Source organism: Bufo bufo, chromosome 5 (genome assembly GCF_905171765.1).
Source record: "Bufo bufo chromosome 5, aBufBuf1.1, whole genome shotgun sequence".
Classification (NCBI taxonomy): Eukaryota; Metazoa; Chordata; class Amphibia; order Anura; family Bufonidae; genus Bufo; species Bufo bufo.
The window spans coordinates 72,546,330-72,834,687 of NC_053393.1; the positions used below are offsets into that span (position 1 = coordinate 72,546,330).

Consider the following 288,358-nt stretch of genomic DNA (forward strand, 5'->3'; position numbering starts at 1 on the left):
ACAAAAACCATTGAAAGTCGATGTGCGCCGGATCCGTTTTTTTGTATAGAAAAAAACCCCAGATCTGGCACCATTGACTTACATGGTGTTTGGTGCCGGGTCCGTCTTCTACAGTTTCCCATGCTGCACACAAAAATGCTGCATGCAGCGGTTTTGTGTCCGGCATGGGAACGCAACAAACCAGAACGGAATGCGTTCTGGTGCACTCCTTTCCGGTTTGTTCAGTGTTGTGCCCGATGACAATGAATGGGGACAAAACGGAAGCGTTTTCCTCTGGTTTTGAGATCGTCTGCCGGCTCTCAAAACCGAACAGCACAACGCAGATGTGAAAGTAGCCTAAGCTGGGTGACAACCAACATGGCTGCTACTACAGGGGTTGTCACCAAGCTTTTCAAGTATACTGAGCAGCAATAGGCCTGAGAATTCAGGAGAGAATGAGAACAGGGACATTTATACAATGGTGACTGTATGGTGCAGCTATCAATGCTATAATCTTAAAGGAAATGTATCATCAGAAAATGACCGATTGTTTAAAGGGAACCTGTTACCAGGATTTTGTGTATGGAGCTGAGGACATGGGTTGCTAGATGGCCGCTAGCACATCTGCAATACCCAGTCCCCATAGCTGTGTGTGCTTTTTTATTGTGTAAAAAAAACTATTTAAAACATATGCAAATTAACCTGAGATGAGCCCTGTCCCTGAGATGAGTCCAGCGTGAAGGAGCCCAGCACCTCCTCGCATCCTCAGAATCTCCTCCTTGCTCCCCAATGTCAGAAAGCTAGAGCGCCGTAATCTTGCGATGCACGAGCTAGCGCATGCCAGCACAGGGAAGGAACACTATGAGGACACTGGACTCACATACAGGACTCCTCTCAGGTTAATTTGCATGTTTCAAATAGTTTTTTTTACACAATAAAAGCACACAGAGCTATGGGGACTGGGTATTGCGGATGTGCTAGCGGAGATCTAGCAACCCATTTCCTCAGCTCTATTCACAAAATCCCGGTGACAGGTTCCCTTTAAATCATATTTTCTTTTGTTTAACATATTTTTAAAGAATTTTTGATGTTATTTTAAATTTTCCATGTCAATATCTATATTAAAATTTTTAAAAAAATTCAGAAATCCTGCAGTTTTCCTACTGGCCACATTCAAGATGGCTGCCCCCCATAATCCTGTTCAGTAAATAGAATTAATAAATCTGTAATAAAGAAAATAAAAACATATTAACAAAAAAGAATGTGTCACTAACTGCTTTTAACTGGCATATAACATTTTTTGTGACACACTTCCTTTAAGTTTGTTATATGCAGGTCTCATACTGGGCCTAGGGTTGCCACCTTTTCTTCAAGCCAAACCCGAACAGAAGGGAGGGAGGGCCCCCTTCCAGGCCCCACCCATGTCCCGCCTCCAGCCACGCCCATGTCCCGCCTCCACCCCTGGTCGCTGTCACAGCGCGATCGTTACGCCCCTGAAGAGGCTCAAGTCTTTATTTTAAGAGAATGGCGACAGCGGCAGGCAGGGAGTTATAAAACACACTGTTATGTACTGCTGACATCAGCCCATCGCTAATGTCAGTCAGCTACATAACGTAGGTTTTTTCTGATGATTGACAGATTCAGAAACCTGTTTAAAGGGTTTCTACCACCAGAAATACCGTTATGTAGCTGACTGATATAGCGATGCGCTAATGTCAGCACTACATAACAGTATGTTTCTAACATTAGTCCCTGCAGCCGTTCTGATAAAATAAGCACTTTTATTATATGCTAATGAGCCTCTAGGTGCTATGTGGGCGTAAAATCAGCACCTAGAGGCTCCGTCCACTCACCCATTATCCCGCCCAGGTCCAGTGTTCTGCCCGCCCAGCTCCTCTTGATTGATGCCACTGTTCCCTGCATCGATGGCGAAATCCCGCGCCCGCGCCGTTCACTTCTGTCTTCGGCGCAGTGAGTGAATGATGCGATCCTGGTGCCGGATTCCTCACTGCACCTGCACCGACTACGTCACAGTGAGAAAGCCGGCATCAGGAGAGCGGCCTTCACTCACTGCGCCTGCGCTGAAGACATAGTGAACGGCACAGGCGCGGGATTTTGTCAATGCTGCTGCGAACCGTCACATCAATCAAGAGGAGCGGGGCGGGCAGAACAGGGGACCTGGGTGGGATAAAGCGTGAGTAGAAGGAGCCTCTAGGTGCTGATTTTACGCCCACATAGCACCTAGAGGCTCATTAGCATATTATAAAAGTGCTTTTTTAAGCAAAAAACGGCTGCAGGGACTAATGTTAGAAACATACTGTTTGAAATCTCTTTTTATTAGACAAACAAAGATCATAATTCAATAAAGAGGTACAATGTTGAGTGAATCACATCGTAATGAATGCAAGACATAAATCCTCAAAGGCATAGCCTGACAATACATGTAGCTACGAGTTAATCACTCATCCAGGACTAATGAGTCCCATAGATAAATGATCTTACAATCATAGATAAGGAACAAAATATTGTATATGAAACAAGTTAACAGAACTATCAGCCCTAACATTATGTCACCCCATGTTACATTCATCATTCCGCTTAGTATTAGCAGTAAAGGTATGTCTGATTACGTCTACCAGATCTGTAAACAAGCAGGTTCTAATCAATATACCCCTATGAACGGCATAACCAGTTGGTTGGGGAAGGGAGGGGGGGGGGTTAGGGCAGTTGCAAAGGCTTCCTAAAAGAGCATCACACATCTCGTAGATCTAAATATCTCCTGGCTGCATTGGATTTAGGTAACTTGTTCTATAATGTAGCCAGGGTTGCCAGAGCTGCAGAAAACTGCTTCTACTATGATATGTCCACCCAATCAGTTCTTCCATTTGGCACATCTGGTGGACCCTATCCCGCTACATGTCTAAAGTCGGTGGGTCTACTGACCTCCATTTTACAGGAATCAGGAGTTTAGCGGCCATAAGCAAGTGTGTGGTTAAGTTATTTTTCCCCGGACGAAAAGCTGGGGTGGGCAGCCAAAGTAATATTAGCTGGGCTGATAGCTTCAGGGGCGTGTTACAGATCTCGTTGATGGCGCGTTCTACATCTGCCCAAAAGTGACGAATGGCTGGACAGGACCACCAGATATGGAAAATGGAGCCAGTAGCATTGTTGCATCTCCAACACAAATCTGTGGGAAGTAACTGAATTTTGTAAAGAAATTCAGGGGTCCTATACCACCTGAACGCTACCTTTACGGAGTTTTCTGTATTTTTATACATTTAGAAAAACTATGTGAGCACTTTTGGATCCATTTCCTATCTGATTCAGATAATGTGAGGTGAAGTTCCCTCTCCCAATCAGCGACCCATGGTGGCAAGTTTGAGTCCCTGGCATTGAGAATTTGTCTATATATAAGGGTGGTACATTTGTGGGGCAGACGCGGGAGTAAAACAAAGTTCTCCAGCCACGTCGGATCCGATAGTGGGACGTACTTGGAGGACCTGAATTGCCTGCAGATGATCTCAAAATCATTCCTCTGGATAAAAATTTTCCCAGGAACCGTATCGCCTGAGAGGGTATTGAAAAAATCAGCAGGGGTTTCAAGTCCCAACAAGTCTCCCAGTCTATGTTTAGACATTGAGAGCCATACATCAGATGGGTACTTAATTTGGGGGCACATGAGAATGGGTAAAACTGAGATAGGAGCCAAAGGAGAGATCTTATTCTTCCCCGAATTAAGTTCCTTTGATTTGTGGCAGACATGTAGCATACCCCTGGTAAGTTCACTATCAATTTTTGTCCCCTCTCCTTTTCCAGACAGCCACAACCTATGGAATGAATCTTTGCCCAGGAGGGCCAATTCTAAATCTATGTGCATACAATGGAGCTCCTGTCTGGTCAGTGTAAGCCACCTTTCTAGGTTAATGGCCTGTATATAGGATGGAATATCCGGGAGAGAAATGCCTCCTTGTTTTTTCCTGCGAGAAAGCAAATGGAGGGACATTCTAGGATGACCTCCATTCCAGAGATACTTACTCATGATAGATTGTAATTTATTTATAAAATTACCAGGGATTAAGATGGGAAGGGCTCTTAAAGTATACATAAGCAATGGAAGAATGTAGGTGGTCAAGACATTCTTTCTACCTAGCCAGGTAAGAAACGGCGAGGAGCTTTTTGAGAGGATGGAGGCAACTTTTGAGAGTAAGGGAGGGAAGTTGAGCTTAAATAATAGTTTGGGATTTATTGGGATCATGACACCCAAATATTTAATTGCCTGTGGAGGCCATTTAAATGGGGTGAGGGCTTTAACCCTAGTACGCAAGGCAGGTGATAAGGAAATACCCAAGGCTTCCGACTTATCAAAATTTATCTCGAAATTTGATAGTTGTCCAAAGGATTCAAATATCTGCATAACCTCCGGCAAAGCCTCCTCGGGATTTGACATCGAAAGCAAGAGGTCATCCGCGAAGGCAGCCATCCTATGGGTAAAGTTTCCCAATTTCACTCCTTTGATCATAGGGGACTGGCGAAACTTTAGAAGTAACGTCTCTAGGACAAGGACAAATAAGGTAGGGGACAGCGGGCAACCCTGGCGAGTGTCATTTTTGATTTGGAAGGCGTTCGATAGGGTCCCATTGACCATCACTCTCGCTGACGGTGCTGAGTATAGAGTAAAAATGGCTCTGATGAAATCTTCAGGAATGCCAAAAGCACTCAAAGCCCTTTCCATGTAGTTCCAACTAACCCTATCGAACGCCTTCTCAGCATCTGTGCCTAGAAGCACAAGAGGGGATTTAGTTTTGATAGCATGTGTAATCACGTGCACCACCCTACTGATATTGTGTCTGCCCTCTCTGCCTGCTATAAAACCCACTTGCTCTTCACCCACAAGCCCAGGGAGCAACTTCGAGATTCTGTTGTTAAGCAACTTGGCCCACCATTTCAGGTCGGTATTCAGCAGCGAAATTGGCCTATAATTACCACAGGCTTCTCTATCCTTCCCTTCTTTATGAATAATAGTTATGTGTGCCTCCTGGGCTTGCGGGGTCAGAGATCCACCCCTGAGGAGGAGATTGCAGACATCCACAAAGTGGGGGTTAAGGATCTCTCTAAACCTTTTGTAATAGGAGATTGGGAACCCATCAGGCCCTGGACTCTTACCTGAAGGAATAGAGGAGAGGACTTGATCTACTTCTTCCACCGTGAAAGGCAAAAGGAGCCCTCGAACGTCATTTGTGGTTAGCATCGGGATGTCAATAGAACCTAAGAACTCTGTAATACGTTCATCAAGCTGCTGACCATTAAGGGGTGTGTCGGGAGGTTATACAGAGATGAATAGAAGGAGCAAAACTCTTGAGCTATCGCGGGGGTATTAATAAGTCGGGAGCTCGAGGTCGATTTGATTGCTTGAATAAAGGATCTATTCCTTTGGCCCTTTAGAAGGTTAGAGACTAACTTGGAGCCCCTGTTACCATGTAAATATTGTTTGAAACGTAACGTCTTTGGTGCTCTAGCCGCTCGCACATTTAGCAAGTCGGTAACCTCGTGCCTCAATCGTTTAAGTGATTCTAAGACCTCAACTGATCTCGCCCACTTGTGCAAGGTTTCAAGTGTGGAGATCTGTTGAAGGAGGGAGTCTAGTTGTTTCTGCCTGTTTCTCTTTACTCTGGAGCCCAAACTAATGAGCTCCTCTCTAATTACCACCTTATGTGCTTCCCATAAGGACGATCCGCTAGCTAGATCTCTGGCGTTTTCCCTAAAGTAATTTTTGAGACATTGCTCCACAACCCGCTTGTGCGAATCGTCCTCCAGAAGCGTCTCGTTCAATCTCCAGAGCCAGGATCTCGGTGGAATAGCGTGGAACCTCACCCTCACACTCACCGGCGCATGATCAGAAACAACTATGTTCCCAATACTAGCCTCCGAAACCGAGGGTAGCAATTGGTTAGTTAAGAAAAGGTAATCTAAACGCTAATATGTATTATGCGTCCGAGAGTGGAAGGTGTAGTCCTTATCCTCTGGGTGTAGTATGCGCCAGACATCCGAAACCCCAAGGTCTGTGAGTGAGAGAAGAAGCCTTCTCATCTGTTTTTTGGAGGGGGGACGGCCTATAGAGGTTGAATCTTTAGAAGATCCAAGAGTGATATTAAGATCTCCTCCTAGGATGAGATGTCCTTCCCTAAAGGTCTTCAGAATCCCAAGCGTGCGAAGCAACCAGGTGAACTGTCCACTATTCGGGGCGTAGAGGTTAACTAGAGTGAACATAGAGTTTGCCACCTTGCCTTTCAAGAAAAGGTAACGGCCATCAGGGTCAACTAGTTTAGACACCAAGGTGAAGGGGAAATTCTGCCCAAAGCCTATTGAAACCCCTCTGGCTGCTGATTAGTACGCGGCATGGTGCCACACGGGGAAAGTTTTGCTTACTACGTTAGGCACATGTAGGTGCCGGAAGTGGGTCTCTTGTAAAAGAACCAAATCAACCCCTTCTTTACGGAGCAGATGATAAATTCGACTCCTCTTTTGCGGGGTATTCATGCCGTTTACGTTAAATGACAAAACCTTCAAGTCAGACACGATTATGTAGATCTGCTCTGAAGGACTAATCAGAGGGTGACACAGGGCTACAGAAAAATAATAATACATAAAATGAAATATAAACATCGCGCACTGTAGTAAATTTAAACTGCAGTAACTTCCTAAGAGGTTAAGGACCTCAGTAGGGGAGGGGAATTAGTGTGGAAGTAGCTAAGAACCAGGCCCCCCACACTAAACCCAACTAAAAGAAAACATATAGCAGACATATATGAAGTATTAAGGAGCCCAAGTATGGGACCTCAGGCAGGGCAATCGCTCCACCATTACATCACGCATTTGTCGCTTTAGACTCCAATTATATCTGGATGGATCAAAACTGGTGGCATCCGTCAACAGTAAACAACATAAGAATGATGAGGAAAGTTAAGGAGATGAGGGGGGAGGTATAGGAGGAGGGATATGGGAAGAAAGGGGGGGGGACATGGAAGCAGAGGGAAGATAAGGAAAGTGTGGGGGGGGGGGGGGTGTATGTGGGGAAGGATTGCAATAGTAGTAAAAGGATGCCAGGTGGCCAATAGAAATAATAGAGGTAGAAGGGAGAGTAACCCCATAATAAGGCACAGGGCCAGGGCTATATAGAACTTGAGTCCTGCCAGATGGAGATGGAATCACACGGTCTCACTGGCGATGAACCTCAGAGTCCCTCTTCACTTCAAAGATCGCTTCTTTTTCTTCGGATGGAAGCGTTTCAATGGGCCCTTCTGCGATTTTTTTCTTCTGCGCCAGATGCCATTCCTCCAGCTGTGGCAGACTTGGGAGATCTGGGGTCGGGTTGCAGGGGAACCAAGATGGAATTTCCAGGGCCTCGGAACCTAAGGCATCCCACACAGGCGGTAAGTCCTCCGGGGTTCTCACAGTGTATTGTTTCCCCCCGATCGAAGTACTCAAACCAAAAGGGAACAGCCATCGGACAGGCAGCTTCTTGTCCCTCAGTAGCGTGGTTAATGGACGCAAGTTCCTGCGCTTGGCCAATGTACTCGCCGCCAGATCTTGAAATAAAAGTACCTTGTGTCCATCAAGGGTGGCGTCTCCTTTTTCTCTAGCCACTCTCAAGATGGCAGCTGATCGTGAACTCCCTTCTCATGCTGGATGAGGAGATCCTGGCTGTCCTCTAGACGTTCGACCCGATGGCCGAGCTGCTGAAACTCGGACTTGATGTCCGAAAGTTCTTTCATGACCGGAGAGAGGGCTTGGGCCAATGATTGCTGTTAGAAGCTACGGGTGAGAGGAAGGGAGTCCGTTTCTCCTCCGGTGTATGTTTCAGCATCCGAGCTGTCGGCCTCTGAGTCAGCTCCTTCTCTCTCAGAGTTGGTTCGTGCCTCACGCGATATCTTGCCTCCATCAGGGTGCGAGGAGGATCTCCTACTAAGGTATTTCGTCAGGTCACCCTGCGTCTTTTTCATCTTCAGGGTGTTCCCTGATGCACCTTCTCTGTCTCTCAGAGTTTTCCCCATCTTGGATTCTATGTCCACTCAAATAAAAGCTAATGAAGCTGGGTTAGTGGTGAGGAGCTCCGGCAGACACGTCCTACACCATCGCTTGCTGTTAGAAACATACTGTTATGTAGTGCTGACATTAGCGCGTCGCTATATCAGTCAGCTACATAACAGTATTTCTGGTGGTAGAAACCCTTTAAACACTGTTACATTTACACACTTCAAATGTTTTATATACCTTTTTAGAAGTGCCTATCTAGGACAGGTGTCAGGACTGTCTTGGTCACACACAGGTTGAAAAACCACTCTGCAGGCAGGGCACAGTGGACGCTGGGCTGGGCACTACTTGGGCAGGCTGCTGGAGCTGGACTGGAGTCTGGAGAAGAAGAATGATTTCAATTCTCCCTCCCTGCCTCTCTCTCTGATGTCACTTCCTGTGTGGACCTGACTTCCTTATCAGAGAGAAGGAGGGAGGGACTGGGAGGCAGGGGAGGAGCGAGGAGTCCGGAGACTGAACAGTGAGTGAGCCGCTGCGCTGCCTGGCATCACTGTAGTGTAGACTAGAGGAGGGAGGGAGGGGGGATGCTCGGGAGCGCTGCGCTCAGCTGATCACCCGGCCGCCGCAGTGAGTGACAGCTTAAATATGCGATCGGATCATCAGAGTCTCGGTCGGACGTCCGTCCACACACACACTTGTCGAATGAATAATCCTGTGCCCGGGTCTAAGAAAGGCTTGTACCCAGGCACATGATTACAAAACCGGACTGTCCGGGTCAATCCCGGATGGGTGGCAACCCTAACTGGGTCCAGTGAAGTTGCAACAAGTACTTTGGCATCTAAACGCTGCTGTGCAGTTTGGTTCAGTGGTGGGACAAGGTGTTTAGGCCCCCCAGGCAATAATGAGTCATTGCATATAAACGAGATAATTGCATGCTACACCCTGTATTTAAGCTTTAATACAGTGTAATCCAGGCCCTGGATAATAGCAGGTGCTGTGGCAGGCGCAGCAATATGAAGTGCCTTTTGCGCTGTGGCATTAGAAGAATTTTGATATCTCCGACTTTTAGTCTAACCAGACTGTCTATTACTTTGTAATTCCTCTTGCGCCGTTCTATGAAAACAGTAGGTTTAAAGAGCACACCAAATGCTTTAAATAACTTCTTTATGAACTTAAACTTTTCTTCATATATAACATTGCCGCCTCCGCAGCAGATAGTCCATGTACAAAACACGTGTTGAAAAGATATCACAAAATGGCGGTATGCATAAGATGGTGGTTCAACTGTTCAACATAAAATGGTGGATATATTTCTCTCTTGAGTATCTGTACTCTCACTTTAAAGGGAATCTGTCACCTGGTTTGACCATATTAAGCTCTCACCATTGCCATGTTTAATAAAATACCTTATCTCCTGCAGTGGTTTTCTTTCTTATATTCATGCTTTCATTTTGCTAAAAAAGCGATCTTTGTATTATGCAAATGAACCCTGAAGGTGCACAGAGGGGCGTTATTCTTCACCCTCTGAGCCCAGTAACGTCCCCCTGCAGTGCCTAGACCGCCTTTATTAAGAGCCCAAGCACACTCAAGCCACGCACCAGGAATCTTCAGTTCGTGCGGCTGAAATCTCGCGCAGGCGCAGTACCGCCTACTGCCTGTGCGATCCAACCGCTCCTGAGGGCAACAGCCTCAAAAGTGTCACTGGGCATGCGACGATCCCAGTGACGTCTTATCGCTGTTGCCCTCAGGAGCGGTTGGATCGCACAGGCGCAGGCGGTACTGCGCCTGCGCGAGATTTCAGCCGGACGAACTGAAGATTCCAGGTGCGAGGCTTGAATGAATTAGCTGACGTAGCAGAGGGGGCGGCGCCGTTAAACTAGGCTGTGGGACGATACTGCATAGCGAGGAGGCGTGCTTGGGCTCTAAATAAAGGCGGTCTAGGCACTGCAGGGGGGCGTTACTGGGCTCACCTTCAGGGTTCATTTGCATAATACAAAGATCGCTTTTTTTTGCAAAATGAAAGCATGAATATAAGAAAAGGTATTTTATTAAACATGGCAATGGTGAGAGCTTAATATGGTCAAACCAGGTGACAGATTCCCTTTAAGTTATTTAAGCACTTTATGATCTCTCTGAGAGATATATCTGAGATTTAACAGTTCTACTGACTAAACTTGGTTTGCAGTATGCAGTCAACAGTAACTATTTGCAGATTGGTTGAGTATGATCTGGTATGGTTGTATGCAATTTGGATTGCAATATGGAATTTGAATTTGGATTGTGAACTTTGTAGTTTGCAATTGGATACAATTTGCAATTGTATGCTTGCAATTTGGTGGACCTGTAAGTAAACACACATATAACTGGTTCAGTATACAGTTCTAATCATAATACTAACAATATGAACATTATATACCTGTTCTAGATACCTATTTTGGCCTCTTGTTCCCATAAAACTGGACTCTAACTGGAACTGTGTGTCTGTTCAGCTCCTCTCTCTGGTGAGTAATGATTCCAGCTAGGGGAATTCCCCACACAGGCTGTGTGTGAGGCTGGCTGTGATTGGTGAAAACTCTTGCTTTGTGAGAAGCTGGCTGTGATTGGTCTAGACTTCTGCCCAGCAACAACAGATTAACACTATGCTTTCTGTTGTTTCTGCTGTGTCACTGAGCTTAACTTACATTACAAAATGAATCTTAAAGGCATATTATTTTTTTCTGTTTCTGCGAACACAAAATATAAGTTATATGACATCCAAAACATGATGTCACATGTTGTCTTTAACACATAAACATAGGAACTGTATTAAGGCTATTGGTAGGTCTAGCTGTACACACATATAAGCTACACTAGCAACCTAGGACAGGTCCTAGCTGGCCAGGTGCAGAAGTCGTAGTGTGTTAGGCCCCTTTCACACAAGTGAGTTTTCCGCGCGGGTGCAATGCGTCACGTGAGCGCATAGCACCCGCACTGAATTCTGACCCATTAATTTCAATGGGTCTGTGTGCATGAGCGTTTTCTTTTCACGCATCAGTTCTGCGTTGCGTGAAAAACGCAGTATGTTCTATAGGCCTCATGCACATGAACGTATTTTGTTTCCATGTCCGTTCCGTTGTTTTTTTGCAGATAGGATGCAGACCCATTCATTTCAATGGGTCCGCAAAATATGTGGACAGCACACCGCATGCTATCCGCATCCGTATGTACGTTCCGTAGCCCCGCAAAAAAAAAAAAAATAACATGTCCTATTCTTGTCCGTTTTAGGCATTGTTACAATGGATCCGCAAAAGAAAACAGATGGCATACGGATGTCATCCGTTTTTTTGGGCGGATCCGCAATTTGCGGACCGCAAAACACATACTGTAGTTTTTCACGCAGCCCTGGCCCCATAGAAGTGAATGGGGCATCAGTGAAAAACACATTGCATCTGGAAGCAAGTGCGGATGCAATGTGTTTTTCACTGATGGTTGCTAGGAGATGTTATTTGTAAACCTTCAGTTTTTTTATCACACGCGTGAAAAACGCATCAAAACGCATTGCACCCGCGCGATTAAAAGTGAACTGAACACAATCGCATCCAAAACTGACTGAACTTGCTTGCGAAATGGTGCGAGTTTTCCTGAACGCATCCGGACCTAATCCGTATCCTTCGCGTGCAAGAGGCCTAAGGCCCCTTTCACATGGGCGAGAATTCATTCAGCAGGACCTGCGCTGACGTCACCGCGCTCACCACGTTTACGTCATCAAAGGTCCTTTTGCAGGTCCTCAAAGAAGAAGAAAGAAGATGATGCCGGCTGCGCGATCAAGTGGATGAGGTGAGTTAATTGTTTTTATTTTTTAACCCCTCAAGCAACATTTTACTAAGCATCCTGTATTAAGAGTGCTATTATTTTCCCTTATAACCATGTTATAAGGGAAAATAATAACATCTACACAACACCAAACCCAAACTTCAGTGAAGAAGTTAGGGTCTGGGTACCACATTCAGTCTTTTATCACGCTCGTGCAAAACGCATTGCACCCACGCGATAAAAACTGAACAACGCAATCGCAGTCAAAACTGACTGAAATTGTCTGCGCACTCGCACGGGTTTCCCGCAATGCACCCAGGCCACATCCGGAGCAAAACCGGGACGCCCGTGTGAAAGAGGCCTAAGGCCTCTTTCACACGGGAGTTGCGGGAACATAAGCGATTTTTCAGCGCGAGTGCAAAACATTGTAATGCGTTTTGCACGCGCGTGAGAAAAATCGCCATGTTTGGTACCCAAACCTGAACTTCTTCACAGTAGTTCGGGCTTGGGATCGGTGTTCTGTAGATTGCATTATTTTCCCTTATAACATGGTTATAAGGGAAAATAATAGCATTCTGAATACAGAATGCATAGTACAATAGCGCTGGAGGGGTTACAAATAAAAATAAAATAAGTTAACTCACCTTAATCCACTTGTTCGCGCAGCCCGGCATCTCTTCTGTCTTCATCTTAGCTGTGTGCAGGAAAAGGACCTGTGGTGACGTCACTCCGGTCATCACATGGTCCATCACATGATCTTTTACCATGATGGACCACAGCAAAGAAGAAGACAGAAGAGAAGCCGGGCTGCGCGAGCAAGTGGATTAAGGTGAGTTAAATTTTTTTTTTTTTTAACCCCTCCAGCGCTATTGTATTATGCATTCTGTATTCAGAATGCTATTATTTTCTCTTATAACCATGTTATAAGGGAAAATAATAAAGATCGGGTCCCCATCCCGATCGTCTCCTAGCAACCTGTGCGTGAAAATCGCACCGCATCCGCACTTGCTTGCGGATGCTTGCGATTTTTACGCAGCCCCATTCACTTCTATGGGGCCTGCGTTGCGTGAAAAACGCACAAAATAGAGCTTGATGCGATTTTCACGCAACGCACAAGTGATGCGTGAAAATCACTGCTCATGTGAACAGCCCCATAGAAATGAATGGGTCCGGATTTAGTGCGGGTGCAATGCGTTCAACTCAGACATTGCACCCGCGCGGAAAACTCGCCCGTGTGAAAGGGGCCTAAGGGTTGTCTTCGTGAAATTACCCCGTTAATCATAAATCGATAAATACATGTTCTTTAGTTGTCCTCAACTGTCAGGTTGTTACTAATTCAGTTTACCATTTCTTACCATATCTAAGACCTGTTTCACACTGCCGACACAGCCTTCCGGCAGGCTGCTCTAGCACAGAATGCTGGTAATCGGCCGGACAAAAAAAACGCTACTTGCAGCGGTATTTGTCCAGCCGTTTCTCTGAATATTTGCTAATTGCAGCCGGATCACTGCCAGACCCTATTATAATTAATGCGACCAGATGGCATCCCGGATCAGCCCGCCGGATTGCTAAACGCTAGTGTGCAATTAGCCTAAGGTCTCTTTCACACAACCGTTTTTTTTTTTTCTGTTTACGGGCCGTTTTTCAATGGTTCCGCAAAAAAACGGAATGTACTCCGTATGCATTCCGTTTCCGTATTTCTGCTCCGTTGAAAGATAGAACCAGTCCTATTATTGCCTGCAAATCACGGTCCGTGGCTCCATTCAAGTCAATAAAAACGGAACACATGCTGAAATGCATCTGTATGTCTTCCGTATCTGTTCCGTTTTTGCGGAACCATCTATAGAAAATTTTATGCCCAGCCCAATTTTTGTCTATGTAATTACTGTATACTGTATATGCCATACGTAAAAACGGAACAGAAACGGAAACACAACGGAAACAAAAAACAGAACAACGGATCCGTGAAAACAGACCGCAAAACACTGAAAAAGGCCTCCTGCACACGACCGTATGGCTTTTTCAGTGTTTTGCGGTCCGTTTTTCACGGATCCGTTGTTCCGTTTCTGTTCCGTTTTTTCCGTTCCGTTTTTCCGTATGGCATATACAGTATACAGTAATTACATAGATAAAATTGGGCTGGGCATAACATTTTCAATAGATGGTTCCGCAAAGAACGGAAGCGGAAGACATACGGATGCATTTCCGTATGTGTTCCGTTTTTTTGCGGACCCATTGACTTGAATGGAGCCACGGATTGTGATTTGCGGCCAATAATAGGACATGTTCTATCTTTAAACGGAACGGAAAAACAGAAATACGGAAACGGAATGCATACGGAGTACATTCGTTTTTTTTTTGCGGAACCATTGAAATGAATGGTTCCGTATACGGACCGTATACGGAACGCAAAAAACGGCCAGTAAACGGGGGGAAAAAACGGTCGTGTGCAGGAGGCCAAAGCCATACGTTCGTGTGCAAGAGGCCTACGGCTACTTTTACATCTGCTTTTTTGCTGTCTGATCTGGGATCTCAAAACCACAGTAAAACGCTCCCGTTATAATAATACAACCGGCTGCATCCATTCAGGACACGAAGAAAATGAAGAAACTAATCCAGCACTAAAACCATTGAAAGTCAATGTGCGCCGGATCCGTTTTTTTTCGCATAGAAAAAAAAACAGATCTGGCACCATTGACTTACATGGTGTTTGGTGCCGGGTCCGTCTTCTACAGTTTCCCATGCTGCACACAAAAATGCTGCTTGCAGCGGTTTTGTGTCCGGCATGGGAACGCAACAAACCAGAACGGAATGCGTTCTGGTGCACTCCTTTCCGATTTGTTCAGTGTTGTCCCCATTGACAATGAATTGTGACAAAACTGAAGCGTTTTCCTCTGGTTTTGAGATCGTCTGCCGGCTCTCAAAATCGGACAGCACAACGCAGATGTGAAAGTAGCCTAAGCTGGGTGACAACCAACATGGCTGCTACTACAGGGGTTGTCACCAAGCTTTTCAAGTATACTGAGCAGCAATAGGCCTGAGAATCCAGGAGAGAATGAGAACAGGGACATTTATACAATGGTGACTGTATGGTGCAGCTATCAATGCTATAATCTTAAAGGAAATGTATCATCAGAAAATGACCGATTGTTTAAATCACTTTTTTTTTGTTTAAAATATTTTTAAAGAATTTTTGATGATGTTATTTTTAATTTTCGATGTCAATATCTATATTTAAATAAAAAAACATGAAATCCTGCAGTTTTCCTATGGCCACATTCAAGATGGCTGCCCCCATAATCCTGTTCAGGAAATAGAATGAATAAATCTGTAATAAAGAAAATAAAAACATATTCACAAAGAAGAATGTGTCCCTATCTGCTTTTAACTGGCGTATAGAATTTTTGGTGACACATTTCCTTTAAGTTTGTTATATGCAGGTCTCATACTGGGCCCAGTGAAGTTGCAACAAGTACTTTGGCATCTAAACGCTGCTGTGCAGTTTGGTTCAGTGGTGGGACAAGGTGTCTAGGCCCCTTAGGCAATAATGAGTCATTGCATATAAACGGGATAATTGCATGCTACACCCTGTATTTAAGCTTTAATGCAGTGTAATCCGGGCCCTGGATAATAATAGCAGGTGCAGAAGTCGTAGTGCGTTAGGCCCCTTTCACACGAGGGTGCAATGCGTGACGTGATCGCATAGCACCCGCACTGAATCCTGACCCATTCATTTCAATGGGTCTGTGTACATGAGCGTTTTCTATTCACGCATCAGTTCTGCGTTGCGTGAAAAACACAGCATCTTCTATATTCTGCGTTTTTCACGCAGCCCTGGTCCCATAGAATTGAATGGGGCTTCAGTGAAAAATGCATTGCATCTGTAAGCAAGTGCGGATGCGATGCGTTTTTCACTGATGGTTGCTCGGAGATGTTGTTTGTAAACCTTCCTCAGTTTTTTATCACGCGCGTGAAAAACCCATCAAAACGCATTGCACCCGCGCGGAAAAAACAGAACCACTGAACGCAATCGCAGACAAAACTGACTGAAGTTGCTTGCAAAATGGTGCGAGTTTCACTGAACGCATCCGGAGCCAATCCGTCACACTCGTGGTCTCCTCCCCAGTATTAGGAGGAGGAGTGATCACTAATGCCATCTCTCGTCCCCATACTGAATCATTGTTTGCCGGAGGCAGATGATTATTTTTGTGACCATACAAATGATAAATTATCCGGTGAACAAGCGCTTTGCTCATTTATTGGGTAATCAGCGGTACGTTTACACCGCGTTTTTATGAATGCGGATTAATGATTTATCTGCGGGTTTGAGTAAAGGGCCCTTAAGTTACAGTCAGTGCCTTGTGTGCATTTCAGCTCGTTCTCCTGTGTATAAAGGGACTTTTTTTGGTTCAGAGTTACGTTCTGTTTCCTGAATTCAGGGGAACACTTATATACTTATATACAGCATACATTTTTATGTGGACTCGTCCATCATGATATGCATCATCCCAGTGAAAAGCAGTGACACTGTATTCAGGATCAGTCTGATATGGATCCCAAATACGTGTGAGGTGCATGAGAAAAGGGAATCTGTCACTGAAAATGTGCTCCTCCAGTTAAAGCCAGATGCTTTTATTACTAATCTGTTTTTATTTTCTGATTGCTGATTTCTATTTCCTGAACATGATTATGAGGGCGGCTATATTGCATGAGATGTTCTTAACAGCATTTAGAAAGCATTAAGAAAACTGCTTTACGGCAGCCACAAAGGCTATAGAAAGAATGGTCAGGAGGGGACCTCATTGACTTCTATGGAAGAGTTTTCTGGGCATGTTCTGTGACCTGTGCAGAGGTCAGGAGGGAGTAGATAAGCTGTGATATTACCTATTGTGTAAATGGTGGGTTTATCTGTGATATCTATATATAGAGGTGATATCTGTCATTGTAATCCTGCCATTTACACGACCGTATGAATGGGTCCGCATCCGTTCCGCCAAAAATATAGAGCAATTGCGGACATGAATAGGTATTTCTATCATGGGGCCAGCCATGTGTGGTCCACAAATTGCATAATGCACACAGGCCGGTATCCGTGTTTTGTAGATCAGCAAATTGCGGACTGCAAAACAGGTCGTGTGAATGTAGCCGTATGATGAGATGACTGCAGTAAACTGATCTGTACAGAGCAAGAAGTGACCCCAACTATCAGGCTAATGGTGAATTTACACATGCAGAAATTCGGGCAGATTATCGGGGACGAACGCTAGTTCCCAAAAATCTCCCCGTTTCCAGGTGCAGCCTGTGGCAGGCGCAGCACTATGAAGTGCCTTTTGCTCTGTGGCAATAGAAGAATTTTGACAGCTCTGACTTTTAGTCTAACCAGACTGTCTATTACTCTGTAATTCCTCTAGCGCCGTTCTATGGAAACAGTAGGTTTAAAGAGCACACCAAATGCTTGAAATAACTTCTTTATTAACTTCAACTTTTCTTCATATAACACTGCCGCCTCCGTAGCAGATAGTCTATGTACAAAACACATGTTGAATATAGTATCAAAAAATGGCGGTATGCATAAGATGGTGATTCAACTTTTCAATCTTGTCATTCAACATAAAATGGTGGATATATTTCACTCTTGAGTATCTGTACTGTCACTTTAAGTTATTTAAGCACTTTATGATCTCTCTGAGCGGTATATCTGAGGTCTAACTAATTGTTCTACTTGCTGAATTTGGTTGCAATTTGCAGTATGCAGTTAGCAGCAACTACAGTTGCAAGAAAAAGTATGTGAACCCTTTGGAATTATATGGATTTCTGCACAAATTGGTCATAAAATGTGATCTGATATTCATCTAAGTCACAACAATAGACAATCACAGTCTGCTTAAACTAATAACACACAAAGAATTAAATGTTACCATGTTTTTATTGAACACACCATGTAAACATTCACAGTGCAGATGGAAAAAGTATGTGAACCCTTGGATTTAATAACTGGTTGAACCTCCTTTTGGCAGCAATAACTTCAACCAAACGTTTCCTGTAGTTGCACAACGGTCAGGAGTAATTCTTGACCATTCCTCTTTACAGAACTGTTTCAGTTCAGCAATATTCTTGGGATGTCTGGTGTGAATCGCTTTCTTGAGGCCATGCCACAGCATCTCAATCAGGTTGAGGTCAGGACTCTGCCTGGCCACTCCAGAAGGCATATTTTCTTCTGTTTCAGCAATTCTGTTGTTGATTTACTTCTATGCTTTGGGTCGTTGTCCTGTTGCAACACCCATCTTCTGTTGAGCTTCAGCTGGTGGACAGATGGCCTTAAGTTCTCCTGCAAAATGTCTTGATAAACTTGGGAATTCATTTTTCCTTTGATGATAGCAATTTGTCCAGGCCCTGACGCAGCAAAGCGGCCCCAAACCATGATGCCCCCACCATCATACCTCACAGTTGGGATGAGGTTTTGATGTTGATGTGCTGTGCCTCTTTTTCTCCACACATAGTGTTGTGTGTTTCTTCCAAACAACTCAACTTTGGTTTCATCTGTCCACAGAATATTTTGCCAGTACTGCTGTGGAACATCCAGGTGCTCTTGTGCAAAATGTAAACGTGCAGCAATGGTTTTTTTGGACAGCAGTGGCTTCCTCTGTGGTATCCTCCCATGAAATCCATCGTAGATTCGCTAACAGGGATGTTAGCATATGCCAGAGACTTTTGTAAGTCTTTAGCTGACACTCTAGGATTCTTCTTCACCTCATTGAGCAGTCTGCGCAGTGCTCTTGCAGTCATCTTTACAGGACGGCCACTACTAGGGAGAGTATCAGCAGTGCTGAACTTTCTCAATTTATAGACAATTTCTCTTACCGTGGACTGATGAACAGCAAGGCTTTTGGAGATACTTTTATAACCTTTTCCAGCTTTATGCAAGTCAACAATTCTTAATCGTAGGTCTTCTGAGAGCTCTTTTGTGGGAGGCATCATTTACATCAGGCAATACTTCTTGTGAAAAGAAAACCCAGAACTGGTGTGTGTTTTTTATAGGGCACGGCAGCTGTAACCAACACCTTCAATCTCATCTCATTGAATGGACTCCAGTTGGCTGACACCTCACTCCAATTAGCTCTTGGAGATGTCTTTAGTCTAGGGGTTCACATACTTTTTCCACCTGCACTGTGAATGTTTACATGGTGTGTTCAATAAAAACATGGTAACATTTAATTCCTTGTGTGTTATTAGTTTAAGCAGACTGTGATTGTCTATTGTTGTGACTTAGATGAAGATCAGATCACATTTTATGACCAAGTTGTGCAGAAATCCATATCATTCCAAAGGGTTCACATACTTTTTCTTGCAACTGTATTTGCAGATTGGTTGAGTATGATCTGGTATGGTTGTATACAATTTGGATTGCAAACTTTATAGTTTGCAATTGTATGATTTTATGGTTAAGTAGTTCGTTTGTATGCAATTGGTGGAACTGTAAGTAAACACACATATAACTGGTTCAGTATACAGTTCTAATCACTATATTAACAGTAGGAACATTATATAGCTGTTTTAAATACCTATTTTGGCCTCTCTGCTTACATAAAACACAGCTCTTAGTGGCGTGAATGTCTGTTCAGCTTCTCTGCTCTGCTGTAATGATTCTAGCAGCTCCTGCTAGGGGAATTTCCCACACGGGCTGTGTGTGAGGCTGGCTGTGATTGGTCAAAACTCTTGCTGTGTGAGAGGCTCGCTGTGATTGGTCAAGACTCCAGCAACAACAGTTTAACTCTATGCTTTCTGTTGTTTCTGCTGTGTCATTGAGCTTACCTCACATCCATATAATGAATCTTAACGGCATATTATCTTTTCTGCTTCTGTGAACACAATATATATAACAGTTATATGACATCCAAACATGAAGTCACTGTAAATAACTCTGCTTTTGTCTTTAACACACAAATATAGGAACTGTATTAAGGTTATTGGCAGGTCTAGCTGTATAAACACACAAGCTACATTAGCAACCTAGGACAGGTCTTAGCTGGTCAGCTACACTCCCACCAAAATTACCTATAATTCTATGTTCTCAGTAGTAGGACTTTAACATGAATTTGAGGAATTTTCTATCATGTTCTCAACTTCCAAGTGTCTTTTATCACTCTCAAGTAGAACAACTAACTTCTGTATAAGGCGTTTCAACTTGGTCTTCATTAGAAGAAAAAGCTCCCGAGATCGTAGTGCGACAACATCATTAGCACAGCGCAGGGAGCAGCAATATCCCACGGCTCGGTTAAGACTGATTTGACGGAAACTGGATGTAAGTTAACTTTGTAATCGCTTGCAAGCTTCAAAGTAGCGGGACGCCGCTACCCATTTTGATCGAGCGGGACTCCGCTCTGCTCAGGTTGGTTCAGATATTAGTATTCACAGGACGGATTGGATTTGGTGTGGGATACATTAAGGAACATTGGAGCTACACCAGTGAATGATAGAGGTGGACTTATCAGTTACCTTCGGTTCATTTCAGTTCGATTATTTTAGATCGTCGTCATCGATATACTGTTGCTGGGGCTGTATATTATTTATTTGCTACTTTTTAGATATACCAATTGATGTAATTTATCTACATTTAGGATTTAATATTTTTATAGCGAGGCCAATCGTTTTAGAATTTTCAGTATATTAATAAATGTATTTTATAGTGATTCTCTAAATTTCTGAGAGTGCCCTGCTTTTTAACCTCTTTGTTCTCATTTCATAGTGATCGAGTGAGTTTTCTCGATTGGTGAGGTGCAACCTTTTTGGTTTACAGATAACCTTGTGCGACATCCAACCCCGTTTTTTTACATGTAAATATTAGTCCATAGCTTTTATACTCCTTGCGGTTCTGTTTGGTGATGAATAGGCTAAAACAATCCATTCCGCTAGAAAATAAATGGTGGTGATGGGTTTACACGATCTGCCGGTAAATCTGCCATTCTTTGTTCTTCTGTAGGTCTACGTGCCTTTCTGCAGACTACACATTTACTTATATACTTTGCTATAACTTCGCTTCCTTTCACAATCCAGTAACCACCTTCTCTCAAACAGCTTTGGGTAAAGCTTCTTCCTTGATGCAAGGATTTGTTGTGGTACTAGTGATCAATAATCAATCTTGTGAAGGTAGAGTTTTTGGGTAGAATTGCTGGATGCTTCACTCTGCTAGGTAACGATGCATTTTCCAGTCTCCCTCCCACCTTCAGTATAGCATCCTGCATAACAAGATTAAGCTTGTACAATGGGTGGTTGTTTGGAAGCCTTTTAGGTTCTTGACTAAGTCTTTTCAACTCTTCACTGTAGAATCTCTGTTGAATAAATCTTGACTGTTTCTTCAGCTTTCATTTTTTCTTCTACATTCAATGATTCCTTCTTTCTGATTCCCTTTGCCAAACGTTGAATTCGAGCTAATACATTTATGACTGTATTCCATTTTGAACATCTGGCGAGTCTTTCAAGTATGTCATCTTGACACTTGGCAGCAGTGCTCAATGTTTGTACAACTTTTACTTCTGGATCACCCATAGACAATTCTGTGTAACCTTTACTGGGCGTGATTTCCTTTTCCCAAAGGAACTTTGGGCCTATGAACCAATTTGAATTTTTCAATTCTGTTACATTCAGGCCTCTAGAAGCATGATCTCCTGGGTTATGCTTTGTGTCAATGTGATGCCAATGTTCTGGATTTGTTATTTCCCAAATTTTCTCAACTCTGTTGGCGACAAAGATATGGAATCTTCAAGCTTCATTGTTTATGTATCCTAGGACAACTTGTGAGTCTGCCCAAAAATATTCTTCATCTATTTTCAATTCCAATTCTTCTCTCAGAAACTTGCTTACTGATGCTGAAACTACGGCTGCTGTCAGTTCAAGTCTTGGTATTGTCTGAATACTGGCAAGTGCAACTCTGGCCTTCCCCATAACCAGAGCAGAGTGTATCTTTTCTTCTCCTATTACTCTGATGTAGGAGCACTGACCATAACCATAACTACTGGCATCTGAAAAATTATGAAGTTCTATTTTCTTGTACTTTCCAAAATCATGAGGTACAAAACATCTGGTTATACGAACCTCTCTCAAGTTTTGCAGGTCTCTTATCCAACTCTCCCACCTTGGCCTCAAATTTTCAGGTATGGGTTCATCCCATCCTAACTTCTGTTTGTATAATTCTTTGAGGATCACTAAGGCCAAGAATCCTAATGGATCATATATAGAAGCCACTGCGGAAAGAATGGTACGTCTAGTTGCAACTTTCTCTTTAATACATAGTTCAAAGAAGAACCTGTCATTCTCCACATTTCATCCCAATCCAAGTACGTTTTGAACTAGAAGATGATCATAATTGAGATCTACATTCTTTATTGTTGCTGCACGTTCAGAGTCACTGATGGATTCCAGTACCTCTCTGTTGTTTGAGATTAATTTGTGAATGCGCAAGTTTCCTCTTGCGCATAACTCTTGGCTTTCTTTTACTAGTTTGATTGCAGATTCTGTGGACTCTAGACTTATGAGACCATCATCTACATAAAAGTTTTTCTTCAGAAAATTTCTGATTGGCCACGTACTTCATACCATAATTGGCCCAACCTGGAGACGATGCTGCTCCAAACAAGTGTACTTTCATTCTGTATTCTGCTGGCTCTGTTTCTGTATCTCCATCCTCCCACCATAGGAACCTCAGGAAGTCTCTATCTTCATTCTTCACATGAAACTAGTGGAACATCTTTTCAACGTCACACATGACCGCTACGGGATACTTTCTGAATCTACAGAGTACTCCAGGCAGAGTGTTTGTAAGATCTGGTCCTTTTAGTAGATGATCGTTCAATGCAACACCATTGTACTTTGCTGAGCAATCAAATACTGCTCTAATTTTATCTGGTTTCTTTGAGTGGTAAACACCTTGATGTGGGATGTACCACACTTCTCCTTCTTTAGGTTGATTATTAACTTTCTCTGCATGTCCTTCTTTGAGGATGTTTCCATGAATTTCAAATAATCCTGCTTGAATTTGGGATCTCTTCCCATCTTTTTCTTCAAACATTTCAATCTTGCTAGAGCAAGATTTTTGTTATTTGGCAGATGAGGTCGTTTTCTAAAGGGTAAGGGCATTTCAATCTGACCTTGTTGATTCTGCTGAATACTTTCTTCTAGAGTGTGTACGAACTTTGTCTTCTTGGGATGCACTCTTTTCTTTAGAACTTATGTCTGCAAAGTCAGATTCAAGGATCTTGATTACTTTTGCTGGACTTACAGTTAGTAACTCTTGGACAAATATTCGATAACACAATCCTGTCACCTGTCTTGAGTTTGCGATCTGCTGTTTTCCTCCAACAACACCCCATCCTAGATCAGTTTGAACAGTGTAGGGTTCACCCTTTCCTCCTGTGATTACCTTTTGTGGTACCAAGGCTTCGGGACAATCAACAGTCCAACACCAAACTCCTTCAGCGGGGACATTTCATGAGATATGACAGATAGGTGCTCCTATTTATTGGTTGTTTCACAGGTAGGTATGCGATCCTTGATCTGTAGATCTAATGTGAAGTTTGAATGAAGTCCTCTAACTCTCAGTCTTTTGACCCTTTGACTGTTCACTATCGTGTCTCTCCCCGTCATTGTGGTGAGTTTGAGCTTCACTGGTTCTGTAGCCACTTGTAATTTCTTGCAGATTGCTTGTTCACTGAAGGTGACGTCACTCTGGGCATCCAGTAGCGCATAGGCGTATACCTTCTTGTTCCTCCTTTTAGGATTTGAAATGCAAACTGGTACAACCATTGATGTGCCATTGCTTTCTGCTTCCCTCACTCTGCAAGAGAATACCAATACTTTCTTTCCTTCCTCAGTATCTTTAGGTATTGAGGATTTATCTTTCTTTGGACATTCTTCATGTAGTGGTGTAGGATTGCGTCCTTTGAAAATGCTGCATCTGGCCTTTTTCTTACAATCCTTAGTAACATGGCCTTTTCTTAGGCATCCGAAACACAGTTGGTTTTCCAGTATAAACCTTTTCTTTCATCTGGGGACTTCTCCTTCAATTGTTGGCACTTGTGTAAGGAGTGGTTCTCTCCACAGAACATACATTTGAAGGTAGTCTGAAGATTTTTCGGTTCTGTCTCTCTACTGATCTCAGTAGTGACTTTGGACTTGCTCTCGTAGGTTTCTGGACCTTTAGCTGCTGTGTTGGTTGCGAAACTAGTTGCTCTTGCGCGTCTTATATCTCTCACAGGCCTTTTTTCTAAGGATATTAAGACGTAAGATGCTGTTACTGGATTACATACTATCCGTGCTTCCTTATTGATGAACTCAGAAAACTCTTTAAAACTTGGGAAGTCCTTACCTAGATCTAACTGTTTAGTCACATAGCGATTCCATCTAGAAGCCACTTCTTCGGGTAGCTTGGTTAGCATCCTGTGGTTTTCTAGATAATCGTTCAGTACTTCTAGTCCTCGTACATGTGGGATGGCATTGCTGCATGCTTGCAGGAAGTCACCATACTTTTGGAGTTTGAAGTGTTCTTTAAGACCTATTTTAGGCCAGTTATTCAGTTTATCGCTAAAGGCTCCTTGTACTAAGAAATGATGACCATATCTTGCATTCCATTTTTCCCAAGCTTGCTCTTAGGCTTCTTCGTCTTTTCTATAGAAGTTACCTTCAAGAACTTCCTTGGCTTCTCCACCAACATATCTCTGAAGGTAGAATAACTTGTCAACTGGACTGAAGCAATGATGCTCAATGATCATTTACAAGCTTGCCTTCCACTCTATGAACTTCAGTACGTCTCCTGAAAATACAGTAGGTTCCGGAACGGGAAGTCTAGCTAGGACTGTTCTCTGTGGTCTTGCTGGGACAATGGTTGTAACATTTTCCTGAGCATTGCTGTGGCATCTAGGAATAGAATCATCCGGTTCTATTTTCTCACTCAGTTCTGAATTAGGTGAGTTCCTTTCTTCATCTTTTCCGGTAGAGATATAGGGTAAATTCACACACCTTTTTCCTAACTCTGGACTAGGCCTCTCTTTGTGTTTCTGAGCAGGGATGGAAGGATAATGACTTATTTCCTCACTAAGTGCTGGAGGTTTCCTTTTATTCTCCTGGGAGTATGTAGGAAAGTAGGAGTCTGCTTCTTCACTTAGTACCGATTTGAACCTATGACTACTCTGATTTATATCCTCTTCGTGTACTCTGAGTCTGGCTTCTATGATCTTAACTTCTTTTTGCCTTTCCAGACTTTTCAATTCAGCTTCCATTTGATGGCACTGTGCTTCCATTTCAGCTTCCATCTGATGGCTTTGTGCATCCTTTTAGCCATCAGTTGGCGCTGCGCCTCGATGGCAGCTTCCATTTCAATTTCTGCTCTCTTGACAGCAAGTTGTTCAGCTAATTCCTTTCTTTTGGCTGAAGTATTTGAGGACTCTGATATATGGGTGGCACATCTGATAGCGAAGAAAGTCACACTTGAGATTGCGGTACTACCTAAGGTTTTAACATAGTCTCTCATAAACAGCTTGTTCATTCTACTTCATGCTTTAACTTCATCATAATTAGCTGCAGATGAAAGTTCTCTCATGAGCTTTACTAAATCTTTAGTGACTTCAGTACATGTGTCTATTTTCCTTACAATATCCTGGGAAGGTGTAAACGATCGCAAGTTGACATATGCTGCCATAAGCTCTTATTCAGATTCTTCTACTGTCTCTACCATATCACTGAAGTTCCCTTTTATACTTTCTTGCTTTAGATTTTTATGAATGTCTTTAATGTATAATTTCCACTTATCATACGTTCTGGCAAACTTTTTTCAGCGCTGCTTCTTGCTCCAAATTTTCCAGCATCTTTGAGGTCGGTTTTCCAACACGTGGTGAACGTCTTAGTTCATCTGCTTGGGCTATATTTGTTTGAGGCAAGACTAATGCTGCATCAGACTCTTCTACCGCAGACAGGTTGACCTTGCTCTTCTACTTCTACTCTATCTATCTTTACATCCTCTAACAGTGACATGGTAATACTAGGCTCAAACATTTTACTTTTAATGCTATCACAAATAATAAGATGCCTTTCACTTTTAATGCAATACTGACAAAATGCAGAAATAAATGACTTTCACTTTAAATTCTTTGGAGTTCATATACTACAAACTGTCATTTGTTTTCTTACTTTAAAGTCTCTTATTTCTGAACACAAAAAATGTCTCTTTATGCCAAAGCCTATATGCAATTAAGTAAAAAAAGGAAAGCTATGACCTTATTATGAAGAGCAGGAACGAGTGTCAATCTTAAAGGAGACGTGTCTTTTCTTGATATGATGCGATGCTCTGTGCTGACTTGCGATGCTCTGTGCAGACTTGCGCTGCGCTGGCTTGGATACGCTGCTGCAGGCTTTGGGCCTAGTGGCGGGTAACTAGCTGGCTGCAGTACGTGGTCTCTCTGTGGATAGCGGTGCAGGCACTCTAGCTCTGGACTTTGGTCTCCCACCATGTGTCTCTTTCTCTCTCTAGGGATCTCTGACTATTTCGCCTTTGCCGTTCTGCCACTTTAAGAGTCGGCTGCAGTTTGACCAATGCACACGTTCTATGGCCTTTATGGTAGCTCTGCTGGGATGTCAATGCTTGCTCACTCAGGGAACAGTTGCTGCACGGCGGTAAATGCTGGCACTCCGCTACTCTAATGCGCTCTTTGCTGTGCAATTTGAGGAACGCTATCACTTCGTGGTAATGGTTCCATTGTGGCAGGCGCAGCACTATGAAGTGCCTTTTGCGCTGTGGCATTAGAAGAATTTTTATATCTCTGACTTTTAGTCTAACCAGACTGTCTATTACTCTGTAATTCCTCTAGCGCCGTTCTATGGAAATAGTAGGTTTAAAGAGCACACCAAATGCTTGAAAGAACTTCTTTATTAACTTCAACTTTTCTTCATATAACACTGCCGCCTCCGTAGCAGATAGTCCATGTACAAAACACGTGTTGAATAAAGTATCACAAAATGGTGGTATGCATAAGATGGTGGTTCAACTGTGCAATCTTGTCATTCAACATGAAATTGTGGATATATTTCTCTCTTGAGTATCTGTACTCTCACTTTAAGTTATTTAAAGTATAATTGTCGTATTTTTTTGGTGGCCCTATTTCAACCTTTCACTGTGTATTCAATTACCCCTTAATTCCACATTTTTGTCCCCTGTACTGCCTACTTTTACCTGTGCTTAAAACAGGGTTGCTAGGCATGGTCCGTCTATCTGTTGAAAGACGGAGCATGCTGCGTGCAGGGTCACATTACTGACAGCCAGGGACTGTAAGTAAATGATTAAAGCCAGGTCCTCCTCAGCAGCTGATAACAGTGCCTGGGCTGTGTGCACTTCTCCCTGTCCCTGCGCTTGGCAGACGCTCCCTCACTCAGCAGAGCTGGAGAATGCAGAGTTGAAGCAGCGCACAACAGGGAAGGGAGATCTGCCGTCTGCTCAGTGTATAAATGAAAGCAACATGTGGTAAGAGGACCCCTTTGTGCTGCAGGAGATTAACCCTTTAGGGGGAGGGCTCTGGTTACTGATACTTTTGGGGGGGCTATTGTTACTGGCTAGTGAGGGCAGGCGGGATTAGCCTCAGGGTGAGGGCAGTGGCGGCCATCTTAACCGAATAGTGAGATTGCAGTTTTATGCAGACTGGTTGCTAAGGGCTGAATCTTATTAAATATGGGGTAAGTCAGTCTAATAGTAACTGATTCTGGAATATCATGTTATTAGTAACTACATATATGAAAATTGAAATTAGGGTCTAAATGTGACAGTTATCCTTTAAGCACTTTATGATCTCTCTGAGAGGTATATCTGAGGTCTAACTAATAGTTCTACTTGCTGAATTTGGTCGCAATTTGCAGTTAGCAGTAACTATTTGCAGATTGGTTGAGTATGATCTGGTATGGTTGTATACAATTTATAGTTTGCAATTGTATGATTTTATGGTTAAGTAGTTTGTTTGTATGCAATTGGTGGAACTGTAAGTAAACACACATATAACTGGTTCAGTATACAGTTCTAATCACTATATTAACAGTAGGAACATTATATAGCTGTTTTAAATATCTATTTTGGCCTCTCTGCTTCCATAAAACACAGCTCTTAGTGGAGTGAATGTCTGTTCAGCTTGTCTCCTCTGGTGTAATAATTCTAGCAGCTCCTGCTAGGGGAATTTCCCACACAGGCTGTGTATGAGGCTGGCTGTGATTAGTCAAGACTCCTGCCCAGCAACAACAGTTTAACTCTATGCTTTCTGTTGTTTCTGCTGTGTCATTGAGCTTACCTCACATCCATATAATGAATCTTAACAGCATATCATCTTTTCTGTGAACACAATATATATAACAGTTATATGACATCCAAACATGAAGTCACTGTAAATAACTCTGCTTTTTTCTTTAACACACAAACATAGGAACTGTATTAAGGTTATTGGCAGGTCTAGCTGTATAAACACACAAGCTATATTAGCAACCTAGGACAGGTGTTAGCTGGCCAGCTACACAGCCGATCACCCGATGAATGAGCGGAACGCTCATTCATCTGGTGATCCCATTGTTCGTGCAGGCACCTAAATTATTGTTTTTAGGCAGCAGATTGTGCTGTGTAAACAGCGATCTGCTGCCCACAAACAATGCAGGACGAGGGATTGCAATAGCGACTGCTCATCCACATACTGAGTGTAAATGCAGATCTTCACCCCCACTGAACAAGCAGCCTATTGTCAGGAAGGAACGCTTCCCTCCTGATAACTGGCTGCTCCTCTCTACGCGTAAATCTACCTTTAGTGGTCAGTGCGAAAACTGCAGGATTTTAGTTTTTTTTTTATTAAAAAATAAAAGGATATTGACATGCCTGGCCCTGTCAATAAAAGTGCAGAGGTCACGGCAGTTGCAGAGAGAGCTGAGCCTCTAGGTGTAACAGCAATGCCCCCGTTGCTCTTAGAGGCTAATTTCCATATATTAAAACATTTTTTTTTTTCAGTAATGCGGACACATATGATCATGGGACCAACACAGATGCCTTCAGCTGCCAAATACACATGTAACAGGTCAGCCAGTGTCATAGGTACAAATCTGCTGACAGATGCCCTCTAACACACCCGATCATTCTCTCTCCTCACATCAGGGGAGAGTCAGGAGCTCCCTAGACTGGCAGCTAGTGCTGCCAAAATAGCAGGTTCAACCAACCATGCTCTCAGTGGCACCCGGCCTGTGTGCAGCACACATGCGCCAGATGCCCCTGGAGGTTGCTTGTGATGGCTTCAACCGTGCCAAGAAAGGACAGGCCTGTATGGCAATAAACCATGGCCACATGAATGGCAGCGCAGTTCTCTGCTGTGATTTTTTATTTTTCCCCCCTAACAGGTAAATGCAAAAAATATTGACTTTAAAGGCTCATGCACACGGCCATAGCCGTTTTTGCGGTTAAGAAAACCGATATCAGCCGTGTGTGTTGCGCATTTTGCTGAACGGAACGTCCGGCCCCTAATAGAACAGTCCTATCCTTGTCCGTAATGCGTACAGCAATAGGACATTTTCTATTTTTTTGTGGGTGTCATGGGACGGACATACAGACGCGGAAAGCACACAGTGTACTGTGCATCTTTTGCAGCCCTATTGTAGTGAATTGGTCTGCATCCGACCCACAAAAAATGTGGATCAGATGCGGACAAAAAATATAAAAAAAAAACAGTTTGTGTGCATGAGCCCTACTACTGATGACCTATCCTCAGAATCCCCGCTGATCAGCTGTTCGAGAAGGCAGCGGCGCTTGCAGTTGTCCCTAGGCCGACACGTTCATCGGTCACATGGCCTAGGAACAGCTCAGCCCCATTGAAGTGAGCGCGTTACCAAGGACAACCACTATACAATGTACGGCGCCGTGCTTGGCGAGCATGGAGAATGCTGCAGCGCTCACAGGATCGCTGTGTCTTCTCAAACAGCTGATCGGCGGGGGTCCCGTGTATCGGACCCCCACCGATCCGATACCGATGACCTATCCAGAGGATAGGTTATCAATATAAAAAGCCCGGACAACCTCTTTAATACAAGGCACTTACTAATGTACTGCGATTGTCCATATTGCCTCCTTTTCTGGCTGGATTCATTTTCCCTTCACATTAAACACTGCTCCAAGTCCGCGCGTCCACCCTGCAAAAGATAGAACATGTCCTTGTCCGGATCGCGGACACTTCGCAGTCATTGGGTCCGCACCGTAATGCAGGGTGCACATGGCCGGTGCCCGTGTTTTGCGGATCGGCAGTTTGCAACATGATTGTGTGAATGCACCCTAAATCTTATCCAGGTCACTGCTACGCTGGAAAGTTTCTGCATATTCCACAATGTCTATGCTACGTGCCGCCACATCCTTAGGCCTCATGCACACAACCGTATGTATTTTTCGGTCCGCAAAAAATACGGATGACATCCGTGTGCATTCCGTATTTTGCAGAACGGAACAGCTGGCCCCTAATAGAACAGTCCTGTCCTTGTCCGTAATGCGAACAATAATAGGACATGTTCTATTTTTTTGCGGAACGGAATGCACACTTCTGTTTTTTTGCGAACCCGTTAAAATGGTTCCGCGTACGGTCCGCAAAAAAACGAAAGGAAAGGAAATACGTTCGTGTGCAAGAGGCCTTAGGAAAGTGAAGCGATTTCTGCCTGCAGGGACTTGTGTTACAGTTTCTAGTGATAGTGCACTATAGAGGTGTCTGTATTCTGATCGCCCTTTATAGACTTCAGAGGGCAATTTACAACCAACTAATGGACCTATGTAGCACATAAGCCGCCATACACTACATCCTCCTGTGAATCATAGGAAATAGAGCTCAACAGCCGTAAAGAAAACGCTGCAAAACTCCATCCAGTCGCGAGCCCGGAGCTGTGCGCGCCTGTGCAGTCCCCGGCTGTGAGCGCTGACACTGCGGCCGCCTCCGCCTCACTGACAGCTGCGCGGCTCCTCCCCCACCACGTGCTCCCTTCTTCCCCTCTGTTTACATTCTGCAACCGGCCACGTTGTTCTGACTTTCTCACTTCCTATTGGCTGGCGCTGCCGGCGAGCCCTGCCGGTGGGCGTGACTATGTAAATAAGCCGGCTAGGAGAAAAAAAAAGTAGCGGGAAATTTGAAGCGGTGTCTGACTGTAGAAAAGAGCGGGTTATTAACCTTCTCGTCACTGGCGGGAGCTTCCCCGATAACAAAGAGGGGGCGACCGTGTAATACACGGAGCCCGCCGCCTCCTCCGTGTATAATAATAATGTGTGGAGAGAGAATTATACTTCATGTTAATAAAATGAGAGGAAGTTGTGTGACCTCTGAGGCAGACACACAGCAGACAAAATGTGATGTGGGGGAGGGTGCCGGCTCTGCCATATTGAGCTGCAGCACAGCAGGGTCCATAGAGCTCATATATAACTGTGTGTGTAATAACAGGTATATTACACACATGTATCCGTCATTACCTGTAATATATGCTCATATCTGGTTAGGGCGCCTATTGCAGAGGTGCATGGTGGCGGTCTGCTATCATGTGTGTGTATATACCGTATATACCGTATATATATAGGTGCGATACATGAGAGAACCCATCGTACAGTGTCACTGGCAGAGGTGGAAGCTCCATGGCCCCCTCCACCAGACACGTATAACACCCCATTCAGACCGTATTTTCGGTCGGCACCCGATCTGCATGTTTTTACGGATCTAATGCCGACCTGTTCATTTCAATAGGACAGCACACCGCATGCAGTCCGCATCCGTATGTCCGTTTCCCTGCCGGTATCCGTGCCTTGTGGATCCACAATTTGCCAACCGCAAAAACGGACGTGAGGCCTAATACGGACGGCTTTCTTTGTGGTAGAGCGGACTTTGGCCGCCCTAAGTACCAAGGACCTGGGTGCAACTGCAAAATCTGCACCCTCCCTTGATCGTCTAGCTCCAGCCTGAATGCGTGTATGACTTTACGAAGGAGCGTATTACACCCGGAAGATGATGTGTGTACTGCGAATATCCGTCACCATGTAATGTCCACGTTATAACGCTTTCAGATCACCTATCACATTTTGATGTTTTTATATCATTTTTTCACATTTACCATTTTGATGAGTCGCTCCCCCCGCCTGTATTGCACACGTGTTAAGTAGCACGCCAAGACCCGGCGAATGGTGAAGTGTAGTATACTCCGAATAATTTATTTTAAACCTCTCAATACGCCATGACACCCCGATTGATCGCTGACATTGTTTACGTTTCGTGATCTTCCTCTCAGGAGCTGAAATCCCAATTTTAGTCAATGGAAATAAACAAGAACCCAAAACGCATCGGAGCGGATTCACACCTCTACTGTTGACGCGTCCTGTCACTACGTAGCCCGTACACATGACGGTGACATCGACTCACTTCCCGTTAGCGACTAATGTGTTCTGCAAATTTTCTCAAATGTCTCCGCGCAGACCTGGCTATGGACTGGGGGTCATGTCGCCGAGCACCAGCAGAGAGCCCAAATGCGAACTCTGTAGACGGCAGAACGCGTGTCCGGTATAGTGGACACGTGAACGATCGTCTACAGGTTTTCACGTAGCTGTTCGCCTCTATAAGGAGCAAAATGAGTCCGTTGTAAAGTGCATTTTTAGCGGCTGTGAGACCCAGACCCCCCCCCAACAGTTAAAATGGACCGAACTGAAAACACCATGAACCCTATGGGGATCCGGGTTCGGTCCACTTCACTTGTGGGGGTAGAGGGAACACGCGTTTTGCATCCGAGTGACTGCATCTTACATATATATATGAACTAATGCAACATGTAAAGGGTTAACATCTCTTATATTTACTAAGACTTCTCACAAAAAGAAGGCACCCTCCTCCTCCTTCCTGCATTCTCCTTCTACCCCCCCCTCCTCCTCCACCATGACATAGTTAACACCTCTGCATTTTCTTGGACAGGAATAAAGTAAGGTGAGGCCATATTAGTATGGATGCCACCCCCTCCCCCCAGCAGACCGGCAGGGCAGTGGTGAGGGGACACAACCTGTAGGACAGCAGGAGTAGTAGTATCAGCAGGGAGGATGGCCCCCGGCGCATGCGCAGTCCCCTCCTCAGCCCTATAAAGAGGCTTGGCGCCAGCTGATCAGCTGAGAACTGGACTGCTGTTGCCACTGGAAGGGTGTCTTACTGGTGAGTGCTGGGCACCGGCCTGCTGCTGCCCCTGCAGATCCACAGCTTATAGATGGTCTTCTATGCCCACACATTGCACAGCACTAATGACCCCCCCTCTATAGTCCTGTCTGTACATTATGGATCTGTATGGCTCGTGCCCATGAATGAATCCGGGCGGGTAGTAATAATCCCAGAGCCACGTAGATCGCACACAGACCCTACGGAGACCTTACAGGACCCGCCTGCTTCCCGCTCATGACCTTGCGGGGTCCAGTATTTTGGGGGAAGGGGGTGACCCTGCTGATCCCTATGTGTTCTATGTCAGAGCAGTGTATGTACTGGTCTCTCTGGCAGGGAGGGGGTTAATGGGTTCCCTCTGTTTTGTGAAGTATTGGGGGTGTCAGATCAGTATTGGGGGGCAGGCTGCGTGTAGATTGGGGAGGGGGGGCAGCACTGGCCCCTCTAAAGATCAGGGGGGCTGTGTGAGTGCCCCCTCTAAAGATCAGGGGGTGGGGGGCAGTGTGTGAGACCCTGATCTCCCCCCTTCATATTAATGGGTGACGATGTGGCGGGTAAATGCCATCTGTCTGTGTCGGGTGTGTGTGAGAGGAGAATCCGGGTGAGTTGCCCGCCTCCCACACTTTGGAGGGAAGGCTTGGGCGCTTTCTATAATTTGGCGCGGAACGTTCCCGGCTGAATGCCTGGGCCCTGGCACCCCTCTGTGTATAACCTGGGGGTGGGGGGCACCCCTCTCGTCTGCTCTGCACCTGGGCTGGGTGCCCCCCTCCTCCTCAGGGGGTGCAGAGCTTGGCGGGAGTCTGCCGATGGGCTGTGCGGGCTCAGAGCCGGCGGTGACAGGGCGGCCTGGGCGCCAATAATCCATAGGTTAACCCTTTCTTTTATCGAGCTGACTAGATTTTTATATACATATATCTTCTTTTTCTTATGCTGCTTTTTTTTTTTTTTTTTTTTTTTTTTTTTTTTTATCTGGCACTTACACACAAGGCTGTCATACCGCTTCCTGCCGCTAGAGGCTGCATCCTGCTCCTGAGCTGACTCAGCCCTGTGCAGCCACATTAGGGGGGCACATACTTTTACCATCTGTTTGGGGGGGGGGGGGGGATATACATTTTTCTGGAGAACCCCCTAGTTTTTAGGAATGTATATTTCTTGCCATGAGAGAAGACGTATGCTGCTGGCCATTTCTTGTTGTACATGCCTAGTTCGCGCGTATATAAACCGTCTGACCAATGCCTGTGGTGGTAATCGGTGTCTTTTATTTCCCGTTTCAGGTTTGTTTCTCGTTTCTGAATAATGTCAAGAAGAAGGTGAGGCGCTCGTACTATTGCATTAAAAAAGCTAAAACTAAAAAAACCTGGTTGTGCAATATTCCAAGTTTTGCGCATTGCCGCCTCATGCACAGGGCTGTAGTATGCAGAATATGGTGCACATAGACAATCGCAGGATAGCCATGGGGGGGTGGGGGGGATTTACTAAACTTTTAACAGCGGGAGAAAAGCTGCAAATTTTTGCGCCAGATTGAATTTTGCAACACCTTCCAAAAAATAAATAAAACTAGAGCAGGCAGTTGGCGGCACCAATATGTGGCAGATATGATTCAGTCTATCCTTTTTATTTTAAGTGCACTCTTCTTCTCACCTCTGCGGCAGCCATTTTGTGGACTGAATGTATACCTAAATATTTTAGCATTCATGTATGACTATAGGCTGTGGAGATGTGAATGCCCCTCTAATTTCAGTGCAAGCGCCAGGGATAATTTTTGGGTGCGGACCTATTCATTCTAATGGGGCGGCACACCATGTGCTGTCCGCACGTCCATTCCGGGGCCCTGCAAAAAAAGTTTATGAATGTGCCAGATTCATACCAGCAATCTATGCCCATGTTAATGTTATGCCTTGCATGCATTTTTTTTCTCTGGGGCACAGACCTCTTAAAGATGCACCTCTTCATTTGGCATATGGTATGCCCATGTGCTTTTTTTTTTTTTTTTGATGTCTTCTCTCAGACTCGGGGATGCTCAACCTGGGGCCCTCCAGCTGTTGCAAAACTACAACTCCCAGCATGCCCTAATAGCTTTAGGCTGTCCAGGCATGCTGGGAGTTGTAGTTTTGCGACAGCTGGAGGGCCGCAGGTTGGGCACCCCTGCACTAGGATATGTGATCAGTCAGGTGCTGGTCCCACCTCTGAAACCCACACCTATCTCCAGAATGTGCACCCACAAAGTGAAGGAGGCGCACACGTGTGGGGGTGGCAAAAATAGCCTATCGAGTGCACTTGGCTATTTTTGGAAGTCCCATAGAAGTAAATGGAAAGTGCACCATGCATGCACGGCCACCTCTCCATTCGCCTCTGGGGAACCGCCTGGAATACTCTGAGCTCCCATAGCGGTCAATGGTGGGTGGCTGCACTTGAGTAGTGCTCTCTCCTTCACTTTGCAGGGCCTGTTCTTCTGGAGATAGGTGGGACCCACACATCTGGCGTAGGGCTCATTCACACAAATATTTTTGTCTGCATCCGATCCACTTTTTTTTTTTGTGCTGTCCGTTCCGTGTTATCTGCAAAAAATGGAACACATCCTATTGTCCGCATTACCATTAGGCTGCGTTCACCTCTCTGTTTTGGAGATCTGGCACAAATTCCAGCAAGCCAGCGCCAGACCTTATTGCAGTCAATGGGGGTCCAGCGGTGACGTAGAGGACCCGGCAGGCTGCTGTCTGCCAGAACAGCCTGCTGGATCTCCAAATGGAGATGTGAACGCAGCCTTAGGCCTCATGCACACGACCTTTCCATTTTTTGCGGTTCGCAAAAAACGGAACGAAGCTGCCAGTGTGCCTTCTGCATTTTGCGGAACGGGCAGCCCATTGTAGAAATGCCTATTCTTGTCTGCAAAACGCACAAGAGGACATGATATATATATATATATATATTTTTGCGGGGCCACGGAACGGAGCAACAGATGCGGACAGCACATGGAGTGCTTTCCGCATCTTTCGCGGCCCCATTGAAGTGAATGGGTCCGCACCCAAGCTGCAAAAACTGTCTCGGATGCGGACCAGAACTACGGTCGTGTGCATGAGGTCTTAGATGGCATATGCTAGTGATATGCCACCATGCCACCGAAGGCTGAGATGAGACAGCCCCATTAAGACTGGAGTAAGAAACGCCGGTCTTAATGTCCCCACAATATTCCTCAGTGATGCAGTATGTTGGGACTTGTACAGAGCCATTATATAGTATGGTACATGAGGTATGGCAAGATTGTGTGCTGTTGCCATGTAGTATCGGGTGGGTGTGAAGCTGGCCATACAGTTTTGACTTTGCTCATGTGTTTGTCCTTTTAACCTGCAGTGGACGTCTACAAGCAAGAAATGGAAAAAGCGATGCAGAAAACGAGTGTCCGTCTACAGTTGCTACAAGGAAAAGAAAAGCCGAGGTGAGGGTTCTTGAATGTTCTTCCACAAATCTCTGGCAGTGGGTACCTGGACCCCCTGTTAACGTGGCCGTACACACAGGTTGGCATATCTGGCCGACATTAATGTGCAGGAGGGGGTCCAGTCAGGGGAGGTCTGGGCATATTGGATTTGAACATTCCTAGAATTGCTCATTACATCTGTGCGCTGAGATGATCAGGCCAATAACTTGGCAATGGTGGTAGGGAGCCATAGTTTTACACTACCTGACCATTGGGCAGAACATCTCGAACAACCATTCGTAGGAAGCGCTCGGTCATCGGGTAATTGAATCTTTCATGCGGTCACCTAAATTGTTTGCCGGTAATTGTGCCGTCTAAATGGCGTCTGTATGGGGACGAGTGATGGATACTGTGGAGGTGATCGCTGAATGGAAATGTAGACGTCTCCTCCACTGGTGAGCAGATGTCTTTTCCAACAATCTCCTGCTCATTTGAGCAGTGTAAGGGGCCATTAATAGAGTGCATGAGAAGTAACTCAAATCTAACTGTTGTGAAAGATTTGTCTGATTTAAGTTTTCTTTATTTCCACACAGGAAGTGAAGCCTGCCCATGACAGTCAGTGGGACACGAAGAGACACAACTATGAGATCCAGGTAACACTGCAATTGCCCTTTTGAAACTATAAACATGAAATCCTGACCTCCATTACATGTAAAGCCTGCAGATGGCACGTCGCAGGGGTCACTTCCTGTGGACTGGGTTTATCACTTGTGATGGTTCACCATGCTGAGTTGTGCACTTTGTGTTGTGCAGGCCTGCTGGTCACAGATAACGGCAGCTGAAGGGCCGACTCCTTGTATCCTCATTGAAACGCCACAAAAGGAAGTCTCGGTCCTGCCCGACTTATCAAAGTTTGCACGATACCGGTTCCAGAATCTCTTCATCAGTCCATCTCCTTTGCCAGACCTCAGGTAAAACTTCATCATTTTCTGATAATATATAAGTAGTCCTCACACAGTTGATTTAGGGTGTTTTCACAATGGTTTAAAAAAATATATATATATATATTTTTTTTTAATTAACGAAAACCAGAAAGGTAGGGAAAAATGTATAGGAAAGATTTGTAGACTCCTGGTCTTTACCCAACAACCCCGCAAAGGTACTTAATTAAAAGGGTTCTCCAGGCTCTCCTATATTGATGACTTATTTTGAGGATAGGTCGTCAATATCAGATCAGCGGGGGTCCCACCGCACACAGTGTGCACATGCCGTCTCTTCCTGCTCACCGCTGAGGTCTATAACAAAGCAGTTGTGAGCAGAAAGATACGGCGCGTGCTGTCTCCTCCTACAGCTGATAGGTGGGGCTGTCCTGACAATGGGTCACCAATATAGGAGAATGTATGTATGTCCATCTCTCAATACATGAGGTCTCATTTAAAATAAATTATGTAACCTAAAAATTTTTTCTTCTTCTAGTTGGGGAAGTCCAAATGATGTGTGGCTGAAAATGTTGAGTAAAGAGTCCAAATACATTCACACCAGCCGTTCACTACAAAACCACTCCACCCTTAATCCAGACATGCGCTCTATCCTGTTGGACTGGCTCATAGAGGTAAGAGTAACGCTTTATTACGTGAGCTATGAGGATGTATCTTCTCAATCTCCATAATCACCTTAATAGGTCTTCACTTTAATGTCTCTCTTCCTTTCAGGTGTCTGAAGTGTACAGTCTGCACAGGGAAACCTTCTACCTCGCTCAAGACTTCTTTGACAGATTTATGTTGACGCAAAACTCTGTTAACAAAAGTATGCTTCAACTGATAGGTGTCACCTCCCTGTTCATTGCATCGAAACTGGAGGTATGTGTGCTACCCTAAACTTTTTTTTTATAGATATATATCTATATTATATATAATGACATAAAATCTCTTGCTGCAGGAAATCTATCCTCCCAAACTTCATGAGTTTTCATATGTCACTGATGGGGCATGCAGTGAAGATGACCTTATTGAAATGGAACTAATAATACTTAAGGTAAGGTCTTATCCCTGTTCATTGCCAGGCACTGATGTGTTGTGTATTTGCGGGTTTTTAATCCATTAAATTATTATTTATTTTCAAGGCCTTGAAATGGGAACTGAGTCCAGTGACTGCAGTTTCTTGGTTAAATCTCTTCCTTCAAGTCTCCTCTCTCAAGGACTCCCCCAAGCTGCTATTACCTCAGTATTCCCAGGAACAGTTTATTGAGATGGCTCAAGTAAGTACAGAACGACATCTGGGATCCCACTGATGCCTAAAAGGGGCCACAGTTGTCTCGGCATCCTTGGCACACTTCAGTGTGAATATATAACATAGCTTATAATGAAGGCAATGTGCATGACATGGAAAAGCCCTCTATTACTAATCTCTGGATGGGTTTCTGCTTTACTAAGGGCTCATGCAGACGAACGTATCGTATAAAAAATGTAAAAAAATTTTTGCGGCTCCATTTACTTCAATGGGGCTCCAAATAACAAATCACTGGGCATTCCGTGGCCGTGCCGCAAAAAAAAAAAATAATCCTATTTTCTGCCTAACTGACAAGGATAGGACTGTTCTATTAGGGGACGTTATGCGTTTTGTGGCCCTAACTGAGAACAGGAGCAGGGTTGGTAGGGTGTTATCCTATTTTTATTTTTATTTTTTTCTCAAATTCTCTTCCAAATTTCTCTTCCAACTAATTTAATTTTTTTTTTCTTTTTATCAGCTTTTAGACTTGTGTATGCTACACATTACCTCGCTGGATTTCCAGTACAGGATTCTGGCAGCTGCAGCATTATACCACTATACTTCAATGGAAGTAGTCACCAAAGCTACAGGTAAGGGGAACGCCTGTAACATCTTTATGGACTCTTTAATAAAACGAGTATTGTGCAGGAAATGGGAAGTTAGTGCACTGCCGGGGGAAAGTCAAATGAAAGGACGGAGCTGGATTATCTAATGCTGGGGTTGGCAACCTTTTGGCACTTCAGCTGTTGTAAAACTACAACTTGCAGCATGCACTCTTGCTCAGCAGCTCTCAGAAATCCCATAGAAAAGAATGGAGCATGCTGGGAGTTGTTGTTTCACAAAAGCTGGAGTGCTAAAGATTGCTGGGAATTAGAGAAGTGAATTTCATCCTGTGAAATGCCCATTTTTTTTTTTATTGGTAAAAGAATTGCATTATGGATTCCATTACCACGGACTATAACGCAATTCTATGACAGAATGCCTTTAGAGGCATTCCGCTATTTATTCTGTAATAATAGAAGTCTATGGGCTGCGTAACGGGATGGATCCGTCTTGCAACCCATAGACTTCTAGAATAACGGAATGCCTCTAAAGGCATTCTGTCATAGACTTGCGTTATGGTCCGTGGTAACTGAATCCATAATGCAATTCTACTTTTACCAGTAAACCACAAAATAATTTCAAAATTAAATTCGCTCATTTTTATTGGGAATGACTGGGGCATAGCTGAACGTGTTGCTGGGTACGAATAGCTTAATTTAGCAGCTCAGGCTCAATGGGGTGTTTTGAGAGGTTTGAGAATTGTTTGTTGTGGACAGGATTGCGTTTACATGAAGCATGTTGCAAGTCGATATTCATAAAAATAAAAAAACCTTGTCACTCTGGTCAGGTTTACTTGGGTACCCATAGTGTGGGCGCTGGTGGAGCAGGGGGTACATTTTGGTGGGTTTCCATTAGGGGTGCACCGAAATGAAAATTCTGGTCCGAAACCGAAAATTCAGGATGCCCTTGACCGAAAACCGGAACCGAAACTGCCTTTTTGCCCAGATACTTTAAAATAACTTTTTTTTTTAATGATTTTATTAATAATTCTTTTTCATGAATGAAATTCATCTGTGGGTGGCGCTGTTATGGAGAGGGGGATCTGTGGGTGGCGCTGTTATGGAGAGGGGGATCTGTGGGTGGCGCTGTTATGGAGAGGGGGATCTGTGGGTGGCGCTGTTATGGAGAGGGGGATCTGTGGGTGGCGCTGTTATGGAGAGGGGGATCTGTGGGTGGCGCTGTTATGGAGAGGGGGATCTGTGGGTGGCGCTGTTATGGAGAGGGGGATCTGTGGGTGGCGCTGTTATGGAGAGGGGGATCTGTGGGTGGCGCTGTTATGGAGGGGGATCTGTGGGTGGCGCTGTTATGGAGAGGGGGATCTGTGGGTGGCGCTGTTATGGAGAGGGGGATCTGTGGGTGGCGCTGTTATGGAGAGGGGGATCTGTGGGTGGCGCTGTTATGGAGAGGGGGATCTGTGGGTGGCGCTGTTATGGAGAGGGGGATCTGTGGGTGGCGCTGTTATGGAGAGGGGGATCTGTGGGTGGCGCTGTTATGGAGAGGGGGATCTGTGGGTGGCGCTGTTATGGAGAGGGGGATCTGTGGGTGGCGCTGTTATGGAGAGGGGGATCTGTGGGTGGCGCTGTTATGGAGAGGGGGATCTGTGGGTGGCGCTGTTATGGAGAGGGGGATCTGTGGGTGGCGCTGTTATGGAGAGGGGGATCTGTGGGTGGCGCTGTTATGGGCATAACAGTGCACAGATCCCTTTCCCCATAGCAGTGCCATAGACCGATCCCCCTACCCATAACAGCCCCGGCCCTGCTGCTCACAGCATCACTCACTGCATTTTTACCTTACAATCGTGACGCTCCAGCAACAACTCTGCAGGCAGAGCGGAGGCCGGCGTAACGTCACTTACTCACGTGACGCACCTGCTCCGCCTCCTTCATTCATAAAGTGGGTGGAGCAGGCGCGTCACGTGAGTAAGTGACGTTACGCCGGCCTCCGCTCTGCCTGCAGAGTTGTTAGTTACTGGAGCCTCACGATTGTAAGGTAAAATAAAGATGCAGTGACAAAGTAAACCGCCCGCCCGCAGATGGTGGGTGACAAATCCCACACCCCATATTTTCGGCCGATATTGTGAAGTGGATTAGGTGCATTTTTGGCTGATATTTTCGGCTGCCGGAATTTCGGTGCACCCCTAGTTTCCATGACTCAGTTTTTACATTTTCTAATCAACAGGTCTGGAGTGGGAGAACGTTTCAGAATGTGTTCGCTGGATGGCACCTTTTTTCTACGTGGCACAAAGAAACCCTCCTTTAAAGCTAAAGAATTTCAAGAAGGTTCCAGAAGAAGATCGCCACAATATCCAGACTCACATGACCTACCTTGACATGCTGGTAAGTGTACGGCCGGTTCATGTTGTATGCCTGTTTCGTGTGTTCACTAGAATTCCCTTTTTGTATATTCTTGAGGATGTTATAAATGTTCAGTTCACGCTAATGTTCTATATTAACTCTCCATCTAACGCGTTTAATTCTTCCCACAGGATGATGTCAAAGTAATACTGGAGCCTCTCCCATCAGAAGGACAATCCCCAGTGTCGGTCGGTGGTATCTTAACTCCTCCTAAGAGTACAGAGAAGACTCCTGTATAACATTGGCAGAATGCTCTCTAAATGGACACTTATTGGGCCCTCATGGCAGTTTATGGGTGCACTGAAGCTGGAAGATGTTATGGGTGGTCTTGCACTCTTGCCCAAGTGCTTTTGCATGTAGTTTACTAATTTATTGGCTCCTCACCACCTTGATGGTATGGGAACGTGGATGTAAAATGTTTGTGCAGGCACTTTGCAATTTTAAGAAGGTTAATATAGTAAAAGTCTGTTCCCTGCCATCAGTGGGACCAGTGTGCTGCCAGCTTCCAGGACTTCTGTAAGTCAGGGGCCCTTTAAGATCTAATGAATGGGCTTGAAAGACAATGTTCAGAGCCTTTCACTTTTGCATTTGGATCCCGAAATGAACTTGTGCCTATGGTTTAGGGGCACGCCAGCGGGATTTCAACATCAACTGGGTTCTGGATGAAAGCTCTTATTTTATTTTTTTGTGAACTGCTAGGAAATAACGCCTAGAAAGTTGCCTGGTTTTAGTATTTATTTCTTAGATTGGGCAGTGAGACGGAAGTAATCTATGTGCTGTATACAGCGATCGGTGCTGAAAATCAATCTATGAATTGCTATATTCGCTTCTAATCGAAGTGGACTTTACTAATTCCCGCTAAAGATGGTGGTTGGTGTGGGGGTACCCAGCTTGGGGGGTGCTGGCCTAGGATATTGACTGCTGGAAAAGTTGTCCCTGATTGTTACTGAAAGTACAATGAATGTACAAACGTACAGCACCTTGTCCTCCACTATAAGGATGTGTTCACACCTTTTCCAAGTTTGGTTTTAATGGCTGCAGTTAAAGCTTTTCCCTGCAACTGAATGGGGGCTCGTTTCTGCAGCGGGTGCAGATTACAAACTTGATTCACTGCCCGGGACACTTGCAGAACTTTCTGCAACATGTGTGCTGTGAATATAACCTGAAATGGTTCAAACCTCTGAGCCAGTAGTGTGCGCAGCACTACAGAATAAACAGTATTTTAAAAGCTGTTCATTTACTGTAACAGTTTTAATTGAAACAAAATGCTTGCGTAGACGTGAGAACCTAATGCTCTGTGGTAGGTGCAGCTTTACTTTTACAAGCATCGATGAGGGGGATGTAGAAACGCTTGTTCCCGATAACCGTGTAAAAGTTTCAGGTGATCACCCGATACATGCAAACTCTCATCTGGCGGGTGATGGGGAGAGATAATCAAGGCTGGTGTTCCCATACATCTGTCTTGTTTTCCCCTGCGTTGGAGTAAGATGCACCTAATTTACTAAGAGGCAGATGCGTCTTAATGAATGAGTTGCATTTCTGGCCCTCTGTGCCAGTGACTGAAATGTGGCTGGTGCAGACCTAAGCTAGAACACTTTTTTTTTGGTGCAAATTATGGTAAATCTGGTGGCCTGTGCCAAGCCCTGCCGCTTTAGAAAAGTGGTGAAGTGGAAAAAGTTGCAGATTATGGCATATGCCATAATTGCAACTTTCTAGTGGCGTAAACCTTTCAATAAATGTCCTGTTTGTGCAGCTGATCTGCTGCCCAGGAACAATGATTCTATGGGGACAAGCTTTAGGGGAACCTGTTTGCAGGAATGGCAGGGGGTCCCAGCAGTAGGACCCTCGCTGGTCTAATAGTCATACTTGGTCTGCTTTTCTCAGTATTTAAAGGGGTTGCCTCAAGATAGGTGCTGACTGCTGGGACCTCCAAAGATCATGAGGGGTCCGGTGTCCCCTCTTTGAATGGTGCTGCCATTCTGTTCAGATTGTATGAGACTGAGGAAAAGCAGAGTGCAGTCCCACAGCATCTGAATAACATGGCGGCATTCATGCTCAAATGCTGCTCCATTCAGAGGTGCTGTATCCCCCTCCCCTTCTGATCAGGGAGGTTACTAGCAGCAGAACCCACCCATCACCTGTCCTGTGGATAGGCAAGTTTCAATCTCTTACATACAACTCCAGCTTTAAAGGGATTTTTCCAAAACTTTGCTGGACATGGGCAATGGCACATTTTCTTAACTGGTGGGGGCTTCCATCACTGCCTGGGGGTTACGGAAAGCCTATGGCCTGGTCCTTGGCTGAAGCTTTTAGTGGGACTATGAACATTACACTCAAATGTTCTGAAATAGACTGGGTGCTGGTATTCTAAATACCTTTTTAACCTCTATGTAAATCGGTATGTGGTGTGACGCTGCTAGGGGCTTATGTCATACTGTCACATCCGTGGAACATGTCGCTGTAGCATTCCACACCGCTGTCTTTGGGCAATAAAAAACATGTACACTTGTAAATAAGTTATGAATTGTATAATTTTCATCTCAAATGTTTTGTACAAAATGTGTAGATATGTATAAAATAAACAGTTGCTATTTACGCCGCTCTGGACAAAGTCCTTTACAGCCTCAGAAGTACAGATTTGCCATTGCTTGAAGGAAAGTCTTCTTTCGCCTCTGTGCGGCCAGCTGTAAGACCTCCTCGGGGTTACTGGAGTTGAGCTCAGGTTGCCCTATAGCTTTTATCTATGGGGAGAGAGAGAACACAATATATAATTACTGTATGATGGACTGGAGAAACCCTGTCCAGGGCCCTCTGCTGCTTCTGTGGCTTCTGACGGCCTCCCACTACCTGCATGTAACTATTACAGCTTGGGCTACTTTCACACCTGCGTTAGGTGCGGATCCGCACCTATAATGCAAACGCTTGTATCTGTTCAGACCGGATCCGTTTGCATTACCATGAACAAAAAAATAATTTTTTTTTTTTGTTCATGATAATGCAAACTGATCTGTTTTGACTTAGGCCTCTTTCACACTTGCGTTGTCCGGATCCGGCGTGTACTCCACTTGCCGGAATTACACTCCGGATCCGGAAAAACGCAAGTGTACTGAAAGCATTTGAAGACGGAACAGTCTTCAAAATGCTTTCAGTGTTACTATGGCACCCAGGACGCTATTAAAGTCCTGGTTGCCATAGTGGGAGCGGGGGAGCGGTATACTTACAGTCTGTGCGGCTCCCGGGGCGCTCCAGAGTGACGTCAGAGCGCCCCATGCGCATGGATGACGTGTCCAATGCGATCACATGATCCATGCGCTTGGGGCGTCCTGACGTCACTCTGGAGCGCCCCGGGAGCCGCACAGATGGTAAGTATACTGCTCCCCCGCTCCCCACTACACTTTACCATGGCTGCCAGGACTTTAGCGTCCCGGCAGCCATGGTAACCACTCTGAAAAAGCTAAATGTCGGCTCCGGCAATGCGCCGAAACGACGTTTAGCTTAAGTCCGGATCAATGCCTTTCAATGGGCATTAATTCCGGATCCGGCCTTGCGGCAAGTGTTCCGGATTTTTGGCCGGAGCAAAAAGCGCAGCATGCTGCGGTATTTTCTCCGGCCAAAAAACGTTCCGGAACTGAAGACATCCTGATGCATCCTGAACGGATTTCTCTCCATTCAGAATGCATGGGGATAATCCTGATCAGGATTCTTCCGGCATAGAGTCCCGACGACGGAACTCTATGCCGGAAGAAAAGAATGCAAGTGTGAAAGAGCCCTTACACTGAGTCAATGGGAGGTGGATCCGTTTTCAATTGCACCATATTGTGTCAGTGAAAACGGATCCGTCCCCATTTTGTAAATCAGGACGGATCCGTTTGGCTCCAGATCGTCAGGCGGACATCAAAACGCTGCAAGCAGCCTCCAGAGCAGAATGGCGACTGAACGGAGGCAAACTGATGCATTCAGAATGTATTGGGGCTGAACTGATCTGTTTTGGGCCGCTTGTGAGAGCCCTGAAACAGATCTCACAAGCTGACCCAGAAACACTAATGTGAAAGTAGCCTAATAAAGTATATAAATAATAAATATATGAAGTGAACAAGAGTTTAACATCCTCATTCACTTTATGTTGGACATATATACACCATGCCTTTCCTGTTGCAGCAATGCCATGGCGCTTCAGTTTGAATTTAATTCATTGCATTGTCCAGTTCCGTAGCTCTATGTGATGCCAGTCATGGGTACGGGCAGCTGAACTATCATTTGGTTGACTATCGCACCCGACTCCCCTGTACACACACACACCTGTGGGAAGTTTCTGCCAGGCAGCTTATCTTGTCAAGCACATGCTGAAATCCAAAATGTCCTCTGATCCCCTAATGCACATTACACGCAGACTGAAAAAGAATAAGTGAATAGGCTTCAAAGTATCTGGAGAAGAATAACTTACCGCTATTTGTCTCTTATCCATCTCTCCTCTTTTATGATGCAAGTCTGGAGAATTGGTTAAAGAACACAAAAGTGGAGTTAAAAAAAAGTCCGCTCTAGCTCAGGTAGACGAAATGCTGCACCCAAGAGGTAATGCGCTGTGCAGAATGGTTACTGAACCAGCAACCCATCCGATTGTGACCCTTAAGAGCTGTTCACACTGCAGAAATATGGTGCGGACACCGCCCATTAGGTAACCCTGAAGGGTGTGGGCTACCATCAGTTTTCCATAAGGGGCAATACCATTTATAGTGCAGGAGCTGGCTCTAAGGGCCCTATTACACAGAGAGAGCAGACTATTGTCAGGTGGGAAGTGTTCGCCTCCCCCACCCACCAATTGCCTGCTCGCTAGAGGAGGAGGAGACCGCTGCTATTACATGCAGCGATCTCCTCCTCAGTATAGGGACAAGTGATCGCTAATACATCACTCCTCCCTATACTGTCTCATTGTTTTCTGCCGACAAACTAGGATTTTTTTAACGTTTAAAAGATCCCGATGAACAAGCATCATCGGGTAATCGGTGGCATTGCTCGTTAGTCATTTTAGCAATCTGCCCGTGTAATAGGGCCTTTAGTGAGGAGATGATGGGTGTATCTGATACTGTCCTCAACCTTTAATATACAGCTCCTGCATCAAACTCTCTACTACCCTTGTATTTATATTTCCTAGGCCTTGAACACATTGCCTCCTGCCCCTGAATTAGAAAGGAATTTGTTGCATCTCATTTTAGACACCTATATAAGAAAGTAGGGATCGACCGATTATCGGTTTGGCCGATATTATCGGCCGATATTGAGGATTTTGAACGTTATCGGCATAAATTTTGCCGATATACCGATAACGTATGGGGAACACAGAACGCGCTGCTGACAGCGCTCTCTGTGTTCCCTCCGCAGCACAGGGGAGAAGGAAGCAGTGTCTCCTCCCCCTGTGCTGCTGCTGCCGCCAATGAGGGGATAGAACATAAGAGGAGGGGAGGGGCTGTGGCCGCTGCGCCACCAATGAAGATAAGCCTCTCATTCATTCATATACAGGAGGCGGGAGCTGGCTGCAGAATCACATAGCCGGCTCCCGACCTCTATGAGCAATAGCTGCGGTCCGCGGTAGTTAACTCCTCAGGTGCCGCGGATCGCAGCTACCGCTGATAGAGGTCGGGAGCCGGCTATGTGATTCTGCAGCCAGCTCCCGCCTCCTGTATATGAATGATCGATAGACTTATCTTCATTGGTGGCGCAGTGCGCCCCCCCAAGCCCCCCAGTATTAATCATTGGTGGCGCAGTGCGCCCCCCCCCACCCCCATCCCGGCCAATAGTAAAAACATTGGTGGCGCAGTGCGCCCCCCCCCCCCCCACCCAGTATTAATCATTGGTGGCAGTGGCCACAGGATCCCCTCTCCCCTGCTCCTCCGATCGGAGCCCCAGCTGTGTAAGCCTGGGGCTCCGATCGGTTACCATGGCAGCCAGGACGCTACTGAAGCCCTGGCTGCCATGTTCAGCTCCATGCTGCTGTGTGCACAAAGCACAGAGCAGCAGGGACAGTGTGAGATCCTATTCACCCTGATAGAGATCTATCAGGGTGAATAGGACAAAGGTTCTAGTCCCTAAGGGGGTTAAAAGTTAGTAAAAAAAAAACCACAAAAATATTAAGTATAAATGAAAAAGATTTATAAAAAACAAATACACTTTAACAATAAACAAAAAAAATACACATTAACAATAAACATATTAATTTTCAGCAGATTTGTGTAGGAATTTTTTTTTTTCTCAAAAATGAAAATTCCCAGAATATCGGTATAAATTATCGGCTATCGGCCTGAAAGTTCACAAATTATCGGTATCGGCCCTAAAAAATCAATATCGGTCGATCCCTATAAGAAAGTAAAAAATACACTTCACCCCCCGGGGCATAGCTTAAAAAAAAAAATTATTCCTGGAAAACCTCTTTATGGAAGCAGGCTGTGGGAATTAAATAAACAGAAAATTCATACTTCCCTGCTGCTCCGGGCCTCCACGTTCCTGTCCCCATGCTGTTTACACCCAGTGCTGCAAGGACATGGTCCCATGCTCCACTGCAGCCAATGACTGGCTGTAGTGGTCACATGCTGCTTGTGGTAACGTCATTGCTAAAGCCAGTTATTCACCGGAGCGGCGGGTAACAGGCAAGTACAAATTTTCTCTTCACTGAGGCAGTGTGCGGATATTAGACAAAAAAGTTATTATTCCTGGAAAACCCCTTTAAGAAGTGTGACAAAATAAGGCAACCAATATGTGGTATAAAGTTAGACAAAAGGATCTAGCTGTGCACTAAATTTACCATCCGACATGAGCTGCTGTGATAAAATGAACCTCAGACGAGCGAGTGTCACGCTCCGGACTCGCAGGGCGGCACCTGGCCTGACCTCCCAGCACTGCCAGGGCCACATAGCGCTATGTAACTCTTAGAGGTCTGGAATGTGTCAGTGTTAGGCCTCTTTCACACGGGCGTTGCGGGTGACGTGCAGGATTTTATTTTTTCCCGCGAGTGCAAAGCGTTTTAATGCGTTTTGCACGCGCGTCAGAAAAATCGGCATGTTTGGTACCCAGACCCAAGCTTCTTCACAGAAGTTCGGGTTTGGGATCGGTATTCTGTAGATTTTAATATTTTCTCTTATACCATTGTTATAAGGGAAAATAATAGCATTCTGTATTAAGAATGCTAAGTAAACTAGGGATGGAGGGGTTAAAAAAAATCAAATAAATCAAATAAATTTAACTCCCCTCATCCACTTGTTCGCGCTGCCCGGCTAGGAGGAAAAGGACCGTTGTTGACGTCACTGCGCTCATCACATGATCCATCACCATGGTGATGTACCATGTGATGAGCGCAGTGACGTCACCAAAAGGTCCTATTCTCCCAGGTCATCAAAGAAGAAGAAAGACGACTAGCCGGGCAGCGCGAACAAGTGGATGAGGGGAGTTTAATTATTTTGTTTATTCTTAACTCCTTACGGACACAGCCTTATTTCACCATAAGGACCAGTGTCACTTTAAGTGGTGATAACTTTAAAACGCTTTGACTTATCCAGGCCATTCTGAGATAGTTTTTTCGTCACATATTGTACTTCATGACACTGGTAAAATGAAGTTAAAAAAAAAATCATTTTTATTTATAAAAAAAATACCAAAAATTTGTAAAAAATTGCAAATTTCCAAGTTTCAATTTCTCTACCTCTATAATACATAGTAATACCTCCAAAAATAGTTATTACTTTACATTCCCCATATGTCTACTTCATGTTTGGATCATTTTGGGAATGATATTTTATTTTTTGGGGATGTTACAAGGCTTAGAAGTTTAGAAGCAAATCTTGTAAATTTTTCAAAAACCCACTTTTTAGGGACCAGTTCAGGTCTGAAGTCACTTTGTGAGGCTTACATAATAGAAACCACCCAAAAATGACCCCATCTAAGAAACTACACCCCTCAAGGTATTTAAAACTGATTTTACAAACTTTGTTAACCCTTTAGGTTTTCCACAAGAATTAATGGAAAATAGATACAATTTCAAAATTTCACTTTTCCAGATTTTCCATTTTAATATTTTTTTTTTTCCAGTTACAAAGCAAGAGTTAACAGCCAAACAAAACTCAATATTTATGGCCCCGATTCTGTAGTTTACAGAAACACCCCATATGTGGTCGTAAACTGCTGTACGGGCACACGGCAGGGCGCAGAAGGAAAGGAATGCCATACGGTTTTTGGAAGGCAGATTTTGCTGGACTGTTTTTTTTGACACCATGTGCCATTTGAAGCCCCCCTGATGCACCCCTAGAGTAGAAACTCCAAAAAAGTGACCCCATTTTAGAAACTACGGGATAGGGTTGAAGTTTTGTTGGTACTAGTTTAGGGTACATATGATTTTTGGTTGCTCTATATTACACTTTTTGTGAGGCAAGGTAACAAGAAATAGCTGTTTTGGCACCGTTTTTATTTTTTGTTATTTACAACATTCATCTGACAGGTTAGATCATGTGGTATTTTTATAGACCAGGTTGTCACGGACGCAGCGATACCTAATCTGTATACTTTTAATTTTTTTTATGCAAGTGTTACACAATGATTTCTTTTTTGAAACAAAAAAAAAATCATGTTTTAGTGTTTCCATAGTCAGAGCCATAATTTTTTCAGTTTTTGGGCGATTATGTTGGGTAGGGCATGATTTTTGCGGGATGTGATGACTGTTTGATTGCCACTATTTTGGGGTGCGTGTGACTTTTTGATTGCTTGCTATTACACTTTTTGTGATGTAGGGTGTCACAAAATGGTTTATTTAGTACAGTTTTTATTTTAAATTTTTTACGGTGTTCATTTGAGGGGTTAGGTCATGTGATATTTTTATCGAGCCGGGCGATACCTAATATGTATACTTTTTATTTATTTATGTAAGTTTTACACTATCATTTTTGAAACAAAAAAAATAAATCATGTTTTAGTGTCTCCATATTCTGAGAGCCATAGTTTTTTCAGTTTTTGGGCGATTGTCTCAGGTAGGGGCTAATTTTTTGCGGGATGAGGTGACGGTACTATTTTGGTGGGCAAACGCCTTTTTAATCGCTTGCTGTTGTACTTTTTGTGATGTAAGGTGACAAAAAAAATTGTTTATTTAGCACAGTTTTTATTTTTTACGGTGTTCATCTGAGGGGTTAGGTCATGTGATATGTTTATAGAGCCGGTTGATACGGACGCGGCAATACCCAATACGTAAAAAAAAATAATTCCCCCCTATTTTTTACCAATTTTTTTTTTACTTTATTTGGGGAAAATGACGTTTTTGTTTATTTTCACTTGAAACGTTTAATTTTTTTGGGGGAAAACTTTATTTTTTCACTTTATTTTTTGTCCCATTTTGGGACTTCAACTGTTGGGGGTCTAATCCCTTTACAATGCATTTCAATACTTCTGGGACCCCCCCCTTGTTATAAGGGAAAATAATAATGATCGGCTCCCCATCCTGATAGCCACCTAGAAACCATGCGTGAAAATCGCACCGCATCCGCACTTGCTTGCGATTTTCACGCAGCCCCATAAAATTCTAGGGGGCCTGCGTTGCGTGAAAAACGCACAATATAGAGCTGCGATTTTCACGCAACGCACAAGTGATGCGTGAATATCACCGCTCATCTGCACAGCCCCATTGAAGTGAATGGGTCCGGATTCAGTGCGGGTGCAATGCGCGAGGTGAACGCATTGCACCCGCGCGGAAAACTCGCCCGTGTGAAAGGGGCCTTTATCCAATACATTCCAGAACTGTAAGGTTTACATAGCATTATATGCTATGCTGCTTGGTCAGCATTCAAGTTTGAAAGAACCTCCAAATGAAATTTGAAGCACACAGAGGTACAGTACAGACCAAAAGACTTTTCCTGCTGTGGTTAATTCCCTTTTCTGTTAGTTAAAAAGACCAAAATGTCATGGATACTCCTCCAGGACTGTTCCCTTCAGACTTGTTCACATATGGACGTGTTTGTGGTCAAGCAGTGGCCAGACTGAACCAGAACTGTGACTTACACTACAGACACAAAGAACGAGGAAGGGACGTCCATTATGTTGTAGTCCTGGTCCTGCGCTCCACACATAGAAATGCAGAGCACTTGTAATCTGATCGTTAACATTTCACTACAGTGCTGGACTCCAGCAGAGCTCATGTACAAATCAGGGATAACACCTTCAGGGGGGCCTCAACCAGAGCAAACTGCACCCGAAAAGTGGCTCCAGCGTTACTCAGAACAACAACCAGATTCTAGGATTTTTTTATTTTCTTTTTAAGGCAGGTTTCAAACTGAATGAAGTCATCAGATCGGTTGCTGCCTAAATGGTATCTGAAACAGTTGCCCATAGCAAGTAATCCTATTCGAGTTCAGGATGGGCCATCAAGGTCTGATCATCGAGGTTCAGCTGTTTTCCAGGAGTAGCTCTGGTTCTGTAACCACACAACTCCGTCCACTGCATAGTTACTGCAGCACTGCGCCAACTCACCTCAATGAGAGCAGCGCTGCAGTAATCAGCTCCGTGCACTACACCAGTGTTCCTCAACTCCAGTCCTCAGGGCCCACCGGCGTACAAGGTTCGTGTTTTCTAAGAATTCAGTTATGGTCCGTGGTAGCGGAATCCATAACGGAATTCTTAGATAACCCGAACCTTGTACACCGGACTTGAAAACAGAAGTTCCCTCAACACTAATACTAAGGAAATCCTGAAAATGTGACCGGCGGGTGGGCCCTGAAGACTGGAGTTGAGCAACACTACACAATAGATGGAACTACCTTAGAACAGCTGATCGATTGGGGTGTCAGACCCCTGCCGAGCAGATATTTATGGCCTATCATGATAGCGGTCAATATAAAAACACTGAATAAACCTTTTTGGGAAAGTTGCATGTGTACCCCCATATTTTATTTTTTTCAAAAAAGTTTCTTTTGGTCAGCTTTTTTTTTTTTTTAAACTAAAATCCAGCTGTGACATGTTGGCCAATACGAAAATACAAAAAGCCCTACAATCAAAAGCATGTCTTGTGGCGTTTTAAGACCCATGCCTGGCGTATTTTTGTCCCCTTGGCATTTTTTTTTTTCCAAGTGTGCCATTTTTTCACAAATTTTTCCAGATTTTCCTCAACACCCTAAAAATATCTAGCATGGAAGCACCCTAAACGTAATGTGTCATATATGTGTCATATATATATATATAATTTTTTTTTAAACTTATTTTCCAATCCTTTTTATGATGGTAGTTTTTTCATAGTATTCAAAGATGCTTTACAGTGGCCACATGGGCCATAAAACAGTGTAATCTGGAGAGGACTGACACATTTTGGAGAGTGTTGTGAGCATGCTCTGTGACCTGGGCAGAGATCACAGTGCAAGATGGGGATGAGGCGAGCGCAGACCATCACTAATTAGCGATTGGTGTGATTATCTATCTATCTATCTAATAGGCATTAGCTTTCGGCCTCTTGCACACGACCGTATGCCCTCCGAGACATACAGTCCATATGTCCCGGAGCGGCATCAATCGTGCGCACGGGAGTACACACGCACGTCGGGCCGCCTGCAGGGCTATTGTCCCGCATTAATATGATCATATGAGTGCAGGACAATAGTCCCGCGGGCGGCCCGACATGCACAGCATCATTGTTATCTATGATGCTGTGTGCTCCCGTGCGCACGATCAATGCCGCTCCGGGACATATGGACTGTATGTCTCGGAGGGCATACGGTCGTGTGCAAGGGCCCTTAAATGTAACCCTCTCTATGAAATTATAGGGAGTCTGTAAGCAGTTTTGACCTCGCTAAACTGCTGACAAGACTAAGTATAATTTTTGTGGAGCTTTTATTATCAGTAGTGTAAATAAATGGATTTTTATACTTACTGTAAAATCCTTTTCTCTTCTGTTCATTGGGGACCCGGGAATGACCATGGGTATAGCTGCTGTCACTAGGAGGTGGACACTAGGTGTGTTAGTTCCTCCCACCAGGACCTAAGCTAAGATAGTGTGTACAAGGGCAGTGGGAGAAATAACCATGAAAGAACTATGCAAGAACCCAGAACCGATCAATCCCCAAACTGGGAGAAAGATCGACAAAGGAAAAATGGTAACTGGGTGGGAACGGTGTCCCTCAATGAACAAAAAAGAAAAGGATACTGCAAGTACAAAAAGGATTGAGCATGATAACATCCAACATGCCCAATACTTTCTTGCCCAGACATCAAGGCTATAACAAACTGATGGTCCCTGCCCCGAGGGCCACACCTAAACAATGAGGGAGCAAATGATAAAGGAAGTGGAGTTCTTCCTCTTCAGTATCTAGAAGACAGGATTTGATGGAGAACAAGAGAGAAATAGCATATAGAAGTCTCTGAAGTGCTGAAGGTTTCTGATCCCTGCTCATTTACAGCCACTGTGAAACTACAGCTCCCAGCATGCACACATACTCAGCTATTCTTGTATTTCCCGCAAAACTAAAAGGAGGATTCTGGGAGTTGTAGTTTCAGATCTGCTGCAGTACCAGCGGTTGCTGATCCCTGTCTTCTATGCCAGGGTTATCAGCACTTGAAGTCTCAGTATGCAATAGCTGTAGTCCCACGGCCTCATGACAACACTTTGCTGTTTGTACTCTGCCCTTGTTCAGACTTGGCAGAAGGACAGTAGAGAAGATTTAGCAATAGCCCCCCCCTATGTGCGTACAGATACTGGAGCCCCACCAACTTTTCCCATCACATTTGTATGTGACAGAAAAGGTGTCACCATAGTTAGGTCATCCACAGGGCCGGACTGGGAACTTAAAGTGGCCCCCATATTGAAAGCAGGTCGAAATTGACAGAAGGCAGGGCAACACAAGTAGGCAGAGGTCAGCACTAGATACTGCCCCAGAAGCTGTACCTCTGAGGTGTCCATCAATAGCTGCACGTTCTGTCCTCCTCCAGTTGTCTCTTCAGCCGCTGGCCAGGTATATGAGTACCTGATGCTCCCAGTGTTATTCACAGCCGAGAGCATGTACCCAGCCAGCGGCAGGAAGGAGGACTTGGGCATCGGCCCACCAGGAAATTTCCCTATAGGGTCTATGGCCAGTCCGCCCCTGGCCACCAGCAGCAATGTAACGCAAAGAAGGATACGTGTCAAATACTCCAGTAGGGTAACATCCCAGATGTAGTCGTAGTAGGAATCCATTGCATCGTGGCTGAAAAATAAATCAGGATACAGAATATTACATATTTTCCACATCATGTCGTACAAGAAAAATATTAGAGACCAGATAATAAAGGAGGTAAGGTTGTAAGAGAATTATACCCATTTAGTGCCAGTACATTCCTTTGGGAAAGTGTACCCGTCATAGTGACACATCAAAGGTCTCAAAACAAGGAACAAGAAACGCTGGCACAGAAGGCCATCTCTCCTCGCTGCAGAAGACGGATTGGAGACAGACTTATAGACTTTCCCTTGCGTCTTCAACAGGAGAAGACACAGCAATCAGTGTGCGCTTCGGGCTCCTCGTCTCAACGATCTTTGGAGGTCTCAGACATCAGACCCCCACCAGTCAAATCCTTTGATACATCAAGTTTGTTAGTAGTAGTAGTAGAGACACACTCTAATGATTGAACAGAACTTCGGCCAGTGGGAAGCATCCAACTTTTCCTGCTGTGTGAAGGACAAAGAAAATTATATTTGCAGCAGTAACATTTCTGACACCCTGGAGACACATGCCTTGGGGAGGGAGGAGGTGATCCATGAAACACGGGCCAAGCGAGGGCAGCATTTCCCAGACTGACCTCTGATCACTGCATCATAGTGATTTATAATGCTGTGAGTTCCAGTCTGACCGCGGGTCTACTGTCCTGTACTTACAGCATCATTTCAGCACAGGGCAGTAGACCCACAATTGGGCTGGACCTCACTGCACAAATCACTATGATGCAGTTGAGTTCAGGATAGACAAGCAGTGGTTGGTCCGGGAAAAGCAGTTGTCACAGACTGTGTTGCACGAAAGCAGTCTAATAGGAAAGCCGACTCAGGCCAAGAGGACCTTGGTTCAGACCTGGTAGCTACATTGATGGATGTTGGTTATTAGGGTTGGTACTGTCTGGGCTTACTATTAACTGTTCTTATAGTTTTCATTTCGGTGTGTTTTCCAGTTTGGTTCCTGGGTTATTCTAGTCTTGATTATTGGAGTAGATTTTTTTTTTCATTTTGGCATTGCCATATTGTTCAATTATTTTAAAGAAGACCTGACACCACTCCTGACATACCTGTACTTTCACACTAGCGTTTTTGTTTTCCGGTATTGAGTTCCATCCTAGGGGCTCAATACCAGAAAAGAACTGATCAGTTTCATCCTAATGCATTCTGAATGGAGAGCAATCCGTTCAGTCCCTCTTACTGTATGCTGCAGTTTTCTCTCCGGCCAAAAGTACTGAACACCTGCCAAAATGCCGGATCCGGCATTCTTTTTTTTTATTGAAATGTATTAGTGCCGGATCTGGCATTAAGTGTTCCGGCAAAACGGATCTTGCTTTCCAGTCTGCGCATACCTTTAAAAAATAAAAAAAAATTAAAAAAAATAATACCGGATCCGTTTTTCCAGATGACACCGGAGAGACGGATCCGGTATTTCAATGCATTTGTCAGACGGATTCGGATCCGTCTGACAAATGTCATCAGTTTAGGTCCGGATTGTTTGCCGCAAGTGTGAAAGTACCCTTAATAGCTGCATGCATTCCCCATGTAATAACCCCCCCACACCAACTAGTTACCTCCCCTCGGTACCCTTACTGCAGACTGCTAGCAATTCATTCCCAACTTCTAGTAGAAATAATAAAGGAACGGCACAACATACAGACATAAGAATAGATGCTCCAGGATTGTTATTACATGGGGAATGCATGGAGATATTAAAACAGGCAGGTCAGGAGTGGTGACAGGTCCTCTTTAAATTGATTTTGCAAATTTCATCTTGTCTATATGTACCCTATAGCTTTTACTTCATTATAAAGTATGGACATTGCAGGTCAGTGAAGGAATTAAAGCATCTGCAAACCTGTGTAATAGGAACTCAGGATTGATACAGAATCATAGGCCGTGTCTTACATGTCTCTGGCTTTGGGGGTGGAAGAAAGTCCCTGCAGGCCGTAGAATACAATTTGCCATTGACACGGTGTACGTTACCTATTTTGTTCTTGCAGGGCTTTAAAGGCAGTCTTATAATCAACTTCTCTGAGGAACTGGCAAAGTATGGCCACCTATACAGAGAATAATATTACAATTCATACACAAGAGCCACATTGATGCCGCAGGACACTGGATGCAGCTAATTCATACCTGTGTGTGGCAGTTCAACATGGAGCAGCATTTTATCATCCTCTTAATCACCTATGGATAAAATAATAATTTGGAGAAATTAGAGGCTTTCCAGGAGTACTCATGACACATCTTCAATATCTGATAAGTGGAGATCTGATTCTCGGCACCCCTGCCAATCAATTTTTCAAAGAGGTCAAAGCCTCTTCCTGGGCCAGTGACATCACGTTCATCGATCAAATGGCCTGGGTGCAGCTCAGTCCCATTCAACTAAATGGGTCTGGGGTGCAATACCAAATACAGCCACTCTACAATGTACGGCACTGTGCTGTGAGAAGGCTGACCACCTCCAGTCAAATATTTAGTCCCCTTTGAGACGAGCGAGTGTCACGCTCCGGACTCGCAGCGCAGCACCTGTCCAGAAATTCCAGCATTGCTGGGGTTGCATAGCATTATATTGATTTATGATGCTATGTAACCCTTAGAGGTCTGGAGTGTACTGGATAACACTGACATAATGCTGTCCGTGTTATCCAAAACATTCCAGAACTGTAAGGGTTACATAGCATCATAAATCAATATAATGCTATGCGACCCCGGCAGTGCTGGAAGTTTAGGACGGGAGCTGCGCTGCGAGCCTGGAGCGTGACACTCGCTCGTCTGAAACCAGCCTTATGCCTCATGCAGACGTCCGTTTCAGTTTTGGATTAGTGGTAACACGGACCGTGTTCAATCCGTGACAGATCCGTGTTGGGTCCGTTTTTTACTGTCCGTGTTTCACTGACACTGAACAGCTGAAAAATAATTTTCAAAGCATCTCTTCTTAATGATCCGTGAAATACGGATGCAACACTGATGGCATCCGTGTTGCATCCGTGTTTTTCACGGACCCATAGACTATAATAGGCGCGAGGGATCCGGGAACACGGACCAAGATAGGACATGCATCCGTGCTGAAAACACGGACCCACAGACCGTCCAAAAACACTGGTGTGTGAATACACACATTCAAATGAATGGGGACGTGTGCTGTCCGCGGAGAACACAGACAGCACACGTACATGAGAATGAGGCTTTAGGACCTATCCTAACGATAAGCTATCAATATACGACTCCTGGAAAACCCGCTTAATAGAAAGAAAATATTTCCTATTCACAAGCTCATATCTGGAAAACAATGGACTAGGCTGAGGCTGCCGAGACGCAGTGCGACATTGTTATTTTCTGGTTTGCAGAGTATATAAAGCGCTTGGTTTGTGTCTCCTCACCTGGTCTGTGTAGACATCTGGTGGAACTTGCTTGGTGAAGAAATCCGAGGACACGGCCCCTGCCTGCAGATAATAGTTCAGAGCAGCAGAATACTGATTGGTGGCTGTACCAAGAAAGAAAGAAGACACTTCTAGAATTGGTTGTGCCTCATTAACACTCTTCAGTCATCACGTCATATACATGGCATGCTGCTGTTTTTTTGCTCTTAAAAAATTCCTGGAAGTATTACATAAAGAAGCCATGCCATAGCCGAAGCTAGAAAAGAAGCTGCTGCTGTGGCAGGCACCCACTCCGAACCATCAGTCCTTATTTTTGCATGTCTCTTGAACATACCAAGAAGACCTTTGTAGAAAAATGATAATTACACTCACCGGTAATTTGATTTTCCAGAGTCCATGACAGCACCAGGAGAGAGGGTCCCAGGACAAGAAACCCACAGGTAGGGTTGAGCGAACGCGAACTGTAAAGTTCGGGTTCGTACCGAACTTTATGATTTTTTTTTTGACCCCGGACCCGAACATTTTTGTAAAAGTTCGGGTTCGGCTCTTTCTTGGAGCTTTTTGAAAGGCTGCAGAGCAGCCAATCAACAAGCGTTTAACTTGTGTGCCCTTAGAAGCCATCACATAGCATGGCTGTGATTGGCCAGTGTAGCATGTGACCCAGCCTCTATATAAACCGGAGTCACGTAGCGATGCATGTCACTCCGCTGTGACTAGTGTAAGGAGATGATGGGGATTTCAGGGAGAGAATAGGAGAGAATCTTTGTTCAGAACTTGAATCTAACTCCGCGATCTACTTACATTTAGTTGTGTGGGTGCAGGGCACAATCTTTTTACCCTGCCCTGAGCCCAGTGACCGAAAAAAATAAAAAACTTTTATCCGTCTGTTAGTTAGGTGGGGGGGGGGGGGGGGTTATTTTATGCAAGCTCAGCGCACCAGCACTGCATCTGTGCTTTTGTGACATTGAAATCCAAGCTTGAAAAACTGCACTAATAATCTGGTTTTAAAATTTTTTGGGGCAATATACAACATCTGGTGCATTTGCAGGATTAGTCAGTGTGCAATTTAAGCTAGAAATACAGCCATAATTTTCTGGGTTTTTAAAAACGCACCTTTTTTTTTTTTTGCCAAAATCCACTATTTTACAAATCTGCACGTGTGAAATTCAAGTTGAATATATACAGCTTTCATATTCTGTTAGTAAAAAAAAAACAACACACTTTTTGGCAATATCCAACATCTGGATTAGTCAGTGTGCAGCCATAATTTTCTGGGTTTTTAAAAACACACTTTTTTGCCAAAATACACAATTTTTCTGGCCTTGCACTATCAGCATGTGTGAAATTCAAGGGTTATATACCACTGTCATATTCAGTTAAACAAAAACCCGTTTTGGGCAAAAAAAAAAGTAAATTTTGCAGCCTTTGCTGCATAGGTCCTTGTGAGATGCATACTTTAGATACTGTGGTTCTATTCAGGTATTTGAAATACAGCCATTTTGGGCAAACAAATGTAATTGCGGCCTAGTCTGTGAGATACACCCTGTACATACTGTCGTTCTATTCTGCTATTAATAAAACACCCATTTAGGGCAAGATCCTAAATTTGAGAAATATGAGGAGAGCATCAAATAAGGGACGTGGCCCAGGTCGTGGTGCTGCTGGTGGAGCTCCTGTTGCAGGGAGAGGATGTGGTCGATCTGTGCCAGCTACACGCACAAGTGAAACCCCTTCCTCAGGTGCGAGTAGGCGACAGAACCTGCAGTGGTATTTGGTCGGGGCTAATGCGGCTCTATGAATGGTGAGGCCAGAACAAGTACAGGCCATAGTAGATTGGGTTGCTGACAGTGCCTCCAGTTCCTTCACATTGTATCCCACCACGCCTCCTGCTGAAAGATCAGAGTTGGCACCTGCAGCCGATGTCCATTAGTCTTTCACCTCACCCCCTTGCAAATCAGCCAAGCAGTCTGAGCCCCAAGTCATGCAGCAGTCTCTTCTGCTTTTTGATGACTCTGTTAGCAGGGTTTCCCAGGGCCATCCACATAGCCCTGCCCCAGAAGTGGAAGAGATTGAGTGCACCGATGCCCAACTACTTATCTTTCAAGATGAGTACATGGGAGGACCATCGCAGCACGTCTCGGATAATGACGAAACACAGGTGCCAACTGCTGGGGCTTTCGAAAGTGTGCAGACCGAGAAGGAGGGCAGGGGTTAAGACTGGGTGGAAGATGATGTGGAGGACGATGAGGTCCTCGACCCCCACATGGAATCAAGGTCATGTGAGTGAGATGAGTCAGGGACAGGACTCATCTCAGGTTAATTTGCATATGTATCAAATCGTTTCTTTTTACACAATAAAAGCACACAGCTATGGGGACTGGGTATTGCAGATGTGCTAGCGGCCATCTAGCAGCCCATGTCCTCAGCATTATACACAAAATCCCGGTGACAGATGCCCTTTAAAGGGCGCTTTAACCAAGGCCTGAAGGACCCTTGCGACCCTATCCCGGGGTGTTTCTAGTAACAGCCTTACAAAATCTAGCAATTAGAGGATGTGCAGCCAAACTTGAATCAAACAGGACACTTAGGGCCGAAATGTCAACTTTTAAAGGTACTTAAGGCCAACCCTCTATCTAACCCCCTCTGGAGAAATTCTAAAATCCTTGGAATGCTAAGCTGACAGGAAGGGGAAGGAGGAACCCCTAAAAACTTAAAGAAAACTGACCATACTCTAGCGTATATGCCTGTAGTCACTTTCTTCCTACTCTTTAATAAGGTAGAGACTACCGAACCCGATAGCCCCTTCCAGATCAGAAGAGACCTTTCAAAAACCATGCCATCAAGTAAAGGCCCCTGACTAGGGGATGTATTACTGGGCCCTGAGACCCAGGAGATCCAGAATCTCCATAAGCACCCATTGCTCCCTGACCGACAGTTGTCTTAACCAGATGAACCATGCTCAACCGGGCCAAAAGGGGGCTATCAAAATCACAGAAACTCTGTCCTCGTTTATTTTTTTAACACTTTGTAAATTAACTGCAACGGAGGGAATGCATACAGAAGACCCCTGACTCAGGGCTGGAGGAAGGCATCTACTGCTGTGGGAGAATCTCCTGGACAAAGGAAAAAGAACCTTCTCACCTTCCTGTTCCTTTTCGTAGTGAAGAGGTCTATATCTGGCAACCCCCACAGACTTACTATTTTGGCAAAGACCTCCTGATTCAATGACCATTCCCCCTGGTCTAGCCTGTGTCGACTCAGGTAGTCAGCTTTCCAATTGTCTACATCTCTGATATGTAGGGCTGACACAACACCTTCCCCTCCAACAAGGAGAAAATCTGACTCGCAATTTCTATCAACTCTATGGATCGGGTTCTCCCCTGATGATTCAAGTAAGCCACCACGGAACCATTGTCGGACAAAACCTTTAAATGTCGGTTCTGAAGCCAAGGTACAATCTCCCGCAAAGCATTCAGAACCGCCGTCGATTCTTTTTCGTTGGAAGAAATCTCCTAATCTGAGCTGTCCCAGGAACCCTAAAAAACTTTGTCCAGATCATGGGCCCCTGCACCAGCCACCACTCCAGCGACCGACGGTTCTCCCTGGAGATCAGAATCTTGTTGTCCAGCTCCTCCAGTCTCCCTGACCAAGACTGGAGAATCTCCCACTGGAGACACCTGGAATGAGCCTGTGCCCACAGAACTGCGAAAATGCAAGAAGTTAAGGTACCTAGGATGGACATACACCTACACACACCTGGTAAAATGTCAGGTTTCTGTGATGTAAAAAAATGAGACAAAGATAAATAATTTCAGGACTTTTTTCCACCTTTAATGTGACCTATAAACTGTACAACTCAATTGAAAAACAAACTGAAATCTTTTAGGTAGAAGGAAGAAAAAATATAAAAATAATATGGTTGCATAAGTGTGCACACCCTTAAACTAATACTTTGTTGAAGCACCTTTTGATTTTATTACAGCACTCAGTCTTTTTGGGTATGAGTCTATCAGCATGGCACATTTTGACTTGGCAAGATTTGCCCACTCTTCTTTGCTTTGCAAAAACACTCCAAATCTGTCAGATTGCGAGGGCATCTCCTGTGCACAGCCCTCTTCAGATCACCCCATAGATTTTCAATCGGATTCAGGTCTGTGCTCTGGCTGGGCCATTCCAAAACTTTAATCTTCTTTTGCTGAAGCCATTCCTTCGTTGATTTGGATGTATGCTTTGGGTCGTTGTCATGCTGAAAGATAAAGTTCCTGAAGGTTTTGTGCCAATATTGACTGGTATTTGGAACTGTTCATAATTCCCTGTAGCTTAAAGGGAACCTGTCATGTGGATATTTGATTATAATCTAATTATATACAATCATTAACTACTAAAAAGTGCCTTAGATGTATTCACTTACTGGTGTGACAGATGGTTACCTCATAATATACACACAAAGATGCCACATGCCGCATGCTAATGAGCTGATTTGAGTCCAGCGTGATGTCATTGAGTCCAGCGTTTATTTAATTAACAGCTATAGCCACTCCCCTGCCCACCTGCTGCTGATTCATATGGAAAAAAACCATCAATTAGCAGCAGGTAGGCGGGGAGAGTCAGGAGCTCATGAATATTCAGGACTCATCATTATGAGCTGGAGCTTTTCAATACAAGATGTTGGCAGATTGACTGGGTCAATTAAAGAAAGTGACCCAGCATTTTGCTAAGAGAATCAGTCACTTATTTATGTTGCACTTAGTTAGGACATTATAAAACTGGTGACAGGTTCCCTTTAACTAAGGCCCCTGTTCAAGCTGAAGAAAAACAGCCCCAAAGCATGATGCTGCCACCACCATGCTTCACTGTGGGTATGGTGTTCTTTTGGTGATGTGCAGTGTTGTTTTTGGCCAAACATATCTTTTGGAATTATGGCCAAAAAGTTCAACCTTGGTTTCATCAGACCATAACACCTTTTCCAACATGCTTTTGGGAGACTTCAGATGTGTTTTTGCAAAATGTAGCCTGGCTTGGATGTTTTTCGTCGTAAGAAAAGGCTTTCGTCTTGCCACTCTACCCCATAGCCCAGACATATGAGGAATACGGGAGATTGTCGTCACATGTACCACACAGCCAGTACTTGCCAGATATTCCGGCAGCTCCTTTAATGTTGCTGTAGGCCTCTTGGTAGCTTCCCAGACCAATTTTCTTCTCATCTTTTCATGAATGGAGGGACGTCCAGTTCTTGGTAATGTCACTGTTGTGCCATATTTTCTCCACTTGATGATGACTGTCTTCACTGTGTTCCATGGTGTATCTAATGCCTTGGAAATTCTTTTGTACCCGTCTCCTGACTGATACCTTTTAACAATGAGATCCCTCTTATGCTTTGGAAGCTCTCTGTGGACCATGGCTTTTGCTGTGGGATGCGACTAAGAAAATTTCAGGAAAGACCAACTAGAGCAGCTGAACTTTATTTAGGGTTAAACAGAGGCTCTTTAAATGATGGCAGGTGTATGCTGACTCCTATTTAACATGATTTTGAATGCCTAATTCTGAACACAGCTACATCCCCAGTTATAAGAGGGTGTGCACAGTAATGCAACCACATTATTTTAGTGTTTTGTTTTGTTTCCTCCACCTAAAAGATTTCAGTTTGTTTTTCAATTGAGTGGTACAGTTTATAGGTCACATTAAAGGTGGAAAAGTACTGAAATGATTTATCTTGGTCTAATTTTTTACAGCACAAAAACCTGACATTTTAACAGGGGTGTGTAGACTTTTTATATCCACTGTAGCTTTCCTGACTGAAACGTAAGGACACAGAATCAGATCCCGCACCACTGACTTTTTTTTTCTCCACTTTGTCCAAGGTCAAAAAGGATCTCTGGGAGGTCCAACAATATCCCCAGGAACCTTTGCATCTGTTGGGGGATCATTCTGGATTTCTCTCTGTTCACGATCCAACCCAATGATTTCAGGATCTGAATTTCTTGATTTACTTGTAAAAGACAAATCTGCCCGGATGGGGCCACTATAAAAAAATCGTCCAGGTATGGGACAAAAAAAAGATGTCCTTCTCTCTTATGTGAGCCGCCATCTCTGCCACCAGTTTGGTAAATATATGGGGAGCCATAGAAATCCCGAACTGAAGCACCTGGAACTGAAAGCATCTTACTCTCCCCTTCAATCGCAGTGCCACTCTCAGAAACTTCTGATGACCAGGATAAATCGGCAGATGGTAATACGCATCCTTTATATCCAGCACTACCATAAAGCAATCTTTGTAAAGAAGATCTATTACAGATCTGAACGTCTTCATCTTGAGCTTCCTGTATTTCGGAATTTTGTTCAAACCTCAAGTTTATAATTGTCCTGTAATCCCAGTTTGGCTTCTTTACTAGAAAGAGATTGGAATAATAACCTGATCATTCTTCTCCAGGAGGGCAAAGAATAAGAGCACCTTTTTCTAACATATCCACCTACCTTTCTAGCGCCCCTTGAACTTTTTGACCTATTTCTGAAATGAAAAATGTTTCTTGCAGGGAAGAACTGAACTCCAACTTGAAACCCCTCTCTTAGAGAGGTTAAAATCCAACTGCTGTTGGAAATTCTGGACCAGGCGGGGAGGAAGTTTGACAATCTTCCTCCAACCATGGAGTCATTGCGTATTATCCTTCTCGGGGGCAGAGCCCTGGCTCCTGAACAGGAAGCTTTTTGACTTAGAAGAGGAGAATTTCCACCTGCTATTCTTCCTACCAGGGCTCCTATCTTTACCGGGGAATCTTTCATTCTGCCGAAAGGAATTATATTGCCTGCGGTAACCAGAGGGGAACCCCTTCTTCCTATCACCAGCTTTTTCCAAAATATCATCTAAGGTTGACCCAAATAAATACTTGCCTTTACAAGGAATATTACACAGGGGGTTTTTTGATGCCACATCTCCTATCAAATTCTTTAACCCTAAAGCCCTCCGGGCAGAGTTAGGTAAGGAAGCGGCTCTGGCTGATAATCTAACAGCGAACAGGGAAATCTCGCGGGATCTTATGACTTCACATGCTATCCCGGCGTTTTGCGAGCACGTGACTCACCATGCCGATCCTTTATTATAATGTGGCTCCGTCCCCTTCCCGGCCTCTAGCCTGCTGCATGGGAACCTGCCGCCTGCGGACTGCTGAAGGCGTCCACAATAGCGGGGACCGCTCAACGGTTAGTAAGGGAACACAGCCAACTCCCTATACTTAGTATAGCGCTTCCTGCTAGTAACGCCGTGCCGCTACTCAGCCCAGCCTTGCTTCTTCCAGGTGTGTCCAGTGGGGAACTCACTCGGCGCGCACCCCCTAACTGAAACAAAATTTTCTTTAGTTGCCCAGGGAGAAACTACTCCCCTCTATGGCACACACCTGTAGGATCCACTTCCTAGGACAGGAAACCACTGAGGAAGGGAGAGGTTTTTTATACCTGAGGGTTTCCTGTCCTGGGAGGCAGACCCTGTATCCTGATGCTGTCATGGACGATTGGGAAAAAAAATCTAGATCTTGTAGAATTTTGCCGATCAGGCACAGGCCAGCCACAGCAGCATTTATAAATTCACTGACAAAAAAAAAAAATTAATTAATATATATATATAATAAATAAATCTATATTATATATGTTATATCAATATATATTATATCTTGCACCAAGAAGGAGTTGTTGGAGTCGAGTTATACTTTCTATGGCTGAATGTAATAATGATGTATTATTATTATTATTATTATAATAATATTATGCACTTATATACTATATTTCGCAGCGCTTTACAGACGTTAGCATCAAGCTGTCCCCAATGGGGCTCACAATCTAAGGTCCCTATCAGTATGTCTTTGGAGTGCGGGAGGAAACCGGAGAACCTGGAGGAAACCCCCACAAACACGGGGAGAACATACAAACTCCATGCAGATGTTGTCCTTGGTCGGATTCAAACCCAGGACCAAAGCGCTGCAAGGCACCACTGCTTGCCTTATAGCTGAGTGCTGAGCCACTGTGCTGCGCATGAATGTAAGGGATTACAATATTCGAGCAAAAGGAGAAGTTTATCGGGGAAAACTGAAAGGAGGATCTAGGACCCTGTTGGGCCTATCGTCTGGATACAAGATGAGATATGGAGGCATACAGGTTCCATATGGTATCCTGCGACACATCCGCCCACCAATATTGCAGCCAGCCCTCTCTGCACTTTCTGGGCTCAGTTGTACACAGGGCTGTCTTCATTAGTAACTGACAGCTAAGTGTGTACACAGAGATAGCTACCGATGACAAATAAAACATACAAAATTCTAATCACCTGACTTTCCCCATTTTAAGTAAAGCTAATTAAACAATAAAGAAATCACTGGTATCGCCACATCTGAAAATGACAGATCTACTAAAATATAAAAGTATTTATCTTGTATGGTGAAGTGCGTAAGAAAAATAAAAATCACTATTCCACTCACCAAAATAGATGTCTGCCTGGATGATGAGCCAGGAGTGGTTGTAGGCATTGATTTTCAGTGTGTAGTTCACAAGCTCTTTTATAGTGATGGCAACGGCGTCGAAGTCTACGGCCTGAAGACTGAGAGACGGAGGTGTGGAAAAGTCAAGAAAATATAGCAAAATATTTATAGAGAAAGTCATCATTTATCATCATTTTATCCCCTTCCCGACCACCTCACGTCAATTTACATTGGTGATCAGGTATTTAAAAATGGCACCATAGCCACCGGAGGGCTGCTGTTTTAAACAGCAGGCGCCTGGGACTAATGTATGCAGTCGATGATCATGCTGATCGCATACATTTAACCCCTCAGATGCTGTGGTCAAATGTGACCACAGCATCCAGGAGGTCAAAAACAGTGCACCAGCTCCCCCGAGCTGGCTCACAATATAATGTGACGAGCAGGCTAAGGCAGAGAGGGGACATCACCAGCAGTGGGGGAGGGCGTCGGTGACATCGCAGGCAGTTAGGAGTGTCTAGGGGAGGTATTGGGATCACTGAATAGGAGGGCTTGGGCCCTTAGAAAGTTTGATAACGCCCTGCCAAGCAGTTTGTACCCTATATTTGCATATAAAATAAACATAGTTTTCTGGACATTGGAATGCCAAAGGTATGTTTTATACAAAGTCTGACTGCACAACAGCATGGTAGCATTACTTATATAGGCCAAGAGTCGGTAACAGATTCCCTTTAACCCCTTAAGGACACAGCCTTTTTACACCTTAGGACCAGGCCATTTTTTGAAAATCTGACCAGAGTCCCTTTAAGTGCTGATAACTTTAAAACGCTTTGACTTATCCAGGCCGTTCTGAGATTGTTTTTTCGTCACATATTGTACTTCATGACACTGGTAAAATGGAGTAAAAAAAATAATTTTTTTTGCACCAAAAAATACCTAATTTAACAAAAATTTGGAAAAATTAGCAAATTTCAAAGTTTCAGTTTCTCTACTTCTGTAATACATAGTAATACCCCCAAAAATTGTGATGACTTTACATTCCCCATATGTCTACTTCATGTTTGAATTGTTTTGGGAATGATATTTTATTTTTTGGGGATGTTATAAGGCTTAGAAGTTTAGAAGCAAATTTTGAAATTTTTCAGAAATTTACAAAAACTCAATTTTTAGGGACCAGTTCAGGTCTCAAGTCACTTTGCGAGGCTTACATTATAGAAACCACCCAAAAATGACCCCATCTAAGAAACTACACCCCTCAAGGTATTCAAAACTGATTTTGCATATGTTGTTAACCCTTTAGGTGTTGCACAAGAGTTATTGGCAAATGGGGAGGAAATTTGAGAATTTCATTTTTTTGTCTAATTTTTCATTTTAACCCATTTTTTCCACTAACAAACCAAGGGTTAACAGCCAAACAAGACTGTATCTTTATTGCCCTGACTCTGCCGTTTACAGAAACACCCAATATGTGGCCGTAAACTACTGTACGGCCACACAGCGGGGCGTAGAGGGAAAGGTGTGCCGTATGGTTTTTGGAAGCCAGATTTTTATGGACTGGTTTATTTACACCATGTCCCATTTGAAGCCCCCTGATGCACCCCTAGAGGAGAAACTCCCTAAAAGTGACCCCATCTAAGAAACTACACCCCTCAAGGTATTCAAAACTGATTTTACATACGTCGTTAACCCTTTAGGTGTTGCTCAAGAGTTATTGGCAAATGGCGATGAAATTTGAGAATTTCATTTTTTTGCCTAATTTTCCATTTTAACCCATTTTTTCCACTAACAAAGCAAGGGTTAACAGCCAAACAAGACTGTATCTTTATTGCCCTGACTCTGCTGTTTACAGAAACACCCAATATGTGGCCGTAAACTACTGTACGGCCACACAGCGGGGCGTAGAGTGAAAGGTGCGCCGTTTGGTTTTTGGAGGGCTGATTTTGCTGGACTGTTTTTTTGGCACCATGTCCCATTTGAAGCCCCCCTGATGCACCCCTAGATTATAAACTCCATAAAAGTGACCCCATCTAAGAAACTACACCCCTCAAGGTATTCAAAACTGATTTTACAAACTTTGTTAACCCTTTAGGTGTTGCACAAGATTTAATGGAAAATAGAGATACAATTTCAAAATTTCACTTTTTTGGGAGATTTTCCATTTTAATATTTTTTTTCCAGTTACAAAGCAAGGGTTAACAGCCAAACAAAACTCATTATTTATGGCCCTAATTCTGTAGTTTACAGAAACACCCCATATGTGGTCGTAAACTGCTGTACGGGCACACGGCAGGGCGCAGAAGGAAAGGAATGCCATACGGTTTTTGGAAGGCAGGTTTTGCTGGACTGTTTTTTTTTACACCATGTCCCATTTGAAGCCCCCCTGATGCACCCCTAGAGTAGAAACTCCAAAAAAGTGACCCCATTTTAGAAACTACGGGATAGGGTGGCAGTTTTGTTGGTACTAGTTTAGGGTACATATGATTTTTGGTTGCTCTATATTACACTTTTTGTGCGGCAAGGTAACAAGAAATAGCTTTTTTGGCACCGTTTTTTTTTTTGTTATTTACAACATTCATCTGACAGGTTAGATCATGTGGTAATTTTATAGAGCAGGTTGTCACGGACGCGGCGATACCTAATATGTATACAATTTTTTTTATTTATGTAAGTTTTACACAATGATTTCATTTTTAAAACCAAAAAAATGTTTTAGTGTCTCCATAGTCTAAGAGCCATAGTTTTTTCAGTTTTTGGGCGATTATCTTAAGTAGGGTCTCATTTTTTGCGGGATGAGATGACGGTTTGATTGGCATCTATTTTGGGGTGCATATGACTTTTTGATTGCTTGCTATTACACTTTTTGTGACGTAAGATGACAAAAAATGGCTTTTTTTACACCGTTTTTATTTTTATTTTTTTACGGTGGTCATCTGAGGGGTTAGATCATGTGATATTTTTATAGAGCCGGGCGATACGGACGCGGCGATACCTAATATGTATACTTTTTTTTTATTTATGTAAGTTTTACACAATGATTTCATTTTTGAAACAAAAAAAATGATGTTTTAGTGTCTCCATAGTCTAAGAGCCATAGTATTTTCAGTTTTTGGGCGATTATCTTGGGTAGGGTATGATTTTTGCGGGATGAGATGACGGTTTGATTGTTACAATTTTGGCGTACATGCGACTTTTTTGATCACTTTTATTACCTTTTTTGGGAAGTAAGGTGGGCAAAATTTCAATTTCATCATAGTTTTTTATTTTTTATTTTTATGGTGTTCACCGTTCGGGTAAAGTAACATGACCGTTTTATAGATCAGGTCGTTACGGACGCGGCGATACCAAACATGTGTAGGGAATTTTATTTTTTTCATTTTTTATCAGTGATAAATGTGTTTTTTGATTTTTACTTTTTTTTCACTTTTATTCACTTTTTTTTGACCCAGACCCACTTGGTTCTTGAAGATCCAGTGGGTCTGATGTCTGTATAATACAGTACAGATTGGGATGCATAGAAGAGATCATAAAAGAAAAAATTAAGCTAGACCCGTGGGTAGTATTGTTTCATGGGGGTGGGGAAAAAATCAAAAAATATAAAAAAACCCTGGTCCCACATCTATTAAATGCTGCCAAAAGAATAATACCGAGAAATTGGCAGGAAGTAGACTGCCCCCACATTTGGGAGTGGATAGACTCCGTGGAAGAAACTTACAGAATGGAAGAATTGAGAGTAGGAGTGGAAGGCAATGATATAGTCCAAGATAAAAAGTGGGAAAACTGGAGGATGTTTAAGAGATCCTGGAGTTATGCCGAAAAATTAAGGGCTGAGACCTAAAGATAAAGCGAAACAGAGAAGTAGGCATCAGGAGAAAGTATTCTGGATTGTTTTTGGTGAGATAGGGGGGAGGGGGGGGTGATGGGGGGGGGGAGGGAGGAATGGGGATAAGGTAAAGGAAGTGAAGAATCATCCTACCTGAGATCACTAACAAAAAAAAAAAAAAAAGGAAGGAGTAATACCTTAAACCCCAAAAAAAAAAAAAAGGGGGAAAAAAAAAAAAAAAAAAAAAAAAAAAAAAAAAAGATATAATAATAAAAGATTTTCACATATTGGGGTAAGAGAAAAATAAAGTAAGAAAAAATAACTACACTAATGATGCGAAACCTGCTTAGAGACGCTAATGGGCTGGTAAACGGAACATGAGCGTATAAGTGTACACCCTAGGAGGTTGAAGTCTGAAGTGAAAGAAAAAGAAAAAAAAAGAAAAAAATAAAAAAAAAAAAAAAAAAAAAAAAAATAATACAGTACAGAACAATATATATTGTACTGCACTGTATTTTACTTACACTGAACAGATCTATGCCTTTCAGCACAGATCTGTTCAGCACCATGGACAGCAGGACGCCTGAGCAGGCGTCCTGTTGCCATGGGAACCTTCCCCGTCTGCTCAGAACTTCGCAGACGGGGAAGGGTAAGGAGGGGATCTGTCTGGGGGCTGTCTGGGGGCTCTCTCCCTCTCCATCGGGGGGCTGCAAAGGCACAGCAGCCCCCCGATGGGAGAGGGAGGGAGCTCCCTGCGCTGTTAACCTTTTACATACAGCGGTCCGTACGGACCGCTGTATGGAAAGGGTTAAACGGCTGACATCGCATCGCAGATGTCAGCCGTTTATACCAGGGTGCCAGCAATGTGCTGGCACCCTGGTATCCCCACTGAACACCAATGAATTTTCAAGGGGAGGCGGGCGGGGGATCGCGATCCCGCCTGCCGCACCGCCCGCCTCCCGCACCGCCCACACCGCCCGCAACCCTCCCCCTGCACCTCCCGCCACCATAAAAATCATTCGGGGGTGCAGGGGGGGGTGAATAAAACTTTTTTTAGGCACAGCAAGTTTCTGATCCCCGCGGTCAGGGACCGCGGGGACCAGAAACTGCAGAAATCGCAGCAAACCGCAGGTCTGAATTGACCTGCGGTTTGCCGCGATCGCCGACATGGGGGGGTCACGGGACCCCCCCGCGCATTTAGCCTAGGTGCCTGCTCAATGATTTGAGCAGGCACCGGGTTCCGATCACTGCCGGCCGGGCGGCAGTGATCGGAACAACACATGACGTACCGGTACGTCATGTGTCCTTAAGTACCAGGACATCATGACGTACCGGTACGTCATGTGTCCTTAAGAGGTTAAGGTTTGGTTCACACTGTGCATTTTCTTGTAGTTCAAAGACGAAGCAAATTTATTAAGACGTTTCACCTGTAAAGACTGCAGGCCAAAAACCGCATCGGAGTACCGTGATAATAAAATAAAGAAAGAAAGAGGATAACACAATAAACACTATGGAGAACATCAGCAGCATACACATCTTACTTTGGGATGTTAGCTGGCCAGACAGAGAGGTGCTCAGCAGTGATATCATTCACAATGTCCTCCTGCAGGGAATATAGAATAAAAACTTTAGAAATAGTAAAAATAAAAATAAAAAAAATAAATCACTCCTGCCAAACTATCAGAAGAATAATGTACTGACCCGAAGATTGTGAAGCTTGACAAACAGAGACAGCAACGTCGTCAGCACTAGCGGCTCCTGGTGAACAAAGGGTAAATATCGGGTATCACTGCTGTTTATATGAAGCGGAAAATGCACATTTATGTAAGGATGTCACAGATGTACACTTTAAATGCTGTGGACACCTTTGGAGGTATTTTTGATTATTGCATTCAACTCATTTTTGGCTAAAAATATTTGCTTCAATTGCTCTTTATTAATTTATTTTTATCTGTTATCTCTGCACAGCTGCCAGTTTGTGTCATTTGCAGACTATTTCTGTTCACACTAAGTCCCAGATCAGACAGCAGCTCTGATGGCTCAGTCTGTAGCCCTTAACTTCTGACATCTCATAAACACTTAAAGGGAACCTGTCACATTGAACATGGTGTTTTTGCTGCAGGCAGCATGTTATAGAGCAGGAGGAGCTGAGAAAAATTATATATCGTTTTAGGGGAAAAGATTCAGTAAAATTTGTATTTAATTGATTTAAATTTCTGCTCATTCTGGGCTTTGAAGTCAAGGAGACGGTCCTATCAGTGATTGACATCATTCCCTCTATGAGGAGGCGGTCCTATCAGTGATTGATAGCATTCCCTCTATGGGGAGGCGGTCCTATCAGTGATTGACATCATTCCCTCTATAAGGAGGAGGTCCTATCAGTGATTGACATCATTCCCTCTATGAGGAGGCGGTCTATGAGGAGAGCCTTCAGTTTGTGCAAAAGCAGTAGGAGAAGCAGAAGGATATAAGCACATCAACTAACTCCACAGTCAACGGACCCAAACGGGGGTGGGTGCTGTGTCCCCAATGAATCAAGCGAGAAACAGATTTTACAGGCGAGTTTCACAAAATCTCGTTTTCTCACTTATATCATTGGGGGACACAGACCATGGGATGTCCTAAAGCAGTCCTTGGGGAGGGAACACAAACCAGAGAGTGAAGAAGGTAGAGACCCTCAAAACCAGGCGGCCCAGAGCGGCATCCGCAGAAGCGAAAGAGTGTGAACCCTGTAAAACTTTGTAAAAGTGTGGAGGGAAGACCAGGTTGTGGCTTTACACAACTGAGGCGCCGACGCCCGGTGGAAGTGAGCCCAGGAGGACCCAAGTGCCCTGGTAGAATGGGCCGTGATTCCCGGAGGGGGCTTCCTGTCCCGAACGCGGTAACATTCCAAAATAGTGGAGCGAATCCACCGGGAGATCGTCACCTTGGAAGCTGCCAACCCCTTCCTAGAACCCTCCGGAAGGACGAACAAGGCGTCCGTGCGCCGAAAGGGGGCCACGGCCGAAAAGGTAAATCCGCAGAGCCTGCACCACATCCAAGCGGTGCAACAACACCTCCCGCGGATGGGAGGGCCCAGGACAAAGGGACGGAAGGACAATGTCCTCATTGAGGTGAAAAGCCGACACTACCTTAGGTAAAAAGTAAGGGACCGGATGGAGGACCACCTTGTCCTGATGAAAGATCAGGAATGGTTCACGGCAGGACAGAGCTGCCAATTCTGAAACCCTCCGAATGGATGTGATAGCCACCAGGAAGGCCACTTTCCAGGACAGCAGGCGGAGGGAAGCCTCCCGCAAGGGTTCGAAAGGGGAAGTCTGCAGAACTTCCAATACCAAGTTGAGATCCCACGGAGTGCGCAACGCCCTGAAGGAAGGTCCTAACAGGACCCAGTCCCGCCAAGGATTGCTGAAAGAAAATGGAAAGGACCGACACCCGGCCCTTCAAGGAGCTTAGCGCCATGCCCAATTCCAGTCCGGACTGAAGGAAGGCCAAAACGACCGGCAGGGAGAAGGATCTGGGAGATAGGTCCCGCTCCTCCTAGAAACGAAGGAAGGACTTCCAGGTCCTATAATATATCCTGGAAGTAGTAGGTTTCCTGGCCCGAATGAGTGTCCGAACCACTGCATCGGAAAAACCCTGCTGTTTCAAAAGGAAGGTTTCAAGAGCCACGCCGTCAAACGAAGAGTATCTAAACTCGGGTGGAAGACGGGCCCTTGCGACAGAAGATCGGGTCTGAGAGGGAACGGGTACGGAACGTCCCCTAACAGGAGGACAAGATCCAAGTACCATGCCCGGCGCGGCCAGTCTGGAGCGATCAGCAGGGTCTGAACACCCTCCCACTTGATCCTGCGGAGAATCCGAGGCAGGAGGGACAGCGGCGGAAAGACAGAGGAACGTGAACCCGTCCCACGGCGCCACGAGCGCGTCCACTCCGCAAGCTGCGGGATCCCTTGCATGGGCAAAGTGGCACAGAAGCTTGTGATTGAGGCCAGAGGCCATCAGATCCACGTCCGGCCGCCCCCAGCGATGACAGAGAGCGTCGAATACTTCCGGATGGAGAGACCATTCCCTGGGGTCTATCGTCGTCCAGCTTAGGAAATCTGCCGTCCAATTGACAACGCCGGGGATGTGGACCGCCGACAGGGCCGGAACATGGGCCTCTGCCCACCTGAGAATCCTCGCCGCCTCCGACATGATGGTCGAGCTGCGAGTCCCCCCCTTATGGTTGACATACGCCACCGCTGTGGCATTGTCCGACTGGACTCGGACATGAAGGCCCTGCAGGAGGGGAGACCAATGGCGCAGTGAGAGGAAAATTGCACGAAGCTCCAAGACATTGATGGACAGTCTGGACTCCGACGGAGACCATACGCCCTGGGCAGTCCGAGTGCCGAAGACTCCTCCCAAACCCTGAAGACTGGCGTCGGTTGTAACGACCGTCCATCTGATCGGAAGGAAAGACTTCCCCATCTCCCAGGTGAGCCCAACACACGCATACAAGTCCGGATGGAGACTGTGCGCTGCCGAAGCAAACGGAGCACCGCGCTGCGAAGGTCCTTCACCTTGTCCGCTGGAAGATGCACCCGAGCTGTCCCGGAGTCCAGCAGCATACCGAGGAACCAAATCCGAGTGGACGGGACCAGGGAGGATTTTCAAAGGTTCACTAGCCATCCAAAGCGGGCGAGGGTGTCCAAGATGATCTGCAGACTCTCCTCGCACTGCCGGAACGACGACGCTTTGATGAGAATGTCGTCCAGGTACGGAAGGAATCAAGGTGATGCCCCTGGAGCGAAGAAGGCCCATAAGTGGAGCGAGCACCTTGGTGAACACCCTCGGCGCAGTCGCCAGACCGAATGGCAGGGCGACGAACTGGTAGTGTTCTGAGTGGACCGCGAAGCGCAAAAACCGCTGGTGGGCGATCGCGATGGGGACGTGCAGGTAAGCACCCTGGATATCCACGGAAGTTAACCATTCCCCTTGCGCCAAGGAAGCCATCACGGAGCGAAGAGACAACGGTTTAACCTCTTGAGGTCCAACACAGGGCGGACCACTCCCTCCTTCTTGGGCACCATGAAGAGGTTGGAGTAAAAAACGGAAAACCGCTCCTTCGCCGGAACAGGGGAGATCACTCCCCTGACCAGCAGATCTTGAACCGATTGAAAGAAGGCCCCCGTACGAAACAGCTCCCTGGGGGGACGGGACAGAAAAAAACGGTTTGGAGGCATGGATTTGAGCCTTAACTTGTAGCCCGAAGTGACCACCTCGAGCGCCCAGGCGTCTGAGATGTAGGCCTGCCAAACCTCCTGAAAATGAAGGAGCCGACCCCCCAACCCAGGAAGGTGGGGGCGCACCTTCATGCAGGGGATTGCTTGTCAGAGGAAGAGCGCTGAGGCTGCGCTCGGGAACGCCAGGCTGGCTGGGGCTTGAACGAAGGCTTCTGCCGTTGCTCCTGGGAGGGCTGCCTAGCGGTCGAGGAAGCCGCCGGGCGGGTGCCCGTGAAGCGACGAAAGGACTGGCGAGGTGCAGAAGGATGTGGTCGGAAAGAGCGCTTGGGTTTGGGCTGCAGAAGATGGGTGCTTTTGCCACCCGTGGCCTCAGAAATGATCTCGTCAAGTTTGGGCCCAAAAAGACGAGAGTGGACCCAGCGAAAGGAAGAGAGAGAAGGGAACGCTTGGAGGAAGAATCTTTAATGCGTTCATCTAAATCAGTATTTGCTGGCAGCAGATCATGGTGTTTAAACAGTCTCTGCTGCCGGCAAATAATGATTCTGTATGGGGATGAGCAATGGCATTAGTGATCGCTCCTCCCCATACTGTGGAGGAGATCGCTGCATGTAAATGGAGCAGTCACCTCCACTGACGAGCAGGCACCTGCTGGAGGAAACGCTTCCTTCCTGACAACTGTCTGCTAATTGTGCAGTGTAAAAGGGACCTTTAGGCTCTGTTCACACTAGAACAAAAAGGCATGACACTGTGGGAGCCAGTCACTGATAGACCCCACTGAGTACCGGGTTCCGACAGGGTTTGATATTTCTGATGCCAAGGATAGGCAGACTGCACTGCTCTTGCATAAATGCTATACACGGCTCCTAATGCAATGTGACATTCACAGAAAAACCACTATTATCCAACCCAGAGCTGTATATTTGTTGATAAAAATTAAACCCGATGAAGTCATGTGAAAGCAGGAAAGAGAACCCCCGACACGCACACACAAGAAAAATAAAAACATAAAAAAAAAAAAGAAAAAAAAAGCTGCATCCGTTCAGTTCCCTCATATCCAACAGAACAGAAAAATAATGCAGACGGGAGATTTACACAACATGTAAGTTCAAGCTTTCTTTGAAAACGTGTTACATCCAGATGAAAAGTCTATTGGGCAGGAGCTGCTGTCAGTGCTGCGAGCTGCTCTCAGCCAATCAGCATCACCAAGAGTGTCGACAGTGATGCTGACTTACAGATAACATTGTCCTCGCAATTGTCCCTTTAAAGGGGTTCTCCAGGAAGGATTTAAAATGGCTCCCTGCAACCTGTCCTAGAATGTGAGCAGAACTGATTGCCTCCACTTGCAGAGCTGTCTAGGAGGGAACCTCATTACACACTGCTCTCTGGCACTTGCATATACTACATATTTTCCTGTCAGGCTGCTCAGCCATGATGGCATATCGTAGGCAGGATTGCATCATTGTTGTAGAGCAGTGCAGCGAGGCCTCACCTTCTCACTCCCCTAGTCAGCTATGCAAATGGAGGCAACCTGTTCTGCTCACATTCTAGGACAAGTTGCCGGTGGCCATATTAAATCATTCCCAGAGAACCCCTTTAAGCTAGATGTCAGGCATGGCAGAATACCCCCCTAGACTTTGGTTCCCAGAACCTCTATAGTAGGAGCTTTTCGTATCTGTCAACTTAACCCTTTAACATCATCGTCACAATGGAAGTCCTTTCAAAGAAGGAAATTCAGTGGAAATCAGAAGCCGCTGACATGATACTTACACGCAATTTCTTTATGAAACTGAGAAGTTCGCTCCTACACGAAGAAAAAAAATAAAAAAAATCGGGCTTATAAATGTATTTTTGTACTACATCAAAACACAGTGAAAAAAAAACAATTGTATCTCATATGTATTTTTTCTTTAGATTTTCTTTCCTAAATCATCTCCCACATACAGAAATTTACCATAATCTGGCACACAGCCACGTCTCTAACCACATACCGGTACATGATCCCCATTGTGGAGTCCCTGTTCTTTATCAGGCTGATCCTGCCGTCGCTGCTCCGCTTGTGCTGGTTGGAGACGCTGCATATCTGTACCACCACCTCCCAGAGCTCTTTAGCCGTCCTCCTGCTGTCTGGGCCCGATAGCTCTTTACAAGTGCCCGCCAAAAGCTGTCCGAGCTAGGAACAAGACAATGAAGTCACAATTTACAGACGGTGGTTGAAAACACAGATTTAAAGGGAACCTGTCACCAGGATTTTGTGCATAGAGCTGAGGACATGGGCTGCTAGATGGCCGCTAGCACATCCGCAATACCCAGTCCCCATAGCTCTGTGTGCTTTTATTGTGTAAAAAAAACCGATTTGATACATATGCAAATTAACCTGAGATGAGTCCTGTATGTGAGATGAGTCCTGTCCCTGACTCATCTCACGTACAGGACTCATCTCAGGTTAATTTGCATATGTATCAAATCGTTTTTTTTTACACAATAAAAGCACACAGAGCTATGGGGACTGGGTATTGCGGATGTGCTAGCGGCTCTATACACAAAATCCAGGTGACAGGTTCCCTTTAAAGGATTTTTCCTCCACACATTACAAAAGCCATAACTTTTTTAATTTTTTCACATAGCCATATGAGTGAGGGGCTTATTTTTTGTGGCATAAGTTGCATTTTTTAATGGCACCATTTAATTCACTATATCTTGTAATACATTCTTTGTGGGGTGAAACTGAAAAAAAACCCTCACAATTCCACTAAGGTTATATTGAGTTTTGATATTACAACATTCACTGTGCCCTAAAAATGACAAGACGTCCTTAGGCTCCATTCACACGTCCGCAATTCCGTTCCCCAAAAGAAATAGAACATGTCCTATTCTTGTCCGCAATTGCAGACAAGATTAGGCATTTTCAATTATAGTGCCTGCGATGTGCGGTCCGCAAAATGCGGAACGCACATTGCTGGTGTCTGTTTTGCGGATCCGCAAAACACACACGGATGTGTGAATGGACCCTTATTCTGTGGACCAGTACGGTTACATCAATACCGAATTTGAATAGTTTTGTTTTGTCATACTACTTTTTTTTTAAATAACCTCTGAAAAAAAGCCATATTTTTGTCTACAGAGCTGTATGAGGGCTAGTTTTCTGCGGGGTGAACTTTATGAATACTATATTGGGTATGTATGACTTTTTGATCACTTTTTATAAAACAAGATTTTTGTATAACTTACCAGTAAAATCTCTTTCTCGCTCTTCATTGGGGGACACAGGAACCGTGGGTATAGCTATGTCCTCTAGGAGGCGTTGACACTAGTAAAAGCTGTTAGCCCCTCCCCTGGTAGCTATACCCCCTCCAGCCTGGAGAGAGAGCTCCAGTTTGTGAATACGCAGTAGGAGAAGCAAGCCAACCAAGAAAAAACATGGAAACCAACCATGCCAAGGACCCAACGGGGTGCAAACCAGCAACAGCTACAACTGTGGTTGAATAACAATACTGGGTGGGTGCTGTGTCCCCCAATGAAGAGCGAGAAAGAGATTTTACTGGTAAGTTATACAAAAATCTCGTTTTCTCGCCCATATTCATTGGGGGACACAGGAACCGTGGGACGTCCGAAAGCAGTCCACAGGGAGGGAAAAAACCACAGACCCATGGAAGCAAGCGTCCCTGCAGGCATCTAAGAAACTGCCGCCTGCAAAACCACGCGGCCCAAGGAAGCGTCCACCGATGCAAAGTATGCACCTGGTAAAATCTTGTGAATGTGTGTAAGGAGGACAAATGGCCGCCTTACACAACTGTGCAGCCGAAGCGTGATTGACAGTTATTTTCCATATGAACCACCAGCAGGTGGGCAGGGAAGTGGCTATAGCTCTGAATAAATATACGCTGGACTCAATGACATCACGCTGGACTCAAATCAGCTCATTAGCATGCGGCATGTGGCATCTTTGTGTGTATATTATGAGGTAACCATCTGTCACACCAGTAAGTGAATACATCTAAGGCACTTTTTAGTAGTTAATGATTGTATATAATTAGTTAGATTATAATCAAATATCCACATGACAGGTTCCCTTTAAGCCAGTGGTAGGGAAAATACTCCACCTGTGAAGGGGGGTCAATGCCTACGGCGGAACTAGTGCATATGGCGAGTCCTGTACCCCGTGGCAGTGCAATTATTGCACCTAAGTAAGGGGCAATGCCTACAGCAGACGTTGCAACCAGTGATAATGTCATCACGCCACCTATGGAAGGGGCTAATGCATACGTCAGGTACTGAACCCAGTGAAGATGCAATTCCGCCACCTACAGAAGTGGGGAAAAAAAAAATATTAATAAAAATACATCTGGCACTGGAACCAGTGTCATCGTACTTAGTCCACCTAAGGAAGGGGACAATATATAAGGAGAGTACTGTATCCCGTAGAAGTGCAATGACTCTGCATATGGAAGGGGTAAGCATACAACAGTACTGCTGGCCACCGTAGATGCAATCTTGGGAGACTGCTTCGGGTGCTTGCGCGTCAGAACCATGCCCCTGGCAGTTGTGAACTGCGCAGGTGGGGGCTTATCAACCAAACTACCCAGAGGGTAGAATGGGAAGTCTAGAGGTCCATCCACTGGATTGCGCAGGCAATGCATTAACACCAAAAAACCCTGTAGGGTGGATTGGGAAGTGCCAAAGGTCCTCCACTGGATTGCGCAGGTGGAGAATTATCAACCAAATGACCCGGAAGGGTGGATTGGGAAGTCAGAGGTCCTTATTGAATTGCGCAGGTGGAGAATTACCGACCAAACGACCCGGGAGGGTGGATTGTGAAGTAAGAGGTCCTTTATTGAAATGCGCAGGTGGAGGATTATCAACCAAACGACCCTAGAGGGTGGATTGGGAATTCCAGAGGTCCTCAACTGTTTTGCACCGGTGGAAAATAATCAACCAAGCTACCCCGGAGGGTGGGTTGGGAACTGTCAGAGGTCCTCCACTGGATTACACAGGTGGAGGATTATCCACCAAACGGCCCCAGAGGGCGGAGTGGGGGTTCTTCAGGTGTCCTTCACTGTATTGCGCAGGCTGAGAGTTAACAACAAAACAGCCGCGGAGGGCGGATTAGGAAACTATGAGAGGTAATCACGTGTCCGGGATAGGGCACGGGCCCAGTCTGGTGCCGCACAGTCAGAGTAGATTGTGACTGAGGGGAGTAGGGCCCGTATGGACGTAAACGTTTGTTTTTACTTCTCCCTTCTTTTTTTTTTTTTTTTAACTGGCATGCCTAGCCTCAAGTGGATAAGAGGCAGGAAGGGGTTAACCGTGCAATATGAGCAATTTTGCAAAACCCATCTAACCCCTGATAATCCAGTGCCGGCCTAACAGAAGTGGCTGGCCAGGAAGGGTTAAAAAAGGACTTGAAGCCCAGTGGCGATGCTGATGCGGGCGGGGGCAGCGGCAACTAGGAAGGAAGAATTCGCGCCAGCCCGCCTCCCTCCCCCTCACATACTTGGGATGGATTGCGGCCTAGTAGGATGCGAAGCCAGGGCCTAAAGCTCCGATGCTCGGCCAACCGGGACCCTCCCCCTCTGTACTGTAAGTCAGCCGGAGGGTAGAGGGACCCGGAGCGGTGCGCGACATACACATTCCGGCCGGAGGTGCCGCCCCGTGGCCGGGATGACAACAGGGGAAGGAAGAACCTGTAGGCCCCATTTAAAGCCGGAGCCTACATTTTTTGCGGCGCCCAGAAGACAGGGATGTTTACCCCGCGGCCGGGAACTAGTGACAGCCGGAGTTGAATACCTCATGCTCCCATGCAGAGTAAGTGCCTCGCGGCGCGAGACTCCCGCAAGGGCTCAGGCGTCCGCGATCGGTCAGAGGCATTAACCCTTTTGGAGCGGCGCGCTTGGCGCCCGCACCCGAAAGAGGAGGAACATGGAGGACACTGCTGCCTGAATAGCTGGGAGTGGGAGTCGGGAGTCTTTTGCTGGAGGTGCCCGGGGAGAAGACACATTAACCCTCCATGAGCCGGAAAGCCGTCGGCCTAGAGGAGAAGTGAGAGAGGGGAGGCCACGTGTCGTTGGTGGCGCATGGCGCCCGCCGGATTAACCCCTTCTCTCCTTAGGGGTCTAGTTTCTTAGCTAAATAAAGTCCCCTGGCCATTAACCCTTGATATGTCCTTAGGGCGACCCAGATCTTCAAAGAGGGAGGGAGGGGGAAGAGGGATTCATACTTACCTAGTCCCGTGTACTCACCTCATCTTTATCCGCTTCTCTTCACCCTCCCTAAGTGGGCCTATAAGGTCACCTTCTCCAGCAGGGTCACCTCCTCAGCAGCTGGCACCAGAGTGGCAGGAGACTGGTATGGCGGGAGGGTCTTCTCTTTGGCGGACCTAGGTGACCCCTTGGCTGGCGGGAAGCAGGGGAGTGAGGCTGCCCTGGTCCACCTTTTCTTCTGTGGGGGAGGCAGCAGTGCGGGTGACTGGCACTGGCGCAACTCAACCCCGGGAGAACAGGGAGGCGAGGCGTCCACTGTTTTCCCATCTGAAAAAGAAGGAAAAAAATTAACTAAAATAAAAAATCTTCAGGGAGGTCTTGCCTCCTATTGATACTAGAAAAAACTGGAGCTCTCTCTCCAGGCTGGAGGCGGTATAGCTGCAGGGGAGGAGCTAACAGCTTTTACTAGTGTCAACGCCTCCTAGAGGACATCGCTATACCCACGGTTCCTGTGTCCCCCAATGAATATGGGCAGTTACTTTCTACACAGTAACTTTTAATAACTTCTATAATGTGCAGCGCTTAGCACCAAGTTACAATCCAGGCAGGCACCATCCGCTCTTTTCTATTACCAGTAAGCAGACATTCTTGCCACCTACCCGAGGACTGTATGTCCTCTATCCGTTCACACTGCTTCATCACAATTTCACCCCTTTGATTATTCATCTGCATCCCCCCTGGTTATCATTCTACTTCATTGCCTCACTTTACATTATATTTCCTTCTTTTCATCACTATGTACCAGCATGTCCTGAGTACCATAGTCCATAATTCAGAGTACTGTTGTTTTTTTGTTTTTCTTTTATAGGGATATGTTAGTCAATGTTCTGATTTTAGACTACCGGTATATAAGCTATGCATTTCTGCATTATCATAAGTGGTGCTCTATATACGAAATATCTATCATATCTGTATTATTTATATATCAGTCTGCATATTACTAGATCAGGGATCAGCATCTTCCGGCACTCCAGCTGTTCTGAAACTACAACTCCCAGAATCCTCCTTTCAATTCTATGGGAGTTACAAGAGCAGCCAAGAAAGTGCGCATGCTGGGAGTCGTAGTTTTACAGCAGCTGAAGTGCCGGAGGTTGCTGATCCCTGTACTAGATAGATGACCTTTGTTAATTTAGGTATTTATTTATTGTTTTTGGTTTAGTTGCATTGTGGTAAGATTGTGTTTGGATTTTGAACTACTTGTTTCCACTAAAGACCAACATTAAGGGTCCATTCACACGTCCGTGTGTGGATCCGTGAATCCGCAAAACACGGACATTGGCGATGTGCGTTCCACATTTTGCGGACCGCACATCGCTGGCACTTAATAGAAAATGCCTATTCTTGTCCGCAATTGCCGACAAGAATAGGACATGTTCTATTTTTTTCGGGATCGGAATTGCTGACCAGGAAGTGCGGATTCGCAGTTCCGTATCCGGGCAGCACATTGTGCTGCCCAATTCAAATGAATGGGTCCGCAATTCTGTTCCGCAAAATGCAGAACGAAATTGCGGACGTGTGAATGGACCCTTCGGCTACAAAACGGACATGTGATGTACATTTTTTTAACGGCCATCACACGTCTGTTTTAAGAACAATGATAGTCTGTGGGGTTATTCACATGGCAGTTTTTTTGACTCTGTGAAAAACGGACGTAAAAAAATAGAAAACATGCTCTATCTTGTCCGTTTTTCACTGACAGGCCGCCCGCATACAATTGAATGGGTCCATTTTTAACATCAGTTTCTGACGTGTGCATGTAGCCTGCAAGAACAAAGTTTTCTGTGAAGTGCTGTTGATTCTTTTTTTGCAATCAAACTTGTCTCATCACCGATTAACCCTTTCCTGATGTGACAACTTTCCATTTTTGTTTTTTTACTCCCTGCCTTCCCAGAACCATAATTTTTTTTTACATTTTTTAGTTCACATAGCCGTATGAGGGCTTATTTCTTGCAGGACAAGTTGTACTTTCTAATAGCACCATTTTATATTGCATAAGATGTAGTGGGAAGCGGGAAATAAATTCCAGATGGGTAAGAATTGAAAAAAAAAAAAAAAAAACGTCAGTTTGATGGGTTTTGTTTTTACTACGTTCACTATGTGGTAAAAACTGACCTGTGCCCTTCATTCATTTTTTTTTTTTTTTCCCATCACCATATTTGGACGCTCCTAAATCTTTTTTAGTTACATCTACGGAGCCGTGTGAGGGCTCCTTTTTCACGGGACAATCTGCATATTTTATTTATACCATTTTGGGGGTGTATATGACTTTTTGATCACTTTTTATTCCATTTTTTGGGGAAGTTAAAAAAAAAAAAAAAAAAAAAAAAAAAAAAAAAAATGAGAATCTTAATTTTTTCCCCCCATTACGCCATATGTGATAAATATATTTAAATTTTAATAGTACGGGCATTTTTGGACATGGCGATGCCAATGATTATTATTATTTTTTTGTTGTTTAGTTCTTTATTTAATTTTAGAGAAAAGGAGATGATTAGAATTTTTATATCTTTTTTTTTTTATATTTAAAACTTTTTTTTTTTTTAGACCCCCCAAGGGGAACCCTACATGAAATTATTAAATTGCCATTTATGTGTTAATGGGTTTTTATCCATTAGGGATTACAGAGTTCAGTATATTCCAATGCAGTACTGGAATATACCAGTAATAGGCCCAGAAGCCTTGTACAGGCTATGGCCTATTACTACTGGCTGTAGGACACACTCCTTACGGAGAGGAAGAAGTACTTAGCTTCTGACGCGTAAGGGTGTAGATGTAGTGCGATATATAATATATAGCATAGTAAGTATATATATATATATATATATATATATATATATTATACTTGTTGTACAGTTATTGTATTGTATTGTAAAACTCAATAAAAACGGTTTGATAAATAAAAGTCTGTGATTAGAGTTATCGCCGGTCACAGACTTTAGCCCCGGGAATGAGTGAAACAGCAGAGCCCTGGTGGCTATGGTGCTCGCTCTGCAGTGGGCACCATCTTTAAAGACCCAACATCTGCTGTACTATTATGGCAGATGTCGGGAAGGGGTTAACTCACCATAAAAATGTTCTGATTTTAAAAGTGTTTTTCCACAGTAATTGCAGAACTACAGGAATCCATTCAAAAAGGCTGCACCTCAAAAGTAACGGATCCATTGATTCTCCTGTGGAAGCCTTAAGGGTGGTGCCACTCACAGGTCTTTGATGCAGTTTTTGAGCCAGCACCAGAAGTGGATCCAGCAGGAAGTAGGAGTAAAGTCCTTCATTTATATTTCTCATTCCCTTCCACCCCACTTCTGGCTTTGGCTAAAAAAACTGCCATAAAAAGCTGTGAATGACACCACCCTTATGTATTTTGGAGGAATTATTGGGGCATCAACAGAAACTGAAATATGAGGTGCATCACATACATCAAAAAAGGATCTAAAGCCCATAGACACTAACAATGTAATATCTACGTGGACTGCCAGAATGCTTATGTTGGGGGAAACATTAGACGTTGAAGTGTACCAGTCTAATGCTATTGCACCTTTAGGAGAAAAGTAATAAATGTTTGGGGGTCAAGTCACGGTTTCCAATTACCAAGTAATTTCACATTTATGGTCACCTTAAGTGAACGTCTAATTTAGTGGCCTGAAGGTACCAATACGCTGCTTACCTTCACATAAGGATTATTTTGCATCAGGGAGGCAGGCATCTGTAGAGTCAGGTATTCATTTTCTCTCCAGTTCAGCAAGAAGGCAACACATTCTTCTGCTACTACCTGTCGGAGGGGGATGTCTGCAAGGAGAAACACAGCCGGATACTTTCCATATGATTCAGTTCTCAGATCATGGGCTGTAATAAAGTCAGTCCCTGTCACATGGCAGAGATACTGTGAAAGTCTCTCTCCAGTAACTCATGTGATCATCTACAATAATGCAGCTAGCGCACACACAAACTACAAGTTTAGACAGGACCGACCAGCTCTCTTGGGAGCACTTAAATTTTTATTTTATGCTAAATACAGAATCCTAGTAGAAGGGGTACTCAGGGGTGAGAAAGGAATACCAGTCGTATGCAGCAGGCATAGGTGGCAGGGTTACAGAAACAGCTGGGATGTGCACCACTGTTTCCTTAAAGAGTACCTGAGTTTTCAAAAAAAAGTTTGCATAATGGCTGTGCTTCTTTGTACAGTTTTTAAAGGAATAGGTCTTTTTCAGACTAATTATGCCCTTCTTCAGCCGCTCAGCTAGATGCATTTCTCTCACAAGCAGGGGATCTAATAAAGCCCCTCTAATTTCTCTATTTAATAAAGATACATTGTAATCCTATTATTACAGCATCTGGAAGACACAGACATATGGCAAATCCCAAAAGTTTGGACACTTGAATGCCAAACGACTTTTCCGTCCACAATCCAGGAGGATCATGCTTGTTCTGTCCTCCTTATGTGTGAGAGGGACATAAGTTGACAGCCAGCTAAACTCCATACTAGAAGCTCCTTGACTTCGACTTTTATTGTAGGAATAGGGTGAAACAGCGATGCCACATTAGGTCTAGGTGTGGAGGATGATTAGTGATGCTGCATGTTCTTCAGCTGAACTTGGAAAAAAAAAATGGCTGTTATGAGCGGAGATGATTATGTCACCAAGTTCATAGGTGATAGATACAGCGTCTACCATGGGACATACAAAGAATGATAATTCTGGCTAGCTAGAAACTGTTTTCACAAATGACCACTAGATGGAGCTATAACAGTACAGTAAATGCACACATACAGGTAACTGCTGAAGGCTGACAATACTACCTATTTAAAGATTTTTTTCCATTGAAAAAAAGTTGCTTGGATTTTTGTTCCAGATGAATGCGAGCAGGGCTATAAAAACCCTTGGAGAAGGATTGTCATGGGATTTGACAGATTTTTTTAATGCAGAATCCTTACCCAAAGCCATCAAATGTGAGGATGGGAACACATGGGAACTACGGAGGAGCTCCTCCTTTTTCATCAGTTTTTTAGGATCAGTTTTAGTTTTTTTAAAACCAAACATAAAAAATGCTGTGAATTAGGCTTGACTTGCACTAGAATTTGAAGACTAACATAATGTCAGAATGCAGCATCACAAATGGACGTTTTCTTACCAGGAATCCTCATCTCCAGGTACCCGCGTACTCTGCTGACCAGCTCTGGAGGAGGACGATCACTGTTCACACCAGGCCCGGCCTCATGGCAGTAGATGTCTAGCAGCAGCATCTCATTGAGCATCACCTGGCGCAGCTTGGGGGAAAACTCAGTCACCAGCTCTAGACAGGCAGCCAGCAGCTGCTTAGCATGAGGAAAGTCCTGAGGAAAAACAAGAGTATTATAAAAGGTTTGTAGCAGTATGATCAGAATGGTCAGAATTAAGGACCTTGCCATTTTTCACCTTAAGGCCGAATGCACACGGCCGTGTTCCGCGGCCGAGAGCGGTCCGTGGTATGCCGGGCTGGATTCTTGTTCAGAGCAGGAGCGCACAGCGTCATTGGTTGCTATGACGCCGTGCACTTCATGCCGCCGCTGCACTACAGTAATACACTCGTATGATCCATACGCCGTGTGCTCCTGCTCGGAACAGGAATCCAGCCTGGCATACAACGGACCGCTCTCGGCCGCGGAACACGGCCGTGTGCATTCGGCCTAAGGACCAATCTGTTTTTTGAAAACTTGACATTAGTCATTTTATGTGGTAATAACTTCGGAACGCTTTTACTTATCCAAGCCATTCTGAGATTGTTTTCTCGCGACACATTGTGCTTCATTATAGTGAAACATTTTAGTCGATATAATTGACCTTTATTTACCCGCTGTGGCCCCCGTTCACTTTGCCCGTCTGATATGCAAATGAATAGCATCGGTACAAGAAGGAGATTGCCCTGTTTCTCAATGGGCATCTCCTTCTCCCTGGCGGTAGCGCGGTCCAAACAAAGGGAGAAAAAAACCAACAACTCACCTTCTCCCTAGCTGTGATGCTCTCCGCTGCAATTGGACTGCTGTCATGCCCTGCTCGGACGGTGTGCGGAGGTCTGTCAGATTGGCAGCACGTGTCTAACCATTTGTTTTGTTTTGGAATCCTGCTGGATCCGCCTTCCTTCAGGTGCTCTGGGTGGGGTCATTGGCTTAAATTGCCTTCTCTCCCAGAGGGCTGCGCGGGTTATAGAATTCAGTCTGCCCGTGGATTCAAGGAAGGAAGGATTGTCTGTTCCAGCTCAGATAAGTTTGGTTTCTGTTTTTGTTATTTGCGGTCTAGGCTGTTTGTGTGTCTTCTGCCCCTTCTCCCCTTTCACCATCTTAGGTATTCTAGGGTGTTTGCAGTCCAGGCACGAGGACACATTATTCCTACCATCTAGGTCTGAATGTGGGCTTAGCAGCGTAGGGACAGAAGTCAGGGATATGCTAGGAGGTGACCATTCCCCAGCATCTCGCCTAGACACTTGTTTATTTGGTTGTCTGTATATCTGAGATACTGTCCGTCGTGACATTATAACCCGCCATACTGTGACTGCCATTACTCAGCGGTTTTGTGATGGAGTCAATTGATGCACTGGTTGACCGCATGCAGGGATTCTCCCTAGAGGTTGCGGATCTGCGTAGTTCGGTCACACGGTGTCAGTGTTCTGGCATCAGGTGCAGGTCAAATTGGTGGGGAGCCTAAAGTCACTCTTCCCGAGAAATTTACAGGGGGTGCAGATGATTTTTTTCGCTTTAAATCTTATCCCAGGAGCTAAGTTGCCAAAGTCTCGCCTTTACAATCTTTCCCAACCTGAAAGAGAGGTCATGTGAAAGTATATCGCCGAGAGTTTGGCAAAAGGTCATATTAGGCTATCGAAGTCTCCGGTGGCAGTAGGTTTTTTCTTTGTTAAGAAAAAGGATGGATCACTGAGACAGTGTTTGGATTTTCAGGAATTGAACCGTATTACGGTCCGGGATCCGTATCCCCTTCCTTTGATCTCCGACCTTTTTGATCAGATTGTTGGTGCCAGGGTGTTCTCCAAGTTGGATTTGAGAGGGGCCTACAATCTGATCAGAATCAAGAAAGGGGATGAGTGGAAGACGGCCTTCAATACGCACGAGGGTCATTTGGAGAATCTAGTTATGCCTTTTGGGTTGACGAACGCGCCAGCGGTATTTCAGAGATTCGTCAATGACATTTTTCATCACTTGGTGGGGAGGTTCGTGGTAGTTTACTTAGATGACATTTTAATTTACTCTCCTGATCTGAAGACCCATCAGGATCATGTGAGACAGGTTTTGACGATCCTTCAGGAGAATAAATTATATGCCAAATTGGAAAAATGTGTGTTTTCGGTGCAGGAGCTTCCGTTTTTGGGATATCTGCTTTCCGACTCTGGTTTCCGTATGGACCCCGAAAAGGTCCGGGCGGTTCTGGAATGGGACCGACCAGAGAATCAGAAAGCTTTGATGCAGTTTTTGGGGTTTACTAACTATTATAGAAAATGTATTCTGAACTATTCCACCATTGTTAAACCTCTGACTGATATGACAAAGAAGGGCACTGACGTCTCTGTTTGGTCGGAGGAGGCATTACAGGCCTTTTCGACTATTAAGGAGTGTTTTGCGTCTGCTCCCATTCTGGTGCAGCCCGATGTGTCTCAGCCATTCGTGGTGGAGGTGGATGCATCAGAGGTGGGGGTGGGAGCGGTGCTGTCGCAGGGTTCTTCTCCTGGCAAGTGGGTCCCGTGTGCTTTTTTTTCTAAGAAGCTCTCGGTCGCCGAGAGGAACTATGATGTGGGAGATAGAGAGTTGCTGGCTATAAAGTTGGCCTTTGAGGAATGGCGTCACTGGTTGGAGGGGGCTTCTCACCCCGTTACTGTTTATACGGATCATAAGAATTTGGCTTACCTGCAATCTGCCAAGCGTCTGAATCCTAGGCAGGCCAGATGGTCACTGTTTTTTACCAGGTTCAATTTTGTTGTTACTTTCCGGGGGTCAAAAACATCAAGGCAGATGCGTTGTCTCACAGTTTTCCTGGGGGAGGTGATTCAGAGGATCCTGCTCCGATTTAGGCTGATGGGGTTGTGGTTTCAGCTCTGTATCCCGAATAGGAGATGGAGGTGTTGGGAGCTCAGGAGGGGGCTCCTGGTTCTTGTCCCCCAGGGAGGTTGTTTGTTCCCGAAGAACTGCGATACAAGGTATTCAAGGAACATCACGATACTGTCCTTGCCGGACATCCTGGTGGTAAGTCCACCTGTGACCTTGTGTCCCGGAGGTTCTGGTGGCCCGAGTTACGTAGGAGCATTGAGGATTACGTGGCAGCTTGTGAGACCTGTGCACGATCTAAGGTTGCTCATACTCGACCGGCTGGTTCACTCCTTCCTTTATCTATTCCGTCTCATCCTTGGACGCACTTGTCCATGGACTTTATTACGGATCTAACGAGTTCCTCGGGGAAAACAGTAATTTTGGTGGTAGTTGACCGTTTTATCAAGATGACTCATTTTATATCGTTAACTAGTCTGCATAATGCCAAGACTCTTGCGCAAATTTTTGTTGATATCGTGAAATTGCATGGCATTCCTTCGGATGTGGTTTCTGATAGGGGCACGCAGTTTGTCTCCAGGTTCTGGAGGGCGTTCTGCTCTCGGCTTGGCATTCAACTTTCGTTCTCTTCGGCTTTCCATCCGCAGTCGAATGGACAGACGGAGCGTACTAATCAGAACCTGGAGACCTACTTGAGGTGCTTTGTGGCGGAGAATCAGGAGGACTGGACCTCATTCCTGCCCCTAGCGGAGTTTGCTTTGAATAACCGTAGGCAGAAATCCACAGGTAAGTCACCATTTTTTGGCATATGGTTTTCATCCTCAGTTTGGTACCTTTTCGGGGACTAGTTCCTCTGGGATGCCAGAGGAGGAAAGGTTTTCTTCTACCTTATCTTCTATCTGGCGGAGGATACGAGTGAATTGGAGACGATGGGTGAGAGATATAAGCGAATTGCTGACAGGAGACGTGTGACTGGTCCGGACCTGTGTGTGGGTGATCTGGTGTGGTTGTCCACTAAAAATATTAAATTGAGAGTGCCATCTTGGAAACTGGGCCCAAGATTTATCGGCCCGTACAAAATATCTGCGGTGATCAATCCAGTAGCGTTTCGGCTGGATCTTCCACAGACTTGGAGGATCCATGATGTGTTCCATAGATCTTTATTGAAAAATATGTGAGACCAGTGGAACCATCTCCATTGCCTCCTCCTCCTGTTCTGGTCGATGGGAATTTAGAGTTCGAGATCTCCAGGATTCTTGACTCTAGAGTTCTTCGGGGTTCCCTTCAGTACCTGGTACACTGGAGGGGATACGGCCCTGAGGAGAGGATGTGGGTTCCGGCGCTGGAGGTCAGCGCCAGCCGACTGTTTAGGGCTTTTCACAGAGCCCACCCGGATAAAGTTGGTCCGGGGTGCCCGAAGGTCACCCGTAGAAGGGGGGGTACTGTCATGCCTTGCTCGGACGGTGTGCGGAGGTCTGTCAGATTGGCAGCACGTGTCTAACCATTTGTTTTGTTTTGGAATCCTGCTGGATCCGCCTTCCTACAGGTGCTCTGGGTGGGGTCATTGGCTTAAATTGCCTTCTCTCCCAGAGGGCCGCGCGGGTTATAGAATTCAGTCTGGCCTTGGATTCAAGGAAGGATTGTCTGTTCCAGCTCAGATAAGTTTGGTTTCTGTTTTTGTTATTTGCGGTCTAGGCTGTTTGTGTGTCTTCTGCCCCTTCTCCCCTTTCACCATCTCAGGGATTCTAGGGTGTTTGCAGTCCAGGCACGAGGACACATTATTCCTATCATCTAGGTCTGAATGTGGGCTTAGCAGCGTAGGGACAGAAGTCAGGGATATGCTAGGAGGTGACCATTCCCCAGCATCTCGCCTAGACACTTGTTTATTTGGTTGTCTGTATATCTGAGATACTGTCCGTCGTGACATTTGCGCTATAGCCAGGGGGAAAGGAGACGCCCTTTGAGAAACAGGGCAGTCTCCTCCCTGTACCGATGCTATTCTTTAGCATATCAGACGGGCAAAGTGAACGGGGGCCACAGCGGGCGAACAGAGAGCCGGACAGACACACTAGTAAGCGATATTACATCCATGAATTATGCCCTACACAACCCCCTACTTATTTCATAATGTCTGGACCCATGAAAGGTCCTCTTTAAAGGGAACCTGTCACCTCCAAAAACCATCTGAAGCTGCCAGCAGTATCTGACAGTAGCCAGCAGCGTGTTTCTTATGCAGAAAGTTCCGCAAAGCCAGCCGAACTGCCGGCTGTAAGTCACAGCAAAGGGGCAGGGATGGGGGCGCGGTTACCGCGACTTGAAGCAAGGAGGCCGCTGCCCCCTTGACTTCAAGCATGCGTGGAGAAGCGCGCCGGCAGGGGATGAAGGAGCGTTTTCAGAGCTTTTGCTGCATCTGCATTCAGGGACAAAACAATCATCAGAAACACGCTGCTGGCTACTGTCAGGTACTGCTGGCAGCTTCAGATGGTTTTTGGAGGTGACAGGTTCCCTTTAAGGCCCCTTTCACATGGGCGAGTATTCTGCGCGGATGCGATGCGCGAGTTGAACGCATTGCACCCGCACTGAATCCTGACCCATTCATTTCTATGGGGCTGTGCACATGAGCGGTGATTTTCACGCATCACTTGTGCATTGCGTGAAAATCGCAGCATGTTCTATATTCTGCGTTTTTCACGCAACGCAGGCCCCATAGAAGTGAATGGGGCTGCGTGAAAATCGCAAGCATCCGCAAGAAGTGCGGATGTGGTGCGATTTTCACGCACGGTTGCTAGGAGACGATCGGGATGGAGACCCAATCATTATTGCGGGAACATGCGCAATGTTTTCGCGCTAGTGCAAAACATTGTAATGCGTTTTGCACTCGCGTGAGAAAAATCGTGCATGTTTAGTACCCGGTTTGGGATCGGTGTTCTGTAGATTGTATTATTTTCCCTTATAACATGGTTATAAGGGAAAATAATAGCATTCTGAATACAGAATGCATAGTAAAATAGGGCTGGAGGGGTTAAAATAAATAAATAAATAATTAAACTCACCTTAATCCACTTGCTTGCGCAGCCGGCATCTGCGTTCATCACATGACGTCATCAAAGGTCCTATTGCTCACAGCACAGATGAAGACAGAAGAGATGCCGGCTGCGCGAACAAGTGGATTAAGGTGAGTTAAATTTTTTTTAATTTTTTTTTTAACCCCTCTAGCGCTATTTTACTATGCATTCTGTATTCAGAATGCTATTATTTTCCCTTATAACCATGTTATAAGGGAAAATAATACAATCTACAGAACACAGATCCCAAACCGGGTACAAAACAATGTTTTGCACTCGCGCGGAAAAATCGTGCATGTTCCCGCAACGCACCCGCACCTTTTCCCGCAACGCCCGTGTGAAATCAGCCTAAGGCAGATAGTGATACATCATATGCCCACTTTCATGTTTGCATCATTTTGTAAATGTTATTTAATTTTTTAGGATCTTATAAGGCTTAGGATTTTAATAATTTTTTAATTTTTAAGAAAATTTCCAAAACCCACTGTAAGGACCACTTCAATTCTAAAGTCACTTTGTGGGGCTGACATAGCGGGAACCACCCATAAATGACCCTATTGTAGAAACTACACCCCTCAAGTTATTCAAAGCTGATTTTACAAACGCTGTTAACCCTTTAGGTGTTCCACAAGAATTAAAGGAAAAATGAGATGACATTTTAAAATTTCACTTTTTTGGCAGATTTTCCATTTTAATTCATTTTTTCCTTTAACACATCAAGGGTTAACAGCCAAACAAAACTCAATATTTATTACTCCGATTCTGCAGTTTACAGAAACACCCCACCTGTAGTCATAAACTGCTGTACGGTCTCTAGGGTGTTCACCAGACGGGTTAGCTCATGTGATATTTTTATAGAGCAGGTTGTACCTGAAGCGCGATACCTAATAGGTCTGTTTTTTAAAAGGGGGGCAATGTCGTAGTAATGGATATGACTCGGTACAAAAAAAAATGTGCTTAGATCTCCTACAGGATAAGGAGACATGAAAAACTAAAATCTGATCCCACAGTGTCAAAACTAATTGGTCAATATTTTGTGTGCAACTAAATTTGACTGATTGATCTCTGAGGAGGAATTTGACTTCATGTACTGTAAACACCCGACGGTGGCGACGTTTTATAGCCTACCGAAAATTCACAAAGAGTTTGCCCCAGTCAGAATGCCGGAATATATATTGATTCTATCCTGGCACCTTTTGTTAGGGCGTTACCCTCTTACACTAGGGATAGAGGGGACCTTTTGGGTCGCCTTGAATGGGTTTATCTAGAAGAGGATGCATTGCTCGGGTCAATTGATGTAGAGGCTCAGTAATCCTCTATCCCTCACCATCTTGGGATAGGAGCAATGGAAATGTTCCTCAATACTAGAGGTTGCCAATTTCAAGCACATAACCAGTTTGTATTAAAACTACTGGAAATCATGCTGACGCAAAACTACTTTTTGTTCAACAGGACCTTCTACCACCAGCTATGGGGCACTGCCATGGGGAGCCCCTGTGCCCCATCGTATGCAAAATTGTTCCTGGGCTGGTGGGAGAAGACTATTGTGTTTGGGGACCCACCCATCACACATACATTGGATGTCATGTGGGCCAGATTCATTAAAGGGATTCTGTCACCTGGATTTTAGTGACAGAGCTTTTAACATCACCACATCAGTCTGCTGGTTTTGTATTAAAATATACTAGTATTACTACCCTAAGTGTAGACCTTTGTCTAGAAAATCGCTTTTATTAATATGATAATTACCTGAGTAAGGTGCCCAAGGGGCTGTCCCTCCGGAATGCGTTTGCTGAGCCATAAGCTCGCGCATGAGACGTGGATACACGTCAGTGCCTGAAATCGGCCTCACAGGATGCACTGCACATGCGCCAGCCGGCAACGAGGAGTGAATAAATTAGCAGTGGGGCGGTGCTGGGCTCCAGGAGAAGGGGCGCGGCTGGGCACCAACAGCCGGAGGGACAGCCCCTTCAATTTGCAAATGATGTTACAAATATGGAGAGTGCTAGAATCTTGACTTTATTTTGCCATTATTGTGGAATAAAAAAAACTAAATTTTTGTACACCATAAAATCTGTTTCTCTTCCGTTTATTGGGGGACACAGGCTTGACCATGGGTCTAGCTGTTGCCACTAGGAGGCTGACACTAGGCACAAAGGTGTAAGCTCCTCCCTTCAGCTATATCCTTACTACAGGGACTAAGCTAAATCAGTTAGTGCAAAAGCCAAACACAAGAAAATCACACTGTGTACAAATCCAGAACCACACAGGGCCGAAAAGGCCCAGAAACAAGAGAATGGGTGGGAGCAGTGTCCCCCAATGAAAGGAAGAGAAACAGATTTTACGGTAAGTACAAAAATCTAGCTTTCTCATCCATATCATTGGGGGACACAGGCTTTGACCATGGGACGTTACAGAGCAATCCCAAGGGTGGGCCTAAACAAGAACCCTCCGGCCAATCAGAGAAACGCCATCTGCAAAACTCTACGCCCCAGAGAAGCATCAGAAGACGCAAAGATGTGCAAAGCCCCGTGATGTACTGGCCACGAGGCCCATACTGCCCGAGCAGAATAAGCAGTCACCCGGAAGGGTGGGGCCCGGTCACTAACGCGGTACGCTTCCACAATGGCCAAATAAATCCATCGGGAAATGGAAGTTTTTGACGTCGCCCTCGTCTCGGCCCCTCTGGAATCACGAACATGGGAATCCGTCCGCCGGAAAGATGACGTATGGGACAGATAGAACGCGAACAGCTTGTACCAAATCCAGAGTGTGGAGCGACTGCTCCCGAGGATGAGACGAGTCAGGACAAAATGAAGTGAGAATAATCTCTTCATTTAGATGGAATGCCAACACAACCTTCCGAAGGAAGGACTGAACCGGGCGAAGGACTACTTTGTCCTGATGGAGGATCAGGAAGGACGACCGACAGGAAAGACCCGCGAGTTCCAACACCCTACGGATGGACGTGATTGCCACCAAAAATGCCACCTTGTAGGACAGGAAGCGAAGCGACACCTGCTGCAAAGGCTCAAACTAGAGAGCGTTGAGCACTAGATTAAGATTCCAAGGATCCAACGGAGGACGGAAAGGGGGCGCGGGATGCGCCACCCCCTGCAGAAAACCGCCGAAAGCGAAGCCAAATTCCGCTGAAAAAGAATATAGAGAGCTGAAACTTACCCTTTGAGGGAACCGAGAGCCAGCCCCAAGTCCATGCCCGACTGCAGAAAAGACAAGAGGTCACGGCAAAGAGAAACGAACAGGAGACAGCTGATGACGCTCGCACCAACTAAAGTAGGACTTCGAGGTCCGGTGGTAGATTCGGAAGACGATGGCTTTCTGGCACGAATCATGGCCTGGACCACAGCATCCGAGTAACCCAGAGCCCTTAGTACAGTGGCTTCAACAGCCATGCCGTTAAATGTAGCAACCCTAAATTCGGGTGGAAGATCGGCCCTTGCGACAAGAGGTCCTCCCAAAGCGGAAGACGCCAGGGTTTGTTGGCGAGGAGAGTGACTAGAGATGCGTGCCACACTTGGCGTGGCCACGAGAATGACAGGCAGACCTTCTGACCTGATCTTCCAGGGGAGACGCGGAATTAGAGGAAAAGGTGGGAACACGTAAGGAAACGTGAACTAACTCCACGGAATCATTAGAGCGTTGCACGCCAGGGCCATGGGATCCCTGGACCGCGTAACGAAGTCCTCGCACTTGTGGTTGAAGGGGGAGGCCATGAGATTCAAGTCTGGCTGACCCCACCGCTCGCAGATGGCTAGAACAACCTGAACAGCCCATTCGCCGGGATCGAGACGCTCCCGGCTGAGGAAGTCGGATCCAATTGTCAACTCCGGGGATGTGAACTGCCGACAGTGCCGCAACATGGTTCTCCACCCAGCTGAGGATCAGAGTTGTTTCCACCATGGCTGCCGGGCTCCAGGTGCCGCCCTGGTGTTTGAGTTACGCCACCGCCGTGGAGTTGTCGGACTGAACTCGAATCGGACGTCCCCGGAGATGGTCGGTCCAATGCCGCAGAGAGACACGAATCGCTCTCAACTCCAGAACGTTAATAGGGAAGGGAGTGTTCCTAGCGTGACCACACGCCTTGAACGGAGAGAGATTTCCCAACACTCCCCCCTAACCCCTGAGGCTTGCGTCCGTTGTCAACACCGTCCAATGGAGAGGAAGAAACGAGCGGCCCGACATCAGCATCAGGGAGACCAACCACCACCTGAGGGCCTGGCGGGCTGATCCAGGGAGGCTGGAGAATGGTCCCAGCTGGACAGAATGGCTCGCTGAAGAGTCCTGGTATGGAACTGAGCATAAGGAATTGGTTTGAAGGCAAAGACCATGTGACTCAGAGCCCGCATACAGTGACGAATGGGAAAAGGACAGGGACGCAACAATGGGAGAATCTGAAGATGGAGAGTGGATAGTGTCTCCGGCGGCAAGAGTACCATGGCCTGAAATGTGTCGAGCACCATGCCCAGATAGGTCAGCCGCTGCGATGGATAAAGATAGGACTTCTGCCTGTTCAGGATCCATCTGATGCGTTCCAGGGTGTCCAGGACTATGTGCAGGCTGTCCACAGTCCTCTTAGAGCTGGAAAAAAACTCAGAAAGGGGCGAAAAAGAGGCTTCTGCTTTTTTGACTTGTTAAACCGAACCCTGTTCTGTGGTAAATGAGTGCTCTTACCACCTGTAGCGCAGGAAATGATCTCATCCAGGGGCTTACCAAAAAGTCTGCTGCCGGTAAAGGGGAGGGCCGTTAGGGTCCGCTTTGAAGCATTATCTGCCGCCTGGGAGAGCTGCAGGGCCATATCGGCCAGTTCCCTAGATGGGATCCCCGAGGAGAGACCCGGACGTAAATTACTTGCCCACTCCTCCATAGCCTTGCTCACCCAAGTAGAAGCAAACACCGGCTACAGTGCTGTGCCCACTGCTTCAAAGGAAGATTTTGCAAAAGCTTCCAGTTTCTTATCCCTGATATCAGAGAAAAAAGCCCCATCCACCATTGGCAAGGTAGTATGTTTAGCCAAGCGGGAAACTGGCAGGTCCCACTATATGAGAGGACGACCATTTTTCTAGTCAAATCCTCTGGAAATGAGTAAAGGACGTTTAAGCGTTTTGGCAAGGCAAAACATCTATCAGGAAAATTCCACTCCTTGGAAAGAGAGGAATCAAAATCCTGGTGGTTGGGAAAACACTTGTGCAAGCGACGGGACCTTCTAAAAGAAAAACCCGAGCTGGCCGAGGAAGGTACGGGGTCCTCAACCTGTAATGTCTCAATAACCGCTGTAATAAGATTGTCCAGCATGGAGGACAGTTTGAACGACTGACCCTCAAGAGACCAACCTTTCCTCAGAACATGCCTCTTCCACGGAGGACACGTCGGAGTGAGGCTCTCTGGTAGGAGGTGGAGAGGCAGAGGAAATGAGAGACACAAACACACTTTTGGGGGAGGATGTTCTGGCTCGTTTTGCGGGACGGCCGCGATGGGAATGAGTCGCATGATCTTTAGAGTCGGACTGGTCAGAGGACTACCTTGCCGACAAACGCCCCAATATTTCCATAATAGCTTTGTTGGTATTGGACACATCCTTTATCATCTTTGAGAGGGAACGCGCCCACTCCGGCCCTACCATAGGCTGGGCAGTAGGGACGGTTGGGTCCGGGGCCGAGCCACTAGTCGGTGGAGCAGCACATGCAGAGCAGAGGAAAACTGACTGAGCAGATGGAAATTTTGCGCGACACGACACACAAGCAAAATGGCACACAGAAGTGACCGCCTGCTTTAGGGCCTTGGGTCTGGGCTCGGACATAATGACAACCCTGCAGTGACAGGAAAGAGGATAAGGTAGGTTAGACCCTGTAGGAAGGGAAAACAGTGCTTACCCAGCCTGTGTCCCTCCACGCAGCATGTCCAGAAAAGCCCTTGTCAGCGTCCCGCCGCAGGTGTCTCTTTAAAAATAGAGCCAGCCCCCAGCACAGGCCCTGTGGGCGGAGGCTGCACACAGCGTTCAGAATTAGCCAGCTGACGGCGTGGGAGAACTCGTGCCCCGTCCCCAAAATAGAGCCACCCCTCAGCACAGGCCCTGCTGGCCTCCATCCCCGCTCGAGGGAAACATATCGCTACAGCCCCGGCCGAACAGAGACGCTGGCTGGAAGATACGAACCCGCGGGAAGCCAATGCGGGAGTAGGCCGCAGAGAAGCCGGGGCCTCAATTAGTAGCGGCGCCCCAGACCGGAGAAGACGCGCTGAAGGGCCTTTGGAAAAGGGCACCCTGTACCAAGTGCTACCGCCCCCGACCCTCCCAACAGAAGAAAACTCCTGGAGGGAACCAGCTCTGTGGGGGCAAAGGTAACCTGAGAAGTGGAGGATGCTGGAAGGAGGGGAGCACTTTGGGGCCAGGAATACTCACCCGTCCGGTGTCTTCTTCCCCCCTGGCTCCAGCCGGATGACCACCTTAGGTGTGCGGCCCCTTGGAGAGGGACGCTACACTGGAAACAGAGGGAACTTGCGGTGGGTGGCCGTAGTGATCCGAAGGCTGGCGGGATGCAGAGGATTTAAAAACCTCTGGTCCTCCTATGCTTCTGGAGATCAGGGAGGAGCAGCGGGCTTGGGGACCCCCTGGTCTCCCGTCTCCTGGGTGGGAGTGCAGGCAGCTTTTAGGACTGCCTGAACTCCTGCTAGAAGAAAAGAAAGAAAGGAAATACAAGAAAAAAATAATAATAAAAATAAATAAAAAATCAGCAGACCTGCAACGCAGGGAGGTCTACCTTCTACAGACACCAAGCTAAAACTGATTAAGCTTAGTCCCTGTAGGAAGGGTATAGCTGAAGGCAGGAGCTCACACCTTTGTGCTTAGTGTCCGTCTCCTAGTGGCAACAGCTATGGTCAAGCCTGTGTCCCCCAATGATACGGATAAGAAATATTGATAAATCCCCCCCATTGTGTCTAACCCCATATTCCAAAATGCATGATTTTATTTTTTTTGCTGATGTATTCTAAGGGGTGAGGGGCTTTTTATTTATGTTAGGAATTGTACTTTTCAATCGCACCATATTGGGGTAGATATAACTAAGGCTACTTTCACACTTGCGGCAGGACGGATCCGACAGGCTGTTCACCATGTCGGATCCGTCCTTCCGCTATTTCGCCGTGCCGCCGCTCCGTCCCCATCGACTATAATGGGGATGGAGGCGGAGCTCCGGCGCAGCACGGCGAAAGCCGCCGGACTAAAAAGTCCTGCATGTCCGACTTTTTAGTCCGGCAGCTGTCGCCGAGCACCGCCGTGCTGCGCCGGAGCTCCGCCCCCATTATAGTCAATGGGGACGTTGCGGCGGTCCAGCGGCACGGCGAAATAGCGGAAGGACGGATCCGACATGGTGAACAGCCTGTCGGATCCGTCCTGCCGCAAGTGTGAAAGTAGCCTTACTAATAGACTTGTATTACCCGCTACATTTTTGTTTTTATGTTTTTAATTTTGCTACGTCCACCATGCGGCATGAATAATGTGCTACCTTTATTTTGCGGTTTGATAGGATGGCAACCATACCAAATGAATGTATTATTTATTTCTTATTTTAAATACACTTTTTTCCCCATTATAACCTGAAAGCATATTGTATTTTTTTTACATTTCTGCCGATGGAGCTGCGCTAGGGCTTTGACTTTCACGGGACAAGTTGTGGCTCTAACTTGTACCCTCTGATATCTTTACAATCAAATAAAATAAATTTACATAAAAATGGATGTTGGCTTTATGAACATCCAGGAGAGCAGAGATAAGGGATACAGACAGTTGTCAGAAAGTTCCTCTAAAGCAGGGGTACTCAACTGGCGGACCGCGGTCCAAATACGGACCGCGGCCGCCAGTTGTCCGGACCCCGGCCATCGTTCAGAGCGCTGCTCCTCTCCTGCACACTGTGCCGTGCAGGAGGAGGAGCTTACCGGCGCACTTCCACCTGTCCCACAGCGCAGTGAGACAGGGCTTCCTCCACATGTAGCGCTCCTCCTCCTGCACACTCTGGCAGCTCTGCTCAATACAGCGGCGGGGCACAGGAGATGATACTTCTCAGCAGCGCAGGAGTCTCCTCTCCCTCCCCCCTGTGCTGCTGCTGTCCCCGCCGCTGCCAATAAGAAGAGGCAGGAGGAGGAGGAGGGGAGGGGCTGTGGCCACTGCGCCACCAATGATGAAAACCGACCTGTAATACAAATACAGGAGGCGGGTGCCGGAATCAAATAGCCGGCACCCGACCTCTGTGACAGGGAGCTGCGATCAGCTGCAGTTGAGTTAACCCTTCAGGTGCGGTACCTGAGGGGTTAATTGTAGCTGATCGCAGCCCCCTGTCACAAAGGTCGGGTGCCGGCTATTTGATTCCGGCACCCGCCTCCTGTATTTGTATAAGAAACGTTGGTGGCACAGTGCGCCCCCCCCCCCCCCCCCCCAACACCCCAGTATAAGAAACATTGGTGGCACAGTGCGCCCCCCCCCCCCTAGTATAAGAAACATTGGTGCGCAGTGTGCCCCCCCCAATATAATAAACATTGGTGGCTCAGTGGGAAGTGCCAATGAGGGTTAAAAATAATAAAAGAAAATTAACTCACCTCCTCCAGTTGATCGCTTAACTGCCGGTCTCCTGTTCTTACTTCTTTCTTCAGGACCTGTGGTGACGTCACTGAGCTCATCACATGGCCCATTACCATGGTGATGGATCATGTGATGAGCTCAGTGATGTCACCACAGGTCCTGAAGAAAGAAGTAAGAACTGGAGACCGGCAGCTAATCGATCAACTGGAGGAGGTGAGTAAATTATTTTTTAACCCTCATTGGCACTGCCCACTGCGCCACCAATGTTTATTATATTGGGGGGGCGCACTGCGCCACCAATGTTTATTATTTTGAGGGGGGGGCGCACTGCGCCACCAATGTTTATTATATTGGGGGGCACACTGCGCCACCAATGTTTATTATATTGGGGGCACACTGCGCCACCAATGTTTATTATATTGGGGGGCACACTGCGCCACCAATGTTTATTATATTGAGGGGGGGCACACTGCGCCACCAATGTTTATTATATTGGGGGGCACACTGCGCCACCAATGTTTATTATATTGGGGGGCACACTGCGCCACCAATGTTTATTATATTGAGGGGGGGCGCACTGCGCCACCAATGTTTATTATACTGGGGTGATGGGGGGGCGCACTGCGCCACCAATGTTTATTATTTTGAGGGGGGGCACACTGCGCCACCAATGTTTATTATTTTGAGGGGGGGCACACTGTGCCACCAATGTTTATTATATTGAGGGGGCCGCCAGACAAAAAAGTCGGACATGTAGTACTTTTAGTCTGGCGGCCTCTCACCGTGCTGCGCCGTAACTCTGCCCCCATCCCCATTATAGTCGATGGGCACAGAGCAGCGGCACGGCGAAGTAGTGGCAAGATGGATCTGACAGGGTGAGCAGCCTGTCGGATCCATCCTGCTGCAAGTGTGAAAGTACCCTTACTAATGAGCGCTTCCATCATGGAACGCCCATTAGTACAGCCTTTACCTCCACCGCTACTTGTGCTAGTAAAAAAATATATATATTACGGCAGTGTTTCCCAACCAGTGTGCCTCCAGCTGTTGCAAAACTACAACTCCCAGAATGCCTGGACAGCCTTTGGCTGTGCGGGCATGCTGGGAGTTGTAGTTTTGCAACAGCTGGAGGCACACTGGTTGGGAAACACTGTATTACGGTACCTCCACCTCCATTTGCTGACGCTGTGGAGAACACTCCCTGCTGACTAGAAGCTCAGGACAGGACCTACAAGACTTCATCACGTTGGAGCACCGGTCCTGAGATTGCAGTCAGCAGCGAATGTTCACCGCAGCCAGGTGAATGCTAATATTTTTTATTTTTTTTGCAAAAGCAGAGAAGGGGGGCACTAATGGGGGCAATACTCTTACTGGGGGCACTAATGGGGACATTATTCTTACTGGGGCACTAATGTGGCCATTACTAATTCTGGGACTTACCCGGGGCGCTCCACTATAACGTCAGAGCGCCCCACGCGCATGTATCACATGATCGCATGGCATCTTTACTGTTGGCGTTCAGCTCGGACCTTCACCTGACTGCAGACCCTGATATGTGGACCTTTAATAAAACTAGTTGAGTACCCCTGCTCTAAAGGATTTAGAATAAAACAGGACTGACCAACCGAAATCTATGATAATAGATGCAGGCTGCATAAGGGTCCATTCACACGTCCGTAAGTGTTTTGCGGATCTGCAAATTGCGGATCCGCAAAAACACCTGCAATGTGCGATCTGCAATTTGCGGACCGCACATCACAGACACTATAATAGAAAATGCCTTTTCTGGACCACAATTGAGGACAAGAATAGGACATGTTCTATTTTTTTCAGGAACGGAATTGCGGATCCCGAAAAAACAGGATCTTGAAAAAACAGATGCGGATCCCGGAAATGCGGACCCAAATTACGGATGTGTGAATGGACCCTAAGACAAGAAACAAATAAATAAAAAGATGCCGAATTACAAATATATTTACTCCAATAGATGTGTTTTAGGGTACTGTCACACTAGCGGCAGGACGGATCCGAAAGGGTTCACCCTGTCTGATCCGTCCTGCCGCTATTTCGCAGTGCCGCCAGACTGCCGCTCCGTCCCTATTGACTATAATGGGGACGGCGGCAGAGCTCAGCATGGCAGTGCGCGCTGAGAGGCCGCCGGTCTAAAAAGTCGGACATGCAGTACTTTTAGTTCAGCGGCCTCTCGCCGTGCACTGCCGTGCTGCGCTGGAGCTCCGCCCCCCGTCCCCATTATATAGTCAATGGGGATGGAGCGGCAGCCCGGCGGCACAGCGAAATAGCGGCAGGACGAATCCAACAGGGTGAACAGCCTGTCGGATCCGTCCTGCCGCTAGTGTGAAAGTACCCTTACCTGTACTATTAAACGGTACACTGATAAATTGTCTGCCTGCAGCCACCACTAGAGGGAGCTCAGCTCATAGGAATTTATACAGTTCCTATTAAATGTAATGTAGGCTGTAAATAATTTGTATGCACTGTCCTCCCCCTGTAGCAGGTGTCACAAAATTCAGTGAATCTATGTCGGGAATAGGAAAAGGAGTTCAGCGACCCCCACCCCCCAATCATAGCAGTCACATGGTCTGCCTCCATGGTATGTATAGCAACGGGTGGGAACTTTCCCTTAGATCAGCTGTTGGGTTCTTAACATGCTAAATACTTTGGGGGTCATTTATTAAAAACGCCAGTCTTCATAACCCCTGCACTGGCGGTGAATCTGTCCAAGTTATGAAGAGGCGCCGGCCTCTACATAACTTCGGTGCATCCACCAGCTTCTTTGCTGGCTTAAATTTAGACCATTTTCTACGCTTAAAACAGGCCCTTTTTTTTAGATCTGTCGTAAGCAGGGAAAATACGCCAGAAAACTTACGTATGTATGATAGTAAATGACCCCCTTTGTTCCCAGAGCTGCCTGAGACTAAAACCTAGGTAGGCATCAGAAGCCAGTCCATTGCCCACACCAGCTCAGATTAGGCTACTTTCACACTGGCGTTTCTGGGTCCGCTTGTGAGATCCGTTTCAGGGCTCTCACAAGCGGACAAAAACAGATCAGTTCGGCCCCAATGCATTCTGAATGGATAAGGATCCGTTCAGAATGCATCAATTTGGCTGCGTTGGGTCTCCGTTGCGTTTTTTAGACGGTCACTAAAACGCAGCTTGCAGCGTTTTGGTGACCGTCTGACTATGCGGAGCCAAACGGATCCGTCCTGACTTGCAATGTAAGTCAATGGGGACGGATCCGTTTTTCACTGACACAATATGGTGCAATTGAAAACGGATCCGTCCCCCATTGACTTTCAATGTAAGTCAAGACGGATCCGTTTTGACTTAGACTTTTTTTTAATGAATAATGCAAACGGATCCGTTATGAACGGATACAAGCGTTTGCATTATCGGTGCGGATCCATCTGTGCAGATACAAGACGGATCCGCACCAAACGCGAGTGTGAAAGTAAGCTTAGAGATCAGGACTGGGGCACCGCTGCACAGCGCTATAAGCACTGCGTGGTAATACAGTCTTTTGTGGCTTGTAAAAAGGGTGACTGACAGCAATAAGTGGTGGCAATCAGTCATCAGGGATGATAAAAATCACTCCCCTGATCCAATGAAGGTCTTCTACGATAAGATATTAATATGCTGCTAATAAGTTTTGTGTTTGCCCCCAAGAAAGATAAAAAAAAAAAAAATCATCTGAAAACTTGAGGTCTTTATGACAGCAGAGCTGTAGTCTGTCTTGTGTGATCCTCACCTTGATAGCACTGCAGTGTAAGCCTTTGGCCAGCAGGATGTACACCAGGTCCCTCGTCAGAAGGTCTTTAATGGCTAGGATCACTCCGCTGTATATAGTTGGCACTTCCCACTAAAACAAACGTAACAAGTGTAAAAATATCGATCCACTGTAAAACAAAGGCAATTCATTTCCATGTGATAATAACATGAGGAAGACAAATACCTTGCTGGACACCATCCAGAACTGGCTGTCCGAGGTCATACCATGCAGCTCTATGAGGATTTGTCGAATTCTCCAGGGATCCACGGTGAGGATGAGCTGATGTTCTAGCTGGCTAATGTTCACACTTGCAGATGCTGAACCAAAACTCAATGTTAGCAAGAGAAATAATACTGAGATTAAAGGGGTTGTCCGGCTGTTTAATACTGGTGAGCTGGTCTCATTAGGACCTAGTGGTCAGACTCCCAATAATTACAGTTTGAAGGCATACCCTATAATTGATGTACCTGCCTTATCATAGACTTTTGTGGCATTTTACTTAGGAAACGAGTCCAGACGGGTTCAAATGTCACAATTAAAGGGGTTAACCCCTAAAATGCCCCCCCCCCCCTGTATACATTATGCTTACCTGCTCCCCGGCACCTGGATCCCTGCAGGGCCGCTGCTGCATCTCCCCTTCGCTCGGATCAACACATCCAGCAACTTGGGGGAGCAGCCAATAGCAGGCTGTGACAGGGATGAGCCTCCCTAGTGTCACCCACGATGCTAGGGAGGCTCATCCCCGTAGCGGCCTGCTATTGGCTGCTCCACCCCCCACCCCCATGCCGGACGTTTCCATCTAAGCACTGGGAAGATGCAGCAGCAGCCGTGCAGGGATCCTGAGCGACGCGGGTGCTGGGGAGCAGGCAAGTATATTGTATACGAGGGGCCCAGGCATTGGGAGGGGGGGGGGGTCATTATAGGGGTTGGATAATTCCTTTAAGTGACTGGAAAATGGTGGCATATCACAGCACATGCCATCAAAATCTACGATGAGACAATCTCATTATTCAGCATAAAACCCAATCAATACAGGGAAGGAATCTTTACAGTTAGATTAGTCTGGCTATAGACGGCCCTACCCCAGGAGGCCATAACGGCGGATCTAATGACAAATCGTGCAGAGGGTTATATCATTTAGCACTGAATGATCTGACAGAGGCTGGATAACAGGAGACATGCATTACAAAGCAGTGAAAATGGAGAAAGACAATTTTTTATAACGCCCGCTCTGTCACGCTATTCAAGAATCTGACATTTAGACTCGCTCCACCCCGACATGGAATAGATCCTTTAAAAATACTGCAGTGTCACAAATACAGTAAAAAGCTATTTTGCTGTCAATTTTGACTAGACTTTATCAATTTTTGAGTTCCACTTCTAAACCACATTACCCTAACTCTCCAAGGATTGCATTTCCAGCTGTTAAAGGACTTTTGCAGGACTAGTAATACAGATGACGTAGCCATAGGATAGGTCATCAATACCAGATCGGTGAGGGCTCAAACACCCAACAAGCTACTGCACTCCTGGACAATGCAGCTCCACACATGGGGTAATGGTCGTGAATGTTACTCCACTCCCTGAACTTCAAGGGGTACTCTGGTTGGTAAAAGTTATCCGCTATCCACAGGATAGGGGATAACTATAAGATCGGTGGGGTCCCTACTAGTCACGAGACTGGGGGCACCGTATCCTCGCCACCGGCCAAAAAATGACTGGAGAGGCCGGTCGCACGTGGGAGTACAGCGCTCGGCTATCTCCGGAATTCCCATAAAAATAAATAGGGCGGCCGCACTCATGCCCGACCGGCCGCCCTGGTCATTTCAGGGAGGCTGCATGGGCTTGTGTATGGGGTCCCTGTTCTTGTGATCAGTGGGGGTCGCAGTAGTAAGACCTCTCCTGTGGATAAGGGATAACTTTTACCAACCGGAAATACCCCTTTAACGATCAATCATCCTTCAGATGGCATTCGGTTTTGAGCAGTTCCCGTTCTGGCTCACCTGGTATGTCATAGAATGAAGTCACAGGCTTGGTACAGAGATTAGTATGGGATGTCCTCTGTCTGATCTGATCCACAAGCATCTTTCTCTCATCATCTGTGAGGAGCTTCATGAGCAAGTCGTGAGAAGAGATCATAAACACCAGCTGTAGGTCTTCTAGACTCATGCACAGGCTTCTGAAAAAGCGAGAGACATTTTAAGTTGCATTTTGCAGGTCCTGCTGTCCCTCCTGACCCACTCCCCCAAACACATGCATGCCTGGCTGATCTTGCATGTGTTCTTGATGGAAAGAGGAAAATAAGCTGCTGTGAGACACCAAAGGACAAAAGTCATTCGGAAATCCATCATGCCCTGTCCTCTCCTCTGTCGGGACACAATTTTACACATTAGATCGACTGTCGACCAGTCTGACTGAGAAAAAGCCGGCTGAGCCAACCTTCTTCTAATGTGCATGCCCACCTTAAAGGGGTTGTCCGGACATACCTCCATTTTCACTTAGGCAGCCCCCCTGACTTGAGCATCGGAGCAGTTCATGCTCTGATTCTCTTCTCTGCCCAGCGCTAAATCGCACAGGGCAAAGGCATTTTTGGAGACCCGGAGACGTACTGGGGCTCTCCATGGGGCTGCTAGGAAGCCCAGTGACGTCACCGGCACTGATGGGCGGGCTTTAGTGCTGCCCTAGCCAGTAAAACGGCTAGGGCAGCGCTAAAGCACGCCCATCGCAGCCGGTGACGTCACCGAACACACTGCCGGGCAGAAGTTTCCACCCGGCAGTGTGTTATTGAAAACAAAAGAGCCTTTGCACGAACTTCTCCGATGCTCAAGTCAGGGGGGCTGCCGGGGTGAAATTATGGGTATGTCTGGGTTCAGCTCTGAACCCGGACAACCCCTTTAAGAGTGGTTGTTCCGCACTAGACTAGACACGATCAGTTTTTTTAGGGGAACTTCTCATTTAATTCATGTGTCTGGTTTTCCAATATCACACAATGCATCTCAAACCTCGTCAGGCCAGAATGACAATGACGACTGATGGCACAGTGGCCCGGCACATAAATGCAGAGTCCCAGGTTCAAGTGACTGATTACCAGAGATAAAGGAAGATGGCAGAGTCGCGTGGTCTAAGTAAACCCAAAAGAATTCAGACTATGATAAAGGTCACAATGTCAGTGCGGTTTTATAGGGTTGGAGTGCTACTTTATTTTTTTGTGTTAATGCCAGATCTGAAGAAGGGTGGGGGGGGGGGGGGAAGTAATGTTAGCAAGAGTTCTCTGCTAAGGAGGGGGAAAAACACTTACTTTAAAAATGAGGCCATGGTTCGCTTTTCAGACTCTGAAGCTTCATCTAACTTTACAGACCTGGAACAAACCTAGAATGCAAAATGACATACGCTGATAGTCCGTATGTGAATGTGAAGACCCTCATACAGACTCGTTCACCTCAGCTCATCCTCTGAACAGAAGTCCTCCCCACTCAGAGATAGATCTCCACTACAGAGGAGGATGCAAGTGCCTGTCCTGGAAGCCTGTCCCAATTCCTGCAGCAAGGTTAGGCTACTTTCACACTTGCGTTGTTGTTTTCCAGTATTTAGATCCGGCAAAGGATCTCAATACCATTAAAAAAAAAAAAACATTTCCGTTTAGTCTTCATGCATTCTGAATGGAAGGAGATCCGTTCAGGATGAATCAGGACGTCTTCCGTTCCGCCAGCATTCCGTTTTGTGACTCGAGACAAAACCGCTGCAAGCTGCTGTTTTGTGTCCAGTCATTAAAAAAAGGGAAAAATCGCATCCGGCACTGAAAACAATGTAAGTCAGTGGTACTGGATCCATTTTTTATGGAGCCTAAAAAACCGGGTCCCCCATTGACTTTCAATGTATTAGTGACGGATCCGTTTTTTTCTGTTTTGATTTCACACAACCGCTTCCTAACTGAACAGATGCATCCTGATGTGCAAAATCAAAACGGATCCGCTTAATTCTGGTATAGAAATCCTCTGCCGGATGAAAGTAGCCAAAATGGGCACGTCTATGATTTTAAGGGAAACCATCACCAGGACAGATCCCTTTACATCTATATATACATTTGCTATAGCGTGTTTCCACCAAATACCCTTTGACACAGCCTGCAATGTTGGCTTCTCCCCTTGGTCAGTCTCCTAAGCAGAGATTTTAGGTTTTTGCAATGCTTAATTCTAGCCGCCTTGCTTGACCCCACAGGTGCCTACATTTTAATCTTTGACAGGACATCATAGAGATGCCCCAGTATAAATCGGTCTTGACTAGAGCAGATCTACAAATTCCTAGTAAAATGTCCTCATCACTGGGGGCTGGGTCACCACCGCTCATGAGGGTCGGTGTTCTGGGATATTTCCCCTACCCGTGAAATTTCCCCTACACTCGTCACTTCCTGTTGTGACGCGGCCGCACCGTATATAACGTTCCCAGCTTTGGAAGGAGGAGTGCCGCACCGCGCAGGCGCACAACGACGGGGTAGGGAAATTTCACACCAGAGTTGGGGAGAAGGGGCCATTTAATGCGCTTGCGTCTTACCTCTCAGCTGGACACTGCGCATGCGCCGGGAGCCTCACCAGCGGTTAGAGGGTAGGAAAAAAATTACGGGCCAGTGCGCAAGCGTGGCCAACTACTCCCGTCGGGATACACCGCGCGTGCGCACCAGCGGGCAGGGAGATCTCTTATACCGAACATCCATCTGATCACCGTGCCTGCGCAGTGTGGGGGTAGGGAGATCTGATGGCCATTTGTTCTGTTAAATCTCCCGACCACTCACTGCGCACGCGAGGTTGTCTGATCATCTGGAGCCAGCTGAGAGGTAAGGCGCAAGCGCATTAGGTGGCCCCTTTTCCCCAACTCTGGTGTGAAATTTCCCTACCCCATCGTTGTGCGCCTGCGCGGCGGGGCACACCTCCTTCCAAAGCTGGGAACGTCATGTCCGGTGCGGCCGCGTCACGACAGGAAGGGACGAGGGTAGGGAAATTTTACGGAACACCGGCACTGTGGAACATGGATGTTTTTACATTGCATTGCCACTTGCATGTTTTATGGACCTCCCTGCAAGACTTTGTGGCCTACGGTATCAATTAAAAAAAACAAAAAAAAACCTTTGATTGGTTGCTATGAACAACTAAGACAGTTTTCCTTTACATCAGTTTTGATAAGTCTCCCCCTCTGACGCTAGCTGATGATTCACAGCCCAAACCCCTTCAATACACAGTCAGTGCACCAGGCTAGAGGCTTTCTACCCTATGATTTTGCACCAGTAACATGACCAGTATGATTACAAGCACTGGGATACCTCAAGAAGATAATCTATTTTTTCTTTGCTGGGCTTCATGAAGAGCTGGTGAAACTGGACAGTGACGCTCCGACCCCGGAGAATGTCACGGACTGTGTTACAAGCACAGATTTTGTAGCAGACGTCAGTCAGAGCATCATTTCTGTGGAGAAATTAAAGACAAAGTTCTTATACTTTATACCAGGGATGGCTAGCCTGCGGCTCTCCAGCTGCCCAGACTGCCTACAGCAGGGCATAGTGGGAACTGTCGTTTTACAACAGCTGGAGAGCCGCAGGTTGGCCATCCCTGCTTTATACCGTCCGAAATTGCATTTACAAATGGTTTCTAGTGGGGTGCACTTCTCATAGAAGATGACAAGTATATCTAGAATATGAAGGAACTGAAATCGGTCAGAGATCTGGTCTACATAAAGCGATGGACGTCCAGAGAGGTTTCCTGCATTATATAATATGAAGCCAATTAACCTATGGAATAGACACATTCATACACTAGGGCCAGAGACTGAAGGTCAGGTTGTTAGCCCATACGGGTAACAGGGACTGATGTGACTGGTTACAAAGGATGTATAACTGGGAATTATTACCGTATTTATATATCCACATCTCACCAATAAACCATTCTTGTTGAGCAACATTGCTGGTCCAGTCCTCGTATTAAAGGGGTTCTTCAGTTTTTTTTGTAAATCAGCCCTTTTTCTGTCTCGTGGAAGAAAGATAGTTTAGTTAGCACTTATCCCTCTGTTGGGCTGCAGGCTCTTCCTCTCATGCCCTGAACGGATGTGTGCCCCTCTTTTCCCATTCCGTTACAGAATAGTAAATGCAGAAGGACACACATCTGGTTGGGACCAGAGAGGAAGAGCCCCCAGCCTGTGTCAGCACTGTGGTGGAGACAAGGCGACAGAGGGGTAAGTAATAACTAAACTGTCTTTCCTTCCACAGACAGAAGGGCTAATTTCCTAAACCACCCCGCCATGCACCTATATCGAGAACGGAGCCCCGAAAGTGAAGGAGAGCACACTGCGCATGCGCAGCCGCCCTCCATTCATTTCTATGGGACCGCCGAAAATAGCCGAGCACTGGCTCGGCTATTGCCGTCTGCCCCATAGAAATGAATGGGAGCATGGGCCGCACATGCGCAGTGTGCGCTCCTTCACTTCTATGGGAGAGGCGGTGATTAGCGATTGGCGGTGGACAAACCCCGAGAAATCTGGGGTCTTCCAGCCACAGCGCTCCCCACTTTGTTCTCGATATAGGTGCGAGTCCCAGCGGTGGGACCCGCACCTATCAGACAATGGGGGCATATCCTAGTGATATGCCCCCATTGTCTAAGATGGGAATACCCCTTTAATAATTTGCTCCCTCCAAGGCTAGCCTCAATCATAGACCACACATGGTACCTACCCTTGCTGCAGTCTTTGGAAGAGCTCTCTCAGCACGGACTGTCTGAATTGGTCTGGTAGATGACCACTGATATCATCATAGAAGATATTCAATATTCCCTTGAGAAAGAAAAGGACATCAAATACATTACACATTTATCACAGAGAAATCAAGCTAAACATTTGCAAAACCACATTACTGCCAGGAAAAGAAATACTGGGAGACATTTACATCCGTCACACGGAAAGGGATCATGAAGTCTTTCCCAATAACCAAAGCAATATAAAATTGTGGCACATGTTAAAAATCATTTTGGCAGGGGCTTCAGAATATATATATCTTATTGCATCTATGCAGTCATCAATTTCTCCTACTATGTACAAAACAGCTGTATGTAACCAATGTGTATAATCACTGCGAATAGAGCATCACATCAAAAGGTCAATACTGCATATTTTAAGGCTATAGACACCTTTGGGGGCCATTGTTTTGTTAATTATTGCATTCTACTCATCTTAGGCTAAATATAATTTTTTTCCAGTTGGTCTCGGGATTTCAACCCCAGATGCCGTGGTCACAATGGACCACAGCATCTAAGGGGTTAAATGTCCGTGATCGGCGTCATCATCGATCATGGAAAAAGCATCCAGGGGTCTGTGTAAAAAGGAGACTTTTGTATTACTTACCAGTAAAGTCTCTTTCTCGCTCTTCCTTGGGGGACACAGGAAACCATGGGTATAGCTCTGCTCCCTAGGAGGCGTGACACTAAGTGAAAGCTGTAAGCCCCTCCTCCATCAGCTATACCCTTCAGCCTGGAGAAGAGACTGCCAGTTGCGTGTCCAAGTAGTGAAAGATAACCACCAACCGGAAAAAGAACTGTCGAGCCCCAACGGGGGCAACCAAGCCGGAACCACAACTGTAACCCAAATGAAGGGCGGGTGCTGTGTCCCCCAAGGAAGAGCGAGAAAGAGACTTTACTGGTAAGTAATACAAAAGTCTCCTTTTCTCGCCCATATTCCTTGGGGGACACAGGAAACCATGGGACGTTCCAGAGCAGTCCCAGAAGGGAGGGACCAGAACAAACTAGACCAACACCAGAGGCATCAATCAACTGCCGCCTGCAACACCAGACGGCCTAAAGCAGCGTCAGCCGACGCATGAGTATGCACCCTGTAGAACTTGGTGAAGGTGTGCAAGGAGGACCAAGTGGCCGCCTTGCAAATCTGCTCCGTAGAAGCCCGATTCCTCTGAGCCCAGGAAGCCCCGACCGCTCTAGTGGAGTGAGCGGTAACACCGAGGGGCGGAACCTTGCCCTTGGCGAGATAAGCCTCAGTAACAGCCATCTTGACAAAACGGGCGATAGCAACTTTGGATGCCGCCATCCCTCTGCGCGACCCCTCCGGGACCACAAAGAGCGAGTCAGTATGCCTGAAAGAGCTGGTTACCTCCAGGTAAACCTTGAGCGCCCTGACAACGTCCAGGCGATGAAGCTTCCTCTCCCGCGGGTGGGAAGGGGAAGGACACAAAGAGGGGAGAACGATGTCCTCGTTCAGATGAAAGGCGGAGACCACCTTAGGAAGGAAGGAAGGGACCGGACGAAGAACTACCTTGTCCTGGTGGAACACTAGGAAAGGTTCCAGATAGGAGAGTGCAGCCAATTCGGACACCCTCCGAAGAGAGGTGACGGCTACAAGGAAAATAACCTTGCAGGACAGAAGTCGCAAGGAAACCGTCCGCAGAGGCTCGAAAGGAGAAGCCTGGAGCGCTGAGAGAACCAGGTTCAGGTCCCAGGGCGGTACCGGAGGGCGGTACGGGGGAACCGCGTGAGCCACGCCCTGAAGGAAGGTCTTGACAGGACCAAGGGGGGCCAGTGGGCGCTGAAACAAAATGGACAGCGCAGACACCTGACCCTTCAAAGAACTAAGGCCCAGACCTTGGGCAAGTCCGCTCTGCAGGAAGGACAAAACGGTGGGGAGAGAAAAGCGGAGCGGAGGAATCCCCAGATCGGCACAGAACCCCAAATAGGTCCTCCAGGTCCTATAATAGATCCTAGAAGAGGACGGCTTACGGGCGCGGATCATGGTGCGGACGACGTCCGCAGAAAAACCCCTACGTGTCAGGACGGTGGTCTCAACAACCACGCCGTCAAACGTAGGGACCTTAAACGCGGGTGGAAGATTGGTCCCTGAGAGAGAAGATCTTCCCTGGCGGGCAGCGGCCAGGGCGCGTCTGCCAGGAGCAGCATGAGGTCGGCATACCAAGACCGGCGGGGCCAGTGCGGAGCGACCAGAATCACCGAGACGCCTTCCGCCGCGATCTTCTGAAGGACCTTGGGCAGGAGTGGGATGGGAGGGAATATGTATGGACGCGCGAAGCCTCGCCAAGGAAGAACGAGGGCGTCGGCTCCGCAGGCTCCCGGATCCCTGGCCCTGGACAGATAGGCAGGGACCTTGTGATTGAATTTGGAGGCCATGAGGTCCACGTCCGGTATGCCCCAACGAAGGCAAATGGCCTCGAACACCTCCGGGTGAAGAGACCACTCGCCGGGGTCGACGGTGGTGCGACTGAGGAAGTCCGCCGCCCAATTGTCCACCCCTGGAATAAAAATTGCAGATAGGGCCGGGACGTGGGCTTCCGCCCAACGGAGAATGCTGGTGACCTCCCGCATTGCTCCAACGCTGCGAGTGCCCCCCTGGTGGTTTATGTACGCCACGGCCGTGGCGTTGTCCGATTGCACACGAACTGGATGACCCTTCAGCAGATGAGTCCAGTGTCGCAGAGACAGAAGGGCCGCTCTCAGCTCCAGGACATTGATCGAGAGTTTGGACTCCGATGGAGACCAAATGCCCTGGACGGATCGGGGAGGAAACACGCCTCCCCAGCCCAAGAGACTGGCATCGGTTGTAACCACCAACCAGTTGAGCAGCAGAAAGGACCTGCCCAGAAGAGGGGACTGCAACCACCAGCGGAGAGATGACCGCACCGGAGGCGATAGATGGAAGGGATGATCCAGAGACTCCGGCGATTTGTCCCAGGAGGAGAGGATCGCCCGTTGGAGAGGGCGGGAGTGAAACTGCGCAAATGGGATCGCCTCGAAGCAGGCAACCATCTGCCCCAAGACCCGCATGCAGAAGCGGAAGGACGGTCGACGGTGGAGAAGGAGACCCCGAATCGCCCGACGGAGGGTCAGTCGTTTTTCCGAGGGAAGACGTACCTCCGCCGCTTCCGTGTCTAAAAGCATTCCCAGGAAGACCAGTTGTCTGGCGGGAGGAAGGGAGGACTTGGGGAAGTTGATGACCCAACCGAATCTCGCCAGAGTCTCTAGAGTGAGATCCACGCTGGCAACCGCTTGGGAAAGGGACGGAGCCTTGATGAGGATATCGTCCAAGTACGGTAGCAGAAAAACACCCCTGGAATGGAGTAAGGCCAAAACCGGGGCCAGGACCTTGGTGAACACCCGGGGGGCTGTTGCCAGCCCAAAGGGAAGGGCGACAAACTGGAAGTGGAGGTCCCCCACGGCAAATCGGAGGAAGCGATGGTGACACCGGGCTACCGGAACATGGAGGTAGGCATCCTGTATATCGATGGAAGACATGAAATCTCCCTGCTCCAGGGAAGCCACCGCGGAACGGAGGGACTCCATCCGAAACCGTCGAAGGAGGAGAAAACGGTTGAGCTTTTTGAGGTCCAAAATGGGCCGCACCGAACCTCCCTTCTTGGGAACTACAAAGAGGTTCGAATAGAACCCTTGGAACCTTTCCTCTAGAGGAACGGGGGTAATCACCCCCCTGTCCAGTAAGGCTTGAACAGCCGCGGAGAACGCGGCCGCGCTTTTCGGGTCCCGCGGGGGGCGGGAGCGAAAGAACCGATCTGGAGGGAAGGACGCAAATTCGATTTTGTATCCTGAGGACACAATTTCGAGAGCCCAGGCGTCGGAGACGTGAGCCATCCAGATGTCCCTGAAAAGGAGGAGCCGGCCCCCCACCCGGGTGGGTGGGGGCGCGCCTTCAGGCAGAGGACTGCTTTGCTGCGGGTGTGCGGGCAGCCTGCGGCAGGAGGGCTGCGCCCGAAAAAACGGCTTCCTACGCTTATCCTGGGGAGGGGCCGAAGCGGCAGCTGCGGGGGGAGCCCCAGAGGTCCTGCGGGAGGACCGAAAACGAGACGCACCGGGGCGTCCGCGGGGGGCGCCCCTGGCTTGGGGTTGAGGAAGATGGGTGCTTTTACCACCCGTGGCCTCCGAAATAAGCTCGTCTAGGCGGACCCCGAAAAGGCGGGAACCCGCAAACGGTAGCCCCGCCAAGGAACGTTTGGAGGCAGCGTCCGCTTTCCAAACCTTCAGCCAGAGCTCCCTCCTGACGGAAACCGCCAGGGCGGAGGAGCGTGCAATAAGGGCTCCCGCATCAAGGGAGGCCTCACAAACAAAATTCCCGGCCCGAATAATAAGCTGGGCCAAGGAACGTAGGTCCTGGATGGGGACGTCCGAGTCCAACTCCTGTTCCAGCTGCGCACCCCAAGCAGAGATTGCTTTACCTGCCCAAGCAGAGGCAAAAAACCGGTCTGAGAGCAGAACCGGAGGCAGCAAAAATGCCCTTGGAAAGGGTCTCCATGCGACGGTCCTCCGCTGACTGAAGAGAGGACCCGTCGGGAACAGGGATGGCCGTGTTCTTTGACAGACGGGCCACAGGGGGGTCCACCTTGGGTGGGGACGACCAGGTGGCCACGACATCGGCTGGAAAAGGATAGCAAATGTCCAGCTTCTTGGGATTGACAAAACGGGCGTCCGGGCGAGCCCAAGCCTTAGACACCACGGAGGAGAAATCAGAGTGGATTGGAAAGACTTTTGAGGCCTGCCTGGGTCTGATAAAGGAGACGCTAGCTGCGTCAGAGCTAGGGGGATCATCCTGCACCTTAAAGGTGTCACGAATATCCGAGATGAGTTGACCCATCGCTGAGGCTAGCTTGGACGGCAGGGCCGAGTCCATTTCCAAATCTGAAACCGCCAATTCACCTTCAGAGAGCGAATCCTTTGGAGAGGAGAGGCTCGTCTGAGTGCGCATGCGTGGCGGGGAGAGGGAGGCATCCGAGGAGGAGGCTCGCTCTACTCTAAGACGCTTCTGAGAGTGCCTAGCTCGGGAGGGGTCACTAAGAAGGGGTGAACCCGCTGCAGCAGCAGAAGCGGTGGACCCGGAGGGCGCGACAGTAAGAGTGGCGTCCTGCGGGGTAGGCGGCCTGTCTATTAGGCGGCCCACGACATGAGTGAGGCTTTCCACGGCCTGGGACAGGGATCTAGCCCAGTCAGGCGGGTCAGAGGAAGCAGGGAGCGACACAGCGGGCGACTGAGGCTGCGGTGGAACTCGGCATGCAGGACAGTGCGGATCAGACTGCCCCCGGGGAAAGGGTTCCCTACAAGCAGTACAGGCATGGTACCAAGGCTTGGCGGCTGCAGAAGGGTCTGACATGGTGGAAAAAATGTTGCCTTAAAGTGGGAGACCCCAGGGCAAAAAGGAACGGGGATTACACCCAACAACAGTACTGGTGGCACGGAGGGGGTTAACAGTCCTACCAGACCCGGATGATGCAAGCGGCAGCAGCAAGGGGAGCAGACTGAAGGAGGCTGTGGAGGAGAGGCAGCAGGCACGGGGATGAATAGCTTCAGGATCGGACGCAGAGAGGATTCCACGCAGCACTATGCGATGTGGAGCCCGACGAAACCGGAAGTAGCGGAGCGCTGTGAAGCTCCGCCCACCCCTTGCCGCGCTGAAAGAGACGCAGAGCCGCAAAATGATTTTAACCCCCGAGGTGGATGAGTGCCGGCCAGATGAAATGGCGCCGTTCGCGCCAAGAAAACGGCCCCCGCCGCGCCTGATGTGGCAGACGGCCTCCTGCCTACAGCCGTCCCCTGAAGGCAGAGTCCGTGCCCTGCCGCTAAATAAAGGATTTTGCCCAGATAAAGTCCCCCCCAAATGATACCCGGTAAGGTTGCCGGTACGATATGCCCATGGGGGGGGGGGGGGATGTAGCAGCGGTGGGAGGAAGGAAGGGGAGGCTGGAGCAGCCACTCTCACCATACGCTGTCTTCGCCCTCAATCCATCCAGCAGGGTCGCCCCTTCAGCTACTGGCACCGCAGTGGCAGGAAGCCGGGGGAGGGACTTGGCGTGCGGGCGACCCTTGAGCTGGCGGGACGCAGGGGAGCGAGGCTGCCCTGGTCCACCTTGTCTTCTGTGGGGGAGGCGGCAGTGCGGAATTACCGGCACTGGCGCATCTCAACCCCGGGAGAAACAGAGGGGTCTAATGCGCCTCTGTTGTCCCTGTAAGTAGAAAAAAATCGAATTAAAACAACAAAAAACGCAAAAATAAAAATTATAGGAAAACAACCCTGCATAAGCAGGGGGTGTCTTGCCTCCTTGGACACTAAGCAAAAACTGGCAGTCTCTTCTCCAGGCTGAAGGGTATAGCTGATGGAGGAGGGGCTTACAGCTTTCACTTAGTGTCACGCCTCCTAGGGAGCAGAGCTATACCCATGGTTTCCTGTGTCCCCCAAGGAATATGGGCGAGAAACTATGGCAACTGTTCAGCGCCTATGGGAAGGTTCCTGAGCAGTAGGTTTCCTAGAAGGTTTGCTGTATCTGTTTGCCTGCCCGTGTACCAACCTCTGCCTGATCTCCGGATTCTGACCCTCTGCTGTCTGACCTAACCTGCGAATGACCTCCTCATTGACCCTTTGCTACCTAACCTGACCTCAGACTGACTATTGTATTGCTCTATTCAGCCAGCCTTGACCTAGGCCTGTCCATGACTACAGGTTTGTCGGATCCCTTAGTGCTCTGCACTGGCGTCTCTGATCCCTGTGGGTCAGCTGTAAATAAAACAGACTACTTCAGGAGGTAGTGGCCTGGTGGCTTCCCTGCAGCATAATCCAGATCCCTGTATAGGGGTTAACAGGTGAATACCAGGGGTAAGACCCTTAGGTTTAGCCCAAAGACAAATCTGTTGGTTCATGCAGTGGTTCCACACCCACTGCCATAACAGTGAATAAATTGCATGAGATACATTCCCTTTATGAGAAATGTGAGCATGTCGGGCAGGGGAAAGGAATCTCTCATACCTGGTAGTTTCCAGCCTTCATGAACCTATGGATCTGACTGTATGTTGTCGACTGCACAGCAGCCACATTTAAAGGGACGAGAACGCTGCAAGCTTGGCAATAACCGGCCAGTCTCTTCTCATCAATAGAGCAGTGATCAGAAACGCCACCGATCTGAGGAGGAAGAAAATGGGTAACAGGTCAGACATGGCAAGAGTTAACTTGCGAGGACAAAAAGGCAGCAATATAGCTACCTTTGCAACCAGTTGTTTGGTGTTAAAGACGTGATCTCTAGCCTTTTCATAATTCACAGGGTTTGTCGGTCCTTGCTGGAAGTAAAAAGTCCCAAGGTCGTAACAAACCTGCAAAACAGGAAGAAAATTCATTACAGTATAATGGACAAAACTAATCTTCTATTCTATTCCTACACACGTCGTGTCTCCAAGTGGAACAGACTCTCTCCTAACGTATTGCTTTTAAATCGGCAAAACAGGAAAAGTGCGGTGTGGGTAGGCTGAGGGGTACAAATAGGTCTGACTATCCGAAAACAGTATTCAAATGTATCAGTCAGCAGATGCATTCACTTCAATGAGGCAACTAGAGTCCAAAAGCTATAACTTTGGACTTCATTTGACCTGATTGCCATTTATGTATGGGGTTTATGTATTTTTTTTGTTGTAAAAGAGGCTACAGACAGAGACAGGGAAAAAAGAGACATATTATATTTTTTGGGGGGAGTCATATTGTTTTTAACAAAAATGCAATGTTCTGCATTGTGTTTTTTTTTTTGCAATACAAACCGTAAAATCTAAAAACACCCTACAAACATAGGGGCACATTTATTAAGACTGGCATTTTAGACGCCAGTCTTAATAAAGGTCCATATCTGGCTGTGGATCCGCCGAAGTTCTTAAGAGGCGCCGGCCTGTCCATAACTTCGGCGCCTCCAGCGTCAGTTCTAAATGTAAGACGGCTTCCGAGCTGGCTTACATTTAGATCATTTTGTACGCCTAAAGCAGGCATAGAAAATGATGAATGAGACAGGTCTGCCGGCCCGTCCTCCTCCATGCCGCGCCCACGGTTCGACCTGCCGTGCGCGGGATGAACTCGCAGATAGGGGCGCAACGGTTAGGCGTATTTCAGAATAGTAAATGACCCCCCATAGTGCTTCTTTATTTGGCGTTTTGCTTCCTGACATTTTTATTCCCTTGCATTGTGCTTTGGGTGTGGAAAAAAAAAAAAAAAAAAAAAAAAAAAAAGCCGTCCCCAAATTTTGTTTCACAAGGCCAAAAATAAATAAATAAATAAATAAATAAATAAAAATTCCAGAAAAAACAAACAGCATGGCAACACCCTTAAGAATGAAGAAAAGAAGATTTAAGTAGCGGCTGTGCACCCGCAGATCCCACCGCCTTCGTGTTAGGGCTCAGGCACATGAACGCAGTTTCATTCCACATCCGATCCACATTTTTTGCAGATCGGATGCAGACCCATTCTTTTCACAGTGTGCTGTCCGCATCCGTATGTCCATTCCGCAGCCCCGTAAAAAAAAGATAGAACATGTCCTATTCTTGTTGCGGACAAGGATAGCACATTTCTACAGAAGTTTAAAAATAAATGGCGGCACGCACTTGGCCGGGATCCGCTTTTGCAGATTTGTGGACCGCAAATCACTTACGGCCATGTGCATGAGCCCTTGAAGAGTTTTTCCACAAAACACATTTATAACTTATCCTATCAGCAGAACCTGGGTCCCAAGTCCCCTCGCTGTCTCCCCAACTGACATGACTGTGATGAGGGAAAAGTCTGTACAGAGCAGCACACTGCCACCACACGCTAACACAATGGGAGTTACGGATTTCGTTTTCCTGTAACGGCCATTGCAGGAGTTTGGAGCTGTGGCTTGGATGCCGTTTCATTCAAGGGGAATTCCAACTGCCCAACAAAAACTGGACACGTCCTCTCGTTCCCACATGACTGTTAGTAGGGAACTGTGTTGCTGCTCCCCGCTCAGGTCATGTAACGGTCAGGGAACGGCCTTTACAGCCTAAAGCTCTATGTTGTGTTCACATGTGAAACATCTAAACTCATAGCAAATCGAGAGAAAGCACGTGTGTGAACACCCCAAGAAAGCAGGATTCAGTCCATGGCAAGTGAAATAAAATGAGCATAAATATTCCGTTAAGCTAAAGAGCAATTCAGAGGGGACGGGGTCTAATGTTTTCTGACTATTAGAAGGGAAAGTGGGGATGAGCCTCAAAGATTGCTGTAAACGGTCAGTACACACGTTAGGTTTTCACTGAATTTTCCTGCCAACAATTCAAAAACGAAAGCAAAAACACAAAAGAAGTGCAAATCGTCACTACCTGGCACTGGACTTCCTCAGAACTGATCATTAACCCGGCAGTGGAATTCTCCGTTTCGCCATTCACAACACCAGGTTCTGCTGCCAGTAGGTCCAAGGTCCTCATAGTGTGAACATAGAAGGCTCTCTTCAGTTTAATGGCTTCCTCCAGCACAGTCACCGAATCCTCGGCCTGCTCCTTCAGCTGCAGAGAAAAGAAAGAAAACTTAGTCAGCACATAATGAAGGCATTAGTGACGGCTCAATATAAACCTAGGCAAGTCAAGATACACGACGAGCAGTGCGTCTGGTCTTCAGCAGGTCTCTTAAATTGTATGGAGGCCCTTTAAAAGGGATTTTCCGATACTTTCATATTGATGGCCTGTCGGCAGGATAGGACATCGATCGGCAGGGGCACGGCACCTCGCTGATCAGTCGTCTTGCAGATGCTGCAGTAGCTCCGCGCTGGACCTACACAGCTCCATACATTGTATAGTGAATGGGGCTACTGCCGGCTGTGCCGCGCTCTGCTGGGAGATTTCCGGAATTCCGCCACCTGGACTAGTACTTACTGTGGGTCATTCCAAGCTCAGCCACGAATAGCCTGAGATGGGACAACCCCTGTAGTCCCTCATGTGAGTAACATTGTATACTGCATTAGAGCACATGCACACAAACATATTTTATTTCTGTGTCCATTCTGTTTCTTTTTGCGGTCCGTGCGCGGAACCATTCATATGTCCGTTCCACAAAAAAAATAGAACATGTTTTATTACTGTCCGCATTATGGACAAGGAAAGGATTCTTCTATAAGGGCTCATGCACACGACCGTATGTATTTTCTGGTCCGCAAAACACGTATCCACAAAAAATACGGATGATGTCCGTGTGCATTCCGGATTTTGCGGAACGGAACAGCTGGCCCTTAATAGAACTGTCTCTATCCTTGTTCGTAATGCGGACAATAATAGGACATGTTCTATTTTTTTATGTGGAACGGACATACGGAAACAGAATGCACATGGAGTAACTTCTGTTTTTTTTGTGGACCCATTGAAATTAATGGTTCCGCATACGGTCCACCAAAAAAATCTCCCCATCGCGCGGATCAAAACATTCTGCAATGGGGGGGGAGCAGCCAATAGTAGGGAGCGATGGCGACTCTGATCCGCGCGACGGGGAGATGCACGGTGGCCATGCAGGAATCCGGAGTGATTGCGGAAGATACAGGAGAAAAATACGTAGCCTGGATCCAGAGGACTGCTAAGGAGTGATGCCCATAAATCAAAACACCAGGAAAAAAAACAAAACAAAAAAAACACAACACTCAGGGGTATACTGATTGGAAGAAGACAAACTGAAAATGGCGTCTGGATATCAAGGGCCAAAGAACTGCAGATGTGACAAAACTTGCCCCCCATGGGGGAAGAAGTAGGGATGCCCAAAGGCAAGGGCCCCACACACCATACCGGACTCCCAGAAGAGAAGAACACTCCAGCGGGACCATGACAAACAAGTCAGGGCTAGAGAACCTGGAAGTCAGGCGTGAGGATGGCCAACAAGAAAAAATTCTTGAGGGAGTGAAGAAACCCAAAAGGGAACAAGGCAGTGGAACCAACCCAAAACTGCCATAAAAATTGGGGAATAACCTGACAGGGAAAGAGTGTCCTCCAGGATCAAAAACGTCCCCTTCAGACCTACGACCAAGGGGGTTTCTTCATAAGAACGTACCCCCAGGAAAACACCAATGTGGTAAGCAGAGGCATGTAGAGGAGGACCTTAAATTCCAGAACAAGAGAGGAGAGAAGCCGTCTGATACTCCATGGAAGGCTGCCTGAACTGGCAGATCTAAATCGGAAGCTGCAGACAGGAACCAGAGATAGAATAATACTGCGCCAGGAAGGGAGTGTGGACCCCGAACGCCACAAAGTCCCAGAAAACGACTGGTACCAGAACCAACACCACCCGCACAGGCCCCCCGCAGCAGAAAGGGGGCATACGAGAACCCAATGGCTATGAACACTGGCCGAGCAGGCAGTAACAGTATGTGGGGGAGCTCAGCTACTCACCCTGCGGAAGGGGAGAAGTAGAAGCAGCCGATGCGGCTTAGTAGAAAAACCAGCACTTAGAAGTGACAACAAGGGCAGTACGACCGCTCGACCCGGTGAGGGGAGCCCTGTAGACAATCACATATGCAAACTGAATAAGTGCATACCCAAACTCCACACGGAGGGAACGAGGGTGCTGTCACCGTAGTAGATTGTAAAGGCAATGCGGTATATGTAAAGGGAACAGGGCGCTAAACCAGCGCTATAGAAGTCGGTAGGTTATACCAGGTACAAAAAAAACGTACTAATGCCTAGCAGAAGTGAGCAAACACCTCAGCCGCAGCGTGTCATGGCAGAACATAAGCAAAGTGCCCCGTGTGGAAGAAGGAAATGCAGACACGATCACAACTAGCGAGAAGGCACCATGCCTAGAAGGAGGAATGCTGTGTAGATACCAACGGACTGCCAGGGCCGACACTCCACTCCCGCCCATGCATCATGAAAGCCGCAGTTGAAGGATGAACGCAAAAATTGCCCCTGGGAAGGATTCACGCAGTTGTAGCCTTGGAACCGGAGTAGCCAGAATATCTATGGGCAGCGCAAAGACTGCCTCACAGGGGGAGGCGATAGCAACAACTATGGCCTCTAGGGTCAGAGGAGAGACTCCACCTGAAAATGAGGACAACAGCAATAGCCACCAAGAATTGATGCTAGCACAATACTCCACCTGAGAAGGAAGAAAACTGGCAATCAGAGCAGACGTTCCACCTACGGAAGGAGTGTGGACACCGGGCGTGCCAATGACAATCAACCAAATGAGATTGCCCCTCACAGGGATTCAAGGCACGAGGAAAGGTATGAGGTATACCAACGGCCTGTTAGAGCTACAAACTAAGACTACCTGAGGAAGGGGTAGTGTGAAGCATCACAGTATCCAGCAGTAGCCAAAATAGCACCTATGACGGGGGATAAGGCGATTGTAGGTAGCGTCTCTAGCCAATAGGCCACCCATGGAACGGGATGCCATGCAACAAGGAACAAATGAGAGTAGTCGCGGTAGACAATGTTGAAGCAATTACTCTACCCAAGAAAGACGGATAATGTAATAGGAGGAACAGTTTCCAGTGGTAGTGGAATGACTCCGCTGACGGAAAGAGGGGAACCGAAAAGATGTACAGGGTCCCCCGGTAGTGCAAGCACTACTGGTTGTCCAACTATTCAGTCAATGGGGGAGAATAATTCTACAGGATCTCTAGCACGCAATTGTGGTGCAACTAAACCCCCAATAGAAGGGGGAAAGCCGACAGGACAGATGATATCCAGTATGAGAGTATTTACTCCGCCTGCGGAGGGGTTAATGCAACCGGACGTATGGTATCCGGTGGAAGTGCAATACTCCGTCTAAGGAAGGAGGGTAATGCGACAGTCTGTCCAGGATCCAGTGATAGTGCAATTACTCTATAGAAGCAGGATAATACTACAGGATCTACAGTGTGCGACTGCGGTGCAACTAAACCACCTATATAAGGGGGAAACCAACAGGACAGATGACATCCAGCATTAGTGCAATCAGTCCGCCTGCGTAGGGAGCAATGCAACAGGAAGTATAGTATCCGGTGGAAGTGCAAATACTCCATCTAAGGAAGGAGGGCAATGCTACAGGCCGTACAGAACCCAGTGGTAGTGCAATTACTCTATAGAAGGAGGGTAATGCTATAGAATGTACAGTACCCAGAGTAAGTGCAAATACTCCCACTACAGAAGGAGGGTAATGCTACCGGATGTACGGTATCCAGTGGTGGTGCAACTACGCCGCCTCTGGAAGGAGGGTAACGCTACCGGATGTACGGTATCCAGTGGTGGTATAAATATTCCGCCCATGGAAAGAGGGCTATGTTACAGGACGTATAGGAACCAACGGGATGTAAACACTCCGCTGAGAGGATTACTCTGCCCATGGAAAGAGGATAATCCTACGGGCTGTACAGTACCCAGTGGAAGTGCAATTACTCCGCCTAAGGAAGGAGGGAAATGCTACAGGCCGTACAGAACCCAGTGGGGGTGCAATTACTTCTCCTATGGAAGGAGGATAATGCAATGGGCTGTACAGTATCCCGTGGTAGAGCAAGTACACTGCTTAGGAAGGAGGGTAGCGCTACAGGCTGTACAAGGTCCAGTAGTGAGCGCACATATTCAGCCTAAGGAGGGAAGGGAATGTGACAGGACTCACGGAACTCAGTGGTAGTGTAACTACTCCGCCAATAGAAGGAGGGTAAGTTACAGGGAGTGCGGTATCCAGCAGTAGTGCCAAGATTCCGCTTACGCTATAGGACATATGTATCCAGCGGTAGGGTAAAGATATTTTGCCTACAGAATGGCGTGGGAACTAGGTTCATAAGGACCAGATAGCTCCAAGGGTTAATATATATATATATATATATATATATATATATATATATATATATATATATATATATATATATATATATATTTATATATTTTTTTTTTTATTTATTATTTTTTTTTTTTACATACAGCTCAATTCTAACAAAACAGAGCTAGCCGTCTGTACTAAAGACCAGCACTGTAAGCCTCAGCAGAGAGCCCAGTGAGCACTTTCCTCAGCACAGTATTACTGAGGCAAGAAGGGGGTTAAGCAAAAGGCAGGGGCGGAGCTTATTGGGCATCTGGTGGAGCAAAGGCATAGGCGCAAAATTACAGATCCCGACCCCGAAACACGCTGGGAGATGCGGCCTAGTAGGCCGTAGAGCCGGGGCCTCGAGTACTGGCGGGGCCGACCAAATCAACTTCTGGTTTTGGCGGTGATGTAGGGAGGGAGCGGGCGTACTGATGTCCCGAGTAGAACAGTGGCGGCCGCCCAAGGAGACATGCGACCGCTGGGACTGGCTCGCAGGGTGTGGATGGGGCCGGGGACCAGAGGTGGGACAGGGCCAAGGTCTAGGGCAAACAACATATTCCGGTGTTCACTTAGAGAACACAGGAGAAGGGGGCTCAGGCACAGGGGGGGCAGCAGGGGAAGTAGGTAATATACTTACCCAGATGGTTTCTGCCCACCCCGATTCCAGAAGTGTCACCTTGCTCAGAGTATTGCCCCTTGGGGAGGTCGTTACACCGGTAACAGGGGGGACTTCCAGAAGTAGTAGCCAAGGTGACACTGTAGCTGGCGGGTAACAGCGGATTTGAGATCCCCTATTCCTCCTGGTCTTCCAGAGGTGGGGGACGAGCAGCAGGCTTGAGGACCTGCTGGTCTCCCCCCTCAAGTGTGGGAAAAACAGGTGGTGAGAGCCTACCTGCAGCCCGAAACCTAAAAAATAAAACAAAATGTAAAAAACTTCTGCCTCCTATGGACACTAAGCTAAAACTGATTAGCTCAGTGTCTGCAGGAGGGATATAGCTGAGAGGGGGAGCTAACACTTTTTTGTTTTGCTTACTGTCGCCTCCTAGTGGCAGCAGCTATACCCATGGTCTTTTGTGTCCCCCAATGATACGAGCGAGAAAACAAGTGTTTGACGGTTAATCGGGTGATTGGAGGCACCTTTAAGGTACGACCACATGGGGCAGTCATGCTGTGGTTGCAGACGTCACAACCGCACTGTGTGCTCGTGCCCTTATTGGGACAGTGTTTGTACAATTGAATTGTGATCTACCCTGGAAGCAGCGCAATGCACATACCACTTTCAGGATATTTTCAGTCAGCTCTTTTTCTTGTTGCATTTGATTCATTCTGTTAAAACAAACATACATTTTTAAAACAGTGCCTTTGAGTTACAAATTGTTCACAGAATATGACACAAATCAGCCCCTATCCGTTCAAAGATTATTTTGCCTCCTTTTCCACCATATAGGATTATTTTTACAGTCATGGCATCCTCTATAAAATGATAAAAAACTGGAGCACAAGGAAGAAACCACCGACGTATGAGAAAACTACACCGACACTAAGCAGATGTTACACAGCTTAGTAAATTCTATACAAGATGATAAAGATACAAGCCCTCTATAAAGCTTCTTTCACACACAAATTTCTCTATTTTGTATTTTTTTTTACAGGTTAAAAACTCACCAGCAAAAAATGCATGCTTTTTTTCATGTAACATGACTTTTTATAACATTCTAAGGCATTTCTACTGCACTTTGTGGCTTTCTTTTTAGGCTACTTTCACACTAGCGTTTTTCTTTTCCGGCGCTGAGTTCCGTCCTAGGGGCTCTATACCGGAAAAGAACTGATCAGTTTTATCCCCATGCATTCTGAATGGAGAGTAATCCGTTCAGGATGCATCAGGATGTCTTCAGTTCAGTCTTTTTGACTGATCAGGACGGAGATAATACTGCAGCATGCTACGGTTTTATCTCCGGCCAAAAGAACTGAAGACTTGCCTGAATGCCGGGTCTGGCATTTTTTTCCATAGGAATGTATTAGTGCCGGATCCGGCATTCAAAATATCGGAGTGCCGGATCCGTCAGTGGGCATACGTTTTGACGGATCCGCCAGGCAGTTCCGGCGAGGAAACTGCTTGCCGGATCCCTCTGCCGCAAGTGTGAAAGTAGCCTTACAAAGTGTGTTCTACTGTAAGCATATTTTTGTGTCTAGTCAGAGGAAAGTATGTACCCCCCTCTGATGTCACTTCTTTAAAAAAAGAAAAAAAGAATTAATAAAAACGCCAAAAAAGGTAACACACGTGAACACTAGCAGTTTTGAAGTAGGGAAAAAAATTGATATCTGTGGCAGAAAAACAACAAATGAGCAAAAAAAACAAAAATGTATGAATCCAGCCTAAAAAGTTTTCAGCTTATGGGTGGAAAACTGTTTATACGGGAGGAAAAAGGAGACTGAGTAATTGAAATGTTCATAGAATACAGGAGTTTACCCATAACCTAGGCAGCTCAAACACAACCCCCATAGTGCTCGTCACAGTGACTGGAAGACCCCTTTCACACGAACGACATGGATTGTGTCTGGATCTGTTCACGAAAAAACCCAAGGTTTTGCACACAAGTGCAGTCAGTTTTGTCTGCGTTTAGTTTTTCTGTGCAGGTGCAATCAGTTTTGATGCATTTTTTTATTTGCGTGGGGGGGGGGGGGAATAAAAAAAAAATGAAGAATTACAAACAACATGGGACCAGGGCTGCATGGAAAATGCAGAATATAGAGCATGCTGCTATTTTCAGGTAACGCAGAGACGAGGAGTGAAAAATCACCGCTCATGTGCACAGACCCATAGAAATGAATGGGTCCGGATTCAGTGCGGGTGCAATGCGTTCAATTCACCCATTGCACCCGTACAGAAAACTCGCTTGTGCTTCCTAGGTCCCTTTCACACAAGCCAATGCACGTGGCACTCTAACAAATACAACCCTGACATGGGAATTTGCAAAGCGGGTTTACACACCGCTTCTGTGTTGCTTTTAAAAAAAATGTGTATCTTAGAGCTGAAACATCATTAGTCACTGTGTTTTCCTGTAAATACTGCATAGGCATCTACGGATTTAATATGATTCACCTGGAAAAAAAATTGCATGCTGTGTCCATATATAAAAATGCACGTGTCTATATTTTTTCCTGCTTTGGCTGCAGATTTCTCAGAATAGACCCAATACCCATTTTCCCAGCCTTATAACAGAGGTTAGATCCCCCGTCACTTACACATTGGGCTGTAGTGGACCCTGCTTAACGGGCTTCACAGGAAAGCTGCTCTGCACAATGGTCCTGATGGCCCTGTAGGAGAAAACGTATAATGTCTGGTCAGGTACAGACTGCTGCCAGTACACATCTTATGGGTATAGGGTAATGTTATAAACGCTCGGCTCATTTTAACGTGGCTCCCTCCGCACTGAGCACACAACCATTGTTTTAGCTTTGGATGCCCATCAACCAGATTGGAGACGCACCAGCCAAAGCAATAGATGTTCAGCCATTAATAAGAAATAGCCAGCATGTAATAGACCCCGTTCAAATCTCAGTTTGGAGATACAGCAGGCTGTTCCGGCACAGAGCAGCCGGCCGGCCGGAACCTCTACTTCACCGCCAAATACTCATTGCCTGCAAAGGGGTCCGGCGGCGATCTGGCAAAAACGTCAGAACACCGCAGACCCCATTGCAGTCAATGGACATTCGTCAGTGAATGAGAGGATCTGGCAACTGGGAGATCCGGCAGGCTATTCTGGCACATACAGAGATGTGAACGGGGCTAAACTAGATTTCACCTATATTTCCAGACATGGCTTCCCCTGTAGAGAACAGGTGAGGGGACAGGGCTGAAGAAGCCTCTACGAGACAAACCCTCAAGGGGACAGCTGAAGAGGATTGCAGAACGGCTCACATGTCTGCTACGACCCCAACAGACAAGTCGCAAAAGATTCAGAAATTGGATTTTTTGCGACTCACTTGTCAGGGGCAGCAGCAAACATACGATCCCATTAATTTCTGTGGGAACACTGCTACACCCCTGTGATCCCGGCAGAGACGGCTTCGGTGCGACCAGTGCCACTGTAGCCTTACTGGAATATGTTTGAGCTATTGCAAAGCAATATAAGAAACTCGCAGTGGGCGACATACTCCCAAGAACCAGGAGATCTGGGCATCTGAATGATTCGCTTGTGCGTGCCATCGGCGATTCTGCTCCAGCACCAGTAAGAAGACGGCAGCTGCTCCCCATGATTAGAACTTGCTTAATTGTTTTTATATACAAGCCACTTTTGGAAGGAGTTAGGAAATTGAGAAAATGGTGAAGGGCGACTAATGACACCTCCCTGCCAGTGTTCTTTACATTATGGCGCCCCCACCAGGCAAGCCTGTCAAGAAGTTTTGCTATCTAGTCTGCAGGGTCAACAACCAGACCTCTCTGCAGGACTAGGTGCATCCAGTCACTCATTGCAAATATTGATGAGAGATGAGCGACAGTGTTAGTTTAAAGGGGGTTTTCCAGGCATATGCTCCAGAACCAACCGGACATCGGGTATGGAGAGGCGCAACTGCACGCTGAGAGTATGTCTGGAAAATTCATTAAAGCTCGGGGAAGGCTGGCGTCCATACCAATATCTCTAGCCTTAAAATAAAAATATAAACATATTAAAATCTTTACCATCTGTTGTACAGCATGACAGCCATGGCTGTGGTTGGCGGCAGGCTTGCGAGGTCCAGGTCTACATGCTTTGTTCCAGGCGGCACTTTGCTCACACACAGTAACTCATTCAGCAGCATATTGAGGACAGGAACAGATAAACTAATAGGCGTAGAAAGGCCGGAAAGAGGCAAACTTTAACAACATGTATACGATTAGATATTACATTATTTATCAGTGTTAGGGTCCATTCACACGTCCGTTTTTTCTTTCCTGATCTGTTCCGTTTTTTCAGGAACAGATCAGGACCAGATCTGGACCCATTCATTTTCAATGGGTCCTGGAAGAAAATCGGACAGCACAATGTGTGCTGTCCGTTTCCGTTGTTCCGTTCCGCATGTCCGTTTAAATATAAAACATGTCCTATTCTTTTCCTGAAAAATCGGATCCTGGTACAATACAAAGTCAATGGATCCGCAAAAAACGGATGACATACGGATGTCATTCCGTATGACATCCGTTTTATACGGAATCCGTTCCTGGAAATTACATTTTAATTTTTTTTTTTTGATGACATACATACGGAAACATTTTCAGGAACAACAGATCCGCAAAAAACGGACAGAAAATCGGATTATAGAAAAATACTGACGTGTGAATGTAGCCTTACGGGTAGGAATATTCTATTATCTAAAAGGTTATATATTAAATTAGATAATACACCACAGAACCGTCTCTGGGAGCTTCACGTGCACCTCATCCACTGAGCCTCTTGCAAAGTGTCAAAACCTCCAAAGTCCAGCCAAAGAATTGTTCAGCTTTTGAGGCCTTCTCAAATTCATACACCGAAACGTCCCTTTAACCCCTTAGAGACCAGCCTGTTTTGGGCCTTGAAGGGGTTGTCCAGATCTGAACCTGGACATAAACCCTTCTTCACCCAGGCAGTCCATCTGAATGGAGCATCGGAGCAGGACAAGGGCTTCTTCAGTAGATTCGGGGAAGGGGGGGTGCACCTAGCCTTTCTGCTGCCTGAGGCAAAAAAACTGAAACGGTGCCCCAACCCCCCCCACCAATGTCAATTTCTTAACCTAACCCCTTCATTCCAGCCCTACATACTTGGAAAGCATTACATACAGAGCTACAAAACATACTGGGTAATACAGTGCCACATACTGCACTTCCCAATACTATACTGCAGAAACAGATAATCCTCCTTCCACTGCTCCCCCCTTATCCCCACCTGGTGCTGCCTGAGGCAATCGCTTCACCTCGCCTCATTGGTGGTGCACCCCTGCGTACCGAGTCTCTGTATGGGAATGCTAGACGGAGGCTTCCGCCTCGCAGTGAGCCCGGTGATGTCATCAGCACTAATGGGCGGGCTATAGTACTGCCCTAGCCTGCTAAACAGCTCAGGGCAGCGCTAAAGCCCGCCCATTAGTCCTGGTGACGTCATCGGGAACACTGCTGGTTGGAAGCCTCCGCCTAGCAGTGTAAAAATATAAACAAAAACAGCTGCATCGAGCAGGGCAAGGAGATACTCCACTCAGAGGGGCTGCCTGGATGAAGAAGGGGATATGACTCTCCAACTGACACAGCCTCCTATATACAGACAGGAAGTCAGTTTACCTATTCATTGCTATGATACTCGAGGACCCAGAGAAGGAATGGATATGAAGAAATTTAGCTGCCCTTTGCCGATGACTGTGTTTCTGTAGGTTTGAGTAGTTAAGTCATTCTTGGCACAAAAACAAAAAGTCTATAAAGGAATCCCCTGTAACAAATCTTCGTCTTCTGTATGTAGAAAAAAACAAAACATGGGGCTGTGCACTAGGACACCCATCTTTCTCAGATATATGGGAATGGGTCCTTGAGCAGTGAGTGTAATGAGAGACTGTCAGCCTTTTTATCAAGAACATCTATAATAAATAAGGGCTGATTACAGTAGATTTTCGGCATGTGCACCTACCACTTCTCAAGCAGCTCTAAATCCCATTTTAAGTGAGCGGCTACTTTTAAAGCCAATAGCTTGAGGGTACGATTTCTCTTGTTGTCAGTAGGAGGCTGCACCTGGTTCTGTTCATTCACAGTAGGTTTGGAGGCCTGCTCCAGGAACTGGATGATCAGCTGAACGGGAGGAGGATCTGCTGAGACAGAAAATCGGAATTTGACTTACCGGTAATTCGGTTTCCATAAGATCACCATGACGGCCACAAGGAGATTGACCCCTGACCTCTGTAGGGGCAGGAACAGAGAAAGGTTAAAACACCCCCTTCCTTCACCATACATCAGTGCTTTCCAAAATTATTTAAAACGGTATTAAGGTTCCAGGAAGGATTTCAAGATTTTAGTGTGGGTCTCAGTCTTGCTGCCGCTCTCATGAATCTTCTGATTCACCTGTGGCTTGCTAAGTCTGCATCAAAGAAACTGTTGAGTGCCGATACTTGTACTTTTAGAGTAGATGCTTAAGACCTAACTCTAGGCCCTGCCGGAGAAAATCTAAGATTTGTTAAATCTTTGGTCCAACTAGGTTAGGAGAAGATTCCTCTGACCAAGAGCAGAACCTCTTCCAGATTTTCAGGTATATGGCCGATGTTACCTTTTTCCTACTGGCCTTGAGAGTAACTATGACCTTATCTGAAAGTCCTTGACGACTCAGTATTTTGACCTCAGAATCCAGGCTGTTAGCTTTAAGAATTCTGGATGGGGATATAGGATCGGCCCTTGATGTAGAAGGTCTTTCCTGAGTGGGAGAGACCATGGCTGGGAGATTGAGAGTCTTTTGAGGGAGGAGAACCAACTCCTTTTTGGCCAGAAGAGGGTCACCAGAATGATAGTCGAATTCTCTTGTAGGATTTTCTGAATTGCTCTCGGAATAATTGGTATTGGAGGGAATAACACAGGTTCCAGTACCATGTCGTGGCAAATGCGTCTAAAAACCAAAAATTGCCCCTGGGATCCAGGGAACAGAATCTGTTCACTTTTTTGTTGTCTTTTGATGCAAATAAGTCCCCCATCTGTCTACTATCACCTTGAAGACTTCTGGATTTAGGGACCATTCTGTTTGGTCCAATGTGTGACAGCTGAGGTGGTCCGCTTCCTGATTGAGAGCCCCTTTGAGTAAGTCGCCGAGATAAACCTCATGTTCCTTTCCACCCAGTGAAATATACTGTTCAAAAGGTCTAGGAGCTTCTTTGATTTTGTGCCTCCTTGATGTGAGAGGTAAGCCACCGTCGTTGTATTGTCAGACAGTATCCTCAGGTGGTGATTCTGAAGGGTCTGTTCCGCCACCTTTAAAGCTTCCCACACTGCACTCAGCTCCCTGAAGTTTGAGGATTTGCTGCTTACCGAAAGGGCCCAGGAACCTTGGTAATAGGAGTCCCCAATTTTCACACCCCAGCCCAACTGGCTGGCTTCGGTCTTGATCTGGACATATGGAGACTTCCTCCAGGCCACTCCCTGTGAGAGATTGCTGCTCACCTTCCACCAGTTTAAGGAGGTCTTTACATAGGCTGGAATGTGAACATTGCAATCGAGCGACTTTTGTTGTTTGTCCCAGATGTCCAGAATCCAGGACTGCATGGGACGGGAATGCAGCTGGCTCCATAGTACTGATGGGATACAGGCAGACAATGTTCCCAGAAAACTCATAGCTTCTCTCACAGAGCAGATTCTCTTTCTGTGGAAGGTCACGATTTTCCCCCCAAAGTCTGAATCTTGTCTGTGGGCAGGAAGGTGGCCTGTGACTGCGAGTCCAGGATGACACCCAGGAACCGTACTCTGGTCGATGGATGTAGACAGGAATTCTGAGGATTGACGATCCAGCCCAGCTCATCTAGAGTGGATAAAAAGGTGTCTAGATCTGTTAGTAATTGATCTACCGCATCTCCCACTAGTAGGAAATCTTCTAGATAGGGATCAGATTCAGCTCCTTCTGTCTCAAGAATGCGACCATCTCTATCACCAATTTTGTGAATATTCTGGGAGCCGAGGAAATTCCAAACAGAAGAGCCATAAATTGAAAATGGCAAAGTGTTGCCATGCTGGTCTTTAAAAAAAAATTCTAAGATTTGCCATCAGAGTTGTGGTGGATCGGGATGAGATAGTACGCGTCTTAAGTCCACAGTGCACATCAATGCGTTCTTTTTTTATTAGGGGAATCAGGGATCCCATCCCAAGTTTCCTGTAGGCAATGTACTTGTTGAGGAACCTCAGGTTTATGATCATACGGAATTATCCTTCCTTCTTTTTTACCAGAAAGAGACTGGAGTAAAATCCCTGGCCCTGGTTCTGAGATTGGGACCTGAATTACGACACCTAGCCGTACGAGGTCCTTGATACTTTGCCAAATGCAGCTCTGAGCTTTTCGTGTCCCCAGATTTGATATAAAAAATCTCTTTGGGGGGACTGAAGAGACTTCTAGCTTGTAGACCACTATGATTACCTCCTGCGCCCAGGGGTTTGATGTTATCTTTTCCTAGGCAAATAAAAAATTCTTCAGTCTTGCCCCCACTCTGGCGTCATTGTTTATCGCTGGATTTACTCTGGGGGTTAAGAAGAAACCCTTTCCCTCCTTTGGGGTAACTCCAGCGGCCTGACTTCCCTTTCCCTCTGTAGGATCTCTCTTGGAACGAAAGGGAATTTTCCTCCTATAAAAGGTTTATCCTCTGGAAATCCCTTCTTTTTATCTGAAGGCTTTTCCAGGATCTTGTCTAAGACTAGGCCAAAGACATATTCACCTAAAAAAGGGATAGAACATAACTTAATTTTCAAAGTTTTGTCCCCAGACCAGGATTTCATCCAGAGGGCACGACGTGCCGCGTTAGAAAGACCTGCATCCTTGGCAGAAAATCTGATGGACTCCGCGGAAGCATCCGCTCAAAAGGCCGTTGCTGATTTAAGGAGAGGGATAGAGTTTATTATTTCTGCCCTGGGGGTTTTATCCCTCAAATGGGATTCTAACTCGTTCAGCCAAAAGGTATATAGATCTCGCTACCGAGGTCGCAGCGATGTTAGATTTGAGATTAAACATAGACACCTCCCAAGATTTGCGTAATAAGCTATCAGCTTTCCTGTCCATGGGGTCTCTCAATTGTAACGCATCCTCGAACGGCAAAAAGTTTTTTTTTTTTATTGCCACTTGTACATCTATCTTGAAGATCTCGTCAAATAGTTTAGACTCTGCCGGATCAAACAACAGGCGGTTCTTGAATTCTCTGGACACCCCTAGCCTCCTCTCCGGGTCTGACCATTCTTCTAAGATCACCTCTTTAATGTTTTCGTTAATTGGGAATACTCTGGCTCTTTTTGTCCTTAGACCCCCAAACATCTCCTCCTGAATAGAGTGAGGTTTTTGAATGTCCTCCACCCCCATGGTGGCTCTTACAGGGTTTTAGGAGGTCCGACATATCATCAGTGGCAAAGTAGAATTTTTTACTGCCCTCAGTGATCTCTCCTTCCGAAAGGGGGTCCTCCTCCCACTGCCTGGAAGAGGAAGCATCGTCACCCATGCATTCTGAATCAGAAGGAGGGTGGAATTATTTTTTGCCTTTTGGGAGGTAAGTGTCCCTGGTCAGACTACGACCTCTGGGATAATGTAGCCTTGACCTCCTCCTGAATCATGTGATGGAACTCGTCCCTTAGAAAGACCCGTTCCTGCCGGACAATGTTAGAGATACAATTCCTGCAGATCTTTTTATGGTAACCGTCCGGTAAGTTTTTGAAACAGGAGATACACTTTGCAGGGTTGTTTTTGTTTCTTCTGTGCCTCTTTAAATTACCTTGTGGCCCTGTAATAACCGGATGGTGATTAAACAAAACCCGCAGGATAATAAGCAATCCCCGCAGGGAACTTATAGGAGGCATAGTTGGAGCATCAAGCTCTTTGGGGGAGTGCGGCTCAGGACCCGACATCTTGATCCAGACCACAGATCAGATATGTGGCTACACCGCTATGCTCACCGTCATTTTCAAGCCTGGACGCCACTGCCGCGCAGCGCCCGCCTCTCGCGTCACTTCCTGGCCAAGCCGGAAGTGACGTACTCCAAACGCATCGCACGCCGGGCGCTCACTCCAGCTTTAATCCAACAGGGGCAAGGAGGAGGACGCAACCCCGGGAGCAGGCTCCGGATCAACCAGAGCGAGCCCTCCCGTCTCTCCCCTGCTCAGCATTGGTACTAGACCACCGGCAAGCAGGGGGACGACACTTAGTCAGATAAGTGCCAGGAACACTTCCCCACTGCTGAGTTCCATGTAAAAATAAGAAAAACGTCTTCCTTCATCTCTCTGACGAACAGGGAGACCTTTCTCTGCCCTGGACAGGAAACACTGGTGTATGGTGGAGGAACGGGGTGTTTTAACCTTTCTCTGTTCCTGCCCCTACAGAGGTCAGGGGTCAATCTCCTTGTGGCCGACATGGTGATGATATGGAAAATAGTGATCACATGTGAGGGTAAGAAAACAGCGCAGCTTCTGTACCTAGCCAAAAATCTGGCATTTTCACATAGCTGCAAAGCCACAAGACCATTAGGGCTCATGCACACGACCCTATATATTTTGCAGTCCGCAAAATTCGGATCCGCAAAAAATACGATGACGTCCGTGTGCATTCCGTATTTTGCAAAACAGAACAGCCGGCCTCTAATAGAACAGTCCTATCCTTGTTCGTAATGTGGACAATAATAGGACATGTTGTATTTTTTTGCGGAATGGATAAACGGAAATGGAATGCACACGGAGTAACTTTGTTTTTTTTTGCGGACCCATTAAAATTAATGGTTCTGCATACGGTCCGAAAAAAAAAAAAAAACGGAACAGACACGGAAAGAAAAAACGTTTGTGTGCTACTCTCACAGTCAAACTGTGATTTGTGCAGTCTCGCTTTGATATGTTCAAAATTGTGAATTGACCGATCTGTGTGAACTCACCCTAAGAGCGCATGTACAGTATTTTGCATTCCACAATTTGCGGACCTGCAAATTACGGATACCATCTGTGTTGCATCTGCATTTTTGCGAACTCATTGTGTTCAATGGGTCCGTGGTCTGCATTCTACGGCCAAATATAGGACATGTTCTACCTTTTTGTAGAACAGACATACGGGTGCGGAAAGCGCATGGATCATCCATGTGCTTTCCGCATCCGTATGTTAGTTCCGCAAAATGCGAACCACAGACCCACTGAAAAGAAAATGGGTCTGCAAAAAAAAAAAAAAAATGCAGATGGTACAAAAATCACATCCGCAACTTGCAAACCGCAAATCGGATACGGTTGTGTGCATGAGGCCTAAAGCTGACCACAGAGGTAAAGAAGCTACCTCAAATACAACAACATTTTTACAGCAGATATCGGGCCACCAAATGTGGCTAAGGTTACATTTACATGCACTGGATGTGGATTCAGACAATGGTCTTGCATTGCTGTGGAGCATCACTGTGAGAGGGAATACCTGGGAAGTCCTTCTGTAGATGAGCCTCCAACAAAGAGACATCCAGCAAGAATTCAAACCAGGACGTCTGTGGAGGGGTACAAGGACGGCTGGAAGTGGCCGCCTCTCTGTCTGCAGCCTCGGCACTCATCTTCTTCGCCTGCACCTTCTCACTTGCTGCATTTTTCTTCTTCATTTGGTCAGTGATATCTACCAAGAAATGAGGATGTTTAACACAGCACCGGCTAAGTAGATGAGGTTTTCAAAATCTCATGCACACGCTGCAGAAATGTTCTATGTGAATATAGATCTGCGGTGTATGAAATGGAAAGGGCGAGATCTGGGGAAAATCCGTATCAAATCCGCAACAAAAATCAGCAAGTAACACATGCAGCTCTTGGTGTAGATTTGGTGCAGAAACTCAGTAAAAGCCACATGGCAAAGCCGCCTAAACTACACTGCATTGTGCACATACCCCAATAGGGCTCCCTCTTAAAGAACATTGGTGTGAATGGTTATGTGCCAGTTCAATTAGGGGTGGGCGATATAGACGATATGCAATATAAACTATATAAATTTGGCCAACGATAGAGATTTTGTTTATATCGCCATATTGCGGTAGAACATGCCATGCGCCGCTCTCGGCACGCACCATGTTCTCCTGAGCCGGCACAGTGGAGAAGGAGGATGGGAGGGACTGTGGCCACTGCGCCACCAATGAGAACAGAGAGGAGGAGGAGGAGGGGAGGGGCTGTGGCCACTGCGCCACCAATGAGAACAGAGAGGAGGAGGAGGAGGGGAGGGGCTGTGGCCACTGCGCCACCAATGAGAACAGAGAGGAGGAGGAGGAGGGGAGGGGCTGTGGCCACTGCACCACCAATGAGAACAGAGAGGAGGAGGAGGAAAGGCTGTGGCCACTGCGCCACCAATGAGAACAGAGAGGAGGAGGAGGAAAGGCTGTGGCCACTGCGCCACCAATGAGAACAGAGAGGAGGAGCTGTGGCCACTCCGCCACTAATTAATATAGTTAATATGCCTGAATACAAACGTAGCCTGCACGTGCCGGCCATATCCCATACCCGACCTCTATGACTGCACGCTGTGATCCACCGCAATTAACCCCTCAGGTCCTAAGGGGTTAATTGTGGCAGATCACGGCACGCAGTAATAGAGGCCAGGTATGGGATATGGCAGGCACATGCAGGCTACGTTTGTATTCAGGCCTATTAACTAAATTCATTGGTGGCGCAGAGGCCACAGTCCCTCCCTTCTACTCCACCTCTTCTAAGTATTATATTAATTTCGCCCCCCCCCTCCACACGATTAAATCATTGGTGGCAGTGGCCCCAGGGTGGCAGCTTCTGATCGGAGCCCCAGCAGTGTAATCCTGGGGCTCTGATCGGTTACCATGGCAGCCAGGATGCTACTGAAGCCCTGGCTGCCATAGTCAGCTCCCTGCTGCTGTGTGCACAAAGCCCAGGACAGCAGGGAGACTGTGAGGTCCTATTCACCCCGATAGAGCTCTATTAGGGCGAATAGGACAAGGGTTCTAGCCCCTAAGGAGGCTAATAGTTATTAAATAAATAAAAAAGTTTAACCCCCCCCCCCCCCCCCGAAATATAGAATATATCGCATATCGTACATCCTCCACCACTTTTGGGGCTTGTTCTTGGTCCAACCTCTGGGACCCGCACCTATAAGACAATGGGGGCATATGCTAGCGATATTCTCCCATTCTCTGAGATACGAAAACCCCTTTAAAGGGGTTCTTGCATGAAAAATATTCAACAGTTTTCAAACCAGCACCTGGATCCGAATACTTTTGTAATTGCATGTAATGAAACATTTAGTATAGCTACTGAGTTATTCAATAAAATGTATCTGTATAGCGCCACCTGCTGTTTTTTTTTTCCTTATTTCTTTGTCCTGCTCACTGAGATGGCCGCACATGCTCAGTTTCATCCTTCAACTGCCTCCTGAGCTGTGATAGGGAGAGAGCTGCAGCAGAAATACACGCCCCCTGAGAAAAGACACTCCCCCTTGAGCTGTCAGCTTGATATAAATCTAGCGGAGCAATGAATGGGGAGATCTCTGGATCCATGTGAGGTACAGGGCAGGTTCTAGCTTTGTTAGAAAGAGGTTGCCCTCCCTCTCTTATCTAACACCCCCCCCCCCGCCTCCTTCCCGTCCCTAATTCCCCACCACAACTACCCCAATAATTTATACCTCTCAAGGCCTTGCACTACTACTCTCAGATTATAGGCTAATTTTAACTATGCTAGGACTACTGATTTATTGCTTGTATTTGAGCCACATTGTGGCCTCTTCCTTGTAATTGTCTGTAATATCCTTCTTGATAAATAAAGCTTATACAAAAAAGAAAGAGATTGCCCTCTACTATAGGATGTCTGATTTTCATTTTTTTACATTAATCATAAGATAGCCCCTTAAATGCAATTGTCAAAGTATAAACTGCTGGTGGTGCTTGATCAATGATCACACTACCAGGGTGGCGCCCCCTTTATTTTGGGTTCTGCAACAGGGTACATGCTGGGGCAGGGTCACATTACTGGGTGGTATCTCCCCTTGCTGCCACTCTGCCATTGTAATGATCATACAGATGCTGGATATCATCCCGCGGTGTGTCACTCCATCACTCCAAGCTTTTTTTTTAAACTGGACCTGCTGTTCAGCCAAGATGCTCCATCAAGATCACACATCTGCCTGCGCTCCTCAGGGTAGGGCTGGGCCATGAATCAAATTAATTCATCATTTAATAATTTTTCATTTTACTGCCCGACAATTAGGGATTAGCGAATCGACTTCGGATGAAACATCCAAAGTCGATTCGCATAAAACTTTGTTCTAATACTGTACGGAGCAGGAGCTCCGTACTGTATTAGAATGTATTGGCTGCGATGAGCCAAAGTGTTTGTGCAATAACTTCATAAATTAATTTGTACTGTACAACACCATTTCCCAAACTTGGGTTCGGTTCCAAGGTACCACTGGTACTGGTTTTTCTTGCAAGACTTCGCGAAGCAATAACTTTGGCTCATCGGAGCCAATACATTCTAATACTGCTCCTGCTCCGTACAGTATTAGAACAACGTTTTATGCAAATCGACTTCGGATGTTTCATCCAAAGTCAATTCGCTCATCCCTACCAACAATATTGATTTATTTTTATTTTTTAAATCTTCATATCGATTTTTTTTCTTTTGTTGTGCCATATCGGCGCAGAATGCGTGGGTCTTTTCAGTCCCAGACATTAATCCTGCCGTCCGTGGTTGGCAGAGGCTGAAAAGATCTGCGCATTCTGTGCTCAAACAGTGCTGCAAGAGGTAAAAAAAACAAAAACAAAAAAAAAAAAAACACAACAACACAAAAACAATATTGTTGGACACTAAAAAGGTGAATTAATCTAATTAATTTGATTAATCGCCCAGCCCTACCCTGAGGAGCACAGTGTGTACGGCGGGCAGTGTGTGACAGGCGATGGAACATCTTGGCTTAAAAGGGTCGTCTCAAGTCACTAAGTGGCATTTATCATGTAGAGAGAAAGTTAATACAAGTCACTTACTAATGTATTGTGATTGTCCATATTGCCTCCTTTGCTGGCTGGATTCATTTTTTTATCACATGATACGCTGCTTGTTTCCATGGTTACGACCACCCTGCAATCCATCAGCGGTGGCCGTGCTTGCACACTGTAGACAAAAGTGCCAGCCTCTCTGGTGGCCGGTCCGTGGGAGCTCACATAGGCTAGTGCTTTTTCCTACAGTGTGCGAGCACGGCCACCGCTGATGGATTGCAGGGTGGCCGTAACCATGGAAACAAGCTGCATATGATGCGATAAAAAAAAAATATGAATCCAGCCAGCAAAGGAAGCAATATGGACAATCACAATACATTAGTAAGTGCCTTGTATTAGCTTTCTCTACATGATAAATGCAATTTGCTGCAGCGACACAACCAATGGCTCCAAGATGAAAGAGCCTGGAATGACATATCACAGGAGGTTATCCAGTATCTGTATGAGCTTTACCAGGCCACAGTGACCGCCTGTATCCCAACAAGGGGAGATGCCAACCAGTGTTACAGGGGTTGTCCGTGCTTTTAATATTGATGACCTATCCTCACGATCAATACCAGATCGGAGGGGGTCGCCGATCAGCTGTATGAAGGGAAGGCACATGCAGTCTGCACATAAAGTCTCTACCTTCCCTTCATAGAGCTGACCGGTGGTGGTGCCGGGTGTCGGACCCCCTCCGATCTGATATTGATTACCTATTCTGAAGATAAGTCACCAATATTAAAATCCGGGAAACCCCTTTAAGGTGCCGCAGCCTCATCATGTGCCCCACTGCAGAACCCACAGTAAAGGGGGCAGCGCCCTGGTAGTGTGATCATTGACCTAGCCCCAGCAGCAGTTTATACTCTGTCAATCAGATCACATTTTCCAGGTGTCAGTTCACTTTCCGGCATTGTGTATACACCAGATACATCAGACATGAGCCCCAGAAAATGAATGGGAAATAACAGGTGCGCTGGACTGTGCAGGGAGAAGCTCGTACAGCTGGCAGCGCCTTCCCTGTAACTCGCCTTCCCTGTAACTCGCCCTCCCACTCCACCGACCACTCACCTACTGCCGACAATATACCGAAACGTTCAGCGGCTTGATAGATAAAGCCAGCGCGTCGCCTTCTCATCTACGTCACCGGCGGTCACGTGATCACAACACCGGCGCAGCGGAGTGACGCGCTGCTCCACGCGCCGAACTTTTTTCAGCCAATAGTTGGCCGCCGCCGGGCCACGCCCCCTCGTCCCTGGGTGACATTGCCATGGCTCTGAGAGCGGGGCAGCGCTCCCATTCGCTTCTGATAAAGTGCAGCAGCAGCCGGGGGAAGAGCGGCCAGTCCGGTGCCACTGCCTCCGCTGCCGCCTACTGTGCGGAGCTGGTAAGGTGAGGAACAGCGGAGAGGAGTGTGTGCGTGCATATATGGGGTGAGCCCTCTCCTGTGTGTTCACTATGGGAGCACAGGACATGGCCTCCTCAGACCGGACCTGCGGGGGTCAGGGAAGTGTCCATCTGATCGTCTTCATGATGCACCTTTAACTCTCCCGCCTGCCAAAAATAAATAAAATAAAAATTATCTGCTTAAAGGGATTGTCCTATGAAAAATATTGGACCAGCGCCTGGGTCTGAATCCTTCTGTAATTGCATGGATTTAAAAATGTATAGCTACTGAGTTATCCTCTTAAAGGGTTTCTGTCGCCCCAATCTTCGCTGACATTATAGATGTGACAATGTCCCCTGAATTTATTTTTTTTCCGGAACGCACTAATACATTCCTATGGAAAAAAAGTGTTCCGTTTTTTTTTGGCCTAAGGCCTCTTTCACACTTGCGTTGTTGGGATCCGGCATGCACTTCCGTTGCCGGAGGTGCCTGCCGGATCCGTAACAACGCAAGTGTACTGAAAGCATTTGAAGACGGATCCGTCTTCCAAATGCTTTCAGTGTTACTATGGCACCCAGGACGCTATTAAAGTCCTGGTTGCCATAGTAGGAGCGGGGGAGCGGTATACTTACAGTCCGTGCGGCTCCCCGGGCGCTCCAGAATGACGTCAGAGCGCCCCATGCGCATGGATGACGTGATCCATGTGATCACGTGATCCATGCGCTTGGGGCGCCCTGACGTCACTCTGGAGCGCCCGGGGAGCCGCACGGACGGTAAGTATGCTGCTCCCCGCTCCCCACTACACTTACCATGGCTGTCAGGACTTTAGCGTCCCGGCAGCCATGGTAACTATTCAGAAAAAGCTAAACGTCGGGTCCGGCAATGCGCCGAAACGACGTTTAGCTTAAGGCCGGATCCGGATCAATGCCTTTCAATGGGCATTGATCCCGGATCCGGCCTTGCGGCAAGTCTTCAGGATTTTTGGCCGGAGCAAAAAGCGCAGCATGCTGCGGTATTTTCTCCGGCCAAAAAACGTTCCGTACCGGAACTGAAGACATCCTGATGCATCCTGAACGGATTACTCTCCATTCAGAATGCATTAGGATAATCCTGATCAGTATTCTTCCGGCATAGAGCCCCGACGACGGAACTCTATGCCGGAAGACAATAACGCAAGTGTGAAAGAGCCCTGAGATAATACCGTAGCATGCTGTGGTTTTCTCTTTTGCCTGATCAGTCAAAACGACTGAACTGAAGACATCCTGATGCATCCTGAACGGATTGCTCTCTATTCAGAATGCATGGGGATATGCCTGATCAGTTCTTTTCCGGTAGGATGGAACTTTATGACGCAAAAGAAAAATGCTAGTGTGAAAGTAAATAATATAAAGAGTATGGTGGCTCACTGACGCCTGTAGCTATGAGTGGGTGCTACTAAGCCTAATGACTCACCCAGTCAAAAGGATAAATATAATATGTAAAGAGAGGCTGAGCACTCTCCAGATGGACCACACAAAGACTAATATTCAAAAATATTAACAGTATTTATTACACCAATATATAGATCAAGTTAAAATAAAATAAACAATATAACAAAATACACAATAAAAAATGTTCAATATTAAAAATATTCAGATTAAGAGCAACATCATAAATGGATGGATATGCAATGGCATGCAAAGGGTGCTTAGTCCAACTCAGGTAAATGAATATGTCCTGATTGGATATAAAATCGATGACAATTCGATGTTGGATAATCGACAGTATGAAGATTAATTTATATCGAATAAGTGTTCTAATATTCAAATAAATGTCCGGACTAAAATTCAATATTTTCTTTCGGTTATTATTTTCGATTATAACAACATATTCGATCAGTATCCCCTGTATGGCAAAATGAATATCACACTTGCAATTGCCGTCTGACTAAAGCACACGGTGGCGTCCCACGTGGCTAATGGAGTCAGATTCAGCAGGAGCAGTGTGAGCGAGTTGATAGCCCTCAGTGTAGAGATTCTCCGATGGGGGAGCTTTGATTGTAACTCTGTCGATGTAAGGGTCAGAATATTCGCTATATGCTATTCCTCAGGGGAAGGGGCTAGGAAAAGACCCCGAAACGCGTCTGGTTTTAAAAGACCCGCACATCAGCTGATGGACGTCCTGACCCTAACAACTTGAACTGATGATTTTACCCTGATGAACTTTTTTGGCATATAGCGAATATTCTGACCCTTACATCGACAGAGTTACAATCAAAGCTCCCCCATCGGAGAATCTCTACACTGAGGGCTATCAACTCGCTCACACTGCTCCTGCTGAATCTCTACTGACAGGTACCGCCGAATCTGACTCCATTAGCCACGTGGGACGCCACCGTGTGCTTTAGTCAGACGGCAATTGCAAGTGTGATATTCATTTTGCCATACAGGGGATACTGATCGAATATGTTGTTATAATCGAAAAGAATAACCGAAAGAAAATATTGAATTTTAGTCCGGACATTTATTTGAATATTAGAACACTTATTCGATATAAATTAATCTTCATACTGTCGATTATCCAACATCGAATTGTCATCGATTTTATATCCAATCAGGACATATTCATTTATCTGAGTTGGACTAAGCACCCTTTGCATGCCATTGCATATCCATCCATTTATGATGTTGCTCTTAATCTGAATATTTTTAATATTGAACATTTTTTTATTGTGTATTTTGTTATATTGTTTTTTATTTTAACTTGAGCTAGTGTGAAAGTACCCTGATAGTGAAAATTGGGGTGACAGAAACCCTTTAAAAGTATCTGTACAGCGCCACCTGCTGTTTGTTCTTATTTCTCTGTCCTGCTCACTGAGAAGGCCGCACATGCTCAGTTTTATCCTTCATCTGCCTCCTGAGCTGTGATAGGGAGAGCTGAGACACGCCCCCTGAGCTGCAGCAAAGCAGACACTCCCCCTTGAGCTGTCAGCTTGATATAAATCTAGCGGAGCAATGAATGGGGAGATCTCTGGATCCATGTGAGGTACAGGGCAGGTTCTAGCTTTGTTAGAAAGAGATTGTCATGTCCTAAATGAAGATGATGTCTGATTTTCTTTTTTTAATTAGTCATGGGATAACCCCTTTAAAGGGGTCCTCTGGGCTACAGATATTGAGGACCTGTCCTCAGGATAGGATATCAATATCAGATCGGTGGGAGGTACGACACCCGGCACCCCCAGTGCTCAGCTGTTTCAGGCAGACATGGCATCAGAGATTATACAGTGTAGGGAGCAGAAGCAGAATTCTTCATACACTGTGGAGTTTTTGGCGCTGGCAGAATGCAGCTCAGCGCCCATTTACTTGAGCTGCAGTACCTGGCATGGCCACCACATGGTGTATGGAGCTTAGAAACTAAGGTTGGATATAATTTCCTTGTGTGTTGTTGGCTTAATTTTACGTGGTCCTTCAACTACAGCAGACAGGGTCTAAATCTAAATCATTTATACTGTTTTACTTTTTTACTGTTGTAATCCCCATTTAGTATGTGTTGCACAATTTACAACGCAGTCCAGTGCACATCTTGCATGATGTATGCAGTCCTGGAACAGCCGTTCGAGGGTGTATATCTTTGTTCTAGATGTGAGCAAATTACCCGTTTGGAATCGCAGATCGAGTCTCTAAATGGGCAAGTTGCAACACTGAGAGGCATTGATAATTTGCAAAAGAGTTTGCTTCTCACCGAGCAAGCACTCTTTGGGGTAGATGAGGGGGAGGGTGACAGAGAGGAGGCTGAGGAAAGTGAGGTAGCTAGCTGGGTAAAAGTTAGAAAGCGGGGTAGAGGGAAGAGTGCCAGGGAGGCTAGCCCTGATCTGACACACCCCAACAAGTTTTCACGTTTGGCAGATGAGGGGGATGTCAGTCCGGGGACGGCACTGCTGCAGCCAGACACTTCCTCTGCCAGTCTGGGGTATGTCAGCTCCAGTAAGCAGGGAACCAGGAGAGCAGGGCAGGCCAGACAGGTGCTGGTAGTGGGAGACTCCATTATTAGGGGAACAGATAGGGAAATCTGTCACAAAGACCGTGATCGCCGAACAGTGTGCTGTCTTCCTGGCGCTAGAGTTCGACACATCGCGGATCGGGTTGACAGATTACTGGGAGGGGCTGGAGACGATCCAGCGGTCATGGTCCATATCGGAACCAATGACAAAGTTAGAGGTAGGTGGAGAGTCCTTAAAAATGATTTCAGGGATTTAGGTCATAAGCTGAGGGCAAGGACCTCTAAGGTAGTATTTTCCGAAATACTGCCTGTACCACGAGCCACACAAGAAAGGCAATGGGAGATTAGGGAGATTAACAAGTGGCTCAAGAACTGGTGTAGGAAGGAGGGGTTTGGGTTCCTGGAGAACTGGGCCGACTTCTCTATCGCCTCCAGGCTCTATCGTAGGGAAGGGGCAGCTGTGCTGGGGAGAAAGATAGCTAGAAGGTTGGAGGAGTGTTTAAACTAGGGACTGGGGGGGAGGGTAATTACACTATAGGAGGGGAAGATAGTGCAGATAGAGACCGGGGGCAAGGTAGTGGGACTGGGGGAGGAATGGAAGGAGGGACTAGAACAGTTCAGAAGGAAAGGTGTAGGGTAAAAAATATACATAAACCTCTCAAATGTATGTATACTAATGCCAGAAGCCTGACTAATAAAACTGGGGAGCTGGAATTAGTGATGTGTGAGGAGGACTATGACATAGTGGGAATTACTGAGACATGGCTGGATGACAGCTATGACTGGGCGGTTTGTTTAGAAAGGATCTTTAAAACCGGAGAGGGGGAGGGGTTTGCCTTTATGTAAAGTCCTGTCTAAAGCCCACAGTCCGAGAAGATATAAGTGAGGGACATGAACATGTGGAGTCACTATGGGTAGAGATACATGGAGCTAAAAACAACAATAAATTACTAATAGGAGTTTACTATAAACCACCTAATATACCAGAGTCCACAGAAAATCTACTACTAAACGAGATAGACGAGGCGGCAAATCATAATGAGGTGGTTATTATGGGGGACTTCAACTACCCAGATATAGACTGGGAAACTGAAACTTGTATATCTCATAAAGGAAACAGGTCCTTGGCAATAACCAAAGACAATTACCTCTCCCAACTGGTTCAGGACCCGACTAGAGGGACGGCCATACTGGACTTAGTATTAACCAATAGACCTGACAGAACAACAGACGTGCAGGTCGGGGGATACCTGGGAAATAGTGACCATAAAGTAATAACCTTCCAATTATCATTCAAAAGAGCGTTTCTACAGGGAGGAACAAAAATACCAAACTTCAAAAAAGCTAAATTTAGCCAACTAAGAGAGGCCATAGGCCAAACTAACTGGGACAAAGTCCTCAAAAATACAGACACAAAATGGGATATCTTTAAAAACATCCTAAAAACTCATTGTCAGAGGTACATACCGTATGGTAATAAAAGGTTAAGGAACAAAAAGAAACCAATGTGGATAAATAGAACTGTAAAGAAAGCAATAAATGACAAAAAGAAAGCATATAAAACACTAAAACAGGAGGGTTGCACGGAAGCACTGAAAAACTATAAGGAAAAAAATAGAACATGTAAAAAACAAATAAAAGCGGCCAAACTAGAGACCGAGAGATTAATTGCCAAAGAGAGTAAAACTAACCCTAAAATGTTCTTCAATTATATAAATGTTAAAAAGTATAAAGCTGAAGGTGTTGGCCCTTTAAAGAGTAATGAGGGGGGAGTCGCAGAGAGCGACGAGGAGAAAGCAAAGCTGTTAAATATTTTTTTCTCCAATGTATTCACTGAGGAAAATAAATTGTCAGATGACATGCAGAATGCAAAAATAAATTCCCCATTAAAAGTGTCCTGTCTGACCCAGGAAGAAGTACATCAGCGGCTTAAAAAGATTAAAATAGACAAATCGCCAGGACCGGATGGCATACACCCCCGTATCCTAAAGGAATTAAGTAATGTCATAGCCAGACCCTTATTTATGATATTTGCAGACTCTATACTGACAGGGAATGTCCCACAGGATTGGCGCGTGGCATATGTGGTGCCAATATTCAAAAAGGGGCCAAAAACAGAGCCTGGAAACTATAGGCCGGTAAGTTTAACATCTGTTGTGGGTAAACTGTTTGAAGGTTTTCTGAGAGATGCTATATTAGAGCATCTCAACGGAAATAAGCAAATAACGCCATATCAGCATGGCTTCGTGAGGGATCGGTCATGTCAGACTAATTTAATCAGTTTCTATGAGGAGGTAAGTTCTAGACTTGACAGCGGCGAATCAATGGATGTCGTATATCTGGACTTCTCCAAAGCATTTGACACTGTACCGCATAAAAGGTTAGTATATAAAATGAGAATGCTCGGACTGGGAGAAAACATCTGTATGTGGGTAAGTAACTGGCTGAGTGATAGAAAACAGAGGGTGGTTATTAACGGTACACACTCAGATTGGGTCACTGTCACTAGTGGGGTACCTCAGGGGTCAGTATTGGGCCCTATTCTCTTCAATATATTTATTAATGATCTTGTAGAAGGCTTGCATAGTAAAGTATCAATTTTCGCAGATGACACTAAACTGTGTAAAGTAATTAACACTGAAGAGGACAGTATACTACTACAGAGGGATCTGGATAGATTGGAGGCTTGGGCAGATAAGTGGCAGATGAGGTTTAACACTGAGAAATGTAAGGTTATGCACATGGGAAGGAAAAATGCAAGTCACCCGTACATACTAAATGGTAAAACACTGGGTAACACTGACATGGAAAAGGATCTAGGAATTTTAATAAACAGCAAACTAAGCTGCAAAAAACAGTGTCAGGCAGCTGCTGCCAAGGCCAACAAGATAATGGGTTGCATCAAAAGGGGCATAGATGCCCGTGATATGAACATAGTCCTACCACTTTACAAATCGCTAGTCAGACCACACATGGAGTACTGTGTACAGTTCTGGGCTCCTGTAAACAAGGCAGACATAGCAGAGCTAGAGAGGGTTCAGAGGAGGGCAACTAAAGTAATAACTGGAATGGGGCAACTACAGTACCCTGAAAGATTATCAAAATTAGGGTTATTCACTTTAGAAAAAAGACGACTGAGGGGAGATCTAATTAATATGTATAAATATATCAGGGGTCAGTACAGAGATCTATCCCATCAGCTATTTATCCCCAGGACTGTGACGAGGGGACATCCTCTGCGTTTGGAGGAAAGAAGGTTTGTACAAAAACATAGAAGAGGATTCTTTACGGTAAGAGCAGTGAGACTGTGGAACTCTCTGCCTGAGGAGGTGGTGATGGTGAGTACAATAAAGGAATTCAAGAGGGGCCTGGACGTATTTCTAGAGCGTAATAATATTACAGGCTATAGCTACTAGAGAGGGGTCGTTGATCCAGGGAGTTATTCTGATTGGAGTCGGGAAGAAATTTTTTATTCCCCTAAAGTGGAGAAAATTGGCTTCTACCTCACAGGGTTTTTTGCCTTCCTCTGGATCAACTTGCAGGATAACAGGCCGAACTGGATGGACAAATGTCTTTTTTCGGCCTTATGTACTATGTTACTATGTTACTGTATAGACGCCATGGCTACCCAAAACAGCTGATGGGTGGGGTGCCAGGTGTCAGACCCCCACTGATCCGATATTTATGATAGATTGTGAGTGCCTGTGGGCAGGGGTGACCAATGAGGCCAGGTGAGGCGATCGCCTCAGGTAGGTGCAAAAGGGGGGCAGCGGAAGGGCCATGGGCAATGAGCGTTTCAGTTTTCACCTCAGGCAGCAGAAAGGCTAGGTGCACCCCTGCCTGTGGGGACAGGGCCTGATGTTGGGCACATTCTGTGCAGCATATCCATTACAGGAATATATTCTCTAGTGTGAACAGTGCCTTGTTTTTTTCCCCTTGCACAGGAAGCGAGATTATGAAGGATTTCTATGCACGCTGCTGCTTCCTCCTGAGTCACGGAGTTCGGTATTTGCACTACGAGCCTTCAATGTAGAGCTGTCACAGGCAGGTATTCCAGTCTCGTGTGCTCATCTTTATGTCTTGTGCTTGGGGTGCCGACCTGCAGGGGGCATTATTGGACTTGTAGTTCTCAAGACCGACACCAAAATGCACCCCTGGTTACATTTAGAGGAACTGAGTTTGTATAGGATAGGACCGGAATCATCCACCTCCAGCACTACCGCTGCTGTGAAACTACAACTCCCAGCATGCATATCTACTTGGCTGTTCTTGTAACTCTCATAGAAGTGAAAGGAGGATTCTGGGAGTTGTAGTTCCTGGACAGCTGGAGTGCCAGAGGTTGCTGATCCCTGGCATAGGACACCAATGTCATATTGGGGGGCTTAGGCCTCTTTCACACTTGCGTTGTTGGGATCCGGCATGCACTTCCGTTGCCGGAGGTGCCCGCCGGATCCGGAAAAACGCAAGTGTACTGAAAGCATTTGAAGACGGAACCATCTTCCAAATGCGTTCAGTGTTACTATGGCAGCCAGGACGCTATTAAAGTCCTGGTTGCCATAGTAGTAGTGGGGAGCGGGGGAGCAGTATACTTACAGTCTGTGCGGCTCCCGGGCGCTCCAGAATGACGTCAGAGCGCCCCATGCGCATGGATGACGTGTCCAATGCGATCACATGATCCATGCGCTTGGGGCGCCCTGACGTCACTCTGGAGCGCCCGGGGAGCCGCACGGACGGTAAGTATGCTGCTCCCCCGCTCCCCACTACACTTTACCATGGCTGCCAGGACTTTAGCGTCCCGGCAGCCATGGTAACCACTCTGAAAAAGCTAAATGTCGGCTCCGGCAATGCGCCGAAACGACGTTTAGCTTAAGGCCGGATCCGGATCAATGCCTTCCAATGGGCATTAATTCCGGATCCGGCCTTGCGGCAAGTGTTCCGGATTTTTGGCCGGAGCAAAAAGCGCAGCATGCTGCGGTATTTTCTCCGGCCAAAAAACGTTCCGTTCCGGAACTGAAGACATCCTGATGCATCCTGAACGGATTTCTCTCCATTCAGAATGCATTAGGATAATCCTGATCAGTATTCTTCCGGCATAGAGCCCCGACGACGGAACTCTATGCCGGAAGACAATAACGCAAGTGTGAAAGAGCCCTTAGACTCGTACACGGCTGCCGATCTGTTGGAAGAGACTGCGAAGCTTGGGTGAGCTCTGTGACATCGCGCCCATCGGTCACATGACCTTTGTGCGGCTCAGTCCTATTCAAGTGAATGGCATTTAGCCTCAATACAGCGCAGCCGCTATACAGTGTACGCCAATGGGCCTGCTATGGTATTAAGTGGCCGCAGCAGACGGGCATCCGTCAGTCACCTTATTCAAGATCTGACTTTTCTCTGAAGGTGAAAGATTCGGTTTCTCAGAAGAACATCGGACTGATGAGGATGCAGTTCTGGAGAGAGACTATAGATGAGATCTACAATGAGAAACCTCCACATCAACCTGTAGCGCTTGAACTGTCCAAGGTATTTTCAGTTGCCGCTATATCTTACAATCACAGATGTGTACTTTGGTTGATGAACACCATGGAATATCGACGTCACCTACGGGCGGAACACAAGATGACGGCGATGGTGTGATTCACCCATGTCGCTGATTTCTGCGCTGTCCCTGATGGATCCTTTTCTGTGCATTCGCTAAACATGGTCACTTGTTGTTCAGCGCATGCGCACAACAGGAACCATCCAAAGACAGTGCGTAAATAGGTGAAGTGGGTAAATCACGTCACTGCCGCCATCTTACACCCCGTAGAGGGAGGCCCAGGGACCTTCTTCTTTGCGGCTGGGGAATGATATGGTGTGCGTACAGATGTATGTCACACCAAAACTAGATTACAGGATATTGAGAGAAAAATAATTTTTTTGGAAATAGACCAATCCCTTTAAAAGAGTTGTCGGGAGGGGGGGGGGGCTCCCCAGCTCAGCTCAGCTCAGCTCAGCTCAGCACCCCCTCTAATAGTCTAAACCGATGGGCGCTGCAAAGAGCATCTCCTAATCTAGCGTGCTTGTGTAGTCTGTGACTCTATTCTGTTTGCAAAAACAGGGAATCTAATCGGATGTCATTAAAGGAGTTATCCAACCCCTAAAATGCCTCCCTTACTGCCCGGGCCCCTCACACTGATTCTACCTTGCTCCCCGGCTCCTGTGTCACCTGCAATGCTAGCGAGGCTCGTCTCCGTTGCAGCCCTGCTATTGACTGCTCCCTCGTCACCGGAAGCGACGCGGGAATCGGGGAGCAAGGTAAGTGGAATCAGTGTGAGGGGCCCGGGCAGTAAGGGAGGCATTTTAGGGGTTGGATAACCCCTTTAAAAGTCAATGGTTCTGTTATACCAGTTGTGGATCCATTAAAGAGGACCCGTCGCCTCTCCTGACATGTCTGTTCTAGAAAACAAGTATTCCCAATGAAATATTCTTAAAACCTTGCATTGGACGGTTCCTCTGTTATTCCTCCTGAATGTTTACGAATAAATTGCCAGTTGGTTGTTACCATAACCCTATCAACTAGTCGTGTCCCTACACAGTCATCATTGATTAAATGGATACCACCTCCTATTTCCAGAGTGGGACCCCTGAAGTGACCGGAGATCAGCCGGCTCTCCAGCAGTAGCATAGAAGTGAATGAAGCGGTGGCTGTGCTTGCGTTGTGCGCTCTCCGTTTATTTCTATGGGACTTCCGAAAAATAGCAGAGCGCTCCCATAGCAGTGAACGGAGGGCGCGTGCTCAGTGTGCTCTCCTTCACTTTCAGGTGCCCGTTCTGGCAGTGGGACCTTCACCTGTCTGATATTGGTGGCATATTCTAGCAATATGCCACCAATGTCAAAGATGAGACAACCCCCTTTAAGGAAGGGCAGTGTGAATAGAGCCTTATTGTCTGCAGTCTGTATAGATGTAAAAATGCCATCCATCCTGTTTTAGGACTAATAAAGGTCTTTTTTGTTATTAGGCTGTTCAGAGGCATAAACTGACAAAACGATGGCTGAGCCGAGTTATCGATGAGCGGGTGAGATGTCCCCTTTCCTCTGGTCTCTCCATACCTGGCATAGTCTTGGGCCTTGTTCACATTCACTGGGATCCTCATTTGTAGAGTTTTTATTTTTTAATTTTTTTTATTTTTTTTTATACAGGATAGCTAGAGGTGTATGCAGTCAGGATACCCCGGCAGAATCCATTGGACCCATTATAAGTCAGTGGGGTCCTTTCTGTGACTGATCCGGAGCTGTGCATTGATTTCCATTTATAACATGCAAATTTAGGCTCCCATTGGCCATCACGGACGGGCAGGGTGTTGGCCGCACGCGGCAGCCTCATTGCTCCCGCTATTCGGAAACGCAAGCTAAAGCTGACCATACATGTTGCAGATTCAAAACGCAGAGAAATGCAGACATATCAGGTTGTCCACCATGACGATCTTGTCCATGGTGTAGGTATAAAACATGGGGTGCCATCTAGCAGGTACGAGAGTTCCCCCACCTTCTTGTAGATGGCGCTCCTAGGTCTAGAAGGGCTTAGAGATTCAGAGATCATCATAACGCTCGTGAACTGGACAATGATAAATCTTTGATTCCAGACTGAGTATAAAACGCTCACAGTCCTGCCAATGTGCAGCAGTTGCAACCCATTCATATTCTAGACCCTTTCTTGATCTTAAACTGGTCCTGCAGATTAGATGGACTGTATGTTGACTGCACTTGCCAAATTCAGCAGGACTGTTCGGCCATCTGTGTATTGTGGCCTCTCAGTTCTTCCCCCAACGGCAGATGTCCGAGGAGATGAGGATTGGGCAGTTCGATTTCATCATGCCCGATCCATTTGTTCTCTGAATATAAACTGCTGCTAGAGGTGCCTATCAATGGCTTACTCTATTTTCCCTTTTGAGAATACATGCATGCTCGGCTGTGCGTGTAGGTGCATAAGGCGGGCTCATGCTTGGCACTTTTGTTCAAGATAGGAGCTGGCACTACTGTGATAAATCCCAAATCCCATGGCGGTATAAAGCTATATGGCAGGACTACCCAACGTCGGTATATGGTGGTGCTCTGTGCACAAGTACATTATAAATCCTCCAAAAGAATGCGAAGATTGTCACTCGCCAAATGCAAAAAATCTTCAGGTTATACAAGATGTGGACAAAGACAGAGCGACGGCCGTGTGCTACCTGCTCTTCATCTGGCCTTTGATTAGCACTTGTGTTCGCTCACATATATCCTGCACATCACTTAGAACGCCGGATGTTAAAGGGAATCTGTCAGTAGCATATTAGCAAATTTTGTTTTTTTTATGAATCCATGTGTAATAAAGTACCTTATATCCATATGTCTTGTTCTTTTTATTCTGTGTCTTGTCATTTCTTCAAAAAAACGCTTTTTATGATATTCAAATGAAGCTGTAAGGAGCCCAGAGGGGCGTTATTCTTTGTCCACGGTGCCCAGGAACGCCCCTCTCTGAAGTACCGTGCCCGCCTAAATTTGAAAACTAATAACTCCTCCAAGATCGCCTAAATCGCCTCCCAGAGGCGAGGCTAAGTGCAAGACCCCCCCCCAGCGCCGCGCTCTGCGGCAAACACCCCCGATCCTCCTCGGAGTGACGGCGATTGCCTGCGCGATGATAAGACGACTGAGGAAACAGCGAACATGTCACTGGGATCGGCGCATGCCCAGTGGCGCTGTTGAAGCTGTTGCCCTCAGTCGCCGGCACTGCGCCTGCGCGGGATTTCGAAAACAGGCGAGAGGAGGATCGGGGGTGTTTGCCGCAGAGCGCAGCGCTGGGGGGGGGGGGGGGCACTTAGCCTCGCCTCTGGGAGGCGATTTAGGCGATCTTGCAGGAGTTATTAGTTTTCAAATTTAGGCGGGCACGGCACTTCAGAGGGGCGTTCCTGGGCACCGTGGACAAAGAATAACGCCCCTCTGGGCTCCTTACAGCTTCATTTGAATATCATAAAAAGCGTTTTTTTGAAGAAATGACAAGACACAGAATAAAAAGAACAAGACATATGGAAATAAGGTACTGTATATTCCTGCGTATAAGACTACTTTTTAACACATGAAAATCTTCTCAAAAGTCGGGGGTCGTCTTATACGCCGGGTATGGCGGGCGCTGCAGTGCCGGGACGTCCGATTTATCAACAGAGAGAGCCCGGGCTATTGCCTTGTATCCCCAGCAGCTGAGAGCTGCGATGTAACCCACGGCATATGCCCCCCCGCGCTGTACCTTGTATGCCTCCCCCTGCTCTGTACCTTGTATGCTCCTTGTACCGCCATCCTCCCGGCCGCTCGCATCTCGCTCCTACGCATGTGCGAGATTTCATGCGGCGAGCGTGGATACACGGGATCCTCACGGCCGCTCGCATCTCTCTCCTGCGCATGTGCGAGATCTCCGTGCGGCGTATCTAAGTGCGGCGCAGATGTGCATATGTGAATGTGAATATGAAGAATAACATAACAAAAACATGTTCAGGGTATAGGTGGCACATGTTTAGGGTCTGGGAGGCAGGGAGGGAGGACAAGGAAGGTGGTGGGATGCAGGGATGGTGGTGATACCATGGGATGGCGGTGGTACCTAGGGATGGTGGTGGGATGCAGGGATGGCAGTGGTATCTAGGGATGGTGGTGGGATGCAGGGATGGCGGTGGGATGCAGGGATGGCGGTGGGATGCAGGGATGGTGGTGGGATGCAGGGATGGCAGTGGTATCTAGGGATGGTGGTGGGATGCAGGGATGGCAGTGGTATCTAGGGATGGTGGTGGGATGCAGGGATGGCAGTGGTATCTAGGGATGGTGGTGGGATGCAGGGATGGCAGTGGTATCTAGGGATGGTGGTGGGATGCAGGGATGGTGGTGGGATTCAAGGATGGCAGAGGTACCCAGGGATGGTGGTGGGATGCAGTAATGTACTGCTGTGTGTTGAAAAAGGGGTAGTCTTATACGGCGAGTATATCCCAAACTCTATATTTTCAGTGTAAAAGTTGGGGGTCGTCTTATACGCCGGCATATACGGTACTTTATTACACATGGATTCATTAAAAAATTTTTTTGCTAATATGCTAGTGACAGATTCCCTTTAGAAAGCACCGGATAGAAAAAGCTGCATGCTGTGCTTTACTGTCTGGCGCTATCAGCCTGGAGACCAGGGATTGGCCACCTCCGGCACTCCAGCTGTTCTGAAACTACAACTCCCAGAATCCTCCTTTCCCCTTCCTGGGAGTTACAAGTACAGACTAAGGCTTCTTTCACATTAGCGTTGGTATTGTCCGGCAGGGGAACATACTAATGCTTGCAGACGTGAGCTGTCGGAAGTCCGCTCTGGCCCCATTCACTATAATGGGGATGGGCCGGAGATGCGGTCGCAGCACGGCGGACAAGCATCCGAAGTCGATTAGCATAATACTTTGTTTGAATACTGTACGAAGCGAGCGCTCTGTACAGTATTAGAATGTATTGGCTCAGATGAGCCAAAGTTATTACTTCGGGTAATAACTTCAGAAATTAATTTCTACTGTAAAAAAAACATTTCCCAAACTCTGGTTCGGTTCCAAGTGGTACCTTGGAACTGAACTAGAGTTCGGGAAATGTTTTTTTTACAGTAGAAATTAATTTCTGAAGTTATTACCCGAAGTAATAACTTTGGCTCATCTGAGCCAATACATTCTAATACTGTACAGAGCGCTCGCTCCGTACAGTATTGAAACAAAGTTTTATGCGAATCAACTTCAGATGTTTCATCCGAAGTCTATTCGCTCATCCCTAGTCATAATCATCATGTTCTTTATTGCAGGCGTTGAGGAACAATGCTGCCACCTAGTGGATTCTGCTAATATAACAAAATACGGACAGAAAACTCAGGAGTAGTCTATTGTAAAATTCCATTTATTCTTACCAAAGGATTTCTAGCAACATTACATACCATTTTTACAGTCTGAAAAGCCATTTTCAAGGCAGGATTCTTGGAAGTAAATGTGGTGACTCCTATAAAATATTAGTAAATCCGTGCGTTACTACAGTTTTCCCCAGAAGCCCATTAGGCCTCTTTCACACGGGCGAGTATTCCGCGTGGGTGCAATGCGTGACGTGAACGCATTGCACCCGCACTGAATCCTGACCCATTAATTTTAATGGGGCTGTGGAAATCGTATTGCCCGACGCCCGGGACATGCAGTTCCGGGCAGGTAGTTTGTTCAGTAGCTTAGCCCTGCTGCGGGCAAGTAGCAGGGCTGAGATAGCTTTGTTTACCGGACGCAGTGGATCGGCGACTAGCTTGGCGTGGAGAGGCGTTCCCATGTTTGACGCTTTAAGTTAAAATATACCATCGGATTGGAGAAAACTCAGATCCGATGGTATATTCTAAACCCGAGGTGTTCCCATGGTGATGGGGACGCACCTCTGACAGGGCGCTGCCTCCGCGGCACCTGAGGGGTTAATTGCGCGGACGGCAGTTCCCTGTCAGAGGTCGGGTGCTGGGAATGTTTCTACAATGTTTTGCATTGGTGGGCAGTGCACCCCCCCCCCTTCCCAGTATTAAAATCATTGGTGGGCAGTGAAATACCGCCCCAACAGAACCAGATACCACAATGCAGCACAATATACTGCCCCAACAGAACCAGATACCACAATGCAGCACAATATACTGCCCCAACAGAACCAGATACCACAGTACAGCACAATATACTGCCCCAACAGAACCAGATACCACAGTGCAGCACAATATACTGCTCCAACAGAACCAGATACCACAATGAAGCACAATATACTGCCCCAACAGAACCAGATACCACAGTGCAGCACAATATACTGCCCCAACAGAACCAGATACCACAATGAAGCACAATATACTGCCCCAACAGAACCAGATACCACAGTGCAGCACAATATACTGCCCCAACAGAACCAGATATCACAGTGCAGCACAATATACTGCCCCAACAGAACCAGATATCACAGTGCAGCACAATATACTGCCCCAACAGAACCAGATACCACAGTGCAGCACAATATACTGCTCCAACAGAACCAGATACCACAGTGCAGCACAATATACTGCCCCAACAGAACCAGATATCACAGTGCAGCACAATATACTGCCCCAACAGAACCAGACACCACAGTGCAGCACAACATACTGCTCCAACAGAACCAGATACCACAGTGCAGCACAATATACTGCCCCAACAGAACCAGATACCACAGTGCAGCACAATATACTGCCCCAACAGAACCAGATATCACAGTGCAGCACAACATACTGCCCCAACAGAACCAGATACCACAGTGCAGCACAATATACTTCCCCAACAGAACCAGATACCCCAGTACAGCACAATATACTGCTCCAACAGAACCAGATACCACAGTGCAGCACAATATACTGCCCCAACAGAACCAGATACCACAGTGCAGCACAATATACTGCCCCAACAGAACCAGATATCACAGTGCAGCGCAGTATACTGCCCCAACAGAACCAGATACCACAGTGTAGCACAATATACTGCCCCAACAGAACCAGATACTACAGTGCAGCACAGTATACTGCCCCAACAGAACCAGATATCACAGTGCAGCACAATATACTGCCCCAACAGAACCAGATACCACAGTGCAGCACAGTATACTGCCCCAACAGAACCAGACACCACAGTGCAGCGCAGTATACTGCCCCAACAGAACCAGACACCACAGTGCAGCGCAGTATACTGCCCCAACAGAACCAGATACCACAGTGCAGCACAATATACTGCCCCAACAGAAACAGATACCACAGTGCAGCGCAGTATACTGCCCCAACAGAAACAGATACCACAGTGCAGCACAATATACTGCCCCAACAGAAACAGATACCACAGTGCAGCGCAGTATACTGCCCCAACAGAACCAGACACCACAGTGCAGCACAATATACTGCCCCAGCAGAACCAGATACCACAGTGCAGCACAATATACTGCCCCAACAGAACCAGATACCACAGTGCAGCACAGTATACTGCAGCCGCCGACCAGGTGCATAATTAATGCTGAGAGCATCAGATTATTATGTACACGACCGAGAGCCATGAGGACATCGGCCCACGGGGAGATTTCCCTGTAGGGTCTATGACCAGTCTGCCCCTTCTTATTCCTGTATGCTGTTCTATACGCTAAATTTCCATGCAATAGAATTGCGCAATTTTTTATATAAATGATTTTTGCTATTAAATGAGACGGTTCGTTCCGTTGCATTTTTCTATGAAAGGATTCTTGGGGGGGGGGGGGGGGGTGTTCTATTTTCTTGGAATATACATGTATGGCCTATACCCTTGAAAGGGGCTCTTAAAAGACACATCCAAAACTGCTTAGTTGAAGTGGTCATGTATACTATGTAATGCTCCCAAATAAATCCGCCTTAACGTCTCTGTCCTGCATGAGAACAGGAAACATTTCCATCAGTAAGTGGCACATACAGAGAGAAATAGGAAGTGCTGCGGCTCCCTTGTACTGACTGGCAGCAGACGCACCCCTCCGATCCATCCAGGAACAATACGAACCTCATACCTGTAATGGCAGGTCATCCCATTTATCTAAAGGAACTGCAGTAGAAAGACAGTGACACATGGTGGCGCTATAGGCTTTCAAACCATGTCTGTATGTAAGAGACAATATTAATAGAAAATGTTCCTCCAGAGCCTAAATCTCAGCACTGGCGTCTATGTTCACAGATTGCCAGACCATAGAAAGTGACCAGATGGCCGCCGCCTTATCTTACCATTGTGATCATTGTGTTAAACCACCACAGCTAGTAATGTTCTTCTCACTGCTCGATGTGCTGTAACCTGGATGCATGAAATCCTCCCTAGACGTGTTCTCTCCATTCACACTTTCCGTAGAAGGGACATTACTAGAGAACATGTGAGGAGCCGCAGACATTGCCAGTTAGGCCAGCATCACAATGTGTCCTCCATTTTGTATTTTTCTCTCGATATTAGGAGAAGAACCTGGATGATCGGGCCTATCGAACCATAAAAGAGCTGGAGACCTATGCAGAAAACACCCAAAGTTCCTTGCTCTACTTGACCTTGGAGACTCTTGGTAGGTCCTGGAAGTCTTCCTGCAGATTTAACTTGTGCCAAAGACATCCCACCTTTATGCGGGTGTTACTAGAACGCCCTTCTCAGAAGGAGGCCGTCCAGCGACCACATATACCGGCTGCAGGGAAAATGGCGTGCTCCAGACTAAGGGCTCATGCACACAAGCGTATTTTCTTTCCGTGTCCGTTCCATTTTATTTTATTCTTTTATTTATTTTTGCAGGCCAATTGAAATGAATGGTTCTGCATACGGTCCGCAAAAATATTCATTTCAATTGGCCTGCAAAAATAAATAAATACAGAAGTTATTCCGTGTGCATTCCGTTTCCGTATGTCCATATTTCCGTTCCGCAAAATAATACAACATGTCCTATTATTGTCCACATTATGGACAATAATAAGACTGTTCTATTAGGGGCCAGCTGTTCCATTTCGCAAAATAGGGAATGCACACGGACATCATTTTTTATTTTTTTATTTTTTTTGTGGATCCGTTTTTTCTGCTGACTGCAAAATACATACTGTCATGTGCATGAGACCTAAAAGAAGTTGTGTAGGTGCCATTGGCTCCTAAACTGAAACAGGAATCCTTCTCTCTTTCTGCTTCTTACATCTGATATTCAACTTTGAACCTTAAAGGGGTTGTTCAGTATTTTAATCTTGATGGCTTGTCCTGCGGATAGGTCATCTTTATTATATTGGCAACAACCACTACACAGTGGACTGAGCCTTTGTAGCACATTTTTACATGATACATAAGGCTTTTTATAAAAATTTTCTTTTTTTTTTTTACAGTATAGCTTTTTATTTATTAAAGGGGTTGGCCTATGTCATACATTGATGGCATATCCCCAGAAAGTGGGATCTGCACCGATTTCTAGAACAGAGCTTGCAAAGTAAAGGAAAGCAGTCTGCGCATGTGTGGCTGCCCTCCATTCATTTTTGTGGAAGTGGCAAAAATAGCTGTTCGATGCGCTCGGCTATTTTCAGAAGACCCATAGAAATTAATAGGAAGCGCACCGCGCAAGCGCAGCCACCACTCCATTCACTTTTATGGGGCTGACCGAAATAGCCAAGCCAGCTCTTGGCTATTTTCATCAGTCTCATAGAAAAGAATGGAGGGTGGCTGCGCATGCACGGTCCGCTCTCCTTCACCTTGTTGGCTCCGCACCCTATCCGACATTGGTAGCATAGCCTAGCGATACGCCACCAATTTATTAGATGGGCCAACCCCTTTAAATATGCAAAGGGACTCCAATATTATGTATAGTTTCATGTGAATAGAACGACTGACATAGCAGATCTGCATCTGCTAAGACCCAGCACCTCGGTTCTGGTCGAGAACACTGGACCATCACGTGATAGCAGAGTCCAGTAGTACAGCCCTGCTCCGCGCGTCCTACGCGCACAGCCCTGCTCCGCGCGTCCTACGCGCACAGCCCTGCTCCGCGCGTCCTACGCGCACAGCCCTGCTCCGCGCGTCCTACGCGCACAGCCCTGCTCCGCGCGTCCTACGCGCACAGCCCTGCTCCGCGCGTCCTACGCGCACAGCCCTGCTCGCCTTTAGGAGCTGCAATGCGGCAGGAGGGCTGGTTGCAAATATTGACTAGTCTGTAAATTCTTGCCCTCATTGGCAACTATTTTGGTCCCCATCTGGAGCTTTGAAATGTTGTATTACTCAAAGCTATTCAGATGAAAGGGGGAACATGTAATAAAATGAGTGGGAGCCACTACATCCTGAGGCTGTCTATGCCAATGGGGCAAATGGAAAGGGTTTGTCCTGTTGGCATCTCTTGACTTGCATTTTTTTTATACAATGGGGGCCTATATGACATCTGCCACTATTGGTGACCTACTGACAGGAGGATCAAAGAGTATGTGAACAGAACCTTACAGGAGCTGTGTCAGGACAGCGGTGGCTCAGTAGTACATTGTTATCCATTTGTAGACCCCAGAGAGGAGACTCCTAGATAGTGCTATTACACAGCATTATAAATCAATAGAATGCTGTGTCATCCTTTTAGTGGAATGGATGTCAGGACGGGACCTCCCGCTGACATACGCTGCGAGTTTAACGCATTTCGCTCGCTCATGTGTCTCTGGCCTAAGGGGGCAATTCAGTGTCTTCTACTTACTGGTGGTCTTGTATTTTAGAGGTAAATGCTCTGCAATAAGTAAATCTATCCTAAATCCCCTTGCATATGAGCCTGTGTCATGCTGCGGGTCCGCAGCGCAGCTCCTGGCCTAACCTCCCAGCACTGCCCGGGTCACATAGCATTATATTGATTTATGATGCCATGTAACCCTTACAGTTCTGGAATGTATTAGATGACCCTGACATAATGCTGTCACTATTATCCAATACATTCCAGACCTCTAAGGCTTACATTGCATAATAAATCAAATCAATATAATGCTATGTGACCCCGGCAGTGCTGGGAGGTCAGGCCGGGAGCAGCGTGACACACTCTCGTCTGCAAGGGGCCTAAATTGACAATCTGCAATGTTTGATTTGGAGCAGATCATTCAGTGTGTAGACAACGTTTATTTTTCACGAACAGATGAACATACACACACGTATATATCCACACTTATTTCTCGTGGTTCCTTGTACTTTTACCATAATCTTTATACACTGCAAAAAAAACTAAGATAGACCAGAACCTGCAAAGAATGTGATAAAAAGGGTACAAATAGCAGCACTCTGCCATGCGCTAAGACACATGCAGACACTCATAACATGCTGAGCATGCATCGGTGGTCGGGGCTTAGACCCATCTCGCCTTAGTAACAGTTGGGGTTCTGCCACAAAAAAATATTCAGCATTTTTCAAACCAGCACATGGATCTGAATACTTTAGTAATTGCATGGAATTAAAAAAGGAGTATAGCCACAGAGCTATTCAATGAAATATATCTGTATAGGGCCACCTGTTTGTCCTTTTTGTCATTTCTCCGTCCACTTCAACTGCCACCAGACATAACTTCTGTTAGAATCTGTGGCAGTGACAAGAAAAGAGTGACAACAACAATGACATGCCCCATGAGAAAGGACTTGCGCCCTGAGCTGGCAGCTTCCAATGCATGGAGGGATCTCTGGATCCATGTGTGAGGTACAGGGCTGGTTCTAGCTTTGTTCGAAAGATGATGTCATGTACTATGTGATTCATTTTTTTTTCATCAATTATGGAGTAATCACATTAAAGGCGATGTGCACCTTCAGAGGCAATTTTTATTTTTTTTATTATTGCATTGTACTCATTCTGGGCTAAAAAAAAAATTTCAACTGGTTTTTATTAAAAATATTGAACCGTTCTTTAACAAAGGGTTAACTGTCTAGCAGGGTGACTGGTACTTTCACTTTGTGCCTAATAACCCTTATCTCTAATTTACTGATAGGTCATAAACACTTATTTAAGCCACATTCTTATCAGTAAGACGAGGATTGAGCTAAAATTAGTGTTTATAATGTCAGAGAGCAGAGAAAAAAATTCAGATTCCTCGATTAGAGCATCTCAGCCCTGTACAGAAAAAAGGGCTCTATATTTGTAATAAAGACCAATTAAATTTTTTTATTTTTATCTCCAAATAAGTACAACACAATAAAAAAAAAAATAATATGTCCCCCCAAAGGTGTACATAGCTTTTAAGTTTTGTTGCAGTCCATGAGAGTTGTTCAATGTGACAATGTTGTCCTCGGACCAGAAAACGGTGTGCACCCCTGTTTATGCGTGTGACCATATATTTTCCTTCTATCGTGTTGCAGGTGTCCAGGACGTTCACGCAGACCATGCCGCCAGCCACATAGGGAAAGCGCAAGGCATCATCACCTGTCTCAGAGCTGCTCCATTTCACAGCAGTAAGCGCCAGGTCTTCCTCCCTGTTGACATTTGCATTCTTGTAAGTGATCCAACCGCCAGACTGTCGAGTGCATTGTCAAAATGTATGTCTAACGCAACGCCGTTTCCTTTCTGTTCAGCAGTATATACTTTGATTTTCTACTTTTCCGCCGCCGTTCCTGTAATAGAATGCTGCCTTAGACATTTTTCCTCAATTATTTTTTTCTCTCCATTTTCTAAAGTGGTTGTCAGAGCAACAAAACTGCAAAAGCGTACTCGCCATAATAATTTGTGAATGAAAGCTCTCTTCATTACCGTCTGCTCTGTCTGGATTTTCTGCAACATAGACTAATTTGTTAACCCCTTTCTGGCCGTGGCTCACATTTATGGCTTAGCCCTGGGCTCCATGTATGTACGAACAAATGTGCGCAGTTTTGATCTGTGTCTCCTAAACTTCTTATTCTCCATCGTGCTGAATTTCCATCCCCTCTTCATACGTAGTTGTGTTTTCAGTTGAATTTTGGGTAAATTGTGAAGAGAAAAAGTGCCTTTAATAACTTATGGATAGAAGATCTGCATTAGTCCACTGGCTGTGTTATCAGCACTGGGTTCACGCAGTATAATACTTGAGCACCAAGTGTAGCAACTAGGAACTGTGAGAGTGTGGGGGGCACAAATAGTGGTGTACATATGCAGGGAAGCTGCCCACCTCGGCCGTCCTCACCAGGCCGAAGCCCCCTGCCCCATTTGCAGCCACCACCATGCTTATAGCTGCCCAGCTCTGAATCCTCGTTCTGCAAATGGCAGGGGGAGCAGCTGCAGCATCTCCTCTCCTACACAGCGCCACATACCTCTTACATCCAGTGATGTCTCCTCTGATGTAGACGTTCGCTTTCCTCATCTTCTCCATTCAGACCAGACCGCCACGATGATTTTTCAGCCGTCTCTCGTCTCTGCAGAGATTGACAAACAGACATTAGTTTCCCACTTTTCCATCATCTTCACATCTTCTGCCACTCCCAATACTGTGCTCCCCAATACTATACTGCTGAAACAGTTCCCCTGAAAATACTAGTACCAAACAGATGGTGCCCCCTTCAATAATTATTGGCACACAGTGCCCTAAGCAATAACCGTGCCCAGCTAATAGTATAAATATAATGTCCCCCAAAAATAATTGTGCCAAGCTGATACTGTGCCAGGGTTCCCACCACAGTAATAGTGCTCCCCCAAAACTCCACCAATAGAAATAATTCTCTGCCAGAGCACACTTAGTAGTAATAATGCCCCCATAGTGCCCATACTAGTAATTATGTTCCCCATAGCCCCCCAGTAGTAAAGCTGACCATAATGCCCCCTAGTAGTAATAATTCTCCTTATAATATGACAGTACAAGAAATACCCCCTCTTAGTGCCCGCATTTGAGCTAATGTCCCCATAATGTATGCCAGTATAAAATGCTTCATCTTAGTGCCCCTATAATGTGCCAGTATAAAATGCCCCATCTTGCTCCTCTCCCCCCTAATGTGGCAGTAAAAAATGCCCCTATTGTGCCACCAGATGTCTCCATAGTGCTCCTCTCCCCCATAGTGCCCCCCATAATGTGCCAGTAAAAAATGCCCCTTTAGTGCCACCAGATGCCCCCATAGTGCTCCTCTCCCCCATAATGTGCCGGTAGTTGGACATGCGCATTGCCACTCCATTCATTTCTATGGGACTGCCAGAGATAGCTGAGCACAGTGTTTGGTTACTTCTGGTGCCCCACAGAATTTAAGTGTAGCTGCAGTGCCCATGCTTGACCACCACTTTTTTCAAACGGGGGATACGGGTCCCCTGTTCTCATGATCATTGGGGCTCCCAGCAGTTGGACTCACACATATCTTACAGTTGTCTTACTTATCGCAACCAAAATACACCTTAAAATAAAAACATGTAAAATGTTATTTATTCATGAGTGTGCGCTTACAAGGGATTGTCCGACATGTCTATGTTGTCTGGTAGGGCACACGGATATCGTAGCGTAGGTTCCCCCTGCTTGATACCCCCTCTATGGGGTAGAATGGAGAGCAGCTCCCCTTCCATGTATTACAGATACTGCTATTCATCTGAATATCCGCCATGTCCTGCTATATTTCCCCTATAGCGGGCGGTTGTTCTCATATAGAATGCAGCTGGTGAAGCCAATGTGAACACGGGCATGCAGCATCAATAACAAACCTATTCCTCAGTTTTTCTGCAAAATTGGTTCAGTAAACTGAATGACGGAGCAAATGATGAGAGAACTGGCATTACCAGTAGATGGGTGACTATCGAATAAAAGCCCTTTAATGGTTTTCATATGAAATCTATAGTCTGCTGAATTCAAGACACCATTAGGGCACGATCCCATGAACGTGTGATGCCTGTTGCCATATTGCGGATTGCATTTGCGGATCTGCAATACACGGGCACCGTTCCGTGGCCATTCCGCATCACGGATGCGGACCCATATATTTTAATGGGTTCGCAAATAAGGAGATGCGGAACGGAACACTACGGAGTGCTTTCTGGGGTTCCGTTCCGTGCCTCTGCTCCGCAAAAAGATAGAACTTGCTCTTTCTTTTTGCGGAACGGAAGGATCGCGGACCCATTCAAGTGAATGCGTCTGCGATCCCCATGCGCCTGCCCCACGGACGGTGCCCTTGCATTGCGGACCTCAATTTGTGGTCCACAGCACGGGCTTCACACGTTCGTGTGAACGAGCCCTTATATTGAGAAAATGGCACGTTATCTGCCATCACAAGTGACTGACGTGGCAGAGATGCCTCCTGTGACGCCACACCTGCTCATCTTTCTCCATTCTGCTATAAGTAGGTGTTATTGCTGGAATCACTTCTTCATAACACAGAACCTGATGATTCCCCAGAGGTGAGTGGCGTTACACAGGCACCGCTTATCTCTTCCTGCATAAGAGGTCTTTAGTAGGAAGTCTCCTCGGCCAACCTTCACTGACACGTAGGATCCCCCTCTTTTTGAAAAGAGATTCTTCAGCAGCGGCTGTGTGTATGATACAGGGGTGTGCCCTGGCTGCTGCAGTGTGCTTCATTTTCCATGCAAAGTGTTAGTTCCAGCGCCCGGGGAGGGGATGCGGGGTGTCGTACTCTCAGCGATCGGATATTCAGGACCAATCCTGACTAGAGATGAGCGAATCGACTTCGGATGGTACATCTGAAGTTGATTCGCTAAAAACTTTGTTGTAATACTGTATTAGAATGTATTGTATCCGATGAGCCAAAGTTATTACTTCGCCAAGTCGCACAAGACTTTGTGTAGTAACTTCGGGAATTATTACTGTAAAAAACCTTGGCACTGAACTCTGGTTCGGTTCCAAGGTACCACTCGGAACCGCACCCGAGTTTGGTACCAAGGTTTTTCTACAGTAATAATTAATTGCCAAAGTTATTACACGAAGTCTCACCAGACTTCACGGTCTAATAACTTCGGCTCATCGGAGCCAATACATTCTAATACTGTACGGAGCGGGAACTCCATGCAGTATAACAACACAGTTTTTAGCGAATGGACTTTGGATGTACCATCCGAAGTCTATTCGCTCATCCCTAATCCTGGCGATAGGTTATCGATATCAGGAGCCTAGAAAACCCTGTTAAAATATATGCATGAGGCCTCCTTCACATACACAATTGTTAGCAGCAAAGTACCATGGCTAAGATTTTCTAAAGGGCCTGCGCCTAGAATTTGTCTAAAAAGTGATGCATTTTGGTGCAAATTGCCCTAAAATTGCTCTTAATTTTTTTTTCCTGCTCACTTGAAAAGGGAGCGTGGCCTGAAATGCAAGGTTTTGCACCAACATTGCGCCACAATCCTGTCAACCAATAGTTGGTACAGAGCTAGACAAAAGTGGTTTTAGCCTAAAGGGGTATTTTGGTTTCAGCAAATATTATTATAATATATTTTTAGATTATTTTTGTATAATGAAAAGTCTTCAATATCTCTGCTTGCTGTCATTTAATATGAGCCTTCATTGTTTACTTCCAGTGGATAAAAACCTGTCCTGGTCATGTGATGATCACACGAGGTGAACAGCTCGTTACAATACAGGTCTCAGAGCTGTGTCCTGTCATCTGCCAAGTACCTGTTTGGGCATCACATGACCAGGACGGATTTGTATCCACAGGCAGTTAACATTGAACGTTCATATTCAATGGCTGCAAGCAGAGATCTTGAAATCCATGAAGAATTGATGCTGAAATAAAACTGGAAAATTGTATTGTTATTACTCTATATTAAGTTAATTTATACAAAAAATTCTCCTTTAGGCTGAGTTCACACGGGCGAGTATTCCGCGCGGGTGCAATGCGGGAGGTGAACGCGTTGCACCCGCACTGAATCTGGACCCATTCATTTCTATGGGGCTGTGCACATGAGCTGTGATTTTCACGCATCACTTATGCGTTGCGTGAAAATCGCAGCATGCTCTATATTGTGCGTTTTCCACGCAACGCAGGCCCCATAGAAGTGAATGCAAGCAAGTGTGGATGCGGTGCGATTTTTCACGCACGGTTGCTAGGGGACGATCGGGATGGAGACCCGATCATTATTATTTTCTCTTATAACATGGTTATAAGGGGAAATAATAGCATTCTGAATACAGAATGCATAGTACAATAGCGCTGGAGGGGTTAAAAAAATAAAATAAAAAATTAAACTCGCCTTAATCTACTTGCTCGCGCAGCCCGGCATCTCTTCCGTCTTCATCTTAGCTGTGTGCAGGAAAAGGACCTGTGGTGACGTCACTCCGGTCATCACATGATCGATCACCATGGTAAAAGATCATGTGACGTACCATGTGATGACCGAAGTGACGTCATCAAAGGTCCTGTTCCTGTAATGAATGCTCACCACAGGTCCTATTCAACAAAGGAGACAGAAGGATATGTCGGGCTACACGATCAAGTGGACTAAGGTGAGTTAAATTATTTTTTATTTTATTTTTAACCCCTCCAGCGCTGTTTTACTATGCATTCTGTATTCAGAATGCTATTATTTTCCCTTTATAACCATGTTATAAGGGAAAATAATAATGATCGGGTCTCCATCCCGATTGTCTCCTAGCAACCGTGCGTGAAAATCGCACCGCATCCGCACTTGCTTGCGGATGCTTGCGATTTTCACGCAACCCCATTGACTTCTATGGGGCCTGCGTTGCGTGAAAAACACAGAATATAGAACATGCTGCGATTTTCACGCAACGCACAAGTGATGCGTGAAAATCACCGCTCCTGTGAACAGCCCCATAGAAATGAATGGGTCGGTATTCAGTGCGGGTGCAATGCGTTCACCTCACGCATCGCATCCGCGCGGAATACTCGCCCGTGTGAAAGGGGCCTTAGTGTTTTGCAGTCCACCGCGTGCATGCCGCATTACGGTGCAGACCCATTGACTTCAATAGGTGTGTGATCTGCATGTTGCAGCGAAGTATAAAACATATCTGTGCAGGAGCTCCGTAAAAGATAGGACATATCCTAAACTTTGCTGCAACATGCAGGCCACGGAACCATTGAAGTCAATGGTGCACGTTTACTATAATGACTGAGCATAAATGCTGTCTTATTTTTTATTTATTTTATATTGAAAATGTGCCTGTTTTGGAAGCATTTGTGCCTCGTTCGCCTATTTAGATTTTTGAGACTAAGGCTACATGCACACGCACGAACGTTGTTTGTTTCTGTGTCCGTTCCATATTTTAGTTTTTTTTGCGGATAGGTTGCGGATCCATTCATTTCAATGGGTCCTCAAAAAATGTCTGCATCGGTTTGGTAGCTCCGCCAAAAAAATAGAACATGTCCTATTCTTGTCCGTTTTAGGCATTGTTACAATGGATCCGCAAAAAAAGAAAAACGGATGGCATACGGATGTTATCCGTTTTCTTTTTTTTTTTGCAGAGCCACAATTTGCGGACCGCAAAACACATACAGTCGTGTGCATGTAGCCTAATTCAGAAGTTTTCTAACTTTTACGCCTTTTTAAATGGGTGCACCTGATTAAGTCGCAAAAACAGTCTAATTTCTACTCCATTCCAGGGCTGGCATACTTTTCTTCATCTGTTTTGAGTGGTGATTTGAGACGTGCACCTACTTTCTGATCACTTGTGCGACATTATCATGCCCGTACTAATTAGACCAGTCTTAGTGAATATGAACCTGTCGTACTATAAAACAACCACCAGAGGTCAGACTAACAGCAATGAGCCCAGTGTAATTCATGAAGTGCTGTGAAACTTTTAATAATTAGTAGGCAAAAGACCTTTCAAATTTTACGCCTAAAAACGAGGTGAGCTTGATAACTGTGCTCCAGTGGGGCCTCACTGTAATGTGACGAGCACACGGCCAGTATCCGTGTTTTACAGATCTGCAGTTTGCAAAACACTGTCGAGTGAATGCCCCCTAACCAAAAGCAGTGGGTAAGTGACGAAAGGCTGCAGAGGCCGTCGGGTTAATATATCATTTTAATCTTCCACCTTATTCAGTAGATCAGAGTCTGACATTATTAGCGGGGAGAGGAGCACAGAGGATTTTCAGCTTTACGCTGCTGAATATAATTTAATCATCTCACAGATGTCGGCAAATCTGGGGATTAATCTTGTCTGTAGATTAATTTACTTCTCCTATATCGTGTTATTTCTAGTGTGTCATGTACCTACAGATCTGTGGAAATACTACATGAATCCCCTTTGAGACGACCATCCAAAATTGCATTGCACAGTGGTCTTCTGGGGAGCAGGGTCTTCTCCAGGAAGATGTCCAGTGTGAATAATAATATGGAGGAACTGAAAACCCGTCACAGGAAATCTGGTCTGGATGGGGGGGTGGTCTTCCTAAAGAAGTGGTCCTTTGGGGAAAATGACTGATTCCAGAGTAGATTAGTTCATGTCTCGGAGGCAGCAGGAAATCTCTGCGAGGCTTAGATGTGTGACATCATTTATGATGTCCGGTAAGATGAATGCAGCAGTCGCTGGCTCTGAGGCAGTTATTGCTGTTTTTATGTCATTTTTCCTGTACATTTGTATTTCTACTGATGGATGAAAATAATCACAGAAGATTACTTTATTGGGACAAATCAGCTGCTTTGTAGATGAACTACATCGGAGAAGAACCATATGGACGACCCTGCTGTTCTTATTGTGCTGTTTTTACTGTGTAAATTAAGTTTAGTTTTGTTTTTGTTTTTTTTGTTTTTTTTCTTTCCTATCATGTTTAAAGGGGTTCTGCACTTTGTTTAAACTAATGATCTATCCTCTGGATAGATCATCAGCATCTGATCGGCGGGGGTCCGACACCCGGGACCCCCGTCGATCAGCTGTTTGAGAAGGCAGCGGCGCTCCAGCAGCGCCGCGGCCGTCTCACTGTTTACCGCTGGCCCAGTGACGTCACGACTAGTATCAACTGGCCTGGGCGGGGCTCCATTTAAGTGAACAGAGCTTAGCCCCACCCAGTTGATACTAGTCGTGACGTTACCGGGCCAGCGGTAAACAGTGAGAAGGCCGCGGCGCTGCTGGAGCGCCGCTGCCTTCTCAAACAGCTGATCGACGGGGGTCCCGGGCGTCGGACCCCCGCCGATCAGATGCTGATGAGCTATCCAGAGGATAGGTCATCAGTTTAAACAAAGTGCAGAACCCCTTTAAGCCAATGTCTGGTTTTTTGGTCCCTCAGTGAACTGCTGATTACAGATCAGTTGATCACTATGGGTAAAACCACTAGCCAAGTGCTCACAGCTATGTATTCCGACTCCACCATAAGGCGCCGTTCACACAACCGTATTTTTACTCCGCATCCGATCCGGATTTTCCGGATAGGATGTAGACACCTTCATCTCAATCGGTCCGCAAAAAAATGCGGACAGCACACCGTGTTCTGTCCGTGCCGTATCCCCACAAAAAGAGGACCTGTCCTTTTCTTGTCCTTTTTGCGGATGAGGATAGGCATTGTTACAATGGATCCGCAAAAAAAACCCGATGCAACGCAGACTCGTTTTGCAGACCACAAAATTCATACGGTCATGTGAATGCACCCTAAGGGTATATTCACACGTTGAAGAATTGCCTGCGATTATCCCAGTTACTTTAATGGCTTTTGCAGAAACCCATGTGCATGCTGCAGAACAACAAAAAACACATTGGGGATCATTTACAAAGGCGGCCTTTTTACGCGGGTCTTTGTTTCCCCTAGACATAAAATAGGCGCACCAACGGCAGTCTGTGCGCCTGGTGTAAAAACGACTTCAGCCCCTGACCGGAGTAGTTTTTCGCAAACATTTACACCTGTTCCCAGGTGTACTGTAAATGTTGGTAAATTTGCCGAGGCCGGTGTCCCAGCCCCCATCACTCCCTTGACCACAGTGCAGAAACGCCCATGCGACCAAATGCTGTTGCACAGACATTTTAAGAATGGCGCCAAAAACTGACATAGCACCACTTGTAAATGAACCCCATTCAGTTTTATAGAACTGATTCTCCACTGCAAAAACCTCTGCAACAAATCTGCTGCATGTGAATTGTCCATGCTTGTTAATGTAAATGGGGAGAGGGGGCAATAAGCTGCAGGTAGATGCTGACCCAGTGCTGCAGCCCCTTCCCGCCAGTCAGACCCCGACCAATCAGAAAGTGTTGGAATATCCTTGCAATAATCGTCTAAAATGATTGAGCAATGGTTGATCATGGAGAGAACTGTGACCCTATGTCCCTGGCTGGCAGTAATTAATATTAATTTTATAATAATACATTCCCCTGGTAATAAAAGGGTTTTCCAAGATTTTGTAACTGATGACCTACCCTCTGGATAGGTCATCAGTATCTGATCGGTGCTAGTCCGACACCCGAGACCCCCTGCCGATCAGCAGTTTTGACAAGGCAGCGACGCTTGTGTGAGCATCGGCGCCTTTCCGCAGCTCGCCAAGCACAGCGCCGTACATTGTGTAGTGGCTGTGTTGGTATTGCGCTCAGCCCCATTCACTTGACACATGAACGTGTCATCACCACGCCTAGGAAAAGCAAAGAGAAAGCTGCGGAGCTCACGGGAGCGCAGATGCCTTTTCTAACAGCTGATCAGCGGTGGTCCCGGGGGTCAGACCCCCCCTCCCCCCCCCCCCCCCCCCCCCCCCACCTATCAGATACTGATGACCTATCCTGAGGATAGGTCATCAGTCAAATCTCGGAAAACCCCTTTTAACCTCTCTTCTACCCTAGACCACCAGAAAAACATACACGAACACCCTCCTAGCCTAGACCACCATAGTTCACCAGGTATTACACTCTCTCTTCCACCCTAGACAACAAAGCAAGGGACATTACTCTAAACTACTAATTAAAGAGGTTCTTCAGGGGAAAGAATTATCTTTTAAATGGCTCAGCATGGTGTAAGCAAATAAAAAAAGGGCATACCTCGCCAATCCTCTGCCACTGCCATTCCAAGGCTGCACCGTTCAATGCCGTCTTGACTCGTGTGACCTCTGCAGCCAGTACTTGACCATGAGAGGGATGCATCACGTTGTGGAGCCGGGTACAAGCATTTCCCATATTTTCTGTTTGCATCTTGGAGCACGAGATGTGTCCGGTATGCTGAATGGCTTGAGATTTATTTCATTTTATTTTCTCCTCAGCACGGAGCTTCACAAGAAGATTTCATCCGAGGCAGCCTGGAGAGAAATGTCAAAGATGTTATATTCGATATTGCTAGTCAGGCCCACGTGCACTTGGAACATGTGAGTTAATCCGCTTTTGTTTTCTTTAATTAAGACAGTTATGTCTCCAGTAAGTTCACATTTTTATTTTCACTCTTTTTAGTAGACCTTTCTGTATGATTTATATTAGAGATAAGCAAACCTTTACGGATTTGGTTCGTTTCAGGTTCGCCAAAACAAGAGAGAGAGAGTGTCTGGGGGGGGGGATACTCTTTCTCATTATGGAGATCGCCTAGTATGTGGAGTACTCATTGGTCTCCCTAATGATAAAGAGTACTCCACAAGGCCAGTCAACCAAGCAAGGAAAATGTCTCTTGTCCTTCAAGAAAGAGAACTAGCTTGCTTGTTTCATTGAGAGAAGTGTAAACTTGGTGGGATGCTCTAGTTCTCGTGTCTCACTTTCAGTTGGATATTACTTTGGGGTCTCTGTGGTTCATCTGAACTGAATCCCAAAATGGTAAAATGGAAATGCTCATTCTTAAATGGGTTGTCTGCTTTCAGTATACTGATGACCTATCCTCAGGTGAATAGGAAGGAGCAATCCCATTAAAGTGAATAGGGACAGCGGAGCTGTAATTACGCATGCTTGCTGCACGGCGAGGTAAATAGTGAGGAGAAAACGGCACTCGTACGAGCGCTGTTATATATATATATTTTTTTTATTTCTCTTTATTTTCATTTTGTTATCTTTACACAGCTGATTGGCAGGTGCCTTCCACCCTTTTAAACATGCTAATGTAGCAAAACTAAGCCAGTCTCACATCTGCAACTAGCTATTTCAGTACAACAGCCCTTTATCATAGCAAAGCAGATAGAAACAGCTTTTCTAGTTGCAAGGCCTTGGGGGACCTCTGGGTGGATACTATTTTATTATGGATATCCATTAATATATGTGATGACTATTATAGACTACACAACGCACCTCTTGATTTCTGGAAAAAATATATGCAAATTATCATGTCTAACATCTGCTTGCATCAGAAAGGCTTAGGCCTACAAGACTGTGCACACGTACTTCACATACTAGGCACTCTCCATAATGAGAGAGTACTCCCCTGACAACTCATATATTTCTATCGCTCTCTCTCTAATTCGCACAAAACGAATCACAAAAAATTTGGTTTCGTCACGTTAATACAAACTTTTTGAGAAATTCGGAACGAATCCCGAACTAGTAGGATCAATTTGCTCATTCTTAATATATATATATGTTATTATATTCACAAGCATTTTGCAGAAATGTGTGGTTTTCAGATGAATGCCGCTATAACTACCACACCTGGATCCATGTTTTTTTGTTCCCCTGAAATTATACCTCCACATAAGCATATTCTGATACATCCCATTGGCGCTTAGTGGTGTCTGATGAAATGAGAGAGCAAAGTGCCATGGATACAACAATGCCGTCCTTTATTAGCCAAATATTGCCCTCTTGCAGATTCCTTTACTAGGAGACCATATTGAAAGTTGGAGGTAGAACTGGAGGTACACTTGAATGATATGTCTGGCTGCAAGATGGTGCTTAGGACCTTATTGTATATAGCAGGCACTAATACTAATGTATATAGCAGGCACTAATTTGACGGTACCGCCATTCACCAGCCAAGACCGCTAAGGCCAGTGAACATGACATCATCAGTACAGACTTGGAGATGATTAGAGCAGGGGGCATCAGAGCTTGGGACCAGAGGGACATTTTAAAAGGGAGTATGTTGTTTTTTTTTTTTTTTTCGTTTTTAATTCTAGACTGCACTAAGCATAATTATAAAATCTCTCGGATAACCCTGTTAATGCTATATTTCTACCTGTTTTTTTATTTGTAACCTCAGCAACACGTTAGGCGATTAACTCATTGCCTCCCCTCTTCTGATCTTTTGTCCTTCAGGCTCGATCTTTTCAGAACAAAGTTCATAAAGCTGCTTTTCCTGCCTTCAACGTCACAGTAAGTGTTTGAATTACCATTTTCTTTCTTACCTGCAGAATAACAAATAGAGCGAGTTTCAGGGGTTACCCAATTCTAGAAAAGTTGGTCATTTGAAGGAGTTTTATGAGATTCTGATGACTTAAAGATCTTATAAATATAGCTTCTTTGTAATAAAAGAATAACAAGAAGTGACTTTGTGATCAAAATGTAGTCAATCAGCATTTTAATTCCGGTTGCCATCCAGGGTCATGTATGAAATACATTTTTTATTGCTCCAATGCATATGAAGCAACTTGGCAAACCTAAAACCCCCTACTGTTCTGTGTTTACAGCTCCTATGCAGACCTCCAGTATGGTCAGATTATGGTCAGTTCATCGTACTGTACGTCCATGCTCTCTGCCCCTTCTGTGGGTTAACAAAAAAGGGTCAGATAGTGACACATGGCTGATCGGATGAGATTGGGTTTGTTTGTATTATTTTTTTTTCACTCAAATAGTTTTTATTCATTTTTACCATTTATACATACCAGAAAGTACATGTAAAGAAAAACTACCCAACAAAGTATATACCTCCCCAACCCCTCCCCCTTGTTTTGTAGTCTTCAACCATGGAGATGCATAGACGAGCACAGGAGCTGTAGACACAAAATCAAGATTTGCAAATTTGTTAAATTTAATTTTTTTTTATTTTCGATGCAGTCAAACAATAAAATTATTGGTTATTCAGCATTTTCCTCTTTACAGAATGAATTCATGCTACATTCACACGACACACACTGTACAGTTTTCATGGCCATTTTTCAACCATTTATGCATCCATTTTCTGTCTGTCTGTCCATGTTTAACAGCCAATTTGCACTCTTTTTTTAAAGGCTGTTAAAAATAGATGATTTTCATTAGGTTTTTAAAGAGGACCTTTCATCGGTCCAAACATTGTGAACTAAGTATCATGACATATACAGCGGCGCCCAGGGATCTCACTGCACTTACTATTATCCCTGGGCGCCGCTCCGTTCTCCTGTTATGTCCTCCGGTATGTTCGGGGACTTGGTTATAGTAGGCGGAGTCTGCCCTTGTTCTGCTGGGCGTCTACTTCTCCTAGGCTGTAGCGCTGGCCAATCGCATCGCAGAGCTCACAGCCTGGGAGAAAAAAACTCCCAGGCTGTGAGCTCTGCGCTGCGATTGGCCAGTGCTACAGCCTAGGAGAAGGAGACGCCCAGCAGAACAAGGGCAGCCCCTCCTACTATAACCAAGTCCCCGAACATACCGGAGGACATAACAGGAGAACGGAGCGGCGCCCAGGGATAATAGTAAGTGCAGTGAGATCCCTGGGCGCCGCTGTATATGTCATGATAATTAGTTCACAATGTTTGGACCGATGAAAGGTCCTCTTTAAGTCAAAGGGCTTGTGCAGGCCATATACAGTATATTAGAGTGCTGCCTCCTCTTCAAACAGCTGTTTGGTAGGGGTGCCAGATGTCAGACCCCTGCTGATCAGATATTGATGACCTATATTCAGGATAGGTCATCATTATATATTGCACTGCACAACCCCAACCTCTGCAGTGCCCTCAGTATAAATTAATCAAATAGTAGACCAGTGTGGCACACTTGGTGATGAAGCATGGAGTCGGGATCCCACCCCGTGTAAATGATAAAATAAACTCCAGCGAGATAAGCTTGGTTGTTGTTGGTATTTTATTGTATTGCGGCAAATAAACACTTGGTGTGACGTTTCGGCACAAATGCCTTTTTCAAACTGTGTAAGTACAGAAAATTATAGATAATTATATTCAGTGATTAACAACAACATGGCAACAAAATAACATGATTATAGGAGTACATAGAAATATATATTTATGCATATAGATGAATGTACACGTGCTAAATATCAAAAAGAAGGAGAAAGTCTCGGGATCTTGTCAAGAGGTCCAGATGTGGGCTGAAGGATAACACCTTGAGGAGCATAGTTGAGGAAAACAGCATGTCATATACCGCAGATATACTGCTTTGGATCATATAATATAGACGGAATAAAAGACTGATACAGAGGTCCACAGATACATAGGGGATAAGAGCATTGATGTAAAATTCATAGGCAATATACATAGGAAAATGGGAAAAATAAATAAATAAATTCATAGGAATAGTTCATAGTTCCTATGAACTATTCCTATGAATTTGAAAATCATAAACACTCCTGCGCTCCCATACAAATAAAATCTACCAACCTATAGTTGAAGGTCCGCTGCACAGTGTATATAATGGGCTTTGCTGCTGACGCCCAGGGTACAAAATAGATAAAATGTTGATTTACCTTATGGTAAAAGCTTACACTGGCGCTGGTAGGTAGAAATGTGACACATAAAATACAGTGGCTGGATGAATATTCCGCTATAATAAAAGATGGATGTCAATTTACGATCCAATAAGTTAATCACCGCAATGATAATTACCTTTTCTCAGGATGTGGGCTAGAGGAATAGTCTCAGTTCTTTAAATATTTGCACGGTTCCCGTTCCTGTGTGTAGAGGGGTGTGAAGAGAGGCAAAACTTCACTGCTCACCTGCCAGCATTCACACTGCTCCGGCCGGTAGCTGCGTGGTGCGAGGAGCAGACTATGGGTTCGGCGTCCAGGATTTTCTGTGCGTGTGACGTCACCACGAAGTACTACTGGTGCTCCCAGAGATCAAAGTTCATCCGACGCGTTTCTGAGCCGTCGGGCTCCTTCATCAGGGATGGTCTGACCCCTCAAGTCTGGGAGTTATATAGGCGTCCTGGTTGCCAAGGCAACACACACTCTTATCACACACAGGGAGAGAGAAAAAAGGGAGAAGGAGAGGGGGGGGAGACAGCACGGAAAATAGTTCCACAGTGGCTACAATATGCAGATTATGCAAATTCACTGAGAAGCAAAACGTTCACTGAAAAGCAAAAAGTTCGATTTCATGATTGAGTCCATTTGGGGCTAAGCTATTTAATTTAAATATCAGGCTACTTTCCGCTCTGGACATTTTTTTTTTTGATGAAATTGCCGCCCCTTTTGTCTTCTATCACTTTTTCCAAGCCTCTAAAAATAGAGCCCCGAAATTTTGCCGCATGATGTTGTTGATAGTGTCTAGATAAGGGATGTCCGTCAAATTTTTTAAATATGTTTCTGACATGCTCACTTATCCTGGTTTTTAGTAAACGCTTTGTTCTGCCTATATACAATTTGTCGCAGGGACATTTAATAAAATAAATCACTCCTCTCGTATTGCAGGTAATGAAGTTTTTTATTTGAAATGTATTTAAGGCTTTTATGTTTTTTTTTTGTATGGTCTCTAGTGATTTTGCAATTTCGGCATGTTTTGCAGGGGAAGAAACCCATTCCATTCAGACTGGTCCTATTAATTAAACTGTTGGACTTGATGGATGGAGCAATAAGGGTATTTAAATTTGGGGCTTTTCTAAAAATAAATTTAGGTTTTGATGGAATTTTGTCACCCATTAGACTATCCTGTTTCAGGATATCCCAATAACGCCTAATGATTTTCTTAAAATTCCCTGCTGAACAGTAAATTTCAAGAAAAAGGCTACAAATTAACAGATTTACAACCTACAATAGACAAGGTAAAACAATTAAACCGTAATCTTCTACTAAAAGAGAACAAATACGGAACAGATTTGACAACAATAAATACAAATAAAGAGGATTTTAATATTCCTCTTATTACTAGATACAGTACAGGAGCAGGGAATTTTAAGAAAATCATTAGGCGTTATTGGGATATCCTGAAACAGGATAGTCTAATGGGTGACAAAATTCCATCAAAACCTAAATTTATTTTTAGAAAAGCCCCAAATTTAAATACCCTTATTGCTCCATCCATCAAGTCCAACAGTTTAATTAATAGGACCAGTCACAATGGAATGGGTTTCTTCCCCTGCAAAACATGCCGAAATTGCAAAATCACTAGAGACCATACAAAAAAAACCCATAAAAGCCTTAAATACATTTCAAATAAAAAACTTCATTACCTGCAATACGAGAGGAGTGATTTATTTTATTAAATGTCCCTGTGACAAATTGTATATAGGCAGAACAAAGCGCTTACTAAAAACCAGGATAAGTGAGCATGTCAGAAACATATTTCAAAAATTTGACGGACATCCCTTATCTAGACACTATCAACAACATCATGCGGCAAAATTTCGGGGCTCTATTTTTAGAGGCTTGGAAAAAGTGATAGAAGACAAAAGGGGCGGCAATTTCATCAAAAAAAAATGTCCAGAGCGGAAAGTAGCTGGATATTTAAATTAAATAGCTTAGCCCCAAATGGACTCAATCATGAAATCGAACTTTTTGCTTTTCAGTGAACGTTTTGCTTCTCAGTGAATTTGCATAATCTGCATATTGTAACCACTGTGGAACTATTTTCCGTGCTGTCTCCCCCCCCTCTCCTTCTCCCTTTTTTTTCTCTCCCTATGTGTGATAAGAGTGTGTGTTGCCTTGGCAACCAGGACGCCTATATAACTCCCAGACTTGAAGGGTCAGACCATCCCTGATGAAGGAGCCCGACGGCTCAGAAACGCGTCGGATGAACTTTGATCTCTGGGAGCACCAGTAGTACTTCGCGGTGACGTCACACGCACAGAAAATCCTGGACGCCGAACCCATAGTCTGCTCCCTCGCACCACGCAGCTACCGGCCGGAGCAGTGTGAATGCTAGCAGGTGAGCAGTGAAGTTTTGCCTCTCTTCACACCCCTCTACACACAGGAACGGGAACCGTGCAAATATTTAAAGAACTGAGACTATTCCTCTAGCCCACATCCTGAGAAAAGGTAATTATCATTGCGGTGATTAACTTATTGGATCGTAAATTGACATCCATCTTTTATTATAGCGGAATATTCATCCAGCCACTGTATTTTATGTGTCACATTTCTACCTACCAGCGCCAGTGTAAGCTTTTACCGTAAGGTAAATCAACATTTTATCTATTTTGTACCCTGGGCGTCAGCAGCAAAGCCCATTATATACACTGTGCAGCGGACCTCTAACTGTAGGTTGGTAGATTTTATTTGTATGGGAGCGCAGGAGTGTTTATGATTTTCAAATTCATAGGAATAGTTCATAGGAACTATGAACTATTCCTATGAATTTATTTATTTATTTTTCCCATTTTCCTATGTATATTGCCTATGAATTTTACATCAATGCTCTTATCCCCTATGTATCTGTGGACCTCTGTATCGGTCTTTTATTCCGTCTATATTATATGATCCAAAGCAGTATATCTGCGGTATATGACATGCTGTTTTCCTCAACTATGCTCCTCAAGGTGTTATCCTTCAGCCCACATCTGGACCTCTTGACAAGATCCCGAGACTTTCTCCTTCTTTTTGATATTTAGCACGTGTACATTCATCTATATGCATAAATATATATTTCTATGTACTCCTATAATCATGTTATTTTGTTGCCATGTTGTTGTTAATCACTGATTATAATTATCTATAATTTTCTGTACTTACACAGTTTGAAAAAGGCATTTGTGCCGAAACGTCACACCAAGTGTTTATTTGCCGCAATACAATAAAATACCAACAACAACCAAGCTTATCTCGCTGGAGTTTATTTTATCACGTGCCCTCAGTATAGATATTATGCTCCCATAGTGCCCCCAGTATAAATAATGCACACTTTTGTACCCCCTGTAGTTGTAATGGCCTCCAGTATACACAATGGCCCCCTTAGTGCCTCCCAGTAGTCATAATAGCCACCCATATATAATACCCTCGCCTTCCCCATATGCCCGCTAGTGCCGACATTAAAAAATAATAATAATAAAATACTCACTTCTTCCACTTGAACGCATGGAGACACTCGCTATTCACTGGATGCAGCAGTTCCTGAGCGCAGGTTTCAAGGAATGAGTGTCCCCGCATTAATCGCTGCTAGACGGGTGCACTCCTGTCTATACGGCAGTTAAAAGCGGACCCATTGATTTCACAAATCCTATTTTTTTACAGCGTTATTCACCAACCTTAGAAAATGGCCACGTGAATTGTACGTATGAGCGCTGCCTTCTCTTCATTGTTTACCGACTCACCGTCGCCACTGCAGAGGCCAGCAGTGTAATTACAACTATGTACTCCCATCTGTTCAAGTTAGGCCTCTTGCACAGGACCGTATGGCTTTTTCAGTATTTTGCTGTCCCCCAAAAATACGGATGACGTCCGTGTGCATTCAGTTTTTTTGCGGAACGGAACAGCTTGCCCCTGATAGAACAGTACTACCCTTGTCTGTTATGCGGACAATAATAGGACATGTTTTATCTTTGAACGGAAATACGGAAACGGAAGGCATACGGAGTACCATCCCCTTTTTTTTTTTTTTTTGCGGATCCATTGAAATGAATGGTTTGGTAAACGGAACGCAAAAAACCTTTGTGTGCAAGAGGCCTTAATAGGAAGGAGCTGTCCCATAGAGGTGAATGGGGGACGCCATAGTTGTAATTTCACTGCTCGCCGCTGCAGTTGCAACAGCGAACAGGTAAGGCTGAGTTCACACTTCAGTTATTTTGATCAGTTATTGTGAGCCAAAATCAGGTGCGGGTCAAAAACCCAGAATAGGTGCATATATTTACATTACACCTGATTTCTCTGTAGCTTCACTACTAGTTTTGGCTCACAATAACTGATGGAAATAACTGAAGCATGGACTTGGCCTAAACAGAAGAGAAGGCAGCGCTCCTACGAATGCTACCTTTTCTTCAAACAGCTGTTCGACGACCCCGACCGGTCATCTATAGAAAAAAGCGGACAACCCCTTTTAACGTGTCATTTTTAGTGCACAGTGTGCGACATAAAAACAAAACCCAAAAACCTGTGGCAGAATTGCATTTCTTTTTAAACTTGATCCCAGAAAGAAATAATTTTTCTTCCCGTTTCCTACTAAATGAGATGGTAAATTAAATGGTGACAACTGCTTCTGAAAAAAGTAAGCGCTCATACGGTTGTTTGAATGGAAAAAGAAAGGAAAATGCTTGTGGTGTAAATGGTCTCCTCGTTTGAGGCAGGAGGACATTTCAGGCCCCTCGAGCTCTAGAGCCTCTGCACCCCCTATAGTTACACCAGTGACTTGGTGCCTTGTAATATTCTTATAATTTACAGTGGGGGTACATACTGTAATCTCATATCTCCCGTCCATCCAGTACATGAGATGTACTTCAATACTAATGCACGCCACTTGTTTAATTTTTCAGGTTCCTTTGGATGGTTATTTAAAAAGACTCCGGAAGTCGGATTTCAATATTTTCCATCCAAGCTTACAAAGACGCGATCCCTGGCTGCCGTTGTCTTTATATATTCAGTCCTGGAGGAAAATCTATTAAAATATATATTTTTCTAATAAAATGTCTTTTCTGTGTATTGTAACATCTCATTCTCCAGTCACGGTTATCAGAACACGGAGATTTTCTCCTCTGCTTTAGGGCTCATGCACACGAACGTGCGGTCTGGGCCTGTATTGCCTGCACTAGGGAGCAGTTCCGTGGGATTTCACTCCGTGCTTCCGCACCTCAAAGAAATAGAACATGATCTAATTTTGTGCGGTGCGGACTGAATCTTGCGGATCACAGGCCCATTCAGGTGAATGGGTCCACATCCGTACACAGCCAGTGTTCGTGGAAAATTGAAAATATCAAAAATTCTTCACAAGTATGTTTAACACACAGGCTTGATTTAAACGATAAGACAATTTCAGGATTCCTTTTAAAGATCAGCAAGGTCATTGTGTGCATAAACCCTTAAAGGGAATGTGTCGACTATATTTTTTCTGCTGTGATTTCACCTATTGTAAATGGTGGATCTTCTGTTATCTATATATAGTGATGCCCTGAAAATATATAGGCTTAGGGAAGTCCAAGAGAGGTGGTATATTAGTGTTAGGTACCCATCTGCGAAAGCCACCTTGACGCCTGGTAGATGGGCCCGACACACGTTTGATCAAAAATGTGCACAAAGAGCTTCTATTTTTCCATTTCTAGTAGGCATAATACCACTTTAATTTAGAATGATCCCAATTTCTCAGCTCTATTGTTTGTATGTGAATTGTTGTGCAGCCATTTTTTTTATCAACCATGTTTGCTTGATGGATATGCACCCGTGACTATGAATATGAAGGTGCTAGTCTAAATCTTCTTGTAGTATATATATATATATATATATATATATATATATATGTATATGTATATATGTATATGTATATATATATATATATATATATATATATATATATATATATATATATATATAGGCGTTATCTGTCATTGTATTTTTGCCTGTGGTGCTTATTATGAAAAGTGATCTGTACAGACCAAGAAGTGGTGCCCATTATTAGGTTTAGTGGCCAGTGTGACAACTGCAGGATGTTAGGATTTTTTTTTAAATATGGTGACATGGAAAATTGAAAATATCAAAAATGTTTTACAAATATGTTTAACATAACGATAGGACAATTTCTGAGGACACATTCCCTTTAAGGACCACATTGCCCTATATTAGGTGCAGCTGGATGCATTTGGAAAGTCTTCAGACCCTTTTACTTCTCTCACATTTTGTTAAAATGCAGCCTCGTGCTAAAATAAAACAAAAAATCAAGTTTTTCCCCCATCATGAGAAAGTTATAAGAGAATGTTTGAAATCGTTGCAAATTTATTGAAAAGGAAAATCTAAGGCTGCGTTCACACGGGCGAGATTTCCGCGCGGGTGCAATGCGGTAGGTGAATGTATTGCACCCGCACTGAATCCCGACCCATTCATTTCAATGGGGCTGTTCAGATGAGCGGTGATTTTCACGCATCACTTGTGCGTTGCGTGAAAATCGCAGCATGCTCTATATTCTTTTCACGCAACGCAGGCCCCATAGAAGTAAATGGGGTTGCGTGAAAATCGCAAGCAAGTGCGGATGCGGTGCGATTTTCACGCATGGTTGCTAGGAGACGATCTGGATTATTATTTTCCCTTATAACATGGTTATAAGGGAAAATAATAGCATTCTGAATACAGAATGCATAGTAAACTAGCGTTGGAGGGGTTAAAAATAATAATAATTTAACTCACCTTAGTCCACTTGATCGCGGCCCGGCATCTCCTTCTGTCTCCTTTGCTGAACAGGACCTGTGGTGAGCATTAATTACAGGTAAAGGACCTGTGGTGACGTCACTCCGGTCATCAGATGATCCATCACATGATCTTTTACCATGGTGATGGATCATGTGATGACCGGAGTGACGTCACCAAAGTGTAATTACAGTAATTACCTGTAATTAATGCTCAGCACAGGAGACAGAAGGAGATGCCGGACTACGCGATCAAGTGGACTAAGGTGAGTTCAATTATTTTTAATTTTTTTTAACCCCTCCAGCGCTAGTTTACTATGCAGTCTGTATTCAGAATGCTATTATTTTCCCTTATAACCATGTTATAAGGGGAAATAATACAATCTACAGAACACCGATCCCAAGCCTGAACTTCTGTGAAGAGGTTTGGGTACCAAACATGCGTGATTTTTCTCACGCGAGTGCAAAACGCATTACAATGTTTTGCACTCGCGCGGAAAAATCGCGGGTGTTCCCGCAACGCCCGTGTGAACCCAGCCTAAAACCTTGCATTGACATACAGTGGGGGAAATAATTATTTGACCCCTCACTGATTTTGTAAGTTTGTCCAATGACAAAGAAATGAAAAGTCTCAGAACAGTATCATTTCAATGGTAGGTTTATTGTAACAGTGGCAGATAGCACATCAAAAGGAAAATCGAAAAAAAAAACTTTAAATAAAAGATAGCAACTGATTTGCATTTCATTGAGTGAAATAAGTATTTGAACCCCTACCAACCATTAAGAGTTCTGGCTCCCACAGAGTGGTTAGACACTTCTACTCAATTAGTCACCCTCATTAAGGACACCTGTCTTAACTAGTCACCTGTATAAAAGACACCTGTCCACAGAATCAATCAATCAAGCAGACTCCAAACTCTCCAACATGGGAAAGACCAAAGAGCTGTCCAAGGATGTCAGAGACAAAATTGTAGACCTGCACAAGGCTGGAATGGGCTACAAAACCATTAGCAAGAAGCTGGGAGAGAAGGTGACAACTGTTGGTGCGATTGTTCGAAAATGGAAGGAGCACAAAATGACCATCAATCGACCTCGCTCTGGGGCTCCACGCAAGATCTCACCTCGTGGGGTGTCAATGGTTCTGAGAAAGGTGAAAAAGCATCCTAGAACTACACGGGAGGAGTTAGTTAATGACCTCAAATTAGCAGGGACCACAGTCACCAAGAAAACCATTGGAAACACATTACACCGCAATGGATTAAAATCCTGCAGGGCTCGCAAGGTCCCCCTGCTCAGGAAGGCACATGTGCAGGCCCGTCTGAAGTTTGCCAATGAACACCTGAATGATTCAGAGAGTGACTGGGAGAAGGTGCTGTGGTCTGATGAGACCAAAATAGAGCTCTTTGGCATTAACTCAACTCGCTGTGTTTGGAGGAAGAAAAATGCTGCCTATGACCCCCAAAACACCGTCCCCACCGTCAAGCATGGGGGTGGAAACATTTTGCTTTGGGGGTGTTTTTCTGCTAAGGGCACAGGACAACTTATTCGCATAAACGGGAAAATGGACGGAGCCATGTATCGTGAAATCCTGAGCGACAACCTCCTTCCCTCTGCCAGGAAACTGAAAATGGGTCGTGGATGGGTGTTCCAGCACGACAATGACCCAAAACATACAGCAAAGGCAACAAAGGAGTGGCTCAAGAAGAAGCACATTAAGGTCATGGAGTGGCCTAGTCAGTCTCCGGACCTTAATCCAATCGAAAACCTATGGAGTTAGCTCAAGCTCAGAGTTGCACAGAGACAGCCTCGAAACCTTAGGGATTTAGAGATGATCTGCAAAGAGGAGTGGACCAACATTCCTCCTAAAATGTGCGCAAACTTGGTCATCAATTACAAGAAACGTTTGACCTCTGTGCTTGCAAACAAGGGTTTTTCCACCAAGTATTAAGTCTTTTTTTGTTAGAGGGTTCAAATACTTATTTCACTCAATGAAATGCAAATCAGTTGCTATCTTTTATTTAAAGTTATTTTTTCGATTTTCCTTTTGATGTGCTATCTGCCACTGTTACAATAAACCTACCATTGAAATGATACTGTTCTGAGACTTTTCATTTCTTTGTCATTGGACAAACTTACAAAATCAGTGAGGGGTCAAATAATTATTTCCCCCACTGTAAGTATTCAGACCCTTTACTCAGGACTTAGTTCAAGCACCTTTGGCAGCGATTTTGGGCTCCAGTCTTCTTAGGTCTTCTGCTGTTCTTCTTTGCAGATTCTCTCAAGAGCTGTCGGGTTGGATGAGGGCCGTCGGTGGACAGCCATATTTAGATCTCTCCAGAGATGTTTGATTGGGTTCAAGTCATGGCTCTGGCTGGGCCACTCAAGGACATTCACGGAGTTGTTTCTAAGCCACTCCTGGGTTGTCTTGATGTCTAGAGCAGGTTTTCATTAAGAATATCTCTGTATTTTGCTCTATTCAGCTTATTGTCAACAGCGACCTGTCCCACCTGCTGAAAAGCACCCCCACAGCATGATTCTGCCACCATGCTTCACTATAGGGATGGTATTGGGCAGGTGATGAGCAGTGCCTGGTCTCCTCCAAACATGACGCTTAGAATTGTGACCAAAAAGTTCAATCCTGGCTTGAACAGACCACAGAATCTCTTGTTTCTCACCAATAAATGAACGCTTCGTTAGACCCCTTCAATCACAAAATGACAGCATATATTGATGTAAATGCTCATTTAACCTGACTATAAGTACTAAAAGTATACAAGGTCCATACAGCATATGGAGACAGCCTGACTGAGTGCCGCTGGACAGGATGGATTTTGGGCTCGGGCTACACAACGACATGTGTCGCGCGACAATTTTTAGAATGATAGTCTATGGTGTCGCACTGTGACATGCTGCGATGCGACCGTCGCAGAAAAATCCATCTTGGATGGATTTTTTGCTACTGTCATGTTGCAGTGCGACACCATAGACTATCATTGTAAAAATTGTCGCGCGACATTGGTGCGACAAAATGTCACATGAGAAATGTCATGTAGCCCTAGCCTTCAAGTGCTCATTCCTTTACTTCCCATGAACTGATTGGTGCTAGATGTGTCTGGCTGCTGCTTATCTCCCCACTAATGGAATAATAACTGGCCGAGCCAGGCGGTCATCCTCATGAGGTTAAGGGCTCATGCACACGACCATATGTATTTTGCGGTCTGCAAAAACGGATCTGCAAAAAAATACAGATGACGTCCGTGTGCATTGGAATGGCACAGCTGGCCCTAATAAAACAGTACTATCCTTGTCCATAATGCGGACAATAATAGGACATGTTCTATTGTTTTGCAGAACGGAAACGGAATGCACATGGAGTAACTGCTGTTTTTTTGTTTGTGGACCCATTGAAATGAATGGTTCCGCATACGGTCCACAAAAAAACCCCAGAACGGATACAGAAATAAAATGCGTTCATATGCATGAGCCCTAAGACCTAGTTCACATGTCAGTGTTTTCCATCAGTGATTGTGGGCCAAAACCAGAAGTGGAGGCTACACAGAGATAACGTATAAGGGCTCATGGTCGCAAACAAATTTTTTTTACGTGTCTCTGCCGTTTTGTTTTTTTGGCCCTTATGTGGAACCATTCACTTAAATGGGGCTTAAAAAACGGAAACAACTCCGTGTGTATTCTGCGTCTGTATGTCCACATGACTGTTCCGCAAAAAAATATAGAGCCTGTCCTATTATTGTCTGTATTACGGACCAGGATACGACTGGTCTATAGAGGGCAGGACATTCCATTCCGTGGCATGCACACGGCCAGTATCCTTGTGTTACAGATCTGCAATTTGCGGACCACAAAAAACAGCAACGGTCATGTGCATGAGGCTTAAGGGAAAGATCTGCACTTCTGTGTTTCGGACCCGCACCTGGTTTTGGCTCACAGTCACTGATCAAATCACCCAAGTGTGAACCAGGCCTAAAAGAAGACAATCGCTGAAGGACAGAAGAAATGGCCTTGCTGACCATAGCAACCAATCAGAGCTCCGTTTCCATTTCTTAGATTGCTCTGAAAAATAGATTTTGCACTGTGGTAAGTTGTACATATTGCAGATGTAAGGCCTCAGTCACATATCCGTGATGACATCAGTGACAAGGTGGTCAGTGTTTCAGCCGTAAAGATGGCCATGAGGGATCTGTGTTTTGTCCGAGTGCCTATTTTTTTGTCACTCATATTCCACAGACGCTGCTAGGCTGACCATTAATTTCAACAGCATCCCATAGCAAAAATCTGTGAAACCCTTTGTTGCGTCCATTTTTTTTATTTTTTATTTTTTCCACAGATCTATGGACTATGATGGGTGCCATGGATCCGTAAACACGGACAAAAATAGGGCATGCTTCTATGGTGTAACCCCGGACTGTGATAAATCACAGATATGTGAATATACACATTAAAATCAAAGGGGGGGGGGGGGGGTTATCAAACTGGTGTAAAGTACAGTAGAACTGGCTTAGTTGCCCACAGCAACCAATCGGATTCCTCCTTTCATTTGCCAAAGGAGCTGTGAAAAATGAAAGGTGGAATCTTATTGGTTGCTATGGGCAACTAAGACAGTTCTACTTTACACCAGTTTGATAAATCTTCCCCATTGGGTAGATGTGCTGTATGTGGAGAACACAGACATCTGAATATGGCATAGTTGCCAATTGTCCAGAATTTGCAGGGACTGTCCTTGGTTTTCAGATCCTGTCCTGGCAAATTCAGGTAGTCGGGGGCCAAAAATAGGCAGGGATAATGAAAACCCCACCCATAAACGGGTCCATTCACACGTCGGCAAAACACAGACCCCGGCCCTGTGCGTTCTGCATTTTGCGGACCGCACATGGCCAGCACTATAATAGAAATGCCTTTTCTTGTCCATGGCTTGTCGATCATCGTCATTACACACATCTCTTGGCCAGAGATCATGGGTGCACCACCAATAAGGCCAGGTGAGGCGATCGCCTCAGGCAGCACCAGTTAAGGGCAGCCGAAGGGTCATGGGCTGAAGGGAAGGGGTTAGGTTAAGAAACTGGCATTGGGGAGGGAGGGGTGCCATTTTAGTTTTCAGTGTAGCATCACTAATTAAAGTGAGTGGGGTTGTGTAGCCCCAGCCTTAGGCCTCATGCACACGACCGTTGTGTGCATCCGCGTCCGTGGTTCCGTTTTCTGTTTTTTTTTCGCTGACCCATTGACTTTCAATGGGTCCGTGGAAAAATCGGAAAATGCACCGTTTGGCAGCCGCATACGTGATCCGTGTTTCCTGGCCGTAAAAAAAATATGACCTGTTCTATTTTATTCACGGTCAACGGTTTGCGGACCTATTCAAGTCAATGGGTCCGTGAAAAATCACTGATGCACACAAGATTGTCATCCGCGTCCGTGATCCGTGTCCGTTTTTTCCTATCATTTCAATGGCAAACTTGACTTAGATTTTTTTTTCATTTTTCATGTCCGTGGATCCTCCAAAAATTACGGAAGACCCACGGAAGAAAAAACGGACACGGATCATGGAACAACGGAAACCGTTTTTGCGGACCGCAAAAAAAAAACGTCCGTGTGCATGAGGCCATAGTCCTTGACTGATCTGGCACAAATGGGGCTGTCAGCTGGACCATAAACCGCTCCATGCAATGGTTATTGTCTGGCTGAAGGTCGGCATTTAGGCCGGGAAGCTGCTGTTTCACCGCCGGACCTCATTATAGTCGATGGGGATCCGGCCATGCTGATCCAGTGAACATCGGCACGCTGTTCTCTGCCAAAACAGCATGCCAGAAACGTGCACCAGAAATATGAGCATAGCCTTAGTGTTACTTAAGCTGCGTTCACATCCGTTTAACGTATGCAAAAAAAGTATATGTTAAACGGATGCCTCAGACTGTCCGTTCACCATAAAGATCTATTGTTAAAAAAATAACATAAAAAAAAAGTCTGTTTTTTTTTTTTTACCGGACTGTGCAGGATACAAGAACGTGGTGCGCTGCATTTTTTATTCTTGTTTTTTTCTAACGTTTACGTCAAACGGAGTCATAAAACGTAATGTGAAGCCTCCTTTAGTCTTGTAACAAGATAATACAGCCCTGTTCTCACAAGATCTGGCCAGTGTCGCTGTATCTAAATTCTTATTACCACTTATCACACTGAAGTGCAGAATGTATAATTAAACATCAAAAACTGCAGGAGAAAATGCTTGTAGGGTGGCAGTCACACCCTGCACTGTGGCACCATTATGCAGAAGCGGTGTGTGCTGCCATCTGCTGGTGGAATACAAAATTACAACCATTTAGAATCTTCAATTTCTTTTCATTTGCTGCCTTGAAAGGAGGTATATACCGCCGAAACATCACACTTTATTTGATGGATGTACCTGTTTGAATAAAACAACTTGGAGTTTTTCTACTAAGGCCCCATTCACACAACCATATTTTTGGTCTGCATTTTTTGTGGATTTGATGCAGACTCATTCATTTCAATGAAGTCACAAAAAATCCGGACACTACACCGCGTGCTGTCAGCATCCGTATGTCCGTTTCGCAGTCCCGCCAAAAAGATAGAACAGGATTTTAAAAAATAAAATGGCTGTACACCATTATACATACAAACAATAGAGCTAAGAAATGGGGGTCATTCTAAATTAAAGTGGTATTATACCTACTCTAAATGAGTCAATGGAAGCTCTTAGCGCACATATTTGATCAAATGTGTGTCGGGCCCATCTACCAGGCGTCAAGGTGGCTTCCGCAGATGGGTCCCTAACACTAAATATACTGCCTCTCTTTGGACTTACCTAGGCCTACAATATTCAGGGCAGTGTAGGAACCAGCTACAAACGTACTATGCTCAGAAGTCCCAGGTAGATGGGCGTGTTCAGTCTAAAAGAGGCGCTAACCTCAATGTATACTACAAGAGAATTTAGACTAGAACCTAGAAAAAGATAGAACATGTCCTATACTGTCTGTTTTGCGGATGAGAATAGGTATTGTTGCAATGGGTCCGTAACATGGACGTCACAGGGACGTCATCTGTATTGTGGACCGCAAACCACATACGTGTAAATGCACCCTAACCCCTGCGATGCTGTGGTCTGTCTGTATGGAATTTCCAGATTGGCACAGTGGGCGAAGGTTCTTCTGCTGATCCTTATGTTATGGACTACTGAAACAGTATGGATACTTGCTTGTTTTATACACTTGCGTCACACTGCTCAGACACAGTTTAGTAGAAAAATCCTGCTTCCTGGATGTACCAGGTGCACACAGCTTTCCCACTATCTTAAAGATGGGAGGGGAGAAGGAGAGCATTCCAAAGCCCTAGGTACATGTCAGTGAGAGGGGGCTGCGGAGCTGCGCTACTAGCTGATTTCTTAAGTCAGCCTGATGGAAAGGAAGTGTAAGATTAACCCATTGAATGCTTGCTATTGTTTCTCAGTAACCAATAAAAATGCACCACATTTAGTCACCGGTGTTCTGTGTGAACACTTACAATAAACTAGATATTTTTACTTTGACACCAATAGGTGTGTCAGAGTTTGATTTCTCTGTGCACGTTAAGACAATTTTCTACTAATTTGGAGCAGTACATCCAGTGGCGTGCCTAGGGTGTTTGGCACCCGGGGTGGGTCCTTTCTCTTGCAACCCCCAATACTTGACCACGTACCTCTTACATCCAGGGACATCTCCTGTCATGTAGATCTTCTCTTCCCTCTTCTCCTCCGTTAGACCGCCATGACAAATTCTTTCAGCCGCATCTCGTCTCTGCAGAGTTTGTAATACAGACTCGTTAGATTTCTAAATTTTTCCATCAACCTCCCCATCCTGGTGTCCCCACAGTGTCATCCTGCTGCCACCCCCAATACTGTGCCAATTGTGCCACCCAATGCCCCAGGTACTATACTACTGAAAAAATAGTGACCCCAGTAGACATAATTGGGGTCATTTATCAAACTGGTGTAAAGTAAAACTGGATTTCCAAAAGAGCTGTCAAAAATAAATGGTGGAATCTGGCTGCTATGGGCAACTAAGCCAGTTCTACTTTACACCAGTTTGATAAATTACCCCAAATGTCCCTATAGTGTCCACAGCAGCTATAATGTCCTCTAGAGTGCCCCCAGTAATAATAATAACACCCTATATTGTGCTCCAGGTAATAATCCCTGTATAGTGTCCCCAGAAATATCAGAATTGCCCCTAAAGTGCCTCCCCAATAGCAACACCCCCCACGCTGCCCCCATATAGTAATTTCACCCCACACTGCCCCCACACAGTAATTTCCCCCACACTGCCCCTACACAGTAATTTTCCCCACACTGCCCCCATATAGTAATTTCCCCCACACTGCCCCCATATAGTAATTTCCCGACACACTGCCCCCATATAGTAATTTCCCCCCACACTGCCCCCATATAGTAATTTCCCCCCACACTGCCCCCATACAGTAATTTCCCCCCACACTGCCCTCCCACAGTAATTTCCCCCACACAGTAATTTCCCCCACACTGCCCCCATACAGTAATTTGCCCCACACTGCCCCCACATAGTAATTTCCCCCACACTGCTCCCACACAGTAATTTCCCCCACACTGCCCCCACACAGTAATTTCCCCCACACTGCCCCCACACAGTAATTTCCCCCACACTGCCCCCACACAGTAATTTCCCCCACACTGCCCCCACACAGTAATTTCCCCCACACTGCCCCATATAGTAATTTCCCCCACACTGCCCCACAGCAGCTATAATGTCCTCTAGAGTGCCCCCAGTAATAATAACACCCTATATTGTGCTCCAGGTAATAATCCCTGTATAGTGTCCCCAGAAATAATAGAATTGCCCCTAAAGTGCCTCCCCAATAGCAACACCCCCCACACTGCCCCCACAAAGTAATTTCCCCCACACTGCCCCCACACAGTAATTTCCCCTACACTGCCCCATATAGTAATTTTCCCCACACTGCCCCATATAGTAATTTCCCCCCACACTGCCCCCATATAGTAATTTCCCCCCACAGTGCCCCCATATAGTAATTCCCCCCACACTGCCCCCATACAGTAATTTCCCCCACACTGACCTCCCACAGTAATTTTCCCCACACTGCCCCCACACAGTAATTTCCCCCACACTACCCCCACACAGTAATTTTCCCCACACTGCCCCCACACAGTAATTTCCCCCACACTACCCCCACACAGTAATTTCCCCCACACTGCCCCCACACAGTAATTTCCCCCACACTGCCCCCACGCAGTAATTTTCCCCACACTGCCCTCACGCAGTAATTTCCCCCACACTGCCCCATATAGTAATTTTCCCCACACTGACCCCCCCACAGTAACTTTCCCCACACTGCATCATACAGTAATTTGCCCCACACTGCCCCCACATAGTAATTTCCCCCACACTGCCCCCACATAGTAATTTCCCCCACACTGCCCCCACACAGTAATTTCCCCCACACTGCCCCATACAGTAATTTCCCCCACACTGCCCCATATAGTAATTTCCCCCCACACTGCCCCATACAGTAATTTCCCCCCACACTGCCCCTGGCCCACACAGTAATTTCCCCCACACTGCCCCATATAGTAACTTCCCCCACACTTCCCCCACACAGTAATTTCCCCCACACTGCCCCCGGACTTACACAGTAATTGCCCCCACACAGTAGTTTCCCATACACTGCCCCCACACAGTAATTTCCCCCACACAGTGATTTCCCCCACACTGCCCCCATACAGTAGTGTCCACCACACTGCCCCCATGCAGTAGTGTCCCCCACACAGTAATTTCCCCCACACTGCCCCCATACAGTAGTGTCCCCCACACTGCCCCCGCCCCACACAGTAATTTCCCCCACACTGCCCCCATACAGTAGTGTCCCCCACACAGTAATTTCCCCCACACTGCCCCCCACATATTAATTTGCCCCACACAGTAGTTTCCCCCACATTGCCCCATATAGTAATTTGCCCCCCACATAGTAATCCCTCCCATAATAATTTGCTCCCACACAGTATCCCACCATATTATTTTTCCCCCACATGTCCTTCTGTGTCCCCCAAAGTTGGCACATAAAAAAACAAAACAAAAAACTAAAAACTAAAATCTAAATACTCATTACTCACCTATGTCCAGCCGACGCTTACTCTCAGAGGAAGGCGTGCACACTTTACTGTGCTGCTGCATCCTGGCACAGGCGCGTGCGACGATGTCATCGCGCACGACTGCATCAGGATTTCACTACCGCATAGGCCGCAGGCGGTGAAGCCTATGGCGGTGATTGGCGGCGGGGCAAGCAGTATGTGGGTGTCAGCGCTCCAGCAATGAGCGCTTCCATCTGTATTAATGGAAGCGCTCATTGATTCTGGGCCTGGCACCCACGTGAGAGTCGGCACCCGGGGCGGACCGACCCCCCTCCCCGGAAACGCCACTAAGTACATTAACCTACCTGGTACTTTGATCAGATCCAAAACACTTACACAGTCAGCTTTAGGCTAGGGCTGCACGACACATAGGACACAACTACACTGCTACATGCATCCCTCTTGGATGGATTTTTTTGCGACACCATAGCCTATCATTATAAAAATTGTTGAGACAAAATGTCCTGCAACACATGTCGTCCTGTAGCCCTAGCCTTAAAGGGGCAGGGCCCTGTGGAGGTCACTGTTAAAGGGGCGAGCACTGTGTAGGTCACTTGTCACGACGGACGTGCACAAAGACTAAACGTTAAACCACCAACCAGGCTCTAGGTGAGAGGCAGGGGAAGGGCCACCTCCTAACTCATCCCTGACCTCTCTCCCTGCACTGCTCAGCCCACATGCATACCTTTGTGGTAGGTATGAAGTGTCCCCGTGCCTGGACTGAAACACCCTAAATTCCCTGAGATGGTGAAGAGGGGAAATAGGAGCAGCCTGCTCGCACAGAACCTGGATGGAGAAGATGACACCAAACAATCAAACAAGAAACCACACTTATCTCTCTGCGCTGGAACAGACAACCTTCCTCTCCAGCTTCCAAGAACTAAGTGAATAATATAATCCGCTCATAGCACTGGGGTGGAGTTCTCTTTAAACTCATAACCCCACCCAGTGCACCTGATGGGAGGCGGATCCAGCACGGCTCCAAAACAAACACTAAACTCGTGCTGCTATCCTGGCCGACCTCCGCACACCGTCAGGACGAGGCATGACATCACTGTTGAAGGGGCGCGCACTGTGGAGGTCACTGTTAAAGGGGTGGGCACTGTGGAGGTCACATAAAGGGGCGGGCACTGTGGAGGTCACTGGTAAAGGGGCGGACATTGTGGAGGTCACTGGTAAAGGGGCAGGCACTGTGGAGGTCACTGTTAAAGGGATGGGCACTGTGAAGGTCACTGTTAAGGGGGCGGGTACTGTGGAGGTCAGTGTTAAAGGGGCGGGCACTGTGGAAGTCACTGTAAAAGGGGCGGGCACTGTGGAGGTCACTGTTAAAGGGGCGGGCACTGTGGAGGTCACTGTTAAAGGGACGGGCACTGTGGAGGTCACATAAAGGGGCGGGCACTGTGGAGGTCACTGTTAAAGGGGCGGGCATTGTGGAGGTCACTGGTAAAGGGGCGGGCATTGTGGAGGTCACTGGTAAAGGGACAGGCACTGTGGAGGTCACTGTTAAAGGGATGGGCACTGTGAAGGTCACTGTTAAGGGGGCGGGTACTGTGGAGGTCACTATTAAAGGGCCGAGCACTGTGGAGGTCACTTAAAGGGGCAGGCACTGTGGAGGTCACTGTTAAAGGGATGGACACTGTAGAGGTCACTGTTAAAGGGACGGGCACTGGGGAGGTCACTGTTAAAGGGGCAGGCACTATGGAAGTCACTGTTAAAGGGGCGGGCACTGTGGAGGTCACTGATAAAGGGGCGGGCACTGTGGAGGTCACTGTTAAAGGGGTGGGCACTGTGGAGGTAACATAAAGGGGCAGGCACTGTAGGTCACTGTTAAAGGGATGGACACTGTAGAGGTCACTGTTAAAGGGACGGGCACTGGGGAGGTCACTGTTAAAGGGGCAGGCACTGTGGATGCCACTGTTAAAGGGGCGGGCATTGTGGAGGTCACTGGTGCAGGGGTCGGCACTGTGGAGGTCACTGTTTAAGGGATGGGCACTGTGAAGGTCACTGTTAAGTGGGCGGGTACTGTGGAGGTCACTGTTAAAGGGGCGGGCACTGTGGAGGTCACTTAAAGGGGCGGGCACTGTGGAGGTCACTGTTAAAGGGACGGACACTGTGGAGGTCACTGTTAAAGGGATGGACACTGTAGAGATCACTGTTGAAGGGACGGGCACTGGGGAGGTAACTGTTAATGGGGCGGGGTGCTGTATAGGTCACTGTTAAGGGGGTGTGCCCCTGAGAAGGTCAATATCAAGGGAGTGAGGTGCTGTGAAGCTCAAAGTTAAGGGGACGGGCTTCTGTAGACGTCCCATTGTAAGGAGACTTACTGTGGGGGGGTCAGTGTTAAGGAGTGAGGGGCAGTGGAGTACACTGTTAAGGGGACGGAGTACTGTAGAGGTCACAGTTATGGGGGATACTGTGGATATTTTTTAACGACACACAAAAACATTAAATGAAATAGATGAAATATACCCGTGCAAAGCCGGGTATTTCTGCTAGTTAACCTATAAACAAACATTTGCAGCTCTTGTTTACTGGGATCTGTGCTGCTCAGGGTGTTAGGGGAATATTTCCTGGTACATAAAATCTTTGTAGAAGAATTTTGGCGTGAAATTCTAATAACAAGAAAAAACACAGACTGATTTCCATGGACAGACGTGCAGTACGCTCTGTGCGGTTCGCTCCCAGTTGCTCTAATTGGTTTTGAGGCTAATTATCCTGGTTAGTTGTCCTTAGAAGATCCACATTAAATCCCTTCATCCTACTGCTCTAATGGCCATTGTGTTCTGTCTAATCTTTCTGGTTAGAGATAGTTTTTTCTCTTCAGATTTAGGATTATAATAATTGTCCTATTATTTCTAGTGTGGTAGAAATGAAGTAACTGTTTTCTGATATTCAGATATAGCAGGTGGGGGTTTTGTATTTAACTTTTTGGCACCCTGATGATTTTAATTAAAGAAAATGAATAGGATTACCTAAAGTTCTGTGATAAAACACTGATAAAGCTCGGATCACACCTTCATATTATAAAAGTACAATTTTGTGTAGTTTATTTATATTGCATAATGTAGTCAACTAAAAATAATGGTTTTCGAATGCATTTTAACTAGACATACAGTCAGGTCCATAAATATTGGGACATCAACACAATTCTAACATTTTTGGCTCTATACACCACCACAATGGATTTGAAATGAAATGAACAAGATGTGCTTTAACTGCAGACTGCCAGCTTTAATTTGAGGGTATTTACATCCAAATCAGGTGAACGGTGTAGGAATTACAACAGTTTGCATATGTGCCTCCCACTTGTTAAAGGACCAAAAGTAATAGGAAATCATAATAATCATAAATCAAACTTTCACTTTTTAATACTTGGTTGCAATTCCTTTGCAGTCAATTACAGCCTGAAGTCTGGAACGTATAGACATACCCAGACGCTGGGTTTCATCTCTGGTGATGCTCTGGCAGGCCTCTACTGCAACTGTCTTCAGTTCCTAATTGTTCTTGGGGCATTTTCCCTTCAGTTTTGTCTTCAGCAAGTGAAATGCATGCTCAATCGGATTCAGGTCAGGTGATTGACTTGGCCATTGCATAACATTGCACTTCTTTTCCTTAGAAAACGCTTTGGTTGCTTTTGCAGTTTGCTTTGGGTCATTGTCCATCTGCACTGTGAAGCGCCGTCCAATGAGTTCTGAAGCATTTGGCTGAATATGAGCAGATAATATTGCCCAAAACCCTTCAAAATTCATCCTGCTGCTTTTGTCAGCAGTCACATCAACAATAAATACAAGAGAACCAGTTCCATTGGCAGCCATACATGCCCACGCCATGACAATACCACCACTATGCTTCACTGATGAGGTGGTATGCTTAGGAATCATGAGCAGTTCCTTTCCTTCTCCATTCTCTTCTCTTCCCATCACTCTGGTACAAGTTGACCTTGGTCTCATCTGTCCATAGGATGTTGTTCCAGAACTGTGAAGGCTTTTTAAAATGTCGTTTGGCAAACTCTAATCTGGCCTTCCTGTTTTTGAGGCTCACCAATGGTTTACATCTTGTGGTGAACCCTCTGTATTCACTCTGGTGAAGTCTTCTCTTGATTGTTGACTTTGACACACATACACCTACCTCCTGGAGAGTGTTCTTGATCTGGCCAACTGTTGTGAAGGATGTTTTCTTCACCAGGGAAAGAATTCTTTGGTCATCCACCACAGTTGTTTTCCGTGGTCTTCCGGGTCTTTTGGTGTTGCTGAGCTCACCGGTGCGTTCCTTCTTTTTAAGAATGTTCCAAACAGTTGTTTTGGCCACGCCTAATGTTTTTGCTATCTCTCTGATGGGTTTGTTTTGTTTTTTTCAGCCTAATGATGGCTTGCTTCACTGATAGTGACAGCTCTTTGGATCTCATCTTGAGAGTTGACAGCAACAGATTCCAAATGCAAATAGCACACTTGAAATGAACTCTGGACCTTTTATCTGCTCATTGTAATTGGGATAATGAGGGAATAACACACACCTGGCCATGGAACAACTGAGAAGCCAATTGTCTCCACTCCTGCTTTTGGCTACCAAATAATAAGCCAATTCTGATGCAAAATAGGGACCATGTCATGCAGGCCTTACAGCTGTTACATAAACAGGATCCGTTGTGCATCTCATTTTTCCTTCCTTCTGATAGATCAGAAGAAGAGCCAAATAAATGATGATGTCAGCCAGGCAGAAAGGCAAAATAGTGGCCCAGTCATGAAATGGGGAAGGTGGGAACAGCATGAGAAGTCCACAAAGTGGCCCTATCACATAGTGGTGAGGTGGAAGCAGCATGAGGAGACCATAGAGTGGCCCAATGTCAGTGTGAAGGTGGCAGCAGTAGCATCAGGAGGCCACAGAGTGGCACAATCAGGGCGGTCTTTAACGCGGGGCAAAAAGGGCAGCTGACCCGGGCCCAGTTGCTCCTGGGGGGCCTAAAGCAGCTGCCTCTTAAGCCCCGCTGGCCAGTGGTGTAGCGTGGGGTGGGGCGTTGCCCCGGGCGCAAAATTCCAGGGGTGCTAGCAGGGCCTCACCGCCAATTAGGCAAAGTGAGACGATGGCCCTAGGAGGCATGGCCCTGGTGACAAGTGGGGGGCGGCCGCAGGGCACAGGGAAATGAGCGCTTCTATTGTGGAAGCGCTCATCTCCATAGTCATCTGTATCACCGTCCTCAGGACAACTATACAGATAGATGTGCTGCGGCGGGGCAGGGGAGGGAGAGGCGTCTCCCTTCCCCGTTCCTCTGATAGGCTGCAGGCCTAGTGCCTGCAGCCTATCAGAGGCTGGTGCAGGCGGCGTGATGACGTCATCGCGCCGCCTGAGCCGTACAGCACGGGACACAGGCCGGAAGAGTCCTGCATCGCATCGCTGCCAGCCTGATGGAGGTAAGTATAAGTGCTTATTTTTTTTATATGGTACTACTTACTGGCACATGATTGGGGGGCATCTATGGGGGCACTTGTTACTGCCACATGATTGGGGGGCATCTATAGGGGCACCTGTTACTGGCACATAATTGGGGGGCATCTATGGGGGCACTTGTTACTGGCACAAGATTGGGGGGCATCTATGGGGGCACCTGTTACTGGCACATGATTGGGGGCACTTGTTACTGGCACATTATTGGGGACATCTATGGGGGCACTTGTTACTGGCACATGATTGGGGGGCATCTATGGGGGCACTTGTTACTGCCACATTATTGGGGGGCATCTATGGGGGCACATCTTACTGGTACATTATTGGAGGGCACTGTGGGGGCATCTATGGGGCACTTCTTGCTGGCACATTATTGGTGGCACTTTTTAATGGCACATTATTGGGTGGCCCTATGGGGGCATCTATGGGGCACTTCTTACTAGCACATTATTGGGGGCACTATGGGGGCATCTACTGAGGCCACAAAGAAGGGGTATTTTATATGGGGGAAGGCGGGAGAGGAACACTATGGGGGCTTCTACTGAGGCCACAAAGAAGGTGTATTTTATATGGGGGGCTCTGTATAGGGGCATTTTATTCTGGGGCAAATTATGGTGGGTACTATGGGGAAGGGGAGAAAGGAGTACTATGGGCTCATCTATGGGGGGCACTAAGAAGGGGTATTTTTTACTTGCAAATTATGGGGGACACTGAGGGCATCTACTGGGGCACTATATATGGGGAATTTTATACTGGCACATTATGGGGGGCACTAGGAAGAAGGGGGGAGAGGATCACTATGGGGGCATTTACTAGGGGCACTATATAGAGGTATTTTATACTGACACATTATGGGGGCACTATGGGGACATTAGCTCAATGGGGCATTAAAAGGGGGTATTTTTTGCACTAGCACATTATAAGGAGAATTATTACTAACGAGGGCATTATGATGGGCTTTATTACTATTGGGGGACATGATTACTAGTATGGGCCCTATGGGAGCATTATTACTTCTGGGGCACAGTGGGGACATATTGGGGCACTGTAGGAGCACTATTACTACCATGTGTGCTCTAGCAGAGAATTATTCCTATTGGTGGGACTTTTGGAAGCACTATTACTTTGGGGGCACCTTTGCACAGTATCAGCTTACCACAATTATTTTTGGGGGATGTTATGTTTACACTATTAGTATCAGGGGCACTATTTGCTGGGCGCAATTATTTTAGGGCATTGTGTGCCAATAATTATTGAAGGGCACTATCTGCATGGTACTACTATTATCAGGGGGTTGCTCGGTTTATGCAGTATAGTATTGGGGAGCACAGCGGCACAGTATTGGGGGTGGTAGGATGATTTGTCCAGAAGATGGGAGGATGATGGAAAAGTAGTAAACAACTAAGATTTTGTTTGTCATACTGCAGAGATGAGAAATGGCTGAAAAATGGTGTTCTGGTCTGAAGGTCTGAAAGGAGAAGATGAGGAAAGAGAACATTTACACCAAAGAGACGTCACTGGATGTAAGAGGTATGTGGTGCTGTTTTACCATGTATGTAGGGGTGGATGGAGGGGTTAGTAGTACAGTACTATCTGCACACACAAAGTTATCTGCAAAATACTATATATTTGTGTCAGAAGTTGTGCTTTTTTAATTTTTTGAATAATGATACAGCCATTTTATTTGATACTTTTGTGCTGATTCTCTCTTTTTTTCTCTATATTAAGGGACACTATAATCACCAGAACCACAACAGCTAAACGTAGTAGTTCTGGTGTCTATAGCATGTCTCTGCAAGCTTTTTTAAAGGGATTCTGTCACCTCTTTTTACCCTATAGAGATGCGGACATGCAGGGCTAGATCGCCGCTAGCATGTCCGCAATATACCTGTCCCATATCTCTGAGTGGACTATTCTAAAAAACTAATATATAGCCACTAAACTCTATAGTGCTATATATTATTTTTTGACCCACGCCTGTATTAATCGCGTAATATTCGCATATTACATGATCATTACCTTGCTGATTTTTCGAGCAAAAAAAAAGTAGAATATAACGAATATTCGAATTCGCGAATATTCTACGAATATTCTATGAAATATTCGCGAAATATCGCAAATTCAAATATGACCCCTGCCGCTCATCACTAGGAGGCCACAGAGTGGCACAATGACAGTGTGGAGGAGGCAGCAGCATCAGAAAGAGGCTACAGGGTGGCACAATGACAGAGTGTGGAGGTGGCAGCATCATCATCACAAGGCCACAGATTGGTACAATGACAGTGTGGAGGTGGCAGCAGCATCAGGAGGCCACAGAGTGGAGGTGGCAGCAGCAGCAGCATGAGGAGACCACAGAGTGGCACAATGACAGAGTGTGGAGGTGGCAGCAGCATCATCAGGAGGCCACAGAGTGGTAAAATGACAGAGTGTGGAGGTGGCAGCAGCAGCATCAGGAGCAGGGCCGGTGCAAGGATTTTTGCCGCCCTAGGCAAGATAAAAATTGCCGCCCCCCCTTATCAGATGATCTGCCCATATCATGTTCCACCCCTTTCTCAGCTTTTAAATTAAAAGAACTGCTATGTTTCCCTTAGGGTTAATCAAGCTTCTTGTAGCTGTCTCTTTTTGCGGAACGGAATTGCGGACCCATACATTTCTATGGGGCCGCACGACGTGCGGCCCCGATCCGGAATTGCGGACCCGGATCTGCAATTCCGATCCTGAAAAAAATAGAACATGTCCTATTCTTGTCCGCAATAGCGGACAAGAATAGGCATATTCTCTTAGTGCCGGCAATGTGCGGTCCGCAAAATGCGGAACGCACATTGCCGCTGTCCGTGTTTTGTGGATCCGCAAAACACACACGGATGTGTGAATGGATGTGAGGTAAATTAGTTTCCAATGTAGTATTAATAACTAAACAATTAAATAATATACATATTGCATTGTCTACTTACCACCAGGACAATAAGATGATCTGGTCTCTGGCTGCAGTCTGGCTCTTGGTCTGGCTCTGGGGACTCCCTTGTCACTCTCTTCTCCCCCCTTCCTCCCTTGTCACTCTCTTCTCCCCCCCTCCCTCCCTCCCTTGTCACTCTCTCCCCCCCCTCCCTCCCTTGTCACTCTCTTCCCCCCCTCCCTCCCTTGTCACTCTCTTCCCCCCTCCCTCCCTTGTCACTCTCTCCCCCCCCTCCCTTGTCACTCTCTCCCCCCCCTCCCTTGTCACTCTCTCCCCCCCTCCCTCCCTCCCTTGTCACTCTCTTCCCCCCTCCCTCCCTCCCTTGTCACTCTCTCCCCCCTCCCTTGTCACTCTCTCCCCCCTCTCTCCCTCCCTTGTCACTCTCTCCCCCCTCCCTTGTCACTCTCTTCCCCCCCTCCCTCCCTTGTCAATCTCTCCCCCCTCCCTTGTCACTCTCTCCCCCCCCCTCCCTCCCTTGTCACTCTCTCCCCCCTCCCTTGTCACTCTCTCCCCCCCCTCCCTTGTCACTCTCTCCCCCCCTTGTCACTCTCTTCCCCCCCTCCTTTGTCACTCTCTTCCCCCCCTCCCTCCCTTGTCACTCTCTTCCCCCCTCCCTCCCTTGTCACTCTCCCCCCCCCTCCCTTGTCACTCTCTCCCCCCCCTCCCTTGTCACTCTCTCCCCCCCTCCCTCCCTCCCTCCCTTGTCACTCTCTTCCCCCCTCCCTCCCTCCCTTGTCACTCTCTCCCCCCTCCCTTGTCACTCTCTCCCCCCTCTCTCCCTCCCTTGTCACTCTCTCCCCCCTCCCTTGTCACTCTCTTCCCCCCCTCCCTCCCTTGTCACTCTCTCCCCCCTCCCTTGTCACTCTCCCCCCCCCCTTGTCACTCTCTCCCCCCCTTGTCACTCTCTTCCCCCCCTCCTTTGTCACTCTCTTCCCCCCCTCCCTTGTCACTCTCTTCCCCCCTCCCTTGTCACTCTCATTCCCCCCTCCCTTGTCACTCTCATTCCCCCCCTCCCTTGTCACTCTCATTCCCCCCCTCCCTTGTCACTCTCATTCCCCCCCCCTTGTCACTCTCATTCCCCCCCTCCCTTGTCACTCTCATTTCCTTCCCCCCCTTGTCAGTCTCATTTACTCCCCCCCACGTCTAGTGTAGCGTGGCCGAGCTCTGTTCGGTCCGCGGTACAGGAGCTTTTGTTTCAGTACCCGGCCAGACTGACAGGAAGTGCACACTAAGTGAGCACTTCCTGTCAGTCGGCCGGGTACAGGAAACAAAAGCTCCTGTACCGCGGACCAAACAGAGCTCGGCCACGCTACATTAACAACAGCACAGAGCAGACACAGAGACAGCAGGCGCAGGCAGGCTGCGCAGCACTGAGCCGGCGGCCAGAGATTCTTTAGAGCGGCAAGCACTCAGCCTCAGCCGCTCAGGCGGCACAGCATGAGGGGCGCCGCCAGTCGGCCACCCGATCTTATATAACCAAAATGTATTTTTTTTAACCGCAACGGGCGCCCCCTGCTAAACTAAAGATCGCCTTACTGGTGGCGCCGGCCCTGATCAAGAGGAGGCCACAGGGTGGCACAATGACAGTGTGAAGGTGACAGTAGCAGGAGGCCACAGAGTGGCAAGGTGACATAGTGTGGAGGTGGCAGCAGCATCAGAAGTCCGCAGAATGGCAAGGTGACATAGTGTGGAGGTGGCAGCAGCATCAGGAGACTATAGAGTATCAAGGTGACATAGTGTGGTGGTGGCAGCAGCATCAGGAGACCACAGAGTTACCTGGTGACAGAGTGGGGAGGTGGGTGGCAATACCAGTACCAGCTGAAGATTGTTGGTGAAAGAAGGAGCACTTGGCATCAGATGTGTGGCATCAGGAGGGTGGCAGCATCAGAATAGTAGCTGAGGCAGGTAGCCAGAAGAAACCGGTCTCTTTTGTCAAAGTGTTGGTGTGGCACCATAGATGATCTAGTCTGATGCATCAGGCATTGGTGGGGTAAATCCTGGCTGATCCATGCCTGATTCATCCTGACAAAGGTTTGTCTCTCCACATTTTGGGTGGACATGCGAGTTCTTCTTGGGGTAACTATGGCCCCCGCCGCACTAAACACCCGCTTTGATGCCACACTACTGTCCGGGCAGGACAGCTTTTCCAGGGCAAACTCTGCCAGTTGCGGCCACAAATCCAGTTTGGCTGCCCAGTAGTCCAGCGGATCTTCAACGTGGGGTGGCAAGGTGCGGTCTAAGTTTGCCACCACCTGCTGGTTCAGGTCCTGCTCCAGGTCTAGTTGCTGCTGCTGCTGGTGAGTAGGTTCTTCACTAGTTGGGTAAAGAAAGCTGCTCATCAGCAACTCTAGATTCAAGTTGCTTCTGATGGAGCTGGAACTGCTCCTACCCCCCACCCTGCCACAACACCCATGGCAGAGGAACGTGAGCGCAGAGGGCCCCCCGGTCAGACCTGTGAGAGGATAGATGATGGCGCAGATAGGCAGCGGCCAACTGACTACATAGGATGTCTCTATAGTAGTTCAGTTTGTCCTCCCTCTCAGCGGGTGTAAAAAAGGCCCCCATTATAGACCGGTAGCGAGGGTCCAACAAGGTGGAGAGCCAGAAGTCATCCCTCTGCCAAATTCTGACGCAAGCGAAAATGCATCGGCCCATTTGTGCAAGTGACTCGCAGGGACTCCCTGCCTCCATCTACACTGCATACTGCCACAGTGTGTCTGGGTCCTTTGCCTGATCGCCCTGTACCTCCTCTGGCTGCTCCTGGTCGTCCTCTCCTGTCACCTGTGTAGAAAAACCACCCATTTCGCTACACATTGCTTGTGTACCAATGTCCTACTCCTCCAGTTCAGCCTCCATAGGGCTCATATGGCTGTGACATCTAGGCGCCACGTCTCCATTCCCCTGACCAGCCAGATTTACCAGCATCTGTTCCAGGACATGAAGCAGTGGAATGACGTTGGTTATCCTGTAGTCCTGGCGACTGACAAATACCCTGACCTCCTCAAAGGGCCTGAGCAAATGGCAGGTGTTACGCATGAGAGTACTCCTGTCCGCTTGGATCATCAAGAAATTGTTTATGGCCTTTTTCTGTTCGTAAAGTCGGTCCAACATATGGAGGGTGGAATTCCAACGGGTGAAAACGTTGCATATCAGCCTATGTTGGGGGATGCCATTCTGCCGCTGCAGCTCAAGGAGGGTGTGCTTTTCGGTGTACGAGTGGCTGAAGTGCATGCAAGGTTTCCTGGCCATTTAGGATGTCTTGCAGATGGGTGGAAGACTTCAGGAACCGCTTGACAACCAGATTTGAAACATGTGCCATGCAGGGTGCATGGCTCAGCCCTCCTTAATGCAGTGCCGACACCATGTTCTTCCCGTTGTCGGTCACCATGGTTCCAATTTTTAGTTTTTGCGGAGAAAGTCAGGATTCGATTTCTTGATGAAGGACACGGAGCAGTTCCTCCCTTGTGTGACTCCGTTCGCCCAGGCAAACGAGGTACAGAACAGCGTGACACTGCTGTGCCCTGCACATGTGGTATGCTGGAGGGGCACTGTGAATTGTCCCTGCAGTGGTGGTTGAGGACATGGAGGAGGATGAGGAGGCAGAGGCGGACATTGTTGCAGATGATGAGAAGGACAGACAGCTCCCTTCGGCTGAGGTGGTGGAGCCTTGACTGACTGAAATCGGGTGCGTGCCACTGGGTGAGGCATCGGTTGCTGCGGCAGGCTGGCCCACCACATCGGAGCCACAGTTCTCCAAGGCCACTTTATGGTGACGCTGCATATGTTGACGCAGGACCGTGGTCACTCTTCACCTTCTGCCTACAGATTCTACAAATGGCCATGTTCACTTCCTCCAGCGGCCTAACAAAAAACTGCCACACCGCCGAGTAGGTGATTTTACCCCGAACACTCCACACTGACTGACTGCTACCGCCACTGCTTTCGTGAACCCCTGCAGCACTACTTTCCAGGCAGGTAGGCTCCTGCAAAGCGGGTGGTCTACCCCGGGCATGTTTGGGTCCCGACCTCCCACTGCTGCCACCCTGCTGACTCTCTGCTACGCTAGCGACTTGCTGGCTCTTCCGCTGGCTCACAGGCAAGCTGCTACCCTCTTCTCCCGATGTTGATAAAGCCCCTAATTCACCCGGCTCCCAAGTGCGATCAGCTACATCATCATAAGATAAGATGCCTTTATTGTCACTGTACAATACAATGTAATACAATGTACAATACAATGAAATGTTGTTTGGAGCAATCCTAGATGCCATGGACAGAGGAACAAGAACTGACATTTAAACTAAAGCATTACACTAGAAAAAAACAAAACATTGCACTAGAAAGCATTACTATTCACAGTTCACAGCATATACACATACCTAAAGAATTATTAGGAACACCATACTAATACGGTGTTGGACCCCCTTTTGCCTTCAGAACTGCCTTAATTCTACGTGGCATTGATTCAACAAGGTGCTGATAGCATTCTTTAGAAATGTTGGCCCATATTGATAGGATAGGATCTTGCAGTTGATGGAGATTTGAGGGATGCACATCCAGGGCACGAAGCTCCCGTTCCACCACATCCCAAAGATGCTCTATTGGGTTGAGATCTGGTGACTGTGGGGGCCATTTTAGTACAGTGAACTCATTGTCATGTTCAAGAAACCAATTTGAAATGATTCGAGCTTTGTGACATGGTGCATTATCCTGCTGGAAGTAGCCATCAGAGGATGGATACATGTTCTCATTCTGTTTACGCCAAATTCGGACTCTACCATTTGAATGTCTCAACAGAAATCGAGACTCATCAGACCAGGCAACATTTTTCCAGTCTTCAACAGTCCAATTTTGGTGAGCTCATGCAAATTGTAGCCTCTTTTTCCTATTTGTAGTGGAGATGAGTGGTACCCGGTGGGGTCTTCTGCTGTTGTAGCCCATCCGCCTCAAGGTTGTGCGTGTTGTGGCTTCACAAATGCTTTGCTGCATACCTCGGTTGTAACGAGTGGTTATTTCAGTCAACGTTGCTCTTCTATCAGCTTGAATCAGTCGGCCCATTCTCCTCTGACCTCTAGCATCCACAAGGCATTTTTGCCCTCAGGACTGCCGCATACTGGATGTTTTTCCCTTTTCACACCATTCTTTGTAAACCCTAGAAATGTTTGTGCGTGAAAATCCCAGTAACTGAGCAGATTGGGAAATACTCAGACCGGCCCGTCTGGCACCAACAACCATGCCACGCTCAAAATTGCTTAAATCACCTTTCTTTCCCATTCTGACATTCAGTTTGGAGTTCAGGAGATTGTCTTGACCAGGACCACACCCCTAAATGCATTGAAGCAACTGCCATGTGATTGGTTGACTAGATAAATGCATTAATGAGAAATAGAACAGGTGTTCTTAATAATTCTTTAGGTGAGTGTATATAGCAAGAGCAAAGTAGGAAGTGCTTATAAGTATATATACACACTGATTCAGACACCACAGCAGACAAGAGATCATCATGGGTTCATGAATGCAGCAGCCACTTTCAGTCTGTGGTAGTTTCTATCCTAGGAAGGGGCAATAATCTCCGAGCATTTAGGAGACTGATTGTTTTCAGTCTCCTAAATCATCATTGAGTACTGTCTGCACGTCACTGATGTCCTCCTCAACAGTCTCTGGGTCAGGAGCCTGACCGATTGCAACACCAGCTCCCACGCCACTCTCCTCATCACTACTTGCCCGCCTACCGGAGGACGCGGCGGATGTTTCCTCCACATCTTGGCTGGCCAGTAGCTGCTGACTGTCCTCTAGTAGCTCATCCTCGCTGTATAGTGGAGCTGAGCCCACAGCATATAATACTTGTCTGGCTGAGGGAACAGAAAAGGACAGAGGCAGGTTAAGGACAGGTGAGAGCACAGGGACTGCTCCCAGGCCATGCCAACTAAGGGTTGTGTCTGACGAACCAACCGACTCTTGGCTGGCGGTGTCTGATGTCACTTGGGACGAAGTGGATGACTGAGTCAACCATTCAAGAACCGCTGGGTTGCTGGTCAAGACACGACCCCTAGATGACACCGGGAGCTCAGGTCTCTCTCTGCGACTCCTGCTGCCACACTCTGCTGCGACCTCTGCCTGCATCAGAAATATATTTTTTTTGCCACTAATACACGCCAAAAAGGGCTGTAATTTTCTCACTTTACCACACAACGGCAAATACTTTTTTTGTGTGCCACTAATACACACCAAAAAGGGCTTTAGAACATATAACTGCACAGCTGAATGGCAAATAATATATTTTTTGCCACTAATACATGCCAAAAAGGACTGTAATTTTCTCACTTCACCACACAACGGCTAATAAGTAGGGTTGAGCGAACCTGAACTGTAAAGTTCGGGTTTGTAACGAACTTTAGGATTTTTGGACCCCGGACCCGAACCCAAACATTTCAGTAAAAGTTTGGGTTCGGTGTTTGGCGCTTTCTTGTCGCTTTTTGAAAGGCTGCAGAGCAGCCAATCAACCAGCGGTTAACTGTCTGACCTTAGAAGCCATCACAGCCATGCCTACTAATGGCATGGCTGTGATTGGCCAGAGCAGCATGTGACCCAGGCTCTATATAAGCTGGAGTCACGTAGCGCTGCACGTCACTCTGCTGTTACAAGTGTAGGGAGAGGTTACAGCTGGACTTGTGATTTCAGGGAGAGAATAGGATTGAATCTAACTCAGCAATCTACAGAGAAATAGTTGTGTGGGTGCAGGGCACTATCGTTTTACCCTGCCCTGAGCCCATTGATTTTATAATTCTGTTAGTTAGGTGGGTGGGCGGCGGCGGCCATTTTATGCAAGTTCAGTGCACCAGCACTGCATCTGAGCTTTTGGGACATTGCAAATCACAATTTTTTTGGCAAACTACAACATCTGGATTAGCCAGTGTGCAATTTAAGCTAGAAATACACCCATCATTTTCTGGGGTTTGAAAAACACAGTATTTTCCTGATCTGAAAGTGTTAAATTCAAGTTTAAAGGGGTTCTGCACTTTGTTTTAACTGATAATCTATCCTCTGGATAGATCATCAGCATCAGCATCTGATTGGCGAGGGTCCGACACCCGGGACCCCCGCCAATCAGCTGTTTGAGAAGGCAGCGGCGCTCCAGTAGCGCCAGGGCCTTCTCACTGTTTACCGCCGGCCCACTGATGTCACGACTAGTATCAACTAGCATGTGCGGGGCTAAGCTCTGTTCACTTGGATGGAGCTTAGCCCCGCCCAGGCCAGTTGATACTAGTCGTGACGTCAGTGGGCCAGCAGTAAACAGTGAGAAGGCCGTGGCGCTACTGGAGCGCTGCTGCCTTCTCAAACAGCTGATCTGTGGGGGTCCCGGGTGTCGGACCCCCGCCGATCAGAAGCTGATGATCTATCCAGAGGATAGATCATCAGTTAAAACAAAGTGCAGAACCCCTTTAACCAGCTCCCGACCGCCTAACGCAGGGATGCGTCCTGCGGGCGGCCGGGTTATTCCTCCTTCATGCATCAGCGCGTCATCTCGCGAGACGCGAGATTTCCTGTGAACGCGCGCACACAGGAGCGCGCGTTCACAGGATTGCAAGGTAAACAAGTTGATCTACAGCCTGCCAGCGGCGATCATTCGCTGGCAGGCTGGAGATGCGATTTTTTTAACCCCAGAAAATACCTTTCTGGGGTTAAAAAAATCGCATCTCCAGCCTGCCAGCGAATGATCGCCGCTGGCAGGCTGTAGATCAACATGTTTACCTTGCAATCCTGTGAACGCGCGCTCCTGTGTGCGCGCGTTCACAGGAAATCTCGTTTTGTTAACAGCGTCTGATATACCTGCTACCTGGTCCTCTAGTGGTCCCTTTTGCTTGGATCGACCACCAGAGGACACAGGCAGCTCTGTAAGTAGCACCAAGCACCACACTACACTACACCCCCCCTGTCACTTATTAACCCCTTATCACCCCATATAGACTCCCTGATCACCACCATGTCATTGATCACCCCCCGTAAGGCTCCATTCAGACGTCCGTATGTGTTTTGCGGATTCGCATATAGAAAATGCCTTGCGTTCAGTCCGCCCCAACACAGTGACAAATGTTTTTTTCTGATCACTGCAAAAACACCGTAAAATCGCTGTGGCGCTATAAAGATCACTTTTGAGCTTTTTGGATCTTTATTTAGCGATCGCAGCTTTTTTTTTTTTTGCACATTTTTTGGCAGAGATTTTTTTATCCACATTGATCAATGAGAATGAAGAAATCTGTGCCGTTCATTTTTTCTTTCAGCCCAGAGGCTGAACGGAAAAAAATAATCTCATTACCCGTATGCTCAATATAAGGCCTCATGCACACGACCGTGCCGTTTTTTGCGGTCCGCAAAAAACGGAACGGGCGCCGGCAATATAAATGCCTATTCTTGTCCGCAAAGCGCGGACAAGAATAGGACATGTTATATTTTTTTAGCGGGGCCGCGGAACGGAGCCACGGATGTGGACAGCACACGGAGTGCTGTCCGCATCCTTTGCGGCCCCATTGAAATGAATGGGTCCGCATCCGAGCCGCCAAAATGGCGGCTCGGATGCGGACCCAAACAACGGTCGTGTGCATGAGGCCTAAGGAGAATACCACAAACTCCTAATGCTGGCCATACATGTAATGATTGCGGAGACCCTCAAATGCCAGGGCAGTACAAACACCCCACAAATGACCCCATTTTGGAAAGAAGACACCCCAAGGTATTCGCTGAGGGGCATATTGAGTCCATAAATATTGAACTTTTTGTCCCAAGTTAGCGGAAAGGGAGACTTTGAGAGAAAAAAAATAATAAAAATCCGCTAACTTGTGCCTTCTATGAACTCGCCATGCCCCTCACGGAATACCTTGGGTTGTCTTCTTTCCAAAATGGGGTCACATGTGGGGTATTTATACTGCCGTGGCATTTTAGGGGCCCTAAAGCTTGAGAAGAAGTCTGGAATCCAAATGTCTAAAAATGCCCTCCTAAAAGGTACTCATTGGAATTTGGGCCCCTTTGCACACCTAGGCTGCAAAAAAGTGTCTGAAATGTGGTATCGCCGTACTCAGGAGAAGTAGGGCAATGTGTTTTGGGGTGTATTTTTACATATACCCATGCTGGGTGAGAGAAATATCTCTGTAAAATGACAACTTTGTATAAAAATAAATGGGAAAAGTTGTCTTTTACAGAGATATTTATCTCGCCCAGCATGGGTATATGTAAAAATACACCCCAAAAAACATTGTCCTACTTCTCCTGAGTACGGCGATACCACATGTGTGACACTTTCTTGCAGCCTAGGTGCGCAAAGGGGCCCAAATTCCAATGAGTACCTTTACGATTTCACAGGGCATTTTTTACGCATTTTTTACGCATTTCCAAACTACTTCTCACGCTTTAGGTCCCCTAAAATGTCAGGGCAGTATAAATACCCCACAAGTTACCCCATTTTGGAAAGAAGACACCCTAAGGTATTTTGTGAGGGGCATGGCGAGTTCATGTAAAATATTTTTTTTTGTCACAAGTTAGTGGGATATGAGACCTTGTAAGAAAAAATAAATAAAAATCTTTTTCCGCTAACTTGTGCTAAAAAATAAAAACTTCCATTAACTCACTATGCCCATCAGCGAATACCTTAGGGTGTCTACTTTCTGAAATGGGGTCATTTGTGGGGTGTTTCTACTGTCTGGGCATTGTAGAACCTCAGGAAACATGACAGGTGCTCAGAAAGTCAAAGTGCGTAAATTAATTATTTTGCACCATAGTTTGTAAACGCTATAACTTTTACCCAAACCAATAAATATACACTTATTGCATTTTTTTTAATCAAAGACATGTAGAACAATAAATTTAGAAATTTTTTTATATAGAAATGTAGTTTTATTTGAAAAATTTTACAACAGAAAGTGAAAAATGTCATTTTTTTGCAAAAATTTCGGTCAATTTTGATTAATATCAAAAAAAGTAAAAATGTCAGCAGCAATGAAATACCACCAAATGAATCTCTATTAGTGAGAAGAAAAGGAGGTAAAATTCATTTGGGTGGTAAGTTGTATGACCGAGCAATAAACCATGAAAGTAGTGTAGTGCAGAATTGTAAAAAGTGGTCTGGTCATTAAGGGGGTTTAAGCTAGGGGAGCTGAGGTGGTTAATATATATAGCTTTCATATTCTGTTACCAAAAAAACACTTTTTTGGCAATCTACAACATCTTAATTAGTCAGTCAGTGTGCAATTTAAGCTAGAAATACACCCATCATTTTCTGGGGTCTGAAAAACACACTTTTTTTTCAAAAAACAGTATTTTCCTGATCTGCAAGTGTTAAATTCAAGTTTAATATATACAGCTTTCATATTCTGTTACCAAAAAAACACATTTTTGGCAATCTACAACATCTTGATTAGTCAGTGTGCAATTTAAGCTAGAAATACACCCATCATTTTCTGGGTTTAAAAAAAACATTTTTTTTTTCAAAAAACAGTATTTTCCTGATCTGCAAGTGTTAAATTCAAGTTTAATATATACAGCTTTCATATTCTGTTACCAAAAAAACACTTTTTTGGCAATCTACAACATCTTGATTAGTCAGTGTGCAATTTAAGCTAGAAATACACCCATCATTTTCTGGGGTTTGAAAAACAATTTTTTTTTCTTCAAAAAACTGTATTTTCCTGATCTGCAAGTGTTAAATTCAAGTTTAATATATACAGCTTTTATATTCTGTTACCAAAAAAAAAACCTTTTTGGCAATCTACAACATCTGGATTAGTCAGTGTGCAATTTAAGGTAGAAATACACCCATCATTTTCTGGGGTTTTAAAAACACACTTTTTTGACAAAAAACGCTATTTTCAGGCCTTGCAGCATCAGCACGTGTGAAATTACAGGCTTATATACTGCTGTCAAATTCAGTTGTGCACTGCGCAACGCCATCTGTGGCAAGGTGCACCTGACTACGAATACGTGGACCAGTAAGCACGGTCAGGGCCATTAGATCTCCATAACAGCACACTGGGTAAATGCAGTGGCGGCTGGGCCTGAGGCGGACAGCAGTTTTGCGCATGTCCTTCCACCACCGAGGATTGCAGGGCGCTTCAGTTTGCCTCCTGTTGCTTCCTCCTCCTACTCTGCTTCCTCATCCTCTACCAGCTCCTCATCCGGTCAGCGTATCACCTTCACCACCAACTTCAGCACAGCCAGGGGTAAACGACAGCAGGCAGTTTTAAAACTTATCTGTTTGGGGGACAAACCCCACACCGCGCAGGAGCTGTGGACGGGCCTTGAAAAACAGACCGATGAGTGGTTTGTGCCAGTCAGCCTCAAGCCCGGCCTGGAAGTTTGCGATAATGGGCGTAATCTTGTAGCAGCTCTGGGACTAGCCGGTTTGACGCACATCCCTTGCCTGGCGCATGTGCTGAATTTGGTGGTGCAGAGATTCCTTAAAACTTACCCAGATATGTCAGAGCTGCTGCATAAAGTGCGGTCCGTCTGTGCGCGCTTTCGGCGTTCTCACCCTGCTGCTGCTCGCCTGTCAGAGCTGCAGCATAACTTCGGCCTTCCCGCTCACCGCCTCATATGCGATGTGCCCACAAGGTGGAACTCCACCTTGCACATGCTGGCCAGACTGTGCGAGCAGCAGCAGGCCATAGTGGAGTTTCAGCTGCAGCATGCACGGGTGAGTCGCTCGGCGGAACAGCACCACTTCACCACCAATGACTGGGCCTCCATGCGAGACCTGTGTTCCTTGTTGCGCTGTTTCGAGTACTCCACCAACATGGCCATTGCCGATAACGCCGTTCTCAGCGTTACTATCCCACTTCTATGCCTCCTTGAAAAAACGCTCCCGGCGATAATGGAAGAGGATGTGGCACAGGAGGAGGAGGAGGAAGAGGGATCATTTCGTAGGGTTTCCGGCCAGTCATTCCCAAGTGGCTCCGAGGGTGGGTTTCTGCACCCACAAACCCAAGGTACACAATTGCTGTAAAAGGGCTGTGTACTAGCTTGTACACACTGTGATACCTTTTGGCGCAAAACCACAATAGCGAAAGTCGTCTTTTTAGAAATATTTATTTGTTCAGATTGCAGCATACGGGTAGGTTACCCGACACTGCTAGGTTGTATGTGTATTTCCCTTTAAGCCAGTTAGGCCTGTTGCAGGCAATCCCTGTTCCAGTCAGCAGAGGGAGCTCCCAGTTCAGTATAAATAGGTAGGGCCTAGCCTAGGAAGGTAGTCAGAAGTTTCTAGAGTCAGTGCTGAGAGATTCTGAGCTCAGTCAAGAGTGCAGAGATTGCACTACTGGTGTGGAGGGTCATACCCACCCAGCTTTCCAAGTTAATTATACTTGAAGCATTCCAAAGATAGAGCCTGCCATCAGGAGGGAAGAAGACCTCTGCCAATTATTTGCTCAAGGGTTATCACCGGGAATTAGGTGTCCGGACCTTGAGGATATTGCTGCAAGTAGCATAAGAGGGAATCCCTGAACCTAGGAGGCCTGTCTCGAAGTTAACCTTGTTGTAAGTAAAAGCCTGAACCACTACTGTTAACTGTATGGTAAAGTGTGGAATAACTTTGGAACTGTATTCTCTGGCTGTTAAGCCTACTACAAATCCATGCAGTAAAGTTGACCTGTTGTATGAATACCTGGACTCCTCCATTATTCCACCTATCACTACACGGTGTGTCACCGTTCAATTGGCACTGGCGTCACGACATTTATGAACTGCCTGTTCCAGTATTTACCCAGATTGAAGACGACAGTGAATCCCAGGTTAGTGGGTTGCCCTGCACTACGACTCCCCGCATACCCAAAGCGGCTACTGACCCCCTGGGATACTGCATCGCTCTTTTTGGCGTCACGAACAGGATCCGCATGCTTCTGGAGTGCAGAGAAGTGTGAACTGTGTGCTTTAACTATTCCACCACCGTATTGCAAGGACTGTACCCTTTATTCCCAAGTCGGTGGATTACAAGTGTGCCTGGGAGGATTCGGAGGCGCTGTGCTGTGTTGCGCTACCCCCAGGAAAAGAAAATCGTGTTGTGGATTACAATTTATTCACTTGTCAACATCCCTGCTTGCTGTCAGGGAATGGTGACCAAGATGGCCAGCGGCCGCCTGGAGTAAAGTTTCCCGCGCTGCTGAGGACCTTCGTGGGTGGATCCCTTCAAAGACACAGAGAATCCCGCCCCTCTTCATCATCGCACCGCCGCGGCCCTGCTTCTTCTACGTCACCGCGTACTCAGGACGTCCGGAGTCTCTCGAGATTTGGACTGCGCAAACCCGGCGATACCGGTAAGGACTTGTAACCGGAGGGAAGGGGATTGTTCAGGCCCCTTTAGTCGCCAGCGGCCACATCGTAATAAGCTAACATGTCAGAACCGGGTGTGCCCGAGCAGCCGGCCCCGGGAGAGCTTGCGGCTCCTAATCATCCTATAGCCCCCAGCATGATGCCCTTTACCATGCCTTACTATTTTGGGGCCCCATGGTTTCCCCGCTATAAAGGAGAGACCCATACCCTAAGAGACTTTAAAGAAAAGTTGCTGGCATTATTCAAACTGTACCCCATAAATGCCGACCAGCAAATGGAAATCCTGCTAGCACAACTGGAGGGAGCTGCCCGCAGAGAGGTATTATCCTGGCCTGCTGCTGAACGGAGTACTCTAGAGCAGATATTCACCCGCCTCAGGGCCACTTTTGAAACAAGGACTGCCTCAGAGATAAAGATGCACTTCTTTGGCAAGAAACAGAAGTCCGGTGAGTCCCTCCGTGACTATGCCCTATCACTTCAGGAGGCTTTAGGGGCTGTAATCCAGATAGATCCCAAGGAGGCTGATAATCAGGACCAGACCCTGAGGGAGAGACCCATACCCTAAGAGACTTTACCCTAAGAGACTTTAAAGAAAAGTTGCTGGCATTATTCAAACTGTACTCTGTACTCTGCTGCTGAACGGAGTACTCTAGAGCAGATATTCACCCGCCTCAGGGCCACTTTTGAAACAAGGACTGCCTCAGAGATAAAGATGCACTTCTTTGGCAAGAAACAGAAGTCCGGTGAGTCCCTCCGTGACTATGCCCTATCACTTCAGGAGGCTTTAGGGGCTGTAATCCAGATAGATCCCAAGGAGGCTGATAATCAGGACCAGACCCTGAGGGAACAATTTATCACGGGGTGTCTAGTGAGCAAATAAGGACCCAATTAAAGATGCTGTCCGCCCAGCACCCTAACAGTACCTTTCTGGACTTTAAAGAACTGGCAATAAAAATTCTGGGGTCAGCAGTATCTACGGAGTTGAGCACCCCACCTGAGTCATCAGCCTGCAGGCCAAAACCGCTTATCACTAACCAAGCTGAGGCCGGTCAAGCTGTTCAAGCTTCCGCTACCGATACTATTGCCATGCTGACAGAACAGGTAAATCACCTCACCAAAAGTCTAGAGAGAGTGTGCAGAAAAATAGAGGAATGGGAAAAACCCATAATGTCAGAAGAAGAGTTCCTGTCACCTCCTAGGCCGTTCCCACCTCCATACCAAGAGACTCACCCCAGGGATCCTGGGAGGCGTAATAGAGATCGCAAGCGGCCCGTGTGTACATACTGCAAAAAGGTGGGACACACAGAATCCACGTGCTGGCAGTTAAACGGGCAACCCCTGAGGCTGAGGACCACCCCTCGGGAGGTAGAACACTAGGTCCAAAGGATCCAAATTGGATGCCACGGTATGTAGGATCCCATCCTAAAATCAATATAGAGATCAACGGGGTCCCCTTTGAAGCCCTATTAGATACTGGGTCTCAAGTCACTACTATTCAGCTGCCCGCCTTTGAAAAATTCTGGGACACCGACCAATTGACCCAGCCGCCTGAATCCTGGGTGGAGATTATCGCCAGCAATGGCAAACCAGTAAAGATTCATGGATACTGGGAACCCACCCTGCAGGTGGGAGAAGTAACCTTACCGCAACAGGGGGTGATAGTAGTACAGGCCGGCGACAGAGGAGGACATCCTGTCATTCTAGGCACCAATGTCTTCAAAAACTGTTATTCAGAAATACTTGCCGTATTACACCAGACTTTGCCCACTGCTTCCTCTGCATCCAAGAGGGTGATTCAAAAGACTATTACTGTGTTAAGTGCCCAGCAGAGGTTTGCTAATGGGAAAGGAGAAATTTGTACTGCCAGGATTAGTGATATTAAGCCTGTGACTTTGCCTCCTAATTCTCAAACTCTTTTATGGTGTCGTGCTGTCCTGGGAGTCCAAGGCCGAGATTATCCAGCCCTGGTGGAACCAATCCAGATGGAGGATTACCCTTATGTGAGAGCTGCCAAGTGCCTGGTGAACGTCTCCCAAGGTAAAGTACCTGTCCGTCTGATTAACCTGAGTGATCATCCTGTGGCGCTTACTAAGCATTGCCGTGTTGCCCAGCTTTCTCAGGTGTCCTTCCAAGACATCATTCGTCTTCCAGTGACAGAAAAGCCGCCAGCTGCAGGCAGTGGACGCCCGTCAGTGACCCAGCCACAAGTGCCCTGGTGGGAAGAGCTCCATGTAGGGGACGAGACTACCCCCCAACATCAACAAGAAGGGATCCTACAGCTGGTCAAAGAGTACCACCAGGCCTTCAGTAAGCATGCTACTGATTATGGAGAGGGGAGTGCCATACAACACACCATACCTACTGGCTCTCATCCTCCTATCAAGGAGAGATACAGACCCTTACCGCCTACTTCATATCAGACTGTAAAAGAAATGATCCAAGAGATGAAAGACTCTAATGTAATCCGGGACAGCCGTAGTCCGTGGGCTGCACCCCTGGTCCTTGTAAAGAAAAAGGATGGTGGTATCCGTTTCTGTGTGGATTATAGGAAAATTAATCAAATAACCCACAAAGATGCATACCCACTGCCCCGCATTGAGGAGTCACTAACTGCTCTGGGCTCCTCTGCCTATTTCTCCACATTGGACTTGACCAGTGGCTACTGGCAAGTACCCATGGCCCCTGCAGATAGGGAAAAGACTGCTTTCACCACTCCCATGGGCCTGTTCGAATTCAATTGTATGCCGTTCGGGTTATGTAATGCCCCAGGAACTTTCCAGAGACTAATGGAGCGGTGTTTGGGTCACAAAAACTTCGAAACAGTGCTGCTGTATCTAGATGACGTCATTGTGTACTCAAAAACATATGAAGACCATCTGAAACATTTAGCAGAAGTATTTGAAATCCTTATCAAATATGGCTTGAAGGTAAAGCCATCCAAGTGTCACTTGCTCAAACCTGCAGTAAAATACCTGGGGCATGTGGTAAGCGGAGAGGGCGTGCAACCTGACCCTGATAAGTTAGCGGCTGTCCGTAATTGGCCGGTTCCTACTACCGTCAAGGAAGTGAGGGGTTTCCTTGGTTTTGCAGGCTACTATAGACGTTTTATCCCCCATTTTGCTCAAATAGCTGATCCTATCCAGGAACTCCTGAGGGGGCAACCCAAGAAAAGTCCTAGAACTCCTGTGCCCATTGAGTGGAATGAGGAAAGAGAGATAGCGTTCCAATTGTTAAAAAAGAAACTGACCGAGCCTCCTGTGTTAGGTTATCCAGACTACAGCAAGCCCTTCCATCTGTATACCGATGCTAGCAAGCGAGGCCTGGGAGCTGTGTTAGCCCAGATCCAAGAGGGAAAAGAAAGGGTGATAGCTTATGCAAGCCGCTCCCTGAAAGGGGCTGAGAAAAATGACCAGAATTATAGTTCCTTCAAACTAGAGTTCCTGGCATTAGTGTGGGCAGTGACGGAGAAATTCAAAGATTATCTAGCCGCCACCCCGTTCATTGCATTCACTGACAATAACCCTCTAGCGCATCTAAATACAGCTAAATTGGGGGCCTTGGAGCAGAGATGGGCCTCTCGCCTTGCCAACTATGATTTCTCTGTAAAATACCGTGCTGGGCGTACTAATGACAATGCTGATGCTTTATCCAGGCTTCCCACAGAGACAGCTCCTGATGATGGGCGAGATGCTTGGGAAGATGTAGAAATGCCGGCTTTCTATAACAAATTTGCTCAACAGGATCAGGCTCGAGCTACCAATGACAGAGCTGCAGTTCCTTCACCCTCCAGTAGGCCTGAACCTAAAGAAGAAAGGTGGGTGAAACTACAGTCTGAAAGTAGAGTGCTGGGGGAGTTGTTGGACTTCATTACTAGTGGCAGAGCCCCGAGAGGATTCGGCGTAAGAGTGCAGATCCTGAGCTCATTAAACTGTGGAGACAGCGCCATCAACTCTTCATACAAAAGGGCCTATTGCTACGGAGAAGCCTAGACCCAGTGTCCAACGAGAGAGTGCACCAGATTCTCATACCCCGACGAGATGCAGGTATGGTGTTGGAGATGTACCACAATCCGGTCACTTTGGGGTCCAAAAGACTGAGGCTACTATCCGCCAGCGGTTTTACTGGGTGGGCATGAGAGAAGACATGGAGAAGTGGTGTCGGGAGTGTGTAGCCTGTGCCTTAAAACGAAGTGAGCACCATGATCAGAGGGCACCACTGAGACCCATTGTAAGTACTCGTCCTCTTGAACTTGTCGCCATCGACCATGTGAAACTGGAGCCTAGTCGCTCAGGGTATGCTTATGCCATGACTATTATTGACCATTTCACTAAGTTTGTTGTAGCGGTGCCTGTGAGAGACCAGACAGCCAAGACTACAGCCGAACTGTTCTGGAAGCACTTCCTCCTGCCCTACGGATGTCCAGAAAAGATCCTCACCGATCAAGGACCTGCTTTTGAGTCCCATCTGTTCCATGAACTGTGCCGCTTACACAACTGTAAGAAGATCCGGACAACGGCCTACCATCCTCAAGGTAATGGATTATGTGAAAAAATGAATCAGACCTTGATAGAGATGCTGAGGGCCGTGCCTCCTGAAAACAGAGGAGATTGGCCTAATCTGTTGCCACAGCTCATGTTCACATACAATCATACCATACATTGTTCCACCGGGTATACCCCCTTTTATTTGATGTTTGGGCGCCAAGGGACATTGCCTGCTGATCATTCATTGGATATACACGTACCTGATTGCATTAACCCATTACCTAACACCGACTGGGTTGCTGAGCACCAAAGGCGGTTGAATACGGCCAAAGCTATTGTTCAGGAACATATGGATTATGCTAGAGACCGACAGCAGAGAGACTATGATCAAGCAGCCCATGCAGAACCCTTGACAATAGGGGCTGTGGTATGGTTAAAAAATAACCGCCGTACCAGTAAACTGGACAGTAAATGGGAGCAAAGTCCCTATGTTGTCACTGCAATCCCAAATGTTGGAACTCATACTTATGAGATCACCCGGGAAGGCAAGGGATCCCAAATTGTACACAGAAACCGGTTAAAACTCTGCCTGACACCAGAACCCAGTGCCGAGAGTTCTAGATCTGAATCACCTGTGTCAGAGTCAGCAATACAGCCCGAGGATCCTATGCAGGCTGTCAGTAATCTAAGGTATGACGCTGATCCCATGCATTGGCTTCTGACACCATGGTTGAACTTGCTGGTGCCTGCTCCGGCACCTACTGTATCTTCACCTCCAGAAGAGCCGGTTCAAGATGCCCCAGATCCAGTTTCCCCTCTAGTGGATCTAGTTGTTCCTGTTGTTCCTGACCAAGGTCTCACTGATGGAGACCCTCCTGTTGCTCCTCTCTCTTCTACCTCGTTGCTAAGGGAAGAGGAGACCCCTGTATTGAGAAGGTCCACCCGGATGACCAGGGGACGTCCGCCAGTCCGTTTAGGGGACTTTGACTATGCTGGTGGTGTCTCCTCCCGAGCAGTTGCTACTGGTAATACCTTGCTTGTCATTTGTGCGCAAGAATGGACTCCTCCACGTGAGCCCTTGCCTGTGATACACCCACAGGAAACCCCTGGGTAGTTCCGTTACTACACTGCAACCAAAGAAAAATGGACTAACCTGGTTCACCTTAAGTCCGCTGTGCCAGGTCAGCGGCCGTGTCTAAGAAGTAAGAAGACGCCCCCTTTCCCTTGCGTCATTTGGTCCTGAAGTTATTAATGTTATGTTTTTCTGTGTGAAATAATTATCTATTATATTCATGATGTAATGCTTAAGTTATGTACCATGTTATGCCGGTTCAGGAAGGTGTGTGTGAGTACGAGGCCTTACTCACGTTAAAGTCTGGGGGTGTGCAGCATACGGGTAGGTTACCCGACACTGCTAGGTTGTATGTGTATTTCCCTTTAAGCCAGTTAGGCCTGTTGCAGGCAATCCTTGTTCCAGTCAGCAGAGGGAGCTCCCAGTTCAGTATAAATAGGTAGGGCCTAGCCTAGGAAGGTAGTCAGAAGTTTCTAGAGTCAGTGCTGAGAGATTCTGAGCTCAGTCAAGAGTGCAGAGATTGCACTACTGGTGTGGAGGGTCATACCCACCCAGCTTTCCAAGTTAATTATACTTGAAGCATTCCAAAGATAGAGCCTGCCATCAGGAGGGAAGAAGACCTCTGCCAATTATTTGCTCAAGGGTTATCACCGGGAATTAGGTGTCCGGACCTTGAGGATATTGCTGCAAGTAGCATAAGAGGGAATCCCTGAACCTAGGAGGCCTGTCTCGAAGTTAACCTTGTTGTAAGTAAAAGCCTGAACCACTACTGTTAACTGTATGGTAAAGTGTGGAATAACTTTGGAACTGTATTCTCTGGCTGTTAAGCCTACTACAAATCCATGCAGTAAAGTTGACCTGTTGTATGAATACCTGGACTCCTCCATTATTCCACCTATCACTACACGGTGTGTCACCGTTCAATTGGCACTGGCGTCACGACATTTATGAACTGCCTGTTCCAGTATTTACCCAGATTGAAGACGACAGTGAATCCCAGGTTAGTGGGTTGCCCTGCACTACGACTCCCCGCATACCCAAAGCGGCTACTGACCCCCTGGGATACTGCAAGATGACAACGCGTTTCGGAGTAAAAATACTCCTTTGTCAAGTCTAAAAGTGTGAGTGTAATTACTGATACAGTACTCTATCTAACACTATCTACCAGAAACTACTACCCAATGAGCGCCTTGTTTCCCGTTTATCTCGCCAAATTAAAGGTACACAATTGTCCAGCCAGGGCACAGTTCTGGAGGATGACGAGGTGGAGGATGAGGAGGAGGAGATGCAGGAGGAGGAACCATGTTCACAGCAGGGTGGCACCCAGACCAGCTCATGGCCATCACTGGTGCGTGGATGGGGGGGATACAGAGGACACAGACGATACTCCTCCCACAGAGGACAGCTTTTCGTTGCCTCTGGGCAGCCTGGCACATGTGAGCGATTACATGCTGCAGTGTCTCTGCAACGACCGCCAAGTTGCCCACATTCTAACTTGTGCTGATTACTGGGTGGCCACGCTGCTGGATCCCCGTTACAAGGACAACGTACCGTCCTTAATTCCCTCACTGGAGCGTGATCGTAAGATGCGCGAGTACAAGCGCACGCTGGTAGACACGCTGCTGGTGGCATTCCCACCTGACAGCAGGGGCACAGTGGAAGCACAAGGCGAAGGCAGAGGACGAGGAAGAGGTCGCCAACGCAGCTGGGGCACCGCCAGCACCTCAAAATGCAGGATTAGCATGGCCGAAATGTGGAAAAGCTTTGTCTGCACGCCACAACAACCAGCACCATCAGCTGATATGGAACGTCTTAGCAGGGGGCAGCATTTCACCAACATGGTGGAGCAGTATGTGTGCACATGACTACATGTACTGAATGACGGGTCTGCCCCCTTCAACTTCTGGGTCTCCAAATTGGGCACATGGCCTGAGCTTGCCCTTTACGCCTTGGAGGTGCTGGCCTGCCCTGCATCCAGTGTATTATTTGAACGTGTGTTTAGCATGGCAGGCGGCGTCATCACAGACAAGCGCAGCCGCCTGTCCACAGCCAATGTGGATAAGCTCACATTCATTAAAATCAACCAGGCATGGATCCCTAAGGACTTGTCCGTACCTTGTCCAGAATAGACATGTATACCAGCACTAACCAGCCATTGTTATACTGTAGCGCAATTGCTCATGTTTGTATTTTGGATATTTCACACTCTTTTGGAGTATACCCTAATTTTAAAAAAATTAAATTAAAACCAAAAACCTGTGTTGGCTACCTCCTCCTCCTCCACCGCCGCTTCCACCTACACCGCTACGTCCACCGCCTCCTCAAACTCCTACTCCATATGGAACTCCACCTCATAAATCTAATTTTTTTTTCTGTACGTGTTTTATTTTATATCATTTCACTACTTTGTAATTTATATTTTCGGGTGAAATTCACAAATTTTTGGGTGTATAGTACCACTGCTATACCTAGTAGGCCGTTTGAAAAAAAAAAAAATTTGTCAGTTACATTTTCAGTTGAAATTCAACAATTTTTGGGTGTGAAGTACCACTGCTATACCTAGTAGACAGGTTAAACAATAAAAAAAATTGGCCGGTTAAAAAAAATATAAAAAAAATTGGCAGTTACATTTTCTGGTGAAATTCAGCAATTTTTTGGTGTGAAGTACCACTGCTATACCTAATAGACCGGTAAAAAAAATATAAAAAAAATTAGCAGTTACATTTTCTAGTGAAATTTAGCAATTTTTTGGTGTGATGTACCACTGCTATACCTATTAGACCGGTAAAAAAAACAAAAACATTTGTCAGTTACATTTAAGGGTCAAATTTACCTATTTTTGGGTGTAATATACCCCTCCTCTACCTAGTTAAAAGCTTAATAAATTTCAATACTTTTTATTTTACATTTTCGGGTGACAATAAACAATTGTTTTCTGTCATAGACCCCCTGCTCTACCAAGTAGACAGGTTAATTCATTTCTGTAATTTTTCTGTTACATTCTTGGGTTGACATTATACAATTTTAGACGTGAATAAACCCCTGCTCTGCATAGGTGACAGGGAATAAAATTTCTGAAATGCTTCTTTAATTGATGCGCGCACCTCCTTTGGTTCAATGCTTAAACTTAAACAAGTTGTACTACATTTAAGCTTCAATACTTTGTCCCACATTTCCGCTATACTCTTTTGGCCAACATTTGCGCCTCAATAGCTTTTCCCACATTTCCGCTTGACTCTTTTGGCCCACATTTGGGCTTCTGTAATTTGTCCCACATTTGCGCCTCAATAGCTTTTCCCACATTTCTGTTCGATCCCAAAGATTTTTTATAAATTTATCTCCCTTAAATTTGGTCTCTTTTTCTCACGCTCCCTCTCCGGCCTGGAACCCTGATTCCCCGCCACCCGTGATCACCATGGTAGGCGCATAAAAGAACATCGAAAGTTGATAGAGCAGATATCAAATTGGATCGTGAACATCAGGGGGACTTGCGACATGGTGGGGCAGTAAGTATGCACACGCCTACACAAACTAACTCACAGGGGTCAGCCCCTGCAACTTCTGGGTCTCCAAATTGGGCACATGGCCTGAGCTTGCCCTTTACGCATTGGAGGTGCTGGCCTGCCCTGCAGCCGGTGTATTGTCTGAACATGTGTTTAGCACGACGGGAGGGTTATATTTCCCAATGTTTTGGGGTGTACCCTAATTTAAAAAAATTCAAATACATTTAAAACCAAAAAGAAGTGTAGGCTATCTCCTCCTCCTCCACCGCCACTTCCACCTACACCGCCACATCCACCGCCTCCTCAACCTCCTACTCCATATGGACCTGGTCCTCCTAGAGCAAGATTATTATTTTGTATTTTTACGTATTTTATGTTATTTTAAGTCATCTCCCTACCCACATTTGTTTGCAGAGCACTTGCCATGCTCTTAACCACATTTTGACGACATTTGCAGCCCTCTAGCCCTTTCCATGACATTTTTACAGCCATTTTAGTGCTCAAAAGTTAGGGTCCCCATTGACTTCAATGGGGTTCGGGGTCAAGTTCGGGTCCCGAACTTTTTTCCGAAGTTCGGCCGAACCCGTCGAACCCGAACAGCCAGGTGTCCGCTCAACTCTACTAATTAGCCCTTTTTTCCCACTAATACAAGCCAGAAAATGCTTTAGAACATATAACTGCACCGCACAAGGGCAAATAAGAAGTAGAAATATTTCCTTGTAATACACCCTGTAAATGCCTGTATCAACATCACTTGCCCCCCAATAACAAGAATAGTTTGCTGGAATTACAGAACTGTATAATGGAAAATTGGATCCCCAGTCAGTGCAGCAAGGTGTAATAGGACTGTTTCTATTAACCAGGCTGTAAACTCCCCTACTGAACCCTGTTCTGCTTCAATACTGTGGAATGATTCCTCCCTATCCTTTCCCTGAACTTCTATACAGCGAAATAAACGTTTTAAAGTCTTTCCTAGCACTGTCCCTAGCACCTGCTGACATCTCTCCCTACACTAAGTACACTGGAAAATGGCTGAATCCAAGATGGATGAGGCTATTTATAGGGCTGTGACGTCACAGGGCTGGCTGGCTGCTGATTGGCTGCATGCATGCCATTGTGGTTAAGCCCTCATTCCCAGAGTTCCTTGCTCCATGTCCTAACATGTGCAGCAGCCATTTTAGGAAAAAATGTGATTCATTACCACGAAGCGTGAGGAAATTCTGATTCGATGCAAATCAAATTTTTCCTGAAATTCGGATCAAATTCCACTTTGTCAACTTCGATTCGCTCATCTCTAATTATAAGCTATGGAAATATTTACGACATACACTGATTTAGAAAAAAAATCCTGCACCAAGAAGTTGTTATAATGAAAGGAAACTTTCTATGTGTTGATGTAATGATGAGATATGTGAGTGAGTACAATATTAGAGCGAAAGGAAAAGTTTATTGGGGAAAACTTTTGAATTGAAAAGAGGCTCTAGGACCCTGATAGGCTCCTCTAGCCTGGATACAAGATGAGATACAGTTGGGCATGGAGGCATACAGGTTCTGTATGGTATCCTGCGGCACATTTGCCCACAGATGTTACAACTGGTCCTGCAGATCCTGCACACTCATAGGTTGCTGAAGCTGGTATCCCAGCTGGTCCCATAAATGCTTGATTAACGATAAATCTGGTGACCGGGCAGGTCATGGAAGTGTTGGAATCTGGCGGAAACATTTCTGGGAAACCCTTTCATGTGTGGGGGTGAGCTGGCCATGATATTGACAATTTTTATCTGGGTAAGGCTACTTTCACACTTGCGTTCTTTTTTTACAGTATTGAGCTCCAGCAGATATCTTCCGTTCCATTGCATTCCGATTTGTGACTAGACACAAAACCGCTGCAAGCTGTGGTTTTGTGTCTGGTCGTAAAAACGGAAAAAACTGATCTGTCACTAAAAACAATGTAAGGCCTCTTTCACACTTGCGTTGTTGGGATCCGGCATGCACTTCCGTTGCCGGAGGTGCCTGCCGGATCCGTAACAACGCAAGTGTACTGAAAGCATTTGAAGACGGAACCGTCTTCCAAATGCTTTCAGTGTTACTATGGCACCCAGGACGCTATTAAAGTCCTGGTTGCCATAGTAGGAGCGGGGAGCGGGGGAGCGGTATACTTACAGTCCGTGCGGCTCCCCGGGCGCTCCAGAATGACGTCAGAGCGACCCATGCGCATGGATGACGTGATCCATGTGATCACGTGATCCATGTGCTTGGGGCGCCCTGACGTCACTCTGGAGCGCCCGGGGAGCCGCACGGACGGTAAGTACACTGCTCCCCCGCTCCCCGCTACACTTACCATGGCTGTCAGGACTTTAGCGTCCCGGCAGCCATGGTAACCACTCTGAAAAAGCTAAATGTCGGGTCCGGCAATGCGCAGAAACGACGTTTAGCTTAAGGCCGGGTCCGGATCAATGCCTTTCAATGGGCATTGATCCCGGATCCGGCCTTGCGGCAAGTCTTCAGGATTTTTGGCCGGAGCAAAAAGCGCAGCATGCTGCGGTATTTTCTCCGGCCAAAAAACGTTCCGTACCGGAACTGAAGACATCCTGATGCATCCTGAACGGATTTCTCTCCATTCAGAATGCATTAGGATAATCCTGATCAGTATTCTTCCGGCATAGAGTCCCGACGACGGAACTCTATGCCGGAAGACAATAACGCAGGTGTGAAAGAGCCCTTAGTCAATGGTGACAGATCCGTTTTTTTAGGCTCCTAAAAGGCTCCTCTCGTCACCCATTGACTTTCAATGTATTTAGATCCGTTTTTTTCCATTTTGATTTCACACAACTGCATCCTAACGGAAAGGATGCACCCTGATGTGCAAAGTCAAAATGGACTCGATACTGGAATTGACAATGCAAGTGTGAAAGTAGCTAAGGCTAAGGCCTCATGCACACGACCGTATTTTTTTGTGGTCCGCAAAACGGGGTTCCGTTTTTCCGTGATCCGTGACCGTTTTTTCGTCCGTGGGTCTTCCTTGATTTTTGGAGGATCCACGGACATGAAAAAAAAGTCGTTTTGCTGTCCGCCTGGCCGTGCGGAGCCAAATGGATCCGTCCTGAATTACAATGCAAGTCAATGGGGACGGATCCGTTTGACGTTGACACAATATGGTGCAATTTCAAACGGATCCGTCCCCCATTGACTTTCAATGTAAAGTCAGGAGTTAAAATACCATCGGATCAGAGTTTTCTCCAATCCGATAGTATATTTTAACTTGAAGCGTCCCCATCACCATGGGAACGCCTCTATGTTAGAATATACCGTCGGATTTGAGTTACATCGTGAAACTCAAATCCGACAGTATATTCTAACACAGAGGCGTTCCCATGGTGATGGGGACGCTTCAGGTTAGAATATACTAAAAGAACTGTGTACATGACTGCCCCCTGTAGTTAACACATTGGTGGCCAGTGCGGCCGGCCCCCCCCTCCCCTGTAGTTAACTCGTTGGTGGCCAGTGGGCCCCCCTTCCTGCCTTGTAGTTAACTCGTTGGTGGCCAGTGGGCCCACCCCTCCCTCCCCTGTAGTTAACTCATTGGTGGCCAGTGAGCCCCCCTCCCTCCCCTGTAGTTAACTCGTTGGTGGCCAGTGGGCCCCCCTCCTTTCCCTGTAGTTAACTCGTTGGTGGCCAGTGGGCCCTCTCCCCTCCCTCCCCCTCCTAATTAAAATCTCCCCCCTATCATTGGTGGCAGCGGAGAGTACCGATCGGAGTCCCAGTTTAATCGCTGGGGCTCCGATCGGTAACCATGGCAACCAGGACGCTACTGCAGTCCCGGTTGCCATAGTTACTTAGCAATTTGTAGAACCATTATACTTACCTGCGAGCTGCGTCCGGCCGGGTTGCCATGGTTACCGATCGGAGCCCCAGCGATTAAACTGGGACTCCGATCGGTACTCTCCGCTGCCACCAATGATTGGGGGGAGATTTTAATTAGGAGGGGAGAAGGCCCACTGGCCACCAACAGGTTAACTACAGGGGAGGGAGGGGGGGGCCCACTGGCCACCAACGAGTTAACTACAGGGGAGGGAGGGGGGCCGGCCGCACTGGCCACCAACGAGTTAACTACAGAGGAGGGAGGGGGGCCCACTGGCCACCAACGAGTTAACTAGAGGGGAGGGAGGGGGGGCCCACTGGCCACCAACGAGTTAACTACAGGGGAGGGGGGGTGCCCACTGGCCACCAATCAGTTAACTACAGGGGAGGGAGGGGGGGGGCCGGCCACACTGGCCACCAATGTGTTAACTACAGGGGGGAGGGGCTGCCCCCTGCTGCCCGGCAGCACCTGCCAGGCAGCAGGGGGCAGTCATGTACACGGTTCTTTTAGTATATTCTAACCTGAAGCGTCCCCATCACCATGGGAACGCCTCTGTGTTAGAATATACTGTCGGTTCTGAGTTAGCTATGAAAAAGCTTTTATGCAGACGGATCTTTGGATCCGTCTGTATAAAAACTAACCTACGGCCACGGATCACGGACACGGATGCCAATCTTGTGTGCATCCATGTTCTTTCACGGACCCATTGACTTGAATGGGTCCGTGAATCGTTGTCCGTCAAAAAAATAGGACAGGTCATATTTTTTTGATGGACAGGATACACGGATCACGGTCTCGGCTGCAAAACGGTGCATTTTCCGATTTTTCCACGGACCCATTGAAAGTCAATGGGTCCGCGAAAAAAACTGAAAACGGCACACGGCCACGGATGCACACAACGGTCGTGTGCATGAGGCCTAAGGGTGATGGATCCATTTTTTTTGGCTCCCCAAAAAACTGATTTGTCACCATTGACATTGTTTTCAGTGCTGGATCAATTTTTGGGGTTTTTATAACCGGACACGAAACCGCAGCTTGCAGCAGTTTTGTATCTGGTCACAAAATGGAATGAAAGAAATCCTGATGCATCCTGAACGGATCTCTTTCCATTCAGAATGCATGGGGACAAAATGGAACCATTTTTTTTCCAGTATTGAGATCCTCTGCCGGATCTCAATACCGGAATTGGCAACGCAAGTGTGAAAGTAGCCTAAGTTATTTCTTTTGGTCAGTGAGTATATGTTGGGAAATGTCCTAAAGCCTATGGTGAAAGTACACCATTATCAAGTACTCTATATACTGTATATGATACCATACAACTTTATTAATCCACAAAGGGCTTAGGCAGGGTGCTGAATCTCCTTAAAAAGACCAGTTCTGTATGGAGACTTATTGGCGATGCTCCATGGAAAACAAATATGCAAAGAGGTATCTCCCAAGAAAGAGAATCTTCTCATCAGCACCGCCTATTGGAAGTGGCTTCCTATGAGCCAAGATCTGATGGTTCTCTTTCTTTGGAGATACATCTTTGCGCATTAATCCACAATGGAAATTGCATTGCATGTACAGCAGCTTAAAGAGGACCTATCACCTCGCCTGACATGCCTGTTTAATAGCTTCACACATTCCTCATGTAATAGCAATTCTGGGGCATCTATTCTTATGGTACAGAGGGGAGGTAACAAGTTGGGGGGTGTACCTGCACAGACTCACTGTATCCAATCAGTGTTGCTAGGGCTGCAGTATACGATTATTTTAGAAATAGAGTATTCTATTGATTATTTTTTATGATTAATCGAGTAATCTAATAAGAAAAAATGAATTAATAGACTGTTTTCCTTTATGAAAACTCATCAGACCCCCTGCCATCAGTCCCCAACACCCTTCATTCCCCCCTGTGTAATCAGCCCAAGTGCATCAGTTCCCCCCAGTGCCATCAGCACCATTCCCCCCTTTGCCATCAGCACCGTTCCCCCCCAGTGCCATCAGCACCGTTCCCCCCAGTGCCATCAGCTCCACTCTCCCCCAGTGCCATCAGCTCCACTATCCCCCAGTGCCATCAGCTCCACTCTCCCCCGGTGCCATCAGCTCCACAATCCCCCTGTGCCATCAGCTCCGTTCCCAGCAGTCCTGAGAACGAGGGTCCTTGAGAGCAGTCCTGTTTGAATGGAATGGTAGTGTGCATGTCAGTTGTCCTTTCAATTCAGACATGGCACACCCTCTATCTTCCGATCAGAGAGGGTATGTAATAAATATGCAAAAATATAAAACTTTTGGTTATCCTCTTTTTGGCAGACACCTGTTGCTCTCTACACACACACACTTTCCTTTGGGGAATTACTTTTTCACTCATTCTATATCTTTTGAACTTTTTTAGTCACTTGCCTGTTTCTTTTTGTGTTTCTTTTGCTATGTTTTCTCTCTCTTTCTCTTTCTAAATTTTATAACCTTTTTATTTTTGTGCAAATTAAATCATTTTAACTTTTATCTTTCATCAAGAACTCTCTATATTTTATTGGGCTCATCCTTAAGCATTTCTTGCAAAATTGAGAAGTGCTGGACAATATTTAACAGAGTATCAGCGGTTGGACCCCCAGCGATCCGACATTTATGACCTATCCAGTGAATAGGTAAGAAGTGCTATTCTTGGGATAACTCCTTTAACACAGCACTATGTGATGGAATTCTGGCTAGATGCATCCACCTCTAGGTCAGGCGCAGTGTAAATGGATCCCATTTAATAATAAATCAGTTCGTAGGGAGCCCCCAGCGAGTGTGACATTTTTTCCCCCATAGATAGATGATGTTGTATATGTAAAAAGTAGATAAAGTGGGGAGAAAGAAGGGAATTCTGTTATTGGCACCAATACAATTTTAAACTTTCCTTTGACAAATCTGCATCTACTCCTGAATTGTACATAATTCATAAAGATTATGAATAGCTAAAGCTCTGGAAATCTGTAAAGTGAGGAGTTATTCAGACGATAGTTTTTATGCCCATTTTATGCACCACAGTGGACATCTTTCCTAAACCACAGTGCACCGGAGCAGACTAGGCATCCTCCTGATAATTTTTGTTGCTCTGTTAAGTGCCCCTCTTAAGTTTGTAGTAAATGTAACTTCCATGTAATTCAACTTCTACTGGAACGTGGGGTTTTATTTATTTATTTGTTCTCAAGAAGTGAATTGTATTTTCAGCTTGTTCAAAAAGAAAAAAAAAATGCTCTACCAAGTGTTGTCATAACCCCTTCTAACATAAACCTGAGTGTGTCTAGGGGAAACCTGCAAGGGAAATAGTTGGCCAAATATCACTTAAACCCACCTTTTCCTAGAAGTCGTAACCATACAACAACTGACAAATTCACCTGAAAATTTTTTTGTTGACTTAAATTGCACAAAACCTTGTGGCCAACTCACTATCCCTATGTGGACTACAAAACTGGCCTTGTTGAATAGGTTTTCATCCTTCATAAGTTTAGCATGTAGGGGAGAGTAAATGCCTTGCTATGACTGTAAGGAACAGTCTGTGCTCGGAGGAGTCCTGCTATGACTAGCAGGTGATTGGAGGACTACGTTTATTTTTTACTACTGTAACTATATTGTTCTACAGAAAGTCTACAAAGCTCAAGGCTATTGGCTGAGCTGGGGCGATTTGCTGGCCAGGCAAGGCTGAGTCTGGAAACTGCATAGTTAATCTCATCACTCTGTGGAAATGGCGAGATGAGACAAACCCTTTAAGTGCTCTGACTGTATATCTGATAAATGTACACACATTTAGGAAGTGCACACACTACAGAAGTGTTGGAGGATGTCTGTGATACCTTGATTGTGAGATGCCTTCCACACAATGCCTAGCTGCTTATATTATGCAAAAAGACACTATATGATTCTTATTTAAAAACCATTAGTGATGGAAGTGTGAGCCCAGTGCCCAAAGTAACTGAGTTCTCTGGTATCTTGGGAGATACATGCTATAAACTGGTGAAACCACAAAGACAGGCCCAAGGGCTCCCACAGCACTCCATTAACAAGGGTCAAGCCAAAATGAAGACATCCTTGAAGAAAAAGCTTCCATCTCCAAAACAAGATCCCGCCACACTAGCAGCAGATTGTATTCACTGCTGAAGGGGACAGCTCTTGTGCATAGTCATATGCTTCTGGTGAGATACTGTAGATCACATCCTGATCTCGAGATCCTTTCTTTAAAAATAACTCACGTACTGTAGGCCTTGGTACCAATTATGACAGAATTTACAGATATAAAGACTGTTGTGTTTTGGCCGCAGAGTGGATATAAGAGGAAACACAGACTGCCATCTACAGCCATTCCATGCAGACTCTGGTGGTGTCTCATCAGAACCACCTGAAAAATGTTCACCTGCAGCTAGATCAGAAGAAGTCTCAGAGGCACACCAAAAAGCATCACAATTTAAAACCTCCCGAAAGCAGCGTGACAAATCTTTTCTGCCCTTGTTTGTAAAGACAGGTCAGAACAGATTGTCATAGAACTTATGTGTAGAGCCCCGAGGCCAAAATGTGCCCAAGGTGAGCTCCCGAGGGACGTCATCTGTGGGCTTTTACTTTGATACAGTCATTCTTTTTTTTTAAAATTAAATATTTATTTTCTTTTTTTTAAAACGCAGTGAAAAACGGTACATTATTGTAAGCAAGACAATTAACACAGGGTAGCCATTATAAGCAACAATCAACTACCCTGTAAAGAGAGGCAGGATCCTGCCTAAATTATAAATATCACTATAGATTTAAAATTAATATACAGAGAATACAACTATAACCCCCCCCCCCCCCCCCCCCCCGATTGGCTGTCGTCAGAGCAGCTCTATCAAATATACCCACAATTACAGTATTAATTATAGCTAAACAGTCATACGTGCCGCTCTCCGTTTCCTTTCCATATCCTCAAACATTCTAATTTGTTGAAGGTACAGGATCCATTCATTTAGCGAGGGCGGGGAGACAGAGCCCCAGTGTTTAATTAGAATAACTTTTGCCGGCATCAAACCCCTCATCCAGATCTGTCTGACCCGGACCGGGAATACCATTTCTGGAGCAAAGTATCCCAATATCACTGTCAACATCCCAGGATTAAATATCACAGAGGACTCCTTTTGTAGGGTTACAAAGACCTGTTCCCAGTACTTTTTTTTAGTTTACTACAATTCCAAAGTAGGTGGCCGTAATCCGCATTCACATATCCACATTTAGGGCAGCAGCAATCTCTGCCTTTATTTTGGGGGAATTTCGCTTGCATTTTTGGTGTATAATACAATCGGTGCAAGATCTTAAATTGACTTAATCTATGAGCATTGGAAATTGTAGCCTTTCTTACATTTCTGTAAATGGTGGTCCACTGTAGTGGAGGGCAATGCAACTCTTGCTCCCACTTACTTGGGCTTTTAAAAAGTGTTACAGTTGCCAATGCCATTTGGAGTTTGCAGTATAATCTAGATATCTTAACCTTCTCATCTTTCTGGGCATAACAATAATCAAAGAATAAATTCTCTCATGGAAAAATGTAGCCTTTATTCCTAGAGGCCTCATATACAGTATGTGTTTTAAGCGTGAATACATGAACAGATCTAATGATGAATTATCAGTGCAATTAAATTCCAAAAACGATTTAAAATGTCCCGAAGAAAAAAGGTGACATACATTGACAACCCCCTTACGTAACCAGTAAACAAAATCTGTGATTTTGAAGAATTCTGCCAGACTCCTGTTCTCCCACAGAGGGGTGAAAGCAAAAGAACAGGAAACTTTTAGAATTTCTTTAAGCTTATTCCAAACCCTCCGTAGGGTCCAAGGGATCAGTAGGGACTTCCTCAATCCCATATACCCAGACTCCAAACATGTGAAGATATTCTCTATTGGTATTCTCTATCCATAACCTTAGTCAAATATCGTGCAAGTGAACTCTCTTTAACCACTCCCCATCTGGGCCATTTTCCCCCTTCCTGACCAGGCCTAATTTTGCAAAACTGACATATCTCACTTTATGTGGTAATAACTTTGGAAAGCCTTTACTTATCCAAGTCATTCAGAGATTTTTTTCTCGTGACACATTGTACTTCTCGATAGTCATAAATTTAAGTCAATATATTTCACCTTTATTTATCAAAAAATCCCAAATTTACCAAAAATTAAGAAAATTTTGCAATTTTCTAAATTTCAATTTCTCAGGCCTAATTTTGCAAAACTGACATATGTCACTTTATGTGGTAATAACTTTGGAACGCCTTTACTTATCCAAGTCATTCAGAGATTTTTTTCTCGTGACACATTGTACTTCTCGATAGTCATAAATTTAAGTCAATATATTTCACCTTTATTTATCAAAAAATCCCAAATTTACCAAAAATCAAGAAAATTTTGCAATTTTCTAAATTTCAATTTCTCTGCTTTTAAAACAGAAAGTGATACCTCAAATATTTATTACTTAACATTCCCCATATGTCTACTTTATGTTGGCATCATTTTGGAAATGTCATTTTATTTTTCTAGGACGTTAGAAGGCTTAGAAGTTTAGAAGCAATTCTTAAAATTTTTAAGAAAATTGCCAAAACCCATTTTTTAAGGACCAGTTCAGGTCTGAAGTCACTTTGTGGGGCCTACATAGTGGATACCACCATAAATTACCCCATTGTAGAAACTACACCCCTCAAGTTACTTAAAACCGATTTTACAAACTTTGTTAACCCTTTAGGTGTTCCACAAGAATTAAAGGAAAATGGAGATCAAATTTAAAAATTTCACTTTTTTGGAATATTTTCCATTTTAATACAATTTTTTCTTTGACACATCGATGGTTAACAGCCAAACAAAACTCAATATTTATTACCCAGATTCTGCGGTATACAGAAACACCCCACATGTGGTCATAAACTGCTGTATGGGCACACGGCAGGGCACAGAAGAAAAGGAACTCCACATGGTTTTTAGATGCCATGTCCCATTTGAAGCCCCCCTGATGCACCCTTACAGTAGAAACTCCCAAGAAGTGATCCCATTTTGGAAACTAGGGGATAAGGTGCCAGTTTTATTGGTACTATTTTTGGGTACATATGATTTTTTGATCATTCATTATAACACTTTATGGGGCAAGGTGACCAAAAAATTGGTTGTTTTAGCACAGTTTTTATTTATTTACTTTTACAGCGTTCACCTGAGGGGTTCAGTCAAGTGACATTTTTATAGAGCAGATTGTTACGGACGTGGCGATACCTAATATGTATACTTTTTCTTATTTATTAAAGTTTTACACAATAATAGCATTTTTAATGTGTCCATGTTATGAGAGCTATAGTTTTTATTATTTTTTTAGAGATTTTCTTATGTAGGGGCTCATTTTTTGCGGGATAAGGTGACTGTTTTATTGGTACCATTTTGTGGGACATACGCCTTTTTGATCACTTGGTGTTGCACTTTTTGTGATGTAAGGTCGCAAAAATTGCTTGTTTTGACAGTTTATTCTTTTTTTTACGGTGTTCACCCGAGGGGTTAGGTCATGTGATATTTTTATAGAGCTGGTTTTTACGGACGCGGAAATACCTAATAAGTATACTTTTTTTTATTTATTTCACTTTAACACAATAGCATTTTTTAAACCAAAAAAATGATGTGGGTCTCCATGTTCTAAGTGCTATAGTTTTTTTTATTTTTTGAGAGATTTTCTTATGTGGGGGCTCATTTTTTGCGGGATGAGGTGACGGTTTTATTGGTACCATTTTGTGGGACATACGCCTTTTTGATCACTTGGTGTTGCACTTTTTGTGATGTAAGGTGACAAAAATTGCTTTTTTGACAGTTATTTTTAATTTTTTTATGGTGTTTATTGGACTGGGTCGATTATGTGATATATTTATAGAGCCGACTGTCCCGGACACGGCAATACCAAATATGTCTATTTTATTTTATTTTTTCTATTTTTTTTTTTTATTCCCTACTTGGGGAATTGTTTTTTTTACATGTGAAACCTTTTATTTTATTTAATTTTTTTAACACTTTATTTATTTATTTATTTTTTTACACTTTTCGTGCCCCATAAGGTCATACAAGAACTCTGGGGGACATTTACTTCACTTTTTCATTTTTTTTCACTGTTGATTTCTCCTGTAACTGGGGCTGACATAGTAGCCCCAGTTACAGGAGAAATACACCCCCCCAGAGAGGCTGTACAGCCTCCGTGCAGGGCTGATCGAGGTCTCTGAAAGACCTCACACAGCTCCTGCACTCTCCGGTCCCGGCGATCACATGACCGCCGGGCCGGAACAGGAAGCGCATAGCGCTTCCTGCTCTGCATACACAGAGCTCGGTGAGCGCTGTGTATGCAGCGATCCAGAAGGCAGGGACACCTGGGCACTGTCCCTGCCTTCTCTAAGGGTTGCCCTGCTGTCACTGACAGCCGGCAACCCGATCAGCAGCTGGACGATTAGCGTGCAGCTGCAGTTTCTGAACGGACGTTCTGGAACGTCCATTCAGAAATAGAGAACCACCTCCCGGACGTTTATAGTCAACGTGCGGACGGGAGGTGGTTAAAGTTACAACATCGCTGAATCTGTGCACATAAATAATATCCTTGAAAAAAAGGAAATGATAACCCGCCCTCTGACTCCAAAAGCCATAAATATCTTTGTTTTATACGCACACTTTTCCTTCCCCAAATTAGATCGTTAATAAGAGTCTCCAATCTATGGAAAAACATATCGTCGATCCAAACAGGGGAAGCACACATCGGGTATATCACAATAGGCAAGATAATGATTTTAACCAATGCTATTCGATCTGTCTGTGCCAATATCAATTTCTGCCAAGCGCATATTTTAGACTTAACTTTATTCAAAACCGGGGCCAAATTAAGCTCATAAAACCTATTTATGGGAACCTCAATCTTAACCCCCAAGTAATCCAAAGTATCATTAGGAGCCAGAACGCGGACTCCACTCCCCTCATCTACGGCCTTACGGTTCAGCGGGAGGAGCGATGACTTAGTCCAGTTAATCAAATAACCCGATAATTTACCAAAATCCTCTATTGCTTCTATCACATAAGGAAGGATTTTACATCCCTGATCCAGGAACAGAATCACATCATCAGCATAGAGGCTTATTTTATCGCTCACTCCCGCCACCCTGAAGCCATCTATACGGTTATCTAAACGGATCTTACAGGCCAACGGTTCAATAAATAGGGCAAAAGAAGAGGAGAAAGGGGGCATCCCTGTCTCATCCCTCGCCGCATCATAACGGGAGAAGAACTAATACCATTGATATTAATACATGCTAACGGCTGTTCATATAGCATTTGAGTCATTTCCATAAATATGTTCCCCAAACCAAATTGAGACATAGTAGCCCACAAAAAAGACCCCTCCATCCTGTCAAACGCCTTTGCGGCATCTAAAGACAGGATGAAGTGGTCTATACTACCCCCAACAGAGAGATTCAGATACACCCTATAAAGACTCATCTGTATTTGCCAGCCCGGAATAAAACCCGTCTGATTAGGGTGTGCCAGAGAGGCTATGACCCTCTTCAAGCGATTAGCCAGAATTTTAGCAAAAATTTTGTAGTCCGTATTTAAAAGCGATATGGGTCTATATGACCCCATATCGCATATATCTTTATCCTTTTTCAACACCAAGATGATCACTGCCTCTCTAAATGATGGAGGTAAAGAGCCAAATAAACAGGATTCATTCAAGACCCACAGAAGAATAGAACGGAGCAATTTAGTGTGGTACCTATAAAGTTCAAACGGCAAGCCATCTGGGCCAGGGAATGAATTATACTTTAGGGATCGGAGTATCGCTTGCAACTCCTGCAAAAGAATAGGGCGATCCAGCACCTCTCAGTCCTGTGGATCTAACTGGGGAAGCTCCAATTGTTGTAAATATTGATCCATATTATTCCGACTAAACATAGAATCAGACTGATAAAGAGTAGAATAGTATTTCACAAATTCCTCCCTAATCTCATCTGAGGACCTCACCCTATTACCTTTTGAGTTCCTAATCTCCCTGATACTAGTAGCCTCTCTCTGATTAGCCACTAATCGTGCAAGAAACTTGCCCGTTTTACCCAATTCACAAAAGCGATTTTGACCTTGGAAAAGAAGCTTATGTTGTGCTTTACTGTACAGAAGTGTCTTAAGCTGTAGATTGGCCTCCTTTAACTGAGTTATATATTGCTCATTATGATGAGCAATTAATAAAGCCCGTAAGCTCCTAATTGCCTCTGTCAGCTGTTGTTCCCTTCGACGAAGTTCAAATCTATACAGTTGCAAGAAAAAGTATGTGAACCCTTTGGAATGATATGGATTTCTGCACAAATTGGTCATAAAATGTGATCTGATCTTCATCTAAGTCACAACAATAGACAATCACAGTCTGCTTAAACTAATAACACACAAAGAATTAAATGTTACCATGTTTTTATTGAACACACCATATAAACATTCACAGTGCGGGTGGGAAAAGTATGTGAACCCTTAGATTTAATAACTGGTTGAACCTCCTTTGGCAGCAATAACTTCACCCAAACGTTTCCTGTAGTTGCAGATCAGACGTGCACCATGGACAGGAGTAATTCTTGACCATTCCTCTTTACAGAACTGTTTCAGTTCAGCAATATTCTTGGGATGTCTGGTGCAAATCGCTTTCTTGAGGTCATGCCACAGCATCTCAATCGGGTTGAGGTCAGGACTCTGACTGGGCCACTCCAGAAGGTGTATTTTCTTCTGTTTAAACCATTCTTCTATGCTTTGGGTCGTTGTCCTGTCCCATCTTCTGTTGAGCTTCAGCTGGTGGACAGATGGCCTTAAGTTCTCCTGCAAAATGTCTTGATAAACTTGGGAATTCATTTTTCCTTCGATGATAGCAATCCGTCCAGGCCCTGATGCAGCAAAGCAGCCCCAAACCATGATGCCCCCACCACCATACTTCACAGTTGGGATGAGGTTTTGATTTTGGTGTGCTGTGCCTCTTTCTCCACACATAGTGTTGTGTGTTTCTTCCAAACAACTCAACTTTGGTTTCATCTGTCCACAGAATATTTTGCCAGTACTGCTGTGGAACATCCAGGTGCTTTTGTGCAAACTGTAAACGTGCAGCAATGTTTTTTTGGGACAGCAGTGGCTTCCTCTGTGGTATCCTCCCATGAAATCCATTCTTGTTTAGTGTTTTACGTATCGTAGATTCTGTAACAGGGATGTTAGCATATGCCAGAGACTTTTGTAAGTCTTTAGCTGACACTCTAGGATTCTTCTTCACCTCATTGAGCAGTCTGCGCTGTGCTCTTGCAGTCATCTTTACAGGACGGCCACTCCTAGGGAGAGTAGCAGCAGTGCTGAACTTTCTCCATTTATAGACAATTTGTCTTACTGTGGACTGATGAACAGCAAGGCTTTTGGAGATACTTTTATAACCCTTTCCAGCTTTATGCAAGTCAACAATTCTTAATCGTAGGTCTTCTGAGAGCTCTTTTGTGCGAGGAATCATTCACATCAGGCAATGCTTCTTGTGAAAAGCAAACCCAGAACTGGTGTGTGTTTTATATAGGGCAGGGCAGCTGTAACCAACACCTCCAATCTCATCTCATTGATTGGACTCCAGTTGGCTGACACCTCACTCCAATTAGCTCTTGGAGATGTCATTAGTCTAGGGGTTCACATACTTTTTCCACCTGCACTGTGAATATTTACATGGTGTGTTCAGTAAAAACATGGTAACATTTATTTCTTTGTGTGTTATTAGTTTAAGCAGACTGTGATTGTCTATTGTTGTGACCTAGATGAAGATCAGATCACATTTTATGACCAATTTGTGCAGAAATCCATATCATTCCAATGGGTTCACGTACTTTTTCTTGCAACTGTACCTATTGATTTTAGTAAAGTATAAGCCCCTTATATAGGCCTTCAATGCATCCCACACATAGTGTATATGTGTTGAGCCTACATTAAAGCCCCAGAATTCCTGTATATCCAGATCAATTCGGCATTGCTCCCCTATCACATCAAACCAATGCGAGTTCGGTTTAAAAGTTCTACCCGAGACTGGAGCATCCGCCTCTCTGAACATAATCAGAACTGGAGAGTGATCTGAAATTCCATGAGGTTCATACTTCATTTTCACAATTTGATGACTCAAATCACGACTTGCAAAAGCCAGATTAATACGGGACATTGACCCATAGGACTGGCTGAAGCAGGAAAAGATTTTCTTATTGCCATAGAGGTTGTGCCAGATATCAACCAGCGCCAGCTCCTGGCAAATAATACTCAGAGGCGATCCAGTCCGACGTTGCCCAGAAGAGGTGGAGAAACTATCCAACTCAGGATCAAGAACTGAGTTGAAATCTCCAGCTACTAATAATGCACATAGATTTTTTGTAGCTATGTATTTAGCTAATAGAGAAAAGACAGTTGATTTGTATGGTGGAGGAATATAAATAAACGCCAATATAATCTCCTGCCCTTTCCAAAAACAATGTATACAAATCTCCCTTCTTTATCTATCATATTATCTACAGGTTGAAACTCCATCCCGCGGTGAATATATACGCTGACCCCCCTTGCGTACGAAGAGAAATAAGCGTGATATTCAAAAGAAGCCCATTTCCTTTTCAATGTATAGAGCCTATCTACTGTTGCGTGGGTTTCTAGTAATACCACAATAGCTGGCAAATGACGGACCACGAGATCAAATACCACCGTCCTCTTCACTCTGTCTCCCAACCCTCTCACATTCCAGAATAGAATATTACGTGGCATAAGCGATGTATAAATGCAAATCCCAGTCCCCCATCTAGGAGAGAGACACGTAGACCTGAAAAGCAAGTGACGACAGCCAATCCCTCCCTTACATCCACCCCCAGAAAACCCCCTACATGGTTGACAAGGTATTTCACGTTACCCATCAACCTCTTGCCTTCCACCAAACCTCCCCCCCGGCCATTTCCCCCCTTAACCTCCCTCCTCCCGCCTTTACATTCTCTTTATAGCCCCATCGAGTCCAGCCATTGCACAACATCCGCCTGTGTGGAAAAAAAATGAACAGAATCATTGTGCACCACCCTCAATTTGGCAGGATATAGCATTGAGTATTTAATATTGGCTGCAGCCAATCTTTTTTTTGTGTCAAAAAAAGATCTTCTTTTAAGTTGGGTCTCTCGTGAAAAATCTGGGAATATTGATATCAGATTACCATCAAAATGTGTATCTGATACTTCTCTTTTACGTCTAAGTACCCAATCCCGGTCCTTTGAACAAACCAATTTCGCCAAAATTGACCTAGGGGGGGGCCCTGGAGGAGGTTTTTTTAAAGGGAATTCTGTGGGCCCTTTCCACACAGAAGGTAGCTGCATCATGATCTGGCCCTAAATTTTCAACCAACCATTTCTGGATGAAATTCGGAGGATTATCCCGTTCTGCCCCTTCTGGGAACCCTACCAGTCGTAAGTTGTATCTACGGGACCTATCCTCCAGATCTATCACTTTCTTTCTAAGCCAAAAGCGATCTTCATCTACCTCTTCTAATCTCTTTTTTAATATACCGTTCTCTGAAGTGACAGAATAAACTGCGGATTCCAATTCCTTCACCTTCAGTCTCATCTTTGTCATTTCATCTCTAATTATCGTGACATCTCCTTGTACTACTGAGAGGGAAAAGGTCAGCTCTGCAACTGAGGTGCTAGTGGAGTTTACTACTCCCAATATATCTGCAAGTTTTTTATTAATACTCTCAAAACCTTCACTCTGGGGTAAACTGGTCTTTAACAAGCCCAATTGTGACCGGTCCGTATTAATCAATCCCAGCTCAGCCTGTGGGACAGATCTTTGCACACCTCCCCTTGTTTTGGGTGGTGGTGACTTCAAAAATTTATCTAAATCGGGCCTGGGGCCTCCCCCCCAAACCACCTTTCGGCGAGGACACCCCTCCTGATTTACGATACTTTGGCGGCATTTTTAATAGGTAACCACTATGCAAACAATTCAGAGATCAAAAAAAAGGGGGGGGGGAGTAATTTTAGAGCCAGGCAATATGAAATACAAAAGGATTTCCAGTACCAGATCCACTAATAATCCGAATCTGCCTAAGGCAGGGGTCTGCAACCTTTAAGACATAAAGAGCCACTTGGACCCGTTTCCGAAGGGAAAAAAAAACTGGGAGCCGCAAAACCATTGCGACATTTAAAACAAATATAACACTGCATATATTGTTTCTTACCTTAATGCTATATACAGGATCGTGCAGTCAGCTGTCAATCTGAAGAAAAAAAGGACTTTTTCACTTAACAATGTAAAATATATTTTTGCAAATTAATAGCTAATTAAAATATTTAATTTACCTTTACCAGACCACCCCCAATCATGTGCCAGTAATTCCAGACCCCCCCAATCATGTGCCAGTAATACCAGACCCCCCTCCAATCATGTGCCAGTAATACCAGACCCCCCAATCATGTGCCAGTAATACCAGACCCCCCAATCATGTGCCAGTAATACCAGACCCCCCTCCAATCATGTGCCAGTAATACCAGACCCCCCTCCAATCATGTGCCAGTAATACCAGACCTCCCCAATCATGTGCCAGTAGTAATACCAGACCCCCCCCAATCATGTGCCAGTAGTAATACCAGACCCCCCCCCCAATCATGTGCCAGTAGTAATACCAGACCCCCCCCCCAATCATGTGCCAGTAATTCCAGGGGCCCCCCCAAATTCCCCAATCATGTGCCAGTATAATACCATTATGTGCCAGACTGCCAGTTAAAAAAAAAAAAAATTAACACTTATACTTACCTCTTTGGAGCGATGCGATGCAGGCCTCTTCCGGCCTGTGTCCCGACTCCAGCGCTGTACGGCTCAGGTGGCGCGACGAAGTCATCGCGCCGCCAGCGCCGGCCTCTGATAGGCTGCCGGCCTAGTAGTGCCGGCAGCCTATCAGAGGAACAGGAAAGGGACACACCTCCCTGCCCTGCTCATCCGCACAGCCTCCTTTTGTATCGCTGTCCTGAGGACGGCGATGCAAACAGATCACTATGGAGATGAGCGCTTCGCTTCCACAATGGAAGCGCTCATCTCAGTGCCTGCCCCGCCGCCGCCGCACACACACTGCTCATGCCCATGCCAGAGCCGCGGCAAAGGTTCAAAAGAGCCGCATGCGGCTCCAGAGCCGCGGGTTGCTGACCACTGGCCTAAGGCAATAAACCCACTTTACTATAAGGCCCAGATGGCTTATTTCGTGCTCATACAGACATAAATATCCCACAGACTGATATATTATATGTACATACAATGCCCGGTAACCAAAAACGCCGAATACATATAGAAGGAGAACATAGAAGCTGGATACATATAGGCTAAGAGCACAAAAAAGAACATGTTCAGCTGAGTACATAAACACCCCAAATGTCAGACTGGTTCAGCTTGCCAGAAGTCATACAGGCAGGAGCCAATGTATATCCAGATAACTTGTTGGAGTGAGAGTTTGTCATATAATTCGTATGCGGTGAATAAGGCAAAGGCCTCTTACATACCTCACCGTCCTGCCCTCAGAAGAAAGCCCCCAAATGTGTCCTTTCCACCCAAAACCACCGACTTGTCAAACCACCCAACTGAATGCCCCCCTAGCGCATGATATTTTCCAGGGGGCAAATCCATCCAAACTCACAAACAGAAGGATGAAAAAACAGGGCGCCTATCAGTCGGCGGGCATCATTTGAGACCTCAGCAGGCATTCATCTGTGACCTCGACCCCTCTCAGGCACACAGAAGGAATCAGTACCTCAGGCTCCACGGCATCCACCTCCAACATCCACAGAAGATTCCACCGGCATCCGCAGCTAAACACCGCAATCCACCAGAATCGCCAGAAGGCTCCACCGACGTCCCAGAAGAAATAAGGAAAGCACAGCAGCGCCTACACACCAAGAGCACGAGGCCTCTACCGTCTCCTGTCACCACCCGGAGGTAAGTATCCGCACCACAAACTTTATCACACTCCAACCGGGAGTGCAAGCCGTACCAGCGAGGGCAGCGTCCCAGCGTCTCAGGACACACGCCTGCTCCCACATCAAATCGGCCCCTCTACGCTCCACAAGCGGCAGGCGACAGGTCACAGCTGGGCTCGAGGCGGGAGGCAGGGAGAGAGGGAGAAAGGACGACAGGAGGAGGAGCGCGGCACACACACCTACGTCATGCCGCCTCGTTCGCTATGTCATTCTTAAAGCTGCCAGGGATACAAGAGAATTAAATATGAGGGTCCTAAAATCACGCTCTACCAGATCTTAGCAGTGAGTGCCAAGGTCCAGGAGGAACAGATGGGAGGTCCGGAGTGGCAGTGACTCTGGCTGCAATAATCATTCACAGTGGCAATCCTCACACCGTTGCTCCCTAGGGCCACGGCAGTGACAAGAGGGTGCACCCTTTCTTCCCTTGGGGCACACCCTGATGTCGGGGCTCCTGCCTGATGATAGCTGGGATGCCCCTGGTGTTGTGAGTTTGGTGCGGATGTGAGGCAGGAGAGAGCTTCTCTCTGGCTAAGAACGGTGAGCTCTGATTGGATGCGCTCACAGCCAGGGAGAAGATAACCACTCCCAGCTAAACTGCGAGTCTCCTCCTAGTCGGCTCATTATAATATAAGGCGCCAAAATCAACACGGCCAACAGCGGACGAACGGGGGGGTCTTTTAAAAAAAAAAAAAAGTGCCATGGCATCAGTGGGGGCCGCCCTATAAGGTAAGACCATAATTAGACTAGGGCTAAACTGATGAAAGGTCCTCTTTAAGGAGATTCAGCACCCTGTCTATGTTGTAAAGAGGGAAAGGGAACACAGAAAGGTAGGGGATGGAAGGGGAAGTGAGACAAAGAACATAATGGAAAAAATTATTTCATCAAGTGAGGAGAAGGAGGGCGCCTTCTCCCCTTTCAGTTTATTGTAATGACTGATGGTTTGCCTTTTTAGGCTACTTTCACACTTGCGGCAGGACAGATCCGACATGCTGTTCACCATGTCGGATCCGTCCTTCCGCTATTTCGCCGTGCCGCTGGACCGCCGCTCCGTCCCCATTGACTATAATGGGGACGGGGGCGGAGCTCCGGCGCAGCACGGCGAAAGTCGCCGGACTAAAAAGCCTGACATGCAGTAATTTTAGTCCGGTGGCCTTTCGCCGTGCTGCGCCGGAGCTCCGCCCCCGTCCCCATTATAGTCAATGGGGACGGAGTGGCGGTCCGGCGGCACGGCGAAATAGCCACAGGACGGATCCGACATGGTGAACAGCATGTCGGATCCATCCTGCCACAAGTGTGAAAGTACCCTTAGTGCATTTTAAATCAGAAATAAATAAAAAGCTCTATTCAGGGGGAATGTTTCTGCACCTGTGGGGACTCTCTCACCTTATGGGGCACGACAGTAGCTGCAATAGCCGGATTTACACGGAATGACAGAATAATCCGATAACAATAATCCGGTAACAATAGTGCAATCTCCTGGCAACAACCCTTTATCTGTAAGGTCATGTTTACTACACATAATACATGTTATGTTATTTGTCTCTTGCTCTTGAAATATTTAGCCCAAAGCCATCCATAAGACTGCTGGCTCTGAATGCTGTTTTAGAAAAGAACCCATGCACCGTGCATTAAAAGCCTTTGCCAGCCCCCCATTTCTCTGTATTGCATTGTTCCTCGTGTTGCGTAATGGATATAAACCCAGCCTGTAATAGAAATATTATTCTCCACCTGACGCATTGATAAAGCCGTGTTATGTAACCAGAGTCGCTGAGAACTGAGGACTCCCACTGCCCACACACATTCTCATTCACATATACTAGGAGAGATGAAATGATGGGGTTTCAGCTGTTTCACTGCCAGATTTATCACATACAGATTCACAGAATACAAATATATTTACAATAAAAAGGGAACAAGCCAAAGTAAAAGCAAAAAAAAAAAAGTCTGGACTTTGTTAAGAGATGGCTTTTATGTGTACAAAAACTACAGCACTCGAAGCAGAAGGAAGTTGTAATTGTTCGTAAATTGCTCTGCTTTTGTGAAAAAACACCAAGGAATGTTCCTAAAAGAGGAATAATTACCTCATTACCTCACGGAGCATGCTTATAATGCAAAACCATAAAGTCTGGATGACTAGGTATTTACGACAAGGATCAGTGCACAATATAGATGTCAGTGAAACCTTTAGATGAAAAGAAAATATTACAGTATCATTACTAAGAAATATATGATCATATACAGTAGATCAGTTTAGGTGACAGAATGTCAAGATCTAAATTTTCCCCAAGCTTTTTTTTTTTTACTTAAGGTTTGTGCGATGGACAAGGTCTATGTACATTAGAGGTACATCATATGACTGCTCTTGGAGACAGTTGGTGTACCAAGGTTGGCTGCATACCTTATTTTAAATGGTTTGTAAGAACATACTTGGAAATCTCCACAGGTCCTACAAATTTAGCAAACAAAGGTGTGAACAAAAATGAACCCACATGGGAACAAACAAGCACCAAGTCCTCTCTGGTCTCAGGTGGGCAGTAGGGTGGCTCAGTAGTTATCACTGTTGCCTTGAAGAACTTGGTTTGAATCCAAACAAGCATAACATCAGTATGGAGTCTGTATGTTCTAGTCTTTGTGTGGATATCCTCCAGGGTTCTCTGATCTTCTCCTACACTTCCAAAACAACTTGGTGATGTCAAATTAACAGTATTTGGTAGATTATAAAGCTTGAACTATTCTCAGAAAATGGATAAATACAGCAACCCAGATTTGATGTGATTATGTGTCCTACATAGCAGATTCAGTGTGGTTGGGTGTCCTACATAACAGAAAGGCTTTGATTCACAAAGCATGATGCTTCTTTCAGGTTGTGCCTATTGTATACACACAAGATAATTGTCTATAGATAGTAACAGTGTGCTATTCAATAAAACCCCTAGTGGGGTTTAAAATACAGACTAGTATTAGGAGAGATAGAGTCAATAAAAATACATGTGGGAGGATGCTTTGTACATGCACCATTCTTTCTGCATGACTAGAATGTTCTGGTCAAACACCAGAGAGCCCACCCATTGCAGCCCTAGTTCTCTTCCCAGGCTGTCTGAATCATTAATACATAATTCTGACAAGGGCCGCAAACTGGGCTATCCTCCCTATGCTTCAGTGTAACAGTAGGGACTCCAGAGTAGGAAATTCCCATATATGGAGTCAGTGTTATGACCATGAAAGGGGTATTCCCAAGCATGATCATTATGCTTGGGGACACCCTGTGTATATAAATCTAATTTAGATTCTATTTTTGAAATGTTTTTTGTGGGGATTTGAACTCTCAACCATCTACATTAAAGGCAAGAACCTTAATCACTGGGCTGTAGAGCTGAATGCTAAGTCATTACTGAAAAACCTCATAGAAATTTCTCTTGTTTAATACAAGAAACTTCTATGTGGTTTTTAACACAACAGAATTTCCCGGGATCCGTCCAACACCATACGCTGCTCCGCCCTTGCTCCCATTCATTTCTATGGGGCAAACGGAAATAGCCAAGCCAGCACTTGGCTATTTTCAGTGGCCCCATAGAAATGAATGGAGGGCAGCTGCGCATGTGCAGTGCGCCCTCCATTCATTTACCCACTCTGTTCTCATTGTAGGTGCGGGTCCCAGAGCTAATCGGCCTTTTTAAAAAAAATAAAAATTCTGTTACGCCATTCACCATATGGGCTAACTTTTTTTTAAAGTATTTTGATAGTATGTTTCTTTTTATTTTGGGGAATGGGGGTGATTTTACTTTTTGTTAAGTCCCCCAAGTGGACCACAACTTACAATCATCAGATGTAAATTGCTCCCTTATTCTGTATAGAAATCACTATTACACCTCCTACTATGATTCTCCTGATGTTCAAGCAATATCATGGCTCTGTTGAGCTCTGTAGTATGCATCGCAATACAATCCACCATACCTGCTGAGTGTGTCACTATCTCCTGGGCCGTGGTCTCTAATGCCTCCACTCTGTGCCCTATCTGCAAGAGCTCCGTTTTAATGTCCGACAGTTCAGACGGGACAGGTCTGATTGCCTGCTCTAATGCTTGACTCAGTACCTTAGTTAAGAAGGATTTGGATACTGGTGAGTGGTCCTGTGCCTCTGTCTCATCTCCTTGTAAGCTCGCCGCTTCCGATTCCTCTCCTTCCTCTGTGCCCGCTGCGCCGCCATCTTGGTGCTTATGCCTTGCGCCTGAGTGTCTTTCTTCTTCAAAAATCGCTGCAAGTCCTGCTGCCCTCTTTGTGGTTTTGGTGTGCCCGGTGGGTCAGGCCCCTTTGGGTGCCATTTTTGACCATTTTAGATCAGGTCACTGCTGGTAAGATGGCTTATAGACGCTCGAGTTGGAGGAGCTGAGGCTTCACACGGCCATTCACCTTAGCGTCCTGTATAGAAATCACTGTATGACAGTTCAGTGCTGCCATCTAATGGCCTGAACTGGATATACTAACAATGAGCCTGGAAGCCTAGTACAGGCTGCGACTCATTTTTAGAACAGGGTCCTTTCCCCGATCTCTGCTGGGGAAAAGCGAGCCTGAATAGGAATCCCACGCTTCCGGTTTTTAACACTTTCAGATGCCGTGAGTGAGGGGAACTCATTGCTGTGAGGGGAGGGGGCATGTGGCGTAATCTGGGGCCATGAGGGTGAAGAACTGTGTGAGGAGCTTTATGGGGTGTAAATCTGTGAAGGAGGGCCAGAATCGACAGAATGTAACTGTGTTGTTAGTACATTATTACAAGATTTGGGGCCCCACTTTTGATTTTGCCCAGGGCCACATTTTGTCTAAAACCGGCCCTGTGTACAGCATTAGAGTGCAGGGGATGTATGGAAGCGAGCTCACAAGCTGAGCTAGTGCCATACACGGTGATGGCTGTATAATACATTAGGCCCCAGCTGGCCATAACCGGGAAGCAGTGACGTACTAAGGGGGGCGTGGGGGGCGGTCCGCCCCTGGTGCGGGCTCTCAGGGGGGTGCCATAAGTAATAAAGTCATGTGCCCCCTCCATAGTAATAGAGCCCTCTGTATAAAAAAAAAAAAAACAGTAACTTGTCCCATTCCTGAAGCTCACATACCTTTCTTCCCTGCAGGCACAGATCGCTTTGCAGCATTGTGTGGGCGGAGCTTATGCAGATTTTCAGGCTGCAGGGTCCGCCCACGCAGGCTGGCAGCGCGATCTGTGTCTGCAGGCTGAATGGTGGAGCAGGGAGAAATCTTCCTGCTTCACCATTTAGAACGTGGCTGGCCTGAAGGAGGGGAGGAGCTGAGCGGTTAGTGAGTGACAGAACCGCAGCTCCCAGCGCCCCAGCAATGAGCGCTTCCATCAATACAGATAGAAGCGCTCATTGCTGGGGCGCTGGGAGCTGCGGTCCTGTCACTCACTAACTGCTCAGCTCCTCCCCTCCTTCAGGCCAGCCACGTTCTGAATGGTGGAGCAGGAAGACTTCTCCCTGCTCCACCATTCAGCCTGCAGACACAGATCGCGCTGCCAGCCTGCGTGGGCGGACCCTGCAGCCTGGAAATCTGCATAAGCTCCGCCCACACAATGCTGCAGAGCGATCTGTGCCTGCAGGGAAGAAAGGTATGTGAGCTTCAGGAATGGGACAAGTTACTGTTTTATTATTAAAATACAGAGGGCTCTATTACTTTGGAGGGGGCACATGACTTTATTACTATGGAGGGGGCACAGAGGACTTTATTACTATGGAGGGGCCACATAGGACTTTATTACTATTGTCACGGGTGAAGTTGCAGATAGCTGGAACTTATCAATAAACGACTTTACTGGCTTGATACCAAACTAAGGAGCTTATAGGTGAGCCCTTTAAAACAATAAGAGCTCTCCCTGACTGCTATGCACATGCAAGGGTCTCAATGGTGGACGATTGCATGCCCACGTACCTAAGACTGTGTGACACCTGAAAACCCTATAATAGTGAGGGGACACGACCACCGGCTCCCTGCACTTAATACGGACGGAGTCAGGGTCACCTAGAATCAAGCCAGCAAGGAAACACAATAAAGGAAAAGACTTATCTGAGCAAACAGCAGCAGCAGCCTCCAGCAGTGAACACTTCATCCAGGAACTAGTATAAACCGCAAAGTGAGGCAGTCTAAATAAGTGACACCTGGCAGAAGGAAAGGAGATGACAAAGTGAAACCAAAACAAAGAACGTCATACAAGAGGAAGAGAAGAACGTCTGTCAGACCTTCTCACAGAACTGGCGGGGACAGTACCCCTCCCTCTACGGATGGACTCCGGACACTCAGAGCCCACCTTCTCAGGATGAGACCTATGGAAAGCCCTGATGAGACGAGTGGCCTTAATGTCCGCCACTGGGACCCACATCCTCTCCTCAGGACCATAACCCTCCCAATGAACGAGGTACTGAAGAGAACTGCGGATAATGCGAGAATCCACAATCCTAGAGACCTGAAATTCAAGATTAACATCAACAAAAATCAGAGGAGGAGGCAAAGAGGAGGGTACAGTGGGTTGGACATAAGGTTTTAATAGGGACCTGTGAAAAACATTATGGATCTTCCAAGTCTGAGGAAGATCAAGACGGAAGGCAACGGGATTGATGACGGACAAGATCTTGTAAGGCCCAATAAACTTAGGACCCAACTTCCAGGAGGGAACCTTCAGTTTGATATTCTTTGTAGGCAACCACACCAGATCACCCACATTCTGGTCCGGACCAGGCACACGTCTCTTATCCGCCACACGCTTATATCTCTCACTCATCCTTTTCAGATTGCCCTGAATCTTTTGCCAAATAAATGACAAAGACGAGGAAAATCTCTCCTCATCAGGTAAACCAGAAGACCCCTCTCCAGAGAATGTCCGAAACTGCAGATGAAACCCATATGCACCAAAAAATGGTGACTTATCAAAGGACTCCTGGCGACGGTTATTGAAAGCAAACTCAGCAAGGGACAAAAAAGAATACCAATCCTCCTGATTCTCCACCACAAAACAGCGCAGATATGTCTCCAGATTCTGATTGACGCGTTCGGTCTGACCATTCGACTGCGGGTGAAAAGCAGAAGAGAACGACAACGGAACCTCCAAGCGAGAACAGAAGGCCTTCCAGAATCTGGTAAACAAATTGTGTGCCTCTATCAGAAACGATGTCTGAAGGAATGCCATGCAATTTAACAATGTGATCAACAAACGCTTGCGCCAGCGTCTTAGCATTGGGTAACCCAGGAAAGGGAATGAAATGCGCCATTTTGCTAAAACGGTCCACTACCACCAGAATCACAATCTTCCCCGAGGAACGAGGCAGGTCCGTAATGAAGTCCATGGACAGATGCGTCCAAGGATGGGAAGGAATGGGTAACGGGAGGAGAGAACCCGATGGCCGTGAATGAGGGACCTTGGCACGAGCGCAGGTCTCGCAGGCCGCCACAAAACCCTCAACCGTCTTACGAAGAGCCGGCCACCAGAATCTCCGAGCAATGAGATCCACTGTGGCTCTACTTCCCGGGTGCCCAGCAAGGACAGTATCGTGGTGCTCCTTAAAAACCTTGTGTCGTAAAGCGAGAGGCACAAACAACCTCCTAGGAGGACAAAGATCAGGAGCCTCTGCCTGGACTGCCTGAACCTATGCCTCCAAATCAGGATAAAGAGCAGAGACGACCACCCCATCAGCCAAAATGGGACCCGGGTCTTCAAAGTTCCCCCCTCCCGAAAAACAATGTAACAGGGCACCCGCCTTCACATTTTTAACCCCAGAGCGGAACGTAACAAAATTAAACCTAGAAAAGAACAAAGACCATCTGGCCTGTCTCGGGTTCAGATGCTTGGCCGATTCCAAGTAGGCCAGATTCTTATGGTCGATAAACACGGTAATAGGCTGTCTGGCTCTTTCTAACCAATGGCGCCATTCCTCAAAAGCTAATTTGATGGCCAACAACTCCCTATCTCCCACATCGTAATTTCTCTCTGCAGAGGAGAGTTTCCTTGAGAAAAAGGCACACGGTCGCCATTTGGCAGGAGAGGGATCCTGAGATAAGACCGCACCCACACCCACCTCAGAAGCATCCAAATCAACAATAAAAGGTAGAGAGACATCAGGTTGTACCAAAATGGGAGCGGAAGCAAAACACTCTTTAATACTAGAAAAGACTTTAAGCGCATCTACCGACCACGAGGAAAAATCCACCCCCTTTTTAGTCATATCAGTTAGTGGCTTAACCACCTCCGGACCGCTTAACGCAGGATCGCGTTCCGGAGGTGGCAGCGCTGCGCAGAGTCACGCATAAACGCGTCATCTCGCGAGACGCGAGATTTCTCTCAAAGCCGGCCCGCGCATGCGCATCGCGGGCCGGCAAAAGTTAAAGAACAAGTTCGTCACCAGCCTGCCAGCAACGATCATTGGCTGGCAGGCTGGCGATTTTCAAAAAATCCAATCACAAGCCATATAACAGATCATATTAGTAAATATGATCTGTTATATGGCTTCTCTGCTCCTCTGCTGGTCCTTTTCGTCGGTTGGATCCAGCAGAGGAGCAGACTGAACTGTGAGTACACCAAACACTTCACTGTAGCCCCAGATCACCCCCCTGCACCCCAATTAACCCTTTGATCGCCCCTTTGATCGCCCCTGTCAATCACTAGTGAAAGACAAAAAGTGATCAGTGTAAACTGTCACTTTTTTTTTCACTAGTATTGGCTGTTAGGTTTTAGGGATAGTTTAGGCCCCTTGGTTAGGTAGTTAGCGTCAGTTAGCGCCCACCCCATCGCACCGCAGTCATTTTTATTCGCTGATTAGCGTATCGCTAATCAGCATTTGTACTTTTATAGTATCTGTAAGTGATCAAAACTGATCACGGTCAGATCTATAATTGTATTAGTGTCACCTTAGCTCGCCCTCCACCCAAAACGCAGTGTTTGCCCGATCAGGCCTGATCGGTCGCCCACACGTGCGTTCACCCACGCCCGCCCCACCGCAGTGATAAAATTTTTTTTTTTTTTGATCACTGCACATTCACTTTACACGCACTGCGGCGATAAAAAAATCAGTTTTGATATTTTTTATCAACCGCAGCGGCCTCCGGTACTTCGCTAGCCTCCCCTTTGTAAGACAGGCTTGTTTTTTTTCTTGGGTAGTCTCAGGGAATACCCCTAAATTTAGTAGTCCAAAATGTCAAACAGGGGGTATTCTTCTGAAGAGGCCTACAGGATTCTGACCCAGTCAGATGAGGAGTGGGAACCCTCATCTGACGAATCTAGCGGGTCAGTATATGAACCTGTGGAAAGCAGTGGCTCTCTGACCCAAAATTCGGACGAGGAGGTGGAGGTCCCTGATAGCACCAGGCGTACCAGGCCCCGTGTCGCTAGACCACAGGTTGCGCAGGATCCGCTTCAAGAGCAGCAGAGTGGGGCTGTTGCTGCCGGATCACGTGGTGAGGCATACACCAGCAGCGCAGCCCTTCCTGGACCTAGTACCAGCACTGCCGTACAACCTGGTGAAGTAGCGAGCACCAGAAGGGCAGTTGAAGCTGGTACGGTGGCACGTGCAATAGTTACCCCGTCGCAGCCACCGCACAGACAGGCCCGTAGACCCCCTAGAGTCCCTGAGGTGCTGGCAAATCCTGATTGTCAGTCACCAACTTCAGCCGCACCAGTAGTTCCCCCTTTCACCGCCCAGTCTGGAGTTCGGGTTGAGACGGCTCAAATCGGTTCGGCCCTGGGATTTTTTGAGCTGTTCTTGACTGCGGAGCTCTTGGACTTTGTCGTGGCAGAGACAAACCGGTATGCCACACAATTTATAACCGCAAACCCGGGAAGCTAATATGCCCAGCCTTTCCGGTGGAAACCAGTCCAAGTTTCCGAACTTAAAATTTTTCTGGGCCTTCTCCTCAACATGGGCCTGACAAAAAAGCATGAATTGCGGTCATATTGGTCCACGCACCCGATTCATCACATGCAGGGCCGGATTAAGAGCATCATGGGCCTGGTGCTGAGGATTTTGCTGGGCCTTTTTATGGAACTGCACTCAGTGTCTTAATTACATATATATTTTATCGATACCATTAAAGTATTTTGTTCCTGCAACTACCCCTTCATTTGGCGTCTATCTTGGCAACATGGAGGGGGACCACGGGAGGGGGACCCTGAGGGTGGGGCACCCTCAGGGCACTATAGTGTCAGGAAAACCGCTTTGTTTTCCTGACACTATAGTGATCATTTAACATGACTATGAAGATTACTGTTTTCTAGCTGCTGTGGACTGTGGACAACAGCAGCTAGAAACAGTAATTTTCATAGAGCTGTGTTATGATTTATGGACTGCAGACAACTGACACACCTCACACAAACTCCTGTCTCTCTGCCTGGAAAAACGACACAAACAGCCAAGTTTTTGTGGGTGAAAGGTCGGTCACAGCTTTATTCTTATTTTAGCTCAATCCTTTAAGAATAACCCAACAATAACTGCCCGGCCCAAAGCCGGTCCCCGGAGTGCGAGAAGCGCTATGCCACACCAAACATTGGTGCGCAAGTCCGCCTTCCCCTCCGCTGTAACTTTTGTCATCCTCCGACCTCCAGCTGTGACTTGAATCAGAACTGAAAAGACAATACAAAAACATCGTAACAATAACCAAAGGGAGGGAGGGTGGGAAGCTTCCTTCCAGAGGTGCCGGAAACTGAGAGGCAGGACACAGGGATGACCCTCCTTTTTATTAACTCTAAGGGGTGGTGACTTCACCTATTACCCTGCCCCCCCAAGGGAGGGGGGGAGCGAGCACTTACCAGCTATGTTCCTACAGCAGGACGACAGTGGGAATTAACTCCCAAACTGCCAGCAGTGTCTGCAGTCCGGCGCGCCTGCGTTATACACTGTGGCGCTGGTAGACTGCAGACAACTGACACACCTCACACAAACTCCTGTCTCTCTGCCTGGAAAAACGACACAAACAGCCAAGTTTTTGTGGGTGAAAGGTCGGTCACAGCTTTATTCTTATTTTAGCTCAATCCTTTAAGAATAACCCAACAATAACTGCCCGGCCCAAAGCCGGTCCCCGGAGTGCGAGAAGCGCTATGCCACACCAAACATTGGTGCGCAAGTCCGCCTTCCCCTCCGCTGTAACTTTTGTCATCCTCCGACCTCCACGGAGGAGCCCGTGTAACTCTACACGGCGCTCCGACCCCCACCCAACAAAAACAAGGCTTGCTGAACACCATCCTGTAGGCAGGGAGGAAAATATCTAAACCGATATCATTAAGGTGCACACCATCGGGCCGCATCAAACGCTGGTTGTTTTTTTTTTGTGGGATAAATTGTATTAATAGCCTGGAAGGAGTTTTGAACCCATGAACACTGCATGCAAAGCAAGTGTCTTACCACTGAGCTATAGCTCTAGACAATCATCTCTGACCACACAATAATGACTTCAGGAAAGAAAGTTGGAATTCTTTCTAAATCTGCTCTAATGAGGGTAATGAGCTCCGCTACTATAAGCAAGCAGAGGTCATTACCCCCAGCATGGATCGCAAGGATCACAGGGGGGCGTGCCAATGTGCTGAGGTGAACCGATTCCGGCAAAACCTGCGACCAGCGAAGGCCACGGATGCCACGCCAAATGACTTCCACATTCCGGAAACCCAAGCTCCGACCGCCGGGTCTTGTTTCAGCTCTCTGATCTAGGTTGCCGAGACTGGGCAAGCCGGGCCGGGGATGCGATATAACGACACACTAGAACCCCGGCCAAAAATGTCTGTTTTTGACCGGCGGAGGCGAATGCGCACCAAGGAATCCGTAATAAGGACATCATCTTGCAAAACACCACCTGGCCGGAACTTGGTCGGGGGGAGGAGCTCGCTTATCCGAAAAGCCCCGAAAAACGCCAGGCAACACAATAACCTAAAATAAAAGCTAACCCCGGCTAAGCGGCGTTGGATAACCGCCGCCGAAACGCCTGCTTCCCTTGCCTGCAAAATAAAGTCGATGGTTATGCGCAGCCGATCCGACACTGAGGAATGGACCGGATGAGTCCCTGCTAGCGCTACCCAGCCAGCCCAGGCCTTACCATAACCCGTCCAGGTCCTAGGAGCCACTGAGGCTCTAATGAGAGGCATCAATCGTTCAGCGGGATGTCCCAGAGATGGGCCGGGCCCATGGATCCGTCCGGTGAAGCTGCTGGCACTAGGGTCCAGAACTCCTGCCAATGGAAGCGAGAAAGCGCATCAGCAGAACTGTTAAGGGTACCTGATGAGGAAGACAACCGGTTAATGCAATGAACAACAGACATATTATCCGTCCAAAAACATACCCGCCTATTTTGTAGCGAGGGACCCCATAATTCAATGGCCACAATAATGGGAAAAAATTCCAACAAAGTAATATTGGAACAAAGGCCCGCTGCGCGCCACTCTTGAGGCCAAGGGGATGCGCACCATTGGGTACCTAGGATGGCCAAAACCGGCAGAACCCGCCGCGTCAGTAAACAGAGACAGGTCGTGGCTGGAAATTTCCGAGAGCTGCCAGCACGTATGGCCGTTATAAGAAAACAGAAAACTGCGCCACACCTGAAGGTCCTGTTTAAGTTTGCGCGTTAAGCGTACATGGTGCCGCGGGTTAGTGATGCCCCGAGTCGCCAAGGACAAACGCCTGGAAAAGACTCTGCCCATCGGCATGACACGGCACGCAAAAACAAGGAGACCCAGTAGGGACTGCAACTGCTTGAGCGTGACAGATTTAACAGAGCAAAAACCTTCAATAAGTGCTAACAGCTTGGCAAGCTTATCACAAGGGAGCCGGAAAACCATAGCTAGTGAATCAATTTCAATGCCTAAGAACACAATGTTGGTGGACGGGCCTACCGTTTTGTCAGGAGACAGGGGGACCCCGAATCTGGACATTAGGAAACAGACAGTGTCTAACAGGAACTTACACTTGGGGGAATCACCTGAGGGCTATGAACAAGAAGTCATCTAAATAATGAATTATGGAACTAGACCCCGTCTCAAACCTGACTACCCATTCCAAGAACGAACTGAACAATTCAAAGAAGTAACAAGACATTGCGCATCCCATGGGCAACCGGGTGTCATAATAGTAGCAATTATCAACCATGCAGACTAGCAGATGGTAACAATCCGGGTGCACCGGGAGAAGGCGGAAGGCGGACTCAATGTCTGACTTTGACAATAAGGCACCCCGGCCTGCCGCTCTCAGTAAAGCGACAGCCCTGTCAAAGGAAACATAAGAGACTGTAGCATCCTCCTTAGAAATACCGTCATTAACAGACTCGCCTTTGGGGAAGGACAAGTGATGGATAAGTCTAAAACTACCTGGCTCCCGCTTCGGTACCAGGCCCAATGGAGAAACCCGGATATTATCAAAAGGAGGGGACGGAAGCCCTTTTATTGGGGTAGAGCTCTAACCATGGGGACATCTCTGCTACGCTCACTGGGCTCTTTTGCGGTAGAGGAAGCATTGGATCTGGCCGGCTGCTGTCTAGGGCATCGAATGGCCGAATGGGATCCCCCACAGATGGAACACTCATGTTTGAATTTACATAGGGCGAAGAACCTGCAGTGGCCTTCGTTATACAGCCAGCAGGATCCTGGCCTGCGGATTGACACCGGCCCCTGACCACTGGAAGTGAGGCCGGGGGCCGCTGACTGAAAGGGCACAGATTTTTGTGACAGCATCAGTCGCAACCAGAGGTCTGTGGATTTGACACCCCAACCGATATCCGGCTGCAGTGCCAAACGCCTACGGAACTCCTCGTCGTAGCGCCACCAGGCAGAACCGCCGTGGGACTTATAGGCGCTATAAACAGATTCCAAATACAGAAATAATTCACCGCAGAGCTCTGGGTGCCTCTGTGCCATAACATGACCTAAGACCGAGAAGGCCTGTAGCCAGTTACCCATGGTGCGCGCCACTTTGGGCCGGCGATCGGTAAACCTGTCTGAATTGGGGAGCCGCTCTTTATCTATCGTATGCTGGTCTACAGTAACTAATGACCAGATGTCTATGTATTGGTTAGACCAAATTTTCTCCTTAGTGTCCATGTCCAAGTGCGCCCCCAAAGGAGACAGGCCGCAAAACAGCGATTCTTTATGATCACCTGCCCTAGGCGGGGCAGCAGGAGGGGGCTTACCTGCAGCAGCATTACTCCCGTCCAAGTGCGACAATAAAGATTTAAGTACCGGGACCAACTGGGGACCCAAAGAGGCCCCCCAAGCCCCCGTAAAATTCAACTCACCGGTAGTAGAAGGACCTGGAGGTTCCACTGGGGCGATTGGAGGATTCGGATCCTGCACCGCGCTGGCCCGGCTGGCCCCGCGAGAAGCCCGTGCAGCGGATGAATGGGCACCCCTTCTGCGTTGTGAATGAGACCTGCCAGCGGTATCGCTGCAGGAGCTGACCTCCGTTGATGAAGGTGACCGCCAGCGAGACGATCTGGAGCGGGCACTTCTGTGGGACCGCCGCGCAGACCGTGACCGATGACGGGAACAACGTTGATGACAAGCTGCCGACCTGCGCCGGTAACGGCGGACGGATACATCAGGTGAGTTTGAAGATGAGCGCCGTCTGGAATTGGGACGTTCCCCCATATGCGCAATAGCGGCAGGGACCCCAGTAGGGGGACCTAAATGTGCCATAAGCGATGAGGAAGTGGTGGGATTGGCTACAATAAAGTCAGGCAGGGTGGCCTGAGTGGGATTGGGGGGTTGGAGGGGTGGGCTGGCAGGGGCATTAGTGCAACTGTTGGCACTCCCAGGAGCCTGTACCTCGGTAGAGGGGGCATCCCTGGGCTCATCTGCAGATGACACATTAGAATTTCTATTGCCCATAATCCCAGGGGTGACAGTCTGCAGCAGGGAGCTGCGGAGAGAGGAGCTTGCCTGCCAGGGAGCGGGAAACTGCTGAGGACTGGAGGGGGGCGGAGCCACAGACCACGCTGCCGGAAGCACTGACTGCACTCCGGCCAGCTCTCTGGAAACATCGCTACCCCGCTCATTAACACAGGTGAGCGCAGCTGTATGCTGCGCTGCAGGGACCTGGGATGCCTGGGCACTTAGTGCCAGAGTGGGAGCAGAGATCACAGCAGATGTGTGCACACTAGCCCTGTTACTAGGCACTAGCTCGGGCAAGGGGACAGAGGAAGCTCGGGGGTTAATGAAAGAAGCAGGGGGCGGGAGACCAGAACGTGCTGCCGGCTTAGCTGATAACACTCCTGCACACACGCTGGAGGCTGCGCCCCCCCGCTTTGAACCTCTCACACGTGGAGGAGGGAGGGAGGGAGAGCTGAGTCTGGCTGGGGCTCTAGTACGCCGTTTAGGGCGGCCAGAAACTAAAGAGTCCCCTGCAGGCATAGCAGGAGGGGGCTCCTGCAAGCCAGCAATGAGGGATGTTAGGAAGGCTGGGTTCTCCTGGACTCTAGCAGCTAGGGCTGCCAGGAGGGCTCTGTCGTCGGCCATACCTTGTTAGGAAGCTTCCTTCCAGAGGTGCCGGAAACTGAGAGGCAGGACACAGGGATGACCCTCCTTTTTATTAACTCTAAGGGGTGGTGACTTCACCTATTACCCTGCCCCCCCAAGGGAGGGGGGGAGCGAGCACTTACCAGCTATGTTCCTACAGCAGGACGACAGTGGGAATTAACTCCCAAACTGCCAGCAGTGTCTGCAGTCCGGCGCGCCTGCGTTATACACTGTGGCGCTGGTAGACACAGCACTCAGCATGCTTAGCCAGTCAGATAGAAGGCTGGCTAAGTATGCTGAGAGCTGTGTCTAAATAACATAACACATTAAAGGGTTTCTATCACTTGGTATCACATATTTAGCTGTCAGACACTAGCGATCCGCTAGTGTCTGCTCTAACAAACCATCCTAATATGATAGGTTTTGGGGCAGCCGTTTTGCTAAAATAACAACTTATATCTATATGCTAATGAGCCTCTAGGTGCTATGGGGGCGTCATTAGCACCTAGAGGCTCCGTCTACCTTCCTAAACTGTCGCCGCCCAGCGCGTCCCTCCAGCCCGCCCATCTCCTGCTGAATGCGATCCTCTCCGTGCGCGTCTCTGTTCTGCGCATGCGCAGTGAATGTCTGATCGCTTCCCTGCTCAGACATCTCCACTGCGCCTGCGCCGATGACATCATAGTGCTCCGAGGAACAGGCGCAGTGGAGATGTCTGAGCAGGGAAGCGATCAGACATTCACTGCGCATGCGCAGAACAGAGACGCGCACTGAGAGGATCGCATTCAGCAGGAGATGGGCGGGCTGGAGGGACGCGCTGGGCGGCGACAGTTTATGAAGGTAGACGGAGCCTCTAGGTGCTAATGACGCCCCCATAGCACCTAGAGGCTCATTAGCATATAGATATAAGTTGTTATTTTAGCAAAACGGCTGCCCCAAAACCTATCATATTAGGATGGTTTGTTAGAACAGACACTAGCGGATCGCTAGTGTCTGACAGCTAATTATGTGATACCAAGTGATAGAAACCCTTTAAAGGGATTCTGTCACCAGGTTTGACCCCTGTCAGCTAAAAATATGCTGATGTTCAGGGCGTCTTCACGATTCCTAATGTGGGCTGATAAATGTCATCTGTGGGCTTATTTAGCTAAAAAACAGCTTTTACTAACCTGTCAGTCAAACAAATAAGGTGCCCAAGGGGATGTTAATGAATGCAAGGTGTCGGCCGCACCCACCGCCGTTCGTGCCCAGCGCCGCCTTTCCGGACTTCTGCGCCGCCTCCTAATCCTCTGTGCCGCCTCTCGCTCTCCCTCCCTCCCCCCTCCTCCTGCTGTAAGATCTCGCGCATACAGGGGTTGAGCGAAGTGCCGGCGCATGCGCACTTCGCTGTAAGAAGCCAAATGGAGAAGTCTGCACGGGCGCATCAGGCAGAGCCCTGTGCGCAAGCGCGAGATCTTACAGCAGAAGGAGGGGGGAGGGAGGGAGAGCGAGAGGCGGCACAGAGGATTAGGAGGCGGTGCAGAAGTCCAGAAAGGCGGCGCTGGGCACGAACGGCGGTGGGTGCGGCGGGCATCTTGCACCCATTAACATCCCCTTGGGCACCTTATTTGTTTGACTGACAGGTTAGTAATAGCTGTTTTTTAGCTAAATAAGCCCACAGATGACATTTATAAGCCCACATTAGGAATCGTGAAGACGCCCTGAACATCAGCATATGTTTAGCTGACAGGGGTCAAACCTGGTGACAGAATCCCTTTAAAGAAATTACTGTTTCTAGCTGCTGTGGACTAGCAGCTAGAAACAGTAATTTCTTTAATGTGTTATGTTATAGAGACTGAGCCCTCAGCATGCTTAGCCAGTCAGTAATTTTCATAGTGCTGTTATGATTTATGGACACAGCTCTCAGCATGCTTAGCCAGCCTTCTATCTGGCTGTGCTTCTTGAGAGTCACAGTCCACAGGCTCAGAAACAGCCTGTGGACTGTGACTCTTAAGATGCAAAGCCAGATAGAAGGCTGGCTAAGCATGCTGAGAGCTGTGTCCATAAATCATAACGGCACTATGATTGCCCTCCCTTCCAACTGGATGAGTTTATCTGATACCTGCCCTGCTCCAGAAGCTCCTGCTGTCTCGCGGGCTGGTGTGGCTGAGCGCTGTGGGCCGTGTGCTGGTCGAAACTGCTGAGTAGGTTGTACACAGCGCAGCGTGCAGGAGGGATAACCGCGGGCGCAGTGAGGTCATATCCGGCAGGCCGGCATTACAGGAACCGCACCAGCTGCTCTGACGTCCTGCCGCCGGATATCCTGTGCTGTTCCTGTAATGCTGCGGCCCGCCGGATATGGCCTCAGTAGTGATGGGAAGTTCGGATCTTTCAGATGAATCGCTTAATTTGAACCAGCTCATTCAAATGAATCGGTTCATGAATCGGATCTTCGGTTCACTTGCTGAGTCACTGACTGCTGAGCTGACTCGCAAGTGAACCGAAGACTCTAGGTACCGGTGCGCATGCGCAGATGCTATCCATTCGATTCACTTGCTGCTGCTGACTCAGTCGGCTCTTCAGCTCTCTAATGAGTGAGTCAGGATCAGGAAGAGTGATTGATTATAGTGATAGTGAAGGGAAGCTGAGGCTGACGTCGGACAGGAGGACTCAGGAGCTGTCACTGTGGTGTGCATTGTTGTCTGTTGTGCATTGTTACCCACAGTGACAACAGTCTGACACTGACAGTAGTACAACGAACCAAGTGAAGTGAAATGTGAATGCACAGGGAAAACTATGTGCTGAATTGATAACAGTATTACAATAACACAGTCACTGGCTGATAATAAAATAGTCCCCACAGTCCCCACTTAACGGAATCCATAAAGGAGATGTGAACCCACCCTTAGTTATATAGCTACTGAATGAGATGCCTTTAACATATATATCTCCTGAGAAGCCAATTTGATCCTAAAGGGTTAATTCAACCTGTAATCTAAACTCTGTGTCATCTGTCACTTCTCTTATCTCTCTGCTCCTGTCAAAGGCGTACATAGAAATCACTGGGCCCCATAGCAAGAATCTAAATTGGGCCCCCATTCCCCTTTCATAGCCCCTCCCACTACCCATTCCAGGCCTCTCTCTTTGTTCCATGAACTATGTTCGCTGCTGTTTTATAATTTATGCCATCAGGGCCGGATTGGGATTACAAAACAGGCCTGGCACACAAAAGAGGCATAATAGATACAGTGTGTACAGATGTATAGTATATACAGCAGTGTACTGATATGTGAGGAACGTGGTATAATATATGCAGTGTGTTCAGGTATATAGTATATACAGCAGTGTACTGATAAGTGAGGTACGAGGTATAATAGATGCAGTGTGTACAGATATATAGTAATACAGCAGTGTACTGATATGTGAGGTACGAGGTATAATAGATGCAGTGTGTACAGATATATAGTAATACAGCAGTGTACTGATATATGAGGTATAAATTACAGCTCGTACCTCACATATCAATCCAATACTGTATATACAATATACCTGTACACACCATCTATTATACCTCGTACCTAACATATCAGTACACTGCTGTATATACAGTGATACCTCGGTTCACGAACTTAATTCGTGAACTGACTCTGGTCGCGAACCGAATTGGTCGCGAACCGAGGCACATTTTCCCATAGGGTTCAATGTAAATCCGGTTAATCCGTGCTGACCTTTTTTTGGGGGTTTTTGAAGCACAAAAATATGAAACAAATTACAATACACATTAGTACAGTATAGTAATGTATAAAGAGAGGACACTAACCTTGCTTGAGATGACTTCTGGCATGGAGGAAGGCAGGTGGGAGGCAGTTATTGTTTGGAGGGAGAGTCCCCCTCCATAAGGACATCAGGGGGATCTCCTTCAGGGGTTTCCTCTCTCCTTTGTCTCCTAGCTGCAGGCTCAGTTTTTCTGAAAAATCTGTCCAATGTCACTTGTCTCTTCCTGCTCTGCATAACCCTCCGCAAATGAGAGACCACATTATCATTTCTCTCCACGGTCTTCCTACAGGAAGTCACGACCATGTGACAGCCTGGAAATAGCATTAAAATGGCCGCGGCTCCTGTTCGTGAACCGAGGCGGAGTTCGTGAACCGGAGCATATTTTTATGAACTTTTCTGTTCGTGAACCGAGTTGTTCGTGAACAGAAGCGTTCGTGAACCGAGGTATCACTGTACAATATATCTATACACACTGCATATATTATACCTTGTACCTCACATATCAGTACACTGCTGTATATATTATATATCTGTACATATTGCATCTATAATACTGTGCAATATATGCAGTGTGTGTATATATATAGATGTGAGGCATACAAGGTATAATACTGTAGATGCAGTGTTTACAGAAATATGTGGTCAGTTATGCATGTGTGTGTGAAGTACATGAGGTAGTGGTCACTGTACCTGTCTGAAGTATGATACATGAGTGAGCAATGAGTAAAAACAGGGCATGGAGGGGGGGGGGGTAAATGATGAAAAGTGGAGGACCTCCTCTTACCACTCCATTCCAGTCTGTATGGATCAATGCAGAGCTGCTTGTGAACTTCTAATACTTGCTGTTAGGGGTTGAAGGACCTGTGATGATGTCATCACAGGTCCTGGCAGATGTACCTTTCAAACCTAGGAACTACACCATTTTTGGTGCAGTTCCTTTGCTAGATTCTGCAGGACCTGTGATGCTGAAGATGATGTCATCACAGGTCCTGGCAGATGCACTGTTCTAACCTGAGAACTACACTTTACACTGTGCAGTTCCCTTACAGGACCTGTGAAGACTCCCTGTACTACTCAGACGACTCAGAGCTGCTAGGGCTTGCCTTGCCTCAGCTCTGATTGGTTGGTGGGCGGGGAGGGGAGGGGCTGGCAGAAGCAGCTTCCACTCTAGGCTCATATTACGCTCCTCCCGAGTCCCTCCCTCAGGCTCCCTGCTGCCTGCGTCATTGTCTGTGTGCTGCTATGTGACGCTGCGCTGTGTACAACACAGGACTTTTAACCCTCCCGACGGCCTTTTGGCTGGCAGATGGGCCTATTTTATGGTAGGGGCCTGGAGCTGCAGCTCCATCAGCCCCTACGTTAATCCGGCCCTGATCACATGCCCATGTTCTCTGCTGCTATGTCCAGGACACGATTTGAGACCATCCTGCGTTTTCTGCATTTTAGCGACAACACCACCTACCGTCCCAGAGGCCACCCTGCTTTTGACCGGCTCCACAAAATTCGGCCCCTCATAGACCATTTCAACCAGAGATTTGCAGATTTGTATACCCCTGAGCAAAACATCTGCGTAGACGAGTCCCTAATACATTTTACCGGGCGCCTTGGCTTCAAACAATACATCCCAAGCAAGCGTGCCCGGTATGGGGTCAAATTGTATAAGCTCTGTGAAAGGGCCACAGGCTATACCCACAAATTTCGGATCTATGAGGGAAAAGATCAGACCCTGGAGCCGGTCGGTTGCCCTGACTACCTGGGGAGCAGTGGGAAGACAGTCTGGGACTTGGTGTCACCCTTATTCGGCAAGGGGTACCATCTTTATGTGGACAATTTCTACACAAGTGTGGCCCTCTTTAGGCATTTGTTTCTAGAACGGATTTGCGCCTGTGGCACCGCGCGAACTAGTCGCGTGGGCTTCCCCCAACGGCTTGTAACCACCCGTCTTGCAAGGGGGGAGAGGGCTGCCTTGTGTAACGAAGAACTGCTCGCGGTGAAATGGAGAGACAAGCGTGACGTTTACATGCTCTCCTCCATTCACGCAGACACGACAATCCAAATTGAGCGAGCAACCCGTGTCATTGAAAAGCCCCTCTGTGTCCACGACTATAATGCGCTCATGGGAGGGGTGGACTTCAATGACCAGATGTTGTCTCCGTATTTAGTTTCCCGCAGAACCAGACGCTGGTATAAGAAGGTGTCTGTATATTTAATTCAATTGGCGCTGTATAATAGTTTTGTTCTCTACAGTAAGGCTGGGAGAACACGATCCTTCCTCAAATTCCAGGAAGAGATCATCGAGAACCTCCTGTATCCAGAAGGTTCCGTGGCCCCATCCACCAGTGTAGTTAGCCGTCTACACAAGCGACAATTCCCAAGTTTCGTTCCTGGTACCTCAACCCAACCGTCACCCCGAAAAAGATGTCGTGTCTGTAGCAGGAGTGGAATAAGGCGTGACACCCGCTATTTCTGTCCTGACTGTGCTGACCACCCTGCCCTATGCTATGGAGAGTGTTTCCGGAAGTACCACACACAGGTACACTTAGCATAGAGATTGCATCTCACAGGACAGGCACACAGGGCTATTAGGGCCCTTTTACTCACAGCTGCTGCAAACCTCTCCTTTCACCTGGGATAAAGTGCATAACGTACTTCGCCACATCTTTGGGCGATTTGCGCTTTGCACATTGTCCCATGGGGAAGGAGAGGTTTGTTCTATAAAGGTAAAAAAAACTAAACAAAAAAAAAATTACCGGTAAGTAAAAAAGTTAAACGTTCAGTTAAAAAAGTTAAAAAAAAGTTTCTATGTTCTGTTCAACAGTTAATAAATTTATTGCGTTGCGGCCTGGTTTTTTCTTTTTTGTTTTGTTTTTTTTACCTTCCAGGTGGACCAACCGATCGACTAGCTGCAGCACTGATGTGCATTCGGACAGAAGCATTGCGCTGCTGTCAGATTACACGCAAGTCGGTGTATGCGGCGCTGCAAGACGAGATTTCTCCTCTGCAGTAAAAGATACGTTTGCCGAGGCATATGAGCTGAGGAGGTGGCGGTGTTCATATACTTTGGCAAACACTTTGTATATATATAAAAAAAAATCCCGGCAATGATTTATTCATCCACATCGATTGATGTGAATGGAGAAATCTGGTTTGCCAGGGCATACGAGCTAAGTGGGTATGGATGTTGGGCGGAGCTCCTATGTCCTGGCAGACGCCTTTCCCCTCCTTTTTCTTTTTTTGGCAGAGATTTTTTCATCCACATTGATCGATGCGAATGAAGAAATCTGTGCCGTTCATTTTTTTCTTTCAGCCCAGAGGCTGAACGGAAAAAAAAAATCTCATTACCTGTATGCTCAATATAAGGAGAATAGCAGAAACTCCTAATGCTGGGCATACATGTAATGATTGCGGAGACCCTCAAATGCCAGGGCAGTACAAACACCCCACAAATAACACCATTTTGGAAAGAAGACACCCCAAGGTATTCGCTGAGGGGCATATTGAGTCCATGAAAGATTGAAATTTTTGTCCCAAGTTAGCGGGAAAGGGAGACTTTGTGAGACAAAAATCAAAAAAATCAATTTCCGCTAACTTGTGCCAAATTTTTTTTTTTTCTATGAACTCGCCATGCCCCTCATTGAATACCTTGGGGTGTCTTCTTTCCAAAATGGGGTCACATGTGGGGTATTTATACTGCCCTGGCATTTTAGGGGCCCCAAAGCGTGAGAAGAAGTCTGGTATCCAAATGTCTAAAAATGCCCTCCTAAAAGGAATTTGGGCACCTTTGCCCACCTAGGCTGCAAAAAAGTGTCACACATGTGGTATCTCCGTATTCAGGAGAGGTTGGGGAATGTGTTTTGGGGTGTCATTTTACATATACCCATGCTGGGTGAGATAAATATCTTGGTCAAATGCCAACTTTGTATAAAAAAATGGGAAAAGTTGTCTTTTGCCAAGATATTTCTCTCACCCAGCATGTGGTGAGACACCACAAAACACATTCCCCAACTTCTCCTTAATACGGCGATACCACATGTGTGACACTTTTTTGCAGCCTAGGTGGGCAAAGGGGCCCACATTCCAAAGAGCACCTTTCGGATTTCACAGGTCATTTACCTACTTACCACACATTAGGGCCCCTGGAAAATGCCAGGGCAGTATAATTACCCCACAAGTGACCCCATTTTGGAAAGAAGACACCCCAAGGTATTCCGTGAGGGGCATGGCAAGTTCCTAGAATTTTTTATTTTTTGTCACAAGTTAGTGGAAAATGATGATTTTCTTTTTTTTTTTTTTTCATACAAGGTCTCATATCCCACTAACTTGTGACAAAAAATAAAAACTTCCATGAACTCACTATGCCCATCAGCGAATACCTTGGGGTCTCTTCTTTCCAAAATGGGGTCACTTGTGGGGTAGTTATACTGCCCTGGCATTCTAGGGGCGCAAATGTGTGGTAAGGAGTTTGAAATCAAATTCTGTAAAAAATGACCAGTGAAATCCGAAAGGTGCTCTTTGGAATATGGGCCCCTTTGCCCACCTAGGCTGCAAAAAAGTGTCACACATCTGGTATCTCTGTATTCAGGAGAAGTTGAGGAATGTGTTTTGGGGTGTCTTTTTACATATACCCATGCTGGGTGAGATAAATATCTTGGTCAAATGCCAACTTTGTATAAAAAAATGGGAAAAGTTGTCTTTTGCCAAGATATTTCTCTCACCCAGCATGGGTATATGTAAAATGACACCCCAAAACACATTCCCCAATTTCTCCTGAGTACGGAGATACCAGATGTGTGATACTTTTTTGCAGCCTAGGTGGGCAAAGGGGCCCATATTCCAAAGAGCACCTTTCGGATTTCACTGGTCATTTTTTACAGAATTTGATTTCAAACTCCTTACCACACATTTGGGCCCCTAGAATGCCAGGGCAGTATAACTACCCCACAAGTGACCCCATTTTGGAAAGAAGACACCCCAAGGTATTCCGTGAGGGGCATGGCGAGTTCCTAGAATTTTTTATTTTTTGTCACAAGTTAGTGGAAAATGATGATTTTATTTTTTTTTTCATACAAAGTCTCATATTCCACTAACTTGTGACAAAAAATAAAAACTTCCATGAACTCACTATGCCCATCAGCGAATACCTTGGGGTCTCTTCTTTCCAAAATGGGGTCACTTGTGGGGTAGTTATACTGCCCTGGCATTCTAGGGGCCCAAATGTGTGGTAAGGAGTTTGAAATCAAATTCTGTAAAAAATGACCAGTGAAATCCGAAAGGTGCTCTTTGGAATATGGGCCCCTTTGCCCACCTAGGCTGCAAAAAAGTATCACACATCTGGTATCTCCGTACTCAGGAGAAATTGGGGAATGTGTTTTGGGGTGTCATTTTACATATACCCATGCTGGGTGAGAGAAATATCTTGGCAAAAGACAACTTTTCCCATTTTTTTATACAAAGTTGGCATTTGACCAAGATATTTCTCTCACCCAGCATGGGTATATGTAAAAAGACACCCCAAAACACATTCCCCAACTTCTCCTGAATACGGAGATACCAGATGTGTGACACTTTTTTGCAGCCTAGGTGGGCAAAGGGGCCCATATTCCAAAGAGCACCTTTCGGATTTCACTGGTCATTTTTTACAGAATTTGATTTCAAACTCCTTACCACACATTTGGGCCCCTAGAATGCCAGGGCAGTATAACTACCCCACAAGTGACCCCATTTTGGAAAGAAGATACCCCATTGTATTCCGTGAGGGGCATGTCGAGTTCCTAGAATTTTTTATTTTTTGTCACAAGTTAGTGGAAAATGATGATTTATTTTTTTTTTTTCATACAAAGTCTCATATTCCACTAACTTGTGACAAAAAATAAAAACTTCCATGAACTCACTATGCCCATCAGCGAATACCTTGGGGTCTCTTCTTTCCAAAATGGGGTCACTTGTGGGGTAGTTATACTGCCCTGGCATTCTAGGGGCCCAAATGTGTGGTAAGGAGTTTGAAATCAAATTCTGTAAAAAATGACCAGTGAAATCCGAAAGGTGCTCTTTGGAATATGGGCCCCTTTGCCCACCTAGGCTGCAAAAAAGTATCACACATCTGGTATCTCCGTACTCAGGAGAAATTGGGGAATGTGTTTTGGGGTGTCATTTTACATATACCCATGCTGGGTGAGAGAAATATCTTGGCAAAAGACAACTTTTCCCATTTTTTTATACAAAGTTGGCATTTGACCAAGATATTTCTCTCACCCAGCATGGGTATATGTAAAAAGACACCCCAAAACACATTCCCCAACTTCTCCTGAATACGGAGATACCAGATGTGTGACACTTTTTTGCAGCCTAGGTGGGCAAAGGGGCCCATATTCCAAAGAGCACCTTTCGGATTTCACTCGTCATTTTTTACAGAATTTGATTTCAAACTCCTTACCACACATTTGGGCCCCTAGAATGCCAGGGCAGTATAACTACCCCACAAGTGACCCCATTTTGGAAAGAAGATACCCCATTGTATTCCGTGAGGGGCATGTCGAGTTCCTAGAATTTTTTATTTTTTGTCACAAGTTAGTGGAAAATGATGATTTTTTTTTTTTCATACAAAGTCTCATATTCCACTAACTTGTGACAAAAAATAAAAACTTCCATGAACTCACTATGCCCATCAGCGAATACCTTGGGGTCTCTTCTTTCCAAAATGGGGTCACTTGTGGGGTAGTTATACTGCCCTGGCATTCAAGGGGCCCAAATGTGTGGTAAGGAGTTTGAAATCAAATTCTGTAAAAAATGACCAGTGAAATCCGAAAGGTGCTCTTTGGAATATGGGCCCCTTTGCCCACCTAGGCTGCAAAAAAGTGTCACACATCTGGTATCTCCGTACTCAGGAGAAGTTGGGGAATGTGTTTTGGGGTGTCATTTTACATATACCCATGCTGGGTGAGAGAAATATCTTGGCAAAGGACAACTTTTCCCATTTTTTTATACAAAGTTGGCATTTGACCAAGATATTTATCTCACCCAGCATGGGTATATGTAAAATGACACCCCAAAACACATTCCTCAACTTCTCCTGAATACAGAGATACCAGATGTGTGACACTTTTTTGCAGCCTAGGTGGGCAAAGGGGCCCATATTCCAAAGAGCACCTTTCGGATTTCACTGGTCATTTTTTACAGAATTTGATTTCAAACTCCTTACCACACATTTGGGCCCCTAGAATGCCAGGGCAGTATAGCTACCCCACAAGTGACCCCATTTTGGAAAGAAGAGACCCCAAGGTATTTCGTGATGGGCATAGTGAGTTCATAGAACTTTTTATTTTTTGTCACAAGTTAGTGGAATATGAGACTTTGTAAGAAAAAAAAAAAAAATCATCATTTTCCGCTAACTTGTGACAAAAAATAAAAAGTTCTATGAACTCACTATGCCCATCAGCGAATACCTTAGGGTGTGTACTTTCCGAAATGGGGTCATTTGTGGGGTGTTTGTACTGTCTGGGCATTGTAGAACCTCAGGAAACATGACAGGTGCTCAGAAAGTCAGAGCTGCTTCAAAAAGCGGAAATTCACATTTTTGTACCATAGTTTGTAAACGCTATAACTTTTACCCAAACCATTTTTTTTTTACCCAAACATTTTTTTTTATCAAAGACATGTAGAACAATAAATTTAGAGCAAAATTTATATATGGATCTCGTTTTTTTTTTGCAAAATTTTACAACTGAAAGTGAAAAATGACATTTTTTTGCAAAAAAATCGTTAAATTTCGATTAATAACAAAAAAAGTAAAAATGTCAGCAGCAATGAAATACCACCAAATGAAAGCTCTATTAGTGAGAAGAAAAGGAGGTAAAATTCATTTGGGTGGTAAGTTGCATGACCGAGCAATAAACGGTGAAAGTAGTGTAGGTCAGAAGTGTAAAAAGTGGCCTGGTCTTTCAGGGTGTTTAAGCACTGGGGGCTGAGGTGGTTAAAGGGCTTCTGTCAGCCCACTAAACCGTTTTCTTTTTTTTTTGCTTAATAATAACCCCTACACTGCGATTTATCCATACAGAAGTAAAATAATAATTTTGGTTCAGTAGAATTTGCTAAAACCCTATTTTTATAATATGTAAATTACCTTGCTACCAGCAAGTAGGGCGGCTACTTGCTGGTAGCAGCCGCATCCTCCGATGGTAATGACGCCCCCTCTGCTTGTTGATTGACAGGGCCAGCGGACGGGATCTTTCTCCGCTGGCCCTGCCTGTTTTCATTCAATATCTGGTGCCTGCGCCGCGGCCGTACCTATCTTCAATCGGCGCAGGCGCACTGAGAGGCGGCCACTCACTCGGCCGCTTCATCCTCAATGCGCCTGCGCCGGGTGTAGATGTGACGTCATCGGCGCAGGCGCATTGAGGATGAAGCGGCCGAGTGAGTGGCGCAGGCGCCAGATATTGAATGAAAACAGGCAGGGCCAGCGGAGAAAGATCCCGTCCGCTGGCCCTGTCAATCAACAAGCAGAGGGGGCGTCATTACCATCGGAGGATGCGGCTGCTACCAGCAAGTAGCCGCCCTACTTGCTGGTAGCAAGGTAATTTACATATTATAAAAATAGGGTTTTAGCAAATTCTACTGAACCAAAATTATTATTTTACTTATGTATGGATAAATCGCAGTGTAGGGGTTATTATTAAGAAAAAAAAAAAAACGGTTTAGTGGGCTGACAGAAGCCCTTTAACAACAGAGGAATAATTCAAAATGAACTTTCTGTAATAATTGGCAAAACCCAAAAACCGCATCAGCGCCTTCTGATTCTCAGGAAGCTCCCAATCAACCTTCTCAGGGTCTGTCCGAAAACCCGAAGCGGAGAGAAGAAAACCAATAAATTGAATCTCCGGAACCGCAAACACACATTTTTCCAGTTTAGCGTACAATTTATTCTCCCGCAGAATCAGCAAGACCTGACATAGGTAGTCCCGATGCGTCTTGAAATCAGGAGAAAAAAATCTAAATGTCATCTAGATACACCAGTACAAATTTCCCCATTAAATGATAAAAAAAGGCTGTTCACAAAATGTTGGACGACGGCCGGAGCATTCATCAAACCAAAGGGCATAACCAAATTCTCGAAATGACCCTCAGGGGTATTGAAGGCCGTCTTCCATTCGTCCCCTTCCCTGACCCTGACTAAGTTGTATGCCCCTCTTAAATCCAACTTAAAAAAAACTTTAGCCCCAACAATCTGGTTAAACAGGTCCGGGATCAGAGGAAGCGGATATGGGTCACGAATCGTGATACGGTTAAGCTCCCTGAAATCCAGACAAGGTCTTAAAGAAGCATCTTTATATAGTATTGTATAATCGTGATTTTGGCAGCTTGGCACCTGGGATGAGATTAATAGGGCAGTCGTACTCTCGGTGAGAGATAGAATTTAGACTCCTGTACTCCACTTGATTTTCAAGAATAATGCTTTTGTTAGTGTGCGGTTCCAGTCAAAAAACGTTTTTCGGCTTATAGCCTTCTTCAGTACAACTGGAAAGGCATATCAGAGTATCACAATAAGTATACAGTAGTATTCATACATTACACAATATATCGGTGCAAAATTGAACAAAAGAAAAAAATTGCAATATCGATATAACACATCGCTAAGAACGCATATCGGTCTGAATATGACCATGACAAAATTATTCTCGACGGTAGCATCACAATAGGTGAGGGGGGAGGAGCTATGATCCCTTAACATTTCTTACCCTATTTGGAAGCTGCCCATTACCGTATATTGTGACTAGAAACACCGATCCAACACCAACTTGGACCACCAAGCATCATCCAGGATCTCCCACTTAACCTTTGGATCATAGCTCCTCCCCCCTCACCTATTGTGATGCTACCGTCGAGAATAATTTTGTCATGGTCATATTCAGACGGATATGCGTTCTTAGCAATGTGTTATATCGATATTGCTATTTTTTTCTTTTGTTCAATTTTGCACCGATATATTGTGTAATGTATGAATGCTACTGTATACTTATTGTGATACTCTGATATGCCTTTCCAGTTGTACTGAAGAAGGCTATAACCCGAAAAACGTTTTTTGACTGGAACCACACACTAATAAAAGCATTATTCTTGAAAATCAAGTGGAGTACAGGAGTCTAAATTCTATCATTATCTGGTTTGGGAACCATCTCCTATAACCCACACTATCAGATTGGAGTACCATCCAACCTTATACTACTTGTACTCCCGGTGAGGGGGCAACTCCTGGACAACACTCTCGGAAAACACATCAGAAAATTCAGAGAGAAAAGATGGCACAGTCTTGGTAGAAACCTCTGAAAGAGACGCAGTGAGGCAATTCTCTCTGTAAAACTCACTCCAACCATTTATTTGCCTTGCTTGCCAATCAATGGTAGGGTTATGTTTAGTGAGCCAGGGTAGCCCCAACACTAGAGGAGTAGGTAATCTGCTTAAGACGAAACATGACATATCCTCAACATGAGCGTCACCCACATTCAAACGGATATTGTGAACTATGCCCTTTAACGATCTTTGAGAAAGTGGAGCGGAATCGATAGCAAAAACAGGTATATCCTTCCCCAAAGTGCACACCTGGAAACCATGCGTTGTTGCAAATTGATTATCAATGAGATTGACAGCTGCTCCACTATCTACAAAAATCTCACAATGTTCTTGCTGTCTAGCACCACCCTGGCAGGTAGGAGAAAACGGGAACTACAAGCAAACGGCAAACCTTCAATTTCCGCATCAACCTTGCCAATAGTAGCAAATGGAAAGTTTTTAGAGGGTTTTTTTTTTTTTTTTATTACCCTCAGAAAACTCCATGAACCTCCTAGAGGGGCAAACATTAGCCAAATGATTTATACCCCCACAACAGAAACAAACCCTCCTCTGAGAGCTGAATCCTCTACTATCAGAGGCAAGCAAACCCAGCTGCATGGCCTCCTCCTCAGAGGGGATTGAGACAGACTGAGACCCCTGTGCACTAAATGAGACAGCCCCACTGTCCTTGGGCTGAATATGACAGGAAAGAGTAGTCTCCTCTCTCTCTCTCTCTCTCTAAGACGCCTGTCAATACGAACAGCTAGAGACATGGCAGACTCTAAGGACGCTGGTCTCTCATGAAAAGCAAATGCATCTTTCAATCTTTCCGAAAGACCATGGCAAAATTGACTTTGGAGTGCAGCATCATCCCAACCAGTATCAGCTGCCCATCTCCGAAATTCAGAAAAATATATCTCTGCGGACTGTTTACCCTGGCATAAAAGATGCAGTTTAGATTCAGCCAGAGCAATACGATCCGGGTCATTATATATCTGCCCCAGGGCTACAAAAAAAATTCATCCACCGATCGGAGGGGCCGTGCCCCCACCGGCAGCGAAAAAGGCCCAAGACTGAGCGTTATCCCTGAGCAGCGAGATGATGATCCCCACCCTCTGCTCCTCATCACCAGAGGAATGGGGATATAGGCGAAAAGCCTCTCTAAAGCGAACAAAATTCTCACTACCCCCGGAGAACGTATCCGGAAGCGAGATCTTAGGCTCGGAACAAACTCCATAAACGCCAGCAGAACCGGTCACCTGAAACTGAGACACAGTTTTACGGAGATCTGCTACCTCCAGCGAAAGACTTTGCATGCAGTCAATCACGGCTGAAACCGGATCCATGCTTAAAGGGCTTCTGTCACCCCACTAAAGTCATATATTTTTTTGGGCTACTTAAATTCCTTATACTGCGATATATCAATATATAATGCTCTTACTGATTTTCATTCTGTAGTTTCTTCAAAAAAATTACTTTTATAATATGTAAATTACCTCTCTACCAGCAAGTAGAGCGGCTACTTGCTGGTAGCAGCCGCATCCTCCTTTCATAATGATGCCCCCTCCTCATGTTGATTGACAGGGCCAGCGAACGCGCTCCTCCTGTGACTGGCCCTGTCTGCGTTCAAAATTTCGCGCCTGCGCCGTACCGGTCTTCAGTCGGTGCAGGCGCACTGAGAGGAGGACGCTCGCTCGGCCGCTCCATCCTCAATTCGACTGCGCCGATGACGTCACATCTACACCCGGCGCAGGCGCACTGAGGAAGGAGCGGCCGAGCGAGCGTCCTCCTATCAGTGCGCCTGCGCCGACTGAAGACTGGTACAGTGAAGGCGCGAGATTTAAAACGCAGACAGGGCCAGCCAGAGGACGAGCGCGTTCGCTGGCCCTGTCAATCAACATGAGGAGGGGGCGTCATTATGAAAGGAGGATGCGGCTGCTACCAGCAAGTAGCCGCCCTACTTGCTGGTAGAGAGGTAATTTACATATTATAAAAGTCAGTTTTTTGAAGAAACTACAGAACGAAAATCAGGGCCAGCGAGATTTAAAACGCAGACAGGGCCAGCCAGAGGATGAGCGCGTTCGCTGGCCCTGTCAATCAACATGAGGAGGGGGCGTCATTATGAAAGGAGGATGCGGCTGCTACCAGCAAGTAGCCGCCCTACTTGCTGGTAGAAAGGTAATTTACATATTATAAAAGTCAGTTTTTTAAAGAATCTACAGAACGAAAATCAGTAAGAGCATTATATATCGATATATCGCAGTATAAGGAATTTAAGTAGCCCAAAAAAAAAAAAAAAAAGACTTTAGTGGGGTGACAGAAGCCCTTTAAGACGGTTTTGGCGGTTTATAATGTCACGGGTGAAGTTGCAGATAGCTGGAACTTATAAATAAACGACTGACTGGCTTGATCCCAAACTAAGAAGCATATGAAACCCTAAGAGCTCTCCCTGACTACTATGCACATGCAAGAGTCTCAATGGTAGATGATTGCATGCCCACGTACCTAAGACTGTGTGACACCTGAAAACCCTATAATAGTGAGGGGACACGACCACCGGCTCCCTGCACTTAATACGGACGGAGTCAGGGTCACCTAGAATGAAGCCAGCAAGGAAACACAATAAAGTAAAAGACTTATCTGAGCAAACAGCAGCAGCTGCCTCCAGCAGTGAACACTTCATCCAGGAACTAGTATAAACCGCAAAGTGAGGCAGTATGGGAGGGAATATAAAGGAAGATGATTAGTCTAAATAAGTGACACCTGGCAGAAGGAAAGGAGATGACAAAGTGAAACCAAAACAAAGAACGTCATACAAGAGGTAGAGAAGAACGTCTGTCAGACCTTCTCACATAACTGGCGGTGACAACTATGAAGGGGGCACAATGGGGATTATTACTGTGAAGGGGGCACAATTGGGATTATTACGGTGAAGGGGGCACAATGGGGATTATTACTGTGAAGGGGGCACAATGGGGATTATTACTGTGAAGGGGGCACAATGGGGATTATTACAGTGAAGGGGGCACAATGGGGATTTCTACTATGGAGGGGGAGCAGAGGGCATTACTAGCACAGTGGGCATTACTACTATTAAGGGGGCACAATGGGGATTATTAATGTGAAGGGGGCACAATGGGGATTATTACTGTGAAGGGGGCACAATGGGGATTATTACTGTGAAGGGGGCACAATGGGGATTATTACTGTGAAGGGGGCACAATTAGGATTATTACGGTGAAGGGGGCACAATGGGGATTATTACTGTGAAGGGGGCACAATGGGGATTATTACTGTGAAGGGGGCACAATGGGGATTATTACTGTGAAGGGGGCACAAAGAGGGCATTACAACTGTGAAAGGGGCACAGAGAAGGCATAACTACTGTGAGGGGGGCACAATGTGGGCATAACTACTGTGAGAGGGCACAATGTGGACATAACTACTGTGAGGGGGAACACATCTTTACAAAACTACTGTGAAGGTTGTACAATGATGGCAACACTACTGTGAGGGGGTACATTATTTTTTTTTTAAGTATTGAGGGGGCAGAGAAAGGACCCTCCCCAGGTGCCAAACACCCTAGGCACGCCACTGCCGGAATCCCGATCATTTAACCCCTCAGATGATTCTGTCGAATACAACCACAGCATCCATTGGGTTAGAAAGAGGGAGGGGCCGAACTGTCCTCCTATCTGAACCCCTGCAGCAAAATTGTTGGTGCTCCAATTGTTTGCCTTGAAAGCCTTGGACCTCTTGAAGCTTTACAACACTGTCACAGTGAGCTGCCTGAAATACTGTACCTGAGGTATGGCTGCACATGCAGCCTGCCAGAATCCCAAACTGCAAAAAAAAGGGGGGTCTGTCAGCACATCCCAATGCTAAGGTGCACGCTGCCATGGCTAGAAACAAAGAAAAAAATTACAATGCAACAGCACTCTGCAAACCAAATAAAGTACAATAATGCCACAGTTATAGAAGATATTCTGGTGCTAATGCTACGCTTCTTTTGTAAGTTTGAGATTCTTGGCAAATACATTTTGTACAAAATTATTTGGGCCCGTCTGCCAAACGTCAAGGCAATCTCTGTAAGACAGGAACCTAACACTAAATCCTACCTGTTATGTGCCATAACGGCCACCATAAAATTCGGGGAGTGCAGGCTCCAAATGCATGCTGGGTTCTTAGTGTAAGTATAAAGCTGTAGCCTGCTCTCCCTGCACTCACTAGATGCCTTTTGGCACCAGGAGAGGTATAGAGTGGACTCTCATTGCATTTATTGGAAGCTATCTGTCACGAAGAGAGGAATAGAGTGGGCTCGGCATGCATGTTGGTACCTGCATTCCCTGGATTTAATGGAGGCCATTATTGCACCAAAAATGGTAAAAGGCAGACTGTACCCAGCATGCATGTGGAACCTGCACTCCCTAAATTTTATGGTGGCAGTTATGGCACATAACAGGTAAGATTTAGTGTTAGGTTCCCGTCTTACAGAGATCGCCTTGACGTTTGGCAGACGGGCCCAAATAATTATGTACAAAATGTATTTGCCAAGAATCTCAAATTTACAAAATAAGCGTAGCATTCGCACCAGAATATCTTCTATAACTGTGGCATTATTGTACTTTATTTGGTTTGCAGAGTGCTGTTGCATTGTATTTTTTTTCTTTGTCAGAATCCCAAAGACTGGAACAGTACTCTATTGCAGTCCATGATACATGCAATCAAAATATCATATGTTCAAGTCCTCTGGGGGGACTAAAAATTACAATAAAAAAATATTTTTATAGAAATAATAATATTAACATCTTAAAACATCCCCTTTCCCAATTTTACATACAAAATAAACAATAATAACTTAATAGGTATCGCCGTGTCTAAAAATGTCCAAACTATTAAAATATCAAAATATTTTTTATGTGCGGTAAACCTGCAATGGAAGCAAAAATAAAAATCCATAATTCACCATTTTTTGTCACCTTGTCCCCCCCAAGCAAAATTGAATAAAAAGTCATACAGTCAGGTCCATAAATATTGGGACATTGACACAATTGTAACATTTTTGGCTCTATACACCACCACAATGGATTTGAAATGAAACAAACAAGATGTGCTTTAACTACAGACTGTCAGCTTTAATTTGAGGGTATTTACATCCAAGTCAGGTAAACGGTGTAGGAATTACAACAGTTTGCATATGTGCATCCCACTTTTTAAGGAACCAAAAGTAATGGGACAATTGGCTTCTCAGCTGTTCCATGGCCAGGTGTGTGTTATTCCCTCATTATCCCAATTACAATAAGCAGATAAAATGTCCAGAGTTCATTTCAAGTCTGCTATTTGCATTTGGAATCTGTTGCTGTCAACTCTCAAGATGAGATCCAAAGAGCTGTCACTATCAGTGAAGCAAGCCATCATTAGGCTGAAAAAACAAAACAAACCCATCAGAGAGATAGCAAAAACATTAGGTGTGGCCAAAACAACTGTTTGGAACATTCTTAAAAAGCAATGTTCAGCAACACCAAAAGAAAGAACCACAACCCGGAAGACCACATTAAACAACTGCGGTGGATGACCGAAGAATTCTTTCCCTGGTGAAGAAAACACCCTTCACACCCTTCAAGAACAATCTCCAGGAGGTAGGTGTATGTGTGTCAAAGTCAACAATCAAGAGAAGATTTCACCAGAGTAAATACAGAGGGTTTACCACAAGATGTTAACCATTGGTGAGCCTCAAAAACAGGAAGGTCAGATTAGAGTTTGCCAAACGAAATCTAAAAAAGCCTTCACAGTTCTGGAACAACATCCTATGGACAGATGAGACCAAGATCAACTTGTACCAGAGTGATGGGAAGAGAAGGGTATGGAGAAGGAAAGGAACTGCTCATGATCCTAAGCATACCACCTCATCAGTGAAGCATGGTGGTGGTAGTGTCATGGTGTGGGCATGTATTTCTGCCAATGGAACTGGTTCTCTTGTATTTATTGATGATGTGACTGCTGACAAAAGCAGCAGGATGAATTCTGGAGTGTTTCAGGCAATATTATCTGCTCATATTCAGCCAAATGCTTCAGAACTCATCGGACTGCGCTTCACAGTGCAGATGGATAATGACCCAGAGCATACTGCAAAAGCAACCAAAGAGTTTTTTAAGGGAAAGAAGTGGAATGTTATGCAATGGCCAAGTCAATCACCTGACCTGAATCTGATTGAGCATGCATTTCACTTGCTGAAGACAAAACTGAAGGGAAAATGCCCCAAGAACAAGCAGGAACTGAAGACAGTTGCAGTAGAGGCCTGGCAGAGCATCACCAGGGATGAAACCCAGCGTCTGGGGATGTCTATGCGTTCCAGACTTCAGGCTGTAATTGACTGCAAACGATTTGCAACCAAGTATTAAAAAGTGAAAGTTTGATTTATAATTATTATTCTGTCCCATTACTTTTGGTTCCTTAATAAGTGGGAGGCACATATGCAAACTGTTGTAATTCCTACACCGTTTATCTGATTTTGATGTAAATACCCTCAAATTAAAGCGGACAGTCTGCAGTTAAAGCACATCTTGTTCGTTTCATTTCAAATCCATTGTAGTGGTGTATAGAGCCAAAAATGTTAGAATTGTGTCGATGTCCCAATATTTATGGACCTGACTGTAGGTACCCCCAAATAGTACCAGTAAATGGTGCAATTTTGCCTGCAAAAATCAAGCCCTAATAAATCTCTGTAGATAGAAATATAAAAAAGTTGTGTCTGTCAGAAAATGGCGATGCAAATTTTTTTAAACATTTTTACAAAGTTTAAAAAAAACGTTTTTTAAAAGAAGTAAAACATAATAAAAACTATGCAAATTTGGTATCACCATAATCGTACTAACCAACAGAATAAGGACGCAAGTCATTTGTAGCCCATAGTCAAAGTCTTAACCACTTCCCGCAACTGTAACGCCGAAAGGCGTCATTGCGGCGGCTCCCCCAGGCTACGCTAACGCCAATTGGCGTCATCTCGCGTGAGCCGAGATTTCCTGTGAACGCGCGCACACAGGCGCGCGCGCTCACAGGAACGGAAGGTAAGAGAGTTGATCTCCAGCCTGCCAGCGGCGATCGTTCGCTGGCAGGCTGGAGATGTGATTTTTTTAACCCCTAACAGGTATATTAGACGCTGTTTTGATAACAGCGCCTAATATACCTGCTACCTGGTCCTCTGGTGGTCCCCTTTGTTTGGATCGACCACCAGGGGACACAGGTAGCTCAGTAAAGTAGCACCAAGCACTACTACACTACACTACACCCCCCCCGTCACTTATTAACCCCTTATTAGCCCCTGATCACCCCATATAGACTCCCTGATCACCCCTCTGTCATTGATTACCCCCCTGTCATTGATCACACCCCTGTAAAGCTCCATTCAGACGTCCGCATGATTTTTACGGATCCACTGATAGATGGATCGGATCCGCAAAACGCACACGGACGTCTGAATGGAGCCTTACAGGGGCGTGATCAATGACTGTGGTGATCACCCCATATAGACTCCCTGATCACCCCCCTGTCATTGATTACCCCCCTGTCATTGATCACACCCCTGTAAAGCTCCATTCAGACGTCCGCATGATTTTTACGGATCCACTGATAGATGGATCGGATCCGCAAAACGCACACGGACGTCTGAATGGAGCCTTACAGGGGCGTGATCAATGACTGTGGTGATCACCCCATATAGACTCCCTGATCACCCCCCTGTCATTGATTACCCCCCTGTCATTGATCACACCCCTGTAAAGCTCCATTCAGACGTCCGCATGATTTTTACGGATCCACTGATAGATGGATCGGATCGGCAAAACGCATACAAACGTCTGAATGGAGCCTTACAGGGGCATGATCAATGACTGTGGTGATCACCCCATATAGACTCCCTCATCACCCCCCTGTCATTGATCACACCCCTGTAAAGCTCCATTCAGACGTCCGCATGATTTTTACGGATCCACTGATAGATGGATCGGATCCGCAAAACGCACACGGACGTCTGAATGGAGCCTTACAGGGGCGTGATCAATGACTGTGGTGATCACCCCATATAGACTCCCTGATCACCCCCCTGTCATTGATTACCCCCCTGTCATTGATCACACCCCTGTAAAGCTCCATTCAGACGTCCGCATGATTTTTACGGATCCACTGATAGATGGATCGGATCCGCAAAACGCATACGAACGTCTGAATGGAGCCTTACAGGGGCATGATCAATGACTGTGGTGATCACCCCATATAGACTCCCTCATCACCCCCCTGTCATTGATCACACCCCTGTAAAGCTCCATTCAGACGTCCGCATGATTTTTATGGATCCACTGATAGATGGATCGGATCCGCAAAACGCACACGGACGTCTGAATGGAGCCTTACAGGGGCGTGATCAATGACTGTGGTGATCACCCCATATAGACTCCCTGATCACCCCCCTGTCATTGATTACCCCCCTGTCATTGATCACACCCCTGTAAAGCTCCATTCAGACGTCCGCATGATTTTTACGGATCCACTGATAGATGGATCGGATCCGCAAAACGCATACGGACGTCTGAATGGAGCCTTACAGGGGCATGATCAATGACTGTGGTGATCACCCCATATAGACTCCCTCATCACCCCCCTGTCATTGATCAGCCCCCTGTAAAGCTCCATTCAGACGTCCGCATGATTTTTACGGATCCACTGATAGATGGATCGGATCCGCAAAACACATACGGACATCTGAATGGAGCCTTATAGGGGGGTGATCAATGACAGGGGGGTGATCACCCCATATAGACTCCCTGATCACCCCCCTGTCATTGGTCACCCCCCCTGTCATTGATCACCCCCCTGTCATTGATTACCCCCCTGTCATTGATCACACCCCTGTAAAGCTCCATTCAGACGTCCGCATGATTTTTACGGATCCACTGATAGATGGATCGGATCCGCAAAATGCATACGGACGTCTGAATGGAGCCTTACAGGGGCGTGATCAATGACTGTGGTGATCACCCCATATAGACTCCCTGATCACCCCCCTGTCATTGATTACCCCCCTGTCATTGATAACCCCCTGTAAAGCTCCATTCAGACGTCCGCATGATTTTTACGGATCCACTGATAGATGGATCGGATCCGCAAAACGCATACGGACGTCTGAATGGAGCCTTACAGGGGCATGATCAATGACTGTGGTGATCACCCCATATAGACTCCCTGATCACCCCCCTGTCATTGATCACCCCCCTGTCATTGATCACCCCCCTGTCATTGATCACCCCTCTGTAAGGCTCCATTCAGACATTTTTTTGGCCCAAGTTAGCGGAAATTATTTTTTTTTTCTTACAAAGTCTCATATTCCACTAACTTGTGTCAAAAAATTAAATCTCACATGAACTCACCATACCCCTCACGGAATCCAAATGCGTAAAATTTTTTAGACATTTATATTCCAGACTTCTTCTCACGCTTTAGGGCCCCTAGAATGCCAGGGCAGTATAAATACCCCACATGTGACCCCATTTCGGAAAGAAGACACCCCCAGGTATTCCGTGAGGGGCATATTGAGTCCATGAAAGATTGAAATTTTTGTCCCAAGTTAGCGGAAAGGGAGACTTTGTGAGAAAAAAATAAAAAATATCAATTTCCGCTAACTTGTGCCAAAAAAAAATAATTTCTATGAACTCGCCATGCCCCTCATTGAATACCTTGGGGTGTCTTCTTTCCAAAATGGGGTCACATGTGGGGTATTTATACTGCCCTGGCATTCTAGGGGCCCCAAAGCGTGAGAAGAAGTCTGGTATCCAAATGTCTAAAAATGCCCTCCTAAAAGGAATTTGGGCACCTGTGCGCATCTAGGCTGCAAAAAAAGTGTCACACATCTGGTATCGCCGTACTCAGGAGAAGTTGGGGAATGTGTTTTGGGGTGTCATTTTACATATACCCATGCTGGGTGAGAGAAATATCTTGGTCAAATGCCAACTTTGTATAAAAAAATGGTAAAAGTTGTCTTTTGCCAAGATATTTCTCTCACCCAGCATGGGTATATGTAAAATGACACCCCAAAACACATTCCCCAACTTCTCCTGAATACGGCGATACCACATGTGTGACACTTTTTTGTAGCCTAGGTGGGCAAAGGGGCCCATATTCCAAAGAGCACCTTTAGGATTTCACAGGTCATTTACCTACTTACCACAAATTAGGGCCCCTGGAAAATGCCAGGGCAGTATAACTACCCCACAAGTGACCCCATTTTGGAAAGAAGACACCCCAAGGTATTCCGTGAGGGGCATGGCGAGTTCCTAGAATTTTTTATTTTTTGTCACAAGTTAGTGGAAAATGATGATTTTTTTATTTTATTTTTTTTCTTACAAAGTCTCATATTCCACTAACTTGTGACAAAAAATAAAAACTTCCATGAACTCACTATGCCCATCAGCGAATACCTTGGGGTGTCTTCTTTCCAAAATGGGGTCACTTGTGGGGTAGTTATACTGCCCTGGCATTCTAGGGGCCCAAATGTGTGGTAAGGAGTTTGAAATCAAATTCTGTAAAAAATGACCAGTGAAATCCGAAAGGTGCTCTTTGGAATATGGGCCCCTTTGCCCACCTAGGCTGCAAAAAAGTGTCACACATGTGGTATCTCCGTATTCAGGAGAAGTTGGGGAATGTGTTTTGGAGTGTCATTTTACATATACCCATGCTGGGTGAGAGAAATATCTTGGCAAAAGACAACTTTTACCATTTTTTTATACAAAGTTGTCTTTTGCCAAGATATTTGTCCCACCCAGCATGGGTATATGTAAAATGACACCCCAAAACACATTCCCCAACTTCTCCTGAATACGGAGATACCACATGTGTGACACTTTTTTGCAGCCTAGGTGGGCAAAGGGGCCCATATTCCAAAGAGCACCTTTCGGATTTCACTGGTCATTTTTTACAGAATTTGATTTCAAACTCCTTACCACACATTTGGGCCCCTAGAATGCCAGGGCAGTATAACTACCCCACAAGTGACCCCATTTTAAAAAGAAGACACCCCAAGGTATTCGCTGATGGGCATAATGAGTTCATGGAAGTTTTTATTTTTTGTCACAAGTTAGTGGAATATGAGACTTTGTAAGAAAAAAAAAAAAAAAAAATCATCATTTTCCACTAACTTGTGACAAAAAATAAAAACTTCCATGAACTCACTATGCCCATCAGCGAATACCTTGGGATGTCTTCTTTCCAAAATGGGGTCACTTGTGGGGTAGTTATACTGCCCTGGCATTCTAGGGGCCCAAATGTGTGGTAAGGAGTTTGAAATCAAATTCTGTAAAAAATGGCCAGTGAAATCCGAAAGGTGCTCTTTCTGCGCAACATTGTGGGAATTGGTGATCCTCTACCCATCTTGGCTTCTGAGAGACACTGCCACTCTGAGAAGCTCTTTTTATACCCAATCATGTTGCCAATTTACCTAATTAGTGTTAATTGGTCTTCCAGCTCTTCGTTATTCTCAAATTTACTTTTTCCAGCCTCTTATTGCTACTTGTCCCAACTTTTTTGGGATTTGTTGACACCGTGAAAATTGGAATCAACGTATTTTTCCTTTAAAATGATACATTTACTCGGACTAAACGTTTAATCTGTCATCTACGTTCTATTACAAATAAAATATTGACATTTGCCATCTCCACATCATTGCATTCAGTTTTTATTCACAATTTGTTTAGTGTCCCAACTTTTTTGGAATCCGGTTTGTACTTCAAATCCTAGGATCACTTACTTTCTAGGTGTGAAGGCATACGTCTAGATAGTAGAGGGGTGTAGTCTGTCTTTGGATAACATTTTAACCCTTTTGGCAGATTATTTTTTTTTTGAGGCAGAATTGCACACTGGGAATATTCAGGGTCGGACTGGCCCACCAGTGGGGCTTAAGCTCTGACAAAATAAAAGGCTTATAAAACAGAGCCCCAAAGGCCTAGCAGAAGATAATTTGGAGTCGACCTTGGACCAATAACCACCAGACATCCTTTTAAACCTTATTGATGATAAGTCCTCAATATGCAATGATAATAAAAATTACTTAAACGTGAAAGTGCATTTGTCCTGTACACATCGAAGGTGGGTCCTCAGAATAATTTCCTCTGGTGGGCCCAAGCA

At 46.1% G+C, this 288,358-nt stretch overlaps 3 protein-coding genes across 8 annotated transcripts; 2 read left to right on the forward strand and 1 right to left on the reverse strand.

The window, feature by feature from the left end:
- Positions 1–20,557: 20,557 nt before the first annotated feature.
- Positions 20,558–41,925, forward strand: CCNE2 (cyclin E2). Of its 2 annotated transcripts, none has more exons than XM_040432313.1 (12): positions 20,558–20,636; positions 34,286–34,321; positions 36,363–36,447; positions 37,020–37,079; positions 37,240–37,397; positions 37,903–38,038; positions 38,139–38,285; positions 38,365–38,460; positions 38,549–38,683; positions 39,173–39,284; positions 41,476–41,633; positions 41,783–41,925. In XM_040432313.1, the coding sequence occupies exons 2-12, from the start codon at positions 34,308–34,310 to the stop codon at positions 41,888–41,890; spliced, it is 1,209 nt and encodes a 402-aa protein (XP_040288247.1). In that variant the 5' UTR covers positions 20,558–20,636; positions 34,286–34,307; the 3' UTR covers positions 41,891–41,925. The 2 variants fall into 2 exon arrangements, with proteins under 2 accessions (XP_040288247.1, XP_040288246.1); XM_040432312.1 differs by lacking the exon at positions 20,558–20,636 and adding an exon at positions 32,991–33,011.
- Positions 41,926–44,170: 2,245 nt separating this feature from the next.
- On the reverse strand, positions 44,171–142,860 carry INTS8 (integrator complex subunit 8). Of its 2 annotated transcripts, none has more exons than XM_040432310.1 (28): positions 142,782–142,860; positions 138,158–138,346; positions 132,680–132,857; positions 130,735–130,875; positions 129,297–129,368; positions 127,325–127,376; positions 121,607–121,789; positions 119,495–119,602; positions 119,262–119,414; positions 112,177–112,274; positions 110,776–110,917; positions 108,760–108,830; positions 107,465–107,640; positions 105,645–105,778; positions 105,441–105,551; positions 87,127–87,328; positions 85,664–85,785; positions 77,731–77,912; positions 77,510–77,543; positions 72,216–72,272; positions 72,056–72,117; positions 66,695–66,813; positions 58,230–58,333; positions 56,983–57,033; positions 56,830–56,903; positions 54,783–54,847; positions 46,096–46,139; positions 44,171–44,392 (listed from the first exon to the last, which is right to left on the reverse strand). In XM_040432310.1, exons 1-28 carry the CDS (start codon positions 142,846–142,848, stop codon positions 44,276–44,278), a joined length of 3,108 nt encoding a protein of 1,035 aa, XP_040288244.1. In that variant the 5' UTR covers positions 142,849–142,860; the 3' UTR covers positions 44,171–44,275. The 2 variants fall into 2 exon arrangements, with proteins under 2 accessions (XP_040288244.1, XP_040288245.1); XM_040432311.1 differs by having other exon boundaries at positions 44,276–44,392; positions 132,680–132,854.
- Positions 142,861–142,948: 88 nt separating this feature from the next.
- On the forward strand, positions 142,949–184,097 carry NDUFAF6 (NADH:ubiquinone oxidoreductase complex assembly factor 6). Of its 4 annotated transcripts, none has more exons than XM_040433261.1 (9): positions 142,949–143,102; positions 151,020–151,119; positions 152,473–152,595; positions 154,074–154,130; positions 161,082–161,184; positions 164,948–165,081; positions 174,678–174,779; positions 176,644–176,700; positions 183,934–184,097. In XM_040433261.1, exons 1-9 carry the CDS (start codon positions 142,981–142,983, stop codon positions 184,060–184,062), a joined length of 927 nt encoding a protein of 308 aa, XP_040289195.1. In that variant the 5' UTR covers positions 142,949–142,980; the 3' UTR covers positions 184,063–184,097. The 4 variants fall into 4 exon arrangements, with proteins under 4 accessions (XP_040289195.1, XP_040289197.1, XP_040289196.1 ...); XM_040433263.1 differs by having other exon boundaries at positions 142,959–143,097; positions 151,020–151,123; XM_040433262.1 differs by having other exon boundaries at positions 142,959–143,097.
- Positions 184,098–288,358: the final 104,261 nt, after the last annotated feature.

Bases quoted from the DNA above. Each gene is read 5' to 3' on its own strand.
- CCNE2 (XM_040432313.1), top strand. The intron at 38,039-38,138 runs GTAAGAGTAACG...TCTTCCTTTCAG, and splicing joins TGTTGGACTGGCTCATAGAG to GTGTCTGAAGTGTACAGTCT. The intron at 39,285-41,475 runs GTAAGGGGAACG...TCTAATCAACAG, and splicing joins AGTAGTCACCAAAGCTACAG to GTCTGGAGTGGGAGAACGTT.
- INTS8 (XM_040432310.1), bottom strand. From the start codon at position 142,848: ATGAGAAGGCGACGCGCTGGCTTTATCTATCAAGCCGCTGAACGTTTC. The intron at 127,377-129,296 runs GTAAGTGACGGG...TTGTTTTAACAG, and splicing joins GGTCCACTACAGCCCAATGT to AATGAATCAAATGCAACAAG. The intron at 107,641-108,759 runs GTAAGTGTTTTT...TCGCTTTTTCAG, and splicing joins ACCATGGCCTCATTTTTAAA to AAGCCTGTGCATGAGTCTAG.
- NDUFAF6 (XM_040433261.1), top strand. From the start codon at position 142,981: ATGGCTCTGAGAGCGGGGCAGCGCTCCCATTCGCTTCTGATAAAGTGC. The intron at 143,103-151,019 runs GTGAGGAACAGC...CCCCTTGCACAG, and splicing joins TACTGTGCGGAGCTGGTAAG to GAAGCGAGATTATGAAGGAT. The intron at 161,185-164,947 runs GTAGGTCCTGGA...ATCGTGTTGCAG, and splicing joins CTTGACCTTGGAGACTCTTG to GTGTCCAGGACGTTCACGCA.